At 41.2% G+C, this 202,440-nt stretch overlaps 2 protein-coding genes, 1 long non-coding RNA gene and 1 other non-coding gene across 21 annotated transcripts in view; 1 reads left to right on the forward strand and 3 right to left on the reverse strand.

Annotated features, from left to right (window-relative positions):
* The first annotated feature begins 20,758 nt into the window (after positions 1-20,758).
* On the forward strand, positions 20,759-146,988 carry Dclk2 (doublecortin like kinase 2). Of its 13 annotated transcripts, none has more exons than XR_007351344.1 (17): positions 20,759-21,139; positions 87,897-87,999; positions 91,460-91,561; positions 92,461-92,511; positions 97,684-97,778; positions 112,287-112,362; positions 113,434-113,542; positions 114,495-114,552; positions 123,892-124,011; positions 124,211-124,357; positions 131,931-132,064; positions 132,458-132,535; positions 137,980-138,076; positions 139,407-139,487; positions 140,797-140,913; positions 143,581-143,663; positions 145,626-145,763. XR_007351344.1 is itself a non-coding variant. In XM_048813501.1 (17 exons), exons 1-17 carry the CDS (start codon positions 20,774-20,776, stop codon positions 145,640-145,642), a joined length of 1,764 nt encoding a protein of 587 aa, XP_048669458.1. In that variant the 5' UTR covers positions 20,759-20,773; the 3' UTR covers positions 145,643-145,784. The 13 variants fall into 13 exon arrangements, 11 of the variants coding, with proteins under 11 accessions (XP_048669458.1, XP_048669459.1, XP_048669454.1 ...); XM_048813501.1 differs by lacking the exon at positions 143,581-143,663 and adding an exon at positions 144,500-144,512 and having other exon boundaries at positions 145,626-145,784; XM_048813502.1 differs by lacking the exon at positions 143,581-143,663 and adding an exon at positions 144,500-144,512 and having other exon boundaries at positions 112,290-112,362; positions 145,626-145,784.
* Positions 52,324-52,396, reverse strand: Trnaa-agc. The gene has a single exon. It is a non-coding gene; the product is annotated as a tRNA-Ala (tRNA).
* LOC125619763 lies at positions 100,083-109,616 on the reverse strand. Its single transcript, XR_007351347.1, has 3 exons — positions 108,767-109,616; positions 106,105-106,219; positions 100,083-102,132 (listed from the first exon to the last, which is right to left on the reverse strand). It is a non-coding gene; the product is annotated as an uncharacterized LOC125619763 (long non-coding RNA).
* Positions 146,989-151,182: 4,194 nt separating the features above from the next.
* Positions 151,183-202,440, reverse strand: part of Lrba (LPS responsive beige-like anchor protein) — a 607,623-nt gene continuing 556,365 nt past the window's right edge. For 3 of the 6 annotated variants that reach the window (XM_048813494.1, XM_048813491.1, XM_048813496.1), the window contains 8 exons: positions 198,902-199,094; positions 194,516-194,578; positions 189,026-189,181; positions 181,763-181,930; positions 166,765-166,866; positions 162,138-162,334; positions 157,926-158,077; positions 151,183-152,443 (listed from right to left, as the gene is read on the reverse strand). In XM_048813494.1, the coding sequence (XP_048669451.1) occupies positions 152,353-152,443; positions 157,926-158,077; positions 162,138-162,334; positions 166,765-166,866; positions 181,763-181,930; positions 189,026-189,181; positions 194,516-194,578; positions 198,902-199,094 (1,122 nt within the window). In that variant the 3' untranslated portion in view covers positions 151,183-152,352. The remainder of the gene's footprint in view (positions 152,444-157,925; positions 158,078-162,137; positions 162,335-166,764; positions 166,867-181,762; positions 181,931-189,025; positions 189,182-194,515; positions 194,579-198,901; positions 199,095-202,440) is intronic. The other 3 variants (XM_048813495.1, XM_048813493.1, XM_048813492.1) reach the window with 2 other exon arrangements.

The following is a 202,440-nucleotide window of genomic DNA, read 5'->3' on the forward strand; positions in this document are numbered from 1 at the left end:
AGCGGCCGCGGGCCAGAGCGCACCCGCCCGCCCTGCGCAGAAGGGAGCCTGCGGGGCGCTTTCTAGGCGGCCGGGGGAACTGCAAGCTTCTGCTGCTCAGTGGGTTGTGTGTATGAGGGTGGAGGGGACGCCCACAGTACTCTTTCCTTCTTAAGATATTTGCTTTTAAAAAAAGAAAGAAAGAAAGAAATCAGAAGCAAAATTAGGCGTTGGTGGCACCTCTTGAGATTGACTAACTTCTTTTTGTTCGAGTGCAAAGTACTTGGAAACATGACTCTTTCTTTAGCTTGGGCAGTCGCCTACTTAATAAGCTGTTTAGCCCTTGGCCTGGACCCCAAGTGCAGGCACTTGTGGTGTTCCAATGTACGGGACGCTGCTATACTTGCTCTACGCAGAAGCTGTGACTGTGAAATGCTCTGGGTTGGCTTTCCTGGATTGGCTTGCTGCAGAAGTCACTTCAGGTCAAAAGGGGTGATCCTGGACAGAAGTCCCAACTTTGGCTGCATGTTGGATCACCATGGGGTCTTTCAAAAATAGGGGTGCCTGGCTTTCACCCCTAGATATCCTGATTATATTGGTTTGGGGTGTGGCTTGGGTGTTTAGCATTTTGAAAGCTCCCTAGGTGATTTTAATGAGCAGCCAAGATTGAGAACCACTGTGTTAAGGGTTTTCCACATTGGATTGGAAATGAGATGAATCAAGGTCAGTCTCTCTTGTTTCCTCCCCTAATGAGAGTACCTAGTTGGAATGATAGAAGCCATTGGAATCAGCAGTTGAGGCCTATTATAAATTACTAACCCAGGCATGACCACCATGCATCACTCAAATGGACTTAAATTAGTTGTATGTTGGATCATTTTTTGAATACCTGTAGTGTTTTTTTCTTCTTCTCAGGGAAAACAACTTTACTAGTAGTTAAAAACCTGTTTGCAGTTCTAAACAGCATCCAGAAAGATCAGGCCAAACCCAAGTATGTGTTGACTGCATATTTTCATGAAGTTAGTGCTCATGCATCTATCTTAATGCAAATGGAATAGTCATAGCAATATTGTCTTGGTATAGGGAGGAAACTCATCATTGAGCCAGGTGTTTTCCTTATATTATCTCAATGTGCTAGTTTATTATGTTCTGAAGGCATTATATCCATCTTACAGATGAGGAAACTGAAGTTTCCTCTTTAAAAAAGTGCTTTGTCTCATATAGCCATATGAGTCCTGTAAGAGGTTGAGTTTCTTGCTTTGTATGGTGGCGCATGCCTGTGATCCCAGTGGCTATAGGGGCTGAGTCAGGAGGATAACCAGTTCAAAGCCATTCTCAGCAATTTAGCGAGACCCTGTCTATATATAAAGTATAAAAAAGGGCTAGGGATGTGGCTCAGTGTTAAGTGTCCCTGGGTTCAACCCCTAGTACCAAAAAAGGTTGTGTTTCTCTATGTAGGCACTTTTATCAGAAGTTTGCTTTGCTTTGGTTAGAGGACAGTACTGCTGAAATTAAGTTGTTTCTTCTGTCTGTATATACATTCTCTAGTTCAGTCCTGTGTTCTGATTTTAAAGACTTTCAGAAGGAGGTGAAGATTTTTGTAGCAGTATAAGTAAAATGAAGATGGGCTGTCAAAAGGGCTGTATATCTCTTTTCTTAATTGTGATAAGTCCTTAAAAGCAACATTTGCCTAGATATTTCTAAACTGAGTAATTTCTAACTGATCCAAGGTCAAGAGTTGCAGCCCTGTGGAAGGATCCAGGCAACCAATGCCTATTGCCTAAGCCTTGGTTACTCACTTCCCTTTCAGATACTGTTCCAGGGGTGTCTCGGGAGGGTCAACAATTTTGATATCCTCTGAACTAATTTAACAATGTATTTTCTACATAAAATTAAGGTTCTTTTAAGATGAATATCATAGAAAGATGATCAAAATGACTATTTTCTGTATAAATGAGAGCACAATTACATATGCAGGCTGTTGTCACTACACAGAGGATGCTTGGCCCACTGGGTCTAATTCTTAAACTATAGTTTCAACCACAAATTGACAACAAATTTACTTCAAATCATTCATTTGCTAATGTTTGGAAAATAGGGATTTGGAAAAACACTCTAATAGACATAGAATGTCTATTAGACAAAGTCCCATATTCAATGTCCCATAGAATAGATCTTTGTCTAATTCTTGAGTTTCCCACAAGGTGAGTGAAATACCTCAGAGTAATGCATTTTTCAAAAGATAACCATCATTGCTTACTATCCTTTCAGAATGCAGATAGCTTTAAGTTTTATTTAAAATCTTCTTCATAAAGAAGAACCAATCAGTTATCTGTGAAGTTATTTGTATCAATAGAAACAGGTCTGTAGTATTGACCATGTCAATTTTTTAATTTCATTTAGTTAACTGGGTTTTTCTCCGACTTTGTCATTTTTAATAAAGACTCTTAGGCAGTATTTTATACCATTGTGTTCCTCTCTTCTCTCCTCTGCATCTTCCATCCCATGAAACTTGTAGTTTAGGAGACAGTGTTTTTTCTGAATGCCCTCTTCAGGGAATAGGAAGTAATGACTCAAGACAGCAAGGCTGGAGCCCTCAAAGTGCCATTGAACTCAGATGACAAAAGAAATTTGCATGACCCAGATTTTTTTTTTTCTTCTGCCCTTGACCTTGAGAGTCTCAGGAGGCTAAAAGCTGTTCTAGTGTTAGCCAGCACTCCTCTAGCCCTACACTAAACCATCAGGCACCTTCAGTTTATTGATTTACCCACCCTCTTGCTGGATTAATTTCACTGAATCAATGCTGTGCATTCCTGTAATCCTGTTTATTCTTTACTACTGGATGGGGACCTCCTTTTATAGGAGAACTGAGACCCCCTAACTGTCAGTGTTGGGAAAATGAGCTGAGCTGTCTCCAGCTGTGAGCCTGCCTAGCCTTGAGTAGTCTTAAGAGCCAACTCAGGGCATCTGAGGCCCTCTTATGCAGGGCTGAGTCAGAATTCCTAACCTCGCTTCTGCTGCATGAGTCCTCTTCCCTTCTGAGCATTTTGGTTATGTTTGGAAAATTTTTATGTCTTGAAGAGATAAAGGATACTTACTAGAAACAGTGTCTGATTACATCAAGTTTGCTGGGTTCTGCTAACTGGATTTGAGAAATTCACCTCAGTTACCTGGCCTCAGTGTGTTTTTCTGTAGAACTATAGGTTGGCAGATCCCCTTTCTGGGTTGGGTCTCTTCTAGACTAATGGTATGTACCTTTTCCTACCTGAGTGGTTATTTACAGAGTGTCTGATGGCCTGGGCCACTTTTCCTTGTCCAGAAACTGTCCAGAAAACTGTAAATGCCCTTTTACCAAGCTTTGAGAGGAGTTTGTGGCTCTGAAAAAGTATTTACCTAGAGCCAAACATAGTCACAGATACTTCTTGACTGCTTCTCACATTCCAAAGTAAAATGTCATTTTATGTTGTTTCTACCTTTTACCCCTTTGTAAAAGATAGGTAAGCTGGATACTTGGCATGTGAGATAATTTTGATAATTTGATTATTGGTAGTTTAATTCCTTTATGAAGTTAACTTGAACATCTAAGAAAAATAAGGTTCTAAAGTAAAGCACCTGGGGTTCTCTGCCAAACCTAGTTTACTGCACCTGTTTGGTTAGGTTGGCATCTTTGAAGGTGTTAAAGACCCCCAAATACAGGGTCTGAGAGAGTTTGAAGTAAAATGAGGCTCCATAATAACCCAGGTTATACTTAGTCCCCCCTCCCCCAAAAAAGTAGATTTTAAAAAAATAATAAAAACTGTGCTTTTGGAACATGTTATGGTGAGATGGGAAATCTAAATCCCATGAGATATTTGCATAAGAAGTCAGTACTTTCTATAGGACAATTTAATATTGAATCTTACATCTGCAAAGCCTTCTTTTTTAAAAACTTATTTTTTCTTTTCAGTTATAAATGACAGTAGAATGTATTTTGACATACCATACATACATGGAGTATAACTTCCCATTCTTGTGGTTGTACATGATGTGGAGTTACACTGGTCGTGTACTCATGTATGAGCATAGAAAAGTTGTGTCTGATTCATTCTACTGTCTTTCCCCATCCCTTCCCCCCACTGCCCTCTTCCAACCTGGTGACCCCCTTCCCCACATTGTGAGTCAGCATCTGCATATCAGAGAGAACATTCAGCCTTTGGTTTTTGGGGATGGGTTTATTTTACTTACCATGATAGTCTCTAGTTCCATTCATTTATGGGAAAATGCCATAATTTCACTCTTCTTTGTGGCTGATTAATATTCCATTGTGTATATGTACCACATTTTCTTCATCCATTCATCTGTTGAAGGGCACCTAAGTTGGTTCCATAGCTTAGCTATTGTGAATTGAGCTGCTATAAACATTGATGTGGCTGCATTACTATAGTGTGCTGATTTTAAGTCCTTTGGGTATATGTCAAGGAGTGGGATAACTGGGTCAAATGGTAGTTCCATTCCAAGTTTTCTGAGGAATCTCCATCCTGCTTTCCATATTGGCTGCAACAGTTTGCAGTCCCACCAGCAATGTATGAGTGTGCCTTTTCCCCCACATCCTTGCCAACACTTATTGTTACTTGTATTCTTGCCGTTCTGAGTGAGATGAAATCTCAGTGTAGTTTTAATTTGCACTTCTTTAATCTTCAAAGTCTTCTTTACCTGCCAGACTTCTGGATTATTCAAGATCCTCTTCAAATGTTGCCTGTGAAGTCTTTCCTCGCACTTCTGTGCAGAAGGTCTTAGAACAGTTGCTGATTGAGAGCACACTGTGTGTCAGGCATCCCTTCTCTTGCTGGACTAGAGTTGCCCTCTGGGAATTCATGGTTTAGGGGAAGAACAAGAATGAGCATCAACACACGGGATGGCATCAGCTAAAATGCTATATATGGGGTGGTGATGGGACAGGGCTGGAGGGCTGTGGCTGGGAGATGGGAGGAGGAGCCAGAAGAATGGCTACTATAGCCAGAATCTGAGGTCTCCCTTCCTCTGCCTGTGCTCATTTCTTTTGTAATCTGTGCTTTGTAGTCTAATTAGTGACATTTTTGGATCTCTTTTGCACTAGACTGAGAGCAGTCTGAAGTTGGGGATCTTAGACATACCATAAATTAATTGATTAGATGACTCAGAATAATTTTACCGTTAAGTCTCTTGCTGATCAAGGGAGATTTTGTGTGAATTAAGCTTGAATGGGGTTGTCCCTAGATGTAGTATTTTTTTTTTTTTTTTTTTTTTTAGCTAAACCAAAGCTGTAATAGTTGGAGCTAAACATGGTGGTAACCCCCTGTAACCCCCGCTACTGGGGAGACTTGGGCAGGAAGATTGCTGGTTTGCCAACCTGGGCAACTTAGGAGACACTTTCTCAAAATTAAACAACAAAACAAAACAAAAACCTTAAAAAGAGCTCCCCTTTGTTCAATCCCCAGTACCTGAGGGAGGGAGAGGTTAATAGTTGGGGAAAATCTGTGCTAACTCACCATTGTGGAGGGAACAACTTTTAATAATACCTTCTTCAGATCTCATTGTCTTCTTCATTTCCTTAAGAAAAATGAGATGTGCTTTAATACAGCATAATCCTTTTCCAGAGGTAACAGGAAAATGAATTTTCATTTGAAGACTAATTCTAAAGGGGGAAAAAGGAAAGTATTTGAGGAAAGCATTTATGAGATTAAAGTATGATACAGTGATACTTTGGAAGTTATAAGACAAGATCAATATTTCATGAGGTTTTAAGCTATGGAAATGGATATTTTATGGTCCTGTGATATGAAATGAAGAAAATTAGATTCTCTTGGACAGTAATTATCAATCTGTGTTCTTTATTCTCTGATGGGGCCTGGCGGAATCTGGATGGTCCTTTTTCCTCAATCCCATCCTCCCCTGGCCTACTACTTGTTTTTGTCTGTTCTGGTGAAATCAGCCACAACCTTAAGAATCTAGAGATCCTTTTCTTCCCCCCAGTGCTACTATTTACCAGATGTTTTGTGTGTAGTGATTGTGTGAGGTCTGTACTTCTGATAGATTGAAGAAATGGGAAAATACTGATTTGCTGAGACCAATTTATATACATTTTATTACACTCTAACATCAACATCTCAAAGTTACTGAAATAACTTACGGTGGTGGTCTACTATGTTATCTTAAATTATATGTATCACAGTAGACAGACATATGATCCTTGATCTCTTCTTTAGAACTGTTCTACACACTTCAGATTAATTTTAAACTAGTAACAATGTGATTCTGTATCATTCAGTGATTGACATTCTTTCCCAAAACCCTTGCTTCTTCAAGAGAAGAAAAAAGAGGTTATAGAAACTCAATACTGATTATGTTCATTAACTCTGTGTTGGGAGAAGTAGCCCAATGTATATTTGTGTTTTATTGTTTCATTATTTTAGTAGTCAAAGCCAGTAGCTGGAAGGTTCCACATGAACCCTACACTGAATTTAACTCTTAGTGGATCTTGGTGTGCAGTGTGTGGCTTCTTAATGAATGATAGTGGTCTTTGGCATCTTACAACAAAATGTGTGCTTGCGACTTTTTGCCTCTGATTCTGGAAACAACATTTGAAGCTACATGAGCCTTATTCTACTTATTATTACTATTTTTATTATTTGGTGCTGGGAATTGATCCCAGGGCCTTGCTTGTGCTAAGTGTGTACTCTGTCACTGAGCTACGCGGCCAGCCGTGGTCCTCCTTCTGTACAGCACCATGGTAGACATTTTGAGCTAGTGAACATCCTTTCCTCTGCTATTTTCTGTTCCCTCTCATCCCTTAAACATCATCACCTCTTTCTCTTGGACAAACATCTGGTTTTTGAATCCTTCATCACTTTTACTGAATCTTTTTAAGTCGGTCTCATTATTACTTGTTTAAAACTGGGGCCTAATCTTCCCTCTTTGTGAGATTCAGGGATAGAGAAAGAAGGTGTGAAGCAGAGGTCCCCAGAAATTGGGGCAACTCTTGTTAGCTTTCACCGTGACCAAAATGTCTGACATCCACAATTTAAAGGAGGAAAGAGCTATTTTGGCTCGGTTTTGTAGGTTTTAGTCCACGGTCAGCCAGCTGCATTGCTTTGGGTCTGAGGTGAGGCCGAACATCATGGGGAAGGGCAAGGAGGAGCGGAAAGATGCTCAGCTCACGGAAGCCAGGACACGGGGAGGGAAAGACACCAGGACAAGACTGCCACCTCCCAGAAGTCCACTCAGCTATCAGCCAGTTAATCCACTGATGAGACCAGAGCCCTCACGATCCAACCCCCAAAGCCGCACTTCTGAACATTGCTGCAGTGGGCACCAAGCCTTCCACACGTGAGCCTTGGGGGATTCCAGATCCCAGTCATAACAAACTCTGTTGAGGAAAGTTTTACCTGCATTTCAACAATCCTGACCTTATACCAATCATGCCCCAATTTATTGACAAATATTATTAGATAGTCACATTTTAATTTGAAGATGTCTCAATATCCTTAAGGTGTTGTGTACACATACACATACACATATATATTTATATATGTATATAATATAATTCACACTAATTTACATATTTGTGGGGTTCAGTGTGATTTTTCAATACATGTGTAGAATGTGTAATAGTCAGATCAGGGTTATTGCCATGTCTCATTTTTTTCTTGGCTCATACAAAATCTTCACTAGCTATTTTGAAATATTCAGTTAACTGCCAATCATCATTATCCTACTGTGCTACAAAGTATTAGGTGTTGTTCTTCCCATCCAACTTGATATTGCAGTTGTTTCTCAAACTTTACAACATTTGGATCACTTTAAAAAAACCAGGCCTCGGGGTGTAACTCAGTGGTAGAGCAGGTGCAAGTCCCTGGATTCAATATCCAGTGCCAAACAAACAGAAAACCCCAAACCTATACAAATCACACATCTAAATAGCGGAAGCCCAGTATCGCCTTAAATACTTTACGTTGTCACTTACATGTTTATAGATATAAAAGGTATGCTCACACACCAGTGTAATCCAAATAAATCGACACTGTAGAAGCCAAAAAAACTCTGTAACCAGGAAAAACTTAAGATAGCAGTATGAAGCTGCAGGTACTGTTCAAACTAAATTGGTATTCCCAGTGTGACCCTAGTGCTGATTGCTGAATTTGGTGTGTTGTATTTCAGAATGCTGTGTAATGAGTCAGTTTTTACACTATTAACAAGCTTTACTCCTACAGAGTAAAATTATGTCCTCAGGCCTTAACTTGCTGTGAACTTGTCTTTTACATACATTAAAAGATCACTTCTCTCCTTCCTCATTTCCTCCTGGTAAAGCTACACCACTTGATACCCAAAGAGTAGGGGCTTTACATAAGTGGGGTGGCTGTATTTTATTTAGAAGCAGTTGCTCAGTTAGGTGTTGCAGAATGGGGTGCTTTCATTTAAAAATTTGTCTTCAAAATAAGTGCAAAATTAAAATTCCCACAGCAAACTCTTGAGTGCAAAATGTACTTGGCCCTGCTGTGAGGAGCAAGGAGGCAAAAGGGGATCTCATCTGTAGGCTCAAGCCTGTCAGGAGAGTAGATAATTTCTTTTTTGTGGGCAGGTGTTTTGGTTTTCACTTTCAGCACTTTGGTCTCAGGTTAAACCCCTTCCAAATAGCTCTGTTGAAATATGGATGTGTGGACGTACATACCTCTTTCTTCATGTTTACATGTTTGAAGTAGCTTCTGTACTCCTTCCTTGGTGGACTGTATCATGGAATGGAGTGCTGAATGTGACCTTCCAAGATGATTTTGTTCAGGTATGTTAAAGGAGCATTGGTCAAAGGTCATCTTTTGTGTCCTTAACAGGTGAAAGCAACAGCTACCCTCAGAGACGTGGCAGATGATACAGAGTGAACCACATTCAGGCCAGAGCAGTGCATTTTGTGACATTTCACTGATTCCTATAGTTTTACATTTGGACTACTGTACCGTTTTGTTAGGAAGCCCAGTTAAGTTGTTTGCCAAAACAGATGAATAACTCAGTCTTCTTTTCCCCCACTGTGTATTTTTCTTAACCAGCTGGGCGTGGGAACTGCTTGCGGTGGAGATATGCACGTTGAAGCATAGTGCACCCAGTATCTCAAATGTTGCACTTGAGAGGCATCGAATGTTGGAGATGCAGGCATTCCTGAATGTATTTTCCTTGGTTGCATTCTTTTGGAAGCAGTATTTTCCTTAGTTTTGGAAGTTGGGAAAGCATTTAGGGTCCTGAGATTTTGTTGGTATTAGACCTTAAGTGTCTGCCCAGGTTTTCTTTCCTTCATCGTCCCTTTTCTTCATGACCATATTTGTGTGTCCTTTTCTGTAAGCATGAAGAGTCTTTGTACTTTGGATTTGTAAACAGATTTTTCTTTCAGTATTTGCTTCCACTCTATGAGTTAGGTATCATTTGTATCCAAATCTCGTGAAACTGAATTTCTGCCACAAATGTCAGGATCATTTGTAATTTCAAATTAGTTAGCAGTGTTGAGCAATTAATGTAAATACTTAAACAGGGGAATGAGAGACTCTAACTGATAGGAAAGTAGGCTAAAACTGCTGACGTTGGAATTTCCTATATAAGACTGCAGGTAGCCATTTGTCATTTCTAACAGTAAGCTTTTTTTTTTTTTTTTTTAATTGGGTTAAGAAAGCTTAAAATGAGATCCACCCTCATAACAGATTTTTTACATGTGTAACACAGTATTGTTACCTATAGGCACAGTGTGGTAGAGCAGATCTCTAAACTTACTCATCTTCATAACTGAAACTTTATACCTGTAGGACAGCAGCTCCCCAATTCCCCCTCCTCAGCCCCTGGAAACCACCATTTTACTGTCCATTTTAAGGTTGGCTGTTGCAGATCTCCTGTGAGTGGACCCATGGAGTATTTCCTACTCTATCTAGCCTGTTTCACCTACATGTGTCTTCAGGTTTATCCGTGTTGTATTGCACGTGGCAGGATTTCCTCTTTGTTAAGGCTGAATAGCATTCTGTATGATATTCTGTTGTTTCCATCACATTTTCTTTGTGTTCATCTATTGCTGGGTATCTTTGTTGTCTCCGTATCTTGGCCATTGTGAATAATGCTGCTGCTTTGAATGTGGGCTTACAAATACCTGTTTGAGTCCCTGCTTACTTTCTCCTCCTCCTCTTCCTCCTCCTCCTCCTCCTCATGGGGATTGCACACTGTGTATTCTACCACTGAGCTCCATCTTCAGCCCTTTATATATCTTTTTTATTCTTTTTGAGGCAGAGTCTTGCTAAGTTGATGAGGCTGGCCTTCAACTTGTGGTCCTCCTGTCTCAGCTCCCAAGTTGCTGGGATCACAGATGTGCACCACCATGCCTGGCTGAGCCCCTGCTTTCAGTTCTTTTGGATGTGTACCCAGAAGTAGAATTGTTGGATTATAGGATGGTATATGTTTAATTTTTGAGAAAACTGTTTTCCATAGCAGCCTTGCCATTTTCTGTTCCCACCAACGGTGTACTAGGTTCTGATTTCTCTGTATCCTCTCTGATACTTGTTATGTTTTAGCTAACCCCCTCCCCCACCGCCCAGGCCTGTTGGTGGTCATTGTAATAGGAATGAGTTGATATACCATTGTGGTTTTAGGTGCATTTGTGTGATTATTAGTGAAGTCAAGCATCTTTTCATATACCTGTTGGTCATTTACATGTTGTCTTTGGAGAAATATCTATTCAAATTCTTCACTCATTTTCTAATTGGATTAGTTTTTTTAAACTATTTATGTATATTTGGAGATTGAAGGATAAAAATTGCATTGAAAAATATTGAGAAAACTCAATACCTTTTTATGATAAAAATGCTAATAACCTAGATTTGAAGAAATTTGCTTCAAAATAATAGGACATAAATAAAAATTCCACAGTCAACATCATACTCAATGGTGAAAAAGAGAGTTTTTCCTCTAAGATTAGGAAAAAGGCAAGGGTGTTCATTCTTGGCACTCAAATATTCAATGTAGTGCTGAAAGTCCTAGCAAGAGAAAGTTAAAACACACACACACACACACATCAGAAAGGAAGAAGTAAAATTACCTGTTGCAGATGACATGATTTATACGTAGAAAAACCTCAGAGACCCCACAAAAATTATTATAATAAATATATTCAGTAAAGCTACAGGATTCAAAATCAATATACAAAAATGGGTTGTTTTGTATACTAACAATGAACTATCTAAAAAGAAAATTTAAAGCAAACCCATGTGAAATCACATTAAAAATACTTAGGAATAAACTTACCCAGAAGGTGAAAGACTTATACTTTAAAACCACAAAACGTTGTTTTCTTTCTTTTATCAAGTAAATGGAAAGACATCCTGTGTTCATGAATTAAAAGACATAATGTTAAAATTTTCACATCACCCAAAGTGGAGTACAGATTCAGTACAATCCCTATCAAAATCAAAATCCTGTTAGTCTAGAGAAACAGGAGCAAAGCTGGCTGGAGCCATCACACCTCCTGATTTTAAAATACATTACAAACATATGGTAATTAAGATGGTGTAATATTGGCATAAAGTCAGACATATAGACCATGGAACTAAATAGGCACCCAGAAATAAACCCACAAACGTACAGCCAAGTGATATTTAGTAAGTGTGTCGAATACACAGTAAAGAATGGCAGAGTCTTCAACAAATGTCATTGAAGAAAGCTGATGCCCACATGCAAAAGAATGAAATTGCATCCTTACACCATGCCCCGCCCTCCCCCCCCAAAAAAAAAACAGTGAAAATGTAAATCTAAGACCTGAGACTATAAAACTCCTAGAAGAAAATAAACATTCCCTCCAACCCTGCAAAGCATAAGCAATAAAAGCAAAAATAGACAGGTGGGACCACATTACGTTAGAAAGTTCATCACAGCCAAGACTCAAGGGAGTGAAAAGGCAGACCATACACCTGACAGGTGCTTAGTATCTGACAGTAAGTCAAGATCTTTAAATGTTGAGGAATTACTGTAATGTAGTTGTTGGAAATGTGCGTGTAAAAACACACGTATATTCTGTTGATTAAAAGGCACTACATTTATTAGTCTACAGAATGCCCTGGACGTTTGATGTTTTAGTGGTCTGAAGTGAAAAAAAAAATATTGGTAGGTATTAGGCATTTCTTATTCCTGTTGGCTTTGCTAGATGGCTGCTTCCTAGATTCTTGCCCCCCGCTTTTTTAAGGGATGCTGGGGATCAAACCCATGTTCCCCCTTATGTTAAGCATGCACTCTACCTTTGAGCTACACCCCAACCCCTCCTATTGCGGGTTGGTTTGTTTGTTGCTGTTGTTGTTGTTTGTACCAGGGATTGAACACAGGGGCACTTAACCACATCCCTACGCCTTTTATGTTTTATTTAGAGACAGCGTCTTGCTGAGTTGTGAGCCACTGGGATTACAGGCATGTGCCCGGTCCTCTTGCCTTTTGACAATCTGACATGACCTAAGAGTCTCCCATGTAGGAGCTTCTCTGGGAGCTTGACCCTGAGCCTCCCAGGATCAGTAAATAACTGTACTGTGCACATAGTTTATCTAGAAACAGTGCAAATGCATTAGCATTTGGAATGTTTATCTTGGATATAATGCAATTTCATCATTATTCTGACAAATATCTTTTTTTTTTTTTTTTTCTCCTGTGGTGCTAAGGATTGGACCCAGGGCCTGGTGCATGTTAGACAAGGGCTCTACCACTGTGCTGCATCCCCAGCCTGACAAACATCTTTTTAGTGCTTGTTGTATACAAGGTACTAAGTGCCAGGTGATAGTACTATGAAGAAGGTACAGTTAGTTTTTGGAAGGAAATTCCAGTCTGAGTTGTGGTTTGTAACCAGAGATTGTTTTCAAAGTCACCTGTGAAACTAGAAAACCTTCCCCACATGTTCAGGTCTCATCTTCCAACGATTCTGTTTCAGTTGAACTGGGGTGAGGAGGCTTGGGCTTGTGTGCTTATGCTGCAGAATCAGCTGACTTTTAAAGAAATTCTCCATTAAGAACCTCTGGAAGACAAAGATAAAGAGTGGGCTCAGACACTTTTTTATTTATTTTTTGGTCACAGATAAAGAATGCTAATGAGAAATTAATGCATCATAAGCTCAGTGTACAGAAGGACCCTCTAAGAGTGATGTAATATTAAAATTTTATTTTCAGTTATTAGATATAATATATACACAGCTCATAAAACAAATGCATAGCCCAGTGAATTAACACTTTTGTGATTACCAACCATGACAAGAATAGAATATTGCTGCCAGTTACAACTCTTTTCTCCCCCCAAATAACAGAAGCTTGGCTCTTGCTTTTCTTTATTTTTTTACCACTTATGAAGGCATCCCTAGTAAGTATATAGTTTATTTTTTCTGTTTTGAATTCTATAGAAATAGAATCCTACTGAATATATTCATTTGTCACTTTTTGCTCACCATTGTTGTGTTAATCAGCTTCCTGTTACTACAACAGAATACCTGAAAACAATTTATGAAGAGTAAAGGTTTATTTTCACTCATGGTTTTGGCAGTTTTCATCCTTGGTTGATGGCTCCATTTGGACCCCTGGTGAGGCAGCAGATCCTGGCGGAGAGCCATGGTGGGTGGAGCAAGCCGCTCACCTCATAGTGGCTGGGGAATAAAAGAGAGAAGGGGCAGGGTTCCAGTATTCCCTTCTAGGGGACACTACCAAAGACCCAGGAGGCCCCACCTCTTAAAGGTTCGACTATCTCCCAATAGCACCAAGCCGGCCAACCAAGCCTTGAACTCGTGAACCTTTAGGGGACATTCCAGACCCAATTCTAGCAGTCATTTCTCAAATTCATTCAGGTTGTTGCACATAACTTTAATTTGTCCATTGTCATTACTGTGTAGTAGTCCATTAAATGACCACACACCCCTCCCCATATGTCCATTCACCTCCCGTCGGACATGTGTGTTGGCCCCTGGCTGTAAGCAGTGCAGTACTTCTGTGGATGTGGGTGATGGACTGTGCCATTGTGCATGAATTTCTGAGTTTTTTTTTTTTCCTTCAGTAAATTTTAGGATATTGATAACGTAGTGTTAGATAATGCCAACCTGTTTTGCCTAAGTTATCAAACCAATTTAAAATCCATTCAGTGTGTGAAAGTTCCTTGGCAGGGACAGTTAATTTTGGTGGTCAGTTAAAAAAAAGAGGAGGAAGAGGGCATGGAATAAACAGGAAGGAGTCGGGATAAGAGGTATGATAAGTTTGGAAGGAAATTGCATATACACCTGCATGACCCTGCTGTGGTTTGTCACCCCTGAGACTCATGCCAAGGCTTAATTCCCCAAGCACCAGGGTTGAGATGGTGGGACACTTGAGAGAGATAATCAGGGCAGGGGGTACTACCCTCCGAAGAGATCCACATAGTTGTGGCAGGACAACTTAGTTTCCATGAGGGTGGGTTGTTATAAAATGAGCCTAGCCAGGCACAGTGGAGCACACCTGTTATCTCAGCCACTTGGGAGGCTGAGGCAGGAGGATCACAAGTTTGAGGCCAGCCTGGGCAACGTAGTGAGACCCTGTCTCAAAATAAAATTTAAAAAAAGTTGAGGATGTAATGCTTGTCTAGCATGTGTGAGTCCCTGGGTTCAATCCTCAGTACCACAAAAAAAAAAAAGAGAGAGAGAGAGACAAAAAAGAAAGGAAAAAATGTGACCTTGGTCCCACCTGGTCACTTTCTTCCTATCTTACCATGTGAACTCTCTTGCATGGGCTCTTGCCATGTGATGCCATCTGCATTGTTGTGACAAAGCCATAAGGCCCTGACCAAAGACCAACTGGTTGGAGCCACCTCACATTGAGCCAGATAAACCTCTTTATTTTCTTTAGGAAGTTCTCAACCTCAGGTATTTTGTTATGGCAACCCACAATGGACTGCAATAGATACTAATTTAAGAACCCTTGGGAAGTGGTGGGAGATAAGGCTGAAAGTGTGTGATATGCTGAAAAGTTTGGCCTTTATTCTAAGGGCAGTAGTGAGACAAAGGACATCAGATCTACATTTCTAAAACTTGCTGTGACAGCTTTGTGAAGGATGAGTGGGTGAGGCCTGGGTATAGGAGAAGAGTGAAATGAGCTGCTTTCCAGAGGTGTCAACAGGTTTGCATTCTATTGAATGTGGGGAAAGGAGGCAGAGAAGTGGGAGTCTGGGTTCCTGCTTGGGTGACTCTATTCATTTCATTTAGTAAGTTGGGGATTCTAAAAAGTCGTCTGAGGTCAAGGTCAAGGTGGCAGTGAGCATGAAGTTGGGCAAAGTGGCATGTGAGATGCCCATAGATGACCTAGATAGAGACGTCTTATGATTTGAACTCAAGAGGAAGGTCTAGGCAGGAGATGCCTTCGTTATTTGAGTCTTTAGAGTACAGGTGATGGTTGAGGCCTGGGCTTAGATGCCACAGCCCAGGTAAGTCTAAGGATGAGGGATGCATGGGGCCATGGAGAGGAAGCACACTGAGCAGGTGTGACCTCGGAGTTAAGAGGTGAACTCAAAGACGTTGGATCATAGACGGCAAGGGAAGAACTCGACAGAACTGGTGTCAGAAGACACCAGGTGACGTTAGAAGGACGTGCTTTGCGTTTGTCAGGAGGGAAGTGCTTGGAGATCAGGTGAGCACCGTTTCAGCCAGTGGAGTGCAGGGAGCGGGAGATGTTGCTGTGGCTTGAGAGCAAATGGTGGGATGCAGTGGAAAATTGACCAGGACTGCTCTTCCCCGGGAGTGCAGGCAGCCCAGTGGGATGAGCTGAGAGGGGAGGGTTGTTTTAAGGAGAGAAACACTTCTGTAATCTGAGAGTCTGTCCAGTTAGGGAAGAGAGAAGAGCAATGGCTCTGAAGTCTCAGTATGAGGGGAGGGAAGGACCTTCCTTAGCTTTAAAAAGGAGAAGAGCTTTGCCATCACTGAGGAGGGGGAGGAGGTGGGAGGAGTTGGCACAGGAGGAAATGGTAAGGGGGAGGGTTCACAGAGAGCAAGAAATTGGAGAAATTGTAGCTTTTATTAGCCTCTTGCCTCTCCAATAGGAAGTTCATTTGGTTGAAGAAGGATGAAAGTTAATAGCCTCCTACACAGATATTCAGATTGTATTACATAATTTTAGACAGTCTGTCAATGTGCTGAATATGAAGTAATGCAGAGTGTCTTTGAACAGATGTCAATGGGAAGAAGCCATAGCTGTACCACTGGAGAGAATCTTTCTTTTCCCCCTTTCTCTTTAATGGTACTAGAGATTGAACTCAGGGCTGATGTACTACTGAGCTACATCCCCAGCCCTTTTCATTTTTTATTTTTGAGACAGGGCCTTACTAAGTTGCTGAGGCTGGCCTCAAACTTGTGATCCTCCTGCCTCAGCCTCCCAAGTTGCTGGAATTCTAAGCATATACCATGGCACCAGACACTGGAGGAACTCTTAAAGGAAATTGAAGAAAGACTTTATTCTATACCATACTTGAAAATAATTAGGTCATATAGGTATTTTACACTTCTACTCATCCTCTCTCAGTACAGAAAGAAACCCCTCTGTATGTAGTAGTCTCATGATCAAAATTTGTAAAATGATTTCTCCCCAATCTTATCAAAAAAGGAGGAGGACAATGAGAAAATGTATATACGTATCTTAATTCTCTTTAGCCAAAGACTACCAGGAGCATACCTGTGGTCTAACAAGTTGGGCTTATCACTGTTTGCAATGAGAAATCTGTATGTTATAGGACACCATGAGAAAAGGGCTTTAGAACCCTAACCCTGTTGTAGGATTTAGGCCTGGGTTTGGTAATTTTAGGACTGGTCTGAGAAAGCAGGGTGAGGAGCAAGGTGACTGTGTGGTGGAATGTCTGTCTGTAGTGTAGGCAGACTAGATTGACCAAGAAGAGGCCATCACTCTGTGTGAAGAGGGACGTCTGGTCCTGTGGGTTGCAGGGGGACCTTGTTTTTGCGTTGCTTTGTCTTTGTCTCAGAGTGACTTCATTTGAATGCAGATCTTCTGTGAGATTAGGCCCAACAGAACAAAATGGCCTGTGTGGGACCAGTTTGTAGTAACAGTGATGTACAGCTGTGAAAGTCAGGTCAGTTCCTGAAGTCAGGAGCAGCTTCATATCTCTCTCTCTCTCTCTCACACACACACACACACACACACACACAATGTATGTATATAAAATATATGTGTATATTTTATATATATTATAAAATTTATAATACCCTCCTACCTCTATATTTTTATTCATGTTTTGGAGAGTGCAGTTGTAACATGTATTGGCAAAGATTAAAACTCTCTTGTAGAGTTTGAGCGCGTCCCCCAGAGGTTCACAAGTTAGATGCTTGGTCTACACTGTGGCAATATTAAGAGGTGGAGGAGCCTTGAAGAGGTAGGGCCTAAGGGGAGGTGTTTAGGTTGCTGGGGGCACCACCTAAGGGATTAGTGCTGGATTTGTAGAGTAGGTCCTTAGAGAGTGAGTTCTTGTAAAAGAACAAGACTGACTCTTTTAGGTCTCTGGTTTCCTTTCTTGCCATGTGATCTCTTCTACGTGTACTCCCACCATTGTGATGTTCTCTTCATGAGGCCCCATCAGAGCTGAGCAGAACTGATGCCATGTTCTTGGACCTTCAGAACTAGGAGCTAAATAAATCTTTTCTTCATAAAGTACCTTGCCTCAAGTATTTTGTTATAGCAGTGAAAAATTGACTAATATATAACATTTTATCAGTCTGTCAAGACTCGTCACTTTAGGATGTGCTTTTTCAGCTGAGTAAGTAGCATAGGCTGTACCGCCATTTGGAAAACTTCACACTTCTGGGGAATGAGTAGAAAACAGAAGACTCTTGCTTGGATCCAGGTAGGATGTGAGTGGTGGGCAGCGGTAAGAGAGGAAGAGCATTTTGAGGTCTATTTAGGAGGTAGAGTGGACAGAATGTGATGTCAGAACATAGTACGCAAGGAGGGAAGCCAGAGGGGGGAGGATGACAGCTGGGTGTCTGCTGAGTAGGAGTGAAGCTCCTCAGCAGGCTGGGAGGAAGGGGAGACCGCAGTTGGCAGGGGAGGAACTAATCCTCAGGCAGAGTCCTTCAGTGCCGGGAGTCTGGGTGGAGGGTGGACTGATTACCTCTGATCCGTTTTATGGGTGCCTGGTATCTAACAGACAATGTTCATTTATTCCATTCACATTCACTTATTATTTATTAACATCTTAACTTATTTTGTCAGCATATTCTCTCCCTGTGGGCAGATACGTGTAATTGACAACATTATGATCAGAAGATTGATTAAACAAGTGGGGACATAAGGGAAGCTGGCTTATTCTCTTGGTGGCTGTTGTCATCTGCTCCTTAGGAACGTAGGTACCATTTGACAAAAGCACAAGACTGAGCCTGAGAGGTATGAGAGCTGGTGCATAGTAGGTACTCTGTGCATACTGAGGAGTCTAGGCTTACCAGAAGCACTATGGTTTGTGTCTGCTACGGATTCAGGAGGTGGTGAGGGCTTATTTTTTAGGCATTTGCCACCTCATTTCACAATGTATTATAGAGCCAGCCTATGAGGTTTTTTAATTGATTCTTTTTATACACAACATCAGGATATGTATATTTTGACATAATCACAAAGGCATGGGATATAATTTGCTTGAGTTCAGCCCTCAGCACTTCTCTCTCCCTGCAACAGAAGTACCATGAAGGACGAGGGAAGAGAGGAAGGGGTTAGCATTTACCTGTAACTGCACCTGTGACAGCTTTTCCTTTACCTATGCTCATTCTGAACCCATGTAAGGAAACTGCGTTCAGATACATTTAAAAATCGACTCTCCAGATTGATAGGTCAACTGTGCAGGGACTGATTGATCAAGGAAATGTGACGTATTGAATTTGTTCTTGTTTTGTTTCATTTTACCATTGTTCTTTTCTCTTTGAATGTTGGAAAATGTTTTCCTGGAGCTCACCGACTTCTCCCTGCTCTTAAAAAGAGAAATTGCTAGGATTCCTTTTACTCTTCCATCTTATATTTTGGATCAGAATATACAATGAAATTTTTTATCATACATAAAATAGTAAGAGTTCCCCCTACCCCAGTACTGGGGACTGAGCCCAGGGTCCCCTGCACATGCTAGGCAAGCACTGTGTCACTGAGCTACATCACCAGGTCTGGTAAGAGCTTTTTGATGTGACAGTTTTTTCTCATTAATGCATCCATGTGATAGAGTTTTATTAAGTGATACCTATTTTTAAAATTATATGCCATTTTCTCAGATGATCATACTGTGAAAAATAATTTAAATGACTCTACAGAGGTGAAAAATCTTTAAATGGTGGAGGTTGGACTAGATTTCAGATTAGTGGTATAGAAATGTTAAAGCCTATGATTGGTTCCCTAGTTATCTTGGGCAGTGTTATAATTATACCTTTAAATAAAAGACATTGCTTTTCTTTTTAAATCCTTTTTAAATCCTCCTTATATGACTGATCTGTTACTGAATTATTCATGTGCCTTTGGGAGATTCTAAAGTTCTCCATTAATCAGGATTTTAAGAACATTATGATAATACTTAAATATGATACTAATATTAATAGGGTTTCCTCAGGAATTCTTTCATGATTTTGGTTTCTGTTTTAAGCATTTATAACTTTAAGGCTCATATAAAATTAAGAGTGAGTCTAATACTGAATATGTAAAAAAATAATGAATAGTTTTAAAATTATATCTTAGAAAATCATACATATACAAAATAATTTTCTTTTTAGTTGTTGATGGACCTTTATTTTATTCATTCACTTATTTATTTATTTGCAGTGCTGAGAATTGAACCCAATGCCTCACACATGCTTGGCAAGTGCTCTCCATCTGAGCCACACCCCCAGCCCTCTTGGAGAAAATCTTATATTTAATCTTCTTGTGTTTGAAAAAGCCAAAAGACTCAAAAAACTGAGTGACTTCTGAGTTTCCCCCCCCCCAAAAAAAATTATGGCATCTTGACATATAATTTTGGATATTTTGAAAATTCAAGAATTAATAAACACTGACAAACCAATTGACAAATAGAATAACATTTATGTTATACTTAATAAAAATGAAGAAGTTTCATGAATAAAGAACACATCATTTTGACTATTTAATATCCTCTTCTATTTAAGTAGGTGTGGAAAAGCTTGTCTATTTAAACTTACAAGTAATTTTAAATGTATATTCCTAAAAACATATATCTGAGATGTTTCTTTGAGCTGCCAAAACTCTTCTTTCAGTTTCACGGTGCTTCACTAGTTGAATAAACGATCCTATGAGGGTATAATTTAGTCAGCTTTGGGCAGACATAGTGATTTTCATTTGGACTGAAATCTATAATTGGAAGAAAGAAAATAGTTTTTATTTATTAAAGATAATAAAATAACAGAATGCAGTTAAGCTTGTTAGGCTCTGAAAATGAAGAAGGGCTTTAGAATTCGGCCAAGTCAGCTGTTTCACCTTTGTGGCTAATGACACTGAGAGTCAAAGTGTGCAGAAATGAATGATCCAAAGTGACACAATTTGGTCAAAATAATAGAGCTTGCTTTAATTTCTTGGACTGGTTCTTTTTACCCTACAATCCACCTTATTCTTTGAAGCTGATCTAGATACCCTTTAAAAGAAAGGGGGTGGGAGAGGACCCAAGGAAAAGGGCGCAGCACTTGCTCTCGTGGTGAATCTAAGCTCAGGAGTTCAGTTCGTGGGTTACAAGCAGCTGTTCTTCACAACTCCCCCACTCCCCCCAAATGTGCCTGTGATGGGGATAATCAATGCTAATGAAATTAATTTTTGCTTTTTTAGGTGAGAGCTACGTGTGTGCATCCAACGAACCATTCCGTAAAGTCGATTACACCAAAAATATTAATCCGAACTGGTCTGTGAACATCAAGGGTGGGATGCCCCGAACCTTGGCCGCCACCACCTCTGTGAAGAGTGAAGTCAAAGAAAGTAAAGATTTCATCAAACCCAAGTTAGTGACTGTGATTCGAAGCGGAGTGAAGCCTAGAAAAGCCGTGCGGATCCTTCTGAATAAAAAGACTGCTCATTCCTTTGAACAGGTCTTGACTGATATCACCGAAGCCATTAAGCTAGACTCGGGAGTGGTCAAGAGGCTCTGCACCTTGGATGGAAAGCAGGTGAGATGCTTCCTGCCTCCACCTCTCCACCTTTCTTTTAAACTCCCTGTGTGGTGTCAGTTTTATTATTCAACAACAAAAATAATTCTAGTGGCCCTGCTCTTATGTGTGTATTTGCATCCACATGCACGAGTGGCTTGCAGTTCTCTGGGTATCTCAAATGTGTATATGCTGCTCTGGCTAGTGGAAGGGAAAATGTAGACTGCTGAGGGAAAGGTGTACATTGAGGGAGGGATCTTATGAATAACAACTGTTGGTTAGTAAAGTCTGTTGGCTTGGGTATCACAGAAGTCCGAACTAAAGGTAGCATGTTGAGAAAAGCCTCTTTTTTTAAAAAAATATTTTTTTAATTATACATGGACACAACATCTTTTTTTATGCATTTTTATGTTGTGCTGAGGATTGAACCTAGTGCCTCACATGTGCAAAGCAAGCACTCTGCCACTGAGCCACAACCCAAGACCAAAAGCTTTAAAAAAAAATACATATTTTTTAGTTGTCAATGGATTTTTATTTTTATTTATTTGTTCACATGCAGTGCTGAGAGTTGAACCCAGAGCCTCGCATGTGCTAGGCAAGTGCTCTAGCACTGAGCTACAACCCCAGCCCCTGAAAAGCTTCTTCTCCTATATATATGTATATATAATATATATATATATATATATATATAGAGAGAGAGAGAGAGAGAGAGAGAGAGAGAGAATGCATTAACAAGAAAGTACTTTTCATGGGAATGTTCATGTAAGTTTGGTAGGGAACAGTGGAGGCAGTTAGCTTATCTGAAACATGAATACCAATTGCCCAGGAAAATGCAAGTCAAATTGTGGTAACAATGTATCAGGGAATCTGAGGAACTTCAAAAACTTGGGCACAGGGGCTGGGGATGTGGCTCAAGCGTTAGCGCGCTCGCCTGGCATGCGCGCAGCCCGGGTTCGATCCTGAGCACCACATACAAACAAAGATGTTGTGTCTGCCGAAAACTAAAAAATAAATATTAAAAACTCTCTCTCTCTCTCTCTCTCTCTCTCTCAAAAAAAAAAACAAAAAACAAAAAACAAAAAAAAAACTTGGGCACATTGGGAGGAGGCATGAGTAATAGTTACACAAATATTGCATTTTGCCACAAACTGATTCTCTTTTCTAAAAAGAAACATGGCTCGCCAATTTCCATAAAGTTAAATATTACATACATATATTCATTTATTACATACATTGTTTGAAAAATTTTAATTTTCAATGTATTAAATTTGTCTATTTCCCCAACATTTGTTTTTTAAATGTTTGGCTCCTGTAATGCTAAGAATATATATAAAAGAAAATAATGTAAAATACTGCAGCAGTGTCTTCTAGAAAAACACAATTAAAATTGTTTCTTATTTCCAAGACCAGATCTAGTTAGTAGGCTGTCTTCTGCAACATTAACAAAATTTTAAAAATAGATTCTGGGGGCTGAGGGTGTAGCTCAGTGGTAGAGTACATGCTTAGCATGTGTGAGACCCTGGGTTTAATCCTCAACACCAAAAATAAATAAAAAATAGATTTTGAAGCCCACGGTAGAATATGGTAAGATTAGAATGCTCTAGTTTATTAGTGTTTAGAAGGTATATGTTTCATAGCTGCCTGCCCCAAATAAGTCTACAGTATTAATGAAAATAAATACTTTGTATAGTGGAGTTAATATCACAATAGGACACAGAATGCCTCAAGATTCACTAACATGTAAGTGAAAATAAATTAGACCACAGGAATAAAAAGGAGATACAGTAAATCAGTTTGTTCTTGATGGGCACAAGGAAGACGGGAAGAATAGAGATAGATATTTAAAATGTCTAACCAAAAGGAGAATAAAAACCAAATTATACTAAATTGAGGGGGAAAAAGGCATGTAAACAGTAATTGCAGATGAGATTTCAAATAAGAAAACTCGAATTCAGAGACCTCCAAATGAATAATATTCAGGGAAAATATAAATAATGAAATTGAACATCTAATTCATAGTAGCCATTGAAATGTTAAGAGTTATACAGAAAATTCTCTTCAAAAAGACTCCAGACTACAAATGTAAAAATGTTCACTGAAGCACAAACAACTCAAAGCCATCATCATATTCAGAATAAAGCAGTGGGAAGAGTAGGATGGAGGCCAGCAGTTAAAGGTTTGTGTCCTATTTATTAAGAAACCTCTTTATGTTGAGAATGTAGGATAAAGTGTAATAGTGCAAAGATGTGCTAAAATGATGTTTAAAAGGAATTCAGCAAAATACAAAATATATGTTCAGGTCAAGGTTTAGTATTGAATATAGAAAGTGATTTCTTTAATATACTAAAAAATTTTTCCTGTCTAAAGTAAAAAGCCAAAATATTGCTTAACAAATATAATACTGGAAGTATTCTTACAAGAATTAACTCCAAGATAGCATCAGTTTTTGATATTCTTCCCTATCGATGTTTATTCTTTAATGTAATTTTAGTAAGAAACTAAATGAGATTTGGGTGGGGAATGGGAACCCTGGAAAAGTGATTTCAGAAGTTAATCTGGAAAAATAGGCAGGAAAATTTTGTAAATAATGATTAATGGGCTCTCATTCCACCAGATATTAAATCATCATCCTCATACCATACCGCAAATAAATTCCAGGTGTTTTAAAAATTGAGATGTCAAAGTAAAACAAAAGAACTTTAAAAACAAATACTAGTAAATGATACTGAAATGGGAAAGGATTTCCTAAGCATGAAAGTAGTAGGAAAATTACAAAGGGAAAGGTTGATGGGTTGGACAACATTAAAAATTTAAACTTTCTGGATGTCAAGGATTACATGCTTTTATATTGAGCTATAACTTAATATGAAAAACTGTTATGATAGAAAAATGGATGAAAGTCAGAACAGATGATTTTTTTCGGAGTGCGGGGGGAGCGGAGGTGCTGGGGATTGCACTCAAGGGCACTTGACCACTAAGTCACATCCCCAGCCCTATTTTGTACTTCATTTAGCGATAGGGAGGGTCTCACTGAGTTGCTTAGTGCCTCGCTTTTGCTGAGGCTGACTTTGAACCCATGAAGCCTCCCAAGCCCAAAACAGACAATTTGAAAAAGCAGAATTATAAATAATAAACATGGAAACAATTCAAGGGCCCAGGGTGGTAGGTGAGTGGTTGAGCATTTGCTTAGCATGCATAAGGTCCTGGGTTTAATCCTCCTATCCCAAACCAATGTTGAACAAAATTGTTTTACTAATAAAAGGGTGAATTAAAGCTGTGAAGGTTTTTTTTTTTTTTTAATTTTAATTGGACATATATGACAGCAGAATGCATTTTTGATTCATTGTACACAATTGCAGCACAACTTTTCATTTCTCTGATTGTACACCATGTAGTGTCACATCATATGTACAGTCATACATGTACCTAGGGTAGTAATGTCTATCTCATTCCACCATCTTTCTTGCCCCCATACCCCCACCCCAACTTGAGATATTTTTAATATGTAAAGTTGACAAGTTTAAGAAAGAAAATGTCCAGTATTTTTGAATATTCAAAGATTTGGCATTCTCAAATGGTGATGGAAATATAATTTTTTTTTCTTTTTGTACTGTGGATCGAACCCAGGGACGCTTAACCACTGATCCATATCCCCAGCCCTTTTTATTTTTTGAGACAGGATCTCATTGACTTGCTTAGGGCCTCAGGAAGTTGCTGAGGCAGGCCTCAAACTTGTAATCCTCTTGCCTCAACCTCCTAAGCCGCTGGGACCATAGGCATGGTCCACCATGCCTGGCTGGAAGTATGATATTTATGAAAAGCAGTTTGTTAACATGTATTACTACAATGTTCTTAATATTTGAATTACTTAAATTTACTTTAGAAATTATCCTTAATAACCAAAGATGCAAGCATACTTTGCATAAGAATATTCATCTCAGCATTAAAGCAAAAGATTAGAAACAGTTTAAAATTCTCAAATGAGAACACAGTTAAATGGCATTACAGTAGAATACATAGATACTAGCCATTGAAACTGTTGAGGTGAATATCTGAAGATGTGAGAAAATGTTAAATGGAAAGACCAAGAAACAAGTCTGAACTATGTTTTCAGGTTTGTGTTAAAAGTAGGTTTTTAAAAAACTAGTTCAGAAGGGAACGAGACTATAGTTGCCATCAGAAATCAAGCATTTCATGTTCTGATTTCCACTTTTCTCGTAAAATTTAAACAACGAGTTACTCTTTGAAATTTTGGTGACTATAACATGTTACAGGTAACACTTTTGTCACTGTTTTCCATGTACAAAGAAAAATGAGGTTTTTGAACTTTAATTTATTTCTTTGGAAAAATTACAGATTTGATTTTTATAGACACTACTTTGGAGTGCCAGGCATCCTTAAAAAGCTATAGTTTTTGGGGTAGTTTCTTAGTGTAGTATCATAGGTGGAATTGCTATTCTTCAACTCTTTAAGTCTGTTTTTGGTTGATGTGTGTTCTAAGTAGAGCAAAGAACATTGAATCATGCTTTAAAATAGCATAAAGAATTGTTTTATGTTTATTGCAAACCTTTTATTGATAGTGTTCATTTTGATTCTATTTTTTCCTTCCATAAAATGATTTTTTCCCCTGTGGGTGTGTTAAGCTATCTGTTCTCTGGATATTCTTAAGAAAAGGATAGTTTTGGGCTGGGGTGTAGCTCAGTGGTAGAGCACTTGCCTAGAATGCATGAGGCTCTGGGTTTAATCCCCAGAACTGGAGGGGAAAAAAGACACCTTTCCTTTGGGGAAGAGAAAGAAATTTAAAAGGACCTGGCAGAACATTTTACACCGCCCTAAATTTTATGTTCTTTTCCAGTTACTTTCTCCAGATTCGTTTTTGTATAAACTTAATGTGATCTTCAGCACAAGGGTAGATGATTGTCTCTTGGGCAGTTCATCATGAATAGCCACTGATCCCATCCTGACTTGTGCATGAGTTTTCAGAAGCCCTGGTTCTCTTTTCTGGACCTGAAAGCTTTGGGCATTGAAGATGTGGTGTGCCATGTCCAAGTAGCATTTATGTTGTTAAAATAGGGGCCTTGAATATTTTCTTCCTTCAAAATGGATGTGCTCAGTTTGATTCCATTTACAAGATCTGACTTAGACAGGTCAACTATCTCATGCAATTTAACTCTTTATAAGATCACTTTAAATAAAATCATCTTTTAGAATTTAATCTTTAATTCCTGGCTTTCTTTAGCACAGAGCAATGGTTTTCAGCCAGTGGCCACTTTGTCCCGAGGGGGGTATGTGGCAATGTTTGGACTCACTTTTTTTGGGCATCACCTCTAGAAGTGTGTGTGTGGGGGGTCTATAGGCATCTGGTGGATGGAGGCTAGGGGTGCTATTCTCCATCCTACCTTGTACACCACAGCTACAACATAATGCTTTGGGGTCTCATGTGCTAATAGTGCTGAGGTTCAGGAATCCTGATTTAGAGTAAGTGAAATGATTCAAAAGAAAACACTGGTTATTTGAATATTAACTTTATTGTTAGGCTATCTGTTGAACTTTATTTCAGAACTATCCTCACAGCTTGTCTGTTCACATACTATCTGATGGCTTCAACTGTGTTAGAATGTCACAGTTTATAGTCTTTGTTGCTTGGATTTCAATCCGTCTTTATTGCATGAGGCTGACACACAGTTGGGTCGTATAGCATTACAGGGAATTAAGTAAAGACATGCCAAATGGTTTTACATGTATTTAAAGTGAAGTATTTTGGATCATGATTTAATCTTGGGTTTTCAAGTATTTAACACTTAAAAGTGATGTGGTGGCTGTTGATTTTTTTTTTAAATATATAATCCATGTGTTCATAAATGAGATACCTAGAAAGTGATCTGTAAAGAGAAGTTGTGACTATTGTGATTTTCTTTCAAATTGCAGTAATCTGAATTAAAAACTTCACTTACATGCCTTTAAAAATCAAAACCTTGAACTTTTGAAGGATTGTATAGGAAAACAAGTCTCTTTAAATTTTTTGAAAGTCAGTAACTTTATTATAATAAACTGCAGCGGGTAAAGTTCTTTAAAAAAAGGGGGGGGCTTTATTCTTTTAAGGGACTGAGTGGTCCAAATACAGCTTTTGTCCACATGTGTAAAAAATCCTAGCTTTTAGCGTTCCCAGAAACAGACTTTTAACATAAAAGAAACATTTTGTGGAATTTGGAACAAGTTGATTCTTGTCATGGGCAGAGGCAAAACAGACTCAGAAATTGCTTGCAGTTGATGCTGAAGGGAAAAAAACACTTCCAGACTTTGGGATGACTGCCAGCCATGGGATACCCACGTGCAGTAGGTCCTCTTTGGGGAGCATGACAAGCCCCGGAGTGCCTCCATCATATCAGCCATCTTAGAGGTTAGGAAGGTTTCCATCTTCACTCGTTAAAAAGTTTAATCATTTCGTGAATACCATAATATGAATAGTAATCATTTTGCTTCTTGGTTTTCTTTTGTGGCTTTCCATTTTCTGACAGAGGGTCCATCTCATTCTAATGACCTAACTGTGTTGCAGTTAAGCAACATCTTTTCAAAAATTGCTGCGTAAAAACTGAATGATATGTATTCATAAATACTTTTCAAGGTTAATCCTGATTTTGTTCCTCCTTGAAGTAGATGAGGACAAAATTGGGGTTACTTTTCATGCTGCTCCCAATGCATGCAATTCTTTTGGGAGATCACAGAAATCTAGGCGACTCTCGTCTAGTCTTACTAGAGACATTCACATTGCCCAAGTGTGGATATCCCTGATCTACGCCAAGGAATGTAAACTTTATCCTAACCAGGAATGGCCAGACTAAGAGCAACCCATAGAATTTTTTAGGTGGGGAGGACGAGAAAATGTTGTTTTGTTCTTTGATTCCTAATGTAAGGAGATTTACCTTGGATTAAAGATGGGGAAGGGCTTAATCTTTGATTTGGTGAACCCCTTTCTTCAAAGAGTGATCTAAAAAGTGAGAAGTAAAAGGAAAACATTTAGATGTCCTTTTTTAATTTTTATTTTGTATTTTGCCATTCTGATACCTATTGGTAAAGCGTTTTCCCCCAACCTTGACTATTTTCTCCCTTTTAATGGGAAAGTAGAAAAAAAACACTAAAATTCTGTCAAGTAGTTATTGCAGTTGCACATTACAAGTGATGTTTAAAAGAAACAATTATAGCTTGCAATGAATTATGCAATGTAAAGCGTAGGTGAGATAAAAATGACATCACTGCAAACTCTTAATTGTTCCTTTGACGGGTAAACTGGAATCCTGTGTAGAGCATACAGATTGCACTAAAATTAGTTCATGAAACTGAAATTTTATACATATCCTATTTTTGACACCCAAGGTCCACTTTTATTTTTATTTTAAGTGCATTTTTTCATTGATTATAATAATGCTTATTTACAGTATTGTTGCATGTGTATTTTATAATGCTACGATTAATAGCTAATTGGTAGGTTAGTTGATAGCAACTCATAATTCTATGCCAGGGATTATGTTATGTTAATGCTTCACATTAGTATTCTCCATTCACCTCACAACAAACTTCAGAGCTAATAACAAAATACCCATTTTACAGTCAGAAGATTGAGGCACAGAGGTTATCACCTAACTTATTTGGAATTCTGCAGCTGGTACTGAAACTGGGATTCATATGCAGGAAATGAGATTCCAGATTCCACAGTCTTCATGGCTGTGGGAGGCTTCAGTGATAGCAAGGAGGGACAGGACAAAGAACTAATAAACTGATCAGGTGACTTTAAAAAAAAATACAGGTTTTGGAGTGGTGCAATTTCACCTGGCATTTATGTGAAATCTGCATAATAACAGGTTATATTATAAAATTATACTTTAGGAACTGAAAAATGAAAAAACAGGTTACACGGTGATTATATGCTTGACATAAAACTGACCCTTAGAATTATTTTATTAATTTTAAAAATTAAAGGACTATGACATTGCAGAAAGCTTACTTCCAATTTATAGATAATACTTTGTACCTCACTTTTTTTCCTCCCAGGATTCATTTTCTGATGAAGGTTCAATTTATTTTTTGTGCTGGGGATTGAACATAAAAGTGTTTTACCACTGAGCTACAGCCCTAGTCCTGTTTTTATTTTTTTATTTTGAGAGAGGATCTTGCTGAAGTTGCTAAGGCTGATCTCAAACTTGGGATTTTCATGCCTCAGCCTCCTGAGCATCTGGGATTATAGGTGTGTGCCACTGTGCTGGGTAGTCCATTCAATTGTAATGCTTTATTCTTTATTTATTCTAATTCAGAATTGAGTCAAAGAGGTTTCTTGTAATAGATGCTTTGTAAAGTTAATTGATTGCTTTTGGTTATAGCTAATTTTTGAATTTGTTTTGTTGCTTTTATATCTTGAATGCCTGCTGATAGTAATTTGTACCAATATGTGAAATATGTAATATTATTTTCAAGTTTATTAGACTTCATGAAATGGTCATCTATTCATTATGCTTTATGGTTAAAAATAAGGGCAGGTGCAAAGTCAGTATAGTATTTTAGAATGCATAATGGATGTAGAAATCAGTCCAGTGTTCTTTTACCTTTATTTAATATTTTAGTTTTTGCAGCCCTAGGGATTGAACCGAGGAGTGCTTTATTACAGAGCTACATGTCCAGCCTTTTTTATTTTGAGATGGAATCTTGCTGAGTTGCTGAGGCTGGCCTCAAATTTGTAATCCTCATGCCTGGGCCTCCCAAAGTCCCTGGGATCACAGGTATGCACCTCTGCATTTGGCATGTTTTTTTGAGACAGGGTTTCACAATGTTGCCCAGGCTGACCTTGAACTCAAGGTCCTCCTGCCTCAGCCTGTCCAGTAGCTGGAATTATAGTCATGTGCCACCCTACCCAACTTTTTACTCTATCTTTCTTATTTTATAAATGAAACGTATTTGGGTATGCACATTAGCTTTTGATAACCTATTGAAATCTGTGATTTTCTCTTCCAAGTAAAACCTGATCTAGAATTTTGCATCTGATCAGTTAATTTGCCAGTTGCTGTGCAGTTAAGAACCCGTGCTTTGGCCTTTTTACTCTGTTCTCTTTATTTGGGGAAAGTACTTATTTTGTTTTTTCTTGAGAGTCATTGGTTTTTCTTGAGAGCAAAGGTCAAGCTTGACCATGCATGTCCACATTCCTAGGGTGCTGCCTCATAGGAGGATTAATTGAATCTAAATTAAAAATTGCCTCATGAACAAACATAATGCCAGAGTCCATGCTTGCTTTTTCAGTAACCCTGAACGAGTTTCCAGATTTAAAAATTAACCTCATACATTTGTTTTTACTTTTTTTTTTTAAATAAGTACACCGCACTTAATACAGCAAGACGAGTTCCTGACTATTCTCCCCGTGTATTTTTAGGATACTTAATTGTAGTGTGATGCAGCTGCCAGACTCTGCACGACGTGTTGGAGAGCTCTGTAGACCTTAGGCGCTCGCCTCCACCCAAGTTTAATTTTCTGGGCTTGAGGAGTCTTAGCAGCAATATGAGGCCCACGCAGAGGGAGCCTTCCGTTCCCCCTCATGTATTCCAGCTGATTATATGCATCGGAGTAATGTAAAACTGTTCTAGTGTTGGATTTTGTTTAAAAATTTCTTTTTGTTTTGTAGTGGTTTGGGGCAGGCTTCTCTAAATGTGAGCATAAAGACGTTTGATTATATTTGAAAATATTGTTCTTGTAGTTTGCCCACATGCTACGCCATTAAAAATGACATTTTAAGTGTGAGCTGTGGAAGCTATCTAAGGATGTGTGTATGGGTACTGAACTGAAGCTAGCGTTTGCTACATAGTTGCATTTCTGAAGGATTAAACTTATTAAACATCTAATCTTTAGTAGTCCTTTTGTTACTTTTTTTTCTTTTGGGCATGGTCAAATATGGTTGGTACATGCCATTTTGAAAATGCAAATTGAACAGACACTTTTTCTTTTTTTAAAAACAAAAGTTGTATAAATGAAAACTTTAAAACTGCATTTAGGTAACAATCTGAATATTAACATTTCGTATGCCTTTCTGTTTAATACAGTAGCCTAGCTTTTATGTGTAGACAGATTGAAGATAAAAGTCCACATTTTTAGGCTGGGCACTGTGGTGCATGTATGTAATCCCAGTGGCTCGAGAGGCTGAGGCAGGAGGATCACAAGTTCAAAACCAGCCTCAGCAATTTAGTGAGGCCCTAAGCAACTCAGTGAGACCCTGTCTCTACGTAAAATATTTTTAAAAAGGCTGGAGGACTGGGACTGTGGCTCAGCAGTAGCACACTTGCTTGGCATGTATGAGGCACTGGGTTTGATTCTCAGCACCACGTATAAATAAATAAAATAAAGATCTATCAACAACTAAGAAAAAACATTTAAAAGGTGTGGGGGGGGGCTGGAGATGTGGCTTAGGGTTAAGTACCCCTGGGTACAATCCCTCGTACCGAAAAGGGGGGGAAGTTTACATTTTTTTATAGAAGTGAAATGTGATTTTTCTTCCAGAGAATTCCCATGTAAGCTGCACCATTCCAATTACTTCTTGAACTTAAAGGAATTAGGAAGTGTGGTCAGAGTGATTTGTGACCCAAGGAGCTGATTGTATGCATCGGAGTCCAGAAGATACACATTGAAATTTTATTTAAATGTATTTATTTCCTATGACACAGTGCCATTTTAGTGGGACCAAGTTCACAGTTATGTAATGAGGCATTCATTATAGGGTTTTTAATGATGGGAAAATTAAGATACCAATATTTAGTACCAGGTATTTTGCCAGACTTTTATTCATGTTGCCATATAATGCTCAGGGTCATCCTGCAGTAGGAATATGGTCATATTCCTACCTAAGGAGGGTTACAGAGCACACTGAAGAACTATTTTCCTTTGGTTTCGGTTTACCATCTTAGATATAGCAGGGCACTTATACCATGAAGTTCCATAAACTTAAAATTTTGGTGTTAGAGCTAGTTTTTGAGATCCAGAGAAAGATCAGTTTTAAAACTTGATGCTTATTCTAGATTGTTTTCTAGAATCTGTCATGTAGCATGTTAACTTTGTTAGATTTGGCTCTGAATAGCTTCCTTAATTTCCTCCCAAATTATATTCACTCTCAGATGATAGTGAGACACACCATCAAGGGTAGTCAAAGAGTGTGATTAAGGAATTAGGAAGTGTGGTCAGAGTGATTTGTGACCCAAGGAGCTGATTGTATGCATCGGAGTAATGTAAAACTGTTCTAGTGTTGGACATACCGTTTAGAGCCAATGTTTGATAAATGGGAAAACAATTTAAAATTGTGTCTACCCTGTATTTTTATGTAAATTGTTATGCATGTAGAGAAATACTATAACACTATAAAAAGTGATAAAAAAGATGTGTTCCAGTGAAGGGATTGTGGATGACCTTTCTGAAACTTTCATTATTGTGGTTATGCTGTAAATTCTGTATTGGGGGCAATATCCATATCTTTGGATGTTATGATAGTAGACTCACAAAGGAGTCAACTAATCTTCAGACCTTATATGAATTTTGTTAGTTGTCTCACATATAAACTGTTCTTAACATGTTTGTGATCAATGGGCTATGATAAGACAGATTTTTTTTTTTTTGTTAATGGGGAACCAGTTCTTTCAAACATTAATATTTTGTGCTTACCTTGTCATAAGCACTCTACTGGAGACTTGAGGAACAAGTATCAATAAGGTCTCTGCTTTTGAGGAACTCTCTTTGTAGTAGAAAAGACAAACACAGGAATTAATAATTGCAAGACAGGGTGATTCTATAATGGGCCGTGGATGATGTAAGGGATTGTGGTCAAAGAAGGAGANTTTTTTTTTTTTTTTTTTTTTTTTTTGTTGTTGTTGTTTTTATCATAGAAATAATGTGGTTGCAGGGAGACACTTTGAGAATGTGCAGATGTGTTATTTCCCGGTAATGTTAGCATCCACTGATGGTTCTTGCCCACATAAATTATTACTGTGGTATTTGCCAAATAGTAATTTTGTATTTCTACCATTCTTTCCACATTTATTAACGAATTCTTTTAGGAAAAGTCATCTCTTTCTCCTTATTGTAGTTAGCTTTCTCATTGCTGTGGTCAAAATACCCAATAAGAACAATTCACTGGAGGAAATGCTCGGGACCTGCAGTTTAGTGGCCAGCTCCATTGCTTTGGGCCCACAGTGAGGTTTCATATCACAGAGGACAGGCAGCAAAGGGGAGCTGCTCAGCTCATGGCAGGGTCAAGAAGCAGCGGGGGAAGGGCCGCAGGACAGATGGACCCTTCAGGGGTACACTCTAGTGACCCACCTTCTCCAGCCAGGACCTGCCTGCTTACAGTTACCACCCCGTCAGTCCATTCAAAGTAGGGGGACTGATTAGGTTACAAATCTTATAATCATTTTACCTCTGAACATTCCAGCATTGATAGGAGCTGTCCCCACAAAAGCTCCTATTAAAACCCTACACTCTGTCTCTGACCCAAAAAGCTCATGTTTATTTCAATGCAAAATATATTTAGTTCATTTCCAAGAGTCCCCTGGTCTTAACTGTTTTGGCATTGCCCAAGTCCGAAATCTCCTGAGACTCAAAATCTTATCTGTGAGCCCCTGTTAAAATAAAGAATGAGTTGCATACATCCAATTATCCAGTGACTCAGAGTAAACATTCCCATCCCAAGAGGGAGGAATGGGGCATAGAAGACCAAAGCCCAGCCAGGCAAATAAGTTCCCTGACTCTGTCTGTAACTCCTTGTACAGCATCTAGGCCGTGTGGTGGCAAGATGTTATTCTTGAAGGGCTTGGGCAGCAGTGGCCTTGCTGGGTTCTGCCTTTATCTGCAGACAGTTCATGTTACTGTCATCTTAATTCCTGTGGTTTCCATTCCAGCTCCAGCTCCCCTGGGGGTAGCCTTCAGGGACTCTAACCTTGCTACATTGTGCCTGGCCTCCGAGGCCTTCCTTTGAAATCTCAGTAGAAGTCTCCATGACTCCCTAACTTCAACGTCCTGCAGGCCTGCAGAACCAGCACACTTGGATGATACTAGGGTCTGCCACTGGCTTGCTCAGTATATGGGCACCGTGGAATCATGGCTGCAGCAGCCTCTGAGTGCCTGTGCAACTTGGCATGGTGAAAGGACTTCCTACACTCCCTTACCGGAGCAGAGCACCCACATAATCTCAAAGGAATTTTCCCTTCCACATCCTTGAGCCTGCAATGGGTGTGGTCTTACAAATTCCTGAGATGCCCTAGGCATCTTTTCTATTGTCTCTGTGCAAAGCACTTAGTATCTCTTTAGGGGCTATGATCTCTTCAGTACACTTTCTTTGGCTTTGGCTTTACATGCATTGTTTTTCTGGCCAAACTGCAAATTATTAAAATCCTTTACTCCAGTGGCTGGGGTTATGGCTCAGTGGTAGAGCACTTGCCTCGCATGTGCAAGGCCCTGAGTTCGATCCTCAGCACCACATAAAAATAAATTTAAAAATGTTATTGTGTACAACTAGAAAAAAATAAAAAATGTTTTTAAAAAAAATCCTTTACTCTGTTTTCTGCTCCTGATTCCCAACAGTAAACCTGGCTCAGAGCCCTCAGCAGTGTACCTGACACTGACCGAATGCTGTGCTGCCTTGACATTTCCTCAGAGATTATCACTTTTCAATTCGGCCTCGTACAAAGTCCTAGGATATGGGCAAAATGTGGCCAAGTTCATTGCCAGGACATAACACGACTGGCCTCTAGTTTAATTCAGAACTTTCCTTATTTCCCTCTGAAACCTCATGAGTACAGTCCGCATTCCTATTGGCTTCCTGGTCCTCTGAGTTTCCACTAGAATTGCCCAGGAAGCTCCACTTACATCATTCTAAAGTTTTTCCAGAATGCATCTCTAAACTTCAAAATTCCTGCTACTGTCCAACTCCAAAGGCTTCTGAACAACATGGTCAGGTAAGTCAGAGCTCTTTTCTAAACCAATTTCTGTTTTAGTCAGCTTTTACATCACTGTGACCAAAACACCTGACAAGAACAACTTAAAGCTCCCGATTTACTTGGGGCTCACAGTTTCAGAGGTATCAGTCCATAGATGCCCAGCTCTGTTGCTCTGGGCCTAAGGTGAAGCAGCATGTCATGCGGGAAAGGCCCAGTGGAGGGAAGATGCTCAACTCATGGCAGGCTCAAGGAGCAGAGGGCGGTGAGGGAAGGGGCCACAGGAAAGATGCACCCTCCCAGGTCACCCACCCAGGGATCCACCTCCTCCAGCTACACCCCAACTGCCTATAGATACCCCCCAGTCCATCAAACTAGAATGGACTGATTAGGTTCCAATACTCATAATCTAACCATTTTACCTCTGAATATTCCTGTATTAACAGGAGCTTTTGGGGACACCTCATGTCAAAACCAGAACACTATTTACTTATTTATTCAATTATTTATAATAGTATGGACTAAGGAATCTTCATATTCTGTGGGTTATAATTCCTTACTGTTATTTTGTGGCTGAAAACGTCCCAGATACAGCCAACTTCTTCAAGGTGGATTTTATCCTTTTCCCCTTATTTAAGGGCATATTAGGGAGTAATATACAGGGAACTTCATTAGATTCATAGTTAATCCTTGTGGCAAACAAAGTGTTTTTCAGCTGCTCTAGGTCCACCATTCTTGGGTTCTTTTGATGCTGTGTTTTCTCTCTCTATGTGTCTGTAGATTCCTGGCATTAATCTCTAGTTTCTCTGGAGCTGTGTTTCTCTCCATTTATTTGGCATTAAGGTCACAGAAACCAGGGCCCGGAGTGTTTGAGTTGGTTGATTATTGTCCAGTATAAGAGCATCCTCACAGGTCATTGGTATCCATGCTCTTATCTATAGATGGCTGCTTTGACATGAACACCCTAGATTTATTTTGAACAGCGTTGCTATGTTTTAAATCCTTTGGCCCTCCCACCTATATGCAATGAACTTGACTCAGAAAGGGCCGTGAGTCCTGCAGGCATCTAGGGATTAGTGATTGTGGGGTTCAGTGGCTCTCAGCTGGAGGCAGTTTTTGCCCATTGGAACAGTTGGAAATTTTCGGAGGTCTTTTTAGATATTATAACTATGATGGAGTAGGGTGTGCTACTGGCATCTGATGGGTAGAGTTTGGGGATTCTGTGAAACGTCCTGCAAGCCTCCACAACAAAGAATAATCTTGCTCAAAATTTCAACATTTCTGAGCTTGAGAGACCATGTCATATGATGGCTATTAAGAAAGATGGTTTTGGAATTACTAGGATAAGGAGCGTAGGAGTGGGTGTATGGTAGAGTGTAGTTGTTTGAAACTTAAAAGGTGGGCAAAGGCAAGATCATGCGCAATGTACAGTGCATTTCCAAGGGTTGTGGACTTCATCCATCTGGCCGTGGGTTACCGCCAAAGAATTGTTAAAAGGATCAGTTTTGCAATTTAGAAAGTTTGCTTTGGAGAGTATGAAATGAGTTTATAAAGATGATCAAATCCTAAAAGATTGAACATCCCAGGGTGTGGGAAGCTGTTTCAGATCATCTTATTTCTGAGTTGTAATGTGATTTACAGTTTCCTAAATTCCCATCCGAGGTGGCTGCTAAACTGTCTTCCAGATAGGAAGCAGGCATTCCTAAAGGAAGGTAAGTAGTTTCACAGGGAAAAGATTGGGTCCTAGCAGGAAATGAAAAAGATAAAGTGGATCAAGGTAGTGGATTCTCTTAAGTGTACAGGCAGAAAGTATGATATGGTTGGAGATTTTGTAGGATCTTCTGTGGTGATTAGAAAGAAGTGGTATATTATTTCCAATTTTAGTGCAAAAAACAAAACAAGAAAAAAAGAAAAAAGTTATCTTTCCTGTGCTTCTTGTTGTCAAACTGCTTGGAATGTTTGAGGCAGATCAGATATCAGCATTATTCAGGAGCAGTGCTGGCAGCAGTAGGTAAACACTGCCTTTCACTAGGTGCTACTGGACTTGGGAATGTTTCTATTTCCCATGCCTGACATTATAGAAAATTAATGGTCATTCTTCCTAAGTCATGACACAATTTGTTGACATTAGTGTTAAATGCTCTTATGCTTGGCTAATAAGATACGTTATCCAAAGTAGAACTTATTTTAAATAATTTATTAACCCCACAATTTGAATCATTAGTTATATTTAATAATTTAGTGTATGTATTAATAATATACTTTGAATGTTTTAAAATAATTGAAATTATTTTTAAAATAATATTTTTAAAAAATCAATAATGTTTCTTCCCAAGGTCAAAATTATCTTCTTTACTCATGGAAATGGGAATCTCTTTCAAAAAGTGCCTCATCTCCATTAATAACTTGGCTTTTCAAGCGGTTGTGTTTGTAGTTTTTGTGCTGATATGTTTAGTCTGCTTTGGTGACATACAGTTTTGTTTATATTTTATAATGGTTCCTGGCTAATGGCTTCTTCAGACTATTTTTAGAGCATTTTCGACATTCATATAGGGAAGAGAGAGCAAGATTAAGTTCATGGCATTTTGCATGGGAATTTTTTGCAGGATAATTTCCTTGTTGAGCAACATCCAGCCGACATAATGAATCCAGAATGCTAAAGCAAAACTGGGAGGCTCAGAAGTTCCTCATGTGTGCTCCTGTGAGCCCCGCAACTGCCAGCACATGCAGATTGCAGATGGGGCCAGGGCCCTGTTCTTGAGGCATTGTACTCTGTTTGGTAACGAAGTCAAACCCATGACCTAATAAGAGAATGACAAAGGCCTGGTTGATACGGTTTAGCTAGGACAGAAGAGTGACCCAGAGAAGCTGGGAGGAGTTCGTGAAGGGACAGAATGCAGAGTGGGCTAGAGTTGGGCAGGCTGGATAACAAAGATTGTTCCCACCCACCTAAATCCTCATTCCACCCCCCCCACACACACATACACACACACACACACACACACACACACACACAGCAACAGACAGAGAAAGTATTAAGGGGGAATGAGAATAATGTCTGGGCATGGTAGGAAATGTGTTGGGGGAAATTGGGAGGGGGAGGTGGGCTTCAGTTCACCTGGGGCTTGGGTTCACCTGGGGCTGGGTGGAGAGAGAATGTCGACTTTTGATGAAACAGTGATGCGATGGGAATGTGCTTGGGGGAGAGTCTCCAGCTGAACTGATGGAAGTAGGAGCACAGCAGGACCCACCGGCAGCCCTTCTCCATCCAGGTATGGCCCAGACTAGCAGCCAAAAGTGGGACACAGGCAAAGATGTGGAGGACACAGTCCAGACCCAGGGCGAGATCGATGTTTCTGGTGGTGCCAGGGCAGCGGAGTGCTCAGAGCACTGTGGGACTTGCTGCTCCCTCGCGCTGTGTACAGGTGCCAAACAGTGTAGCTGACTACCGGTCCCGTGTAGGAGCTCTTATGCAAGTTCTGGTTTCCTAATGGGCCACTGGAGGTGGAATAGGCCACAGTAGCAAGAACCAAAAGTTTGCTTCTGCAGGAGGCTCATCGTTCTACCAGCAGTTCAGGGCAGCTCATCGTCATGTTTAAGGGAGGGCAAAGCCAAGTATATTTTCTTCTAGGAATAGATTAATCTTTTTATTTGGGGGGGGGGTACTGGGAATTGAGCCCATAGGTGGTTAACCACTGAGCCACATTCCCCAACCCTTTTTTATATTTTATTTTGAGACAGGAGCTCACTAAGTTGTTTAGGGACTTGATAAGTTGCTGAGGCTGGTCTCAAACTTGTGATCCTCCTGCCTCAGCCACTGGGATTATGAGTGTGTGCCACCATACCTGGCAGATTAATCTGTTTTTTAAAAATACCTATTTCCCTTTAATGTTGGCCTAATAAAGTAGAAATAATGTTTTTGCTGAATGACATATCAAAGTTGCTTGTGTGGGAGTTTAAGATACAGTAGATATTCTTTGAAGTAAAAAACTGTTGTACATACTTAGTAAAATGTAAACCTAGTTTATATAGCAAAGCTCCTAATTTTGCCGTGAGCCTGATGTGACACAAGAATACATGACAAAAGAACTGCCTTTTGATTGGAGCAGATTTTACTGAATATGTGAGAGTACTCTGTAGGAAAACAGCTGAGGTTCTCTTTTTAATGTTTATTTGGGTCTCTTATGTGAGCCCAGGGCCATCCTGGGTCCCAGAGTCACTGCTCCATGTTTATTTTTATTTTTTTTTAAATGGTAGAAATGCTCTAGGAGTCCCAAGGGAGACTGTCCCAGTCACGGTGCCTTCCCCTTACACCCCCATAGGCCCCTCTGTGCCTTCTCAGTAGTGTGCACTGCCTCCCAACGCATCCTCAGCAGGGGCATCCCCCTTTTCTGGGCACTGAGCTCTTTCACAGCAGTGTAGGGGTCCTGCAGAAAGAATCAACTACATATTTGTGGGGCCAGTATAAAATAGAAACATGGGCTCCCTTTAAAGATCGTTATGTTCAAGGAGGCAGAATCAGAATATTAAACCGAGTCTGGGGCCCTGTGAACCCCTGTGTCGCTCACCCACGAAGCCAGCCCTGTGTGTGGGGATAGCTGCGCTATCCTTCCCCCTCTCCAGATCTTGGGAGGGGGTGGAGGGCATCTTGCGTCTTGCCTTCCACTGCCTGGAAGGAGGGGCACCCAGCTGGCTGCTGTTCCTGCTCACCTGCACACACCTAAACAACACCCCCTCCAGTGGAGGGGGGCACTCTCCTTGTTCCTCTGTACTTGGGTGGTTTGGTCAATAGGAGCCTTATTCTTGGGTTTGGTTGACTTCTCTTAGCCTTTACGGGTTAGATCATGTCCCCTAAAATACAAGGGGAAATTCAAACGTTAGTGGGAGACAGTGAATCCAGGTGTGCCACTGGGACGGATCCTTGTGTGGAGAACAGTGTTGGAGAAGTAGGGTGTTCGTTTTAGGAATAGACACAAAATTGGAAAGCTTTCAGGGCCCTGAAGGTCTACCTGATGCTCACCACTCATGGTCCCTGTGTTCTATAAAATTGCCATAAACACTGAATTAACAAATACTGTCCACTCCTAGGGACGCACAGGGTTAGGTTCCTAACAGCCCCTGGATGCAATGTTTTCATCAACCAGTCAACACATAGCCTTATTTTATGGGCATTGCTATTTAAAGATACCTTATTTAGTATATATTGATGATTCAATAGCATTGAGTTCAAGGCCACCAATTCTAACTCAGGCCTTAATTAGCAGGCTCCTCTAACACCTGCATCTTCTGCAAAAGCCATGCTGTAGCTTTCTTGCACTCAGGAACACTAGACAGCACCGGTGCTTGGGGACCATTTTAAACACACAGATCACTTACAAAAAGCAAAAATAAATAAATAAATAAGAAAAAAGAAAAGAAACACGTGGCACTAAATAGTCTGTAAAAAGGACACTTATTTACAATAGGAGAGCCGAAACCAGGTGGAACAATGGTCTGTCCAGCCTTGGCAAGGTGCACATTGGGCAACTCAGACTTTTTTCCACCCAGCACATATCTAAGAATAACAACAGAAATGCCATGAGTATTAATTTTGGGATTCAGAACAAATTTTATCAAATACATAAATTGGCAAATACAGAACCTGTGAATAAAGGAAATTGAATGTTCTTTGAGTTTCAGCTACTATGTAAAATGAAGGTCTGTAATGTGAAACCAGCTATCAACATGGCAAAATAAGTAGAATATGTTCATATATGATAGGCCAAGGCAAAGTCTTTTTTTTGTGGGAGGTGGGGAGAGTGGGAAAATGGTTAAGAGGATGCAAAAAGTTAATTCTAGCCAGGTGTGGTGGTGCACATCTGTAATTCCAGCAAATTGGGAGGCCAAGACAGGAGGATTGCAAGTTTGAGGCCATGCTCAGCATTTAGTGACACCCTGAGCAACTAAGTGAGACCCTGTCTCAAAAAAGGGGGGGGACTTGGGATGTTGCTCAGGGGTAAAGTGTCCCTAGGTTTAATCCCCAGTGCCCCGCCCCACACCACCCCTGCAAAAAAAAATAATTATATGTCAACATTTCCAAATGAAACCTAAAATGCATATACTTCTGATAACAGAATGTGAATAAGCTGTTGTGGGTTTGATAACTGGGCTAATAACAATTATTAAATGTTAGCTAATTACAATGTGTAAAAATGTCCAACTACTAGCAGGTTACATTTGATTTCATGAGTCATCTCATATAAATAGGATTGTAATGAAGCGAGGAGATAAAAAGAACGCAGGTCAGATAGGAAAAGGCTGTAAGGGCTTTGCATGATTTTAAAGGAAACTGATGTAGCCCCAGATATCTTCCGGTGTGTATCTTCCTGATTAAAGGAATTCCTCTGGAAAGCGGAATTCAGTGAATGTTTGTGATACAATGTTGACATTCAGAAAATGAGAATCATACATCTTGAAAGAATTTTCTTCTGAATGTCACTTTTGTGTTCAAAATATTTTGAAACATTCTTAGGGTAAGGATTATTTTGTGAAATAAACAGATATGCAATGCTTGTTGCTGACAAACAACTGAAAACGATAACTTAATTAAAAATTCCAGTCATTTGTAAGAAGTATTTTTTTGTGTGTGAATGTGCATATGACAATGTTTGGGGGTTTCTAAAATTTTGTTCTTATTGGCCTGAGGAGGGTGCCTTATTGTGTCCGAAACAGTTCTACAAGGTGATGGTATAGTGCCCGAGTATCACCTGTATTTGCTTTCTTACAGCAAAATTTTAAGGAGCCTGGGGTATAGCTCAGTGGTAGAGGGCTTGCTTAATATGCAGGGGGAACAGGGTTCTACTCCCAGTACCCATACTCTCAGACATTTAAAATATTAAAAATAAATTTGTCCCTTCTAAAAATCCATCCTATTTTCTGCAGCCTGATGTGTATTTCGACCACAGTTTTGCTTTACAGTTGTTCTTCCCGGCAGTTCCCTGAATCCAATGTTCTTTCTCCTATTTCACTAAGGAGACTAAGTGAGCAACTACCTTCTCTCCTTTTTGATACTGTTTTGCCTTTTAAAGGAGGGCATTTTAATTTTGCCTTTTAAATAACTGTCTGCTGACTTACCTAATCCAAATGAGAAGGTTAACTGATTATGAATGTTGATTGATTTTGAAAAATACTGATCTCAATGCATTTTATAATGGTAAAGGCTACTTAATATGCTTTTCAATAATTTGTGGACAAAATTTTAGATCATTTTTCTAAATTATTTTCTGTTCTCCACAGCAGTGATATCAAAGAAACAAAATCAGATTTGAAAAATCATGTTTCTGTCTCTTCTGCGTGCGTACGCGCGCGCACACAGGGTTTTAAGTTGTATTTGGGAAAAGCTTAATTCTTGAAGGTTCACAGTGTGCCTTAGCCCATTAGAAATTTGAAAAGTCCTGAAGTGTGAAGAAACTTGTTGGGACATTTCCCAAATTATTCAGCCATAAAACGCTTTAATGCAAGAGGGCCCTATTAACATTCCTTTGGACAAGTGTTTCATAAAATGCTACGCTGAAGACAAGATAAGCACTTAACTTCTTTACTCAGTGCCTGGAACACAGCTATTACTAAATTTGAGTTAAACACCAGGCATTGTAATTGGTACCTAGGACTTTACACCCCCTGAAGAAGGGGACTGTGAAGGATGATAAGTACCACATGAGAGGTGCAGTGGAGGAGTGGAGGACGGGCACTGTATTTGTCCATATCTCATTACTAGGAAGAGACACCTGAGGCAGCTAATTGTAACAAGCAAAGGTTTATGTAGCTCACAGTTTAGAAGGCCAGGTTCAGCAGCATGGTATTGTGTCCTCGTCCCCCCCTGCACCACCTCCTGGAGGATGGCAGTGGTGGGAGCAAGAGGTTCCATCTCAAAACAGCAAGCCAGAGAGAGGCGGGGTTTCTTTATGAAAAGTGCCACGGAGAACATAAGGGCGCGTGAAGCCGCTGCTGTGTGGACGGGGAGAGAGCTGCGTAAGGAAGCAGCTGTGGGCGCTGCAGGGTCACAGGGCCTGGTATCTGTTGACCCAGGTGAGGTCACAGAGTGTAGAAGGTCCGGTTGAGGGAGAGTTGGGACTTCCTAAGTTGTGTGCCCTCAGGGGACCGTCAAGCTGTGGAACTTGACCCCTCAGTAGGGGACCACTGTTGAGGTCTGAGACTGAGCTGGATGGAGAGGGGAGCCAAGTCCAGAGGAACCTCACAGAAGGAGCAAGGAGCGTTGAGGGATTAAATACCAGAGATTGGTGTGGAGGCACAGTAAGGCGGGGAGGGTAGGACAGGAAGTTTGTGGCTCGGGTTATTTTTAAGGATCCGGATGATTTTTAAGGATTGATAATAGTCCAGGATGTGGCCATGGACTGCCCTGGCCAAGGAATTGTGATATTACTGACCACCCTGGAGCCGAAGAATTGTCCTGACCATCAGCACGGTCTGTCATATCACCCATAAAAATAGAAGTGCTTGGGATGGGGAGGCCCCGAGCCAAGTTCTAAAGCCCCCAGTGGAAGAGCTGAGGCATACAACCTGTTGTAATTGGATGGTGTGAGACTTGGGAATGGAGGTGCTTTTTGTTTTGATTTTTCAAAACAAGGTTGGAAACGTGCTTGGAAAAGTCCCCAAGTATGTAACAGGTGCTTATTTCTGATCCTAAGTCTGAGGAAGTAGGTGCAGACGGAGCAGTAGCCACCAAGGCACCTGGAGTGTGGTTTAATACATCACCCTGGGTGGTGTCTGAAGAGACAGTGGCTTTTCCATGTGGTTAGCAACTGGTGGATAGAAAGCTTGAAGTGTCCAGAGCACTTTACTGTAGCTGCAGAGATGTAGTGGCTACAGGATAAGACATCATCAAGCTCATTAAACTGTCAATTCATCTTTAAAGGATACCATTGGTACGATAGCAGTTGTGTGACGTTTGGTACCTCATAATGGACCAAGCCTTTGGATAATTTTCTTTAGGAACTCCTATATTTGAAAATTGCCTTATTCATGACCACATTTCCTTCTGCCACCACCAGTTCCAATATGATAATATGTTCCTCTTACTTCTTCTATCCACATTGTTCTTGTCAATAGCTAGAATTTTTGCTGGAAACCCAAGCCCATACCTCATCAGTCCAGATCTTTCAGAAGTCCATATTTTCAGTACATTTTCTTTGAAAATTTGGTGAGAGCCGCTGTTCTGGATCACTTTCCTTTAGAAGTTAATAAGAATGGGGGCTTTGTGGTGGACAGAAGTGGATTTGATTCCTGGATTGACCCGTTATTAGTGGCGTGAGCTTCCTCCGAGCACTGTTAACCTCACTACTTTTTTTTTCCTTCCCAGCCTGAGCCTCAGGCATGCTGGACAAGTGCTCCACCACCAAGCTACATCCCCAGCTGTCACTACCCTTTTTAAAAATGTGGATGAAGGGCCAGGTGCAGTGGTACACGCCTGTAATCCCAGTGACTCAGGAGGCTGAGGCAGGATGGCAGGTTTGAGGCCAGTCTTGGTAACTTAGTGAGATCTTGTCTGAAAATACAAAAAATAAAAAAAAAAAAGACTACAGATATAGTTCAGTGGTAGAGCACACCTGGGTTCAGTCCCCTATACCCCAATAAATAAATAAAATTAAATAATAAAAGTTAAAAGTTTGAATGAAGTAGGGTTGATGCTAAGACACTTGGCACAGGGACTAACCTGTGGTACTTGACTGGTAACTGTAGTGGTTCTCATTAGCATCTTCAGAGGTCCTGGGAGCTATCTCTGCAAAAGCACCTGAAGTTGATAGTTGTGGGAAAGGGGAAAGAGTATTTGGAATCTCTTGTCCTAGAAGGAATTGATTTAACTCTTGACGTTCTTCACTGTGAACTTGACATGCCTTAAGACCCAGTCCCCCAAGAACTCTGAAGCTCTGCCTGAAAGTAGAAGATGAATCAAAACCTGGACCATAATAAATAGGCTGCCATCCTTTCTTCTTCCTCTTCCTCCTCCTCCTATTGAACTTAGGGCCTCAAGTATGCCAGGCACATGCTCTGCCACTGAGCAACACCCCCCAACCCTGGCTCATCTTTTAGAACATTAGTGTAAAATCACCTGTGGGGATTTAAAAAACTATAGGTTCAGAAACCCCATTTCCCATAAGGTTCTTATTTATAGGCCTGAAGTAGAGCCTATAGACCTAATTTTAAAAATACATAAAGAGGAGGCTGCAGATGTGGCTCAGTAATAGAGTGCTTGCCTAGCCTGCCTGAGGCTCTGGGTTCTTTCCCCAGCATCACAAAAAAGGAAAAACTAAAGAGAAACACACACACACACACACCAAAAAAAAAAGTTACAAAGGACTGATAATACTAACTTCCCCAAATTGTCAGATTAAATAAGGTGACGTGTGAAATTTCCCAGTTTGCAGTTCAGAAAAATGTATCGGTTAGTTTTTGTTGCAGAGAAATGATCCTGAAATGTTACTGCATTCAGAAATAAACACTTATTTCTTATCCTTTGAGGTTGGCTATGGCAGCCCTGCTTTTCTCCCTGGGTTGCAGGGTGGCAGGGATAGGCTGTGGGTGGCTGGGACAGCAGTCCTCCATGTGTGTCTTGTGCTGTGTGCACCAGCAGGCTACCTTGGGTTTCTCGTGGTGATGGCTGAAGCCCAGGGAGCACATGCAAACACAAATGACCTCTTGAAGTTTGGGCACAACACTAGCCTGTTGTTACTTCTGCCTCATTCTGTAGGTCAGAGTGGCCAAGCTCTTGTGTTGGGGGATGATGAGACATTCAAAGGACATGGCTATGGAGGGATGAAGAATGAGGAACCCTAGTGTGATCTATCACAAAAGCTGAAACATAAGCTTTTACTGGTGAAAGCTAAACGACTGGAAAGGCAAATGTTGATGAGGCTCCTTGTCTACATCGGGCTCAATGGTAAAATTGAGCAGGAAGTGCTCATGATAAAGGATTAATGATACATGTTAGTTACCTTAGGAGTTAAACAGTCTAGGGGCGGAGCAAGTTGCAAACCTATCTTGATTTATAACTTTTTCTTTTCTGTAAGAAAATTTATTTAGAATTTCAAATGAGCTTTGGAACTGTTCATACAATGTGACCATCTGTATTTTCCATATTGCTTCAAATCCCACTTTATAACAATATATTATGCAATGAAGTTATTGAATCCCCAGACCACATCCGTTTCAGCTACCATATAGTTATCAGGGTGCATATCTAGGGAACCTGTGGCAAGCATTAGCACATTGGGTTTTAAGATGCAAAAATCGGGTTGTATATTCACGCTTGCTTTAGGGGTATGTACATGAATTTTTATCTCTGCCTGTTCTTCATTTGTAGTAATGTCTGCCCTTCTTTGGAGATTTGTTAAGATCAGTTGTAAAAATAAAGTATGTGAAAGTAACTTCAAGGTTACTTTCATAAAAAAATATCATAAACTAGTAATAAATAGTAGTAGTTTTTCCAAGAACATAGAGTAAGCTCTCTGGCAAAGCTAAACTGCTTGGGTGTGATTCCTGGCTTTGCTCCCTCTAGCAGTGGGATCCTGGGCAAGGTGGGTAATATCACCTCAGTTCTTCCAAGTTTAAAAAAAGAATAAGAATTCTATTTATCTATAAGATGGTTTGATTGTGAGGATTAAGTGAGGTGTAGCCTGTGCAAACCTCTGAGCTCAGTGTCTGGCCCATTTTAAGTGTTCAGTAAAGGTTAAAACTTTTTTTTGCAACAATAAATGAATTATAAATAAACTTGGCATTTCGCTCATTAGTGCTCAGTGATAGTTAAAGCAAGTCTAAGATGTGAATTCGTGAATTTTGGTATTTTAGTGGAAAAGCTTGAAGAGTTGTATCTGCCTTTGGATTTTTCAGATCTCTTATTGAAATGGGAGAATTATTTTACAAAAAGGATCGGTCAAGCAGATTATTTATCATGGGTCCTTCACACGTATGGTAATGGTACACCTGGCAACGAACTTAAAGTGTGGTCTCCAACTTCGAGAAGCTAGCAAACAGGTAGAAAAAAAGCAAAATGATCAAACACAAGGTCTGAGTGATAGAGGGCAGGCTAGGTGTGTGAAAGGAGTGTTCATCCTGAGTGCTTGATGGGTGCCTGTGAAAGATGCCACTACCTCCACAGCGTGGAATCTGATGACGGCTCTGGGGTTAGCCGCAGCAGTGTGGTTAGGTACTGACTGACGCAGGGATGCAGGGTTATGTTAAGTTTTTGCAAGACATGTTTGCAATTGAAATGAGAATCCACAGGGGGAGAAGCAAGGTTTCCTAGTTGATGTTCCAGTGCTTCCAAAGACTCTTGAGAGGGCTACTTCTTTCAGGGGGAGTATATAAATCAGCCAACTTCAGCACATGCTGCTGTTCTCCCTCCAGAACCAGTGTGCCCGCAATTGCTAGTCTGTTGGCTTTGGCTGTCACTAGGGGAGGCAAACTGTATCCTGTCACTGCAGGGGGCAAGGGCTCTGCAGGGCCAAGCCATTTTGAGTACAGTACGTGGTCATTATTGTCTTTATAATCCTTCTTTTTAAATGCATAACTTCAAAGTTATATGAAATTCATTTTGTTTGCCTGTTTTCCAAGCATGTGGCTTGATTTTACATTTTGGCAAATGTTATAGGCAAATTTTATGCTTCTAGAATGTTGCTACTTAGTTACTTCATATAATCTATAAAGAATAATCTATAAAGATTGATATTGGTCTGTGTCTTGATACAACATAAAAATAAAGCTTCAACAAACCATTGTATAATCGAATGAAGTACTCTGAAAATGGGTGTGAAATGTAGAGTATGATTTTTCCTTCATACGAACCATAAACATTACTACATTTTATGAAAGAAAAATCTGTTAAGTATGAAACTAAGCAGAAAGGCAATGATTTGTTAGTGTATATTCATATTCTCTATTTATTATATTGCAAATACCTCCTACAGAAGGTCCTTGTTATCTTTTAACCTTACTCTCACTGACTGACTGAGGCTAACGAGGAAATAAATATGTACTCCCCTAACCAGAACCAAGGCTCCTCCTGTGACCTCACGTGTCTCAAGGACTCAGAGGCTTTGAGAAAGCACAGGAAAGTGGTCAGTCAGCATGCTTGAGGTCCCCCATGGTGACGCTGTGTGAGGCAGGAGCAAGTGCTGGACTCTTACAGACACGCTGCGTGGGAAAAACGGACGTTTTCACAAAAGGCTTTGCAGTGTGCAGTATACACTACTGTATGCTCAAGGGTTGAAGATAAACCAAAACACTAAAGAGAAATTTAATATACTTATTCCTATTAGTTTGCTGTTTACAGGAACCCATGAAGGTGATCTTCTTTATTTTTGAAAAAAATACTTTATTAGACTTGTTTGGTGTATCCTTTTAGATATTAGACAAGGAATATTATACAGGGGTTAAAATCATTTGTTGAGGATGAGGCTGAAATGATTGGTACTGTAAACAGAATGCATGCTGGATGATAACTAAAGCAATATCATGTTTGCATACCTGATAGCTTTCACAGGTTTTGCACAGTGTATCAGGAACTTGAGAAACCTACTTGTAGTAGGTAAAGTGTTTACCTACAAAACTGTCTACCCAGTCAAGGAAAAGAATCATGCTGCTTCATCCTAACTCATTCTCCTCCTTAACACATACAGATTCAACTAGTCAGCTATTTCATTTATGGTTTTGAAACCAAACTGCCAACTGTGTGTGGCTTTGGATATCTGGTTTTAAGGCAACACAAGTTGGTGTGGGATTTCCTTAGCTGAGGAGTCTTAATTATGTAATATTCATGAATTCCTTTTTTTTTTTTCCTCCCCTTTCTTCCTGCCCTTCCTCTCCTAACCTTCCCTCCCTATCTACCTTTCTTCCTTCCTTTTCATTGTGGTGCTTGAGATGGAACCCAGGACCTTGCACACCTTGGCTCTACCACTGAACTACTCCCAATATTTATTAATTCTTAACAGTAGGTGATATTTCAGTGCATTCTCGGAAATCTAATTTTATGAAAGTTTTAGGGTGATTTGTGCTGGTTTTCCCTCCCCAGTTGTATTTGAGGAGCTCTGTGAGGAAAGGTGAAATATTTAGAGCTTGGCACTTGAGTATTTCCCTGAGTGCTCAGTAGATCTCTGCTAGCAGTGATTGTGATGACAGGGGTCTGTTTTCTTTCTCAGGTGTCCCTGTTGGTGTTTCATTTTGCAGATCTAAATCGGGGGTTAGAAGGGAGTGCTGAAACGGAGAGGAAGCCCTCGAAGTCTTGGCTCTTCTGAGATGGAAACCATTCAAGGGCTTTGGTAGTTTCTGAGCACTGGGCTGCTAACTGTTGTATTAGCATCTTTATAGGAGTAGCATTCTGGAAATTTCATCATTGCTTCTATGGAGTTCTTACCAAAAGTATCTAAACACAGGTCACGGCACAGGTGAGTTTAAAGATACTAGGGAATAGAGAGTGGTGAACTTGAGAGGCACGCCATTTCTTGGCAGAAAAAAATGGGAAGGAAAGTGTGAATCCAGAGAAAATGGAAACCACTTTACCATTGGTTGTGGGGTGTGTGTGTGTGTGTGTGTGTGTGTGTTTGTGTGTTTTGTTAGATTCGTTTTTAAAGACGAGGAACTTTCCTCAAGAGTGCAGCATGATTTCATGCCCCGGAGCCTGGTCATTGTGGTGAACTCTATGGCTGCAGTTATTACGTACAGAATTGGCTCAGACCCTGGTTTGAGGTTTAATGCTTGACATAGTAAGTGCCTCAGACCTCTTTCAGGAAGAATTTGTGTACCCATGAAATCATACTACGTTAAGTTAAACTGTTTTTAGACAGAGAACCATGAAATGTCTGATTTTTTTTTTCTGTTAGTAATCAAAGACATTTAGGAACCTGTCATGGTGAGTGAGATAATTATTTAGTGCAGTTTCCATTTAATTTCTTGCACTGCCAAATATTCTTTCATGACTATCTTTCATCACTCCCATCTGACTCCCTCTTCAGATCTGCAGTCGGTACTTGGGAGCACATCTGTCATCATCATGTAGATAATTAACACAGTGTCTTAGGAGGTGTCAGCTGGATTGCTGAGCAGGGATAATGATGGGGTAATTTGACATGTCATGATTGACCCCGGCTCTTCCTTCTCTGAAGCATAATGGTACATAATGGTTTCTAAACCACGGTTCCCTTTGGTTGAACAGAATGTGAGGCTAAAGACAAAGACATAGAGCGTGTACCTGGATAGTTCTAAGTTCTTTTGTTTCCTTTGTCATTTAGTGTACTTCATTTCTACAGCATTCATTTTCACCACTCATGTTCCAGATTAGAAACCGTTTCCTCTGGTATTTGTTGACCTCAGAACTGACTTCAAACATTTTATTTATGGAATCTGTTCTGAAATTAACAAAGGACCAAGCTCCAGAGGAAATACTATATTAAATCGAGTATCCGAGCATCCTTGGATACCAAGACTGTTTACCAGACTCAAAAGTGCCTCAGATGTGGTTTGTACCTTTAGCGAGCTTATGTTTGAATTGGCAAAATAGAGAAGCAGCCTCAATGAGAAATGAAACCCTGGCTTCCGTATGTTGTTCTTAAGAGCCTTGGAAGGAAATGTCACAGCCGGTGAGATGAGAGGATGCGGGAAGGCTGGCTTGGGGTCACCCTGGATGTCCTTTCCATCCCTAAGTTCCCACATAGGGAACTTAGGTGGTCACTTGTTACTAAGGGTTGGGGTTGGGGTGGGTGATTAAATCTAAGCCTGCTTCCTACCTGAAAGAGATGACAGTAGGAAGTCCCCCTGAGAGTGTTGAGTAAATGTCAGCTGCTATGATGCTTTCTCCTTTAAAACCCAGCATTGGCCAGAATATTTTTGGTTGTTGTCATCTACGTTCGCTGCTGCAGATACACTGGTGTTGTAGGAGATCACTTTCTCATTGCTCAGTTTCCCCGAGGTCACTCAACTACTGGGTCCTTTAGAGCTGGAATGCCAACTCTTGATCCTTTTGACTCCAAAGCCCATGTGTTTTCTGAAATACCTCACAAACAGTTATGAATTTACAAAAAAATGCACAGCATCAAAGTTTCTGAGGCTTCAGACCCTGAAGTGCTTGTATAACTTCACAAGCAAAATTAATTTAAATAATATTTGTAGGGCTAGAAGTGTAGCTCAGGGGTATATCATGTGCTTAGCATGCATGAGACCCTGGGTTTAATTCCTAGCAAGGCAAAAAAAAAAAAAATAGAAACACACCCACTTTTTTTCTTTAAGTTAGTTGTCTCAACCATTTTGTTATAGTGATGGCAAGCTAACTAATGAGTACATATTCAGTGGCATGTCCTGTTTGGGGAGAACATTGCCAATGTATTACCCTCAGTTCTAGCCCATCATATTATTTTTGCTTGGTGGAGAGTTGTAATAAGCAGGTTATTCTGGACAATATCTGTTGGTAGTTTGTCAGATGATAGATGGATGTTGAAATAATGGTTCCCTTGGAAGGTGTGTTCTGATAGTATTAAAATTTTGTTTGTGATAAGAATTGCAGTAGAGATCCTATTATTTTAATACCATTGATTTTTGTAGTTTATTGGTAGATCAAAAGTTTTGCCTGCAGGGATTATAAAAAAAATGACATGCTGGGCTGGGGTTGTGGCTCAGTGGTAGAGAGCTTGCCTTGCATGCTTGAGGCACTGAGTTCAATCCCCAGCACCACATAAAAAAATAAATAAACAAATAAAATAAAGGCATTATGTCCATCTACAACTAAAAATATTTTTAAAAAAGCGACATTTACCTTTTATAGTAAATTTTGACTTTGTGCCTTCTGACACACTATGTATTTGATATATATCCAAATCCTTTTCTGTGTGAACAATTGAAGAAAACTTTTACTCTACGTCTGTGTGTGAACCACATGTACATTGCAGAGTTCATAATTCCTAATTTCATTTCTTTAAAATGAAGGAAGACCTGAGGTGACTTTACCAATCTGAAGACAGAATCCATTTAAATTCTTACCAGTCCCTTCCCCCAAGTTTGAGATGTCTTGACAGTATGTAATGCAATAGCAAATTATTTGAGCAATTTAAATTTATCTTTGTGGTACTTTCCCCAATAATTTAAGTTCCTATTGAAAGACTAGTCTTCATACTTATATTCCTTCTGTTTCTGTAATAGTTAAGTTATAGAACTTTAGCAATCATGACCAAACAGAGCTTTCTTTCTTTCTTTTCTTTTTTTTTTTTTTTTTGGTGGTGCTGGGGATTGAACCCAGGGCCTTGTGCATGCTAGGCAAGCACTCTACCAACTGAGCTAAATCCCCAGCCCTCAAACAGAGCTATATGTGTTGAACTCAGCTGGTGGAATCTGGTGTCTGGGCATCTGTCAGAGGTGGTCTGAGTCCTGGTGGTCAGTGTGTCCTTCAGCCAGCATGTTTGACAGAGGGAGTGGGCAGCACCATGGAGAGGGAATCTACAAGTGTTCGTCCTCCTGTCCATTTGGCAGGTGGCTCTCGCAGTCTGGCACTAAGCGAGGTGTTTTGGTTTGCGGAGCTCTTTGGCATCATGTTTTGTGAAGATTTACTGCAGGTCATTTGCAAACAGGCGCTGTTTTACAACATAGAAGCTTCTGTTCTCCTGGGGTGAGAAGCAAGAACAGGTTTTCCTTTGTCACTGTGACCATCTCTCACTCTTGGTTTTGGAATTATGTTTAATACATAGTCTGCACCGATCCTGAACCTCCGTGGAGGACATCCTGGGGTTGCCTGGGGATGGAAGGGAGGGGATCAGTGACTTTTAAAAGTGCTGCTGAATTGTGTGACCAGCCCCTGTAAAATCAGAAGGACCCAAATGTTAGACTGAATAAAACTTCATATTTTTAATTTGCTTATGTTTTTAAATGGCCCTTTTTTCTTGTTTTGTTCAGAGAGTATTTTGACAAAGAACACTTTGATGAAGACCATAATTGGAGAGTGCATGAGTATACGTCTATTATGTTCCTCTCTCAAAAATGGAGGGTTCCCCCCCGCATCCTGGAATTCTCAGTGTTTAATGGGAGATTTAAAGAAATTTGTTTGAGATTAAAAACCACTTTTTTTTTTAAAGAAAACAATTTTTATATGGGAAGCCCTGCATACTCTCACCATTTCAGCAAAATCAATATAATACTACTTCTCCCTCCCTCCTGCCTCATTGAAGAGGATATGCTGCTCTTTGACATGAGGAGCACTGGAGAAATTGGAGGCAGAAGCTTAACGTGGGTGATACAGCATTTAATCCCACTGAGCCTCAGTTTCCCCTGTGAAATGATGGCCTTTTTCACCCATAAGGCGGGGATAGTAATACCTCATTGGGCTATTGTCCAGATTGAGATGCAACATATAAAAGCATTTAGCTCTGTTTGTCACAGAGTAAGTTCTTGGTAAATGAAGCATTTATCATTTTAAAAATACAGAGGTGAATGTTCTGGGCCACTGCCCTTGAGCCTGACACTTGTATTTATGTAGGGCTTGCTTGATGCCCTCTTCTGAGTAATAGCAGTTCTGGACACATGGATCAAGCTCGTTTCCTCCCGTCTCCTGCTTAAGATGCCCCAAAATAAAGTGGAATTATAGCTAACAGACGAACAGCCAATTGCCTGCATCTTGACCTTTGTTATCTGGTGAAATGCTGGCCATTAATGAGCTGTGAGTTTCTCTCCGGGTCCCCTGGAGCCCTGTGTGGAAACTTTTCCCAGCTGAAATAAAGGAGGGCTGAGCATGGATGGTTGGCAGGCCTCTTTCTCTTTCCTCCCTCCCATTCCCAGCAGAGAGATGCTGGCTGCACAGGGAAGGACTTTTGGGATTTGCAAACTACTACCCTGCTTGCCACCAGCTCTCCCAGCTGCATTCTGGCTGTCAGACCTCCTGGGTGGTTTTTTTTAATTTTGTTTTTATTGTCTTTTTGCAATGGCAACCTATAGCAAAAACTGTTCTGAAGGGAGTCATTTGCTTATCTTTCCCAACTATGGGAAGGACAGAAAACATTGTGTGCAACATTTATATAGCCTTCGTATCTGGAAAAGGGCATCTCACATAAAGACTTTGCAGAGGACCAAATGATGTAAGGGCCTGGGGTTGTGTCCTGGGAAACTTACTTGCTGAGAGCTTCACGCTGGTGTGGCCACGTAGAACCTCTGTGTGGTCTAGAGAGGAGACCTGAAGCTCCCCACCTGCGGCTACTGCCTTCCTGATATCCCCAGCCTGATGATGATTATGGTTTGCACGTAAGGGCCAGTGAATGAATTCCTTTGGAAGCCTAGGAAGATGGCATTTTGAATACTTTATTCAAGCTTCTTCAAGGAGCTTGAGATGGAAAATATCTATCTCCAAATATGACCTGAAAAGCTTCTGTGGATTTTTCTCAGTAATCATTAACAACATTTTTTTTCCCCTGTGGTTCTTGTTAAAATGTACAGGTTATGAACTGGGATGCTATGCATGATATTAATACAGTTTATTCAATTCTCACATTTTGCATCAATTTGAATCATATAGCAAATTGTTCACTGAAGTGTAGAAATCACTAGGGGGAGAAACCAATATACGTTGATTTTTCTTCTAAGAAGAAGAGAAAACAGAATAGAGAGCCTGGCAACAAGAAAAATTTGGATCCTATGAACCTTCAGGATGCCATCCTTTATTAAATAATAAAGTGGAGAGAGAGAGAGAAGCATAATTTGAAAATACTTATGATAGAAGATGATTAAAAAAAAAAAAAACCTCCATAATCAGTTTTAGAAAAGAAAGCTCAATACCTGATCTCAAACTGTGAATTCCCCATATACTTCCTGGTGACTTAGCTGACTGGTGACTTAGACTTAAATTTTTGAACTGATTATTTATGCTTAAGGCATGATCCAAAATTTGCATCATTACTGATCAAAGAATAATAATTTAAAAGCTCACTTCTTTTATTTAGAAAGGCTCCTACCTTGCTCGTGTTTGAATATTTAAATGGTGTTTTAAAGGGAACAGGCAGGCTTACAGAGCAAATTCAAGGCCAGTGTTATCTGTCAGTGAGAGGAGCCCAGTAATGAGCTGGGTAAACCTTTAAGATGTTCAGTAAACTCCCTGAGCACAAAGGCGTGACTGATTCCCATGGAGGGGATCTTCCCTCCTCTCAAAGGTTGGAAGTGTAAATAGGGCTTTGATGAGTAAGACTGCAGTTGGTGGAGTAAAAGAGAATTTTAGGTGGTCTAAGCGAAGGCAGTGGAGCGTGTGTCCCTGGAGCACTTGGCAGCCACCCTAGAGGCCACCCTTGTGTGTGCACTCTGTGAGTGTATGTGGGAGGCAGGAATGGGTGAGGGGAGGTGCCTCCAGTAGGGAGGCCAGAGCCAGGTTGTGAGGCTTCCCCATAGCCTTGGAGGCAGCAAAAGGCCTCAGGGGTGCGTGATCTGACCCCACGTCCCTGGATTGGAGCCCTGCCTCAGGCCTGCCAGTGCACCTTTGCACCTATTTTTGCACAATCTTCCACTTGATGGACTCTTACACCATCTGTTCAGTGTGTTAGGATACTTTGCACTTTGACACCAAGAACCAAGCGCAAACTGGTTTGAGGGAGAATTGTAGATATCTGTTGGCTCCTGCTGAATCCAGCTGTGCTGGAAAACCTGGGAGCCCCAGGACTTCGCCGTCAGGACCCAGTGTATTTCTTTGGGTGTCCTCTCTCCTGGTGGCCTCGGGCAGCTTCAGGGCTGTTGTAACATAGTTCCGGGTTTGTTCCATTCATCCTGAAAGCATCTCTGTGGACCTCTGGCAACAGGGCAGAATTTCAGAATCAGGCCTCTTGGTCAGAGGTCACCATGAACTGAATGGAAAGGAGCAGTTTCCCCCAGGAAAAAGGACGTTCAGTTATCAGGAAAGTAGGGATATGTATAGTGGGCGACAAACCCAACTTTGCTGCACAGGTCTGGTTCAAAGGTTTCTTTACCTTTGTTCTTTTGAGTAATAGATCTGTTACTCTTTCTCTTCCTTTTGATAATGGACAGGTATCAAAGTGTCCTTTGCTAGTGATCTAGTGCCCCTTCCTGCACTGGATTGGGAGCTCCTTGAAATCAAGGATTGCCTGTAGAGTTCAGTGGCATTAACACCCCTTTTGTACCAAGTATTCTGCTTTGTGTTACGGATGCAAAGATGAACCAGTTGGGACCCACTAAGGAGTTTACCTTGAAGAAGGACAGCCTAAGGTCAGAAATGGTGATTAGGTATTTCCCTTCACAAGCAGGACTTCATATCTAGACACATCATTTTATAAAGAAGCATAAATGTCAGATCCAGTTTATATTTTTATGGGAAACATTAGTATGTATTTTATTTCCTTTTTTTTTTTTTGTAGACACAAGCTTTAATATTATTGCCAAAATAAACATGTAGAAGGGTCTGGGGTGTAGCCCAGTGGTAGAATTCTTGTCTAGCATTCGTGAGGACCTAGGTTTGATTCCCAGCCCTATAAAGAAACAAAAGAAACAACCTCCACCCCCCTCCCCCAAATATGTAAAGGAAACTAATCAAGTAAGTGTAGAAGCCTCTACTTGGTAAGTGAACAGAAATGAAGGTGTGGTGATGTTTTATTTTTTATTTTTGTCTTTGACATATGAGAAATAAATAACAATGTACTTCCTTATTTATTTTTTTGTTTGGTCTGGTTTTTTGGTACTGGGAATCAAACAAGGGTGCTTAACCACTAAGCCACATCCCCAGCCCTTTATATTTTTTATTTTGAGACGGGGCCTCACTAAATTGCTGAGGCTGGCTTTGAACCTGCGATCCTCCTGCCTCAGGCTCCTGAGTTGATGGGATTGCGGGCATGTGTACCTCAACAGCTGTACTTTCTCATTTAAGTAAATACCATAGCTCATGAAAATGAATTAGAAGGAAATGGATTCAGAAGGTTAAACTCAATGACATTATCAACATACAGTTAAGTGTATGCTGCATAATTTTCTTCTGGATCAAAACATTTATTTTCCTTCTGTATACAAGTTGACATATATAATTAGTCCATATCAAATTTAGAGTTGAAATATGATTTTCAAGAGGTTCCATTGCTTTATGAAATGAGCAGAGTGATTATACTGATATTTAAGAAATGATTAAACCACATACTTGCATTTGCAGTCTGTCTGAAAATATGTTCAATGGTGACCAAGGGGACCTGGGCCATAGGTATGCCCCACTCACTAGAGGGCCAGCAATAATGAGGGTGCCGCAGAGGCTGAGCAGTTGAGAAAGGCTTCCAGGTATGGGGAACAGTCCTGAGAGACCTGTTGGGGTGGACTATGGTGGGCATCGTGTATCACTAAGGTTGGAATTCTTTTATGACAGAGTCAAAATGATGCAAATGGATGGATAGAAGTGCATTCAGGGAAACCGTCAGCCCCACAGGAATGTTTAACATGGTCATGAATGAAATATCTATGCTGAGTGCAGAGCAGGAAGAACTACAGCTAAAAGGGCCAGAGGGAGGAGGATAGGTGGAGAGTGGCCTGGAGGACACAGATGAGTATGGGATAAAAGCCAGGTCACTGAGTGTTGGCCTTGACCTTGTGGTCTTTCTGCCTCAGCCTCCCTGTTGCTGGGATTATTGGTGTGTACCACTGTGCCTGGCTTAACCTGTGTATTACTAAAGCCACTCTCAAACACTAGCTAAAATATTGTCATAAAATGATAGATATACTTCTACTTATTATTTTTATTTATTTAGTACTGAGAGTTGAATCTAGGAGCATTTTATCATTGAGCTACATCCCCAGTCCTCTACATTTTTTGAGACAGGGTCTTGCCGAGTTGCTGAGGCTGGCCTTGAACTCATGTCCTCCTGTCTCAGCCTCCTGAGTTGCTGGGGTTGCAGCCGTGTACCACCGCTCCCAGCTTAGGTATACTTCTAACAGACTGAGATGCTGAATAGCTATTCGTTGAGTGAATAATTGAAGTATCAGAGTGAGTAACTCTATGGAAAGAAGATTAGGAAAATCATCACAGGAAAGGTAGCGTGGGTGGGCAGGAGGTTCTTGAAGAATGAATTGGATTCTGGATGTAGAAAAGGGCATTCCAAGCAAAACGCAACTGAATCAGAAGCATAAAGGAGGAAAGTACGTGGCTTATCGGAAGACTTGGGAATAGCACTCTGTGGAAGCCAAGCAGGAGAATGACAGTCTGGGAGGCCATGTGAAATGTCTAGATTGTGTCCTCCAGAGGATCCCATGTTGAAGGGAGTGCCATTCACACCCTAGACATTAGCTACCACGGACACAGACTGAGGTGGGGATTCCAGGCTTCCCAGCGGAGTTCTGGAGCTATGGAGGAGAGCACCCTCCTACAGAAACCCCTCCAGCTCACCTCTGTACACATGCACACTTTGTGGCACACATACATGTGTCTGTAGCACCACTTTATCCACCTTCTGCATGTCCCCAATGGTGACTTCTTTTGCCCATCTCCCACTCTCGCCCAGCTTTGGAACCTGACAGTCACTTCACCTAGAGGGCTTGGTCCCGGGACTATACACCCTTCTGGCATGTGGGGAATTGTGAAGAGTGTGGGCTTCAGTTTGTGCAGGTGAAGTTTTAACCCATGACAGCGCCCTTCAGCAGAGCCTTCCTAGAGTACAGTAATATAATAAGTTAAAGTCTTCATGGAAGACGGGAAGCCTTTCCTCAGTTTGCACAAAGGTAAGTTGAATGGATCAAGATGGTGTTGTGGTCAGGAACATTTTAGAATATTCATCCTAGTGAAAAATGGAATTTGGAGAAGATGTTGGGAATTAGAAGGGGAATTGGCCAATGGAGAAGCAGATTTTCACATTTTTTACTTTGCTGGGAAGAATAGGAATCTGTGGGTATGGAATGCGAATAAAAGGTGGTGAACGAGCGGGACTCCTTCTCCTTTACTTTGCCCTCTTTGATGACTTCAATAGTAGAGAGTGCTAAGGACTGTGTTTTCCCTCTCATAATTCTGTATTTGTTATTTTGGGGGCTTTTGGGGGCAGGGGTGGTGCTGGGGATGGAACCCTGGGCCTTAGGCGCAGGTATGCAAGCCCTCTGCCACTGAGCTCTACCCCCAGCCCTATTTTGTGTCTTTTAAGTTTTTATTTACATTTGCTAGCATCAGCAGGTTTTCTCTGTATCACTTCAGATTTTTTTTTTTTTAAACTTTAATTTGCTTCTTCTATGCGCTTAGGGTATATCACCTTTTACAAAAGCAATTGATTACTTCAGATTCTTGATGTCCTTGGCCAGTTGAATAGCTTACTCAGCCTTCTACAAGGATGTGGAATGGCTGAGAAATGACAGCATTAAAGAGCTAAGGGCCTTGTTTTGTTCCACAGTGTGTCTGGATCGGGCCAAGACTGGCGTTCATTAGTATGTTCTGCTAAGACTCTTAAGTTTTTTTTGTTTTTTGTTTTTTTGACTCTTAAGTTTTGAGCAGGGCACTTTGGGCAGACTGTCCCCACCAATTTGAAAGTTTGTTTCTACTGAACTCTGTTCTGATTGAAGGAAAGGGAAGGGTCCCTTTGTCCCCAAGTATTTCTAACATTTGTGTTATTTGGTCATAGATAGGAAGAGCCTTAGGAATCCTCTGCCCTGGTGCCTTCGTTTTATTGGTGACATAGTTAAGCCCCAGAGTGACTGTGACTTAACTTGAAATGACACAGCTGTCTAGTTGCAGGGGGCTAGACTCCTGACTCCAAATTCAGTGTTTTTTCAATCAATATATTATCAACCCCTGTGACATTAAAAACAAACACACACACACACACACACACAAAAAAAAAAAAAACCCCAACCCTCTCCACCCCTAATACTCAGACCTATAAGAACTCACTGAGCTAGTTAAAACCATTTACATTAAAGGGAAATGAGAACTAGGAGTGAAACAATTGAGGTAAAACATTTGATTGCTTTGCATGAACTTTAAATTATTTAGACTGAGAACAGCTATAAAAATCAGTCAGTGAAGATATAGAAAACTTAGTTTAAGGGCCAGTGAGGAAGCTTCCCTTTTGTGATGTAAATCAGTATGGAATTGCATCCACCTAGGCTATCTTTTACCTCATAAGGGTCTTATAAAACAGTAATAAATGTGCTTTCTATTTGCAGTTTCAGCTAACCTCTATAAATTAGAAAAATAAATGGATACTGGTGGATCTAAAGCCTACAGAGCAACTTGATAGGCCTTCTCTCAAGAGCTAGATATAAGTCTGTGTTTGTGTGTTCAGAGGGTAATATATCTAGGATGTGCATTGCAAAGAAACAAAATACAAATTTTTTGGTTCCCAGAGGCCTAAGATCCTTCCCACTTCTTTAGATTATGCCAGATAATTTATAAGACGTGAAACTGATAAAAGACAATGTGATACCCCATAATTCAATACAGTAACTCACAAAAGATCTCTGGAATCAGTTTGGGTTTCTAATGTATTAACAGTTTGTGAGGAAAGGAAGAAAGCCAGATAGATCATATACATTTGAAAGTATGCACAGATGCGCCCAGAATCCAGAGATGTGTTTCCATTTCCAAGTATTTTATAACATTGGCAAATTACAGAGGGATGGACAATGGGAGATGAGAGATTGCCATCAGTTTGTGAAACTGATTTTAGAGCCGAATTGACCTAAATTAAAAGGAAAATAATAAGACATACGTGTTTGACTTCAGCCTCCGTAATGGGATGACACCTCGAGGTTGATTCCTCCAGGATGCCAGGGACTTGGGGTTTTGTGATTCTTCCTAGTTCTGATCAGGCCTTAACAGAGTTGTGAACACTTTGAACCTGTGACATTCTTCATGTCACCACCTTCTTATTGAATATGTTTTTTCAATATATTATAAATTGAATTATTAGGGACTTAGTGACAAAAATGAAAACAGTTTTGTTTAAATATCTTAATTGGCTTTATTTGCCATTCTAGAATTGAGCAATGCTTCATGTTATAAAGTAGGTACGTGTTCCAGTGAGCCAAGCAGAGGAGGTTGGTTTTATAGACAGAAAGGCTGAAGAAAGCAGAGACGAAGCCAGTTGGTAATTTCAAAGTGACTTTCCTCCTAAAGCAGAGAGAGGGAGACAGAACAATAGAAAAATAACTGTTTAACATCAGGTCTGGTTACCTTCTCTGCGTTAGGGTTAAGGCAGAGGGAACTTCATTATCATACCAGTTGAAACCGGCCTATGTGAGACATCTGGCTGTTCCCCGGGGATCCTGATTTCTGAGAAGTTCAGATAAACAATTTAATTTCAGGTTGGTGATGTGGATTTTAGAATGAGTGACTGCATTTTGATTTTTGGTCCCGTCTGTTAAGGCCTAGTGCAGGAGCTTAGTTCAAAACAATGGCCCCCTGTCATTTTTACACCATTAAAGCCACCTTTCTGGCCCTTCGCCACATGTTTTGCTGCTGACATTTCTTCATGGTTTTTATGCAGCAGAATAGGTGACCTTCAGTTTTGCCTTGGAAATTAGAGTATAATGTCTATTTCTCTAAGACGGTGGATCTTAACCCCAGCTGCAAATTAGGATCACCTGGGAGACATTCTGACCACTGATGAGATACAGATGCCTGGCCCCGTGCCCTAGAGTCTGATTGCATGGTTTGGATGGGGCCTGTGGTACCATTTTTAAACTGTGTAGCCAGGATAGAAACCATTGCCATAAGAAAGACTTTTCGGTGCTCACACCTCCTTACCCTTCCCTGACACCCCCAAGTTCAAGCCTATTGCAATCATTGTAGATGCTGTGTAGATTACAGCTATTAATTGAAAGAACTGAAGCAGCTAAATGCATATACTATTTTAAAAACTTGGAGTCTGGTTGTATCATGTGTGGATTAATCATATATATCTCTTTGGGCACTAAAGATTTATTTTAAGTTGCAATAACATTATATAGAGGAAACAAAAATTCCCTTGATTCTTATCACTCTGTAAGACCCTTATTCTTCCCCTTCAAAGATTTTGGTCACATTGATTTATGAAAACACTTGTTTGGGTTTACATGAGTAATCTCCGATTTTGTAGCCAAGAAATGGGGTCAGCCATCCTGAGACAAGTTAATTCCTAACCTTTAGGGAAGATTCCCTGAGGGCATGAATATTCCTCCTGTCTGGAATGATGGAGTGTGCCTTCACAGAAGGCATTTCCTTGTTTAAAGACACTTAACTTTGAACAACTGTGGACCCTGGGTTTTGTGATTAAGTGAAAGTGGTCATTGCACTGTTAAGTGTTTGCTTTTGTGGTTTCTTCTGATCTTTCTGTCTGCTACCAAGTCCACTTCAGCTATTTCTGTTCTATAGATCTAGCAGCTGTTACAAATGCCATGCATGTTTGCTGAGAATTGGGTGGTAATTTTATATACAATATCTGCTGATTGGATTGCCCAGGGTTGAGGGTTTTTTGTTGTTGTTTTTTTTTTTAATTTGTCTTCCCACATAAAGTTGGTTAAATTGGAGAATTTGCTCCAATTGCTGAAGATTGCTTTTACATGTGTAGTGTGTTAGCCACAGTTGTTGCCCTGAGCAGCTGCACACTGTGAATTAGCTTGAATACACCGTAAACATTTTATGGTTGTGATAGTGAATGTTGTTTGGAGGAGAGAGAGTCTTTCTAAAGAGAAGGTAAATTGGCCTGTAAAGATAAAATAAGCAGCCGGGTGCAGTGGCGCATGCCTGTCATCTCAACCACTTGGGGGACTGAGGCAGGAGGATCGTAAATTTGTGGCCAAATTCTGGGCGCCTTAGTGAGAGACCCTGTTTCAAAACAAAAAAAATAAAAAGGACTAGGGATTGTAACTTAGTGGTAAAGCACCCCTGAGTCCAATCCCTAGTACAGAAAATAAAAAAATAAAATAAGCACACGTCTTAAACATTAGGATATTGGATTTGTGAGTCTCCTGCTTAGAACTGAGGCGAGCTGGCTCCTCACATTCACAGTGCTATCTGCTTTCCTGTTAGCTGGCACACTGATGTCTGAGTCTGGGCTCTAATCATCGGAGAGAATTGAGGTACTAATACCAACACAGAATCTGTTGACAAATCTCACCCAAGTTCTCCTGTCCCTAGCATTCTGTGGAGTGTGTTTTATTTCATAAGGTGTGAAATTCTGGGAGCTGCCTGTGTGATGTTTCCTTTGTATGAGAAATGCCACCTAAACCACGAATGTTAATGCAAATTTTATCTGCATTTGTAATTAGAGCGCTGTGCTCCAAGCAGTGATCCAAACTCCTCCCTGCTCCTTTGGTCTTTGTGCAGTCATGAGGAGGGGGCTCTCTCTGTGCTGCTTCCCTGTCCTTTTCTGATTAGGAGACAACCTCAAAAGGCAGCTTCTGACTTTTTTTCAGGTCCCTGTGAATGGCAGGGAGCCGTGCCTCTGAGTTCTCCCTTGTCTGGGGATAAATGGTGGGCGGGGTGCTGCCTAATGATGACTATGATCATGTAAAATAGCCTCTGACTAAAGAGCAGCTCAGTGGGTTCTTTATTTTCAGGGGAGGCATTGAACTGGGGTGGGGCTGAGGGAATTCTCTTTCATATTCAGGAGATAAATTGTACTCATCAGAACACCATCAGTTAGAGGCAATTTAGAATGTGCTTTTCTGATTTCAAGGGGGAAAATTTGCCAAAAATTATTTGTTTCATTTGAAAGGAGGAGAGAGGAAAAGCCATCTCAGAAGGCTGGCATTGGACCTAGGAGAGCAATGACCTGGGCGGTTACAGTAGCTGCATCCTTGGCTCATGAAGGGCAGGCTCCCTCTGTGGCCATATACATGAGTGACTACAAAGGAGACTCTTTGCATGTTTATTGTTCATGGAAGGCTTTCTAGAAAGTTGTAGGAGGGGGTACTTTGTATTTGCCCTCAGATATTGCACCAGTCTGTCAGCTTAGGCCTTAACAGATTTCAACTTTTGAGTGGAAAGCCTCGGAAGGTCATTGTATGATCTGGTTCCCCCACCCACCCACTCAGCAAAAAGGAGAAGGGCTGTAGTGCTACCCTTTAGATGAGCAGTACGCCCTGGCAGGAACCAGGATCTAGACTTCTGAGTGGCTGCTAGTGTGATCCTGGAACTCTTAACAGGCTTCCACTGAGCTCTGGGTGGTGAATAACTTTACCTGGTGCTGGGTGCACTTTTCTTCCTATTGTAAGTGCTCTGGGAAAAGCTAATGGACAATTCTTAGGGTTCAGCTCTGGATTTTAGTTTATTTTGATGACTGAGCCAGCTGAGATAATCTGTTTTCCCAAGGTGATCTTGTTTTTGAGGATCAAAGATGGGACTTGGTTTGATCTGAAGATAACAATGTTTAGTCAGTGTTTTGAGCAGCCCAATCCTGGCACTAAAGAGCATGATCTCTGATGCTGCCATTTCTGTTATCACTATACTTTGGAAGCCAGAGGGTCCACCTCTGGAAGTGGTGTTTGTGTTGGTCAATGTCTCATATCTTCATTCTTCTTGGCTGAAGGCAGGCACTCTGGGTCCCCCTGTGCCTGCTGTGTTCCCCAGGCCCTTCCCCTTCTAGAGGAAGAGATTGGTCTTTCATATCTGAATGCCAGCTCGATTGTAGAAACCTCTCATCTGACTCACGGAGGGCTTTTTCTTCTGCAAGATGACTCAAGTGTTTCTAATGTAAAAACTAATTTCTGAAAATCCCTGCACAGGACTGAATTGACTGATGCTAGTACAGTTGCCAAATTTATTTTTAAAATGTGCACAGGGCTAGGCATGGTGGTACATGCCTATAATCCCAGCAACTGGGGAGGCTGAGGCAGGAAGATCACAAGTTCAAGGCCAGCCTTGGCAATTTAGCAAGACCCTAAGCAACTTAGGGAGACCTTGTCTCAGGATAAAACATAAAAAGAGCCAAGGGATGTGGCTCAGTGGTTAAGTGCTATTTGGTTCAATCTCTGGTACAAAAAAAAAAAAAAGTATATGGGACTATTAAAAAAAAAAACCCTTTGGACAAATTAAATTTAACAGAATTTGAACAAAGAATAATTTTCAAATCTGGTAGCCATTAAAATCAGAAGAAGCTCAAGAAAACTGGGTTGTACAGTGTGGACAGGCAGCCTTAATGGAAGGAAATGGACATGAGGGACACAAACAGCTTGATTGGTTATAGCTGGATGTTTGTCTTATTTAGATGTGATCTGGTTAGTTGGCCGCCCATGATTGACTGAAGCTCAGCTGCTGTGATTGGCTGAGACTCACTATTTGTTACAAAAGTACACTCCTATTTTATGCTAAAATCATCCCAAATTATATACTCCTGATTTAGCTTGCCTACTAAGATAGTTTGCAGTTCATTAAACTCAGCTACACAGGGGCAGCCTCAGGCCAAATTCTGTTTCACAGGACATACTTATACTCAAAAATGGTCTGTTGCTTATCGGAAATTCAAATTTAGGTAGATGTCCAGTATTTTACCTGGCAATCCTAGGTGCAGGTAAATTTTTAAAACTAAGGATGAGAAAAATATTGAAACTGTTGATATTTAGTTGGGACGAGGGTGGGATGAGGGAGGGAGAATTGGTAATCAAGGGAGAATCCTCCAACCGTGAGGAAGGTTAACTTCCAACCAGTTTACGATAAACTAAAAATATTTTGAGTTAGGTTGAATGTTTCCCCAGGGAGAAATGGGGGGAGAATATATTGACAGCAGGGTAGCAAGGCTCATAGAAGATGATCCTGTTCCCTCTGATACTGGGAGATGAAAACCAGAACATTACAGCTGGAGAGTTCTTCCCAGATCACTTGGTGTGACATCTTCATTTCCCCCGGAAGAAACTGGTACTGAAATATTATTAGTCGCCTGGCCACGTTTTCTTCATCTAGAGGCAGATGAAGACCAGAACCTTGGTCCCTGACCCTCCATTTCAAAACACCTGTACAAAAAGATTCTAATGTACCAAGTTTAGAATTGATCATGTAAAATCAAGCACTTTTGATAATGGAGTTAAGAGTGCTTTCTTGGGTAAATGTGGTTATTGCAGAAACTGAAGCAGCCATTAACAAAAAACTTGGTTTTGGTAACCACGTCTCCTTCCTGCAGTGGACATAGGCACAGTGTCCCCAGGATCTGTTTTTATTTGGTCTCCTATAGATGGTATCCCTATAAACGAAGGGAATTTGTTTTTAGCGAATTCCATGGTAATGTCCAAACCCATGACTCAAAAATCTGTATTATCCTAATCTCTCTAAGGAATTTAGTCTTCTTGATACAAGCCATACATAGGATAGAGATCATTATAGAAATGTTCAAAGATGAGTTAGCTAAGTTAAATGAAAATTCAGTATGTTTGATGCAGAAAGTGACTGTTGTCAGGGAAAGAGATTACAGTACTGTATCAGCTGGAGCAGGAGCTGAACCCATCCATCCTAAAGAGGACAGAAGAATTTGAGGGACCGGCAAGGGGTAGGGAGGGAGCAGAGGTAAACAGATCATGAACAAGGTACAGAGATAAAAATGATCATGGACAGTTCTAGAAAACCACACCCATAATGTGAAGCGTGTGATTGGAAGTGGTGTGGACCTTGCCACAGTGCCCAAGGTCCTCCCCCTCTCTCCCCTAGTTCTCCCGTCATTGAAATTGACCTGTGCACAGCGGCCACTCTGCTGGCTTCCCCTCTTCTTGAGGAAGGCTTTTTAGAGTCGTTAGGCCACTCCCTCATCTGATCTGATTGGAAGAGAAATTGGTAAACAATTCATTTGGCCAAATACAGCTGGTAATGTGCAGTTATTTCACGTCTCACAGGCATCTATCCTGTCTCCTGGGTAAAAACACCCTCAGCTCTCTTGAGTTTGTTCCTTTTAGTTGGGGCCCCCCAGAAACAGCACGGTGCCTGTACATGGTAGACCTTCAACGACGTAATGGTCTGCTCCCAGTGGTTACCCTGTAGGCTTCCAGACCTGGCTTGCTTTAAAAAGCAATCAAAAAGAAAAAAGAAAAAGAAATGCTCTTTGATGAAAGGGGCTTTCTCTTGCTCGTCTTATTTTAAAATTTGCTTTCTGCTTACTGTGGTACATGGACCACATGGCAGCTCTCAGAAAAAGGTGGACGTGTACCCCTGGAGGAAACTGTAGGTTGTGCATCCAAGCCCCCAGTTTTATGAGTGAGATAAATGAGATCCAGAATAGTGAATTGCTTTTTCAAAGTTACTTATTTTAGCTGTTAGAATCCAGGTGTCCTTACCCTACAGAATGCTGATGTTGGGGTGCTTATTTTTTCTCATCTTTGCCTGGTAGTACAAGAAAAATCTGTTGAATGCCAGGTGTTTGGTTATGTGCCTCCAACTTGCCTCTACCCTCTTTCTGTTGTAGTGGTGAAGTAGGAGGAAAGCCCAGGAGTCGGGACGTGGCTGCTTCCGAACCCTGCACTGCATATGCACCTTAGAGAATTCAGTCAATTTCTCCAGGCTTCCCTTTCCACGTATATAAAAAGGGGTGGGTCTGGAATTTAGCACCATGTAAACTCTAGGTCCCTTCTAATTCTATAATTCAGTGATCATTCCAAATATTGACGTTTCGAGGATTGAAGAATGTTCTGTTCTTCTCCTTCCCCCTTACAAAATGTTTCCATAGCTTCTTGCCAAGAGTTAGAAGAGTCTGTGTGGGGGGGAGAAGAGGCGGGGGCTGGGGAGGTGGATCTGGACCACAGTGTATGGCAGTCTCGGTGGTTTCCATTCCTCTGCCCTCGTTCTCCACTGGTAGCAGAGGATGGGTGGGTGGGTGAGGGCAACCAATGCAACAGAATGACTGTCGGCTTTTGAGCTTTCAGAATCTTTTTGGTGTTGGACACTCTATCTTCTGTTCCTCTTTTGTTGTGGTCCAGTGTGTTTGGTGTCTCAATGTCTGTGAAGCATAATGACACCGAGAGCAGAAAGACATGCTCTTTCAGAGTGTTGCCAGTGATGGAATAAAGGTTCCTAAGGAACCAAGGCACCGCGTGAGTGATAAAGTCACAGCAGCTCCCTCTGGTGAGGGAAGGAGAAGTGCCCTCTTCACCTCTTTTGAAGTGCTGTGCCTACCCAGGAGGTGGTGTGTGTGTGTGTGTGTGTGTGTGTGCTTTTTTTCTAGAAGGAAAAGTCTACACTTTTGGCAGTGGAACTGAAATAGAAAAATTGAGCTTGACCTATTTCCTTAGCAGTGAGTGGCTTGCCTTGTCCTCTCGGGCAGTAGGAAAATCCTTGAACGGGGAGGCTGACAGCTGCAATCAGACCCTTGGATGGAGGGAAACATCATGAATTTTAATAGGGGTGCTGCCGCTGGATGAGGTTGGGAGGAGAACAAGAACCAAGCCAATTCAAACAAAGGGAGCAGGAGGGAGGTTATTTGTACAGCTCGCGGTAGTGATGAGTGTGATATTCAAATTATTTATCCCACAACAATTTTGGTGATTTAAGAGGGAAGGATTGCCGAACCCTTGTGAGGTGGAAAGGGTATGAATCTTCCGTGATTATTAATCCCCACTGTACTGGAGGCAGAGAAGGTGGGTATATCAAAACATGACTGGGTAACAGTGGCAGGCTGCAAACACTGCGTGCCCAGGAAATGAGCCCCCGCAATCAGTGGTGTGCAAATGAGAGTGCTTCCCTTGCACACTCTCCAAACAGGCCCAGACACAGGGTGTGCCCCTGGGGCTGGGGGAAGCGCCAACTTAAAGACTTCCTTCTGCTGGATGTACTCTCTCTGTACCTTGTGCTTCCCCTTCTGTTACCCTTCTGAGCCTCCATGAGGCGTCCGTTTGTCCTGGGCTGGAAGCATTGGAGTCTGTTCCCCTTGCCAGCCTCTCCCAGGAAGCAGTCGCTATGGGTGTCAATGTTCCCAAGGGGGTCTCCTGAATTATGAAGAATGTGGAGGAGTGCTTCTCTTTTTTAAAACACAGCTCCAACTCGTTTTTTAAACCATGTTTGTCAGAAGCTGGGACTGCTTTGGGCTACTTTGTTCTGTTTGTATGGCTCTCCCTCTTTTTTTGAAGAGGGACCCGAGTCTATTAAAAAAGAAAGGTAGTCCGTCCAAACCCCAGTTTTCCGAATAAATCGTGCCTTCATGTTTTAGGTGTAGATAGCACATGAAAAAATTACATTACAAACGGTTCATCAAGCTTCTCTGTTAGTTTAAATTATTTAGCCCAGGAAGGTTTCAGCCAAAGGTGGTTATCCAGAAGGACACTGGCTGACTTCCTGAGTACCATCTGGGACGTGCTGAGGAAAACCAGCCACTGCATGCAGAACCAAAGCAGCAGCCATCATTTCTGACCCACAGGTAGAACTCCTTCCTGGTCTCTGAGCTGGTCCTTCTCCAGGGGTTGGAGGGCATGCAGCATGGTTTTCTTGGGTGGGGAGTTAGGGCTCAAGCCAGACTGGGGCAGAACTCTTGAGAAATGGAGTCATGAAGCAGGGCTGTTCTTCACCAAACCCATCCTGGAAAGGGTGGTCCCAAGTCCCCTGCTGGTGTTCTTCATCAGGTAGCAGACGTGGTGACGAAGACTTCGTGGGTGATCATCCCGGACCTTATGTTTTGTGAAGCTTTCATATTTAGTCTTGAAAAACAATCCCCTGATAAATTCGTGTAGTTGTATTTGTGTTGAAATGGCTGCACTGTGTGTAGAACACATTGTGATGTATTGCAGTCCATTTTGTCATTTCTTCATGTTTTAGAAAGGTAGAACTGGTCATGCCCCTCGACGTTGAAGAAGCCCATTCCCACCTCTGTTGTATCTGCCCCTTCCCTACTCTTAGCACATTCTTCCTATCCACAGAGCTCCTAACACTGGGGTCCACATAGGGTCCTATTTATCTTTGCTGTAAGCCGGAATATTCCCTGTAAATTATTTAGGTTGCTTGAGATACACTAGCAATGACAGTAGAAGTTAGGTGGGTGGAGTTCATTGAGGTGATGACATTTGCTTACACTTGGGATTCTGCTAGCATTCAGATCCTCAGGGCTGTGCTGTCAGACCTCCCTTTCCCTGTCTCTTCCCGTCTGTTTTCCCAAGTCTTCTGGTTTTCCATAGCCAACTCCGTGCATTCCCTGGCAGTAAAAGCTGCCCCCACCCACGTGGATCTAGTCCTAATATCCCGAGCCTGGAGTTCCCTGTGCCTCTGTAGTTCATCCACACATTTGTTCAGTACTTGCCCTCCACCCCCAGTACCTGCAGCTCAGATGTTCTGGGTTCAATAGCAAGAAAGAGAAATGCAGTCTGCACAGTGTTGGGTGTGTTCCCCACCCTTCTCCTGGGGTGTGGCAGGGTCTTGCTCACCTGTCTAAGCCTCCATCCTTGATATCCCAGTTTCTTATCTCCCTGCCAAGGTTTCCAAGTTCCCTTGCCACAGGAGAATGCCAGGCTAACTTGTGTTCCCAATGATGGAGGAAGAATGTAACCAAGCATCTTCTGGAGAGAAGCTGGGAGACACCAAAGCCATGCCGAGGCAGGGTGTTCTCTGAGTCATTCAGGTGCCAAGATGGATTGGAAAATATCCAAGAAGGAAGGAGGCTCTTCTTTTCAGGCTAAATAACAGCCTCCTTGTTGGGAAGGGAATAATCAATCCCAGCTGGAGAAGAGAGACTATGTTCCTTTTGCATTTCCATTCAAATCTAATCTTCTGACATGAGCTTCTGACATGAGTAGCATTCTTGCCCAGACTTGTGGCCCCAGGGAGGGGATGGTTATTGAAGACAGCTGGCTCCTCAAGCAAGGCATAAAACTTGATGATAAATGCTTAGAGACAACTTCCCTCACTTGCTGGTCCCAGTCCCAGTTTAATTGACACCCCTGGAGACTTGCAAAAAATAAATAGATGTTTCTCTGAAAGAATATCATGTCTCTGGATGCAAGAAAAAGATAAGAAATTGTACACGCATAGAGTTCATCAGTATTTCCCAGCTCGTGGAATTCTTCAGGGAGGATTCCTTATGCATTTCCTGTGAAACAAGTTTCCTCTGCCTTTAAACACTGTCTTGTGTTAGAGTGTAGAATAAATTTCACTTGATTATGTGTGTTCTTCCTTTGCTTTGCCTTTTAGGAGGAACTATTTCTATGAATCAGTTATTTTAAGTTGTCTTGCAGATGTTTTTTTGTGTTTTTTTTTTTCCTGGAAGCTTAAGCTATAGCCCTCTCCTGCATAATTTCAGGTTTTAGTTATTTAAAAATTCATTTTTCTGGGGTTGATGTTTCTTTCCATCAAGAAGCTCTGTTCTTTAGAATGATAATTATGCCTAAACGTCAGCGCTTGCTACCCATTCCTTTGTGGCTGGAGATGTCTGTGAGTGAAGAATGGATTGATTGAAGCATCTTTTCTCCCATCCATTGCTAAAATGCTTATATAAAGTGAACATTCTGAGAGAGTGGGCCTTTCTTTGAAAGAATATGAAAGTATTGTGGGTATCCAGAATTCATCTTTGCAGTTGATCAAAAATAGTAATGGTAATAGTAGAACAATTTTTTTAAAAACCAAGATTTTTGGATCAAGGGGATATGAAAAACTATGACCCACTTGGGTTTCAAAATCAATACTGAGTGAAACAAGCAAATTGCAAGTTGATATATAGTCAGTATGACATAACTTGAAGTTTTTTAACATACTAAACAATACTCTTGGCTGTCTCTGGGCACATCATTCCCTAATATTTTATGTCCAAAACCATAACTTGGAAGGAAGGACACATGCTGAATATTTGATATTTTCCTGGACTGGTATAGAAGGAAAGATGGCAGGGATAGAGCTGGGGACTAGGAACAAAAGAGATTTTTAACTTTATTTCCAAATATGAAAGGGATCTGAAGTATACATGACAATGGAGTGTTTTTTAATTTGAGGGACATTATTTGCTGTGCTTTTTAAATCCTAAGTTACTTAAACATATAAACTAGCTTAAAATCGAACAACAATAAAAAAAAATTTTTTCTAACTTCATTCTAAGTTCCACATGAGAACCAAAGTACACAGTCCACAGTTGGAACCTTTTTGTAGATATTTTTATTTTTAGATTGAGTGTTGATTAACGCATCTAACTGTTGAACCATCACATTTTTTAATCCTCCTAAAATTAAGTGTCTGTTCTAACAACTTGCAATCAGTTGTATGTATGTCAGTGGGACACAGGTTTGGGCTGTATTTCAGGAACAAGTACCATCTGAACAGGAAAATTGAATTGTGGTGTTTGCCTCAGCCAATATCAATTTTGCTTTTTAAATGTTGCCATAAATAATTTGAATGGATGGCATGCCTTCCCATCCTGAGTAGCCACAGGCATGTGACTTATTCAGAGGATTTCATCAGCTGTAGAAATGGACCTTCCCCTGCTAAGAAGACACACTGGGAAACTTTTTTTTTTTTTTTCTTGGTGCTTTTCTTGTAGAATTTATTACTGGTTTGAAAATGAAAATTGTGACTTCTTGTCATGTGGGAACAGGTGTAGCTGTAAAATCAAACTCTTACATTTTCTTGCAGCACAGTACTGCTCCACTTATTTTGGGCTCCAATCTGATCTGCTCACATGTGGACTGTAATTTAAAACTCAAGATAGAGGGAAGTTTGTCTTTAGTGTGAAATCTGGGCATCTACATTTATTTTCTTTCCTCCACCCAAAGCCTCGAACCCTCACCTGGTTTAGCCTTATGTACATACAGGTTTCTTAACGTGTCTGGCCCGTAAGCCCATGGAATGGTGTGGGCAGAGGAGCCCTTAAAAGGGAGGTTGTTGGGGTGCTCTTTTCAAAAAAGAATTGAAGTTTCAGAGCGTGATATCAAGGGAGGAGGGAAATAATTTTATTAGAGTAATGAAGTGTTAAAGTGGACACAATCCCCCTTTTTAAATACAGATCATTTCTGCAGAAGCCTAAATACCCCGCATAGTAACAGTGTGCCTGGAGCATCCAGGGTTTGATGTTTTCCATGTCACCTTATTAATGATTCTCTTAGTCTTGATTCCAAGGGTCTTAACTACATACATGGATGTGCACACCGTGTGCTAAACCAGCACCACCAGGGTGGACTAATCTGACTTGTATGTGCAGAGAATCAGTTCCTGAAGAATGTTTCAGGTTCTGTCTTTATTTTAAAAACATAAAGTTATAATGTTATACTATTTTTGCTCCTAGTATTTCCAATCTGGCAGCAAATGGAGGCCTGTCCTAAAACCATCTGATTGTAACTTGAGTTTATAATTTGTTTCAGGAGGATTTCCAAATTTGTTGAAAGATCTCAATTTCAATGCTCCCTGAAGTGTAGGAGGTTAGCCCCCAACTTGTGCTGATTCTGTAACATGACTTTTAGAAGTTGATCTTTAAAAAATCAAAACAAAAAAACTCTAGGTATAAGATTACATATTTGCCATTCATTTACTTCATAAAAGTAAGACATAGGAAGATGGTCCAATTATTTGGGTTTTAGACACGTTTAAAAACATCTCTGACTTCTTAAGTTTTCTCAGACTGTCAGTCACACTGCTAATCACACACAGGGAGATGGTATGCGATCGGGCACAAAAGAGTGTGTTCTTCTCTCTGTCAGACTCCAATCTCAGTCCTCTTGACTGGCCCTGGAACTCTGAGCAAGTTACTTAACCTGTAGGCCCGGGTGGTGTTTTCTTTTTGTTTGTTTTTAAATTTAATTGTATAAAATGGGAACGGCAGTGTGTCCTTCACAAGGTTGTCCTGGATGTTAAATGAAATTTAAGTGCAAATGAGATTCAGTGTGTGAAGGGCACAGTTAATATTCCAGGATTGTTGCCTTTCCCTTCCTTTTGGAAATAGAAAATTTTGGAATAAAGAACTGCCCCCTTGTACCTTGGCTCTCAGTTGCCTTTTCTGTAACAGTTGGGATGTTCTTTTGGGTTTATTATTTGAAGATGACCGAGTCCTAGAGGCATTAATACAGAGCCCTGGGCACATCGTTCAGCTCCAGCCTCTTTAGAATTAGAGGAAGGCCCGTTTTCTGACTTCCCTGCCTGCATTCTAAGATTGTGCTCCAGCCTCATTCCCTTGGTAGACAGCAACAGAGCAGTCTGAGATCTTTTCCTGTAGGAATTAAGACTGAGGAGGTGACTCTCCGGGAAGGCAGTCAGAGGACCAGCTTAGAAATTACCTTTTTTTTTTTATAAGTAATCATTGTTTCTCCTCCTAGAATTTATTTGGTAGCCAAACAGCTCTGAAATTTTAAGATCTTTCTGTCCTGATGATAGATTTCTCAAAACTGAGTATCTGGCCTCAAGATCCTGTGATTAGTCTTGATTGTTGAATGGTCATCATTATGAGAAAGCGGCAGTGGGAAAGGAGGATGAGGCCCAGCATTTCTTCTTTCTTTCTTTCTTTTTTTTTTTTTTTTTTTTTAATGGAAGCAAACTCAATGTAGGGAGTTGTCTGCAGATACTAGTGAGAAGCCTTTTACTGTAAGTGCTGTCATCTTTTAGCTTCAGTTCTGTTTCCATGGCAACCACAAGGTCTGTGAGTGCCTGGCTGAATGGATTTACAGGAAGCTGGAAAACATTGCTATTCTAAGTCGCTTTCTCCTGCTGTAGAAAGGGTCCTTCCCCTACGGTAGGCCAGCCAACAGGGAACAACTGGGAACAATGCAGGCTGTTTATGCTAATTGTATTCTGGGCCATGGATAAAGAAATGAGAATCCCAGCTCTGTGTACGACTGGCCTGTGAATTTGTTTTTCTAGTTGTTCCTAGCATTTTGAAGGACCAAATGACGTATATTTTCTTTGTTTCAGATACGGTTGTTGTTGTTTTTTTTGTTCGTTTACTGTTCTGAGGATTGAATTCCTGGTCTTAGTCATGCCAGCCAAGTACCCCACCACTGACTTACACCCCCAGCCCTCCCTGCTCATTTTCAGCAGTATTTTTTATTCTAGTGATAGAACTGATTTAGAAAAGGAGTGAGGCGTGTCAGGGATAATTTTAGCAACCATGAAGTTGATCTACTCATTTTATAATATTCAAGCATCTAGCTGGGCAATCTTTTTAGAAGTGTCCACTGTAGCAATAGAAGTAAACATAATGGCTTAGGCAGCTCTTAGGTTTACCCTTTATTATATGTTAAAATCGCCATTTTTTTACATCTTTTTTTTTTTTTTTTTTTTTTTGGACACTCATATGGTAGACTATTTATTGCTTGAAGGGTTCAACATTAAATACAATGCTCTTTGGAAATTTTATGGCCTATAATCATTTTTTAGAAAAAACAATCAAGGGTATCAAGACAGTTCCATTAAAAAAAAAAAAAGCCTATAGAATGATTTTTGTTTCAAATATAGGCCATGTGTTGGACTACCTTTCTTAGCTCCTTCAAAGCCTTTTTATAAGTAAGCTAGAAATGGTTACTTAAAAACTATTCTTTAGTAGAGACAACCTTTCAAGCTGAATTCTGGTAAGGGAAGCATTGCATTTTAGTGGAGTGGTGTTTTGTTCTTTGTTTCTCCAACACAGAGTTAAAATTAAAGAAGATTCATAAAAATTCCAGTGTATTTTATACTCATGATATTTATCATCCTATTATTCTGTAGAATGTGTCTTGTTCTATAAGGTGGCATTTCTAGGGGCTAAGATTTTCACCCTTGTTCTAGTTAGATTAAGTTGATGCCAGTTTAAATTTGTCTTTCACTGAGACTCAAAGATGTTTCTTTTGCATTTTTATCAGGTCTTGAAACTTTTTTTTTTTTTTAGGTCTTGTAACTTTTAAAAAAGTAGGCTTGTGAAATATCCTAAAAGACCCTCTTTTGGGCTAGGGATGTGGCTCAAGCGGTAGCGCGCTCGGCTGGCATGCGTGCGGCCCGGGTTCGATCCTCAGCACCACATACAAACAGAGATGTTGTGTCCGCCAAAAAACTAAAAATAAATAAATAAATATTAAAAAAAAGACCCTCTTTTAGATGCTACCTCAATTGTGTGAATAGCAGAAATATTTAGTGTAATTGCAAGTTGTGTTGCTTTGAATCCATTCTACCAATTGGTTGCAATATATTTTACAATTTTGTTTTCTCAAGTCACCCTGAAATGATGATGAAGGATTTTATTCTTGAAAGAGCTTACATGATGTAAGATTAGCTTTCAGGAAGTTATTTTAAGATGTCTAGGGACAAAAAATTTTTAAAATATATTTTTTAGTTGCAGATGGACACAATATCTCTATTTTTGTGCGGTGCTGAGGATTGAACTCGGTGCTTCACACATGCTAGGTGAGCACTCTACCACTGAGCCACAACCCCAGCGTTAGGGCCAAAATCTGATCAACTAAGCTGTTTACTGAACACTTCTACAAGGATCTATAGGACTTGACTGGTCTGCTCAAGGAGTATTGTCTTGGGACAGAAAACAATCATCAAATACCTGGAAACTGGGGCTACCGCATGCTACTGAGTTGCTGGAGTTACTGCATGCTACTGAGTTGCTGGGAATTCAGAGGAAGAGTAAGAAGTAGAGCCTCTAGAGATGGCCACTGGTAGGAAGTAGGATTCAAGGATTTCAACCATGATTCATTCAACAGAAATGTGTTGTGCAAACTCTCCATGCCAGGTCCTATGTGATCTGCTGGAGTTGCAATAGTGAACAGACAGTGATCCAGACAAAACTAGGCAATTCCCTCAGAAAATGTTCATGCTGGGTGAATTATAGATAGTTAAGAGGTCCACTGGGTTGAGAGGGGCGCTAATGATTCTTTGTGGACATATGAAGCTGAAATGTGATCAGAAAGAAATCCCACTAAAAGATAGAAAAAAAACCTTATGGGCCTTTGGAGGCCAATAAAAACTCAACTTTTTAAAAGAAGTCTTCTAAAACATAAATGAGCTCTTTTTAGAAAAGACTTCATAATTTTAAAGTGCCAAGGAAGCTTAAAGAAATCTAAACTACTTAGCTACCAACTCCTTTTTAACTCTGGAAAAGGTAAGAAACTCAAAGAGGGCTAATGGGACAGTGGTAGTCACCTTTGCATTACTGTAGCAAAATACCAGACATAATTAATTTGTAAAGAGAGAAGGTTTATTTTAGCTCATAGTTTTGGAAGTTTCAGTTCATAATCGGTGGCCCTAATACTTTAGGCCTGTGGCAAGGCAGTAATTACCTCATGGCAGAGAGCGTGGCAGATAACCTTGTGGCTAGGGAGCAAAAGAAAGACAAAGAGGAGGGGAACAAGTTTCAACAATCCCCTTTAAGAGCATATCTCAAAGGACTTAGAGGCCTCCCACTAGACCACAACTCTTAAAGATTCTACCACCACCTAATAACACCACCCTGAGGACCAAGTCCTGAACACAGAGGCCTCTGGAGGCCATTCAAGATCCAAGAACACAAACTCCTCTGGTTCAGAATATTCAGTGTTCAGTGAAGATTGCCCTCTGTGTCTATTATCCTGTGTCTATTATCTACTTTTTTGGTGCGAGAAGAGGTTTATTTTACTCCTAATACATCCATAATATTTTTATCAGACTCAAGCTTTTCAACATGTATTTGTCTATCCTTTAACTGAGACCAAATAGGGAAAGAAAATAAAAAGTGGTTGTGGCAAGCTGTTCAGAAGTAGAACTGAAATTAGGGCAGACACCTGTTCACCCTGAGTTAATTAACCTGTCCAGTGCAGGATGGAAAGATTACTATGGGAAATGCCCCCCATTCATTTGGAAAGCTCGGATGTGCTCTGCAGACACATTCTTTCTCAGTTCCATGTTCCCCATTAGATCTTGCTGATGGATCTGACTTTGCACCTTAGCAGAGACACTATTTTTCCCTTGTTTGCTTTCTTTCACAAACCACAGAACATCCATTATTTCCAAAGAGCTTCTGGAAGAATTAATTCTTCCTTACATTTAAGAAAGACTTGAGAAGCAAGCTGAGGTCCTGTAAACTGGCAAACTTTTCCTCATTCTTGCTAAGAATGATTTTTTATTTTTGATTTTTTGAGATGGGGTCTTGCTGTGTTGCCCAGGCTAGCTGCAAATTTGAGATTCTCTTGCCTTGGACTTCTGACTAGCAGGCAAAGAGGGATTATTTTTCACAATATCCATTTTCTTTTCTGGGACTGATTTACTGACCTGTGCGATATCTAGATGTTAAACCCTAGTTTTAAAAATTAATGATAAAAGGAACAAATGTCATCGAGTTAAAAATTTTTAAAAAAGAAACGGAATATGTTGTAAAACATAAAAGATAGATATTTGGATACTCAGGTAAAATTCTGAGGTCTTTTAAAGGTTCTGATGTCTTATGAGATGGGTTTTCCTGAGTTAATTCTTCCTTGTGCTCCTTTGTTCCCATAATATGTCAGGCCTATGTTGTACCATTTACCCTGTTGTAACATCCTGAACTATAATCTCCCCCAGTAGGCTGTGTGCTCTTCCTCTTTTGATCATGTCTGGCACATAGGAGGTGCTTGATTAATAATGAGAATGAATGTACAGTAGTAAATTAATGTGGCTCCCATTAGCAAAACAGGATTATTTTAGTTTGTCAGATGCTGGGCACTTACCCCGATATTTCACTTTGAAAAGTATCTCCCGAATTTGGGGCACTACTTGGAACAGTTAAAATATACAGTCTCTTATATTTGTGAAATTTAAGTATGGGCAAATAATTATATTTCTAGTATTATAAATATAATTTTAGCATAAAAATAAGGTTGGTATGTTGACAATTCTGTTATCTAAAAATGCATGTAGCTTATTGTTTTAGTCAATGTTTTTGCAACCATGACTAAAAGATCTGACTGGTGCAATTGTAGAGGAGGAAGAGTTTATTTGAGGGCTCACAGTTTCAGAGGACTCTGTCCATTGACAGCTGGCTCCATTCCTTGGGGCTAAAAGTCGGGTAGAACATCTTGGCATGGTGGAAGAGTATGGCAGAAGGAGCAGCTCACAAGCAGAGAGAGACCCCACTCACCAGATACAAAACATATACCCCAAGGGCACACCACCAGAGTCTGACCTCCTCCAGCCACACCCTACCTGCCCCAGTCATCAGCCAGTTAATCCCATCAGGATTTATTTACTGATTGGTTTAAGGCTTTTATAATCCAATCATTCTTTCATTGTCTCACATATGAGTATTTGGGGGACATCTCACATCCAAACCATAACACTTAGATAGATAGGAGGTGGGTAGGTAGGTAGATAGATATAAACCAGTGCTTTGCTTTGACAAACTGCACTTAAGTCCTTATTATTTTAAGGGGCAGTCGGTAGAATCTATTCCTTATGCATATAAACATATTCGTATGTATTAGATGACTCTTCTGCATAGGATTTCCAGGAGCATAAGATATCTCAGTTTTTTAGTTGTAATTTTCTGTGAGTAAAGGCTAGGAGTGGAATGTTTCTAAGTTGTCAATAGATTTTCCTGGGAAAATAATTTATTGACTCTGTAGGAAAGCATGTACTTATGATTTTACTTATATGAAGGAGTATTCATTAAAGTAAATTAAAAAAATATATTTGAGGCCATAGATTAATGAAAAGAAGAAGTAACACATACCAACAGTTTTCATATGCTGTCACACTTAGTCCTTGGAGATTAAATGGTGTTGGTTTCTCGTGAAGTCCTTCTTGTCTATTTTATGATTAAGGGGATGTTTTGCAGGTGGAAAAACTGTGCTCAGAGAAGTTAAGTATCTTACACAAGATGTATATGTGTGTGTGTGTGTGTGTGTCTCTGTCTGTCTGTCCGTCCGTCCATCCTCAGGGAGGTGCTGCTTTGCTCCAGCAAAAGCCTGTGCTCAGCTAATGCTTCTGGGCTGATGCCTGTGGTTTAAATAATACCACAAGTGAATTATCCTGTACCATGAAAGTGGAAACAGAACTGAGATCTGCTCATTCCTTTTTGACGGGACTTTTTTTTTGGTACCAGGGATTGAACCCAGGGTCATTAAACCACTGAGCCACATCCCCAGCCCTGTTTTGTATTTTATTTAGAGATAGGGTCTTGCTAAGTTGCTTAGACCCTCGCTAAATTGCTGGGGCTGCCTTTGAACTCCTAATCCTCCTGCCTCAGCTCCACCCCCCCCTGTCCCCCCCCCCCCACACACACCATACTTAACATCTTGCACCTCTGTTCTGTTTCTGGTGTGTCTAGGTTTACAGTTTGGTGAAACACAGGAATGACAATCCACAGCAATCTGTGTCTACACTGTGAAAAATGTGGAGACTCGTATTTTAAACCAGTAGTGGTGGAGGGAAGGAGATCCCCATTCACTCCTTATTGACTGGGTCAGTGCAGTCCAGTGGTTTTGCTTTTGTTTTCCCTCAGTTCAAATTTAGTAGGAATGACAAAAGATCAGTGGGCTGTTGGCCACCCCACTCCATCACATGCACCGGGTGGCTCCCTCCCAAGCCCTGTAGGACAGGCCTGTCCAGTTCCACATCACAGCTCTCTGTTGCATCTAAAGTCTTGTGTCTTATGCAGGAAAATGTACAAAAGAGGTTTTGTTCTTGCGGCTTTCCCCTGTAGCCCACACTATATAGTCCAATTTTTTATATCCTCTGTGTTCTTATCAGTTTTCTTCTGTTGGCTGGTTAGATGCAACCCCATGAAGTATCAACAATTTCTGCATGAAATGTGTTTTTTTTTTTTTTTTCTAAGACACTATACAGGCAGCACAACTTCTTTCTAGTTTCAAATCTGAGATTTTTCTCTTGTGCAGATTGTGCCCTTCAGTGGGCTGTTTGTGCTGTCTGCAGGCACACCCAGTTCCCTCCTCTCTCTACACCCCCACATTCCCATTGCAATTTCACACCCTTTCTGACTTCTCAAACCCACTGTACCTCCTCCCCCAGCCTCACTCTGAGAGGATGCTTTTGCTTCTATTTCCTCAGTGAAGTAGGAAGCAATCAGAATCTCTGCCTCAAAAAAAATAAAATAAAAAAATAAAATCAACAAGAACAAAAGCAGATGTTCACGGGCCCCACACCAGTTGACCCACCTAGAAGCATCTGTGTCCCTGCGATTCTGTCTGTTGAGGACTGACCGTGGTCTTATCCAAGGCTGGTCCCTCTACCTACACCCTGACCCCATCCTTTCTCAAGAAGGGACACAGATCTGACAATTCTCTCTCTCTCATATCAGCAGTTTTCCTGCCCTGGATCTTTGCAACAGTATACTAACCAACTGTTATTTCTCTCATCTTGAAAAGCAAGTCCTCCTGACAACTGGCTAGACCCAGTCCCCTGCCACTCCCCATCACGCTGCCTCACCTGTGCACCCAGCACTCCTAGGAAGAAAATCGTCATCCTTGCTGTGACCAGTTCTTTCCCTCTGACCCTCTATTAGACTCACTGAAGTCAGACATTATCCCAGCCATACTCCTTTTGTCAAGATCCCGATGATACTCATGTTGCTAAATTCAGTTGTCACTTGTCAATCTTCATCTAATTTGGCCTGTCAGAAGCATTGACACCCAATTGATGGCTCCCTTCTCCTTGAAACTCCTCCTTGGCTTGGTCTCCAGCACACCGGCTTTTCTTCCTCCCTGTCTGGCTGCTCCTTCTCTTTGCTGAATTTGCAGCTTCTTCCTGACCTTGTAATGTGGCTGCACTTTGGAGTTCAGGCCTTGCACCCCTGTCCTGTGTGTGTGTGCACCACTGTGATGATCCAAGATTTTAAAAACCATCCATTCCAAATTATACCCCCAGCCCTGATCTCTCCCCTGAAATTCAGATTTGTGTATATCCAGCTTTCCACTCCACACCTCCACCTGGATGTTTCATGGGAATTCCACAGTTAATGTTCCAAATCCGAATTCTGGAGTGTCCTCTGCACTATTGAACTTGCATGTTACCTTGCCCTCTTCCCTGCAGAGTTAATGGTGGTCTCGTCCTTTCAATTGCTCCAGCCAAAATCCCTGAACGATGGTGATCTTCCCCTTTTTAAAAAATATTATTTTAGTTGTAGATGAACACAATATCTCTATTTTTATCTGGTGCTCAGGATGAAACCCAGTGCCTCCCTAGCAAGCACTCTGCCACTGAGCTGCAACCCCCGCCAGCCCTGTGGCGTTCTTTCCTTCCTTAGTGTTCCTATACCCAACATGACTCCTTTCTACTGCCACCCCTGACTCCTTGCACAGGCCTCCCCCCTCTCTGCCTGGAGAGGCAATGGTTTCGAACTGCACTGTCCCCCGTTCTTGTCCTTTTATAGTCTAGCTTTTTTTTCAGTTTTGGATTTTTCTTTTTAACTGACACCTAAGTGTACTCACTTACGGGCCAGCATGATCGTTGAGTACACGTGTGCAATGTGTAATGACTGAATCAGGCTAGTTAGCATTTCCATCTCGTCGTCATTATGTTTGGGGACTTCCAACTCCTTTCTTGTAGCTCTTCATGAAATATGTAATAGGTTGTTATAAACTTGAGTCATCCCTGGCTGGAGAACACTGGAGCTATTCCTTCTGTCTCACTGCACTTGGTTCCTGTTATCGTGAACTTCTCCTGACCTTCCTAGCTCTAGCAATCACGGCTCTCTTCTTCGAGGTCAACTTTTAAAATTCTACCAGAGTGGGTTTTGTGTCTGTCTGGCTTATTTTACTTAATATAATGTCTTCCACTTCCATTCATTTTGCCTCAAGTGATAGAATTTTATTCTTTTTATGGCTGAATAACAATCCATGTCATACCCCCCCACACCCCCCACATACTGCATTTTCTTTACCCATTCCTTCATGGACAGACACCTCCATATCCTGACTGTTGTGGGTAGTGTTGCAGGGAACCTGGGACTGTCGGTGTCTCTTTGACTGATTTCATTTCCTTTGGTATGTGCCTAGAAATAGGATAGCTGGATCATCTAGTAGGTCTCTTTTTAGTTTTTTTAAAGAACCTTACTGTTCTCCATGACAGCTGGATTAGTTTACATTCCCACCAATAATGCCTAAAAGTTCTCTTTTTTATGCACCTTTGCCACCATTTATTAATGTTTTGATTTTTGATGATAGCCATCCTGACTGGGGTGAGATGATGTCTTGTTTGCAGTTCCCTGACAATGCGTAGCATTTTTTTCCCCCATATGCGCTTTGGCCATTTATATAATACATTTTTTGGAGAAATGTCTGTTTAGATCATTAGTCCATTTTTAAATTGGATTTCTTTTTTCAGTACCAGGGATTGAACCCGAGGCAAATGCTCTACCATTGAGCTCATCCCCAGCCCTTTATGAAATTTTATTTTGATGCAGTCTCACTAAGTTGTCCAGGCTGGCCTCAAAGTGGTGACTCTCATGCTTCAGCCTCCTGAGTAGCTGGGATTATAAGCATATGACACCATGCCCCGCTTGGACTTTTTTTTTTTGAGCTCCTATAGTGTAGTCTTAGCCCAGTCTGATCCTGTTCAAATGAGAGTCATGTTGTGGCAGTCTTCTGCTTGAAATCAGCCAGGGGCTTCCCACCTCACTGAGAGTAAAGCCAAAGTCTTTACTAACAACAGGGCCCCACACACTGGGCTTCACCTGGCATTACCTTTCTCCCCCCTCACTGTCTTCCAGGACTTTCTTGCTGCTGCTTGTGAGCATGCTCAGCCTAATCTCTCCACAGGGCTCTTGCACCTTCCTCGCTTGGAACACCGTTCCCACAGATATCTTGCATGGCTTCCTCTGTCACCCCTTTCAGTTTTTGTTCAGATGTCACCTTTGCAGGGAAGCATTCCCTGTCCACCCTGTTTAGCATCACAGCGACCCTCCCCTGTGTTCACGGTTCCCCTTGCATGCCCTTTACCCATGCTCACACTACCTCCTAACGTGGTATAATTGACCCGAGCATCCAATTGTCCGTCTCCCCAGACATGCTCGGTGAAGGCAAGAATTTCTTTCTCCCTCCCTCTTCTTCATCCTCCTCTTTTGGACTGATGTTTCTGTAGCACCTGGACTAGTGCCTGGTTTTGGATGAATGGAGGCAGGGGCAGTTTCTCATTTGGGGTGGTGGGTCACTGTCCTGAGTGTACACCTGAATAAATCACATCAGTCAGGATATGTGTGTTATCTCAAGTTGTACCCTGCATTCACTTGATGTCTATCATTTCTTGAACGTATTGATGGCTTATTTAAGGCATAGCTATACCTAATTGAAAATTATTTGTTTTGATTAACTAACCAAAGATGCATTCAGTGCCTAGAACCTGAATCAAAGGGAGGCAAACTGTTTGGAAAGCCAATTTAAGTTGACAGGTGACATCACTAAGAGATCATTAGGAAGTACTAAATAGAACTGTTTGGAAAATAAACCATCCTTTGATCTGTCATATTCCTGGGAACTCGAGTGCTTTTGTTCTGTATAATAAGTAACTTGGTTGTTTGTAAATGCCAACAAATTTAGTGTCAGACAAAATATTTCCTTGTTATAAGATGAATTAAAATGAATTAACTTCTGGGCACATGCCTATAATCCTAGTGGCTCAGGAGGTTGAGGCAGGAGGATTGTGAGTTCAAAGCCAGCCTCAGGAATTCAGTGAGGCCCTAAGCAACTCAGTGAGACTGACTCTAAATAAAAGAGTTGGGGATGTGGCTCAGTGGTTAAGTGCCCCTGGGTTAAATCCCCAGTACCAAGAAAAAAAAAAAATGAATAACCGATTTTTCACAAAGACATATTCATTCAAGTGTGTTTTAGAAAATTCAGTCCTTTTTAATGCAGAAGTTTTCTTTCTCAAAACATTGAGTTAAAATTCAATGGATATTTATTTTACTCAGCCAAGGAAGTAAAACTAGGTTCAAATAATTTATTGAATGAATGTGTGTTAAAAAAAATAGTTGGAAATATAAAGTACACATAAATTACTAGAAAACAATGTGAAATGAAATAGGGAAATGAACTGTGGGATTCCAGATGAGAGAAAGCACCATGGAGTTCCAAGTAATGCAGCGGGGAGGGAGCCTGTCTAGCTTGTGGGAGGCCCTGGGTTCAACCCCCAGAGCCACGGGGATGGGAGGAGGTGGCTTTCCTGAAAGCCAAAAAGATGGAAGCAGATATGGAAGTGCAGGACCCTCACAAAAATCCCTGTATACTCATTCATTCCCTGTGTGAGGGCACATTTCTCTCTCTAGATCTGTTTTTTATTTGTAAATGAGGAGTGACCATAGTGTCAATGTCATAGGGTTATTGCAGGGATAATGAGATAATGCACCTCTTAATACGGAATGAGAATCCAGAGAAGTTCAGTGATGTGGTGATTCATCAAGTCCGAAACCTGGGAGGCGATGATGGTCATGAAGGTCTCAGCTGTGGTACCCCGGACCTTGGAGAAGTTATCCTGGGTCTTGTACTCGGGTCCAAGAGGAGCAACCCCTTGCTACACCTCAATTCATCCAGCAGACAGGGGTTAGGTCTACAGCAAAGCCAGAGCTCTCTTGGGCCCTAGAGGATCATGAATAGGAAACATTCATGCCCACCCGGAAGTCATGGTTTAAATGGTCATCAGACAAGCCTGAGGGACAGCATGGTGGAAAGAGCTAGCACTGAAGTGGAGGCATCCCACATGTCCATCACCTAGTGAGTGATAACAAACAAATGTGCTTCATCCATACGATGGAGTATTATTTAGCCATGGAAAGGAATAAAGCTCGGCAACATGCTCCAACACAGATGAACTTGAAGGTGTGCCAAGTGAAAGGAGCCAGTCACAAACTGTCACATACTGTGTGATTCCATTCATATAAAATACCTAGAATAGGCAAGTTCATAGAGAGATTAAGTAGGCTGTGGAACTGGGCATGGTGATGTACGTCTGTAATGCTAGCAACTTGGAAGCTGAGGCAAGAGGATCGCAAGTTTGAGGTCAGCCAGGGCAACTTAGAACCTGTCTCAAAGTGTTAGAGATGTAGCCCCTGGGTTCAATTCCCAGTATCCAAAAAAAAGAAAAAAAAAAAAAAAAGGTAGGTTATGGGCCCTTGGGCATGAGGAAAGGGCACCATGCTAATGGGCGTGGAGTTTCTTTTTGGGGCAGTGAAAATTTCAAAAATGGATCATGGTCTTGGTTGCACAACTCTGAATATATTAAATACCTTGAGTGGGTGCATTGTACGGTCCGTGAATCATATCTCAATAAAGCTGTTGAAGAAAGGAAAAAAAAAAACACCTCCCACCACTGTGCAGATAGGGACCCAAGTAGGCTTGACATGACTAGGAGTGAACAAAAGAAACTGCAAAGACGCAAGTGAGGGGTGAGCAGGCCGTGCCCACGGAGGACCTCGTCTTATCAAGGAATTAGCCACTGAGGGTTGCAGATGGTGTGTGGTCGCCCTGGTGCCTATGGGAGACTGGGCGCACCAACCCTGAGAACAGTAACGGCTGGAGCTGGGGGAGACGGGGGCTGGGCAGCGCGACAGGGCCATGGCAGGAGTCCAGGCCAGGAGAAAGGTGCATGTGAACCAAGAGTAGAAGTATGGACAGTCAAGAGCCTGTAAGAGTTGGAACAGCCGGGGTGTGAGGGTCTAGTGCAGACAGGAGAGGAGGACAGCCCCCAGGATGCCAGCATGGGTGAAGGGTCTGTGCCCTCACCAGCGGAGACAGAAAGAAGCCGGGGAACCAGAACCAGAGGGTTCTTCCTGAGGGCGTCGGACGCCTTGTGCCTGTGCTGAGATTCGGTGAAGCACAGAAGCCAGGTCTTGCTTGGTGAGAACAGGGAGGAGTGAGCGATATCCATCCCTGCCTGCTCCACTTGTGGTCTCTGCAACTTTTTGGTGTTGCAGGGTGCATCTTTAGGGTCACTTGAATACTGTGACCCGAGTCATCTAGAATTTATCTAGTCTCTTCTCCATGGAGCTTTGTTTTCTGATTCTATGATGAGGTGTTCTTTTTTTTCCCCCTCCAATTAAAAGCTAATGCTGAAGACATACAGGATTATTGAGACTGCTCTGTCCCTCTAAGTACTAGAGCAATTTGTTAAAACTTTTACTGGGAGTGGAATGCTTTTTACAGAAGGAATCATACATCCCTTTGAAAAACAGGTGAAAGTAGAACCCATCTGTGTCCAAAGCCCTGAAAGATGGTTCCAGTTGTTACTACTGGAATGAATGGGTTGATTTGTAACCAGAATCCAGGTTCTCTGGGGTCTGAACTGATAAAGTACAGAGGGGGAGAACTTTTGAAAGCTGAGTATGTAATGAAGACTTCACATTTAGGGTTAGGGCCTTGGAAGAGCACTGAAGCCACACTCCCACTACCTTCATGGGATCTTGGCCATGATGGAGATGGGTGTTAACAGGCCCAGGTACAATCCCAGAGCAGTTTTCATATGTTAATCTTCAGAACAACCCAAGGTACTGTACTGGAGGTATGGAAGAGTCATGCCCAAGGTCACACAGAGGGGAAGTGGAGTGTTAGAAGGGGAAGGACAGAAGAGAAAAGAACCCTAGAACTGAAAGCCACCCCAGCTTTGCCACCATCCATTGGGGAACCCTGAAAAAAAAAAAACCCACTTACTTGGGCTGGGGTTGAGGCTCAGTGGTGAGTGCTCACCCAGCGTGTGGCGGGCACTGGGTTTGATTCTCAGCACCACATAAAATGAATGAAATAAAGGTATTGTGTCCATCTACAACTAAAAAACAATTTACAAAAATCGCTTAGCCTCACCAGTGCAGCTTGACTTCACTTGTCCAACAGGAGCACCGAGGTCTGCCGGGAGCCCTCTGTTGGGTAGGTCTGGGGTCGGGAGTGTGAGGGAAAGTGCTTCGTGAAGGCCTGGTGTGGGGCGTGTGATGTGATGTTGAGCAGCTTTCTCTTCCGTCTCAGTAGTGTAGTGAGGCTAGAAAAAGTTTTCCATTTTGCTAACTTTTTTTTTCCAAATATTTCTGATTTCTTGGGTGTGATTTTTTTTTTCTTCTTTCTTTTTTCAGGTTACTTGTCTTCAGGACTTTTTTGGCGATGATGATGTTTTTATTGCATGTGGACCTGAAAAATTCCGTTACGCCCAGGATGACTTTGTCTTGGATCACAGCGGTAAGGCAGCTCCTACCGTCTCTAACCCCGGGAATGAAGGCTTGGGATTTAGTCACCTGGTACCTGTTAAGAGGTCACTGTGCTGAGGAAAGATGAGCTGGGCTCGGTGGCTCTCACCTGGAGTCCCAGCTGCTCGGGGGACTGAAGGGGAGAAGGATCCCTTGAGCCTGGGACTTCGAGGCCAGCCTAGACTGCTCAGCAAGACCCTGTCTCAAAATGCAAACAAAAAGGAAAGGATAATAACTAAATAGTTACTAGTGGTGATCTGAGGTTTCTTTTTACCTCATTGTTTGGGTTGCAACTTTGAAAGAGAAACAAGAAGTATGTATCTATTTCCTGGGGGGGCGGCTATTTTGTGGGTGAAATTAAAAGATCCCTTTTTCTTGATTTTAACCAGTATTTGGAGTTTTCATCTAATACAAGTTATCTCAGTTATTTCAAATGTTCTAGGAGTAGGGGTTTATAGTCTTAATTATTCTAAACCTATCACAGTAAATAATGATTGATTTGGCTAATAGTGAAATCAACTTCTTTAAATAGGGCAAAATTACCCAGGCATAAAATGTTAGGAAAAAAAAAATTAGAGATAAATTCCTGCTTTTTATACATGAGGAAAGTTGGCTCTGAAAATAATGAATGGTAGACAACTTCCAATTGAGGGGTTGTGACAATCCAGAATTAGAGAAATATATCACCAAATAAATAGGGATAAATGTGCTTTTTAAAACTTGAGGTGGTCGTAATCTCTTGTCGTTCTTTCCTGTTATCCTGTATCAGTTTCCGTGTGTGGATGGTTTATCTGTGTTTTTCTGTTTTGCTTTTCTCCTCTACCGCATTTCTTAAAGGGTTTCTGTTTTGTATTCTATTGGAGCATCACCCCTGCTTTAGGTTGGTGACACCACTCTAAGGTCCTTTATTGTAGATGATGTTCATTTGTGTTATCTCTGCTGATAATGTTCTCCCTCATTCCTGTGAGATGGAGGTTGACGGAGATATTCATTTACTTCTCAACTATATTTTACATTTTCTTCAATTTTAGCTTTAATTTCATAATATTTCTTTGTCAGTAGCAATCATTTTGAAAGTCGAGACACTGAAACTAAATCATATGTTCTAGGAGATAGTGTCTTTGGGCATGGTGCTGCATACCTGTGATCCTAGCAACTTAGAGGCAGAAGCAGGAGGATCACAAGTTTGAGGCCAGCCTTACCAATTTAGCAAGACTTAGTCAGTTGTTTTTTTTTTGTTTTGTTTTTTGCTGCTGTGACTTAAAGACCTGACAAGAACAATTTTAGAGGAGGAAAAGTTTATTTGGGGCTCAGAGTTTCAGAGGTCTCAGTCTATTGACAGCTGGCTCCATTCCTCTGGGCTGAAGGTTAGGCAGAACATCATGGCGGAAGAATGTGGTGGAAGGAAGTACAACACACTGGGAAGCAGAGAGAGGGCTCACCAAGCACAAAATATAAACCCCAAAGGCACGTCCCCCAGGGATCCACCTCCATTAGCCACACCCTACCTACCTACAGTTACCACCCAGTTAATCCCATTAGGGGGCAAATTCAGGCCCTCGTGGCCCAATCATTTCATCTGTGAAGACTCTTGCTTTGTCTCTCACAGGAGCTTTTGGGGGACACCGCATATCTAAACCATTACACTCTTATTTCAAAAAAGTAAAAACCAGGGTTGGGGGCTAAGAACCTAGCCCAGTGGTAGAGCCCCTGGGTTCAGTCCCCAATATTACAAAAGAGAAGTGTATTTGGATAATAACAGCAACAGAACATTTGTCCCTGTGTGTACAGACACTGTACTCTGCTTTGGGTGCATGTTGTAAATTTATCTGAGCTGGTTGGATCCTTCATTGTTGGTGGCCATCAGTGGCTTCCAGTAGTAAGGGATAGGTGAGAACTATTGATTTCCTCTCTCAATTTCTAGTTACTTAACCTGCTCCAAAGAGAGGAGAATAATGGTAATTTCATAAGGCTTAGTGAGGATTAAGGGAATTCACATGTCATGGCAGCTAGGGTGTCTGTCACATACTAGAGAATGTGTCTTCTGCTGCTATTGTTGCTGAAAATATCATGCCATTACATGGTAAGGTTTTGTAGTGAAAGCAAATCTCAGACCTGATTCACCACAAGTGCATTTATTAGGAGGCAAAGAGTTTTAAAAAAAATCTGTTTGTTTATCTTGTGATCTTGAAGTCCTAACTGTCCTTTTAGGCTTCTAACAATTTCTTGTAAAGATCCATGGAATTCAGCTAACCTAATCTTGGTCAAGTAACAGATCCTCTAGTAAGAGCTGGATGCAGGACGAGCTCTGATTCCTACGCCGCCCAAAGTGTAGTTCTGAAGTTATTGGCCCAGTATTGACATATCCTTGCTCATAAGAGTGACAGCACCTTTAAAATGTTTCTAACTGGTCCACACACTGCACCTTTCAACAAAGAACACTTTCTAACACCCACAATGCCAATTAACCAAGCAGAAGTAGCTACCCTTCCAATGAGGTTTTGATTAGAGTCTTTCAAATGCTAACTAACCTTCCCTGGTGTGTATTTTTCTGATTAGTGTACTTCACATGTTAATTTACTGCCCCTAGGGTTTAGATTAAAACTAACCTATATTTTAATATTTCTGCATAAATTGAAGTATTTTAAAGTGTAGACAATGTTATCTAATTCAATCCTTATAACAAGCCTGTGAAGCAGATTTTATTCCTATTCCAACTAGGGAAAAGTAGAAAAGAGAAAAATACTGAGAACATTTTATTTGACTTTGGTTATTAGAACATAAGGAAAGTCTCCCAGTTAGTAAATGTCAGATCCATGATTCATCCCAAATCTATGTGATTCCAAAACCCATATTCTTAATTATTCAAATTACAAGTGATTATGTTAGCTGTAATTAGTTCTGGTACTTCAAACACTGACAATTTATGGAAAGACCTAAGTTATGGTTTAAAGCTATTTTCATTTTTAATGCTTCACACTTTGGGAAAATAAGACAGGAAGAGTCCTTGAGTTAGCATCCCATCGCCTTTCAAATAAGATCATCAAGGGGTTGGAGAGGACAATGAAATCATAGTCTCTGCCTGTCAGTGCTTCTGGTTATAAAGGATGTTGCACATGTGGGGATGAGCTGTGGATGTTTCTGTGTATCCAGTTAGCAGGATATTGGGGTTTTGGAACTGAAGATAACCTTGGGTGTACGTTTGGGGCAGTTGCTTTGTACATTAAAGTTTAGCAGAACTGAGGGTTGCTCAGTGGTACAACCCTTGCCCAGCATGCATGAATCCCTGGATTTACTCCCTAGCATGTACCCCCCCCCCCAATAAAAAAGCTTTAACAATAATCGAGAAATCGACCCATAATAGTTACATACAGAAAACTGTAGTCACATATGATATGCCTCTGGCCAATGGTGAACCCTGCTTTAGTTTGTGCACTTTTGTTTCTTTCTAGAATGTCGTGTCCTGAAATCATCTTATTCTCGCGCCTCAGCCGTTAAATATTCAGGATCCAAAAGCCCTGGGCCTTCTCGGCGCAGCAAATCACCAGCTTCAGGTACTTAATAGAAAAGTTGTGGATGCACAGAAGGGGCAGGTCATTCTCCTTCCGTTTTTTTTTTTTTTTTTTTAATGTTCATGAGCTGGTAGTCTTTGCCAGGCTGTGTACAGCCAAGGGTCCAGAACAGCATATAGATAATATCTTAAAGTCCTAAAGTCAAATCTGTTTTCCAAAGTTGTAAGTCTCCTGAGAGAAGCGTTTTTGTTCTGACACATTTTCTCAAGAATAGCCTTATATATATCTTTTTCTGGTATTTATTTACATTTTGACCACAGTGTACTGCATTTTAAATTTTGTACTAAATAATTATGGATATCTATTTTCCTAACATTCCTCTTATTGCTGTAACACACACAGATGCACACACAAATATGTTTACTTGATCAATCTCCAGAGGTCTTTCCTTCATCCAGCAATGTGATAGTAACAAGACCATTGTTGGAAAGTTGTACTTGTTTAAGAATCAGACTTTTCTGTAATTAAGTTTCTTCCAGGTCTTAAGCCCATAGATGTCATAATTTGGACTGTTTTGGCATTTTTTAAACAATAAAAAATATCCTTAAATATCTCATTAGATTGGTTCTTTGGGCTTGTTTATAGTAATTAAGAGTAATTTTGCTTGTTTCACTTCCCACTAAGGGAAGAATCATGAAAAACTACTGAACGGGGGTCGGGGGGAGGGGAATCTAGCACAGGAGCAAGTGGAATCAGTGGACCACCTTGAGCACCCAGCTCTGGAAGGCCTGGCCTCCCCGCCCCCTCGGGGCTCCCCCGTAGCACCTCCCTCACCTTCTTTAGGGCAGGCTGTTCACCCTTCTTTCATGTGCACCTTACACCTGCTGAATAACTGCTCTCTTGCTGTCTCCTCCTGCTTTGTGTACACTGCACGTGTGCAGTCAGGAGGGGAGGCCACCACTCCAGTGCCTATTCTGCAGCCAAGTCCCCAGGTGAGCCACCATCACGATGGCTGTGTTGCTCCGCTGGGCTTCTGTTTCTGTCTTTGCTCCATTTCTGTTTCCTTTTGCTCCATTTCCATGAGTGTGTCTGGCCTCCTCCTGTGCGCATCTGGCAGCGTGAGATGCTTCACAGGGTGCAGGACGCTGTGGCCAACTCTGTCCAGTGAGAGCCAGTGATCAGAGTGCCTCCCAACTGTCTTTGTGTGGCTGAAATTCAGAGTGATGGAGGAGGCACAGTCCCCTCCAGGGGAAATTAACTAGAAAGTTAATTTTGGAATTTTTTTTGTTACTGAAATAGGCTGATGAGGTTTGTTGAAGATACAAAAGTTGCCACAGAAGCAATCGTACTTTTCTGTCCTCATCCCTGCCCCACTCCCTGCCACCAGGGCTAAGCACTTAGGAATCATTAAAACCCCAGAGTTCAAAGTACTTGATAGTAACATTTGCCAGCAGAGTAGGACTTTGAGGTGTTTCCTGTGCACACAAGGAGGCAGTGCTGTGGTCTTTCTAGTTGTAAACCAATGATTTTCATAAAGTTACAGGCTCCACACACCCTGACAGCCGGCACCTTGAGTATTTTTACCAAAGATCTCTGTCATTCACCTTATTTTACATTGCATTAGCTCTCTGTAAACTATCCTGAAACTCAGAAAGCTAATATGAAATTTGCATAAATATGATGACCTCAGCAAGTAATATGGTGATATAGACTTAGTGTTAGATTCCTGGGTTTTGTTTTAGATGATATGTTTACAAATATTTATCACATCAGTATAATTAAAATAGAGAGAGTGGTCCAAGAATCAGATATAATTGATTCAGTTTTGTGCCCCCTGAGGTCCAAAGAGGAAAATTAACCCACTGAACTACAAATGTCTCACTGCTGCATTTGCTTTGCAGACCTCATAACTGCATAAATGATTCTTTTCAACTTGAGTTTGGAATTCTTAAAAGCTGATTAAGGAATACTAACGTTCCAGGACACGAAACTTTCAAATGAATCTATATTTGGATAGAGGAGGCCTCAAACTCGTGGGTAAAAGTTGTGAGATTTTAAAATCACATTTCAGAGGGCAAGCAGTCTAAGACATCGATTCAGAGAGTGCACTCACTGCAGTCAGACGACCAAAAGCCCAAGTCATCTGCTGGCACTTCACTGGGATTCTGAAAGAAGCTGCTGCATTCAGCCCTGCAGTGCTTTCTCCCCGTTTTCCATCACCAAGAGGGAGAGGGCTTTGTGTTATTAGAGGCCACAGTGATGGGAGCAGTGTTGTTTGCTATTGCTGACCGCCTTAGCTCTGGAATACCTGATGCTATTTAAAAAACTCCAGGGGAGCTGGGCACAGTGGTGTGCACCTGTGTGTCCCAGCGGCTTGGGAAGCTGAGGCTGGAGGATCACTTGAGGCCAGGAGTTGTAGGCCAGCCTGGACAAATCAGATCTCATCCCCCATCCCCCCACCCCCCAAAAAGGAAAAGGACTAATTGGAATTTCAAACAGAGATAGTAGCTTTGTAAACATAATATTGGAACAGAAGTGCTGCTTCCAGTGAAACCTTCAGTCCACTCCAGTCTTCAACAAAACCCTATCAAACTATCTAAAACAGTGTGTTATGAACACATGGATGTTATTGTGGATAACATAAGTGGGTTAGCAGTTACCATAATTCAAGTCTTAAAAAATCCATGTTTTAGCTTGGGAATCTTTCATAGTCCATCAAGATAAAGAGTATTCCGAGTAAAGAAATAAACAACAAAGCCTCCCAAATTTCTCTTTGCCTCATAAGTTGAAGGGAGGAGGATAAATTTTTGAGGAGAAAAATCAGAAAGAGTGAGGAATAGGAGCATTGTGAAGATGCGGGCTGGCCTTGCCCACCTTTCAGCAGTGTACAAGGGTACCAGTGATGGGAAGGGTACCACGTACCTGTGTCCAGAGCTCCATTGACCTCCCCCAGATCTCAGGAGACTGTGCAAGTAACGGGATTAAGGACTTATTAGTGAATATTTCTAGAACCTTCCAAATGCTGTTGAAAACGGAGAGGGCTACATGTGACTAGAATCTTTTTAGGATGAGAATTATTTTAGAAAATTATTTTAGAAAAGTATGTATGTGTAGGTATGACATGGATTAAGACCCTTGCAGTAAGTTTTATTAAGAAATCATGCTTGCAGGGGGTGGGGTTAGAGTGCTTGCCTAGCATGTACAAGGCACTGAGTTCGATCCTCAGCACCACATAAAAATAAATAAAATAATGTCCAGTTACAACTAAAAACATTAAAAAAAAAAAAGGCTTAGGCACAGGTGGATTTTTAGAGAGATGATCATGTGCAAGAACTGGTTTTTAAAATTTTTCCTTTAGTCCCATTTCTATCACCATTTCAAGGAAGTCTTTGGTTCCAATGTGAAAGCTGATTGATTAGGGACCGGTGACCTGTACAAGTTGTATGTGGGATGAAGTTAAAATAGCTGGGCACAGTGGCTCGTGTCTGTAATCTCAGCTACTCTGGAGGCTGAAGTAGGAGGATCACAAGATCAAGACCAGCCTCAGCAATTTTCTGAGATCCTGTCTTAAAAAAATAGAATAAAATATAAAAATAATAAAAATTAAAAGACCTGGGATGTTGCTAATGGTAGAGTGCTTGCCCAGCATACCTGAGGCTCTAGGTTCAATTCCCAGCACTGGGGGGAAAAGTAAAATTCAGGTTCAGCTCACGGCAAGTTACTAGTTTATTACCTATAATAATCTCATTTTTTATATGAATCCTCTTAATTTAGAAACTATTTTTTGAAGCAGTATTAGGTTAACCTGACACCAAAATCAAGCAGAAAATGCAGGTTGCCTGTGTATCTCCTGCCTCCAAACACACAGGACCTCTTCCTCCATTAATCTCTACCTGAGTGGTGGGTGTGTTAGCACATTGTCATCGTCACCTGAGGTCTGAGGTTCACATTAAGGTTCACTCTTTTTTTTTTTTTTTTTGTGGTGCTGGGGATTGAACCCAGGGCCCTGTGCATGCAAGGCAAGCACTCTACCAACTAAGCTATATTCCCAGCCCTAAGGTTCACTCTTGATGTGCATTTTATACCCTGGGCACATTCATGATGGCCTGTATCCTCCATTATAAGATCATGAAGAAAATCCTTTGTGCTCTACTTTTAAAAGGAAAATTTTAAAAGAACAGCAATTGAAATTGAGAAATATAAAGGGCTGATGTTTTCATACATACATATATAGTTGTCGTCGTCCTGGGGATCGAACCCAGGGCCTCATGTATGCCAGGCAAGCGCTGTACTGCTGAGCCACATCCTCAGTCCATAACAAGGACTGTCAAATACTTTTTTTTAGTTGTAGACGGACACAATAGTTTATTTTATTTATTTTTATGTGGTGCTGATAATCAAACCCAGTGCCTCACACGTGCTAGGCAAGCGCTCTACCGTTGAACTACAACCACAGCCTTGTTGAATACTTTTTTCCCCCTCCTTTTCTTTTTGGAATACTGGGGATCAAATCCAGGGGCCATCTACCACTGTACTACACACCCAGCCTTTTTAATTTTATTTTGAGACAAGTTGTCTAGATTGACCTCAAGCTTGCAATCCTCTTGAATAGCTGGGATTATAGGTGCGCGCCCCCCCACACCTGGCTAAATACTCTCAAATGTTTTCAATTGTGTGGTTACTTGTGTTGTACTCTTATTCTAAGTACCACATATATTTTAAAGAAAATATAGATAACTAAATGAGTAGTTTAGAATTAAAGAAATTGTAGTTTGGAAATTTAAAGATAACTGAAATGAATGTCACATTCACTGAGTTTTTAAATGAGCAATACAGTAAACAAATATGATTTCATAAACATGGATTCCTTTTTTATAGGTGATTTATCTCATCATAAATACTTCTTGATCCAGAATTTCTGCCTCTCCTTAGGATTGGTGCTCACTTTTTAAGTCAGCACTTACATCTGCATTTGACTTTTAATACTTACTTCTATCTAAAATAGTTTATTTCTATATTATATTTATTATCTAAAATAATCGTCATCTCCTCCCACATGTTAAGAAAAAAAAAGGTAGATGGATTCTTTTCTTTCCAATATCAATGGCAGTTTTCATCTATATCAATGGCAGTTTTCATCTACTTTGGGCAAAAGCCTTGGAGATTAGTAATAAAAGATTGTAAATAGTTCTTAGGAAAAATAATACTAGTTCTAGATGTTAACTACCAGCTTTGTGAAATCACTACACAAATAGATGGAGATGGTATAATTAGGAATGAGCATGGATGGTATTGAAGGGTTTGGTCAGCATTCTGTAGAACAGAATCTGCAAATTAACCTTCCTTTGAAACAGTGGTGGCCATACTTTTCCTAGCATAGGATCTAAATTGAGATTTCTACCAATGAAGTATATGGAGGTTTGGAGGGACTGGATAGAAAATGAACAAGATTTGCTAAAAAATGGGGAAATGAAGCTATGTAGGAAAAAAAAAAGAAGGGATTAGAAATAACTCACCTCAATAAAAAGAAATCTGAAGACTGTCTCTTATTTGCTTAAAGGCTATAAGTAAATATTGCAAGGAAAACAACCAGTAATTTTCCTTTCCATTAAGGATACACTGGGGTGTAGCCCAATGGTAAAGGATGCATTTTGCATATGTAAGGCCCTGGGTCCATCCCTAGCATCCCTTCCAAAAAAGGGAATATATTTGGAAAATGTGCTTGGGTTAGGGTGGAGTTGTTTGGGGGAGCCCAGGAACTTCTTGGTCATTAAAGTTGGTAGGTACCCAGACAGAGGGGGATATTGGAGGTCATGGAAGGGCCCTCGAGGTAATCCTTTGCAGATGGAACTGCCAGTCATTTATCTTTTCTGGCAGGCGGGATATATGGATAAGTTGTCACACCTCCAATTCCATCATGTTTTATATATTTGTTTATATCCCTGCTGGAAAATTGTTATTGAAAATGATTCTAGTTTTACTTCTTGTTCTTTTTTTTTTCCTTTGTCTGTAATGCAATACAATACATTATTTTTGCTTTTTTGCTGAGTTGCTATCTGCTTTGAGCTGGTTGGAGCTGTATTGTGCATGTACTTAGTGTTTTTACAGGGTCTGATTGTTTTGGGTTTTGATGATTTCCATCTCCTTTGTTGTCTCATGGTCAGTTAATGGAACTCCCAGCAGCCAACTCTCTACTCCTAAATCTACGAAATCCTCCAGTTCTTCTCCAACTAGCCCAGGAAGTTTCAGAGGATTAAAGGTATGAAATAGAACATGTGGTATGCTTGTGTGATTTTTGTTATATTTAAGGTGTGTAGTGTAATACTTTAATTTGTTTAGGGGTTTGAGTACAATAACAAGTTAAAAATGGAAGTTGGATTTGGAGCCAGGAAGACCTGGCTTTAAATGCTGTGTCCTGTTATAATTTTGTTGAACTTCTCTCCACAGAAGTATTCTCCTCTTCAAAATGAGAATGCAAGCTTGTAGTTAGGGTTGAACAGAATGTGGTAAAATACAATTATTTTCCATTTATTGTTAAAATGATTTGCAATGGTAAAGCCTTGGAGAACATCATAATTCTTTTTAAAAAAAAATCTTATTTTTGAATAATGATTGCAATATGGCTACCATAATTTGACTTTATTGAAACCTAAAATAGAGTGAAATTCTGATATCTATACCCACAAGTGATAATGCAAAAAAAAAAAATGTTCATTTTTGGTGAGAAACTTAGAAATAAATCTTAAGTGTTGACTATGATACCTAAAAATGTACATAGCAACAACATAATAAGCAGGTTGTTAAGTAGGCAGTAAACTAAGAAGAAGAATGATGGGCAAAACTGAATTTGTGGAATTTTGTCAAGTTTTATTGTTGTTTAATAGATCCCAATAATTTATAAAATGTGCTGATAAAATAGCTCTAAATAATCGGGGTGAAACATTGGATGTTTCCCTATAGGAACAATCAGACTGTATGGTAAAGTACTCTAGAATACTGAAGTATACTCAAAGCCATGTTTGTGTGTGTAAATAACTTCAATTCCCTTGATGTTTGGTTGATATCAGAGATACCATTATTAGGAATGCAGTCTCCAAAGTTGGTTTCCTAAGCACTTCAGATATGGTCCAAGATGTTTCCTGTTCTTTAAGGATGCTGAAGAATGTTTTAAGGGGTAAAGGCCCTTCACCCTCTGGCAGCCTGACGCCACCAGAGCACCTGTGGCTCCCCCTCTTCTGAAGGTTACATTCTCTGCCCGTCAGTAGGGCTTGCTTGTGCTGCCCTGGGAACACTGTGTATGTCCCCATGAATGTGAATGATGCTCACCTAAGATTCCCAGGAAAGTTGTTATATCATTAATGCAAAAAAGTGAGTTGCTCCTAGTGCCGGTCATTGTAAACCTGGACTGAGGCACTGTGAGCTTTCCAGTGAGCCACATGCAGAAGTCATTCATGTTTCTCCCCTGGCAGGGTGTGATTTTGATCTAAGGCTGCATGTGTCCAACATGAGAGGCACTATTGTCCTTGCTTACCTGGATCTTGGCCACGTTCCCCCTTTTTTATTACCCATTAGTTAACGGGCTAACATCTTTCTTCTTACTCCATTCCCAACTGTAAGCCCAAGACTGTCCTTTTCTGCAGTTGCTACGAGGTCATTGGGGTGCTACTTATTAACAGTTGGGACAGCTTCAGGACTGGACAGCTAACACTTTAAGAACATGTACTAACACTGTGGCCCATGTGACTCCACACATACACACACAGTCTCACGGGGGATCACAAACGTATATGGAGTGAAAATACATGGAATGTTTAAAACATGGTAACACATGGTGTTATTGCTGAAACATCAAGAAAACACGGTTCTTCTCTGCTGAGTGTATCTTAATTTCTATAGTAAATCCAATATAGCTCACAGCAAGTGCTCAGGATTAGTTATCGAGGACAGGAGAGAGTAAGATAGATCATTGGCTGATTAAGGGAAGTATCATTACTGGTCAGGATGGAAAATGAGATTATAAGTGAAATGAAGAGTAGTGGTCTTTCCGTGACACCCCTCCTTGCTTTCCCACTGTGAGCTGTGACACCTTCTCTGGGTTTTCTTTTTCTCATCTGTTAAGTAAGGATGATTGATTTTTTTAAAAAAACCCTTAAAACATGAGGATTATAGTTGTCAAAAGGGGGGGGGGCCCAAAAGCTAAGAAGCTGGGGACTCTATTCCTTTTCCTCATTTAGAATCACCAAATTTACCTTCAGTATTAGTCTGTGTGAGTCTGCTACATGGAGCCCTCGGCCACAGTGCCAGACACCTCCAGACAATGAAATTACGTTTCATCACACATCTCAACAATCTCTGTATTTTCACTGACATGAAAACTTCCAAGGAAAAATTAAAAGAAAAAATTTACTTAAAAAAACAAACCTCTTCAATCAGATCTATATAGTCTAGTTACTTTTCTATACCCAACGCCCTAATTCTGATGTCCTTGTGACATCACTCACATCTGTCCGTGTTTGCATTATTTTTTCTTTTCATGATATTACAAATGGAAAATTACAGATAATTATCGTGTGTGAGGCCCATGCTTTCCCCTTCCTCTTCATTTACAGTCGCTTATTAAGATCAATTAAGGGGGAGCTGACAGAGGAGGCCTGTTTCTCAGGGGCAGGAACTATTTATCCTCGTGAGATGCTTTAATAGTTTGGGAGATAGATAATCTCTTTTTTTATCCAAAGAACCAGAGAGTTTACAAAAGCCGGCAAACCAAGCCAGGCTTAGTGGGCAGGTGTCAATTCTTGTGTCTTTGGGGACACAGTTTTGGGTATAGGTTTTAATTTATTATTTATTTAACTATCTGAGTGTTACTCTAGGAATTAAGTAAGGTAATATCAAAGGTAAGCAGAATTTGATGTTCTATCACGATTTCCCCACTTTGTATGAATTTCTGATAGCTTTGTATTCTGGTGGAGACGTTGAACAAAAAAATGAAAATAAAGTGGTGTGTATGATGTTTACTCTCTGATCACATTATTATGCCACTTTTGTTTGCTCATTGAAAAAAGATAGAAAGCAGCCCTCCTCTCCATAGAAGGTACTCATTTTTTTTTTTTTTTAATAATACTATGTTTGCGAAGAAGACAACTCTGCCCCATCCATGTGCAGTTAAAGATCATGTTCTTTGAGGGGTTGGACTAAAAAAAAAAATAGGATGGTGACCAAGTATTTAATATTCTTTAAACCTAAAACTAGAAGGTGTCAGGGTAACTGAGAGTTAGTTGTACATCTGTGTTAGTCAGCCTTCTGTTACTGTGACAAGGCCAGAGGCAATCAACATATAAAGTGAAAAGGTATGTTTTGGCTCACAGTTTTGGAGTTTTCAGTTCATGATCTGTTGGCCTGATTGCTTTGGGGTCTGTGACAAGGCAGTGCATTGTGACAAGAGCATGTGGGAAAGCAAAATTGCTCACCTCAGGAACAGGAAGCAGAAAGGAAGGGACTAGAGCCTCTGTGAAGGTACACCCTCAGTGACCTCAGAACTTCTCACTAGACTCTGCCTCCTAAAGGCTCCACCACCTCCCAGCAGCACTTCCCTGGAGAGCAACCCTTTACCACATGAGCCTCTGAGGGGCACTTAATAGCCAAACCATATCAACCTCAATTATAATTACTTTGGCCTTGCCTTAGTAGTGTTAAAGGAAAAAATGAGTGCTCCTGACTTTTGTTAAAGGCAGATTTCATTCAGAGGGGCTGGGAAAGGTAGGCAGTGGTGGTTGGAGGTCTTGCAATAAGAGAGATTGGACTCAACCCCTACTCCAGCGAGGACAAGTGGGATTTATATCAAGGGAACAGGGTGGGGGCATGGGGATAGATTACTAAGAGGAAGCCTCAAAGGAAAAGGGCTTCTGGCTAAACTGACTTGATAGCATTCTTGGTAAATGCAGGCCAGGGAGTTATATGAAAGTCAGATATCAGGGTGGGAGGTTTCCCTAAACTGACTTCACAGGATTTTTTTTTTTTTTAATTTTTAAAAATATTTTTAGTTGTTGATGGACACGATATCTTTGTTTTATCTATTTTATTTTTCTGTGGTGGTTAGGATCAAACCCAGTGCCTTACACCTGCTAGGCAAGCGCTCTACCCCAGCCCTGGCCTGTAACTTTTGATCTTCCTGCCTCATCCTCCTGGGTGCTGGGATTGCAGGTGTGAACCACCTGCCCAGTTTGGCAGGATTCTTGCTCAGTCTGAATTCTGCAAGGACAGGGTAGTCCAAGGCAGGGCCTGTGCAAGCAGGAAACGCAAAGGAGCAGCAACAAAGTTTTGGTCAAAGGAGAGTCTTTGACACTAGTTACTTAAAGCCATAGAATGTGAACATTAGAAGCATTCTCAGACCTTTGAGTCCTCATTTTACAGAGAGAGAAACTGAGGTTTAGAGATGTGAGGTGACTTCTTCAAGGTCTTCGGGACTGGCTGGGGTCTCTGCACTTTCCCGTGTCTCTGGTGGGCCTGCTTCATGGCTCTCCTAGGAGAAGCTGGTGATATGCCCTGTAAGTCCTCCAGGAGAGTTCGTGCAGAGGGGTGGCTCATTGCTGAGTCCCTGGGTTCACACAGCTGCTCTGCATAAGAGAAGAATGAGAGACTAAATGAAAGGGGAACAGGAGGGGAGGGTTGGGGAAGGAGGGAGGAAATCCTGGGGTGGGGAGAGGCTGGATGGAGGGAGATGGAGAGATAGGGAGAGAGAGCTTATTGGCAGCTCTTCTTGGTGGGGAAGTGCTTGCTGATAGCATCTAATGGAAGCTTGCAAAGTGAACTACTCTATACCATTTGCCCAGCATTTCCACTTAACCCTATAAAGCATTCCTAAAATGACAAAATTCACAAAGGTGAAGGTTACTGATTTTTTTTCTTTGTAAGCCAGGGATGGGGCTGAGTATTGTCAAGATCGGCACAGGCTAGAAACGCACATAGTGTGGTCCAGGTCCATCCAACGCATCGGGTATGTAAATATGGGGCGATATTATATGGCAGGCTTGAGACGGAAGCCACCCTGTTAGCATAGTAGTATAACTGGGATTTGAAAGTGAAATCCGTGCTTGTAAGCATTCCCATTCCAAGGACACCATGAAAAAGCAAGGCCGGCCTGTTAAACAGATGATTGCAAACATGGTCAGAACAAAAACTTTTAAAATGAGTTATTAAAGGGTAGGGTCGCCCAGCAGCTCCCTGTGAAGCCTCTACCCCAGAAACGACTCCCTAGGTATTAGGAGTGGGCTTTTGTTTGGACTTTTTTCCTGAAGGGCCAGGTAGTTACCTGGGGAGGAAGCATTCTGCAGGTCAGACGGGAGTCTCTTCCACTGCCGAGGCTCAGGCTGCCTCCCACAGTCCAGCATGTGGCGAGCCCGAGGCCTGAGCAGTGAGGCTACTTCATGCCAAGTTGCACTCTAAGGGTGCACAGCTCCTTGGGACTCTTATTTTTATTTTGTCCTCATTTAACTATTAAAAATTTCTGTGAATGTTCCAACTTGCCCTAGTTAAGCTAAGGACAAAAATGAATTCTAGTATTATATAGATTATAATGCACCAATAGAAAAAATTGGAAGTATTTTTAAAGGATTGTTGTAATAATAAAATGACAAATTATGTTCCACCCTGAAGTTAAAAAAACAAAACAAAAAAACTGCTAAGGGCAGCCAAGACAAAAAGTCTTTGGTTCATGTAGGTGAGAGGATTAAGGTAGAACTGGTGCCCCCTAGTGTTCGGCTATGGAGGCCTCAAAGGTGAATGCCCAGGGCCCCCTGGCGCTCAGCTATCTGCCTCCTCTGGAGGCAAAACACAGGATGGTGTGGTGGTTAGAAGCAAGGGCTCTGAGGTCAGTACTTGGGTCTGGTCCTGGCTTGGCCACTCACTGTGTGATCTTGGGCAAGTCATGTCATGTCGCCCTTATGTGTGAACAGGACCTACTGCACAGATGGGAGCTTGGTTGAATACAGAGAAAGCACTCAGAATAGCTCGTTATTCTTACCCTAAACCCTGGGGTTTTCAGGCTGTTTCCACACAAAGTTTCACTTCCACAAAGATTAGCATGCGGTAATGTCTGGGAAGGAAAGTAATTGTGAGAGAAGTCAGTCTCTGGATTTTTTTTTTCTTTTGTTATCTTATGTATTTTATGTATTTAGAAACTTGCTGAGAAAGGTCCCTTGGCACCAAGAAGGTAAATGTGCTAAGCCTTCAGCCATCCAGAGTAGCCTTCCCAGAGGCCAGGAAGCTGCAGACGGCATACCCAGGGGTCTCGTTGAAAATACAGATTCCAGGGCCACCACTGGCCAGGTTCTCTGTGAAGCAGACGCAGAGACAGAGTTTAAGGGTCAGTGGGTTTATTAGGAAGTGCTTCTGGGAACCGCAACTGAGAAAGGGGAGAACAGGAGGCAGGGTTGGGCCGAGTCCTCTGCTCTGCTCTTACTGACCTCTTTCCCAACTCTACCCTTTGTCCCTGCCTTCCTGCTCTCTCCGCATACTCTAAACCTGTTACTGATTTATAAATGATTCCTTTAGAAACAGGGTATATCCAGACTTGGCGGCTTAACACAATATTCACATTCATCTTCTCACGCGGTTGTTGGGAGTCCGGAATTCCGGAGCTGTTGAGCTGGGTGGTTCTGGACCAAGCTTTTTCGTGAGATCACCGTCACAATGCAGAACAGGGCCACCGTGGCCCGAAGACTTGACTGGGAATGGAGGCTCTGCTTCCAGGGCGGCTCCTTCACTTGCTGGAAGGTTGGAGCCGGCTCTGGGCAGGACGCCTTGGTTCCTCACCCCAGGGACCTCCCCGTAAGTTGGCTTGAGTATCCTCAGAACATGGCAAACCACTGTCCCCTGAACCAAATGATAGAGAGAGAGTAATGGAGAAGCTCTGGTTTCTGTGACCTAACTTTGGAGGCCACACCCCATTATTTCCATAATGTCCTGGGAGTCACATGACATCAGCAAATTCATGACATCAGTGTGTGAAAATCAGGTGAGGTGTGGGGGGCCATCTGGGAGTCTGGCTGCCACACCAGCCTTCTTCCATTTACACCTACCAGCCACCCCAAACCTCTGCCTTGGGCTGTCCCTGCCCCCCAACCTGTCCTCCCAACTTCCTGTCCACCCTTCTCTTTGAAGGCTGTCACAGTCTCTCCCCATCAGTCCCATGGCTTTGTTCTCCTTCCAGCTCTTGATTTTCCAGACTGATCCCCCTCTGTCCCTTCTTCTCCTTCTCTTCAAATCCACCCCACGCTCTGACATTGTTTTCTTCTCCTAATCCCCGTCTTCCTGGTTTTCCCCTTGACCTCGGCCTGTGATCTGTTTCCTCTGCCCGGGCTCCTCAGAGTCCCTTCCATCTAGCTGATAATTTTCCCCTGCAGGAATATTTACTGTGCTTAAATCACAGCATTTTCTTCGGGACGGATAGGCAATAAAGAGTACTAAATGTGTCATCGGCTGCCAGACAGATGAAGAAAGCATTTCCCCTGCACTTTAATTCATCATCCATGTCCCAGTTTAAGACTTTTAAGGCAGTCGTAACTAAGGGCCTCAGAGTCACGGGCACATCTGTGGACACGGAGGGATAAATGCCTTGCATTTGGAGGCTGCGGTGTCTGCCCGGGGGCTGTCTGCCGTGAGCATTCTCGTTGGTTGAAAGAAGGACGAGAAAAGTACACTTGGAACATTAGCCAACATCTTGAGATTATAAACTGTCTGATGTGCTGATATTTTATCTGATGCTGTCTCCTGGGTCTGCTGGTGGTGAAAGATCCCCTAGATTTGTGAAGTGCGATGAAAGCCCTGGCAGTATCTCATCCTGATTGGCAGAGCTAAAACGTAACTCTTTGACCTCATGAACTTGAAAACTTCTTTTCGAAGCTGTGAAATGTAAATCCACAGTAGCCGCTGACCTTCGACGTCTTTGCTTCTCCCTGGAGCTTTGGTTTTTCTGTTGTATTTAGAACTGGTTAATAATCTTCAGGACTAAGCCGCTGACCACTTTGATGCTGTTTTCATTACCCCCAAACATTGGGTGGTGACTTCATCTTTGAACATAATTGATTTTGTTAGAAACCAAAACAAAAGGAGGGACTGAGCCATTCTGAAGGCTTCAGTTCCTGGAAAAAAATGAGCTGTAACATTGAATCCCAGACCCCGTTTGAGGACAGTGTGCTGCATGTTGTGGTCACTCAGTGAATCTGGCACATTTGGGTGCTAGTGGCTCTTGTGGGCTGATGCCCGCCTTCATGTAGGTGGAGGGAGGGTTTGCCATGCAGATCAGTGTGTCACTTGGATCAATTGCAAGAACTTGATATGAACTTGAGTAACACATGTTCATATTAAAGGTCCCCTTATTCATGAGTGTGGGCTGTCAGAAATTCTTCTTGGTGGTAACAGGAGGGAGGTAAGACTTAGGGGTTGTCATAGTGGCCAACTGTGGTAGCCTCTACGGTTGGGACTGAAGAGGCAAGTCCCTGTCCTGTCCCTGTGGTGTGCTGGGAAATTGGTAAGACCTCACAGTGAAAGCCTGCAGCTGTTTTTACTGGGGAGCACCATAATACTACCTGTCTCTCGAGCAGGAGTCAGTAAGATGGCACTTCACTTGAAAGTCTCACAAGCACGTGACGAGGTCCTGTGCTGATGCAGCAGGCCACGTAGTCTCCTGAGGTGGCAGTGATTCTGAGGGACAGAAAAACACAAGCCAGCAGAGTCTCCCAGCCCCTTGGTGGACCACTTAGTGGGCTGCTATCTTAATCCTGTGTTCGCATGCACAGTGCATTCCATTCATCACAGTTAACCAACCACAAACCTCAAATGACACTAATTTTGTCACATGAAACCGAATCTGAGGGATGCTGTAGGTAGGAACACTTTGTGACCAACCCTTTGGTGCTGATTCATTCATATCTCATTACTCATATTAAAGTACTTCAAAGTGTTCTAAAGGATCGGAAATCCAGTATATCCACAACAGACCTTTCTATTCTTAAATGCATTCCAAATTCAGCATTTATAATAATTTACACCAGCTTTACTTCTAGTTAATGGAATTGGTGCTTTTGTTAAAAAAAAAATGAAGTACAAAAATGAAGCAATCTTTTCACAGATATTTTTCCCATCTTCAGTATACTTTTTTTTTTGAGAGAGAGAGAGAATGAATTTTAATATTTATTTTTTAGTTATTGGTGGACACAACATCTTTGTATGTGGTGCTGAGGATCGAACCCGGGCCGCACGCATGCCAGGCAAGCACGCTACCACTTGAGCCACATCCCCAGCCCAGTATACTTCTTTTTAAAGAAGAAATTTTTCTTAACTTCTTTGTGAGGAAAGGTTATACGCTTATCAATTTGTTTATCATGAATTTCAGAAATGTTACTATGTTATGTGATGGAAAGACAGTCTCTCTTTTTTTGTTTTTGTACCAGGAATTGACCTCGGGGGAACTTAACCACTGAACCACATCCCCAGCCCTTTTTTATATTTTATTAGAGACAGGGTCTCACTGAGTTGCTGAGGTTAAGTTTGAACTTGCGCTCCTCCTGCCTCGGCCTCCCGAGTCACTGGGATTACAGGTGTGTGCCACACGCCTGGCCATAATCTGAAGACACTCTAAATATGCCTGAATGTATATTTTGATCAGTGAATTGGAAATTAGTGACATCCCTTAATTATTCAATAACCTAGTAGGACTTCTCTTGTGATCTTAGAAAATAGGATGACAGGGTAAGAGCAGCTGAAAAGTGCCTGTACTTTGGAGTTAGAGCTGGTTTTGGATTCCAACTCCACTTTGGCTGTTGTGTTTGGGAAAGTTACCTAACATCTCTAAGATTTGTTTTTTTCACTGGTCAGTGGAGTTGCTGATAATAACCAATTCATATTAAGTACTCATTTCGAGATTTGGCACAAAGTAGGTATTCAACAAACCATAGGGGGCTTTCTTTCCTTTTCTTACAAAGCAAAGGTTGTTGTTTGGCTGTAGATAACTTGCAGTGCTTAGACACTCAATAAGTGACAGAACTTAAATCATGTCGGGCACAGTGGCATACACCTATAATCCCAGTGTCTTGGGAGGCTGAGGTAGGAGGATAACAAGTTCAAAGTCAGCCTCCACAACTTAGCAAGGCCCTAGAGCAACTTAGAGAGACCCTGTCTCTAAATAAAATATTAAGAAGGAGCTGGGGATATGGCTGTGTGGTTGAGTGCCCCTGGGTTCAAACCCCAGTACCAAATAAAAAACAAAAACGAAAAACAAAAACCTTAAATCATGGTAGCTGGATAATTAATTGCAATAACTGCCAGAAACTTGCTCCACAGATGTCGTCCACCTTGGCTGCACATTGGATCATCTGTGGAGCTTTAGAAGAGGCTGAAACCTGGGCTCGACCCTTAGTTAATCTTGGGTACAGCCTGGCAATAGAACTTTTTAAGGCTTCCCCCATAGTTCTAATACAGATGCAGATAACTCCCCCTTCATAGCAGCAACCATACCCTGAAGGCTGTTCTGTTTTTGAGTTTAAAAGAACAGTGTAAAACTTATGTTGCAGGAAAAGCTTTCCTAAGAAAGTTCGTGCAGACGAGGACTTTTTGTGCTGGCCAAATTCTGCCCGTTGTCTGGGTTTTTTATTTTATTTTTTAATAAAATGTTATTGAAGCACAGCTGTGCTCGTTTTTAAAACATTTTTTAATTTGTTTTTATTATTTACTTATTTATTTGCACATGGTCTCTGTCTGCTCAGTTGCAGAGTTGAATAGTTGCAACAGAGACCATATGACCCCCCAGAGCCTATAATGTCACTTTCTGGCCCTTGTGAGAAACTGTTTCTGACCCTTGCTGTTGATCACTTATCAGCTGAACTGTGGTGCCATCTTCAAACACATTTGAGGACGTTAACTGGCTACCCACAAATGCCTTCTAGATTCTGCTCAAGTTCTTCCTTTTTTTTTTAATAAAAAAATAAAAATAAAAATGAAATCCCATCTAGCCTTCTGCTCAGAGGTCAGTCATGTGCTACAGGCCTTGAATAACCCTTGTGGCTGCTCTTTTCTGAGAAGCCTATTTCTGAACAAAACTTTAGCTTTTTAGGGTAGCACTTAACATTCCTCTCTAAATTTTAAGTCTTGTAGAAATTGGAATAATCCACTTATCAAAGAAATTTCTTGTAGGATGCTGACACAAGGTCCTGGCTAAAAGCATAGACAGCTGGAGGTCGTCATCGAACTTACCCTGTCAGCTGCAGAGGCCCTTTCAGACGTCGATGGCAGTTGAGAAAGTCTTGTTGCTTTTTCTGCTGTTTTTGAGTCTTTTATAAGATGTTCTTAGCAGGAGAGCAATTCTGGTACATTCCCTTTCCTTGCTTACTCACAACAATGGAGCTATTGTTGCTAGAGGGGTAAGTGGGGGACACAGCAACGCCAGGTCCTTTCTGTCACCTGTGCTTCTTGGCCAACCAGGACCTGTCTAAGGAATTATATCCCCTCTCCTCCCTGCCCCTGCATAACCCATCTTGCTGAGCCAACTGGTAATAGCCGTCATTTTGTGCGTACCAAGGAGGACCTCAGCACTGGGGTTGGTGAACGCTCGTGAGCATTGTAAGGGATTTTAATAAAAATCATTATTTTTTAACACGAAATGGAACAGTTTTTGTCAAAAATACCATGTTCGATTTTTCTGGTGCTGCTTTAATCCCTGCTTCAGTAAGAGTCATTCTCTTACCAGGGAAATACGAAACATCCTGCAGGGGAAACAGAATTCTGTGCAGTCTCGCGCTCTTTGTCGCTCTTTGTCTGCGTGCCCTGCTGTTAGCGCGCAGGGAATGCTCTGCCTGGTGTTTAGCAGGGGCTGCCTCCCGTTTTCCAGGGATCTTGGTGAATACCGTGGTTTTCTGGTATCCCTGGAGAGCCAGGCTTCATACTGGGAAGTCAGGTGAACCTGATCAGAAGCAGAGCGACTCAAGGATACAGCGCAGGGCTGTGCCCTGGCAAGACAGCTCCCTCTCGGGGCTCCTTGGCATTACTTGTGACCATGAGAACCTGCCCTGGACTGTGGAGGCTTCATGGAAGTGTGTTAAGTGTGCTCGTCCGTCTGCCCCTAGGACTGGAAGCTTGGGGGCAGCAGTAACCCTCTCTCCCCAGCTTGCTTTTAAAACAGCACAGGTGGTTACTGTAGATGTTACTAAACAGTGAGGAGGGAGAAAGGAAAATTGTCTGATTCTGACTCTGTTCAGCTGTGCTATACTAAAATTATCCCCTTTATATTTTCATTTTCTTCATGAAAGCCTTATTTTCAAATAAAGGCATGTATTGGATAAGTCACTCATTAAACTCACATAGGATTTTTAAATGCTTGAGGTTTAACTCTTTAAAAACAGTAGTCAATTTTGGAACATGTTCTTGTCATCACCATTTGCTAAGGCGGCTGCATTTCCTGGTGAATTAGGGAGGCCTTTGTCAGATACACAGGGAGGTGGCATTTCACTTGGCCCCAAGCCCTCTCCCTCCACGAGGTCCCTCCTCCTCTTGGTCTCCAGGCTTCCGCCCAGTTGCCATTCTCTTTTTGGGGCCAGAGAACCAGCTTTCACCACCTGTTCTGTTTCCTGGTCTCTCTGTCTGCTTTTTGTCTCCCTGGAATCCTAAACACAAAGCGGGTTTGTAATTATTGGGCTGGACAGGGAATCAGGATAGGGTAAGAGGGTGGAGGGTAATCAAAATAAACACTGGGAGAGTTACAATGGTTCACAGGAGCTCGGTGAGTAGACGCTGGGAGGGGCTGGATGTGTGCCTGTTCATGCGAGGAAGGATGCTGTTTCAGCCCTGCTGAGACTTGGTTTCCAGTCCTGGAATCAGGCAGGACAGGGCAGTTTGCAGCAAACCAGTACTTACTCAAATTAGATCAGGAAAAAGGACTTGCAAGAGTATTACTTGCTTCCAGGAAAACTGAGCAAGCAGGTCTCAGGCTGAGCCCATGGACTGCCGCAGGGGGTGTGGGGACTGCACACCCACCTACCCAAGGTTCTGAGGCTCTGAGTGTGGAAGGGAGATGGTTCTTGCCCAGTGTCCATGCCAGACCCGGCCAGCTATGGACTGAGACTGTGTGGCTGCCTGGCCCAGGATATGAGATTTAGACCTGCAGGCAAACAGATCACTGCCCCTGTCATTCTCTGGCATTAACAATCCAACTCCCCAGTTGTTTGTTCTGGGGTCAAGCAGTAACCAGCAGGGATCTCTTTATCTTTTAAGATTTCACTTTCTGGAAAAAATTATGTTGTTCTTATGTTTATTCCATTAAGAATTTGGCTGAGATCAGCTCAATTGGGATCTGATCGTTGACAATTTTCAATCTAGAAACAGTTGGGATAGAGGTAGGGGGGGATCAATTCTGAATGAATGTTTAGCCAGAGGTCTCTTATAGCCATTTGGTAGTCAACAATTCAAAACATTCAGTCATCTCAAGGTTCTGTGCTAGGGATGTAGCGTTGATAGTGCTTGCCTTACACGTACAAGGTGCTAGGGTTCAATCCCCAGCACCACGAACACACACACAATAGTTCTGTGCTCGGTATTTCAAAAAAAGGTCTTGATAACTAATGTTGAGTTTGCGTTATGCTACAGTACCTGTGCTAAATTATTTTTTAGATATGAGCTAATTTTTATTCTCTATCAAGTATCTAGCTGTTTGATGCTACTTTTTCCATTTATGGAGCAGAAATTTAAGACTTGGAAAGTTTAACTTAAAATTATTTGAGTGAATATAAGTATAAGATGCACGAGAAAAGTGGCAAGAAATATATTGGTCAGGTAGGTAGGGGTACAGATTGAGGCTTGAATGCTATGTTGAAGGTTTTGGGGTCATTCTGTTGGTGACAGTGACCCATTAGGGTTCTTGGATCCTGGGGGTGATATTATAACTGCCCTTAGGAAAAGTTTCTTTGGTAATAACGTGTGATAGAGGAGAGACTGACAGCAACCAAGAGACCTCTGGTGAGGGACCAAGGAAGCCAGGGGAGCACCTGAGCAGGGTGGTAGCTACGGGTGGGGAACGGAATAGAGAATATTGTGATTTTCTCCTAGGCTTATCATAAGTCCCTCTCTGGGCCCTGATTTCTAGCTTTTAAACATTATCTCATAGAGTGCTACCAATTCTGGAGTTGCCTTCAACTTCAATGCCAAAAATAAATAAATAAAACAAGAAAAAAGCAAAAGAAAATGTTAAATATTGAAAAGTTTGATGGTCCACCTATTACGTTTTGTTGTTTGGCAATAAAATGACTGAACTGTTAAAAACTAGATGTTTGGCTTGGAGCTGTTAGAATTGTCTACAATTCTAAGCCTTATTTTGCCACTAATAAGAACCTTAATCATCTGTGATGCCACAAAGTCTCCTTTATTTTACCAAAGTCAAATGCAGTTTCAGGGCTGAGGTTGTGGCTCAGTGGTAGAGCACTTGCCTAGCACATGTGAGCCACTGGGTTCAGTCCTCAGCACCACAGAAAAATAAAGGATTGTGTGCACTTAAAAAAAAAAAAAAAAAAGTGTCAATTTTCCTGCTATCTAGTCTGACTTGAAAATATATCTAAGAAAGAAATGCATTAATGTGATGTGTACAGGAAGAGAGGTGAGATGAGAAGAAGGGAAACGTTTCCTCTCTTTCTATATCCTTCTATGTTGCATGGTCTATTCTCTAAGGACTCTTGAGCCTGGGTCTGTGAATGCATCCTAATAGGTAATGGCCATTCTCCTCTTTCAGCAGATTTCTGCTCATGGCAGATCTTCTTCCAATGTGAATGGTGGACCTGAACTTGAGCGTTGCATGAGTCCTGAAGGTAGTTGTCAATCTGATCATTACTTTATAAAGGAAATCATCCAGGTGAACCCAATAGTCATCCCAAACCCACTGGTGTCAAATTATGATCTTCCTCAACATGAATGTAGTCGCGTCACCTGTTAGCCCAGTTAGCCTTAGTGGGTGGTAGGGTTGAGGTCACTTCAATGTATATAAAACCTCATTGTCATTAATTAGGCCACTGCATCTTCAAAGTTGAGACTTGGGCTTTATTTTTCTTTGATAATCTGCTTATAATTCCTAAGTTCATTTCATTTTTCTCAATTAAATAACAAAAGTGTATGTCTCCTAACTGCTGGGCACTGGACACATTTTGAGAAGTAGTTTCTTAACCTGTGTCCTAAAACACACACACACACACACACACACACACACACACACACCTTTTTAAGAAGGCTTTGAACCAGGTGTTAACCTTCAGAAGGCATCTTACCTGTATAGAACTTTCTTTACCAGAAAAGTTAGAGATATTGTGCTGGTACGGTGGTGCATCCTGTAATCCCAGCAATTTGGGAGGCTGAGGCAAGAACATTGCAAGTTCAAGGCCAGCCTGGACAAATTAGTGAGACCCTCCTCAATTTGGAGAGACCCTGTCTCAAAGTGGGGAAAAAAAAGACTAAGGATGTAGCTCAGTGGTATAGCTCTTCTGTGTTCAATTCTCAGTACCAAAAAAACAAAAGAAAAAATGGAAATCTTGAACTTTTCTAAGATTAAATCCCTCTCTCTATCCCCTTTCTTCTTTCCTGAGCATTGACAAGAATTTGGAAAAGTTCTAGTTAGACTTCCTTTTTAACCAAGGCTAATAATTTATTTCAGCTGATATTTCAAGGATTTGCTACGTTTGTTGATTTTGTTGGTTTCTAATTCCAACCAACAAGGTCAAAAGGAAATTGGTGATTTAGGCATTCTATTTAGGAAATATGCTGAGATTTTCTTTAGCTCCACCATAGATTTAGAAATATAATGTGTTGCAGTTTATTATTTTAAAATATATAGGAATCAATACAAAATGCTGATATTTCCTTTAGATTTGCTTTTATCCTTTTTGCAGGTGTGAATGGAAACAGGTGCTCTGAATCATCAACTCTTCTTGAGAAATACAAAATTGGGAAGGTCATTGGTGATGGCAATTTTGCAGTAGTCAAAGAATGCATGGACAGGTGAGTGGGTAGTGAGGGTTCTGGGTTCGTCTACACTTATGGTTCTCCTTTGGAATTTATTCTTTCTTCTGGTAGTGGTGGTGGGGGGGAAGTTATTCATGGTGAACTCAGACCTTCCTGGGAAGTCTCTCTTTTCTCCTTCCTGAAAGAGTCTTTCTTGAGGACTAGCTATTTGACATGTCACATACAGATTGACAAGAAAAAACACGTATATACAAATAGAGTGTAAAATATGTGACTTCTAAGGACTTGTTAGAAATATGAAGCAAGGTTTGGTTTACAGTAAATAAAAATTCATCTTCCAGGCAGGGCCTCATCAGTGGGTCCTCCAACTGCCTAGCAGAAGCAGCCACACTGGAGAGAACTGTCAATAGAATGGTGGTCTTCTCTGAGCTGTTCTTGGTTCAATATTTTTTGATACATTCAGATTAAATCATGTTAAGATGCTTGTGTCCAAGGAAATGATCTCTTTGGTGGCAGATACAGCCACTTAAAGGTGTGAATGATATAATACCAGAAAGTCTGGGGCAACTTTCCAGTTTTGAATCATAGGCACACGTGACTAATGTATTAATGTAAAGATATATTAATTGATAATAAAATGTTTATCACTGAAGGTGATTCCCAATTTTATTATGTTTCCTAAGAGATCTGTCTTGAGATTTAAGTGGGGAAAAATGATTTCTTGTTTAGCTCTGATATAACAGAATTTCAACACTTCAAATATGAGTTAATAATACTATAGTAATATTTATAAAAGGAATTTAACTAACATGCATTGTTGTTTGGGATTTTATTTTCTATTTAGAGTACCTTTTTTTCTCTGAGACATCGTCTTAAACGTGCAAAGGAAACAGCCAAACTTATTCCCTGAGTCTGTGCTCTATGGGAAATTAGGAAGGATGGTATCTGTGATTGTGTCTTTAAATGGTCCTCCTCTGATTACTCCTAGGTCCACTGGAAAGGAGTTTGCTCTGAAGATCATAGACAAAGCCAAGTGTTGTGGAAAGGTATGGTATGCATAACTGCTTCCTAAAAGAAAGTGAAACAATGTGACGTAATGTTTAGTACAGGGAATGTTTGACAAGACCATCATGGCAGGACCTGACCCCCAGGAACAGCCGGGAAAGCAGTCAGATGGTTTTTCCTGCTGTTAATCCTAATGTTAATCCTAAACCAGTAAATTGATTTGATCTTGGTTCTAGTTATAGAAAATACAAGTTCTCTTCTCTGGATGATGCCCAGTTAAAAATCTAGCAACTTTCCAGAGGTGTGTTAAGGTGTGTGAGGGGCCTGAGAGGGCCCAGTTCCAAGCTGTGGTGGTCTTCCAGCTTCACAGGATGCCTGGATCAAACAGCAGACTCCATGCGGATGACGTAGTGGGCAGCATGAACTTCATGTTTGCTTTGGTTCCCCTCAACTCCCAGGCTTTGTGGAAGGGATAGGAAGGGGCCCCATAGAAAGCTGCACACACAGTGGTCTGTATCTGATCTGGAGATGCACAGGCTTAGACAACCCCAGCCTGAGGAGGGAACTGCTAGCAACCTGCCCCGACTTTTCCCCAGAAGAAAACATTATTTTTATTTTCGTGGTCATGAATGAAATCTGCCCTTTGCCCCTGAGGGAAACCCTATCCATATGTTCCAAGAGTACTAGCTATACAGACATCCTTGAAATGATTGGAAACCAATGCTGATCAAGATTTGCATGAACACTGTGCTGAACTGTATTGTCAGCAAGATCGACTTTTTTTTTTTTTTTTAATCCTGTCCCAACTCTCATCCTGGGTGGGGAAAGATGAACTGTTGAAATGTTAGAGTACTGACACTTTAACTTTGTTTGCAAAAACGAATATTCGCTGACAGTGATTACATTGACTTTTACAGATTCCTTCCTGGTAGATAGTCTGCTCTCTTGATTGGCATGCAGGTGTAGAACCACAGTGTCCAACACTGGAGCTGCGAGCCTCAAAATGAGGCTAGTCTGAATTGAACTATGTGGTGGGTGTAAAATACACACCATATTTTGAAGGCTTATACTATGAAAAAGAATATAAAATATTTCATTAATATCTTTGTATTTGGATGATTATAGAATATTTTGGATATATTGGGTTAAGTAAGTTATATTTTTAAGTTGATTTTACCTGCTTTTAATATTTTAATGTGGCTATTGGAAGACTTATAATTACAAATATGGATCACATTGTATTCCTGTTGGACCGTGTTACTGTGGGGACAGAATATATAAAGTTTAATCCTGGCTCTGCCTTTTCTTGCTGTGTGACACCACCCACCCCCAGTAGAGGGGGAGGGGCCTCTTTTTTCCTCTAAAATATATTTACCAATAATACCCAAAAGATTAGATTAGTTGTAACGACTGAATCAACGGATGGAAAACGTGTAGAGAAGTGCCAGTGTATTTAGATAAGATTTTGGTTTTTTGGCAGTGCTGGGGATCAAACTCAGGTCCTCATACGTGATACACTAAATGACATCTCTGGGCCCACATGTTAATGTTGTTAATACTCCAGGGGAATGTAGACTTTAAAATTAACAGGATTTGATGTGATAGTAATGATTTTACATTTATGGAACTCCCAAACTAGTCTTCACTGGACATCTACAAAATTATGTGTTTTTCACAGAAAACTTAAAATGTTGTGACACAGTTTTAGAAAAATCTTCTTCTCAGAGTCCCTGAAATAGAGAAGCCAGGAGGGAAATTTGTCATTCACTCCCCGCCATCCTGCTGTGTGATGGTCAGCAAAGCAGAGACTGTGAAGTGTCTCCTTTTTAATATTTACTTTAAATTTATGTGCTTTTACTTATTCTAACAATATTATTAGATTTTTCACTGGCAATGGCCTTTTCCCCATATGTAACCGTTGCTTTCTCCATCTGTTGTATAATCTAAGCAGAATGTTTCATAATCTGGGGAGCCAGGTTCTATACAATTAACATTTTTTTTAAAAAAGTAAAAAAAAAAATTGCTATAGGAAGAATGCTGTTTACCTGATTAAAATTTAAATAGCTATTTTGCAGTTGCAAAATAAAACTTTGTATGATAAAAATTTTAGTCTGCTGCACCAAGTGCTGAGACAAAGGCGTAATTTCAAACACTGGGGTCTTGTCTTTCTTTTTTATTGAATGTCATTCTGTTTTTGTAATTCTTACTCCTCTGCTTATTTGCATCTTTACCTTTTGCTTATTTGAACAACTATTTCCACATTAAGACTGTATCAATTTGTGGTTTTAAAACTTTGTTATAAGTAAGTCAGTTTTTCTCACCACATTTTTTTTTTTTTTTTACTTTTTAAATTTTTTTGCAGTACTAGGGAGGGAGCTCCATCCCCAGCCCTTTTTTTGAGACGGGGTTTCACTGAGTTGCCAAGGCTGCTCTTGAATTTGTGCTCCTTCTGCCTCAGCTTCCCAGGTCACTGGGATTACAGGCCTGCACCACTGTGCCTGCCTGAAATTTTATTTGCAGATAAAAATTGTCTAGACAATTTTTAAAAAAAATTTAGGGGTGCATTAAGCCACTGTTCTGAAGTATTTTGGGTTAAATGCAGGAAGTTAATTATGGTGAAAATGTCTGCGATTTTTAAAATATATTATTTATCCCAGATGTACTGGAACTTTGTACATTGTCTTCACTGACGCAAAACATTTGTATGAGCTTCTACAGATAAGGAAGCAGAGATTTAGATTAAATAGCTTCCCAGAAGTCACAGAAGCAGAACGGTGGCTGGAATTTGGGGCCGATTGGTGGCCTGTACATTGGCCCATCTGCCATACACCCCCTCTGGGTTCAATTTATTTCTTCATGGTAAAAAGAACCTGGGAAAAATGCTCATCTCTCTTGCCTTTTGTTTCTTCTTTTTTAATATGCAGGAGCATTGATTGATTGATTGGTTTACCTAGAACTTGGTGTGTGTGTGTTGATGTGCAAGACACTGGGCTAGGAATGGATAATTTAACAGATGAATTGTCACCAACTCTGTAGGGAGTTACAGGAGCTCATGGGAAGCATGTGGGAGAGAAGCGGGTGACCAGTGAAGGTGCCATAGAGCAGGAGGCATTCGAGCTGGCTCTGGAACCGCAGTAGGATGTCAGTAGGCACCAGTGGAAGAAAAGCCTACCAGGTAGCTAGAACAGCTGGGCAAAGTCTCAGAGGACACAAATCATGTTAGGTCCTTCCAAGTGGGAGATCAGTGCAAGATCTGCCTCAGGGCCAGGCTTAAGGAGGCTGTTGAGAAGGCTATGGTTTTGTGAATGTTAAGGATTCTTCCAGTTTTAATATTTTCTTTCATTCTAAATAAATGTTTTTTGAATCTCCACTGTGAACGAAGCCCTGGGCTTTCTGCTGTAGTACCTAGATATGGTCCTTCTTTCTCTCCCTGCATGTAGTTTTGCATTCATGACCTACACGTTATGAGCCCTGTATCGGTCATCTTTGCATCACTGTGTCCAAAGTAGCTGACTAGAATATCTTGGAGGAGGCAAGGTTTATTTTGGCTCAGGGTTTTAGAGCTTGAGCTGGTGGCTGTCTGAGTTAATTACTCTGGGACCAAGGTGAGGTAGAACCTCATGGCCGAAGGGTGGGGTGGAAAAGTGGTGCTCCTTTATGGCGGCCAGGAAGCAGGGAGAGCCAGGTTAAGAGAGAAGCCATGAATACTGCAACTGCTAAGGTCAAAGGGCCAGGCTGCCCAAGCCCTTTGGAGGGCATATCCCTCCAGGTGTCCTTGATGTTCTCCTGTGGAGTTACGGGACCTGTTTGCTTGGCTGGGTTTGGGTACCATCCTTTCTTTCTGTGCCTCTATTCCTCTCTTTCAGAATGGGAATGTTTACTCTGTGCCATTGCATATTGGTTATCTGTAACTTGCCTTGATCATCACAGGGGCTGACAGCCAAGAGTTTGCCTTGAGTTTCAGAGGAGACTTTGGACTTAGACTTTTGGCCAAGGCTGGAACTGTTAGGAGTAGGGGACTCTCAGAGATGAGCCAAATGCATTTTGCTTTCTGAGATGCAAATGAGCTTTTTGGGACTCAAAGGCAGAATGTTATGATTTGGATAAGAGATGTTCCCCCAAATCTCCTGTGTCAATGCAGGAATACTCAGACATGAAATGATTAGATTTTGAGAACCATAACCTCATCCTAGTTTGAATGGACTAACTTGGTGGCCGTTGTAGACAAGTGGGGCATGGCTAGAGAAGGTGGGTCCCTGAGGGTGTGTCCTGGAAGGGTTCATCTTCCCTGTCCCACCTCCCACCTCCATCCTCTGTGACAGCCATTATGAGTTGAGTAGCTTCCCTCAGTCAGGCCCTTCTGCCATGATGTTCTGCCTCATCTTGGGACCAGAGCAATGGAGTTGGCCCACCATGGACTAACTCTCTGAAACTATGAGCCAAAATAAACGTTTCCTTCTCCTAAGTTGTCTCCCAGGTATTTTGGCCATAGCAATGCTTAAGTTAATTAACATAGGCCCAGATGGTGCACAAATCCCAAAGTATATGGTGTTAGTTTTCTGATGCTATTAGAATAAATTACCTCAAACTTTGTGGCTTAAAACAACAAAAAAAATTTCTCTCACAGTTCTGGAGGCCACAAGTTAGAAATCCACACTCCTTCTGGGGCTTTGGGGGAGAATCTGTCTCTTGCCTCTGAACAATTTCATGTGACCCTGTCCCTCCAGTCTGTCTCCATCCTCATGTCACCTCTCTTCTGTGTGAGAGCTCCTGCCTCTTTCTTAGAAGACACGTGTGATGGCATTTAGAGCTTGTCCAGATAATCCAGGGCTCTCTCTAAATTGCAGACCCCTTAACCATATCTCCAGAAACCCTTTTTGCAAATAATCATATTTACAAATTCTAGGGATTAGCATTTGATATCGGTGGGTGGCCATTGTTCACCCAGAAGTGGTCCTTGTAGTGATTGGAACATTTTGTCTCCTGTATTGTCCTCAGTAGTGTTTACTAAGCGGTACAGTTGCAGCTGTAAAGCCAGCGTTGAGCGGGAGGAGTGCATGAGGCGTGTGCTCGTGCACACAAGCACTTGGGTACCTGCTGCGAGTTAGTGATGGGGCTGGCTGTGGAACACGCACTCTCAGTTCAGAGGAAGTGCACAACTGCTAGAAGACAGTGGAAGTCATCCTTCAAAAGGCTGACCGGTGCAGAGCAGGGGACAGTGGGAGCATGTGAGAGGGTCATCGAAGCTGGCCCTACTGAGCAGAGGCGGTGAGGTCTAGCCTGGTACTGAGGAATAGATAGTAGATTACAAGAGGTGGGTAAAGTTCCAGGCAGAAAATCACCTGTGCAAATGCGAGAAGGTGTGACATTGGCGAGAGGGATAGAACGAATGAGTGGATGGATTCAGAGGCCCCTGTGGAGGTAGAGGGGCAGGAACTGGTGAGTGATGGGAGATCTTAGATAATGAGGGGAAAGCTCCAAATTGGGTGGGATTTCCCCTTCTGCTGGGGGCAGCCAGCGAGAAAGAGAGGGCAGAGGAAAGGACTGTTTGAGGCTGGGAATGATGGAGACAAGAGGATTGGTTTGTTTTGAGAGAATTGTTGCCTTCCATAATGTTTCTCTGTCTCTCTCTCTGTTAAAAATTGCCTTGGCAGGGTTGGTGTTGTGGCTCAGTGGTGGAGCAAGTGCGAGGCACTGGGTTCAATCCTCAGCACCTTAAAAATAAATACATAAATAAATAAATAAAATATTGTGTCCATTTACAATTAAAAGAAAAAAAATTTTTAAAAAGTGCCATGGTCACCGGGTGAGTGGCTCATACCTATAATTCTAGTGGCTCAGGTGGCTGAAGCAGGAGGATTGCAAGTTCAAAGCCAGCCTCAGCAACTTAGCAAGGCTCTAAGCAACTTAGCAAGACTCTGTTTCTAACTAAAAATAGAAAAAAGGGCTGGGGATGTGGCTCGGTGGTGAAGTACTCCTGGGTTCAATCCCTGGTACTGGTACTCCCCCCACCCCAACACACACACACACACACACACACACAAAAAATCACCAAGGTCAAAAGGTAAGGCCATGTCCTTTGCCAGATTGGCAGTCTTGTCATTTACCCTGCCGCTGAGCTTCAGAACACTGCCTCGAAATGATTCACAGGTGAACTTTTTGGCATTAGAATCGTGAGTCCCCTAACATGAGTAACAGTAGATAATCAAATACTGTGAGGTTCATTATGATTCAGGACAAAAGTAATATTCATATGATATTTTAAAATATTCTGGAAAATGTAATTAGAGAATACTTTTAAATATTAGAAACGGACTACATTTGGGTTGCCTATGAAATGGGGAGACAACATCTATACCTGACGTTTCTGGGAAGTGCTTTGGTTCGCTTCTGATGGTGATTGGTTTAGAAATCAGAGTGTTGGTTTGTAGGCAATTTCACAGGGATGGGAAGAGGTGGAGAAGCAGAGGCTCCCAGCTCCCACCTCCAGCGGAGGCATTCCCTGTGCTTGGGGTCCTGGCCGTTGTCAGGTGGGTGCAGAGAGTGAGATGGTGGGTGATGGTGGAGAAAGCAGGGCTGCAGGGCTTGCTTGGTATTTGACACACAACCCTGCTGGTGGTCCTGGGAGAAGTGCACAGTGTGGCCCCAAAAGCTTTCCACATGCCTTTGATTGAAAAAGATAATAACTTTGGGGAGTTGTAGTTTGCTTGTGTGGCAGACATCTAACTAACTCCCAATTTGAGAGAGCTGCTTGGGGTACTGGTGGTAGGGGTTACTTGACACATGTAAATTCACATCACAGTTAGAGACCTGGAGAAGCAAGTTTATAGACTCTTCCAACTTTGGAGAAAAGGAATTGGGGAGAAGAGTTGAAGTGATAGATACACTTAGCTTTTAAATGAAAAGCCTAAACTGGGCATGGTGACACATACTTGTAATCCCAGTGACTTGGGAAGCTGAGGCAGGAGGATCACAGGTTTGATCAAAATTAAAAAAATAAATGAAAAAGGGGGTCGGGGTTGTAGCTCAGTGATAGAGTGACCCTGGGTTCAATCCCCGGCACCATAAAATAAAAAGCCTATTTTACTACAGTGGTAGTAATGTCATTGTCTTTGCTTCACATAAAAGTGAAACAAATCCATTTGCTTGCTTTTACATATAACTCTGCTTTTTTTAGTGTGACTAGGGACATACTTGGCACAGATGACCTAAATGCTTCAAAATGTGTGAATAAATGTGAAGGGTTTGCCAAGCCTTTCATTTGTGACGACAGTGTGGGGTGCACAGCTGCTTCCCGAGGGAGGGACAGGTCTCTGGCCGCCTGCTGCAGTGGACTGCTCTGTAACTTAGACAGATGGTACTTGGAAGCGGGGAGGAAGCCCTGTCCCTCCCTTCCCAGCAGTGGTTTGCGAGGTCTGAGGACTGCTGTGTTTCTGGAAGGTTTGGAAGTGCTGGGTGAGTCCTGACTTAGTCAAAGACTTCCCAGCCTTGCTCTCTGTGTAGATTTCAGATTTTTCTTCTTACACGAAGCTTGGTGTGATTCTCCACCCCCAGGTCAGTGTGAATGCTACTGCTTGTAACTTTCATTTTCATTTAGAAAAATTCCAAGTTGAATTTTACTGAAGCATTCCCCTTAGAAAAGCCATGTGTCGTGCGGGGGATGTGGACTCAGATGCCGGACACCTAGGTTTGCATTCCTACTTCCAAGGACTCTTCTAAGAATGAAGAGTTACAAGATTACCCAAGTACCTTACAGTGACTGACACGAGTGAGCAGATTTCTAGCCGTGGTTGGTTCCTTCCTTCTCTTTGCTTCTGCTTAGCGTTTGCGCTGTCACCTGCCAACATTTATCGAGTGACTTCTTGGACGAGCACGGTGCATTCCACGCTCAAGCAACACGACTGGCCATATGCAAGAGCTTGCAGCAGATTTTCTCTGAATGCTATTTATTTATTTGTCATAGTTAATATCTCCAGCTATCGTCAAAAAGGATTTGAGATGGCTTAGAGTAAAAATACATACATACATGGATACACGAAGACAAGAGAAGAACCATAGATGGTATCCAACGAGGGATAAAATACTATATCAGAGCACTAAATTTTGGTCTGAGATTCATAATGGAGAAGGCACAAGAGCAATATGAATGATGTGGATGGCACATATCTATGTAGGTGTGTACATACATGTGTGTTTAGGTAGTGAATGATATTTCTCATAAGGTACATTTTATGTAAAAGCTATCCAGTTTGAATACCTAGAATGTGGTAAGAAGGCAATTAGCACATTTTATAGAGCATTCTCTAAATTCAAAATAATTCATCGTTGACATTAATGAGGATCAACAAATGTGGTATTGCCAAGGGGTTTTCATGTCTCATTTAAAATAAAGCAATCATTGCTCGTGATTCATGGTTTCATGTATTGAGAATGATTCCTTAATTTCTGTAAGTAAACATTTTGCTACAGCACGGATCCCAACTGCATTACTCACCAGGGCTGATAATCAGGTGGCATTTTCAGAGAAGTGATTAAGTTAAAATGAGAGTAGTGGTCCCCACGGTGCTATGTGTTTTCAGATTTCTGAAATGCAAGATGAGCAGGACCAGCCATCTGGTGAAGGATTTCATATCCAGTTATAAAGGCAGGAAGTTTCTTTCCTTTTTTTTTTTTTTTAATGAATTTCAGCACGGAAGTAAAATTCATATTGGTAATGGTTAAAAACTAAAAATGTTTAATGCCAGGTGTGTTATGTGCCATAAGCTTACCAAGTTTTTCTACATGCCTTGATGCCTTATCTTTTTTTTGGGGGGGGGTACCAGGGATTTGAACCAGGGGTTGTTTAACCACTAAGTCACATCCCCAGCCCTTCTTTATTTTTTTTTTTTTGTTTTGAGACAGTGTCTCACTAAATTGCTTACAGCCTGGCTAAGTTGCTGAGGCTGGCTTTGAACTTGCGATCCTCCTGCCTCAGCCTCCTGAGTCGTTGGGATTACAGGCATGTGCCACTGCATCCAGCTGCACATGCCTCATCCTTACTTTGTATTGGAATTAAAAGTGGTCCACTGATTTGCAAAGCACAGTGCTATGTGCCCACGCTTTCACCAGTCACAGCCCCTGAGTTGAAGCAATATGCTTTATGTTCCAGAGAAGCACCTCTGAGCTTCTGGGGCACGTTCAGAGGTCTGGTTCTTTTTGGCAGTGACAATAAGACATCCACACTGACCTGTCCTGTCCTGTAGGAGCCAAGTAGGTGGGGATGTGGTTGCCTCTGTATCAAGAGATGCCTCCTTGGCCTTGGGTCTATCGGAGTGTTATCCACAGGGACGGGGCAGAGGGTGCTGTGGGCTCTGACCCTCTCTGCACCTTTCACTTGACAGGAACACCTGATTGAGAACGAAGTGTCGATACTGCGCAGAGTGAAACACCCCAACATCATCATGCTCGTCGAGGAGATGGAGACGGCAACCGAGCTCTTCCTGGTGATGGAACTGGTCAAGGTAAGGGGATGCTCAATCCCCTCGGCGCCCGATCCCAGGGCTTCACAGTGTTCCTGGAAGGCCTGATCAGACACGTGTCTTGCTGCCTGTAACTTTCCTTGTTCACAATCATCAGTTATAGCAGCACCTGAAGTACTTCCTTAGCCTTCAATGGACTGCGCCGCTGATGTTTTGCTGTGTTCTTTTCCATATCCTTCAGGGTGGAGACCTCTTTGATGCAATTACTTCTTCAACCAAGTACACGGAGAGAGATGGCAGCGCCATGGTGTACAACCTGGCCAACGCCCTCAGGTATCTCCACAGCCTCAGCATCGTGCACAGAGACATCAAGCCAGAGAACCTCTTGGTACGTTGTCTTCACCTCTTCTGTTTCACCTTGCACTGTTTGTCCTTTAAAATGATCGTATCATGTGCAAGCAAGCAGTGACGGACTAGGGTCTAAACCAATCCTGCAATAAGAGCTCAGATCCTGCAGCAGGAGTCAAGTCAGTGACCTTAAAATACTAATGGTTTCTTGAATTGATTTGCATTTACTGTTTACCAGACATTAGATGTTTTGATTGATTTCCGTTTTTTAATGTATTTATTTATTTGTTTTTATTTGGTGCTAAGGATTGAACCTAGGGCCTCACATGTGCTAGGTGAGTATTCTACCGCTGAGCCACAACCCCAGTCCCTATAGCAATGATATTGAATTGACTGAAGAAAGAAGAGCATGAAATTTATTTTATGGGTCAAAAATTCTGTAAAATAAATTTGGAGAAGGAAGTAAAGGTTCCTAGGAGACCAAAGTAGAACATGGAGGTTCCTTTAAGTGCAGGAGAGAATTTTGGAAATAGTCCCGCCCGTCTCAGTTTTACAGTGTGGAAATTGAGACCAGGAGATGCTAATTTTTCTTGAAAGTGTCATTATCCTATTGTTCTACAGGAGGAAAAGCCTTGTTCATAACTGTGACACTCAGGGATCGCCATAAACGTCCCAGTCTACTTTCCCAGCCTCCTCTCCTGTCATAACTCACCTCCACAGTGCACCTTGATAACAACACAGCTTGCTCGTGGGGAGCCAGTCCTTGTGACCACACTGCAGAGGGAGTTTAGAGAAGCTTCTGGAATTTTGCATGCACATATCCCTGTAAACACACGCTGGACAGTTGACTTCTCCCACCTTTTTGGGCTGAGTATTGTACTTAGCACTTGGGAGGTGAGGTTAGCCAAGTGTTCTGCACCATGGCAACCCAAACTCCTCCCCAGCAGCCCAGCCTGACCTCCGTTGCTTCTGTCCATCCTGGTCGCCATTTGCAGCATCCCCTCTGCCCTCAATGTGGCAAACCTGTTCCTCTTGTGGGACGCTGAGAGCAAGAGTTAGATCTTCAACTTGACCCCAGACGCTCTGAGCAGGGCTTAGCTCCGGTTACCTCGGGCTCCTGCTGCACTTGCCGCGGTGTTGGGGTTTTATCTTCCACTCGTCCGTCCTTCAGGTGTAAGCACCACAGAGACGAGGTTGATGTCTCAGTTTCCTTTTCATCTCCAATGCCTTGGACAGGACCGTGTGAGCACACTGTGGATGTGCAGAGGTCGCTCAGCTGGCCGGGAGCTGGCACTTGAACACAGGTCTGGATGCCCTGCTTGGGCTTGCACCACCCACGTGGTTGTTTAAAGATATGTGTGCAGCCTTTGGAGCCGTCCCAGGGATTTTAATTGTTTTTTTAATCCAGGATTTTCATCTTCCTTTTTTGGTAATAGCATCTGATAATTTCTCAATGTCCATCTAAAAGTATGTGCATTTTTAAAAAAATATTTATTTTTTAGTTTTAGGTGGACACAATATATCTTTTATTTTTATGTGGTGCTGAGAATCAAACCCAGTGCCTCACGCATGCTAGGCGATCGCGCTACCACTGAGCCACATCCCCAGCCTCCATTTTTTTTAAACTATCATCTGCCTTGAGGAAATTAAACAGATTGGGCATCCCAACCTCAAAATTCAAAATCCAAAATCCTCCAAAGTGTGCAACTTTTAAGTACCAATGTGTCACAATATTCCACACCATGAAACTTTGTTTCATGAACAAAATTATTTAAAATATTGTAAATGAAACATAAATTAATTTATGTTGAACTTGGACCTCATCCCCTAAATATTATATATATGCAAATATTCCAAAATATAAAACATTTATGGTTCTGTGCATTTTTTTTTTTAAATAAGTGAACAAATTCTTTAGTGTCAAGGTTTTGCATCAACTGATGGGGAGACAGATTTACTGTTTTTTTTTCCGCTTTTTTTTTTTCTTGATAACTAGAGCTCAGTAGTTATACACTGTAGTTGGAAATTGATTTTGGTTCATGATCTTCCCTTTTCCCTCCCCGTTTTGTGCATTTGTTTTTTAAGAGAAGGGATCTCACTACGTTGCCCAGACTGGCCTCAATGTCCTGGGCTCCAACCACCCTACTGCCTTAGTTTCCTGTGTAGCGAGGACTATGTATGCACATAGTCCTTGTCCACTAATATGGCTTATTTGCTGGAATGAATCTTGGGACTTTGAACATGCTAAGCAAGTGTTCCACCACGAGCTATATCCACAGCCCCTCAAGCCTTTTTGATACGGGGTATTCAAACTGAATTTCATTTTTACATGTTCCAATTGGAAAAAAAAAAAATCCCTGCTGTATTAAAAAAAAAAAAAAAGTTACATTCTGACTCTGTCTTCAAACTCTAATGAGGAAAAGAGACAGAGGTGCAAGTTAAGCCTCAGGATAAGAGCAGAAGTGTGGTGTTCACGTCTCCAAACAGACTTCTCACTATTATGACTAGCAGCAGCTGCCAGGCCCCTCCACTGTCTGACTGAGCTTGGCCAGGGGCTTTACAAGCAAAGGTGACAGGGCTTTCTCCAGATGTGGCTACAGTTTTGTATTATTGAGAATGCCTCTTGACTCCTTGCTCTGCACAGTCCATTCAGCCTAGTGGACCCTGTCATTACTGTTCTCCGTGAACATGGAAGCCATAGATTTCTGGGGAAGGACTGGTTACCCTGAGCCAACCTGTCCTACAGCTCTGATTGCCAAGGCCCAGGGAGGAAGGAGATGGGCATTACAGAGTGTTCATTTTCCAGCTCATTGGTCCCACTCACCACCCCTTCTGCTCATGGTCCCTCCTCTTCCCTCTCCCACCCTCTGCCTGGTTGGTTTCTGTGCAGTGAACCCAGGGCCTTGTGCATACTAGGCAAGTACTGTACCAGGGAGCTCCACCCTCTGCCTGCCACTCGGTTTCTTAACACTTATGAAGTCTCCTTAGAATCTGAACCCAGTATTCCCTCCTCATGTCGTACATCAAGGATAGATGATATGATCAGTATGGCCATTTCTGACATCAGAGAGTGATCAGGAAATCGGAATCAAGTTTCTTATCTAGTCTAATCTGTCCTAAATGAATGTTCACCTCTTCCAAAATCTGAACCAGCCTCCATGTGCTACCCAAAGGGGAGAATGAAGGTGATAAAACTGACTTTCAGGTGATGCTGATGTGTGACGTAGCAAGGCCAGGGGATCAGGCCCAGAAACAGCCTCAGATGCACATACATAAGTAAGGTGTGTCAGCCATTGAAAACCTACTGGATAACTCATCTGCCTCTAGGCTTAGTCAGCAGGTCTGCATTGGCCTTGGAGGAAAAAGTGTCATCGGGACCCTAAACAGAAATACCCGGAGCAACCGCCAGCCTCTCCCTGTCTAAGAACTAATTCAGTTTTTAAACACCAGAGCATTCAGGCATCTGATTTGCATCCCCTTCCCTGGTAGCAGTGTCATAATTTAAAACCCTGCCAGCAGAGATGTATGGGTCGCTGTGTCAGGGAGCACAGGGGTGGCCGTTAATGCTCTGAGTTACAGCCCGGCGGTGCTCTGTCAGAGTTAACTATGAGAGACCAGTGATAAATTCCACCTTTTCCAGGAGTTCTGGGGACAGGGGAGAGAAGAGGGTTGGTTTCTCCTATTTGAAGTCCTTCTAAATCATTACACTGACATTTTATTTAGAGAGCATGCAGTGCTCACTTGGTATGGGGGGCCTGCATTCCTCACATATTTTATTTTTTGCATTCCAAGAGCAACTTTTGTCAGAGCATCTCTCGGTGTGTGATGGGGAATTTGAACACTGTGGGGCTGGAGCTCTCACAGTTGCCATTGAAATCCACTCCAAATCTGTGCACGTGCAGCCGGCCGTCAGGGCTCTGGCAGTTGTGTTCAGAGGCAGGGTGTACTGCAGAATGGTGTGGCTGTAAGAAAGGAAGTCAGTAGCAAGGGTCCTGGCTGAAAACCCTGTTTGGTCACTTATCAATAGCTTGAGTTCTGCTATTGTGTCTCAGTTTCCTCATCTGTGAAATGGAAATAATAGTGCTGTAATTGCCCAGTGGGCTCACTACAGAAGTCCACTAAGATAAAGTTTGGGAGAATATTTTTAGCTACAGAGTCCTTGAAAATGCCTTTGGAGTCCCTGTTCATTTATTCACCTCATTATTAAGGTCAATTGTCAGTTTTGTTTCTTCTCACTTTTTTTTTTTTTTTTTTTTTGGTGCTGGGGATGCAACCCAGGGCTTCAGGCATGATGTTAGCCAAGTGCTCCACTACCGAGTTATACCCCCAGCCCTAAAGTCAGTTTTCTTTATTTCTTTTGGCAGTGCTGGGGAGGGAAGCCAGGGCCTTGTGCGTGCTGGGCAGGTGCTCTATCACTGAGCTACACCCCCAACCCTAAAGTCAGTTTTTTAAAAGGAATGCTATAAATACAATATATATTTAATTTTTCTTCCTTCTTTGAAGAGAATCTCCAGGTAAGATTTGAAAGTGACTCATATTTTACATATTTTCTTTTGTGTGTAGCATTGGGGAGAGATGAATCAGGCTTGTTTGCCCCTCAGGGCATGTCCCTTTTGGTGTTTGGTCATGGAGCGCCACTTGCCCAGATATAATTCAGCGACTATAGACTGTTTAATCCCTTCCTACTTATGCCCCTGCATCTGACTCTGAATTCTTTATGGGGATGTGAAAAATGGGGCTTCAGGGACTTTTGAGATTCCAACAGCAACTCTAAAATACCCCTAGGCATCTCCAAATTGAGTGTTTAATATAAACGCTATTTTTCAAAACTGGTACCTAATGAGTGTGTTTTTAAGTTGTATAAACAAAATAACAATGACATCAGTAAGTTTTTTTTTTTTTTTTTGACTCACGATACAGACATTTAGGAAATTGTGCTTATAAGGTTCTTATCGCTGAAGTTACTTAGGGAATTTCTAATGTCTGGGTTTCAGTAAATGCATCATAAATCCTAACTGTAATTATAGTAGACTGTTCTTGTTAATGTTTACGTCTAAGTCTAATGAATAGAAAGTTGTCTTAAGTCTGTGAGATGAGTAAGAACCTAGACTCTGGGACTTTAGGCTAAATCATTAATATCTTTGAATATGTTTCTGCTGACTCAAAATAAAAATATCTGAGCTGGACATAAAATTCTCACCACTACTCCTATGATACTTTTAAGTCATAAAGATGTATATATAATAAGCATGGAAGAAGTGATGAAAATACCAAGGTAAAAACTGTTCTTACTCAGATGAAGTCTTTGCAGGCAAGGGAGGTGTTATGCTGTCATACTTTATAAAATACCTGTAAAGCCTGGGGAACCCTTGGCATGGGGAACCCTGGGATCTTGATGCTTTTTGTTGCTGACCTTATAAATCAGCCACCACCAAGTTTTAGACTAACAGAAGACATTGTTAGCATCCTTGTCTGGAAAGATCATTTTCTAGACTTTTCTCCTCCTCTATTTAGTAGTGGTTGAGATGAAAATCTGGTTCAGCCCATAGTAAAATGAGAGCAAAAGCAAACAAAATATACTTAATATACAAAAAGAGAAAGGCGGGGTAGACGAGGTCTCTGAAATTATTTTTCTCTGAAATTCATTATTTATTTTTAAATTATATACACACACAAACACACACACACATATACACACACATATATTTTAGTTGTTGATAAACCTTTATTTTATTTATTTATATGTAGTGCTGAGAATTGAACCCAGTGCCTCACACATGCCAGGCAAACGCACTACCACTGAGCCCCAGCCCCAGTCCTGAAATTCATTATTTTTAAAGTAGGCACCCAAGAGACAGATGATATCAGCAAATTAAAGACTACACAGGGGGCTGGGGTTTTGGCTCAGGGGTAGAAAACTTGCCTAGCATGTGTGAGGCACTGGGTTTGGTCCCTGACACCACATAAAAATAAAAACAAATAAATAAAAGTATTGTGTCCATCTACAACTAAAAAAAGATTTTTTTAAAAAGACTACACGATACAGACATTTAAATCCAGTCAAATACAGTCAAATCCAAATTACGCTGTTTATATATATACATACATATATGTGTACGCATGTATATACATATATACACACACAGACACACATGTATATGTGTGTGTTTGTGTGCTTGCTTCTGAAGCTATTGATTTAGAATGTAACTTTCAGATTTTTATCCCATAAGGAAAAGTTGCTTTTATATAAAAATCATTTTTCTTAATTATGGAACTAATACATAGTCATTATAAATGTTTTGCAAACTACTGAAAAGCATAAATAAGAAAATTAAGATAATTCTTAATGCAACCTCTTGTCAACATTTGGGGCATTGTATTTCATATATGATTTTTTAAAATTTCATATAATATATTGAAAGTCGTTAATATAATATTTATTTGAAAAGTGCTTATTAGCAACTGTATAATATTTTACTATACAAATCACTATAAACACCACTGTCCTGTTAGAGGTTTGTGTTGCTTCCAGTTTCTAATCATACATAAATTCTGATATTAACGTCCCTGTGTGGGGCCTTTGGGTCTGTCCCTTTTCCCTTAGGATAGATTTTTTACATGCAGATTTACTGGGTCAAAGGTTATGAACAATGTTAAGATTCTTGATACCACTGCAGACATGCTTCAGTTGAAGCATATATGTTCACCTCTTCACCAGCGTTTTTAAACCTTTTCCCGTGTGATAATTATGTCGTCAGCCAATCCTCCCAGGAACTGGAGGCAGTGTTTACTGAACCCTGATCTGTGGTTTGCCGCAGTATGCCTTCACACCAGCTCCACAAGGAAAGGCTGAGTATCTCTGCACTTCCCAGATCTGCTCAGAGAGGTGAAGAGATCTGTTCACAGGTCATACAGCCAGGAGATGAGTAGAGCTGTGATTCAGGTTGAGGCTAATCCCAAAGTCCATCCCCCCCCCCCTCAACTTCCAAGGTTTTCCCCTATATAATATTTGCATTTTGGGCTAGGGGTGTAGCTCAGTAGTAAAGTGTTTGCTTAGTCCTGGGTTCCATCCCCAGCACTGCAAAGCAAAACAAACAAACAAAAAGTTTATGATATTTATATTTTATATTTTATCATTGTATAGAAAACAAGGCTGCCATCCCCACCCCTAATTTTATTTCCTAGAGTAAACTTTAATGACTCCTGAAGTACTTTGGTGGTTTAATAAGCACCCTTTCTTTGGCTGTCCAGTGCCTTGCACACAGTAAGTACCAAATAAAGGTCAGTTTCCTGCCTCCAGGCTTCCAGGCCCCTCAAGCCCATCACATAAGCATCCACCTTTCCGTGTGAGCAAGCACAGTGGTTCCTTAGGTTCCTAGGGTAGTTTACTTTCTGCAAAGATGGAAAACAATGTCTTCTAAATTTCACACAGTCAAGAAAAATCCCTGAAGAGAAGAATCAAAGATCAGAGGTAACTTGTGGTGTTCATATCACACGGAGTAAATTCTTCTGATTTGACTGATAAGTGTACCTATCTTTTCCGCTTCATTTTAAGGGTCCTCTTGAAGTTGCTTTGGGGGAACCTTCTGACTGTAGGCTGCTTTCTGCTGCAGGTGTGTGAATATCCCGATGGAACCAAGTCTTTGAAACTGGGAGACTTTGGGCTGGCCACGGTGGTGGAAGGCCCTTTGTACACGGTCTGTGGCACGCCGACTTATGTGGCCCCTGAAATCATCGCTGAGACTGGGTAAGAGCCCTGGCGGTTGTTAGTGCTTTAACTCTGGGGGGGGGGAAGTACATTTTTGTGGCAACTGTGCTTGTGTGTTGAGTGCCTCCTGTGAAGGCGAGAACGTGAGGCAGCGAGAGAGCTTGACCTGCACTGTGACTTTGATGTCAGGAACTTGAGTTTGTGCTTACCTGGCCAAGAGCCCCACGCGGGGACTTTTGCCCTGGAGCCAGTGTTTATCATTGAACAAGAGTCACCAAGATTGTAGTTAGGTTGAAAGAGAAACAGATGACTTTGACCAAAGGCTGATTCATTCTTCTACATGAAATGAACACTTTGATGACCCCCAATTTTTCCCTCCATGGAGGGTATTTGGGGGCTGTATCATATTCCTTCCTTCCTCTGTTTTCCCAGCTATGGCCTGAAGGTGGACATTTGGGCGGCTGGTGTGATCACGTACATACTTCTATGTGGATTCCCACCATTCCGAAGGTCAGTGGTGCTTTGGGTGACTCTATTGGGATTATACATTCTTGGATGCTTTATTCCTGGCAGTTGGGATCAGAAACTGGTTGGCCAATAAAAATGTTAAACATTGTAAATGCATCTTTCACTTTTTCATCTTAATTTACAGCCTGCCAGTGTTGCCAATGTGTATTCATTGACCACACCTTTTTTGTTGGTTTGTTTTGTTTTGTTTTAGGAGTTGGACTTCATACATGCTGAGTACCCACTCTAACTACAGCCTAGCCTGACCACACTTCAGATAAGAGGCAAGGCCTCTGCTTTGCGTATGGTCCTGAGTTTCTTGTGGCCATTCTTTCATACAGTATATCCATAATTCAGGGTCTACGATTTCTAGTTTCTCAGTCTTTTTAAATAAGAGTACAACATAAAATTCCTTGTGAAGTAGCTGAATCCTTCCAGGTAGACTTTTACCCCCAGTTGTCAATAATGGTCACTTTTACTTAATTTGATGGTTTTTCTTAAACAGTTCACTTTTTGTATAATTCTTTACAAAGTTTTCAACTTTGTTCTTATAGAAACAGGCACTCTCTTTTTATATTCATTTTAGCCCTTCACATACTATTCAGTTAAGAAGTAGAATCACAAGTAACTTTTGGCATCAGCATGCCTGAGAATGAGCTCCTGACCACCACATGCCTCCCCTGGTGGAGTGGAGGTGGCCACAGATGACGGTCCAGGGCTTTGCACCCTTCACCTAGCAGCCTGGGTCCTGGCAAAAGTGAGGGGCTTGGCTGCAGCTCTTCTGGTCAGTGTCATTTCTCTCTCTGGAGCAAATGAATGACTTTGAAGCCAAAGTTTATCTCACAATACACATTTGATTTTCTTCTGTTTCCTTGAGTGTTGTTTTTATTTTAATCCCTTTAATCATTTTAGATTCATTTGTTGAATAACTGCTGTAGGGCAGCCACTCTTCTAAGTGCTGGGAATAAAGTGGGGGCAGAGCCTAATCCCTGTGACTGTGGTGTGTTTAAGTCTGTTCCTGCTGCTGTAACAAAATGCCCCAGTTTGGGTAGCTTAGAAGCAATGGAAATTAATCTTCCCAGTTATGGAGACAGGAAGTCCAAGATGAAGGCACCAGCAGATTTGGTGTCTGTTGGGGGAACACCTTCTGTTTATAGATAGCCATTTTCTCCCTGCACCTTCACATAGCAGAAAGGAAAGGGGGGGCTCTCTAGGATCCTTTACCAGGACACTAACCCCATTCATGAAGGCTTTGCCTTTGTGATCTGTCACCTCCTACCTCCTTATGCCATCACATTGGGGATCAGTTTCAACATATGAATTTTGGGGAGACACCAGAATTTGGTTTTGGTGTTTATAGTGTTGTCTTGGGTCAGTAAGAGAAAAATAGGTTTATCTTTTCTCTCATTTGAATATGAAAACTTTCAAGCATACAGAAAAGTTGAAAGGTTTTAACTAAGTTAAACAGTATTTTTTTTTTTTTTTGCCATCAGCAGAAGATTGACACAGAGATATCAGTCTTTGCTTTGAGAGTTTTATGGTCTAGAAACCTACATCACAGAAATATTGATCAAGAAGACTAAAGCTTGAGGACATGCTTAGTTGAGGGCTAGAAATCATAAAATGTTGAAAGCAAGATGGAACAGTGGAGTGGGACCTTGAGGTATGAGAGGGTTTTATAGGAGGACAGTCTGTCCATCTAGCCATCAACATCATGGTCTTCCTTCAAGGTCATGCTCAGGTGGGTTTCATGGGCTATAGGATTAGTGCACCCGGTAGTTAGCTTTTGCCAAGTAACCACTCCACGGTTAGGGGTGTGAAACAATTCTGTGGGTTGATTAGGTGGTTCTGTACTGACATGGTGGGACGTGGTGGTCTAGCGTGGCCTCACTCATGTGCCTGATAGTGGGCTGGATGTCCGCTGGGACAACAGAGATGACCTGGCCACATGCCTTTTCATCATCCACTGGGCTGGCCTTGGCTTCTCATGATGTTGGAGGCAGGATTCCCAGAAGCAGCCAGAGAGAAGATGAGTTCTACCTCCCTGTCCCTTTCCCAGTCTCTGCTCACCTCACCCTTGTCACTATTGATCAAATCAATTCTAGTAGCTAATTCTGGAGTAAATGTGGGGGAAAGTGAAGAAAGTGAGTCTGTCAGAGCGAGGGCAACATATTCCTGGCCATTTTTACAGTCATGCTGGGCCCTGGCTGGTTTTAGTGACAACCCATTGAGTGAGAACTAGTCTAATGCAGAAGAGGAGCCAATTTTGGTAGCAGGTGGTCCTGGGGCTCTTTGCAGCTATTTCCCTGGAGGCTAGACAAGTGGAGATCCGCAGGGAAGGACCCTGGGGATCAGGTTTACAGGAATGTGTGCTCACGACTCCCTCTAGTGTTTATAGTCACCAGTGCAGCCTGGGTGGGTCCTTGGTCTGGGGGTTTGCTGCCTTTTTTTTTTTTTTAAAAAAAAAAGACTTTTTTTTTTTTTTTTTTACTTTTTAACAATTGAAACTCGAATGGAGCAGTATGTGCTGCCCCAGTGGGCAGCAGCTTCTTTGTGGGATCTAGATGTGACCTTGGCTAATGAGAATCGGTTGGCTACACTGAAAGCTGCCCTGCTATGCAGAAGCCGACCCCAACAGCCCCAGGGAGCCCTCTTCCAAAGTTAAAGAAGATGCTTTCCCTCCTTCATATCATTGTGTTGAAACAGTCTGTGCTATTAAACACTAGTTACAGAACCTCTGTACAGCATACAGAGATGTTGTAAGTAGATTTCCTATCGTTATAGTATAAAAAAGTATATGGAATGTTATGGAATTGGGAACGCAAAAGATATATGATTATGGTGTAAAATAGATTATCTACATAAATTTGTACCTGAAGTAAAAGTTCTTTAAACAAATATATCAATATTTTATTTTTTGCTTCATTCAGAAGGCAACTTAAACCTAAAACTTCTGAGCTGAAATTGTTATTTGGAATTTCCAGTTTCAGCGTCTCTGACCACCAAGTCTCTCATTCTTTCTTTTTCCGAGGTTTTAGGGTTTAGCTCTGGTTTGAAGACGTGTTCTCCTCCACTCTTTTTTTTCACTCAGATTCATCTGTACTAGGAAGGAGATTGGTTTTTGAGAGCACTCCAAATTTCCATTGCTGCCTAGGCAAATCTGTTCTTAGGGCCACTGACAAGAAGTATTCGTAGGGCAGAACAAGGTTCTTGATGTTTCTCTTCACTCCCTAACTGAGGCCCTGGGACGTCAGTCGTGGCCCGCCTTGCCTTGTCTGACCAGGGATGACTTGTCCCTGGACAGGGGGTGTGCACTGACTCTCTTGTTGTTTTGAGGTTTTTCTTTCTGGTCAGTTTTCAACATCCAGCACCTGCTTCCAAGGGTTGTGTTGTTTTAGAATTAAAAAGTGCCAGAAACATCTCAGCCAGGTGGCAGAGTGTGACAATACATCCAGTGTGGGTTCAGAGTAGCTGATGGGTTATCTTTGGTTTTCTCTTCTTCCAGTGGGTGCTACAGCTCTTGCGGGACATGCTTTGGGGTCCCTCCTGCTCTAGTTGCAGAGATGCCCCAGGGTTTTGTTTGTTGACTTGGGTGAAATCTCCAAGTGCCACAGTCCTACTGACAGCGTCCAGTTACTTATGAACAACAAGAAAGCTAAACAGATTGACAGAACATAGGCTATTTGAGATTCCAAGGAAATCAAGGAATAAGGAGGAAGAGCTTGAAGGAAAAATTTCAGAAATAGATGATCATTTTTTTTCTGTCTTCTCCTAACACAGTCTGTTGTCCTCTGGTTTTCTGAAGGCTCCTGTAAAACCTCATTGTGTCCCTCTGTGTGTTCTTCACTCATTGTGAAAGGGGTGTTGAGCTGAGTGTAGTCGTAGGGATGAAACAGTGAAAGAAAGAAACCTACAACCTACAAGGAAATCCGTGTGTCCCCGAAGAAGGTCTCTCTTCAGGCAAGAGTGAGGGTCTCTCCCATGCCTGGCTGTCCAGCCTGACCTTCTCGCCGTGCCTTTGTCCAGGCTGCGTGGACCCGCAGATGTCCATCAGGCTGGGTGTGGTTCAGAGCCCAGGTCTTCACAAAGCTCGCAAACTCTTCTTTTTTTAAATAGAACAAAAACGAGGCTGCCTTATCATCACAGAGCCCTAGAATTTGTCTCTAGACACTGCCATAAACCATCTACATCTAGGGACACCGCGTTTGTCTTTGTCCCTCTCTGAGAGCAAAACCCTGGAGGCTGGGTGGAGAAGTTCCGGGAAATGCCACACACTTGCCGGAAGTACAGCTTCCACTCCTGGAAGTTGAGCTTGGTCCCAGACACCCATTCTGAATTTTCTGATGGGGCCCAGTAATGGTCCCAGAAAGAGAAAGACTTGTCCCTCCCTCTGTCCCTCACTCCAGCCATCTGTGTGCCCACAGCACTGTGGCTGCCAAGAAATTGCCAAGAGCCTCAGACTTTCCCACTAGTGTGTTCACATTTCCTGGTGCCTTCATCTGAAACTCGCGTCATTTCTTCATCAGGTAGCACTGTGCATAGCGTGCACCTGTGGGGTGGGACCCTCTGCACAGGGGCTCGCCGGGGATGCCCACCTGGGAGCCGCCAAGGCGGGTTTGCTGGGTCTGTGTAATCTCAGGTGCCTCCTGGGGGAGGCTCTTCCTTGGGGTCTGAGAGAGAGTCAGGTCTTAGTGGGGAGCTGATTCAGTCATGGATGTTGGATCCAGATTCTGCGCTCCCTCGACTTTTCCATAGGTCAGCTGTTTCACTGATCTTTGCTGTTTTATTAGAAACAGAAAGAGGACAGTCTGACTCAGGTTTGCTGCTTCTCTACTCCGCCATGAGAGAGAAGTGAGGACTGGTTTTTGTTTTCATTTTTTCTTGAAATGAAAATTTCCATCACTTGTAGATTCCGTTTTTTTTTTTTTTTTTCTGAGTCATTTTTTTATTGTGGTAAATCTCCATGAGATTGAATTTGACATTCTAACTGTCCCCACTCCACTCATCCAGGCAGGGTCTCTTTGTGTTGCCCAAGCTGATCTTAAACCTGTGGGCTCCAGTGAGCCTCCTGCCTCAGCCTCCCTCACAGCTGGGAAGACAGGTACATGGCCTCCATCTTAACCATCTTTAAGTGTATGGGGTAGTGGCACAGAGGACTCTCATTGTGCAGCCATCCCTACCATCATCTCCAGAACTTTTTCATCTTCCCAAACAGAAACTCGGCATTCGTTCAGTGAATTTCTTAAGTTATCGTCTGTTTCTCTTATTCCCAGGCCTGCAGAAATGCTCTTTGTCTCCTTGTCTAAAAGGAAAGATTGTGACTGCAGTTGTGACACACACTGAGACATGAAAGGCCCAAGCCAGGGAGACCGACTCCACTTCCCGTGAGCATTTCTTTGAAAAACTGTTGGGTGACTTGACTTTTCTCCCATTTCTTTGTCACTTAGTGAGAACAATCTCCAGGAAGACCTCTTTGACCAGATCTTGGCTGGGAAGCTGGAGTTTCCAGCGCCCTACTGGGATAACATCACAGATTCAGCCAAGGTACCGTCTAGGCCTGACTCTGTGGGTTGAACTATGTCATGGGGTACTCACCTGTAACATGGGGCATGTAGGTCCAGGACTTCTTCAATTTTTAATGTATGGTCCTTCTTTAAGTCCACCACCCCGTGGTAAAGTCCCTGAAGTTCTTAACCAAATGCTGAAAGCCTAACTGACTGTCTTCCTGGTCCACCATGCCTACCTTGTTCCTCTAATCTCTAAACATTCATTCTTTCATTAATTCACAAAGTATGTATTGGCAGCTAACAATGAATGTTGGCGAGGATTTGGAAGAAACGGTACACTCATTCATACATTGCTGGTGGGACTGCAAATTGGTGCAACCACACCAGAAAGCAGAATGGAGATTCCTCACAAAACTTGGAATGGAATCACCGTTTGACCCAGTTATCCCACTCCTCAGTATATACCCAAAGGACTTAAAATCAGAATACTACAGTGACAAAGCCACATCAATATTTATAGCAGCTCAATTCACAATAGTCAAACTATGGAACCAATCTAGGTGCCCTTCAACAGATGAATGGATAAAGAAAATGTGGTATAAATACACAATGGAATATTAGCCAGAAAGAAGAATGAGATTATGGCATTTGCTGGTAAACAGATGGAACTGGAGAGTATCATGCTAAGCGAAATAAGCCAATCCCAAAAAACCAAAGGCCAAATGTTCTCTCTGATATATGTGGATGATAACACACAATAAATATGGGGTGGGAGGGGACAATAGAAGTTCATTGGATTAGACAAAGGGGAATGAAGGGAAGAGAGAAGGGATGGGAATAGGAATGATAGTAGAATGAATTGGGCATAACTTTCCCATGTTCACATACGAATACACAACCAGTATGACTCCCCATCATATACAACCATAAAAATGGGAAGTTATACTCCATGTATGTAGAATGTCAAAATATACTCTACCATTATGTATATCCAAAAAAAAAAGTAAAAAAAAAAAAAAACTATGTGGGTGCCTATCAGAATAGAAGAATAAACTCACAAGTCTTGCTAAATTGGCAAAAGGACCAAATACTGCAGCAGGACCCTGTGGAGTGACAACAACCCAGAACTCCTAGGGAGAACATCTTGATTTCATGGAGGCCTGGGAGAAGCCTTCTCTTGCACTGCCGGTGACACAGGTGGATGGCTCTGGTAAATGCCTAGTGGGCACAAAGAGTGTGGCTTTCACATTCAGTGTCTGAGCAGCTATGTGGCCTGTTCCCTGGAGCGCTTGGTGCAAGTTCAGGTTTCTATATTCTGAAAATTTTCCCCTTTTTCCTTCTCTGTGGTCTTCTTTCTTTTTTTATAGGAATTAATAAGTCAAATGCTTCAGGTAAACGTTGAAGCTCGGTGTACTGCGGGACAAATCTTGAGTCACCCCTGGGTGTCAGTAAGTACCCACCTTCCCAGGGAATGGATGTCTGCCCCTTGCTCTGTTTTGTACACCAAAACTGTGTGTGCACGCTCTGCAGCATCTGGAATCCCTGCCTTTCCTAATGAGCAAGTAGCATACAGAGAGCTCTCTGGAAGAAGGTAGTTGACACCAGGGTGCCAGAGTCTTAGATCCTGCTCTGTGAGTAACCTAGGCAGGTAACCTCTGGCCCTCAGTTCCTCATCTTCACAGTGAGGAGGCTGGCAGTGTTCTCAGAAGCCTTGTAGGTCTTGCCTCCTGTAGTTCTGGGTTTTCAGGATTTGCCCCAGAGATGAGCATGTTCAGACTGTGATTGGTGTGTCCACATGGTCATAGGAGAGCCCTTGTGGGACAGCGAGTTTGAGTCCCTTCCAGAGGCAGGTGGAGGTGTGTGATGTAGACTAGCATTTCCTCTGAGCTTATTGTAAACATAGCAAACTAAATTGTAAATGTAGGAGTCTCCAGAGAGTTCATGTACAGCCAAGGGCTCTTGTTGACTTGGGGGCTCCCTGGGCCCTCCTTCTACTACCCTGCTGGCTGTTCTCCTGGACTAAGTGACATGGCTCTTGAACCAAGTAGCTGAGATGCCACATCTTTTGTGAGCAATAAAGATGAATAATTAAATGAATTTCTTTTGGTTGTTTTGTTGCTGGAGATTGAATCCAGGGCCTCACGCATGCTGATCACGTGCTCCTAACCTCCCACTGTCTTTTTTTTCTTTCTTTTTTTTAAAAAAGGTTGGCTTCAAGCTTTTGGGCTCAAAAGATTCTCCTGGCTCAGCCTTCTGAGCAGCTGAAGCTATTGGCATGCACCATCATGCCAGGCGTGAATTCTTGATGAAAATGATAAATTGAATTGTTTTCCATGTTGCCATAGGAGGGATCAAGCTTAATTATGTGCCTTGAAAGAGGGTCTCGGAAGCCTAATGATTGTCCTCCTTGTGCATTGGAGACCTGTGCTGGCTCCTTGGTCTTTTCTAGTTCTCAGGAGTGGAGTGAATGGTCTAGGGTCTTTCTGAGTGCATGACATTTCGGAGTCATAACAATAATTGTGTGTGTGTTGCTGAGGATCGAGCCATTGCCTCGTGGATGCTAGGCAAGTGTTCTACCACTGGGTTACAACCCCAGCCCCCAATAATAATTTTTGAAAGATACAGTTCCCTTACTCCTGTGGCTAGGATGGGCCTATTTAAGGAAGAGGAGGTTGGTTGGGTGGTAACTGCTACAGGAAAGACGGCTTCCATGTGAGGATCAGAGACCACTGTTTGTGATTCTTTTCTTTTCTGCAGGACGACACTTCCCAGGAGAACAACATGCACGCTGAGGTCACAGGTAAACTAAAGCAGCACTTTAATAACGCGCTTCCCAAACAGAGCAGCACTACCACCGGGGTTTCTGTCATCATGGTAAGTGGGGCACAGAATCTGCCACAGGGAGCCATGGCATCTGGCCTGACTGCTGAGCTGGCCTCGAGTCCTCTGAGCCAAGAGCTCAGCTCGCTGGGAAGTCGGTGCCTTCCACGTTCCTATGTTCACGTGAGGATGGGCTTACACATGGAAGGCACTCAACTTCCCAGGCCTTGGGCACTGGGGGTGGTGCCTGCAGGTGCCAAGGAAGCCAGACTGACGGGTCCAGGTGCCAGGAGCTCCTGGGCAGCAGCCTCCACCTTGTCTCCCTGTCTTGTTTAGAGAGAAATTTCCAGCCCCAATGGGGTGTGCATTGTGAGCAAAGGCCTACTCTAGGATTCACACACAGATTATTCTATGGGATAAAAGAGTCAAAGGTAGACAAATTTGATTTTTTAAAAATTGTGTTTTGTAAAAGACAGTTTGGGAGCTTTTGAAATTACAGAACAACATTTAAAAATTTTTTTTTCATGGTTAGTAAAATGTTACAAAGTAACAAGAATCACTGTGTTGGTTTTTTTTCCACTTTTTTTTTTTTTCAATACTGGGGACTGAACTCAGGGGTGCTGTACCACTGAGCTTCATCCTTTGCCCATTTTATTTGAGACGGGTTCTCACTAAATTGCTGAGATGGACCTGGAACTTGTGATCCCCCTGTGGAGTAGCTGGGATTACAGGCATGTGCCACTGCACCCAGCTTCCAGAGGTTTTTAAAGGAAGCTTACCTAAATAAATAAATACAACAAACAAAAGTGAAAAGTAACATTAAGATAAGGGAAGCCAAAGGAAAGTAACGGCAGAAGACACTGAGTGAGGTCAGTACACCCACTACCAGCTGTCCAGCCTCAGGGGCGGCCCCTCTCCCCTGGGAAAGGTTCTGTTGGTTTCCTTCCCCTCTGGAGGGAAGACTGTGGCTTCTCGCGGCAGCTTATAGTCTAGGAACTTGATGTAGGAAGATGCAGAGTACACACACACGTGAGTACTCTGTGCAATGCACCCTTGTGAATGGGAACTGCTCTGCTGTCCTGGTTGAGGTCCTCCACCACAGTCCCAACACCTGCTGGCCTGTCACTCTCCTCTCCCCGGGGGAGGCTGCCTTCACTTGGGGGCCCTGTATGTCCCCACAGTTCCCCCTGCTTCCCTGGGAAGTGTGCTGTCCCCTCCTTCCCCAGACAAAGCGTGGGCCTTGTGACAACTTGCAGGACTTTAGAGTGCTCCATGCCAGAGATGCAGGCGGCCTCTGCAGTTGCGGTTTTTTCCCCTAGCAGTTTTAACAGTATTTTGCCAAAAGCCTGGAAAACCCGAGTCGATCAATCACAGAATTACAACTTAAACGCTTTGGAAAGAGCCATCTCGACTGAGCCGACAGTGTAAAGGCTTTTCACATGGCTCCCTCATGAGAGCTGGCATCAGGGGTGGGATAAGTAGCATGCAGCCTTGCCACTGCTCACGTCATAAGGCTACTTCTGGGAAAGTTTAGAAAAATGTTAAAAATTGGCGTGCACAGGCTAAGGATGCAGTTCGGTGGAAGGGCACATGTTTAGAAGTGAGAGGACCTGGGTCCCTCCCCAGCACTGAAAAAAAAAAAATTGGCATAGTCGGCATGCAATGAAAAAACCTTAAGAGAGATTCATTGGCATCAACATAACTATGTTATTAGCCTTATAATTTAGAAGGAAGAATCTCTACAGCCCTGTGCCCAGAATTCACTCGGTGATCAGGTGATCATCTGCTGGGTCACCTTTCAACTCAGGGGCCCAGTAGGAGTCAGTTAGGTTCTGGGATGATTGGCTGCTCTACCTTATGGCCCAGAGCAGCCTGTGTTCTGGATAAGGATGCAAACAGAACCTATATGTGGTTCACCAAAGGTGGTTGTCCGTTTGCTGATGAAGTTCAACAGTCAAACATCAATCTTCTCAGCTCTAGAGAAGCTTGTGTGAATGCACCACCCCTTTATTTGTAATTCCAGTGGTGACTGTGGAAGCTGCATGTTGACATGCATGCTCTCTGGTCATTCTGTGCTTTTTGGCAGGGTCCTGTCTAACCCCGTGTTCCCCACACAACTCTGCAGGTTGTCAGCTCTGAGGAACTGCTGAATGGCACTGTCACATTCAGTACCTACAGGAGAGATCCATGAAGCTTGTCCCTGGCAGTACCCATTCTCAGTGGCCCAAAGTCAGCCTGTGAATTTTGGCTTATTCCCAAAAGTGGCAGGAAGAGGAGGCCTCCTGGTCTTCCTCGCCCAGTCTGGACCTGACCTGGGGCATGGTTGTATGGGGGACGTGTGTGATGCTCTGTGCCTTCATCTTCATCACCATTACCACAAGTCTGAGCAGTTTTAAACACATTTTATGTCAAAAAGTAACCACAAAATGATTTTCCCTGGCATGCATATGTCCTCATTACTGGGATATATGAGCTAATATAGTTTCTTGCAGACACAGATGACGGTAGAAATGGGGTGTATGAGTTTTGTGGCTAAATCATTAGACGGCTCTTGTGCAACTACAGACGGGACCCTCCTGCCCCATCACTCCAATGTTTTCTGACCCTCCATCCCCCCAGGGTTGATGCCTGAGGCTCCACTGAGAAGATTTTAGGATAGGAATTGGTGAATAAACCTGAAAGAAGTAAAGCTGATGCTGTTGTCTGCATTTTATTTGACAGTTTGATTTGACAGTTTGAGAGGCACCTCAGAGTTTCCTCCTTTACCCAGTTGAGACTGTGGGAAATCCCGAAGCAGAATGCTGGTATTCAATGTGCTGTGCTTCCTCAGAGCAGCTCCTAATTCTCGGCCCTCTTCCACGCGCATGCTTCTCAGACTCTGTGCTCCCAGGCAGCCCTTAGCTTCCTCCTGATGAGGTGCTTCCTGACATCCTCCCTGCCAGCCAAGCACGCCCCTGGAAACGACGTGAAAACTTCTCAGCTCTGCACTCTGCCCGCCTTCCCTGATCCTTCCCTGATCAGAAGCTGGCGAGTGCGAGGGAGGATTCCAGTAGTTCTGCTGTTTTCCCTCAGGGGCAAGAGCGTCCTTTAGGGCACGACAGGGATCTTACCAGTGTTTTTGTGTTTCTCCAACTACATTTCCAAAGCTGAATTTTTATCAGTAGGATGGTCTGATGCCAGGTAGCCTTTGGATAAGCGAAGATAATTACATGGGACAGGGCTCTGGTTTCAGGGAGGACTGTGTTTGGGGCGTATACGTCCATTTCCTCGTGACTAGTCCTCAGCCTGCTTAAGGAAGGACAGTGCATTCTGCGGGGTGGCTTCTTTGTTCATCCCGGGTCTCATCCCAGCCTCAGATGAGCAGCGGCCATCTCGTGGCAGAGAAGGGAATGACAAGGACCCTGCTGCCTGCAGGGGCCCGGGGCTGGAGAAAGGCCCCGCCCATGGAGCGCCTCCTCCGCGGGGGTGGGGTGGCCGCCTTCCGGGGGGCCCCTGGGGGACATCTGGGGTTGCTTCCTTAGTTTAAGGTAGACAAAACTGTCCACCGTGTTGCTTCTGTTGAAAGTAAGTCTGGTTTCTGTCCCCGCTTCTCTCCTCCCTTCTCTCGCGCTCCCGCCGCCGCCTTGCTCCCCCTGCCTAGGTCCCGGGCCACGGTACGTACTAACCGCACCGCCACCGCTGCCCCGCTCACGTGCTGCCCCGGGAGGAGGAAAGGAGAAGTAACGGGACAGTGTAGGGTGGCTTTCTTCACCCGGGAATGTGCTATGCTTAATGGTAGAAAAAAATCAGCGTTTGCTGCCTGTTTTCGGGTTTGGGGGAGGCCTGGCCTCCGATTCGGGGGCTGGAAGCAGGTTTCCCCTGGGCTTTGCCCCGCCTGCCGCTCCCTGGTCCTGGGACTGTCCTGGGACTGTCCTGGGGAAGCTAGTGCTGCTCCACCGAGGCCCGGGAGGTGGCTGCGGGGCTCTGGAAAGGCCAACTGTTGAGTCCGAGTCACGAGGTGATAAACTGCCTCTGGATCACTGTCCCCTTTAGCTAAAGGCACCTGAGAACTGCCATCTCCCTCACATTTGGAAAATCCGAGGTGGCAGGTTGATGGCCGTCCCTAGACAAGCAGGCAAGAAGTACTGGAACTGAGTCGGGGGATGAAGGGATGAGGACGGTGGGTCCCAGTGAGGGGTCAGAGGGCAGAGTGACTCCATGCCATTCCGTGGCTGGGTCTCTGCTCCTGCATTGAGGCAGGTTAGAAACGCTGAGGTGTGACAAGATGAAGAGTCCCCCTTAGTGGAGGAGAGGAGCAGGTGTGGAGATATGGAGGAGATTGCTCCATCACATTTCCAGGCCTGTTAGAGATGACACAGCCATTTGGGTCATAGGGCAGTATTTATGACATTTGAGAAGTTTCTTGAGACAAGTAATCCATCAAAGACTGAGTGGCCTTAGAGGGTTTGCTGAGTGTCCCAGGAATCTCCTGAGCAGTGATGCTCAGGACTTGGGTGTGGCTCAGAACAGAGGTGCCACCACAGGGCACCCGGATGGCACCAGAGTGGCCGTTTCCCTGGGCCACCAGCCTGGGTTGTGGGAGGGCCAGAAGCCATTGGCAGTGGCTTGGGGAGGGGGGGGGGTGTCCCCAAACCATCGCTTCTTTAGGCTCTGGTAGACTGGGTTACTTCTCCTCTTCTCCTCCTGGGCCCCCTGCATGCTGTCGTGCTCTGACTGTGGCAGCTGAGCCTGGGCCAGGGTAACGTGGTCTCTGCATTTCTCCCCAGAACACGGCTCTAGATAAGGAGGGGCAGATCTTCTGCAGCAAGCACCGTCAGGACAGCAGCAGGCCTGTCGCCGAGCACCCGCCCGCCGCGCCCTCAGCCGAGGAGCCCCCTGCGGCAGCCCTGGCCCCTGCCCCTCCGGAATCTCCCTCATCCCCCTCTCCTGCCGCTGCCACAGGCGGGGAGCGGGTAGGAACTTGGCGTCGCCACCGAGACTGAGCCCCCTGCAGAGGGTCCTAAGCCAGGAAGGCTCCGCTCCTGCCCAGCCTTGCTGTGCCCTGCCCCGAGGGAGCCTCTCTCTTCTGACTGCTCCAAGTTTGTTGGCACCTTCCGTGGGCTGCCTGGGGACCAGGAGCCAGGCGTGCTGCAGCCAGTGCAGGGCTTGGCCTTGCCCTGCACTCTGGACTCTGTCAGAGTGGACTATGTCAGCCCCGAAAAGGCATCCGAGGGACTGGGTTGAAATGTCCATGTTTTGGTGCGGTGGGCACCTCGCTGCTTCACGGGCAGAATGCAGCGGATCTCAGGCACTTGGAGACTTGGATGACCAAGCCCCTTGAGATCTCTTCTTCAAGGACACTTGGCGTGCTGTGCTCCCTTTTTCATAGAAAAGACACAGACCTGCATTTGTCCCTTCCTGATGGTCTTGTGAGAGGTGACATGATACTTATCTGAGGGGGGCTGGTGGGGATTGGCTTCCTGATAGAAGCAATGAACACCTACGAGGACAATCTGGTCATTGGCCACTAATTCTAGACTTTGCGAAGGACGTTCAGGTACCCGAGGAAGCAACCGGACCGTTCGGCTTGAAGCGTTGGGTCACCTGAGACCAGGTGGGCTATTTATTCGTACACGGACCCCAGAAAGTCACATCTTCCCTTGAGGGGACATGGTTTTGCCCAACTTCTCCCTGGTGTGTTAGGAAATGTGAATGAGATGGCCTTCGTCTTTGGGAGCAGGCCGGGCACCTGTGCGCAACGTCGTCCACTCTCCTCAGCAAGCCAGCCCCGAGCGGAGCACAGCAAACCTGGGGTCCAGAGTCACCCCACGTGTCCTCTCATCAGCTTTTTTCATCAGGAGCCGGCCAGGAACCACAGCAGAGGCACTCACCTGAGGCACAGCCAGGACTGGGTGGGAAGGTGCTCCTCCACATCCTATACGAACCTTCTGGAAGGCTGCTGGCAGTTTTTCCTCCTTTTCCACCACTCTGCTCTTTTTAATGATTGTACATAACCCGTGTATTTGTTTTACCTGTTCATCTTCTAAGCTGGGGTGAGGGGTGTGTAGTTTATTCCCATTGTTAGATTTTTTTGCCTTCTTACAAGTGTCCCTGCCCTGCAATAAATACTTCCCTCTTCAGAAAAAGCCATCGAGGATGGCAGAGGTTTCTGTGTCTTGGGAAGGACGTAAGAACCAAGCACCCCTCTTGGATGAGGCCTCCACGGGCGCCAGTGTCTGATCACCAGGTGGAGAGGGAAGCTTGGGAAGAAGGTGAGGAGATGTCCCTTGGCTGGTTTGTGTGAGCACAGGTGCTCCCAGAAAAACAGGCCATCTGTTCGCAGTACAGGAATCCAATCCGTAGCAGGAAGGTCATGCTTCATGGGGGGAGTGGAGCAGGGTAGCCACTCTGTGTGTGGCTCCCATCTCCCTCTCAGGCTGTGCTGGCCACTGTCTGGGCTGCATTCGGTGCCTCGAAAGCTGCAATGCCATCTGCAAGGCTCAGGTTTCTGTACCCTCAGAAGGTCTGCTCACCTGTTGCTCCAGTGACCTTGGTCCTGCCTCTGCCCCCAGCTTCTAGAGGCTTTACAACCCCAGGGCTTGAAATCCTCCTCCTGGCTCTGCATCTTGGTTCCAGTTGCTGAAGAAATGACCTGAGCTGATAGGCGAGGTGGCATGATCATTTCTGGGCATTCCAGGTCAAGACGCTGGTCATAAAGTGCAGGTGGGTTTCCCAGGCTCACAGCTATAGCAGGGAAAAACTTCAGGAGGAAGGCAGTTTCAGATTAATAAGGCATGGTTCTAGAACATTCTGCCTGTGTCTTCTCACTGACTGGTTAAAGAGCACCCTTTTTCATAGCTTTCCACAGAGAGTGTTTTTATTCATGCTGGGGAAGAGCTAATGTAGAGGGAGCAGGCCCCCACCCTGCTCAGAGCCCAAGAGTTGCTCCCTCCCTCAAGCTGCCAGGCTCACCAACATTTGCTAAAGGACAGCCAGGGCAGCACCAGCCCCTGGTATCAGGAAGAGGGACCCTTCTTGTGCAGCGCCAACCCCCTGCTAGGAGGGGATGCAGACAGGAAGTGGCACAAACCAGACGCAGCAGCACCACCCAGCATCCTTAAGTAGCTGATTCCTTAAAAACCTAGAGAAGGATGAAGTGATAAAGGAGCAGAGGAACATGACCGAGGTCACAGAATTGGCAAGAGCCAGAGCCACAGTGCATCAATCCCATGATGTTTGGGGGCATCCTGTTTACCCAGAGGCAGCAAGGCCTGGAGGTGAGGGGTCATTTAAGTAGTGGTCCTGCATAACAGTTCTGCCACCACAAGCAGATTGTTCACTTGGCCATTTGTTGAGCAAACATTAAAGGTCTGACTTTGTAGAATCCAAATCAAATACAGAAACTGACCTTGGAGTGGGTGTCTCAAAAGGGAAATGGTGACCTGCCGAAGCCATCAGTGGGTGCCTGCTGGGCTCAGCAATTGGGCAAGTGTCTTATTCTCTCATTCTGTCTCCTCCAATCTCCATCTCTTTTCAAAAAGGCTGCCATGACAGAAATATAAGGAATATATGGATTGAATGCATTTGGCAAAACCCCCCAGAATATTGCCACGGCTCAAATGGAGAAATGTGAATTGGGGGATAGGATAGTTCAGGAAAGACTAGCTGTACTGAAACAGAAGTGCTGGTTACTGTTCTCTTGGAGAAAGCCCTAGAGCAGTCACCGTCCCATGGAACATAACACAAGTGGCACGTGTTACCATTTTCTAGTATTGCATTAAAAATTTAAAAGAAACAGGTAAAGTTCATTTTCAGAGTATATTTAACCAAGCGGGATGTGCCAGTTCTGTTACATAATTAGCAAGGTGTTGCCCTGCTACACTGCTTCATCCTGAAGGTCTGGGAGTGGAGAGTTGGAATGATCCCTGGTTCACTGGGAGTCAGCAAAAGTGCTTCATCTTAAACCGCATCATGAGCACTTGTGCAGATCTGGTGGTAGGAGCTGAGCCCTCCTGGTGTACAGTTCTGTTCTGGGGCCTTGGTGTATGAGGCGCAAATAAGGCGCCAGTCATCCAAAAGAGGGCAGCAGGATTGGTGAGGGGGCAGAATCCCCGGCAGCCATGGTGGAAAAATCTGCAAGGTATTAGAGAAAATTTGAGGCACATCATTCCATGCCCTCTTGCCACATAAAGAACTTTTCTGAGCCAGGCATGCTGACGCACTCTTGTAGTCTCAGTGACTCAGGAGGCTAAGGCAGGAGGATTGCAAGTTTGAGATCAACCTAGGCAATTTGGTGAGACCTGTCTTTAAATAGAAAGTCAGATGCGCTGGAGGTGTAGCTCCATGGTAGAGCACTCCTGAGTTCCATCTTCAGTTCTATTCTGTGGAAAGGATGCAGACTTCCTTCAATCTCCCTGGATGGTCAGCCTGAAGTCCAGTAGGAGGCACGAAGGTTCAGCATCAAGAGGCATTTTAAGCAAGAGTCTATAACAGAGTGGGCCAGGGATAGACTCCACTGTTTTCTACAAACTGAAAGCCTGGCTCTTGGAAATGCGTCAGTGTTTGTTGGTAATCACAAAGCCTTCTGTTTGTGGAGTGTTTTATCCTCTCTCACCTGAGCCACTCATGGCCTAAGAGATGGATACTGATGATCTATGTAATAAGTAAGGTCAAGTCTTGGCACAGGCAGGAGCTGGGACTTGGGGCTTTTGGCTCCCAGGCAAGTAGCCTGTAATGAGGCTGTTCCTGTGGGTGTCAGAGGTGCCTGGGGGGATCGTATGTGTCATTAGATGGGGTGGGGAGATTTTTCTCTGGAGGGAGGTTGGCATGTGTGACCTTGCCTCATCTTGGCAGAGGTCTTTGGTGCTATCTTATGATATAAGGCCTTGTCCTCAAAGACAGCCGTGGGAAGTGAAGTCTCTCCAGTGCCACATGGTTGAGGGGAAGAAAAAGGCCTATCTGGTACAGAGCCACTCGTTTGCCCCTGTCACGCCCCTTCCCAAACACAGCTCCTTCATTTGGGCTGGAGATGGGCTCTTGGGCCTCCCGAGGTCAGGATGGTCTCATCTTGACAGAGGAGTCTGGCAAATTTGGGTTGGACCCCTCAGTGCTTAGGTGGAAGTTGGGTCTGAGGAATGTCTCTCAAATAATCCAAGTTCAAAGCTGAAGGGCACCGGCGTTATCCACCAGGTATGAGGAAAGGCCAGTCCTCCCCAGCTCTCCCACAGCCTTGGTTTGGGCCAGGGAGAATATTCCTGAACTTGAGACGAGAGAGAATTCATGTTTCTGGTATGTAATCATTGAGCTCATTAGGAGTCAAGGGAACGTTCGTCTCCTTCCTTAGCCATTTCCAAGGAGGCAAGCCGCCAAAGGCCAAACCTGGTCTATTTTCTGAGCCCTCCTGCTCTGTCCCAGAGATCTGGTCACATTCCTTAAATAACAGATTTTCAGACTTGATGGATTGGTCATATTCGAGTGAGAATTGATAGGTGAGGGAAGGAAACTCTTTAATTTCTCGGTGCGAGGCATTTTAAAACCAGGCCTAAATTACCATCAGGAGGGGTCCACTGTGCAGGCCGTCAGTGCGGCCTCTGTTGGGGGTCACACAGCTTCATCCCCAGCCACCTCTACCCCGATATTTTTCTATTGCTTTTTTTAAAAGAAGTTAAAATTGGATAAAGTATATGAATATTGAGCAAACACTAAAAAATATCATGTTAAACAGGTTCTATCATTAAGAGTCCTGTGTTGCGGCTAGGGTTGTGGCTCAGCAGCAGAGCGTGCGCCTAGCATGTGCGAGGCACCATTGAATTACTTATGCCCAGTTAATATTCCATGGTTGACTGTGGCTCTATGAACAGCAGAGGCAGTGCAGGCGCAGGTGTTTTTAGGTTCCAGGAGCCAGTGGCTTGGTCAACCTTGCTCCTGTAGCTTACGAAGAGGGAGGAGTGTGTTGTCTGGCTACACTGCTTGTCCTCTGCCATTTTTCTCCATGTTTCTAAAGCATAATATTTACAAATTTAATACCAGTGAGGATGTCTAGTATAGTTTACTATAATTGGCATTTCTGTGGTTTTAAGATGTACCCCCCCACACACTAGTGTGTCTATTGTCTTTCTTCTTAATGGTTTATAAAATCATGTGGAGCTTAGATGGAATGGCAGAGTCCCTTGTTTGGTCATTTCTAAGATTCAGGGTTGGGTCACTTGTGAAGCTCTCAATGACAGACACTTGGCCAGAGAAAGCCCGTTTTTATCAGCAAAGTGAATCAGAGCTTGGCATTTTCTTTGTGAATAATTGTTTTATCCACATTAAAATTTAAGGGTGAAAAAGATTTTTAAACAATTCAGTTACAAATTCCATTTTATTAACTTTTTCTGTCAAACTGTTCATTTCAAATCTTTGCTTTTAGAGAATATATGAATGTGGGAGGGGGAGGAGGGACCCCTCTAGGCAAGCTGCCTGGGAAACAGAATGGCATTTCAACTCAAAGTTCACAACATACAAAGAATTTATTTATGTAATACAGACCTTTTCTCAAATATTTTTCACAGATTCCATACAGTAACCTACTAGAAAAGTAGAATTATACAACACCAAAATAACATTATTTCTTAGTACAAATAGCTAATCAAAAGGAAGGTAGAGAGTTTAATAACAAAGAGAAGGTAGGACGGTGTTGCTTAAGACAGCAGCTGGTGGCCTCTGCACTCAGACCCCAGTGGCCCTGCTCTCCACAGGGACACAGGCAGGCCTCTTGAGCTTTGGTACTTGCATTTACTTTCAAAGAAAAACAAAGGCTGTGAGCCCAAGAGCATCTCCATCACTTCATTTTGTTGTGCTATGAGGACAACAGGTCAGGAAAAAACAGTAAATATTTCACACTTGCTATAACTTAGATCCTTTGTTTACCACACAATAAAACACAACAGCCTCCCCCACACCATAATTTTCTAGACTAAAACATGCTTGAAGAATAATATTATAGAAATAATTCATTGAGATGTTTTAAATTACATTTACCATAATTTAAACATTACTATTTAAATCCCAGAAATTTCAGCACTGAAGAAGCACAATTGTTTGGAAAAATTCAGGACCAAAAGTACACCATAAAATCCACCCATCCCATTATTATAACCTGTTTCCCTGTTGCTAAAATCATATTTCTCAAGATTACAGGTAAATGGGAAACGTTTTTTTCATAATATAGCTAGAATAAGTGGGCTTATTTGTTCCACTGTGCATTTCCATAATTGGTGAAAATAGACTTCTCATTATGACTAAAAATATAGATTTTTTTTAAAACTACAGAACCCAGCAGTCAGTTTTCTGCTTTGCTGTTCCCCCCCCAAAAAGTCAAGCAAAGTCTACAAAAATAGCAATTAACTTTAAAAAATATTTTGCTTGTTCAAGCAAATTTAAGTTACATTCAGATGTGATAGCTATTTCTTAGAGAATGATGCTCAGGGTCTCTCCATTGCTCAGGCTGGTGGCAGCCGAGTGCCGTCACCATCAGTAGCGGGTTTGGTATTCATGATGCCACCGGTTAAAGTCGTTGTAAAACAGCACGATGCTTCCTGAAGCCATGCCAGAAATGATGCACCTGGGAGAAACACAGAAAACAGGGTTTGCACACCGATGCTTCCTGGGGCTTGTGGCCAAAGACTTGCCTTCCCCAAGCCCATTAGGCCTAGGGCAGCAGTCAGACTGCGACCCAGTGTCAACTGTGGTGTTTTCTTGATGCCTGAAAGAAGGATCTGGGGTGTTGAGAGCCACAGCCCAAGAGGCCCCAGCAAACTTCCAGCTGCCGGCTGATGATTGGCTCACAGCGGCCCCAGCAACATCTAGCTGATTGGCTCCTCTGCAGTGATGCTCATTGGGCTGTTTCCCTGCCCTTTCAGACCACTGAGCTGCTCATTGGGGGACTTTTTTGGCTCCGCCCACGTGACCCAGCCAATCAGCCTCAAGAGCAGGAGGATTGTGGGAGAGAGAGGCTTGTGGGAAGCCGGTGGTGGCGGTGGTGGCAGTTGGGGCTCTGAGGATTTTTCCTGAGAGGCTGTTTTGTTTGGCGTGTGTGGTTCTAAAAATAAAGTTAGTTTCTTTTGACAAGTGGCTCCTGATTGTGCCCAGCCAGACTGCGGCACTGGGGAAACTCGGGGTGCTGCCTGGTTTTTCATGGACAGGGCAAGTACAGCCAGGTGTGCAGAATGAGTCACTACAGCCTGAGTCAATGCCACCATTCCTGCGGGAGGCTGGCCTGTAGGATGAACCTATCCCTTTATACAGGCATCCGAACCATAAGAAAAAACTGAAGGAGCAGGTGGCACACACCAAGTGACAAATGTCATCTCTGCCAGGACAAAAAATGACACGGAATGAGTGCTGACCACTGGGTGTGGCTCAGTGGCAGAGCGCTTGCTGGGCTGGGCTGGGCTCTCCCCTGCAGAGGAATCCTCTGGGTCATCATGTGCTGGGTATGGGCCTGGTCCTCATAACAGTGACTGCCACTGTCCCTGGGCAGGGATGATGGAGAGCAGTAAGGGAGCAGTCAGGGACCTTCCCTGTGGCTGCTCCAGGGCAGAGAATATCAAAGTGGCAAAAGTAAGTCTTCCTATATCAGTTATTAGTGTAAAAAGATTAACTGTCCAGTCAGAAGGTCGAGACTAGCAGAATGGATAGAAAGCATGATACGACATGCCACCTACAGGACACTCACTTGGACACAAATATGTTGAAAGTGAAAGAATGGAAAGAGATATTCCATACAAACGGTAACAGAAGAGCTTCAACAGTATCTGAAGTGGTTATACTAACATGAGACAAAATGGGTTTTAAGTAGAAAACTGAGACACTTATTGATAAAAGGGTCAATTCATCCAGAAAAACAGAATAAAACATATGCATTAAACATCTGAGCCCAAAGAGGTGGAACAGACACCATCAGAGCTGAAGGGAGAACTAGTTCTACAGCAATAGGTCAGACACTGCAGTCGCCTACTTTCAATGAAGAGCGGAGCAACCAGAGCAAATAAGAGTCCCTACAGTCTCAAAGGTAAGCCACATACTGGGCCTTCAAACCAGTCTCAATGATTTAGAAAGACTGAAATTATACAAAGTATCTCTTCTGATGGTAACAGAATGAAACCAGGAATCAATAATAGAAGGAAAACTCACAAATACGTGAAAATTAAACCCCGGGTCAAAGAAGCAGTCATAAGGAGATCAGAAAATGACAATACACAACATCGAAATTTACAGGATGCAGCCAAAGTGCCAAGATGAAGTTCACAGCTGCAGACGTGTCCTCTAACCCTTGAATCGATGACGTTAGGTTGTTAGGTTGCACCTGGCAGCTCACACCCATAATCACAGTGACTCAGAAGGCTAAGGCAGTGCAAGTTCAAGTCCAGCCTCAGCAACTTAGCAAGACCTTCTCTCAAAAAAAAAAAAAAAGAACAGGAGATGTAGCTCAGTGATGTGCCCCTGGGTTCAATCCCCACTGTCAAAAATAAACTAAGAAACTGAGCCCAAGGCTAGGAGAAGGAATGAAATAATAAGGGCAGAGAAAATAGAATACAACAGAAAATCAAAACAAATTGACAGAGGAAAAATAACTCAGAAAGTAGGGATGTTACTACCAGTTTAACATGAATAACAAAGTCATAAGATTATTAGGAACAGTTGGATCCCAGCAAATTAGACATCCTAGAGAAAACGGACACATTCTTGGAACAATATACCCAAACTGAATCACCACAAAAGAGAGAACCGGAATAGACTTAAAACTAACAAGATTGACTCAGTAATCAAAAACCTCCCACTAGGGCTGGCTAGGGGCTGTGGCTGTGGCTCAGTGGCAGAGCGCTTGCCTAGCATGTGTGAGGCACTGGGTTGGACCCTCAGCACCACATGAAAGTAAATAAAGGAGGCCTCAGAGGGCCCCTTGCCTTAACAAAACAAAATCTCCCGATAAAGGAAAGCCCTGGGCAATATGGCTTCATGGTGAATTCTACCAAAAACTTAAAGAAGGGTTAACACTAGTCCTTTTCAAACTTTTCCAAAACATTCAATAGGAGGGACCCCTACTAACTCATGCAATGAGTCCAGCATCTCCCTAATACCAAAGTCAGAAAAAGACACCACAGACGAGGTCCTTATGAATATGGATGCTAAGTACTAGCAAACATATTAAGGGTTATACACCATGACAAAGTGATAGTCATACCTGGAATGTAAGGTGGTTCAATATGCAAAAATCAACACAATACACCACATTAACAGAATGAGCCAAAAAATCCACATGATCATCTGGGCTAATACTGAAAAACCCTTTAACAAAATTCAACATCTTTTCATTATTAAAAACACTCACCAGGAATCAAAGGAAATTTCCTCAAATGACAGAGCATTTATGAAAAATCCATAGCTAACATCATAGTAATGAAATTAAGTTTTTCCTCTATGATCAGAATATGCCCATTTTTACCATGTGTATTCAACATAGCACTGGAAGTCTTACACAGTAATTAGGCAAGAAAGAGAAAAGGAATCTACATTGGAAAGAAGTAAAAATTATCTCTGTCACAGATGACAGGTAAGAAATCCAAGATTCCACATTAACAAAACACAACAAAAAAACCTTGATAGAGCTAATAAATAAATTCAGCAAATTTGAAGGTTTATAATACACAAAAAAATTGGTTGTATTTTTATATACTAACAATGAATAAAAGAGAAATTAAAAACAATCCCATTTATAAAAACATCAAAAAGAATGAATTACTTGGGAATAAATTTAAGGAAACAAAATACTTGTATACCAAAAACTATGAAATGTTGCTGACAGAAATAAGAGAGAAATGAGTGGAAACAAACCCCATGTTGAATCCATCCCATGGGCTAGACAACCTAATATTGTTAAGATGTCGATACTACCCAAATAAATCTCTAGATTTACAGTAATCCCTACCAAAATGATTTTTTTTCCAGAACTAGAAAACCCATCCAAAAATTTATCAGGAATCTCAAGGGACCCCCAACTAGCCAAAACAATTTTGGGAAAGAAGAAAAAAGTGGGAGGTGTCACATCTTCTAGCTTTTATACTTACTACAAAGATACAGTAATTGGAACTGTCATACTGGCATAAAGACAGACACAGGGACTAGCAGGATGGAACAGAAGCTTAAAAATAAAGCCCACATATATGGGGTTCAATAACTTGATGGGTGCCAAGACCATTCAGTGGGGAAAGGACAATCCTCCACATGCAGAACAATGAAGTTGGATCCTCACCTAGAACTAGAAACCTCGTGGGGGATGCTTTGTGACCTTGGATTCTGCAATGATTTCTGAGATATGACACCAAAAGCACAGGCACAACAGAAAAGATATTTTGGACTCTGAAAATTAGACATGTGCATCTAAAGACACTGAAGACAGTGAAAAGACAACACTAATCACGAGGGAGCTGTAGAGCCACAAGGGAGATCCCTCCACACCCCACACCCACTGGACAGTCGTCATAGAAACAGAACACGATGAGCACTGGCGAGGACCGAGAAATCAGATGCCCATGTGCACTAGTGGGATTGGAAACCAGTGTGGGAGCTTCTCAGAAAGGTAAACATTATTACCATATGATCTAGCAATTCCACACCTGGTATTTACCCAAATGAACTGTGAAAAAATCTTAAACAGGTATCTATGCTAATGTGAAAGCATATTATTCACAATAGACAAAAGGTGGAAATAACCCAACTGCCCATCAAATGCATAAACAACATCGTATATCCATCCAGCAGAACATCAGGCTAGGAAGGAATGGGATTCTGATACATACCATAACATAGCCCTGAAAACATGCTAAGTGAGATAAGCCAGACACAAAAGGAATATTGTTTGGTTACACTGTCAGGAGGTATCCAGAAGAGGCAAATTCCTAGAGACTGAAAGTAGAATGGAGGTGAGCTGCAGAGAGGCAGTCATTGTTTAATTGTTTGGACTGATGAAAAAGTTCTGTAAATGACAGTGCTGGTCACACAACATTGTGAATGCACTTAATGCCACAAAAATCATACACTAAGAAAACAGCCTATGTTGCCACAATTTTAAAAATCAGGAAATATCTGTATAATACAACTTTAGATACCAGCTAAAAATTATCCTCCTGTAGGGCATGGTGGTGCATACCTGTAATCCCAGCAACTTGGGAAGCTGAGGCAGGAGGACTATAAGTTCAAAGCCAGCCTCAGCAATTCAGTGAGGCCCTGAATAACTAGCGAAATAAAAATACATAAAAAGGGCTGGGATGTGGCTCAGTGATTAAGCACCCCTGTGTTCAATCCTCAGTACCAAAAAAATAAAAATAAATTATCCTCCCAATTTACTTGGGATATTAAAGCACATAAATCAAGTCTCTCTTGGGCTGGGGATGTGGCTCAAGCGGTAGCACGCTCGCCTGGCATGCGTGCGGCCCAGGTTCGATCCTCAGCACCACATACAAACAAAGATGTTGTGTCCGCCAAAAACTAAAAAATAAATATTAAAAAAGTTCTCTCTCTCTCTTTAAAAAAATAAATAAATAAATCAAGTCTCTCAGTAGAATCCCCAGGGGCAGAGACAAAGCATTTTATGTTATACATGTTTACAACTCTTAAAATTTTGCTTATAAAAAAAGGTGCTTTAAAGAAACATAAGAGGCTTTCCAGCAATGTAACTGGAGCCTTTGCTACTTAAATCCTGTTTCTTGAAAACTCAACATCTGTCTATGAATAGCAAGGCCATCAGAAAATAAATCACACTTAAAAATGTTCTTAGATCCCTGATACTGGGGAGGCTGAGGCAGGAGGCAATTTACAACACCAAAGAGACCTGGGGATGTGTATCAGTGGTAGGAGTGCTTGCCTATCAAGTGCAAGGCCTTAGGTTTGTTCCCTAGTAGTGCAAAAGATCCTTGGAAATGATATTGGCTTTGGCTGTTTTGACTGCACAGGTGACGCTGCCACTCACCTAATCCATCAGCTCATTTAAAGAAAGTCCCTCTGAGTTTTTAATATTACTGTTATTAGACTGTTTCCATTGTTACCTCTGGTCATGAGACAGTGCCATGGCCCGGATTCCAGCATCGCAGCCTGGGTAGGCAAAGAGTTGCTTGAGGTCAGACACCTGCCAGACCATGACCACACCGTTGTCTCCTCCTGTGAGCAGGTACTGCCCGTCCCGGCTCAGCTGGATGGCCTGTGAGAGACAGCAACATTCAGTAGAGATGGGGTTGTGGGAAAAGGGCCTGGTGTATGTGAGGCCGGCGCTCACTGCCAGCTACTGCCGTGAGGGCAGGGCGTGGGGAAAGACTGATCCTTAGAGAGTCTTAGGAAATGAGTTGTAGAAGGCCTACTATTTTTCAAAATGCAAGTGGACAAGGTTAGGCAATGCTGGAGGTTCATTTTCATTCCTTACAGTTTTGTTTTGATGACTCGTTCATGGAACTCGGTTCCATGAATGCTGCCTGAACGGCCAACCGTGGCGGGGAGCATTTCTTCAGCAGTACTGTGACGCATCAGCCCATCTTGTGCCAAGGTGGCAGTCAGGGCCAGCCTACCCTGTGGCCCCAGTAAGGCTGGTGCCTTTCCTTCCATGGCACTAGGTGGGGCAAAGCAAGCAGCCAACAGCTTAAGCGCCTTCTCCAGGCCTGCTGGATTTTGACAGCAGCTGTAGAAACCAACAGCTGCTTGGATGGTCAAAGCCCAGGCCTGCACTGCAGCCGGCCTCATGGCCAGCTCCTCACGGCCAGCTCCTCACAGCCAGCTCCTGTGGTCCGGCCGCCCCACCCTGCATGCACAGCACACAGGCGGAGTCTGCCCTTTGATCCTTTGAAAAGGGCGTCCACAGATGAAAGCTTTTGGGTCCAGTGCAAACCCATGCCAGCTTCCTGTTTTTGTATGACTGTTTCTACATTTTTTAATGGTTGAAAAATAATTTCTCATGACACATGAATATTAGATGAATTCCAAATCTGAATATCCATAAATAGGTTTTATCAGAACCCAGCCATGCCATTTGTCCCTGGCTACTTACACAGGTAGTTGCATCAGAGACTGAGGGGTCCTCAAAGCCTAAAATATGCACTGTCACTTTACAGAAAAGAGTGCCTGCTCCTGATAGAAAAGGCTCCTCTCAGCTTCAGCTGCCAGGTCTATTACCCCTGCCTCTCCCCTGGTCACCTTCCCACTTGGCATTCCATCCCTACAAATCTCCTTCCTGTGGCGGGGAGGCCTCCAATTTCTCTCAGTCCCTGCTAATACCTGCAATCATCTGTCCACCTGGGCACAGTGAATGTGGGGACAGATTATGAAGGCAGCCAGGTAAAAACAAAATCTAACTTCAGAAAACTATACTTACTCTGTTTCGGAATTTTAGGATAATTGCCTAAGTCTTTAATCTACCCTCTGAGAAATTTTAAAATTGTATGAAAGGGATGTTTTATACCCATTCAATTCACATTTGCATACATGCCAATTTTTAGTAGCCTCTTAAATATAGCTTATTAAATACACAAAAAGACATCTAAGAAATAAAAATCCAAATGTGGAAGACAGTTACATACAAGATATATTCTCAGCCAGCTGCTGTGGCGCGTGTCTGTGATCCCAGCGACTTGGGAGGCTGAGGCAGGAGGATCACTGGTTCAAGGCCAGCTTCAGCAACTTAGTGAGACCTTGTCTCAAAAAATAAAAAGGATTGAGGGAGTAGCTTAGTGGTAAAGCACCCCTGGGACAAAACAAAAAACAAACCCCCCAAAAAACTCAAAGCTTTTCAATGAAATATAATTCAATATGAGCAAAAATCCTATTTCCTCTGTTCATTTCACAAATGGCAATCTCCAGTGATACCTGGGAACTACAGTGAAGACTAGGACAAATAGTTATTTGCCACACTTATAAAATTCAGCTGATGAAAATGTGTTGACCTTATGGTTGGGGTTTATTTGAATTATATACTTGAGGATTTTTACTGGATAAATGCTATATTAAAACTGTTAATCTTTAATTCTTTGTTCTAGTTAAGAATCTCTAATACTAATTCTGTCTAAAAGGAAAAAAAAATCCAGGATTTTGAGGAGTATACATTCATCAGCACTCAAAACATGTTAATGGCCAGGGGGAAGCATGTCCTGCCCCTCCATCATGAGGGGCCTGTCCATGTCCTCCGGCTGTGAGGGCCATCGTAGCATGTACTGAGCTGCACTGTGTTCTACCAAACCTTCCTTTATGTGGTTCTTGATTCCAACCCAGCTCAGGATCCAGTGAGTTGTGACTCCAGAGACCTGTTAACCTCGTCCTCTGGGTCCTGAGTGATTTGGATGGCCCTGCCTGCACTGGTTTTTAAGGAGGCAACAGCAGGCCACTGTGGTCAGTGGAGACCGACTGACTAAATCAGCCCCAAGGAAAAAAATCACTGAGCTCCTAGGAGTGAGAAGGTGTTTATTGGTTGTGGTGGACTAGCTGTGCTGTCGGACAGGCTGGCCTGCTTCAATCCAATTGACTCATGAAGACATCCACACATTGTCTAGGTGCTGTATTATAATAATGCTATTTACCAAAATGCCACTGAGCAATCTGCCACCTGAAGTAAAATAGGTGTGAAGCCTTGATCCGCACAGAGGTTCCCAGGCTGCCTGGCTGCCTGCAGCGTTCTTGGTATTTCAAAGAAACTCAATTTCTGGTCTGGCTGGTGACTGATTTGCTTCCTGCTCTCCATTCCTTGAATAGGCTCAGCCTGCAGGGTGAAGCTGGAGATCCTTGCTCTGTGATGTCTCTGTTCGGGACTGTGGTTTCCTTCCTCCCTCCCCAGGTGGCTAGCTGCGTGTCTCTGAATGTCTCTGCGGCCAGCAGTGCTCACGTTAGGGAGCGCACCATAATCACACGGTTGCCACCTGCAAGTTAGTGAGTATGACAGAGTGCAGGAGTGCTGGGGAAAAGGCGTGGACTCTTAAAGCCTAAAATCCAGCGGGAAACATTACTGAGGGAGGAATGGGGGCTGCAGGGCAGGGAGAGGGTGAGTGCCAACAGCCTGCAGGATGCCTCCCGCTGCTGCCTGAGGAACTTGCCGAGCCGCTGGTCTCGCTGCAGTGCCAGGGGACGGTTTCAGCCAGCCAGGGATTTCAATTATTTACAGATTTATTAGTGCAGCTGACAAAGTAATCACAGCTCAAAGTGACAGATTATCAACATTATTATTGTAAAGAAAAGAGGAAAGGAAAATCCTCTGATGTGTACTTGGTTTAAATGAAGTATTATGGGAAAGAAGGGAAAAATAAAGCAGAGGGCGGGGAGCTGTGTGCTGGCTTCCACGTCGGGGCCGGCGGAAAACTCAACAGCCAGCAAGGAGACTCAAGGAAGCCTCGATCCCAGCACACAGAGCCCCCAGGGACCCTTGGTAGGGATTTTGTTCCTGAGAGCTTCCTGAGCCTAGTGTTCACCTGGGAGAAAAGGGTGAGCAGACGAGACGGGGAAACTGGGAGGACTTGTGTCATCTCAGCTGCCCAGAGTCAGGCTGTGCACTGAGGAAAATGTCCAGAGCCAGCCCAGGCCCACACGCAGAGGGCAGAGGCATGGGGGCCCTGCTATTGCCCCAACATGTCCTGGGTCCTCTTTGTACAATCACATGCACATCTACCCAGATGATAGGTCTCCCACGGCTTCACTTTCCCTCTGCCTGCACCAAGAAGCTTTGGTGACAACGGAAGCACCTTGACAAAGTAGCTCCCAAAGGACCAGCCTCTTTTCCTCAGCCTCTAGCACTCTGGAGCCCTGGACTTAAAACAAAGCCCAACCGGAGGGTCCACTCAGGGGAACGCCTGCCTGCCTCGCTTCATAATCCGCAGCTCAACTCCCTCAGCTTGACGGGCTGCGCCTGCTGTCCGGGAAGAAGTCGAGTCTGACCCTAGTGCTAACCCGAGGCCCTGTAGGGTAATCTGGTCTGTTCAGCTTTTATACTTGAGAAACAGGAAACTTCCTTAGATAAAAGCACTGCAGTGCCATCAAAAGTCACAGGGATGGCTTCCCAGGCCCTTGAGAAAACCCCTGCTGCTGAGGGCCTCCTCTGCTTCCCGGCCTGGCACAGCCCCGCAGCTGGGGCCTGCTGTGCTCTGCGCCTGTCCAAGTGCTACCTCCCGTGTCCCTACTCATGTAGAAAAGAGGCCAAGACAACTCAAAAAGATTTCTGCAGCCACCCCTGGGCCCCTCATTTGCCACACCGAGGTAAAGATGGGGAATGCAGAAAAGCCTGCGGAGCTCACCCTGATGTGATCATCCGTTTCCACAGTGGCCTGGAGCTTCCCATTCACACTGAAGGTGCAGAAGCAGCCGTTTTCATAGAAGATGACACAGTGACCCTCTCGTGAAGCCTGGATGAGTTTTGGTTTCAGGCAGTTTTCCGGACCCTCTAAGGTCCTTAACAAGTCTCCATTCATGGAATGTATGAGACATGGTCCTTCTGAGAAAGAGGAGACACAAAGGCAAATACATAATCAAGTCAGAAGGCTTGGGTGTAGCTCAGGGGTAAGGCGCTTGCCTGACGGGTGCAAGGTCCTAGGCTCCAGCCTCTGCACTGTGAAAAGAAAAGTGTGATTTGAATCTTGAGCACAGTTCAACCAGGATAATGGTGTTACATGACAGCTGTAGAAAGCTTTTTTAAAAACTATATATCATCTTATGTGCAAGTTATTTTGCTAACTCTCCCCTTCATGTCTGCCTTCCATTGGGAGAGGAGAGAAGCTAAGCCATGTACATTCAAACTCGCTTTTCCTCAAGAGACAGGAAGTTACTTTATAAAATCCATTATGCCAAGAGGTGAAATTAACTGGAGGCATTCAGAAAGGAATGGGACAATTATTAACAGACTCAAGGAAGGTTGAGAAGCAGGCAGACAGGGTTGTTGTCAGGCATACTGACTTCTCCCGGCACCTCTCAGGGGCCACAGTCCCACACTGTGTTCTATGCAGAGAGAGCGCAGTAGGGTGGCTGCTGAAGACTTAAGCCACCTTCTTGCCCACTGCCACTGAACTGAAAGGGAGACGGTGGTGATCTCTCATGCCCCAAATTCACATGGGCCATCTCCTGCCACCTCATGACAACTAAATCTACTTCTATGATATCCCCAAAGCAAGCAGCAGCATTCAACACTGCCAAACCCCTAGGGTGACCACCAGGCTGGGATGCCTGTGGAGGGTGGGAAGAGGCTGAGCAGCTCACATCTATCTCAGCTTTTCTGTTTCTACTGAAAACCTGTGACATACAGAGTGAAGAAATAGACAACAAAAATTCTTTATGTGGTGATGAAGTTCCCAGAGATCCCTAAGTCAGGCTTCCCCTGAGGGGTAGCCAGGGTATGTACCCTCCAATCTCCTAGCTAAATGAATGGAATTACTGCCTGCTCCCCACACAGCTCCTGAAAGCATGCCTTTTGCAAATATGGCTCTCAGGCTGTTCTCGGCCGTTCAGAGAGTGTATAAGTTTTTGTGCTCTCAGGCAATGGCTTTCTCAACAGGACCCCTAATGCTCAGGAAATAATGCCAAGAGTTAATAAACGGAACAGCATTGAATTAAAAAGCTTTTGCACAGCAAAGGAAACAATTAGGAAATTGAAGAGAACCCACAGAATGGGAGAAATCTTTGCTAGCTATTTTTCTGACAGAGGATTAATATCTAGAATATGTAAAGAACTCAACTTTTACACCCAAAATTCAAATAATCCAATTAATAAGTGGGCAAATGAATTAAACAGACACTTTTCAAAAGAAGAAATACAAATGGCCAACAAATACATGAAAAAATGTTCAACATCATTAGCAATTAAAGAACTGCAAATCAAAACTACACCGAGATTTCATCTCATACCGTCAGAATGGCAGTCACCAAGAACACAAGTAATAATAAATGCTGGAGAGAATGTAGAGAAAAAGGAACACTTTTACACTGCAGGTGGAACTGTAAATTAATACAAATCAGTAATGGAAGCTCCTTGAAAGACTGGGCTGTAGAAAGCCTTTTTAAAAAAACCACATATCATCTTACATGTAAGTTATTTTGCTAACTCTCCCCTTCATGTCTGCCTTCCATTACGAGAGGAGGAATATGACCAGCTATACCACTTCTTGGTATTTACTTTGAAGAATTAAAGCCATCTTACTACAGTGATACATGCATACCCATGTTTAGAGCAACACAATTCACAATAGCCAAACTATGGAACCAGCCTGGGTGTTCATCAACGGATGGATGGATAAAGAAATGTGGTATATAAAGTGAAAGAAGTCATGAAACCTCAGAGGTTCAGGGGTCCTATGTTTTCTCTTATATGTGAAGCTAGAGAGGAAAACAAAGGTGGAGGTGGATCTCCTAAAAATCAAAGGGAGATCAGTAGAGGAAAGGGACCTAGGGGAGAAGTCCTAAGAGAGAATATTGGTCAAATTATATTGTTCTATTGTGTGCATGTATGAATGTGTAACAAAAAATCCCATCAGTATGTACAATTATAATGTACCAATTTAAAATGTGGGAAAAAAGATTTTGTGGTCTTCAACATAAATTCAGACAGGCAGTCTTTGCTTTTGTCCAGTTCCAGCATGTATGAATTTCAGTTATTATTCCCTGAACAACACTACCCCCATCCCCAACAACACAGTTCGGCTTTCAGTTATCACAGCAGCTGAATAAAGTGGACTCTTTGAGGCTGGCTTTTCAGGCCACAAACCACTATGTAAACATCAGTTGTGCATCATGACAAATGACCAGTCACATCACTTTCAAAGCACAGAGGTGACTGGTCTACTGCACATCTGGGATGCAGTTCATGCTTAGACAGCAAACACAGTAGTTGTGTTGCCTCCTTGATTCCCAGAAATAAACTTGTAAGACCTTTTATAAACATGGACAACACAAAAGGGTATTGGCCACCACAGATGAAACTTCAACAGAGAAATAAAAAGAAAAAAGCTGAGAGTGGAATCCAAATTGAGTATAAATGGAATTAGAGAATGAAGGGCAGGTTGTGGACAAGGAGGTGACACTGTAGTCATGCAGCTAGGAAATGAGGGAAGGGAGTTTATTGATACAAATTAGGAAAGTGCTTGTAACATGATGATGTAGCTGGGTTTGGTAGCATAGAACTGTAATCCCAGCAGCTCGAGAGGTTGAGGCAGGAGGATCATTAGTTCAGAGCCAGCCTCTACAATTTATCAAGGCCCTGAGCAACTCAGTGAGACCCTGCCTCTAAATAAAATATAAAAGAGGGCTGGGGGGGGCTGGGGATGTGGCTCAAGCGGTAGCGTGCTCGCCTGGCATGCGTGCGGCCCAGGTTCGATCCTCAGCACCACATACAAACAAAGATGTTGTGTCCGCCAAAAAATAAAAAATTAAAATTAAAATTCTCTCTCTCTCTCTCTTTAAAAAAAAAAAAAAGAGGGCTGGGGATGTGGTTCAGTGGTTAATTACCCCTGGGTTCAATTCCTGGTACCCAAACAAAAAACAACAACAACAACAACAAAACAAACAAACAAACAAACAACAAAAAAAAAACTGATGGTGTCCCAGAAGTGATACCAGTAAAACATCCCATCCAAGACCTAGAGGATAGTTCATGACATTGAAAGCACAAAAAATGCTGGAAGATGGTCCAAACTTAGAAAGGAGTATGATTTTGTGGTCTATGGCATAGAAAAGATGGATGTGGAGCAGGCAGTGAGGATTGCTCACACCACCCTCAAGTTTTTTATAAAGAATTAAAATATTTTAAATCTCAAGGTTTCTAATATTTAAATTGCAATGTACTAAGTCAAGGTGTGTTTTAATATTTTTTATGTCCTTACATGAGTACATATGCACGTGCATACACACATATAATAAAAGAGATTTTTAACATTTTAACAAAAATTTTGTAAGTCATGGAACAATCACAACATTTCCCACTATCAAGTCCAAGTCCATTTTGCAAAATGGTTTCAATTTGCATTTTCAGTATTAGAGTCCCACGCTTATGTGCAAAGTGAGGGTGGTCTTAAGAGCTGTGTTTTACATGGATCATGTACAGTCCAAGACCCATGTTAACTCAGCATGTGTAAAATTATTTGGTACAAGAAGGGGCAGGGGAAATCCAGTAGTCACAGAATTCCTGCTGTCAGTATTATCTCACTTCACTGCTTTGACCAACTAAATTTTTTAAACACAACCCTTTGAATACTTAATATGAACTTGTCAGCTAGAATAAGTATAGTCCAGAACACAGATAAGGTGGCTCAAATACTTTAGGCTGCCCACCAGGTAAGCCTAGAAGACATGGGATACAAGAGTACTTTTTTGTGCCCTCAGACTTCAGTTCAGAGCAGAAACACAGAGATGGATCAGCTATCAAATGGACACAGCTCTGTTCCTGGTTAGAGCCCAATTTGTTGTGTGTACTTTGGAGAAGCTCAATATCTCTGGCCTAAACTGATGACACAGCTGCCAGCCAAACTTCCAGTCAGACCAGCGTAAGTGTCTCCACTTTCCTTGGTGACAGTTTGGCCCCTGCTAGCCTGAGGTTGAATGTGAAGAGAGTCAGGAGTTTCCATTCAGGTTTGTAAAACACCTTAAACTCTTTAGAACAGTTCTGTGAAATGTAACTTCCTGCAGTAATAGGAAGGGCTGGGTCTGTGCTCAGGTGCACAGCAGCCGCCAGGCATGTGTGAACACTGAGCCCCCCCAATGAGGCTGCTGCCACCAAGGAACGGATTGTTTAGTTGCACTTAATTTTATCTAAATTTGAGTAGCTTTATGTGGCTAATGGCTATTATAACAGGCCAAAGATTTAGAGAAGAGGCTTCGTCTTTGCTAAGTGTTATCAGAAGACACGAAGGAATGCACTCATATGCAGGTTCCCAGCTTTACCTTGAGAGCCACTCAACACCAGGCCCAGCTCGGCACAGACGGCAGCACAGGTGATCTCACAATCATGGCCTGTCAGAATGGCCCGAGGGGTGGTAGTCTCACCTTCAGAAACAAACAGATAAAAAGGACAAGTCAATTCAAGTTCAAGCAGATTAAATAACTTGTTCCTAATTTCCATGATGCCTAAATCTTTAGAGTTTGAGAATTTGTCCAAAAACCCTATTTTAGGACTAGTTCTAAACTAAATGCTACAGTTCAAGGCCCACATGTTGCTTTTCAAGGAACCCTTAGGTGACCATCAAGCAACAGTGGTCACTAGCTCAGATGACAAAGCCTGAATTCTAAAATGCCTCAGATAGTCCTGTGTGGTGTGCAGGCCTGTGACCCCAGTGTCTCCGGAGGCTGAGACAGGAGGATTACCCAAAAAAAAGAGAAAACACTAGGGATGTGGGGGCAGTAGCTCAGTGGTAAAGTACCCCTGGGTTTAATTCCCACTAGCAAAAAAAAAAAGCCTCAGAGATGCCTTCCAAATGCAGACCAAATATAGACAAAAATATAGACACGAGTCCCTTAATTAGCATGGTTCATGGGTGGATGATTTAAAAAGTAGGGACTCTGACTCAGAGTACAATTCAAAGAAAGGCCTCCTTCTCTTCCTCTGTGGGTCACTGAAACCTATCAAAATAAGATGGTCTGATGTAGGATTAGGAATATCTCAAAGTGGTCCCTTTATAAATACCTGTTATTGCTACTAAACTTGTGTATTTTCTTGATAAATCAATATCACAGAGTGTATTTCTCCATGATTCATTCAAAGAATGGAGGCTGGGTAGCTAAACCTTCACACAGCATTCTGATAATGAATGAAAATTAGGGAAAAAAGGGTAGAGAAGGGGGTATAGTGAAAAAGTGTTTAAATAATGAGAGATGTTCCAAGATGTTTGCCTAAGTAGAAAGTACATCTCTGTCCAAAACTAAAAAGAAAACCCGAGGTGTGCAAGGGACACCAGCATGAACGGCCACAGCAGAGAAGGAGCACAACGGCTTGATTCCTGCTCAGTCACCAGGATAAACTGGATTCCATTTTCAGCCTGAGGAATACTATTTTAAGACTAAACTAGTCCCCTACTTTTAGTGTCTAAGGACAAAGACACAAAGAGCCTTTATAAACAAAACTACAGAGCAGGAGATCCTGTTAGCATTTGTAGATTCCTTGATCAGCCCTGGTTTTATAGTAATCCCAAAGGGGCAAATGTGCCCAGAAAGTAGGTCACTACCACAACTGTGGAACTCTAGACAAAAAACCCCTGTCATCCTAACCCCAGATAGCTGGCTATTCTTACAGTAGTCACCTTCTCTGAGGAGAGTCCTGGGAGGCCAGAGAAAACCCACCAGGAACCTACTGCACTTAGGAAGGTAAACGTTGCTGTCAAAAACCGAATCTAGCTTCAAAGCAGAGGTCCTTATCAGTGCATCAATTTCAGTTCTCTGAAATTTCAGGCAAAATAAGTGCACATGCCTATTTTTCTGGGGAGTGAGGGAGGAAATTAGGTTTCACTGAAGGCACAGAGATTCATGATCCAAAAGAGGTGAGTAGCCTCCACTATGAAGAAAGAAGACTAGTTCCTGTGTTTCAGCCACACATCACCAGGAGCCAGTGGTGACTTCATCTGAGTTACAATGTGTGCACTGGAGCACATAACACACAGCTGTGTCCCCCAGTGTCTTTCACAGCTTTGGTGACTGACTACAGGTGCTTCTGAAGGAGATTTAAGTCATATTAAACTGTGCACCACTCTGGCTGCGCTCAGGGAGGCCACTGCTGGAGCTGGCCTTCATGCTTACTGGTAAAGAGAGAGCCTGGCTGACAGATTAGAGACAGGGAGGAGGAACAGGGGCTTGCTTTCATTTCATTCCAGGTCCTAAAACTTCCCTGAAGAGGCATACCCACCTTAACTAGAAAGTTTACTTGACATTTCCCAAACTAAAAAGAATTTGTCAGAGAATAATTTTTTTTTTTCTTAAAAAGTCCACAAGTTTGGAATATTTTCAAAGGAAAGAAACAAATAATGCAAATTAATCTGAACTTCTTAACTTTCTGTTAACGATACTCTTTGTCATGAAACTTAGAAACAAATATGCTGTGTTTTTAAAAGTTAATACTTTAGCCCTAATTCCTGGGTTCCCCATTTCCCATGAAGTTATAAATTCCACAAAACAGCATTAATGTTATTTTTGAAATTACTGCCTAATTATATCTATTGGCAACTTTTTCATCAACAGTTAAAATCTTTACGATCTAAGGAATACATCGTTGGTGTGATTGATCCTTTGTTTTCCTACGTCCCCATTTTATGGTGTGGGGGGTGAGACTTGTGTTTTGACTTGAATTGTCTTGGAATTCCTCCGTGGAAACTGAAGGTTTGAAGGGAAACTGATGGCAAATGAAGGCAATCTACACATAAGCCAAAGTAAACAAAGGACAGATGGATCATGGCGAACCCCCCGGAGCGTCATGTAAGCACATCAATGCCTTTTGTTTTCCATATTTAAGAATATTTTCTCAGCAGCACAGTGGAAGGAAAAGATTGCTGTCAACTGCATTTCTTTCTTTAATGTGAAAGAGCTGAAATGCTGAGAGTTTCCTAGGACTGTAAAGTCAGTTTGGGAAGCCTTGGGATTAGCCCCAGAAAGTGGGTTAAGATGTAAGCATTCTTTTGTGTAAAGTCATAATTAAGATTTTTTATAAGTATGCGTTACTTACAGAATGCTAGTTTCCAAGAATTCAGACATACCAAATCATTTTTCACTTCACAAATACACAGAATGATTTCAAAACTGAAAAAAAAAAAAAAGATTCTTCTTTGCCTCAGGCCTGATTTCTAAATAAGGGACTGTTCAATGCTAGGACCTGGGCTTCAATGTTTGGCAAAATGTTTCCTAGTCCAGGAAGCAAGTTAGACAGTTCAGGAAATACAGGGCAAGAAGAGATAGAAACAGCAAATTAAAAGCATAAGGGTAGGCTTATGATCATTAGGTTCTTCTCAGGTAACTGGTTTTATAAACACTCGCTGGAGTTCCTGTAAAAATCACTGTGCTCCTCAACTTTCCTCATTTATAGGAAATGTACCCTCATGGCTTCTAGAAACCTACATTCTACTGTACAAGCAGGGACAATTTCCTTTAAGAAGAGGCACTTCTGGTCTTGCTTATGGCTGCTTATCTTCTCTTCAGATGGAACATTCTTTGCATTTTCCCTAGCATCCTCAAAAGTTACCCTAAGTCTGTTTTTAAAAAAAACCAAACCTGTTGGATTTTCATACCTTCCCATAAACCAAGAGCTTTAAATGTTAAATTTTCACTATAGAAAATATAAATTCTTGGACTGGGGCTGGGGTCAGTGGTGGAGCACTTGCCTAGCATGTGTGAGGCACTGGGTTCAATTTTCAGCACTGCATATAAGTAAGTAAATAAATAAATAAAAATAAAGGTCCATTGACAACTAAAAAATATTTTAAAAAATATAAATTCTTTGATATGGGATTAAAGCCAAACAGCTATAAACTGTTTAAATTCAACAGACATTTTGGGAATCATTTGGAATAAAATTACTAAGACGAGAGAAAGGGATAATTGGAGGCAGAACATAGGTTTTCTCTGTGGCTCGCAGAATCTACCTTTCTGTTTCTCTGTGGCTATACTGCTGTACGTCATCTTGGATCACAGAAGAGCCCATGTGGCGACATCCCACAGAAGGGAAGGGCAGAGCCCCTCTGTGCTCTTGTGGAAAGCCTAGACAGCACATCTCAGAACTGTGGGGCTCATTCTCGCTCGGCCCCTGGGGACTACTGCTGAGTGCGTATGCTAAATACCTGGCAGACATGCCATCAGCTCAAATAAGATGATTCTAGCCATGTATTACTTTCAAAACTCCAAAGCTCTCACCAATCTCTCCCTGAAGCTTCTAAACCAAATAAAGAGCAGGGGGGAAAGTCTTCTGACAAATATCAGGTTAATTCTTTTGATAAAAACTTGCAGTAGTTAATGGATACAAACAGTCTTTACCTTTGCTTCTGAGATAGTATGATTTAGCAAAAGCTAGATCATAAAGCAGAACAGATTCCCTTAAGAACCTTTTAAAGTCTTACTGCTTGAAAAATTGCCATGGCTTTCAATTTGCTGAGAGAAAAATTTATCTTGCTGCTAGTTTAAGAAGCTACAATTCAAACTCTTCTTAGAGAAAAATAAAAAGAGAAAGAGGACAGACCTTTAGGATTGCTTTGAAAAGCTGAGCAATTACTTCAAAGGAAAGAAGGTCTTTGTCCCCAGAGCAGGTTTATGACTACTGATGCAAATCCTAACCAAAGGCTGAAAAGGATACTCAGTGCATCTTTATGGATGGCCTTAGAGAAAGATGAACAAGTCAAATGAGATTAAACAGTCCCAATGCTGCCAAACACACAGGACACATCAGTTTTTACAGACGTGTTTTTCTCAGTACAGAATGCTGAATATCAGTATTAATTTCTTGATGCTATTTAACAATCCAACTTGCTATAAACAGCACAAGAGCTCTTTTAACATTTATCCTAGACCCATGTTTTAAAATATTAGCTGGACTATTTTAACACCACTGGGCACAGTAGCACCGGTTTTATTAAGTGTATTTCTTTGGTGCTGTTGTAACATGAAGCATGTTTCTCTACCTGAACCACTTAAAATTTTATACCTGAAAGAAGAGAAGGGAAACCAGTAATTGTTGTAGTATCCTGCTCATAAATATCCAATGTGGAAAATATTTCTGAAGGCCTATCTCCATTAAAGCAAAATGGGCATTCAGAATCCAGGTGAAAATAGACTGGACATATATTTCTGGTAAACATTTAATTACCTAAAAAAGTATTGGATAAAGTCCTTGCTATTTTTGGCATTATCTCCTCAATCTTGTGAAAATTAAGTCACTTTGAAATGCACAGTAAAGTTCTCAATAGTGACTTAAAATGTTATTAGCAGAGTAATTCCCTTGAATTCATCCACTATTTCTTCAATAGCATCTATTATGAAATGGGGTGGGTTCAACATTTTCCTACTCTAAGTTTTATACAAATGAAATTTTTTTCCAATTAATTCTTAGCTTAGATGATTTCTAGGCCATAAAGTAACATACCTTACTTGTTCACTCAATTACTCCATCTTTTACTTAATAACATATATTGAGTATGTATCATATATGACATACTTTAGTATAAGAATAAAATATGGTCTTTTACTTGAAAATGACTTATTGGTAAATGGTCATTGGTGGCTGGGGGGTGTCACTTAATAGTAGAGCACTTGCCTGGTATGTCTGAGGGCCTGGGTTCCATCCCCATCAATGTAAAAAAAAAAAAATCAAATGGTCATTGGGTTGGGTTTTGTTGATCTTGCTACAGACCTATAAATTATAATTATAAATTCCTAACTGTAAAGGTCAAAAACGCCATACTGAAGTCAAACTATTTTTTATATTTTTTTGTGCAAAAGCAATACTTAATGTTACTTAATAAAACCCTTAAATAAAAACATAAATAATTGTCTTCACTAGTAAAATCTAGTATTATCTGACCTTTTAGAAAGGTAAAACAAAATATCAAGCCTGGTTCTGCTAAAAAAATTTTCAATAGAGAACTCATTTTGAAGTTCATTAATTAAAAACTGATCATGAAGTTCTTAAGTGTTTATAGATTAAAACAAACAAAAAAAATATCAACATATTATACAAGATGTGCTGGTCACGTCTTCCAAGATGGATACTTCTCCTTTGCGTGTGCCCTCTGTTCCACTGTAATTAAAGTTTATTACTACAAAATGCTCATGTGAAAACTGAACACTAAGCTTTCTCATGTGGCTCACCATAATGGTAAATCAAGAAAGGAAATGGCTTTGCTGCATGGGAAATGGGGCTAGCTGTTAAATGTTTCTTAAACCTTTCCATTAACATCCTGGCTTTTCAATGGCAGTTATACTATGTTTTAATTATGCAAACAGAAATTATTTGAAATTGTTCTATTCATTACATCTTCACCAACCCTCTCCCCTCCCCTTCTCTCCCCTCCCTTACATTCATCATGGTCTTTTTGATGAAAATATGTTGATGTGATTAAATTTGCAGACTACAGACAACATGCCATAGCTGCAGTTAGGGTGTGACAGCCATTAGAAAATTTTGGTAGCCTTCTTTTGTAAATAATGTTAAAATTATTAATGTAAGACAAGTTAATATTCCCTATAATGTAGTCCTCATGGCACCCTGTGTGGTAACTACTGTTACTATCCCTTGTCTTATAGATAGGTACAGAGAAATCATAAATACAGGATTCCCTTCCACTCTGGTCCACAGAGTAGATCCTCCTATCAGAACCATGGGCACTTGCCCAAGGGAGTCACTTGTAGGTGATAAAAATCACCTATAAGTTCTTGGTTCAAAACATTTCTCCACTGTCTATGATACAAACCAAAGTTTATGACAATGGAATCACCCTCTAAAAGTACATTTAAAAACTAGTTTGTACCACCTGTAATCCCAGTTACTTGGGAGGCTGAGGAAGGAGGATTACAAGTTTGAGAACAGCCTGGGCTACTTAGCAAAACACTGTCTCAAAATAAAAAATAGAGATACAGCTTGGGGATATAGGTCTTGGAGGAGTACCTCTGGGTTTAATCCCCAGTATCAGAAAGAAAAAAAAGTGAGTTTGTACGAGCATGTGCCTAAAGTTGTATGTGTGATAATATTTTTTTAAAATACAAAATCCTAGGGGCTGGAGGTTTGTAGCTCAGTGATATAGTGCATACTTAGCAATGAGCAAGGCCGTGAGTTCAACCCCCAGTACCAAAAAGAAAAAAAAAAAAAACAAAAAAAAAAAGGAAAAATACCCACATTTTATCCTGACATCTACTACTATAAGAACTCAGTACATCAAAACTATCTTTTTATGTCCTTTGAAAATATTGAGAGCTTTAGTGATAGGACTGCATCAAGTTCTCCACTGCTGATGATCCGATTATTTCCAGTAAAAGCTGCAGTATCGTTTAGTGATGAAGAAAGGGCCTCTGGGGCTCTGCTCAGTGTTGAGAGCCCATGCTTAGCATGCCTGAGGCCCTGGGTTCCATCCCCAGCACCAAAAGCAAAAACAAACAAACCATAAAAGGGTTGGGGGTATTCCTCTGGCTGAGTTTGAATCCAGACTCTGGCACCTACAAGTGACTCCCTTGGGCAAGTGCCCATGGTTCTGGTAGGAAGAGCTACTCTGTGGACCAGAGTGGAAGGGAATCCTGTATTTATGATTTCTCTGTACCTATCTATAAGACAAGGGATAGTAACAGTAGTTACCACACAGGGTGCCATGAGGACTACATTATAGGGAAAGTGCTCATAATGGTGTCTAGCATGTCGTGAGCACCATTCAGTGTCACCTCACAGCAGCAGCAGCAGCAGCAGCAGAATGATGCTTTTTTTTTTCACGCTATTATAATAACTCCTTTCAATAGAAATGTAACTGTTGATCCTATGCTGCATAATGCCAATTAGAGATGATTCCCATTATTTTTATTTATTGTTAAGAGAATATACCTAAATTTCTAGAAATTATTTGATTTTCCCCATTCTTTCTTGTCTTAGACTTTCTAGTCTTCTCTGACAATTCATATAAATTCTGATGTAGCTACTAATGTCAAGTAGCCTAAAGGCTGAGAGGAGGGATTGAAGGCGTATTAAACAATTAGGTACATTTCCCCAAGTTAAAATATCTCTTTTATCTCTTGTTATCAAAGTAAGAAATGCTTATTATAAAACAATCAGATAATTTAGTAAATTATGAAGAAAAATTAAAAATTGCTTCCAAATTCCACTACATATAAATAAACACTGCTAATAATCATCTACCATTCCAGATTTTTATGTGCAAAAATATACACAGATTTGTGTGCACTTGTGTGCACATCATCTTATATATGTATTTGGATGATATTTTATATTTAGCAATATAAACAGCAGTCAGTATTACAGACGTATAATATCTTTGTTATGGCTGTATAGAACTTCATTATGTGGACATATCATACTCCTCTACCTAACTAATGTACTACTTTTTTCCTGCTTTCTTGAAATTTTTCATTTATTGATTTCCCCATAGCAGGGCTTGGTCTTTGGTTCTAACTTACCTACAGTTTCTAGAGCTGCATATGGGTGTCTAGTAACAAAAATATTATAAAATTCTACCTCCAAAAAAGATACAGATAGAAAATTAAGATGAAATCTTCTTCAGATTTGCTATAGAACATTGACTATAACTTTTATAAATATAAATTAAAATAAAAATTCTAAAATCTATTTATACTAAATACCCAAATCACTTAAAATTATTTGTAATGTCTTAACATTTTTAAGCTTCCTTTGTTAAAAATACATAAGTAAGGCACTCTGAAAAATATAAGAGGGATTTCACATTTTTAGCTATAAAAAACATGTAGACCTTATTCACCCCAAGGAAATAAAGCAATCTCTCTGTTATGGAAGGCTACAAAGAATAAAAGCTAAAAAGCTTGACAGTCATGTAGCCTTAAGCCACAAAAGGAGAAAGAAATATAAGGAAGTTTTTGCCCAACAGCACTTCAATTCTCAAACCTGAAATCTGACCAAACCCACCTGAATGCAAGAAAAATTAGTTTAAAAAAATTATCAGGCAAATGACACATGATGACATACTTAATGAGTTAATGGTAGTGTCAAAAACCAATGAAATGAATTTTTAAAAATTTGTTAACACTTAAACTTCTGTAAGCCAGATAGTAGGGACAGCATATGAAAACTGAGGTTAATTAGAAAAAAATATGGTAATTGCTACTTTGTAAAAGAAATCAGAGACACATGCCTATGAATTTCTTGTAAAACTATCTCTCTTTCGATACATTCTCTGGAATATTTAAAGTACAATGTGAGACATTTACACACAGAGCTGCCACACAGTTCCTCTAGTGAAATGAACTTTTCAGAAGGCAGTAAAGTCAGTCTAGTGTGTTGTTCAGCGATCTTAACGAAATGTGGCCCTAGTAGTGCTGTAATAATGTCACACTTGTGCATTCAGCCCACAGGTCCACGTACACACACACAGTTATGCCCTGCTCTAAAAGCAGAAGAATTCTACTCTTAGATTTAAAAATGAGGAGGGACACAAAACTCATAGTTTTGGGGTACCTTCAGCTTCTCAACTAAATGAAAGATGGCACCACATTTCGAGAGTCGACACAGTAAAACTTAATTGGCTAGAGAAAATGTGTACCATCTTAGATTAATTCCAGAAATTGTTTGAAATTAAAATTCCTATATGAGCATGAAGTATCAGACAGCCATCTCTGGTATGGCTCTATTGAAGTCTACATATGAAGATACTCAGGTTCAATTCGAGGGCATAAATCATCAGTTCTCCTGTTCTCATATTTAAATGACTGTAGCCTATGGGCTGAATGGTATAGTCATTTTTCTCTGCAACTAAACAAGGTAAATAAATGTGATATATTGGCACATCACCCCACCACTCTGCATATGGTGCACATTAAGGTTGTATTCATTTGCCATATGAATATAATTCCTTTTACCACATATACTATTAGTTACAAGCAGTAAATACAGAGTTGTTTTGCTGGAACTTGAAGGCCTGCATTACATCATGGAGCACTAAACATCTTAGACCTTCTGGAGAATTTCATAGACATACTTTTAATGTCGCCTGAACTTGAATACTGCTGGCATACTGCTTCAAAACCCTACTTGAATTCTTCAAGGAGAAAGAAAACACAGGGAAGTCTTGGTACAATGGTATACACCAAAAGCAGAGCCAAAAGGGAAGCTTTGGATGAGGTACATCCTTGAATTAATGCCCTTGACAAAGAATCAGATCAAGAGTCATGTCCCAGGGATAAAAAGGCTACTAGCTTCAAGCATAGCTTTCCTATTCAAAATCTAGTGAACATAAGGAATCTAAATTAAAATACCTTCTAAACAGTTTTGCCCAAATGTAGCTTACAAAAGACCTGTGCTCAATAAGATAATGAGTTTATCTCATAAAAACTGCAGCGCTTGTTTTATTAGGCATATATTGTGATTTTTCCTTAAAAGAGTTATTGTTAAGTTCCAAATCCATGTTAGGTAGGGCAAAATAAAAAATAAAGTAGAGGGCTAGGGCTGTAGCTTAGTGGCAGAGCTCATGACTAGCATGTGTGAGGTACTGGGTTCGATTCTTAGCAACACACACACAAACACACACACACACACACACACACACACACACGGCATTCTGTCCATCTACAACTACCCAAAAAAAAATGTTTTAAAAGAATAACGTGGATTCCCTTTGAAAACTAATATATTTTATCACAAACGTACACATCTTGGCATTTGTGACCCATAAATAATAAACCACAGGCAATTAAAAACAAAGTACATCTGTGTTACCAAGTACTGATTTTCCTATTTCCCATGGTAAGTCCCCAAATGCATCCAGCAGATGGTGCTCTAGGCCACCTACTTACAAGAGGAATATGGTTTGTATTGCATCCACCTATATTTTGGCAAGACAAAGAATAAGGATTTATCAGTAGCTTCAGTAAAACATATTAGGCTTTATGATAAAAGACATAATTCCTAAATATGTGTACAAAAATATACATATGCATAAGCACATGTGCACAGAGGCAACCAGTGAATAATTCACCCCTGGACGTCTTACAATACTACTTCTCTTACAGACTTGATGAGTAGTCTATGTGTTTATCAGTGGTATTTATAGTCACATGGCAAGATCATTCCAAATTCATTAAAAAAAAATTTAGAATGCCTTAAAGTTAGAATTCATTTTTAATTATTGCAGGAATGTCTCATTAGGGTGATACTAGTAAAATTAACAACAGTAGGATTTACGGTAATGACTTAAGTGATTGATGAGAGTATAACAAAATGAAGTTTTAGACAGAGAAAAAGCAGGGCAGCTATGGCATACAGTACTTTAAAAAACAGCTCTGTGGTCTGTTAGTGCTAGCCGTATGGTTAATAAAACCTTCTTTCTAATTAACGGTGCTGAAATATTCTTAAAGAACAGAATCTTTTTGTTATGAAAAAAACTTGAATAGTTTTGTTTTTTTTCAGTAGACGCCATTCCCATAAAGGAGAAAGCTGACATAGATTAGCATGTCTGATTGCAAAAAGGAAAAAAAAAATGCCACCTTTCAATCAAAACCAGAATTCAAGAATGGAAAAGTACTTTACTGAAATACTACACACACAAATCTATGCAACACTCTCACAGTCAGCAACCATTTGCTCCTAAAGCTAATCAACTGTGGCTTTAAAAGAATTACTCCAAGACCTAAAAGTGCCAAATAAGCATTAATTTTTAAAATCCAAGTTTATAATTTATTAATATAAAACAGTCAATAAATAATAACTATTTAAATACCAATTGAATGCATGAGGGCATATTTTCTCTAGCATTTGGAAATGTGCAGTATGGACAATTTTATTCTGAAAGAAAAATATCTCAGGAAAAGTCTTCTGCTAGACAAGATTTAGTTCTAGAACAGAGAGAGCAAGTCCTAGGGCAAGGAGAGGCAATGTACGTCTACATAGAAAATATCTGTCATTGAAATACGCTTGGCTAATTTTATTTTTAAAAATCCACAACCAAATGAATCTTATTTTAAGTTTTCTTGTCACTGAGAAAACTGCGTTCCATAGCAGATTAACCATCACAAGACAAAAGAGTAAAAAATGAAAAACTATCTGGTGGTATACAGGAAAGCAAGCCTTTTGCTAAGTACTCTAGGCAGGTTTCAGAGAACATCTGAATCTTTTTTTAAAACTCCAAATTATACCACGTATAGGCTTTATCAAGCTTGAATTAGCCTGATTTTGTCCAAATAAGATGCATATTTATGTTGGATAGCATTTTTTAAAATAGCTACATGGTTATCAACTTTACATAGAGCCCCATTATCATATTTGAAGAGAATGATACACATAGGCTCATGACCCTAGCAAGTTAAATTTCCACTTGTTATTATGATTTTTAAATTAAAAACTAAATGAGAGCTGAATGAGGCCTATAAAATGAAATAAAAGCAATGTCTTAGTTTTTTCCATTTAATTATTTCCCCCTTCAAGAAAGAAAATAAGTCTAAAATACAAATTTTAAGGTTGAGGCATTATATGCATTTTCAGGCCATATTGCAATTAGATGTATATAAAAGCCTGACCACTTCTTGAAGGTCATTTCTACTGCACCTAAGAGACATGCTACAGGAATGAGCAGAACCTACATCTCCCCTCTGAAAAGCTCTGTCTGCATCGTGGAGCCATCAATGAGCCAGAGGCTTATAAAATCCAAACCAGCTTGTGTGAATGTTTTAGTTTATACATACTAAAAATGTCTTTGTTTTTGTCATTTTCTTTCAAAAAGCTTAGAAAAGCTTTTTCATTTTTTTTAATGTGTGCAAATTCTTATAATATGAAAAAGTGCCTATTTGTCTTTCTCCCAGATTCATCCTTCAAAGCTAAAGCTAAATTAAATTGGGACATCAGATGTTATAAAAGGGCCAGAAAGGACGAGGTTCACTTTGAGAAAGGTAATTTAATTTAGTCAAGATACATTACAATTTTCTAAAATTTGTATTAGATGTGCTATTTTATTATTCTTTTATTTTTTCCTCCTCATTACCAGCATTACTAGGAGTTAATGTCCACCATACTACAGACAATGAGAGAGTATAGATGAAGTGCTTCATGAAAAATATAACATTATAATATGTACTCTAATGCCAACAAGATGGTGTTTGTGCGGTGATTTATTTGCTGAGCATCCTGTGCTTCTGATAACACCTTAGGCCAGTTACTGCTGTTGCTTTCATTTTATAGACAAGAGAAAAGAACCACAGCAGAACTGGGAACTTAGATTTTAGATTTTACTACGAACCCCAGATTAGGTCACACCTACTTGATTCATTTTTTAAAGAGCATGCGTGAAAAAACCATCTCTACATTAATTTATAAAATACCTAAGTATATAAAGATATATTTAAACGTATACCACCAAGCCCCCATATAAAAATAGAATAGTTTCCACGTTCTGGAAAAGCTGAGGATTTCTCATTTTAAAATATATTAAGTCTTGCACCAAACAAACACATTATACCTAAATTTCTGAAATGCAACAGCAATTACATATGAGTATAGCTAGTAATGTCTTTACGTCTCAGAATACACATTAGTAATGACTATGCACAGCATACAAAACATGAGTAAGTAAATGAGTAAAAAAGAAAACAAAACAACCAAGACTCACATTGCTTCCTTTGCAGATGTGTGTACGTGTGTTTTGTTCCTAAATGTTTTAAGATAAATAATAAAATGGTAGATTGATTATCTATGTCAAATTTAAGTTCACCTGAGATAATTTAGTAAATCTTGTAAATGGAAAAAAGAAATTGAAACTAGTCACTCAACCTAGAGGCCAGAAGGCCGAAGAACAGGAACATCAGTGTGCATATGAGAAGAGCGTCAAGTACGTTCCTACAGAATATGAAGAACAAAATCCCTAAAACTGGTAGCTTTAAAATTGATACTGTAACTATATGCATAAAATGGAGAGATCTGTATAAATATGTAAGATACACACCACGTGCACACTACGATTTGATCTGATCACAAAGACTGAGTTATCCACAGTATTATAACCACTGATTTTTTATATTCTATACATGTAGGGAGTTATTCCTACTTTCATTAAAATAAGAAATACATATTAAAAGTTAACTGAGTAAAATCTGTGTTTACTTACCAGTCCAAAGGCTATAACATACATAATAAGAAGCAACTTCGAAAAATACTTTGCATATATTCCTTTTAAAGTCATACTAGCCTTTGACTAAATTTTTTGAACAAAGCTTTTGCTTTCACACAAATATTATCCATTTAAGCACAACTCTGTGGAGTTGATCCAAAATACAATGGGCTTAAACATATTCACAGTGTTTCATAATTTAAGGCTGAGTGACAGAAGTAAATACAACAGTATTCAGGTAATCAGGGACAACATGATCCTTCCTTAGCCAAATACATTGTGACTTACTTTATATTAAGAAACTGTAAATATTTAAGAGCAGTTCAAATGCTCTACCTTATGAAGTAAAAAATCTAAAGCTATTCTTGCAGGAATTCTTCACTATTGTCATAATCATTTTAATTAAATTCTCATTTTTCAGGTGGTCCCTTTAATTGTTTTTTCCTACTTCTTAATGTGTTTTCTGAAGCCATTTCTTTTCTGCAGCTGTGTGCGATTGGCTTTAATGGTTGCTGCTTCCTTTTTTGCCTTCTGTGAATTACAATTTTAAATGGTTACACATTTTTTGTTTTACTGCCTTCAGCACAGTTTCATAAAGATGTTTAAGGCTGTTGGTGAACATTTTCATTTCCCATCTGAAAAACCAAGAGCCAATTTGAATATTCCATATTGGCCTTTTATGACCTATTTTATCTTTTAATATGTAAATGAAAGCATAATTTTATAAAGACTGGTCGATTTCCATGAAATTATAATTTTTATTTTGCTCTTTTAAAATATGAATTCAATAAACAAGATAATATGTGATTGTTCTTTTATGTTATATCTTTTTGTTCATGAATAAAACACCTCTATTTTATTTGGTGACAGCCATTTCCAATGAAGAGCTAGCAGTTTTAGATTGTAAGAATAACTTATAACAGAAAAGTAAGATTTCATGCATCAATTTTAATTATCATGGCCACAAAATGTTTTAATGACCAGTCCATTTAGATATTTCTTAAATTATAACCAAGAAATTAAAAATACTTGATTATTCAGTTTTACTCTCACCATAAGGTAACTTACACTGCAATATGTTATTTCTACATCACATGTAAAAGTTTACTTAAAATGTAAGTTGTACTTACCACCTGGGTTATCTCCAATTCCACTGCTTTTTCCATTCCAGTACCACAGCAGAAGCGTAGCATCACGTGACCCTGAGAGAATGTAGCAATTTCCCCCAATATATGACTCAGAACGAGTGAGGCAAGTGACAACATCCCAATGGCCAAACACCACTTGGATCAATTTTCCTGAAATAGAAAACAATTTTCTTTTAAATTTACTATTTACTAAATTGCTATTTAAAAAAATAAGTTTCTAGTGAGCAGATAACAACTTGTGATGCCATTTTAACTCAGATTCTGAAAACTCGGATTTTATAACAACAACTCTGAATTTTTCCTTAAATACAAACAATAACAAAAAATCAATTAAACAGTGGTAACACTTTTGAAAGGCATATGTTAAACCTATTTCAACAAATGATTCTTGAGGACCAAGAGACCATATCCTTTACAAATGGCTACTGTAAGTAACAAATGGATTGTGTTTACTTATTAAAGCAGGCTCAGGAGCACCCTTACTGGAACCATTTTTAACATTTTCTTGAGTAATCCTACATGATTGAAAATAAAACAAAGCTTGGTTGCCCTTCTGTAAAAGTACTCTGTAATTCAGATTTCACTAATATAAACCAGTGAAGATTTAATGTATTTCTTCTTCTTTTAAGTCACTTTGGAGAGAGCTTCTGCTTTTTTAAACTGGGATTACATGAGTCCATCCAATGTAATTTTTGATGAAAAGACTAATTTATTGTGATTGCAATTTGAGCCAAGTCATTCTTTCTTTGTTTTAATTGTCTAAATGATGAAAATTCCTTTGGGGGTGATGATGAAATCAAGATTAGGCAGTTTAATGGTGATGGCTGGGTACAGTGGAGAGGAACCCAGTCAACTTACTATACCCACAGGGCTTCAAACACAGGAAGAGATGTCCAAGTAAAGATGTCAGGAAGATGTCAGGAAAAAACACTAAAGCCCTTGCCCTTTAGAACTTTTGTTCAGCCAGAGATTGTGTTAAAATTCATAAGAACTCATCTACAGAATTAAGTATCTGTCGCAGCTCCTCTACACCATCCCCAAATTTAGTTCTACTAACATTCCTTTGAAATGTCTACAGAATCTACAAATGAATCTCAAAGAATCTATTAGGCATAGATTTTTTTAAAAAGTCTCAGTAGAGTCATAAAAATATTTCAAATAGTCAAGAAAAAGACTACTAAACTGAAGAAAAAAAATGTACCTAAAAAGCTTGTGTGTTTCAATTGGAATACATAATAAACTATTCAGAAGTACTGGCATCTAAGTGTTTTTAACTTTTCAAGCTAATAATGAATGTAACTAAGAAAGCATTTGCATTAAAAAATTTAAGTTCTTGATTCTAATAAACCCAAGGTTTGGTGGTGCATGCCTGTAATCCCAGCAATTTAGGAGACTGAGGCAGGAGGATCACAGTTTCCAGGCCAGCCTCAGCAACTTAGTGAGACCTATGCAACTTGGTGAGACCCTGTCTCAAAATAAAAGGGACTGAGAAGGTAATTCAATGGTGAAGAACCCTTAGGTTCAGCACCAACTATGGCATGGTGGTGTCCAAGGACACCAAACAGACAAACATGTAACTACAAATAATGACAAGAATTGTACAAGAAAAGAAGAAGATCAGTGAAAGTAACAAAGTAGAACATAATTTGGGTATCGGGGAAGCTCTCCATAAGATGGGGACATTACACATTTACATTACAATCCTCACTACCAAAGGAATAAAATAAACCTAAGGTTTATTACAAGTCTAAAAATTTAAAAATAAAATGCTGAAAGATATATTATCCACATCAGGTGGAATGCTGAATACATGTTTTCACTCATGAGTGGTAGTCTTGCACATAGCATAGTACTAGTAACTTTAATATCAAATTTATTTCAATCTCAAAAGCAAAACAAAAAGTACATTCTTTTCTTCCCATGATTCAGTGGAAGCAAAGACTTCAGTCAAGGCAGGTGTTAACTGCTAAATGTTCAAAAAGTTGTAGGTGGACACAGTACCTTTACTTTATTATTTTTTTAAAGAGAGAGAGAGAGAGAGAGAGAGAGAGAGAGAGATTTTTGATATTTATTTATTTAGTTTTTGGCGGACACAACATCTTTGTTTGTATGTGGTGCTGAGGATCGAACCCGGGCCGCACACATGCCAGGCGAGCGCGATACCGCTTGAGCCACATCCCCAGCCCACTTTATTTTTTTAATATTTATTTTTTAGTTATAGTTGGACACAATACCTTTATTGTATTTATTTATTTTTATGTGGAGCTGAGGATTCAACCCAGGGCCTCACACATGCTAGGCAAGCGCTCTACCACTGAGCCACAACCCCAGCCTTTTAAATGAACACCAACAAAATTTTCACTTACAAAATTAGGTTATATAGATTTTTTAAATTATGGTAAGAATTCAAGACTTTCCAGAATCAAAAACACCAAAATAGAAAATTAAGTATGAAAAACATAATAATTTTTACTTCATTTTAAAATGAAGAGGTCTAGTAGTGAATGGGTACCATGAGATTACAGGCAGGCCTTACATGAGATAAGAGAAGTGAGAAGTCAGGTAGCTGAATGTACTTTTTTCTTTTGTACTGGAGATTGAACCCAGGGATGCTTAACCACTAAGTCACATCCCCAGACCTTTATATATATTTTTTTTATTTTGAGACAGGGCCTCCCTATGTTGCTGAGACTGGTCTGGAATCTGCAGTCCTCCTGCCTCAGCCTCTGAGCCACTGGCATGCACCACCACACCTGGCTGAATGTACTCTTACTAATAATTAGAAAACTGAACGTTAAATTAGTGTGTTTTAATCACTGAAGGAAACTGGACACTCCATCTTGTGTGTATGTGTTGATCAGTGAGTATGTAAGTGACTTGTGTTTAGCCTATTGCTAAGTGTGAGTGTGTAAATACTGGGGTGACTTAAATAGGTTATTTCCAGATAGACTTATTTTGAATGTGAAACTCAGCAAGGAGCATGAGATAAAGAACTAGAACTCAGTAGGAACCTGTGGTAGGGGGTGCGGAGGGGGCACCAGGAGGTTCCCAAAGAGCAGCTGTTTACTTGCTACCTTACTTCCCAACACCTGTGGGCACAGGGTGGAAAGATTTAGCAAGGAAATAAGGCTGCATTAAATAGAGGCAGAATGTTCTAAGATTCACGTGTTAATTCCCATTAGTTAAGTCCATGGCCGTTCTTCCAATGTCAGAGCCCTTGGAAAGCATATACTCAGTCACTGTGCATTCTTCTGCAACTAAAATTCCCTGATGTCTTAATTTTTGCCTATATAGTTATCAAAATAATTTTTCATTTGAAAACTATTGACTGAGCACCTGCAGAGTGCAAGTGCCAGGCTTGTTTAGGTAGACATGGTGGTGATCAGACACAGTCCTGCTCTCAGAGCACCAACTATGGCATGGTGGTGTCCAGGGACACCAAACAGACAAACATGTAACTACAAATAGTGACAAGAATTATACAAGAAAAGAAGAAGATCACAGAAAGTAACAAGGTGGAACACAATTTGGGTGTCGGGGAAGCTCTCCATAAGATGGGGACATTTACACAGTTACTTGGAAAGGGTTTCATATTTTAATAAAGATTAACTTTACTCTCTACAATTTATACTTCAGACCCAACCCTGGAAAACATTATTTTTTTTAGGTTTACTTTTCCCTGCTCTGGCAGGCTTCTGTGGCAATCTCTGCTGTTGCTACGAGGTTGAGGCTCACTCCTCCTAAATAAATCACAACATATAAATACCTGCTGCTCTTTTTGGTAAATTATTTTCTGATAATCTCATAAGTGTTCCTCAACCTTTATTTTTTGTTTCCTTTAATACTAGTCCACCTCTCCACACACTAATATCAAATATTACCACAAGCACTAGAATATCCCTTTTTTGACAGAACAAATTTTCTAGTTAATGTTTTATTTGACAGCTGCGCTACAAATAAAAAAATTCCAGCTCAGGACTCTGCACCACTGAATCTAAAATGTGGCCTGAAAATAATTCCAACTGCCGGGGGAAGGTTTTATTGTTGCCTCTGCTGTTCTGGTTGTGCCCCGAAAACATGATTTATGTTTAAAGAATTTCCTGTTACAACCGTGTTTCTCCTCCCTCCTCCCCCCACCAAATCTAATAAGAGAAGGAATTTTTTTTTGGCTTGTGTGCTAAAATATAATTGAATTCAACACTTGTGATAGCTTTGCCATTATATATTACTGATCATACAGTTTTTCCCATGCTTCTCTGACAAACATAGAAAAAAATGTTTAATATTCTTTTTGTTGTTAAAAACAAATGCATTTACCTTAACTAGATTATTTTAAAATCTACCATCCAAGTTTGCATATAGACATTGAGAAAGATACTTGGATTATCATTTGACATATTTTTTTTTCCTTCAAGTCTCTGGCAAGTATAAATAAATATTTTTATTCACAACTTATGGAAATGAAGTTTAAAGTATTCACACATAATTTTTAAAAAATACATTAGGTTTTTGGGAGAAGGAAAACAACTGATATCTAGTTTATTAAATTTTATGTAACATGGCAGATGTACCAAGAACTTAGTGTTACAAATTATAATGTTTTCCAAATTAACCAATGATTGGTGACACCTGTATGAGACAAGAGGGTACAATCACAACGAATGCTATATTTGAAGACAGAAGAACTAAATTACAAGGCCCAGTTCCATCAGCATTACCTACATAAATTTCAACATGTTACTTAACCTCTTTAAACCTCACTTCAATCATCTGAAAAATAAAGATAAGGACATCTGTCTACTCCACAGGATTATTGTGAGTTGAAAACAATATCATGTATGTAAAAGAATTTTTATAAATTCTAAAAAACTGTGAATATAGGAATTAGCTTAATTATTAGTATTATGAAAGTGAAGCTACTTTTGGTTTATAATATTAACATTCAATGCCTTTAAAAAATAGGGAACATCTGGGGCTGGGGTTGTGGCTCAGTGGTAGACTGCTTGCCTTGCACACTGGGTTTGAGCCTCAGCACCACAGAAAAAAAGAATAAAGATATTGTGTCTATCTACAACTAAAAATATATTTAAAAAAATAGGGAACATCAACAAATTAAAAAAACTTAAATGTCAAAATCGCTTATATGAAATTTTGGAAAAGGCAAGAGGAGATGAGGAACGGGGCAGTGTTTGCAGGAGGCTGAGGGTGTGGGAAGAAGTTGGGCAGCACAAAGGAAATTCTGGAGGGCAGTGGAGTTGCTCTGTACCTTGATTGTGATGTGGTTACTTAACTGTATGCACTGTCGAAACTAATAAGTATAAACCAAAAGGAACAAATTATACCATCTAAATTTAAAAATAAGTCTTTCTAATGTGTGAACAACCAATATACTACTTAAAAGAATATTTACAAGAATCTAGTGAGAAGATATAGCAGGTTTAACCTGAAAGTTAATTTGTGTAAAAAAGAGAGCACAATTTGAGATCAAGTAATGCTAAGGCTGTCAATACCATAGAATAAAAAGGCTAAAATTTGAATTTGATTTCAAAGCAGAGCAAATTCATTATAAAAATTCATTATAATTTCCTACATTTTAGGAAAACTTACCAGTCAGTTCCCATTGCATTTTTAAAAGAAAGTTAGTGAAATTTCAGGTTCAATAGTGTTCCACCTCAAAGACTTAAAACATCTAGTAAAAGCCTGAATGAGCATGCTTTATTCAAGACCCCCAGAACAAAGATATAAGCTATAAAAAAAAAACTAGATCATCAATTCCATAAAGCAAAAATCATGCCTAAAAACAATTTCTGGAGTTACCTCAACGAAAGGTTCATGGTCAATTATCATTTCCCTACTTTCTCTTAGCTATTTGCAATACTATAAAAGAATGAAGAAAAAAAAACAAACTCCTTGAGTAATGAATACTTCATTTTTCAATACACTATACTTGGTAATATAGGAGCATAAACTCATACTTTATATATTACTAATAAGACTGAAAGATTATTTACCTTAAAGCATTTAATTAACTAGAAATCTCAATTAAATAGATATTTCCATTCTGTAATAATATTTCACTAAGACATATGTAGATTCTTGTTTTAGTTAAAATATCTACTTCCAGGGGTTCAGAGCATAGCTCAGTGGTTGAGTATTTTCTAAGCACGTATGAGGACCTAGGTTCAATTACCGGCACCAAACCAAACCAAACCAAACAAAAAAATACACTTCCATAATAAATATTGATTAGTCTAATGAACTGATATATAATTTTAATTATTTAAAGTATTTGATTACATATTTATTATGTGTTTGTTTTATCCTCTGTTTCTAAACTCCATGAAATATCTAAATGCTTTTCCTATAATGCAAACATTTATAAACATTTCTTGGGTTGTATCTCCTGTAATAACAGAGGAGAGCTTGTTTGTCCCCTAGGGAGATACATGCAAATGCATATACAGACTTAAACTATATTTTAACAAGAGTTCCTGTCACACATAAAATCAGTAGTCTGCTACTTTTCTTCATGATGGTGCAGCTTTTGGCAACATTCTATGCAGAATTGGGTGGAGGCAAGATATCTACTCCCAAGAGAGATACTTAATGAGTCTTTCTAGTGAGGAAAAGAAAATCTTTTAAATAACACAAAAGCAGAAAGATACACTATGTCATAAGATCATGCACATACATATGTGTATGGTATTTTCATAGGGGGTTTTGCCTTGAAAACGGTGCCTGGTAGATAAACCTACTATAAAAGACTGCTACTTAAAAACAAGTTGTAGTTTACTCAATAGTGGACAATGTGGCAGATTAGTTGGCAGATTATTATAATAATAAAATAAATATTTATATAAATAATATTAAATAATAATTTTTTTTCTTTTTTGGTACTGGGGACTTAACCCAGGCTTTACCACTGAGCCACATCCCCAGTCTTTTTTGTTTTGTTTCTTGAGACAGGGTCTCATCAAGTTGTGGGCCTCACTAAATTGGAGAGGCTGGCTTTGAACTTGTGATCCTCCTGCCTCAGCCTCTGGAGGCACTGGGATTACAAAATGCACCACCATTCCCAGCAGCAGATTATTTTTTGAAAGAGGAAAACAGTGTCCTCTCATTCTTATTTTACAAATTTCAGAATTATATAGTTTTTGGAAGGAAGAAGATAAGGAAAGCATTCTAAGCCTCTCAATGCCAATAGTTACAAACTTTAGCTTACTAATGGAGGAAAACAAAAATTACCTGTGTCTGTAGAGTAGACTCGGAAACTCTTATCCCAGAAGCCACAGACGAGAATATAGCGGTTGTCTGAAGTGATGACAAAGCACTGGGAGTGGACTTGAATACTTTGGTCTAAAAGGTCAGTGATTTGCCTCCTGTGCATTCCTGTATTGCTGGCTGTGAGAATAGAGGAAGGAAGGAAAAACCTACTAAGCACACATGGACAAAGATTGTCATACTGGGAGTTAGGGGTGAGGAGGAAAGGGGACAATTTCTAAAATAAGAATACTTGACCTTTAAATTAATAATATTTGAAAAACCCAATAGGAAAACACAATTGCTAGAAAAATGTGGGTGGTTAAGTTCAAGATCTTGGTAAAAAATTTTTGCTTAGAGGAAAGAAATAATAACATACAATTTAAAAATAGTGTACAGTTCGCAGTACATGCTTTCTAGCTCTTGGGCAGGACCAAACTAGATTACAACCTCCAGACTGCATCACAGTTAGGTTTGTGTTTCTGACAATCTCATTACATCTATTGTCATGAGAATGGATTCATGTTGTGACAATCTATTACCTTTAACATTTTGTCACAAGGAAGAGATATTAGGATTTAAATGTCATATACTTGAAATATTGTAGCATCTTGTACTACTTTGGCTTTAACGGGTCTTTAATTTGACTAGATGGGAACTCCCATTTCCCCTGTTTACAGCTGTGCTTGCATGTGAGGAAAGGCTAAAATGACTATTTATTAAAGATTCTTGTAATTGAAAAAGCCAAAGCACAGCACACTGCCACTTTCTTACTCCTTATTGAAGCAATAAAACAAGACAGTCTGGCATTGTGTTCCAAGTGCTTCAGAGCACCTGAGATGCGGTTTGTCACAAGGCATGAGGGCAGACACAGAGTGACACGAAGCACCAGGAAAAGTAATAATCCTCTTGGAGGATACTATCAAGTATGCCATTATCAGAGAAGGAATTTTCACTGAGATGCATTTTTGGCTTTGCTTCCGGGGATCTAATTTAGCTTTTATTTTCCAATGCAAATAATGGTTCTCGCACTGTGAAAGAAACTCTATTATACCAGAAATTCAGAATGGACAATACTAATTTCTGCATCTAACTAGTAAGCTCTTTTTATCAGTTTTCAATTTTTGAGGAAAAAAGTTACACATTATTAATAAATATGAAAATAGAAAGATATTTATATTCATTGTGCATAATAACTAAGTCTATGTGGATGGTTTAATAGAAGGCTCGGAAACAAGGAAAAAAGTGTTCCAAACACCCTCCTGTGCTGTGCTGGAAACCACTGGGGACACAGAGGATGGAATCGTCCCTGCCATTATGGTATACACCACATGATACACATGTACATGCGAAGTCCTGCAGAACTCTACCAAAGTCTGTGGGTACAGTGTAGCTATTTTAGGTCAGGAGATAACTGTTTGGTAAAGTAGGTTTCTTATACTTCGGGTGAATTAATGGACTAGAAAGTAATAGCAGTAGAAAACAGGCAGAATTCTAGTTGGGGATCATTTCTCCCCATTCTTCCACACAAAGTGAAGTTGCTAGCAGATGAAAAAGCTTTTACGGATATGGTAACGTAGTAGAAAGAAACAGTATCCTACTGCAGTGAAGGTGTGTGATACATTTTTTTTTAATTCCCCCAAACCTAGAAATCAAAAACAATATATGTGGTACTTTCTAAACTGGTTACTGCAAGTATTTGTGCAAGTATTTCATTCCACATGGGAACTATGAAAATGCTTATTTTGGGCAGTGTTTATATGACTTCTGCTTCTATGATATAAACTTCCATTGGTCACTTTTTGGTAGTGGCCTCTGGGAAAACCTCTTCAACAGATCTGGGCATATGCATAATTTTGAACTCAGGGACCACAAAGTACCCATGGACAAAGGATGATGCCCCTTCAGCCTTAAGATGAACTATTTCCTAAGCAAGTGCTTATAATTTAACATCACAAAGCCTTCTATCTATCTATCTATCTATCTATCTATCTATCTATCTATCTATCTAGTATATTTCACAGCAGCTTTTACATAATCTTATTGTTTTCAATAGTAAACTTCTTGAGATTCAGTAAAGTACTTTTATTCAATGAAAATTGAGTATATTTGTCTAAATAAGCAGTCTTCAAACTCAGGCATGCATACCCCTAGGGGTATGAGACTTCCCAGGGGATAAACAGGCACAGATGTTTTTAAGGGAATCAATCTCTAGTTCTTCAACTTTCATATTCTCTTGCCTAAAATTGATTTGCCTGAGAACTCTCCTGTGAGTTTTCCTTTCTCGTCTCCCTTTCCTCATGCTCTTCTAACACTAGATAAAATAATGAGATATTTCCCTTCCATGTAGAGTCTTACTAGGATGCTTTACCCCAGGGTATAAACATCTCTTGGGAGCTTAATACAGGGATAATTCAAATAGTGATGTGATATCAAAAAGTGAATGCTTAGATATATTCTGTGTAGTTAAGGTGGTTTTCAATAAAATAAAATGAGGATCTAATCACACTGTTAATTAATACATCATTAAAAATAAGCTTCAATAATAGATTGTTACAATGAAAGATAACTTATTATTAGACCACAAAGATAACTTATTATTAGATCACTATATACATTTTGCCACATACAAAGGAGTTCAAAGATGTCTGACACAGTTAAAACTCCTTCCTTTCTCATCTATTTTCTATGTGAGTAACATTCCTTAGAGCTTCCATATCTTTCTTTATTTTGGAGATGAGGTCTCAATATCCAGGTTGGTTTTGGACTCTTGGACTCAACTGATCCTCCTGCCTCAGCTTCCCAAGTGCTGGGATATTGGCGTGCATCACCTTGCCTGGCTATCATTCCCATCCTTAAAAACAAAATAGTAGGATAGACCTGTTGACAGACAGTAGGTCCATCTAGGAATACCCAAACTAATTGGGGGAAAGCTCCATCTATTTCAATAAAAACTGGTTTCCAATAAATGTCTGTGTTATTTTTACATTTAATAAATATTTTATTATAATGCTAACATAAGTATTAATACTTATAATGATCACTCAATGTAGATTAATTTTGTAGAAAGGTGAGCCTTCTGGTCATAGACAATTTTAAAATTTAAATTTATATACCTGTGTTTAATTTTCTGTATATTTTTATTGCTGAAAAGTGTAATTTTAAAAAGGTAAGATAAAATTATGTGTGGGAAGTAGGATAAAAACATAAATTGAAGATGAAACAGGAATGAAGTAAAATCTCTAATTATTAAGGGCTTTTATATGCATTTTTAAAAAATAGAAATTTTTTCTAGGTGCAGTAGTGCACACCTGTAATCCCAGCAGCTCAGGAGGCTGAGGCAGGAGGATCACAAGTTCAAAGCCAGCCTCAGGGGCTGGGGATGTGGCTCAAGCGGTAGCGCGCTCGCCTGGCATGCGTGCGGCCAGGGTTCGATCCTCAGCACCACATACAAACAAGGATGTTTTGTCCGCCGAAAACTAAAAAATAAATATTAAAAAAAAAAAAAAGCCAGCCTCAGCAACTTAGCAAAGAAGCCCTTCTCAAAACAAAACATAAAAAGGGCTGGAGATGTGGCTCAGTGGTTAAGTACCCCTGAGTTCAATCCCTGGTACCAAAAATAAAAAATAATAATAATAAAAATAGAAATTGTTGAGTATCAATTCATTCTGATACTTAGGGATTCCATTGGATACATACAATTTTTTTTTTATCTATGCCAGAAATTCTAAGTATTTCAACTTGGGATGAAACTTTTAGAAGTCAACCTTAAAATTTTTGAGAAGATAACATGGTTTTAAATAATGATTTTAGGAACAGAGGCACAGTCTAATGACTGGAGATCTAGAGCACAGAGGGCAATCGATGGTCCACAGGATGGATCAGGCCCATGCCTGTTTTTTTTTATATATATAGTTTTATTAGAAAACAACCATGTTCATTTATTTATGTATTGTCTATGGTGGCTTTGTGCTATCATGTCAGAGTTAGGTAGTTGTTCTGAAACCTCATGGCTCACAAGCCTAAAATATTTACTATCCGGCCCTTTACTAAAAAAGCTTACCCATCCTTGTTATAAAGGTTACAATTGCGGATTTCATTAGACTTTACACTAAAGATATTTATTGGCACATTTTAAAGCAAACAATGAGCCTATAAATCAGAAATAAGGCTTTCTATGACTTAGAGAATGGGCTTTACTATTTTCCTCACTTCTAAAGCTATACAAGTAAGATTTTAATTTTTTTAAAAAATGTATTCAAAGCAAAATGCAATTTAGAAAATAGTAGTACTTATCCTTCATATAGATGCTTTTTAGATTTCTGCTTATATTTTAGAAAAATGGTAAATAAATTGGTTTTGAGCTTTAGGTTATTTTTGTCCATCCTGATAGTCTACCTGCAAATGGTAGCCATTTAGCTCTCTATTGAGACAAAGCTTTTAAAGACAAAAAAAGTAATGTATGCATAGGGGACATCTTGGATTTGAAAAAATAAATCTATTAATTCATACACTTTCTTTAAAAATGTTAAACTCTACCAAATTTATTTGTACCAGAGAAATCTGACAAAATTATGAGCCAAACATCAATGCTGGTAGCCTACCCCAGAGGGAGGCAACTGGGCTTTTTATTCTAAAAGTTATTGAACAGCATCTTCAAGGCTGAACATTCTTGGTGATGCCACATTTGAAATGCTCCCATATGAGGATGAAAATTCCAACTAACCTACTCAAAAGACATAGCAGCAATTACATATTCTAAGTCATGTGCTGCAGAAGCACAGTTTATCCCAATGGCTCTTTCTGATCTTCTCCCTGTTTTATCCCTCCCGAACAAATTTAACCTCCAATGGCAATTTATTGGGCTGCAGGACCCTAGGAAAATGAATACAAATATCTTAACGCTACCATTGGCTGGGTAATATATTTCAACTTTGAAACTGCTCTGCAATTGCACATTAATCCCCAGACTGAACGGAGGGTCTAGAAAGAAAGGATTGATCTCTTTTAATGATGAAACCCTGGCACTACAGTTTTATTTTTCACAACACAGTGCTGCTAAGAACCCCACTGTTATTATGAAAATTTCCCTAGCAAAGGAGCTCCATCACATTACCGGTGCGCCAATTCATCATAACGTGCCTCGCTCCTGCTCATCAACAAGTCTGAGTGATGAAAAGATCCAATATTATCCTGACAGTACTTCATGCGCATTCTCAATCACACATTATTACAGCATCCATATTAATTTTCAGTGACACGCGTCCTAGGCCTGTTCAAATTAGGCAAACCAACGAGGGGGAGTTGATGAAATACCAGCATAGCCACAGCTCATTGCATTCCAATTTGCATGCAAATGGTTTATCAGGAAAATTCCATTCCCAGCAACCAGCAAGTGAAAAACAACTGTAATCTACACTTCAGGGCCACCATACAGAGCTTAATGAATCGCAAAGAGAGAAGGAAGTGACAGACCTATGAGAGGATCGATTTCCACTGGCAGCTGGTATGGCTGGTCTTGTACAGCACCTTGATGAGCTGGAATTCACAAAAGATTAGAAAAAAAAAAAGCATTATTTTTCATATAGTAAACTACATAAAAATGCACAAGTCAAATCTTACGTAGAATTGTTTCCAACCTCCAAATCTTGCAGTTTTGTGAAATTTAAAGACTAAAAATCCAGGTGCTTTTATGGCTAGCTTATTAAACATTTATTTTAGATTAGTGCTGTTCTGAACATGTGCCATCAGCAGTGGCTCCAGTCCTGGGCCATAAGCTATAGCAGATGCTTGACTGGCAACCTCTGATGCTGCAACAAAACAAAATTAAGTGGTAAAGCGTGCTGAAAACAAAATGTGACAACCATCTGCTGACTGTAGCAAATACTATTTTTTCGTTACTTCTTAAAAAGGCAGTTTTGAATGCTGCAGCACAAAGGATCCACAAAAACGTCAGTTTATGATGGAGAAAGGGAAAGCTCTAAGTCAGGGAACATTTAATGTTTCATCCATCACTTAAAAGCAATCAATTGAAAGTTTGAATAAAAATAAAGAAAGCTATCCGCAGATAAATGTTTTAGTTAAATGCATTTGGCTGAAATATTTTCTTAAAGATTGGATTGAGGGTTTTTAAAAAAAGTTTTATTAATATTTAATATTTCCATGGTTTCAATTTAAAAATATTCTGAGAAGCAAATGAGTTAGAAAAATCAATCTATACTAAGAATAGTTTGTTCCATTCTCAAAATGACTTTAAAGATTCAGGCACGCTTCTTTTTTTAACTGAAAAGAGGTTTTGCAAGCCATCTCCTTGCGGAAGGTAGGAGGACTTGGGCAAAGAGGAAGCTACTGGATGGGTATGCAGGCCAGGCGCATCATATGCCCTAAAAGGAAGAGTTTGGGAGAGATGATCTTTTCAGCTTCACAGTTCTGATAGTTAAATTCTGGGCCCTTTTCCAAACTATTTTCCCCAAATGACTCACGCATTCACCCTGGTTAGTATCTGCCTTTTATAGACTCACAAGGATTTACATTACCACTTGGTTGATAATAGAGCTCTGCTCAATACTATAAGATTTTAGGAGATCTTCCTGTCTTTGAGGGGATGAAAATAATAATCAGATATATTTCAATGAGTTCATTTGATTATTTTAAAACTTACTGTCTTATTTTCCCTAGTTAATACATGCCAACTTTTCAAGGATGTCTGGAAGGCCATTAATACTGATAAATATCTAAGTAAGTACAATACTGGCATTAAAGTTTATAGTTTAGTGTGTATAAGAAGCTGAAGCCACAACGACTCACTCTTTTTTATTGAAGGTATTTGCCTTTGCTGATTACTGGCTCTGCTGATAAAGAAATCATAGGCTGCCTGATCAAGGAAAAAGCCCCAAAGCCTCTGGTCTGCCCAAGAGTAATACCAGTGTCAATCTGCACTAATGCCTTGAGAACTTTTCTCTACTTCTCTGAGAATCTAAGCTCATAGGAACATTAAAACCACTGTCAGTGAAAAGGGCTTATGGAAGTAATCTTACCACTGACCATCTGACCAGTAATTTGCAACTGACCATTATGTGACCTTGGGTAAGTTATGTAGCCTCTGTGCTTCAGTTCCCTAATCTGGGTTTAGTTGGATAATATAAAATTGCCAACCTGACCATTTTGACCTATAAAAACAGCAATTTGATATGGTTTGACTAAAAACAGAATCTATATCCTCAACTTGTTGGAGGGCTTAAGTACCCATAAAATCATTAAAATGATCCTTAGAAACTAGAAAATGCTTTATAAACATTAGCTGTTGTTATTTATTTTGGAGGAGGTCTTCCAAGTCCTTTGAATGAGAGAGGAAGATAAAGATTTTTTTTTTCTCTTTTGAGGTGCTAGGGATCGAATCCAGGGCCTGTTTGAGGCACATGCTGTATTGCTGAGCTACAGCCTAGTCCAGGATTGTGCCTTTTCTAAATCAGGACATAGATAGTACTCAAAGAACTGGCAGAGCTAGCTGTTTCGTGAATGAATTATGAAAATCACAGATCCTTAGAAAAGACAGAATCTAAAATTTTTTAAAAGTTAGAGAAACATGAATTTGATATTTAATGAAGAGAAAGAGCGAGTTCTAATGTTGGTTTTAATTAAGGGATTCTAACAGGTAAAGATAAAATGAAATATTGGATGCATACAAACATACCTGAAATGAGGCACAGATTAACAGAATAGATGTTTAATATTTTTAGGTGTAGATATAATCCAGAACTGGAGATCTCATCCTAGAAAGGTAACTCTGTGGTGAAGCCCCACATTATCATCTTTGTGTTTATCTATGAAGAGTTGCTAGTCACACTGCAAAGGCAGCATGCATGTAAAGGTGGGGATGAAAAGCACTAATGACATAGGCACAGACAATGAGGACTCACTGAGGAGAAAAGTACAGGCAAAGAATCTGTAGAACTCTGCATTCCCCCAGGCTCTTACCTTACAGAAAGGTGATCTGAGGCTAGGAATTGTCAGATGCCCCATAAGTGATACTCCAGCAAAGGGAACTCTAATTCACTTTACATACTTTTCAAAAAATTGGACATGGAGAAGAGAACACCTGGCCACCAAGTACTAAGGGAAGCAAGCTTTTTAATCAGGAACATTCCCCTTCCTCAAAAGGGGAATGCCAGGAGCTTAGTTGTCCATGCTTAGAGCGTAGCCTTACAACCTGGGTATCAACTGGAGACTTAGGAGCCCCTTGAGTCTAATAGCTGCTGAGCCAGCAATTCCAGAGACTGAGGTGGGGTGGTACAGCAGGACTTTTCAGCAGTTGAGTCTATCTTTAGACGAGAATTTCAGTTTAACGAGAATTATAGAATATCCTCCCATATTCTATAATTCTCTTTAAACTGAAATTCCCAGGATGTCAGAAACAGCCACCCAGGATAAGCATTATTTGTGGTGGCCCTGGTGTTGTGAACATTAAAACATTTGCAAAACTCTTAAGGGCAACTGCACACAGAGTAGGTAAATCCTTGGTACGTTTGATAGCACATACCCACCAGTATGTTCTTCTAATGGATAGAAATCAGAGAGCCCCAAAAGTACATTTCTTAAACAAATCATAATGTTTAGTGTCCATACACAAGTATGTCACTTGCATATACTTCTCTAAGAGTTCAATTGAAGCAGACCCAATTAGAGAGACTAAATGTCAGCTTCAGTTTTGACCATCTCCATTTTTTCTAAAATCTATTCTCTAATCAATTGTTTCCATTGTTTCACTTCCAGTGTCCAGGAAAATGACTATATTTAATCAATTCTGATACCACCCAGAGATTCTTTGTGACCAATGCTTTATTGAATCAGGTCAGTATACCAGGTTTATGTTTGGAATGTCTTTTATTCCATTCTAAAATCTCTTCTATTAATTTGAATGAGGACTTTGCTCAAGAATTTATACTTGGGCAGCCAATTTCAGGTATTCTAATTTGTAGTGCTTTATGCACACTTTATAGATTTAATGACAAATTAACAGACCATTAAAATATATTCTTTTAGAACTTCCTACCTATAACAATGGCTTGGGGGAAAAGCCTATAATCTGTAGGACTTTAGAAGAATTTCCTCCTTATTTCTTTTGTTTCTTAAATTAGAGGGCAAAAAAGAACAGTGCTAAATTCAGGTCCCAACATTCTGTTCTAATGAGAAGCAATAAAATCACAAAGGGATGAACATAAAATCTGAGCTGGAAAACCTGGGTTCAAGCTCTGCCACTGACTGGCAGATGTGATGGTGAGTGAGCCCAGCATCTTCACTGAAGAAACACTGCAGCCAAGGAACTCTACCACCTCTTTAAACTTGGATGGCTTTTGATTCTAATGGTTACTTTAATTGGGCATGGTCATTCAGCTCTTAGTGGAAGAATAGAAGGTACCAACAGAAGGGCATGCAGCATGTGAGCTGTATAATTTAACTACTCCATAACAAACACTATCGTGCTGTACACAAAAAGTTTCTGTCAGATATCAGACAATTCAAAGTATTTATCAAATGAATGAGTGGGGGCAAAATCTGATAAATAAGTACACGCTATTTATAAATAAAATAGTGTCATTGTATTAAAATGTTATACTAGAAACAATATTTATTTCCAAGGATAAAGAGAAACTGCCAGATGCCAAAGAACAGTTTAAGCTTTAACATTTGTACCACAGACCTCGGAGGTGGGAGGGGCTTCTTCCAGTCTTTCAAACTAATCGACATTTTGATTCAGACTCATGCTTGTTAACCAAAAGCTCAAGCGTTAAGATACATACTCGTGGGTATGACAATATCTTCCTACAGTGTTCAGCAGGCACTTGGCCTTTCTTTACTCACCAGGAAGGTTGTGCCACTTGTTCACAGCAAAGAGTCTATTAGCAGTGACCGTGATCACAGCAGGAGCAGCCCAGCCAGGCTGGGTGTTGGCTGCCACGTGGGTGACAGGGGAGTTAGAGGGGAACTTGAGGACCATGATGACATCCTGCTGGGCTTGGTCTGTGAACATCAATGGACTCTGCAGGAGGAGATACTGTTGAGAGGGCATGACAAGACCCAAATACACATGAAGGAGAAGACAAAGGAGGAGAAGAAAGAGCAGGAAAAGAAGAAGACCATGTTAACACAGGTTGCAAGTCGAGCCACAGAAAGGCTGCAGAAACAGCATCATGATTTGCTTATTTTTTTACATGGCATTATTTGGGATTTTCGGGGACTGAAGTAGAATATGTTAAACAAAAACACTTCAAAAATCTATAAATGTCATTAGCTCCCTTTCCCTCCCCACTGCCATAGAAAACTAAAAGAATGATTTGATTTAGATTCTAAATAGGCAAAGTATTGGGATTACATTAAACTGTTTTAGTTGCTATTACGTAATGATCTTTGGGATTAAAAATAAAAGAAGGATAAGAATAGGCAATAGGTGTAAAAACTAGCCGAGGTAATTTCCAAAGATCATCAAAAGAAGTCTTGAATTAGCTCAAAGATTTTGACAACTAAATAAAGAGATAATTAAAACAAATATATTTATAAGCAATAGTTAGGCAGCATGCATATATTATTATGGTCAAGAAATAATTTATGAATGTAATATACCAACTTAATTATACAGGTGTTTCAAAGCAATGCATAATTAAATGTACTTGTAAAAACAATATATTTATATAGTGCACCAAGTAATAAACACTGCCTATTGTAATGCAAATGCCACTGTTCTCAGTGTAGCTACAAGTAAAGAGAAATATCTAGATGGTTCTCATCCCTCTCATTAAAAAAAACTAAAGCTCAAAACTTTTTTGATTTGTCCTTTGAAAGCAAAAAGTAATTGAAAATGTTAAATGAAACACTCTTCTAATAACCTGCAACAAAATAAATCTTGAAGACTGCTAAGGATTTGGAACATTGCTACAACCCATATGTCATAACCCAAGACATATACAACACAACTCTGATTTATTGGCTTTATTTATACTTTGTGGTAATCTGCTATCATACAATAATTGCACTGTACATTTTCAGTGATTCTCTCCAACCATGTCTATTTTCTAATAGCTGATTAGTATCATTCAGAATTGAAACACATTGATGAAATGCTTCTGGCTGCTTTCCTACTGCCATATTTCAAAACACCAGGTATATGTAAATGTGTAGGCACATATATTTAACACATATTTATTCAGAACTGCTAATAAAAAATTAAATACATTTGCATTTTTATTATCAGTCCTTTTAAAAAAGTTATTAAGAGTACTTAGAAAAACATATTGCACTAAGAATTCCTATTTGCACTCTTTGCATAAAGGTGTAAATAAAGGCAACTAATAAGCTACCCAGACACCCTTCTGAGCAAGTGGCTAAAAGCCAATCAATATTATGAGTTAATCCTCCCTGGATGCTCATTCAATTAAAGGTGTCAGTAATGCCTCATCTGATGTGGCCTCAATTAAATCCAACTATCTGATGGTGTGAAAACACAAGGGGATACAGCAACAGCAGCAAAACCAGACAAATAGGCAGCCTTCGTGTGCCTGCTAATTACTACACCTGGTGTATATTATGGCTCATGCACTTAATGCAGCACGAGGTGGCATTAATTTCTGCTGTATTCATGTGTGTGTGTGTATGTGTGTGTGTGGGGTGGGGTGCACTGATGGTTGATGGGGGAACTCATCTGAATGTTGGTAAAAACAATTAATAAACGTGTGTGCCTTTGATTTTTAAAATCCCTGATATCAGTAAGTACTTTTTGTCACACAAAGAACCATTTATATGGTTCTTAAGGAATTCTGTGAAATCAGGCAAAAAATAAGAAAAAAGGAACAACAATGAACAAAAATCCTATAAGCTAGTTTTAAACAAGTCCTGTGGAAGGGAAATGAAAATAATTTCAGAGTACCAAGCCTTATTTTTCAATTACATAGTTTTTAAATAATATTTACTCAAGTCAATTTATAAACTCTGAGAAAATCAGAGTACAACATAATAATAAAGTCTCCCTGAAAGGAAGTTCATACATATTTCTGAGCTTAACAGCTCATATTATAAATATAATTAGGCTCAAATTGAATAATTCCAATGTTTATGCCCTTAAAAACACACACGAAAAATGTCTAATGTGTAGGAAGAATGTCTTGTTTACATAGTGACTCTAGTGGGCTGACTCTTAGCCACAGGCAAGGACAAACCACTTTCCACAGCAGGCTGCAGATACAATACCAGAATTGTCCACAGCAGTCTCACAACCAGCTGTCCCTCCAGTCAGTTCCTGCACACCCCATCCTGACTAGAGCTCCCTACACACATGCACACCACAAGAAGCTCTCTCAGGAGCTCCATCATAACCTTCGCTAATAAGCACGAATGAGGAGCACCAGCAGTAAGACAGCACGCTCCACCTTCCTGGGCTGCTCTGTGGCGATGGCAGCAGCCACAGATAAGCAGAGCTACTGATAAAAAAAAGCTTTAAGAGAACAAGCCCTCTTTTAACCTGGGGAGCTCAGGCGAGACTGGTCTGAAGTGGAAGTAGCCAGATCTCATTTGGTTTCCCCCAGATTAAGTGTATACTTGCCACCAACTCTAGTTTCTTTTTACTATGCCTTTCTTTTCCACCCACCTATGTATAAGGCAAAAACCAGAATTTATATAAGTCTAAAAAGAAGTTCAGGTATTTAATTCAGAGGGTAAAGATAAAAAGAAAGAGGGTGCCCCCGCCTCATGTGAGCATGTGCCTTCCCACCTAGGGACAGTAAAGCTGATCTGCTTCAATGAGCCAATAATCTTTTGCCACAAGGAAGGCTGGGCATGGGAGCGTGTGCATTGCCTCAGTAACCATGGCTGTGCGGTGACCCAGGCAGAAAGTCAATGGGGCAGCAGAGGGGCTTCCATTAGCCAGCACCCAAACAGCCTGGTCTCACTGACAAGCTATTACTAAAACTAATTCCAAAGCCCAAGCATAAATCATTCTTACTATTTTTATGGCATTATCTTCCATTGGTTATGGCCTTTGTGTAGTAGTTTTCAACCCACTAGACTCACCCTTTATGTTTGTTAAAATCTGGTCTCACTGGTTTTAAAACATGTAGTGAGAAGGTGATAAAAATATTTTTAAAAATAAATATTATAGTTTATTATTATGGCCAATTCATGTTCCTAAAGAAATAAAGGGGAAAACTCTGGAAGTAGAAAGAAGATGAGAAAGAAGCAAAAGGGAAAAAGACACAGAAGAAGTGGAAGTGGGAAGAGAAAGAAAAAAAAAAAGAGAAAGACCAGAGGTGGACAGGCCTCAGTCTGTGTCTTGCCCTTTCAGCTGTTGCTCCTTCCTTCCTAATGTCAAAATCCTGCCATCTTTTTTTTTTTTTTTTTTTTTTTTTTTTTTT

Source organism: Marmota marmota, unplaced genomic scaffold (assembly GCF_001458135.2).
Source record: "Marmota marmota marmota unplaced genomic scaffold, marMar, whole genome shotgun sequence".
In the NCBI taxonomy this organism is placed as follows: domain Eukaryota; kingdom Metazoa; phylum Chordata; class Mammalia; order Rodentia; family Sciuridae; genus Marmota; species Marmota marmota.

Bases quoted from the DNA above. Each gene is read 5' to 3' on its own strand.
- Dclk2 (XM_048813497.1), top strand. From the start codon at position 20,774: ATGCTAATGAAATTAATTTTTGCTTTTTTAGGTGAGAGCTACGTGTGT. The intron at 21,140-87,896 runs GTGAGATGCTTC...TTCTTTTTTCAG, and splicing joins GCACCTTGGATGGAAAGCAG to GTTACTTGTCTTCAGGACTT. The intron at 114,553-123,891 runs GTATGGTATGCA...TTCACTTGACAG, and splicing joins AAGCCAAGTGTTGTGGAAAG to GAACACCTGATTGAGAACGA.